General features: G+C 37.3%; 1 protein-coding gene across 1 annotated transcript; it reads right to left on the bottom strand.

Annotated features, from left to right (window-relative positions):
* Positions 1-15,703: 15,703 nt before the first annotated feature.
* LOC150085265 (ubiquitin-conjugating enzyme E2 Q1) lies at positions 15,704-202,928 on the bottom strand. Its single transcript, XM_090373119.1, has 11 exons — positions 202,860-202,928; positions 202,589-202,769; positions 114,544-114,648; positions 106,207-106,308; positions 99,649-99,731; positions 95,194-95,372; positions 74,222-74,373; positions 55,639-55,746; positions 36,740-36,853; positions 34,396-34,462; positions 15,704-16,755 (listed from the first exon to the last, which is right to left on the bottom strand). Exons 1-11 carry the CDS (start codon positions 202,862-202,864, stop codon positions 16,724-16,726), a joined length of 1,128 nt encoding a protein of 375 aa, XP_090229245.1. The 5' UTR covers positions 202,865-202,928; the 3' UTR covers positions 15,704-16,723.
* Between the last annotated feature and the right edge of the window lie 203 nt (positions 202,929-203,131).

The raw sequence follows: 203,131 nt of genomic DNA, 5'->3' as shown, positions 1-203,131 counted from the left end.
GCTGTAATTTGCAGAACTGAAACCTACCTTAGTAAGAGCACCATTTTAACCTCACCGATCTCGTTGACCTGAGCACTCATTCCGGCAGATCTACATCCTTCCTAAAATGAGGCCTCCAGAACAATATACTCATGGTGCAGCCTAACCATTGCCTTAACTTGTCAACTCCTTATCCATGCTAGCAAAGTTCTTCTGTATCACTGACAAAACCCCATGAGCCTATCTGCACTGTTCTGAGAACTTTAAAACTGATTGCACAATTACCTCCAGATCTTTTTAATTTTTCACTACTCCAAATATAGTACCACACAGTTGGTACATTAATCTGGGATTACTGCTACCCATATGCAATACCTTGAATTTGTCGATGTTAAACTTCAACTGCCATTTCTCAGCCCATTTGCCTAATTTTTCTAGATCTTGTTGTAGTAGTATACCTTGACTACAATCATTAATCACCTTGTCAACCTTTGTATCATCTGCAAACTTAAACATTAAGCCTGATATACCTTCATCAATATAAAAAACATAGAAAACAATGGCCCCAGCAGTAAACCCTGGAGAACTCTACTAATAACATTAGTCTAGGAAGAGCAGTGTCCATTGATAACCACTCTGTCTTCTCCCACTCAAGCATCCCTTTATCCATAGTAAGAACTTGCCCTTAATGCCACACTGCTGGGCGCCTCCGTAGCTAGGTGGGAAGGAGTAGCAGTGTGTAGCACATGCTTCTTGATTAGACCGGGTTTCGAGCCTGTCACCACCAAATACGGAGGATGCGGAAAGGTCAGGGAATGACCACCACATATTCCTGGAGCAATATGGCCTTAGTTGCTAATGCTCCTAAAAACCAAATAACAACAGCCACACTGCTGCAATTTGTACAGCAGTCTTTTACGAGCAACAGTATCAAAAATTTCTTGAAATCCAAGTATATGATATCAAAATTATTTTTTGCATCCATTCCTTTTTTACTGTATCACAGTACCCAATAAAACTGCCCCTTAACAAATCCATGGTGTACAGCATATGATCCCGCTTTACTTCTTTAATCAGTGACTCCATTATTTTTTCTGGAACAAAAGTTAAGTTAACAGATCTGAAATTATCCAATTTCATCTCTTGATCCCCCCTACTCTGAGTGTGGTACCCAGGGATGGGCCATCCCGAGGGTACCCCCGGGTGCCAATGTTCAAGGGGCACCTAAAAATCTGAAACTTACATATACATATGAAGAAAATTTTAAAGGAGGGTGGCAAATTGCGATTGGCACCCGGGCACCCTGTCTGGATATGTTCCTGGGGCGGGGGGATATAAAAATTATGGCATATGTGATTGGCAGTAATTGAATTAACATCATAAAACAAACAGTATTTGTTCCAATTTACTCGGGATCTTGGAGTAGGCGATCGTCCCCTACTAAATCAACACTGAGAAAAAAAAAAAAAAGCCTGCAGCTCTGAAGCCTGCGAAAATTAGCTAGTTGTGGCAATCCTTCTCATGGCTTACTGCAGCTCATGTACCAAGGCAATCATTAACAATGGGCCATTACAGTTTTCATTATGGATGCCTTTTAACTTCACATGGGGAAGGAGTGCCCAGGATAACGAGTAAAATCTCACGAAAAGAGTAAAACCACATGGACCTACCATATGGCAGAGAACATACAATGATCAGCAGTACTAACCATAAGCATCTCTGCATTTGGATGCCGAAACTAGAGATAAATATGGCTATAGAAAGCTTTCATATTAGCTTGCAGCTGTTTTCTGTTTAACAAAAAGCACTGCTTCCAACAATTACCTTGAAGTTACAGCAAGCATTAATAATAGTCTCATCAACGTTGCCTCTTACCTCAAACAGTATGGACTCTCAATCAACCCACAAAAAAAAAAAAAACTAATTTTGTTTTTTGTGGGTTGATCGAGAAATGCTAACGGAAGCACAGCTCCTCGACACTGACCTGCATATGTTTTGCAGCAATAAAACCTACAAGAAAGAAGTGTTAGCAGATCGCTCCAATCCCAAAATCGAATAAAATAAGAACAAGTTCGTGCGCCCTCCACACCATCTGCCAAGCTCTCCTGTGCCACGACAAAATTCGCTTTACAGCGAAGTGCCATTCATATATATTAGATATTTTTATTGTAAATATAACTGTATGATGTAGCTTATAAATATAGTGAATACTGCATAATGTGAGGAAATGTAATAACATGTTTACATTTTTTTCTTTTTACGTTTTTAATTTTACAGTGTGCACAACTAATTATCTATTCTGATGTGAGTCCCTTGCCTTTGGCCGTGACGGGACAATTGCAACTTCACTTAAATCTATGTTCATTGTATTCATTTAGTTGCAAAAAAGATTTTCTCTCTCTCAATACAGTACTCATTTGATGAATAAACACGAAACCAATAAACAATTTGCCATACCTGAACAATAAGGGGTTACAACCGAGACATATTTACATAAACCATTTGTACGTATACTTTTTTAAATTATCGATTCAAATCGCTTTCCACAAAATTCTCAGATTCACCCCGCATGCGAAATCTAACATTTATTGAACTCTAAAAAATATGCATGTACTTCTTTTAGTTTTCTTTTTTGCAGCTTCAACCCAATACAAACCATTCCTTTCAAACAGCCAAACGCTGAAGCAACTTTACACCCTCTACAAAGTGTTTCCAAAATGTGATTTTAGTATAAAATTAATCAAAGACGTCTCTCGGTGGTATTAGTAGAGGGAAAGTGATTAAAGGAAGCTGTTGTTGTATTGTTATTATAGGGTTTTAGGAACATCAGCGACTAGGGCCATACCTCACTCCGTGTATACTGTCTGTAAATTGCGTTTGTTCCGAGGTCAAATTTCTGTTTTGCCGAACGAAAAACCCGAGTTTATGGGAGAAAAAGCCGTACTGTTCTCTCCTGAGACCGACTAACTAAGCCACGTTGTGAAAAAAGGATCATAAAAATCCTCCTGTCATTGATGGGAGGAAGTCTTTTTTACCCAGTGTGGGGAGGATGGCGATCCTACCAACTGGGCTACCCACGAGGGCTTAAAGAAAACAAGCTTGTACATCACCAGCCATTAAACAAAATAATAATAAAATAAATAAATTACCTACTCATATCATTTGTCCACTTTTGATAATTTGTCTAACATGCCGTTAAATTTATTTTTTTTATGACGATTCTACTAACTGGGTAACACAGTTGGTAGAATCGTCATCCTTCCAAATATCAACTGGAAAATACCCGATTCGAATCCCATTGACGACATGAGGAATTTTAATGGGCCTTTTTCGCAACGCGCCTGAGTTAATTCGTCTCAGATGAGAGTAGCATGGTTTTTCTCATGGAAATACGGATTTCGACCACAAAATATACACAATAAGACCATGTTGCTAATGCGCTATAACAACTAACACCCTAAAATCCCACAACAACTTTATATTTACTCAAACTAACCACTTAATAATCACCTGAGAGGGGATAAATTCAAATTAAGGAAAGACAGATATAGTATAGACGTGCGGAAATTTGCCTTTAGCCAGCGGGTAGTTGGTTGGTGGAACAGACTTCCATCCCTTGTTGTGGAAGTTGATAGCTTAAATAAATTTAAGGCTCAGCTGGACAGGTATTTCGAACGAACAGAGGGGTAAAGTGGAAGTTTTTTTTTTTTTTTTTTTGGCTGATGCTGCATAAGCTTGCTTTCTTGCATCATATGCCTCTACTAATGCTAAATGCTAATGCTAATACTTCCAGAGCACTATATATATGAGTTTGTTCCAACGATCAATGACGTTCTTGCTGAAAGCAGATTTCGTTAAATCTATCCTGCACCCATAAAATGGATCACTGTGTGTGTTGTACTGAAAAAAGTATGGATGCCATCAGCATTTAGTTTACACAATCAATTTAAATCCTTAAACACTTCAATCAGATTTCCTCGCAAGTATCTCGTTTCTACCTATAACACATGGCAATTTACAGAACTGAAGTCTTTCTTAGTAAGAGAACAACTATAACTTGAGGGAAGCAAGTGGGATTCTTTCCCGGGACACATTACAGTCAAGAGTGCAAAATTTATAACACTGTACTGTGTTTTATATTAATGCTTCTTAATACATTCAATTTTAACAGTGTGGTAAGTGTATACAGGGTGTTTCAAATATGAGGGTCAATAATTTAAAGGTGAAAAGTACAAATATTATATTTAGGCCACCCGAATAATTAAATTCATCTGCCGTGCTGTATTTTATGTCTGTTAATTGCGTGTGTTCTATGGTCGATTTGTCTGTTTGCTGGACAAAAAAACTTTGTTAACTACTCCTGAGACCGACTAATTCATTCATGGAGTGAAAAAAGCCCGTTAAAGTTCCTCGCGTCACCGACGGGATTCGAACCCGGGCCTTTTCCACCCGGTGTGGGGGAGGACAGTGACGGTACCACTGTGCTACCGCGCAGATAGTTCAAAAGTGCAAACAAAAATAAGCAAAAAAGTCTCAATGAACATCGGGCCTAAATGAACCATTTTCGAGATAATGCACATTTTCTGTTAAGATCAGCCACTGATTATGGGAGCACTCTGGGAGGGTAGTTTGTATTGCTGAGACCTTGTACACGCTGGATATAGTGGGGGTACAGAATTGGCGATGTAAAATTCGCCACACTGCTCTGAATCAGTACACGCTATTGCAGAGCAACCCTCCTTGTCGAAATTCCTGGATTTTGTTCTATAAAGGCCCGTGTAATTGACCTCCACGCCTGGGCGATTGTGATGGGTGATTTTTTGAATAGAAATCACGTTGGTGTGAACATAGTGTCATATGCTGGTGTAATACTGGTGTATGGCAATGCAAGATCCCAACTAGCGTGCATCTCAAGTTATGCAAGAATTGATAGAATGGTCCAATTTGTACAAGTTGTTACAGATTTCGAGAACAAAGACTACAACTGTTGCATAAGGGACGATTAAGTATAAATAGATATCCAGTGGTGAGGTCGTTTGATTTGTCTATTCGGTATGTTACTATTGTTTAAGTACCTTGGGGGTGTGTGTGTGTGTGGAGAGAGAATGAGCCTTGTTGAGCACATGAAGTATTTGAAAAACAAAATACGTGTTATTTATGCCAAGCTAAGGAAGGTGATAAGAATTGATTGTGGGATAAAGGGAAGGGCTTTGAACCTTCTCTACGAATGTTTATTTGTTCCCATTATCACTTAGGCTTCAGTGGCTTGGCTGCATAGAATAACGAATTCTATCATTAAGCAATACTTGCTCCAAACACAGAGGTTTGCTCTCCTGTGCAAAACTCGTGCTTGTAGAACGGTATCGACAGATTCCTTACAAGTTTTGGAGGGTCGATTGCCGGCTGATCTACAGACTGTCTTGTCAGTATTATTATACTGTACCAAAAACAATATTAGAAAATCAGTGCTGGACATAGTTTCTTGTCCAGACCTTGAAAAAGGTGTATACGAGGTCTGATTTGAAGGAAGAGAAGATCAGGATAAAAGGCAAATTAATGGCTGTATGGCAACAAAGATGGGACTTGGGTGAGAAGGGCCGAGTCAGCCATATGTATCTGCCACGAGCAGACATATTGAATTTACACAAAAATGCTTGGCAGCAGTTTGGACTCTATGTTGCATTCTTAGTCACAGGACATGGATTAGCTAGAAGATTGTATGAGTTGGGACTTGCAGAAAGTGACTTAAGTTCTTGTGGACAACAAGAAATCAGTGCACATATTATGTTGTACTGTAATTGCTACCGTGATTTGAAGAATTAGTTGGAAATTTGTTCAGGTGGACTTGAACAAAGAAATCTATGGAGTATGTTTATGGATAGAAGCTTTTTCGGATATTTTCATAAATTGGTGAAAGATTATGGCTAGATAGTAATACCCGCCTCCCCGTGGCTGGGGACGGTAACATAGTTCATTAGGCTAAATGGGACTACGTTTGCCAATACTTTCTCTGGATCCAAGGATGCTCTCATAATTATGGCTAGAGCTTTGCTATATCTGGATAAATCCCATCCACTCCCGGTGCCTCTCTTATGTTTAACTTCAGCAATTTTATTGCAAAATCTTTTAGCCCCCTGTTAGTTTAATAACTTTCTGGCCTATACTTCTCTAAAGAACTCCTCGTGTGAATGTAGATGCAAAATACCTCATTAAGTTTTCAGCTACCTGAGGAGGATTATCAACAGTCGACCCTCACTATTAAGTGAACCAGTCTGATTCTTTCCTTTCCTTCTAGAGTTTACATAACTAAAGAAATCTTTGTTGGTTTTCTTTCCATCTTTTGCCAAATTTCTCGTAATCTGGCTTTGTTTGGCTTACCTCCTTTGTGACTTGATTACGGACCAGCTTATATCCACCGTAGGCGTATGTCTGCTGAGAATTTACATGCATTTTTCTTCTCTGCAGTTATTATCTCAGTTGTTATGAGTAATTTGTGAGAAAGAACAAGGTTGAAGGTGAAAACTATTTGCTAGAATAAAGGAATTATAGGATGAATTTGATTGGAGGGTGAATGGCAGATAAATGAATTTTTTGTAATTTTAAAAAACATGTGAAATTAGTTTTAAATAAAATAGACTAAGTAATTAATAATAATAAATTGTTTCTTCTTTGAGTCGGGCTATACTTGCTTTATTATAATAGCAAACATTCTGTAATTTTTCAATTCTAAAAGCTGTTTTATTAATCGTTTACATATTACCGTTCACTTAATTTTATTAATAGCTCTAATAGATGGCAACTGGATCCATTAAGAGAGTTATGGAAACGGGTCATGAGAAACTCAGATAGGGGGACACAGAGGTATATATTTGAAGAGGGGATAGCAGACAAGGGATTTTTTGGTGAGACTTGATAGCAAAGAGAGAGATTAGAGAGAGATGAGGGAGATTTAGATTTCCCTCATCTCTCTCTAAGTTAGATTTCAGAGTTAGAGAGCAGATCCCAGAAACTTAGAGAGTTGCTGATGAGATTCAAGAGGTTTTCTGTGTTTGAAGAGATTTTCTAGAGCCAAGTGCAGTCAGCAAAGCCCTGAAGAGTACCAGATAAAGAAAGCCAAGGAAGATAGCAGATATTGTCGATTAAACAGATATCCCCAAAGTTGTATTTATGGAGTGAAGAGGCGAATCTAGAAGTGTTGAAGAAGAACGGAAATTTGTTGTTAAGTTGACTAGAAATTTCTAGAATAAATCAAACCCGACTACTCAAAGTTAATCCTACTCCCCCCCCCTTAATATTTTTTCCCTTATTCACGGACCTCTCCCCTGGACACATTCTGACAATTGTTTTATCAACTCTTAGTAATTAGGATTTAACAGATAATGTGACTTATCAACCTAGTTGTCAAAATACTAATTATAACTGTTAAGTTGACGTATTTTCCTATTCTAGCATTAGAATAGTTGTATGTTATGACAGGCACCAATCATTTTGAATACTTGTGAGAGCAATGAGGGAAGAGCCCACATGAAGAACACTGTTAATTTGTTACATCAATAGTAGAAATATTTTAACCTGCTATCTAGTTTGTGCCCAAGCAGTCTCATACAAGTGTTACCCAAATCATGACCAGTTCTTTAATAGTTAATTGTACAATTTAGTATGTTTAATAAACCTTGTTTTGTTATTGATTTTGCCTTGTGACAATTCTCTGCTACACATAACTCACTGAACAAATTGTTGAAGAAGAACCAGAGTTATGCAGCGCTTTGGATCCCAACCACATAGAAATAGCCCAAGGGTAGACACAACACAATCTTTGATGCTGCAAGCTTGCTCTCAGTGTCAACCTGAGTGAATCTTGAGGGCACAAGATTTTTGTCCTAATATAGATCGCTAGACGATCATATGAAACCCAGGTTTACTGGATGCAAATATTAGTGTCTGATCTTGCCAGAAGCCGAGTGGTTCACAGAGAACGTTGTCCAGCAAGCACACACACTATAACGGAAACACCTGTGGAACACAGTACTTGCCGAGCTAGTGTTGTGCGAAGAGGTTTTTTGCAGCCACGTGTCAGTGACAATCGCTTTGAAGAAAGTATCTTGTCGGACATACAGATTCAACAGGGATATGTGATTTATTATTGTGTCAGACGTGGCTTAAATGCATCGGAAATAGTTAAGAGATGAAGCGTATGGTAATGAGTCTCTTGGTAGGATGGCCATATTCCTGTGTGACAGAACTTTCTCGTGAAGTGGTTTCTCCATTCTTCATCAAGACAATGCCAGGGCTCATATATGGCTAATATTGTGCAGGCAGTAGTCGCTGCCATAGGTGTTGAGTTTGTGCCTCATCCCGCTTATTCACCGGACACTCCCATGTGATTTCTTCATATCTGAAGCTCTAAAAAGCAAGCATTTCACTTCCAACAAGTGATTCCGTTGAGGCTCTGTGAGCCTCAACGGAATCATTTTGCAGTCTTTCGAAAAATGGCTTGCAAGCATTTAATGCATGGGTACGACAGTAGTGAAAGTGTAAAGTTCAAGGGAGTAGAAATCTACACATTCAAATGACAAGATAAGATCTTGCACTAGTCCTTGAATTAAATGATTACCCCTGATAGAATATTACGTACGGAAAGGCAGGATGTTTCTGGAAGGTTCTAGAACTTTTGATTGAGTTCTCTAGAAATATTGTGAGCCTTCTAGACAGTGGGTTCTGCAACAAGCATTTGTTATGGGTGCATACCTCAACTGTACATAAAATGTCGCATTCTTGCAAAAATAAGTAAGCCTGATAGTTTTTGTTACATTTGCAGGAAAGTGGTGTATTAAAATCGCAGCAGAAGCCATTGTCACAACTTGTGAGAAAAGCCAATGAATCAAATTTGGGATGCAAGGCTGGAAATTAAAATAAAGTATGGGCTCCAAAGATTTCCTGTAGCTCATGTTCAAGGACATTAACAAGCTGGCCTTGAGGTAGTCATAAGTCGATGCCATTTGCTGATATGGCGGGAACTCGAGATGATGTAAACGATTGTTACTTTCACACAACCAATATTTCAGGTTTTGCTGGGAAATCCAAACATACTTTCTGCTCCAAGGCCAGTTCCTCAGGAGGATACAATGCCAAAGCCCCCAAAACTTATGGGCTTTGCAAAATTCATGATCCGAAAAGGAGTCTCCAACAGATTCAGAACTTAAAACAAGTACAGATCTAGACTTTTCAACACTGTCAAATCACTCAGGCAGAATTGAACGATTTGGTCAGATTTGGATGTCTAAAACCAAGGCTCAATTACTAGCATGTGGCATAACTATGCCAATGCAGTGCATTGGGCTGACTGAAAGGGGACCTCCTGCCCAAAACAAAAAAATTTTAGTAAAAACGTAAGTTCTTTAAAATTATGTTTATGGTAAAATTTACTGTTTATGAACATTTTTTTTCACATGAAGAATGTTTACTGTTAGCTAGCTGCACAGCACAAGTGAAACTGCAGTGAATAGAGGTGAAATGGTATTAGCATAGCTGCTGCTTCCAGGGCAGTTTGTAAGATTTTTTGAAGATTTTTTTATTTTTACCAAAACAAATATTTTCAGCCTGTGGGTGGGGGACACAACACTAAACTTTGAATTGGGCCCTTTTTCTAGTTATGACACTGACTAGGATAATGACTTCTGCAGTGGAATCTTCTTGAAAAGGGTGTCAACGTGTCTTTTTGAATCTTTTAACAATTTTTTAATATTTTAATCTTGGACTAGTGTCAAATGTTTTCTGGCAGATGGCAAACTTTAGTTGCACTATTTTGGCAGGAATTTTCTATTCCTTAGATGGGGTCAGAAATAAAATACTGATTAAGGGCGTGACAATTCATTTACATTGCTAAACACATTAACACATTTAAATATATTATTCAAAATGACAATCAGAACTTTTTATTCGCAAATATGTGATCATTGAATTATGACTACCCCTATGAAAACTGAATAGGATTTGTTGACCACGTGAGGTATGAGTGCGGAGTAAGTCGATCTACATGGCATAGATAAGGTGCCAGTGGTTCAGTGATAAAATTCAGATGGGCAAAACAGGATTTATCGGACTTTGACAAAGGACAGAGCTGTGGGTACTTGAGATCCACTGTAGTTAGTGTACCAGGACTAGCGTCAAAATGGTCAAACGACCCGATAGCAAAACTGTAAAGTTCAGCAAAAGGTTGAAGTTAGAGGTGGGCGCAGGGTCTGACTTCTACAGGCAAACAGACACAGCACTGTTGAAGAGTTGACTACTCGATACAACCTGGACCAACCCGGAACAATATCGGCATGACCATGTGTTGCACACATGGGCTCACATCTGGTATGGGCTTGGCACACCCAGGGTCCTGAGCTGGATATCGCCATTCTTCTTTCTTGGTGATCTCCTTCTACTTTTGTCTCTCTCAGGGTAACTCGGGAATTTTTTTTCGGCTGGTGCAGCATAAGCCTCAGGCTTCCTTGCACCATGTAGCTAATAATAATAATAACAACCAGCATACGACCCCTATGGCATCCTCTCCCAACCAAGGTTCATTGGCATAAAACTCGCCTGGTTGCAAAAAGCAAGTTGGACGTTAGAAGACTGGAAGGTGTGCTGGTGGGATGAGTCACATTTTTTACTCCACACTGTGGGTGGTCGTGTATGGATTTGGTGTCAACGTGAGGCCCTTGATCCATCATGCATCATATCAAAAGCACAGGCTGGTAGAAGCGGTTGTATGGTGTAGGGCATGTTTCACTGGCAGGAACTTGGATCCCTGGTGCACGTGAAATGTATCAGTGGCCTCCGCTATTGTCAACTGCGTACACCCCACTGTTACATCCCCCCCGAATGCCGATAGTGTCTTCCAAGATGACATTGTGCCGAGCCATTGGGCACTTATTGTGCAGGAATGGTTTGAGGAACACAGTTGACTTCCAGCATATCAATTGGCCTCCAAACTCCACCGATACCAATCCCATACAGCACTTGTGGGACACTATGGAAAAGCATATCAGGCATCTGGATACACCAATTATCTTCATACTTGCATTGCTCACCGCATTACACACAGCTTGGTTGGCCATATCACCCGAAAACTTCCGACATCTTGTTGAATCAATGCCATGCCGGATAGCTGCTGTACTGTGGGCAAAAGGACTTACTACTAGAAGTATTAGGCAGGTGGTCACAATTCAGTGATCACTCAGTGTATATGTAGCCCAAAGTCCCAATGTCTATCCATTAATTCTCATTCAGAAATGTACATTTTCCAAATCTACAGTGTTTTTCAATTTCTCAAGGATTCTTTGAAAGATTATCTTTCACATTATTGACAGTACCTCTAATTCAGTTTGTAAATATCAGTCCTATAATACTTTTCTGGTATTTTCTGTATCAAATTGAAAGTCCTGTGTAACCTTTATTTTGCATCTCCACAGTTTAAATTACATGTAACTTGCAAAAAAAAAACTACTAATTCATCACAAAATTGTATTTGTGATGAATTATAGTGCAACTGAAGGAAACCCATAATCTCTAAGAATTGATCAAAAATGTCTTATTGGCCAATTCATTTTTAAAAGCAACCAAGCTGTTAGTGAAATATGGGAGGGGGGGGGGAATAATGTATACACTTGTGAAAAAAAGAACAGGTATGCATTAATATGGTGTTGGACCAGCTTTACTTTTAAAACAGCTCATATTCTGCATGAAATAGATTCAAATAAATCTTGAACTGCCTTAAGAAGTATACCAGACCGTTCTTCATAGAGGAATGTTTGAAGCTCCATGAGTGATAAAAGTGGAGGAAATCTGCTTCTCACTCTCCTCTCCAAATATGCCTACAGTGGCTCAATAACTTTCAAGGCCAGTGATTATTCAGTATTCAGGCCACGGGAGATGCTTAACCTGTTTTGTGATCCTCAAACCAAGACTGGACAAATCTGGGTGTGTGTGTTAGAGCATTATCATCTTGAAACATGGCATAATTTTTTTAAAGTGTTTGCACCATGTGATTGAACAAATCACTCAGATATTAAGGTAATCAGTGGCTGTAATTTGCCCATTCAAGGTGATAACAGGACCTAAAGACCAATATTGCTGTCCAAAACCATTGTTGATCCTCCATAATTGATGGCTGGCACAAGACAGGATGATATGATTCCTTTGGCATTCAGCAAATGAACTTTCCCTGGTGCTGGAAAAAGTATGAATGATGATTTGTCTGAAAAGATGACATTTCCAATCATCAAGTGTACAGTTTTTGTGCTCTTCACACCATTACATCCTTTCTCTAGGATTACTATTAAGGTGTGGCTTGGCAATAGTAGCTCTGCCATAAATTTCAGCTTTATGAAGTTCTCACTTAACTACTTTGCTATAAACTCTATTGCTGAGACAGTGTTCTGCAGTTATTTTCAGTGTTTGGCAGTCTCTTTCAGTAAGCTTCCATTTTCTGCCATCATTCATCCATGAGATTTTGCCTTTTCATACTTACTTGGTGAATGCAGGCGTCACTTTTGGTACAGTTGCTTTCAGCAGTTTTATCTCCTGCTAAGCATACAACAACAATTTGACATCTTTGGAATTCAGAGAGGGCAGTCATTTTCTTCATATAACCTTTTTATATCACTTCTAAATGAACATCAGCATTTATTGCCTTTCCTTCACAGCACTACAGCAAAAAAAAAAAAAACTGCATAATCACAAATACCAATTTTTGCACACCCCTGTATACGCCTTGTGAAAGCTATTAGTTAACACATGGCAAACAAATTTCAGCCAACTTTCAAAATTATATAATTTTGAAAATGACACATGACCATCTGTTTAATTCAGTTGATGTAACAAATGCAAAGTTAGAAAGCAAATACAGTCTAGCATAAACACAAACTGGGTTGTTGAAATGCAAAAAAATTCTTTGAAGGATATTCCTGTATTTTATTAACTTCAACAGTTCAAAAAGAATTACAGATAGATAAGTTACTGGCATGTAATTATATTATTTCTGTATTATGCACACATGCACAAATTCACCAAGTGAGAGAGAGAGAGAGAGAGAGAGAGAGAGAGAGAGAGAATAAACGTTTCCTTCCATTGAAATGGGATTTGAACCCAAGCCTTTTCTGTATGGCTGGAAAGAGTAATTTTAACCCCTTTGCAATCTGTGAGGTCATGAAGGAAGAGAAACCGTAGTGGATGACCTTGGAAAGGTTGTCCTGCAGGATTACTTGTCATAGAAGAAAATATTTGGCAACAGTGTGAAAACCACTGACAAAGTGGCCAGGAAGCTAGATATCAGTCATGGGTCTGCTTAAACTACTGTCCATGATTTTTATGTTTTTGGGAAATTGAAAATTGATTAGGCAGGATGCTGATTCTGCACAGATGATGAAATAAAGGAAACTGTCAAACAATTGATGCAGCAACCAAAAGACTTTTGTGAGCAGCATTTAAGAAATCTAGTACATATATGGAATAAACACTTGAAGTGTGGTGGGCAATTTATTTGAAAAATGAAGCTAATTATTTGTAAAAACAAAATATATTTTTTTCATTTGACTCAACCTCATATACATAGTTAGATAATAATAAATACTTCAGTGTGCCTGACATTCTTGTTGCCATATCATAATACTGCACTATACATTTGTTCACTGGTTTAGAAACCACATAAGCACAGAAGGTATTTTTGATAAATTATCTACAACTGTATGGCATATTTACTTGTTAGTTAACTATCCAAAAATTACATCTTCCACGTAGTTTCTTCAATACTGTTTTAGGTGATGATTCTTTGTACAATTAATTGTAGTCATTCAGTACAAATTATTATTAATACCAAGTAAATGTAGCTGTACAAATAACCATCATCTAAAGATTCAAATCAATAACGAATTGTTTTTCATGATGTAGAACTTTCCATTGTTTAGACATGTAAACATTTCTAAACAATGGAAATTTAGAAATGCTTACATGTAAACATTTCTAAACACAATGGAAAGTTCTACATCATGAAACTTTTTTCCCACTGTTCACATATAAACAGTGAGATAAAAGTGAAATACTGTCATATCATTTAACATGTTTGTATAAACATGCTATGGCACATTTTAAAAACATAACACAAATGTGACTGGAATTTGTGTGTGTGTGGGGGGGGGGGGGAGAAATAGCATTAAATTTTGACGGAATTTTTTCATAAATTTTACCAGTCAGTAATAAAAGCTGATAGATGACTCATTCATTTATTAAAATTTAAACATTATAGGTGTTAATTTTTACTTCCATTTTTGATTTGCTTTTATCTGAAGCCATCACTATGCTAAGGTTTTTAAACTTGCTTATTTTTAACTGATTAACTTACTTCTCCAATTGTTTTAACATTAATAAAGCATCTTCTATAATGGAGGAATGTGTCTGGAAATTATAAACTTGGATCACCCAAAGGAGCTTTAGTGGTTGTTGTGGTGAATTAAGAATGACCATCTGGTGATTATCTGTGGCATGAATGCTTCTAAAGTCTGGATTCAATATTTTTTGTATTTGCTATATCTGGCAATGGGCAGTGTGAACAAATTCAGAAGTGCTACATTAAAGTTTTATCATCCCCACCCCACCACTCTGGCAAAGAACACAAATGAAGGTTGCAAGGCTACTCAGTCCAATACAGTGACAAGCCTGAGATCTCTCTGAATCAAGGATATTGCTACTTAATCATCAAACTCAAACATATATAAGGGTATTTCCAGTAGGATACAATTAGATACATGTGAAGGGAAAGCATAAAAGTTTTGTAATCATGGTAGTTTTATAATATTTAGTTGATGCTGTATTCAAGTCTTAATCTCTTTCACCAATAAGGCAAATTTGTTTACATGCATGAAGCTGTCAGAATAGGTTCTTAACAGGAAAAATTACACACATTAGTGACAGTTGAAGCTGGAAAAATTGCCAATTCTACAAATTGACAAATTATGCTGAGTTGGACAAAAATGGGGTTTCTTTGTATATTGGTCACCAAGATATGGAATGAAATAATGCTTTTTTTTTTCTTTTTCCTTTTTTTTTTGTGTGAAATATACACTTAAAATACAATGTTATACACTTAAAATACAATGTTCATGTTAAGTCTAACAAACACACACATGGAGCTTAACCTGATATAAAATTTATTTGTAAATAAAATTACTGTGCTTAGAACTAGCATACGATAATCAAATGTAATGATTATCATTAATCAAGTAATCTTACAATAATAAGATAATTATTGTCAGTTATTTATTTCATATTAACTTATAAGATGGAAAAATAAAAAGGTAAATTACTTGAACATCTCATTGCAAATCAGTAATTTTAACCAGGAAATGAAAGAACTTAATTCGAAAATGTTTCTTAACCCTTTGATGGTTATGTTTCTGACAGTTACATATGTAAATAAATTATTATGCCCAAATTTTTCCATTTATGCACTTAACCTAAATCATATTTCCAATTCATGTATTTAATTATAATTGTTTAATAATTTGTTTTCATCAAATTAAAAAATCTATGAACTAGTTTACGGCAAATCAAATCAAATCAAAGCATTAAATAGCCATTTGAAACTAACATAGTATGTCTTATTTTATAAAACTATAAAATAATTGACACAAAAATTACTAATAAATCCTGGTTTACTTGATGTAAAATAGCGTACTGAATATACAATGATGAAAACAAAAATTCTGGAGAAGTTAATGAATACTACAAATGCAACGCCATTACTGTACTAAAAATACAAATTCAATGTGTATAGCAAATAAGGCACTCAAATTACTCAATGGTGCATTTTTTTATAACCATGAAATTGTTTTTGAAATAAAAATGAACAGGATTGCAATAAGAAATGTTGCAAGTCATAGAAAATGAAAGAAGAATCCACTGCATTAAACTGGAAATTATGCATTCTAATAACAGCAGGAAAATTGTCTACAACATACTTTGGCATGTATAAACTCAACTTAAAAAACCTTCTTTTGGCATTGCAGTTTACCAGTACACTGCTTCAAATTGTAACACAGGATATTTTATATCAAATTCTATAGGATACTCAATGGTTTAAAAATTAAATATTTATTTATTTAATTTATGTAAAAATTCATAACTAGTTACAATATTTATAAGTCTTTCAAAATTAATTCACAAAATATACAGGAGTAACTCAATTTGGGAAGCACAGCTACCCATCCAGAGCTCAACCATCAAAGGATTAAGTAACAAAGACAACAATACAAAACGATATATTTTTTTTCCTTCACAATAATGTAGTATGAGCTAAAGCTGAGACTTTACAGATGCCTTTACATGTGAGAAAGTAGCTTCTACACACTAATCAAAATTATACAACAAAGTCATTATCACTTTCATTATCACTTTTATTGACAACACATTCACATATGGACAAGTACCTTTGGAATTACAGTTTTCAGAACTGCTTCATTGAACAGAAGAGCATATAACCAAGGACTTGTCTGCGTAGTGACAAATACGTCAAATCTTCAACTTTGGTTGGCTTTCTACATTTAGAATGTTTTATATGTGTAAGTGTAAATATTACATGTGTCTGCTCCCCTTCCCCCCCCAACTTCGGAAACCCTTGTATAAAAGAGGGCAACAAACAAAACTGCAAAACTGGTTTACATTAAAGGAAAAAAAATATATAATATTAATATATACAGATTCTTCAGCCATCCTCTTTTGGAGGTGTAAACCAACCTGAAACAGAAAAGACACTTTCATTACTACTTTTTAAAATGCATGTAACAAATTCAAAATTAATAGGTACAGCATGTAAAATTAATATTAAAGGGAAGTCGATTTCTGATTACAATTATGAAATCCATTTAAAGATTTATGTAATTATACACTAGAGAAATATGATTCTAAAAAGATATATTTTTAAAATTTACAAAAGGAATAATGCAATAACCAATGAAGTTGATATGAAACACTGATATTACTGTAACAAGCAAACTCTTGTGACAACTACTAATATATCTTAAATACATTAAACTAAAATTAATATTTGAAATGTCCTGAAAATCACTGACAACAAAATTTCACTAATATATACCAATGCAGAGGGTCAAACATAAAATATTGATGCATCATAGATACATATGGTTACTGAAGATGGTGAGATTCTGTACATGGTGATAACAGCGGATAAGATGACTTCATCATTTTGATCTAGAGAGTAACTAACAAAGCTCTGTTTGGAAGTCTATGTCATTGACAATACTGAAAAAAATCAAAAGTTGTAGCTTCTGCAGGAAAGGTTATGGTCATCTCTCTTTTTTTTTTTATTTCAGGGAATGGTTTACCAGTATGTTGTGCCATGTCATACAACTGTTATGGGACCTTACTACAGAACTGGAGCATAAACTCAAATTGAGGCAAGACAGTTGTAGAATTAATGTGCAAAAATTTGCCTTTAACCAGCAGGTAAGTTGATTGCTGGAACAAACTTCCAACTGTTGTTGTGGAAGTTGATAGCTTAAATAAATTCAAAAAGGAAAAAGTGGACAAACTTTTGGAGTGAATGGATGGGTGAAATAGGTGTTTTTTTTTTTTTTTTTTTTTTTTTGGCTGATGCTGCATAAGCTTGCTTTCTTGCATCATATGCCTCTGCTAATGCTAACTGTACTGCACACTTTTCAGGATCACATTTGTCACAAATGACCACAACTGCAAGCAGGTGGGTGGATGCTGCATCACGACACTATGAGACCTCCACTGCTCATATTGTCAGAGCTGGAAATAAAATAATTGCAGAGTGCAAATAGAAAGAGAAATAGAATAATCACAGGGTGCAAGGTCGGGCTGTAGAGTCCCAACCTTGCAGCCTACATTTTTTTTTTTATTTCCAAAGTTAAAGGAGCTACAAAGAAAATGTTTCCAGCCATCAGAATAAGTTGTAGTTAAACTACATCTTGAGTACTGCAAATAGGTCTGGAAGCCTTGTTTTAAAGATGTGGACCTCTTGGAATGGGTGTAGAGAAGCAGCCATATTAGTCAAGGACACAAAAGGGTATTCTCACAACAAAAGACTTCATTCAAACTGCAGCACTTGAAAACTAGGCAACTGCGAGGAGACATGATTGAAGTGTTTACACCTTTAAAATGGGTTGAGTAAACTAAATGCTGCTGACGGCATCCATACTCTTTCTGCAGGAAAGAGTTATGGTCATCTCTCTTTTTTTTTTATTTCAGGTAATGGTTTACCAGTATTGGACACATAAGTGGGCATAAACTTAAGCTGAAAAGGGATAGCTGCAGGACAGACATGCAAAAATTTGCTTTCAGCCAGAGAGTAACTAGTTGTTGGAACAAACTACCATCTGATGTTGGGGAAGCAGGTAGTTTGAATAAATTTAAGGAAGAATTACACAAATTATTAGTGGATAGACAGATCAGGTGGATAGGTCCCCCCACCCCAATGCTATATAAGCATGCTTCTTTGTATCATTTGCCACTACTAATACTAATTCTAAAAATAGTAGTTGGTATTGAACTTCTCTAGTTAAAACTTTCGTGGTAAGCTATTTGCATAGTTTGAAATTTTTCAATTGATTTTTCCTCCATTTTCAAATAAAGCAAATATCATCTACGAATCTCCACCACAGCATGATATTTCTTAGTGGAGATTCTTAGATGATATTTCAAACTGGCCCCTATTATTATTTTACTTTCAAATATTTATTCCCAATTGCGGGAATAATAGATTCCCCATGCTAAGTCCTGGTTTCTGCAAGTAAAAACTTTCCATTTAAAGCAACCCAACCCAAGCAGTATCCTAATTAGATCTATTAATATTTTGTGTGTATGCAAACACACAGTTTATATGATCGAATCCATGCTTCCTAACCTGTAATTAAATTTTTACTATCTTGTAATTCAGAGTCTATGAACCCCTCATAGGGATTCATAGACTCTGAATATTAGTCACATGACATTCAGATTTAAGCTCGCTGATAAAGTGAACTGCAGTAAGTCCCCAAATTACATAAATTTTTTAATTTTTTTTAGGATTGTAAAATTTAAAACAGTAAAAAAAAAAAAGAAAAAAAAAAAAAAGCAATCAATAACAACACAGCATGCATAAATTGCACAAGGGTCATCCATGTCGAGTGGCCTAGGGGTCCCAGCTCAACAGTCTTCAATTTTGTTGAAACTTGGTGTGGATGTTTAAACAGGTTTCAAATGAAGCTGTGAAAAATTTCAGTTCAAAATATGGTATGCTTGAGGCACCAGCACCTTTTTTTTGTGGAGGTCACTTGTGTTATGCGGAATAAATCACAAATTTTCAGTTTTAAGTGTTACTGTTTAGTATTAGTAACGGCCGCATGGTGCAAGAAAGCCTATGGTTTATGCTGCACCAGCCAAAAAAAAAAAAGCCGAACAAAACAATGATAAAAATAAATAAATAAAATAAATAACTAATTAATAATAATTAATAAATAAATAAAAATAAAATACAAAATAAATAAAAAGGAAATTAAACCTATCACCCTATGCGCTTCCCTTACCCGAAAGTACTATCCAGATGACCTTTGAATTTCCCCAAACTATCGGCCTCTACCACCCATGAAGGCAACTTATTCCAGTAATTTATAACTCGCTGGCTAAAATAAAACTTCCCGCAGTCCAATCTAAACATTCCCCCCGCCCCCGTAACTTGAATTTATGTCCCCTAGTTCTAGCATCATTTATAATCTTGAAAATTTTGTCCTCATTCATTTTACTGATGCCTCTCAGAGCCTTAAACACCTCAATCAAATCTCCTCTAAGGTGTCTAGTTTCCAAACTCTGCAACCCACATATTCGAAGTCTTTCATCATAAGGACGCCCTTTTGCCGATCTCACCAGGCGAGTTACTTGTCTTTCCACCCTTTCCAGAAGCTCGATGTCTTTCTTTAGGTGCGGTCTCCATACTTGAACACAGTATTCCAAGTGTGGTCTAACATAAGCCTTATATAATGGGATTATCACGTCCCTATCTCTACTTGCAAAAGTTCGATAGATCATCGATAGGACACCATGGGCCTTCCTTGCAACCTGTTTACAATGATCAGAGAATTTCATATCTGACCGTATCTTAACACCCAAGTCCCTTTCCTCCAGTACTGGGTTTAGTTGAACTCCACCAAGTGAATAAGTTATTTTGGGATTACTGTTTCCCAGGTGTAATACCTTACACTTTGTTGGATTAAAGCACAGCTGCCATTTTTCTGACCATTCCTGAAGTCTATCTAGGTCTCTCTGAAGAAGCTCAGCTTGACAGTGATCATTAACTACTCTCCCAATTTTAACATCATCTGCAATTTTAGACATCACGCCCTCTATCCCTTCATCAATGTTGTTTATGAAAATTAAAAACAACAGTGGTCCTAATACTGATCCTTGGGGAACCCCACTTCTTACATCAACCCAATCTGTGGAATAGCTATTTATCACAACCCTCTGTCACCTGCCCTGAAGCCATTCTTCTATCCATCTAAGGATTTTCCCAGTGATTCCAACCTGTTCCAGCTTATAAAGAAACCGCTCATTCATCCAACTTGGAACCCTTCTCGTGAGTCAAAAGCTTTGCTGAAATCTAAATAAACAATGTCGAAATTATTCCCTAAATCCATGAGTGACCCTTTCAAAATAGCGAACCAGATTTGTTAAACATGATTTTCCCTTTACAAAACCATGCTGAGTATCCTTGAGAATTTCAATTCGATCCAAATGATCCTGAATTCCACCCTTGATCATTGCCTCCATGAGTTTCCCTACTACTGAAGTCAGACTAACAGGTCGATAATTTCCAACTTCACTTTTAGAGCTACCCTTATGTATGGGAGATACGTTTGCACTTTTCCAATCCAAGGGAATCTCCCCAGAGTCTAGTGATGCTCGCATAATTAGCCTCAATGGTTCAATGCATTCGCTTGCCGCATCTCTTAAGATTATAGGGTATATTCCATCAACTCCAGGAGCCTTACTGGTCTGTGGGCTCGAAAGTTTTTTCATTAAATAATCTTGCGAAATTTCAATATCGTTAATTACATATTTTTTAACTTCGCTCCCACAATTTCCCATTGCCACAAAAGGCTTTTCATTTGTAAATATCGATGCAAAATAACTGTTGAGTTCATCTGCAATGGCAGCTGGTGTATTCATTACTATCCCATTTCCCTTATGTAAAGGTCCGATCTGGTTTGTCCTGCTCTTCTTGGCATTTATATATGTGAAGAATTCTTTATCCCCCCCCCCCCCTCTTTGCTCTGTTTGCTTGTGATTTCTCATAAACTGCCTTTGCCTGTCGAACCTTTTCTGTGGCTCTATTACACATCACCTTGTAGCTGTTATAGGCTTCAGTACTTTTTATTGCTCTGTAACCTTTCCATGCCACCTTTTTCTGCTTAAGTAATGCAGCAACTTCACTATTCATCCAACTTGGAACCCTTCTCGTGGAGTATTTTTTTAATGGTATATACGCATTCAAGGCATCTGTGATTAATGTTTTAAAAGCGTACCACAGTTCAATTGTATTCATTCTCTGCGCGATATCTACCCAGTTAATAGAGGCCATGTAGTACCTTAAGGCATCGTAATTTCCTTTTCTGAAATTAAAACCCATTCCTTTGCCTTTAACTACTGCTACCTCTCTCGTCATCATCCACCGTAGAACTCCGTGATCACTTCCTGCTACTGGTTCCTCTACTGTCAGCCCTGTTATGTCATCTGATTCATGTGTGATGATGAGGTCTAGGATATTCTTTTCTCTAGTACTTTCCCTGACGTGTTGATACAAATAACAGTCATCTAGTTGATTTAAAAATTTTGTTCCCCATGTCGAGTTTCCTTCCCATTTACTCAAATCAATTAGAGGCAAATTGAAATCACCCATAATAAGACATTGACGCTTACTTGCCCATTCCATTTGCATGTAGAGGCTTTTGTCATAATCTTCACAATCACCTGGTCTGTAGATTACTCCTACTCGCATTATACCTTTGTTTCCAACTATCTCACACCATACAGACTCTATACTAGCATGTGAAATGTCTGAATCCGGGAAAGCTATCGTCGCACTCAGTCTGCTTCTGATAAGAAGCATTACCCCACCACCCCTTCTATCTAACCTATCCTTCCTAAATACATTATACAAGCCGTACTGAAACTCATCATCCCCAATTTCCGGGTGGCACCACGTCTCTGTAAGCCCTATTATGTCCGTGTTACTTGTTTTAACCAGTAGTTCGAATTCGCTATTTTATTGACGACACTTCTAACGTTACTGTATAAACAATTAAGATTTACTGTTCTTGTATATTTAACAACCCTAACACAACCCTTGAAGTTTTTTAGGCTCTCTTCCCTGATATTAGTTACCCGCTCACGTGAAACGTCTTTGCCCCCAGAACATCTAGATAATACGTCCAGTTGGGGTAACAGATAAGAACTCTTAAGGTATGTGCAAGAGTTACATTGACCAATATTATCAGATAAACGCGTGTCAGTATTACCCACATTCCCCCTAACTAGCAGTTTCCCTGAACCTTTAAGGTATCCTCAATAATACTGGCAAAAACTTTTGCACCACCTTTGTTTAAGTGTATCCCATCTCTACAAAACAAATTCCTTCTACCTACAAGTGTGGGCCATGCTGATAGAAATTTACCACCTAAAGCCTTGTAGATTCCTTCAAGTCTTGAGTTAATCCACAAGGCTCTTAACACATAATCCCTCCTGTCATGTCTGGGCAGAATTGCAGACACATAGACATTATGGCCTAGCTCGCGACATTTCCTCAGAATGGTCCTGTATTTTTCCAACAAATCGTTAGATCATGTACGTTTAATATTATTTGTCCCCACATGAATAATAATATTTTCTTTACCCCCTTTAGAATCTGACAATCTGTTGGTGACATCATCAATAGTTGCTCCCGGCAGACATACCCTGGTTCTGCTGCACCTATCTTTATTACAAAAAATATTCCCCGTTTCCCTGACAATGGAGTCTCCTAATAAAACAATGTCCTTTTTAACCAGAGTAGTTTGCACTTGGTTTTTCTGTTTTGAGGCTCGAATCGGGTGTGCATCACTGTTGTACTGTTGCACAACAGTGAGATGTAGTGCTCTGAAACTTGGTATACCTAGTTAACCTTTGGTGTCCAGGCTTAAAAACCTTCACATTTTTTACAATGCAGTCTAAAACTGGCACCAAAAATTTGTTGTGACAAATTTAAGCAAAACTTTTGAAAGTCATTAACTTTGAAATAAAAACCTTTGGTACATTCTTTGGACATTCCACTTACCAACTGCATGAATTCAGCCTAATTAAATATCAGCTCTTATACTTGTTTTCTGGTTGAGATATTTTCCTTCAAAGATTGACTCAAAATTTGAAAGTTTAAATTTGACTTATCTTAAGGGGCAAATATCTTAATGTGGGACACCTCACCTACAATTCTCTCGTTTTTCCCACCACTGGAAAGAGCAGAGTTTCAGCTACAAGGATCATGGTTTATTTGTTTTGTGCCTTTGCACTTAAGGCCTTAAATTTAAGCTTAAACATCAAGTAGTTTTATGTGTCATATTGTTATTTTGTGAGTTTTTTTGATGCAGAACACTTCCTTAATCCTGCCTAATGTTTAGAATAATCTAGAAATAGAGTATATTCTAGAATTCTGGAATATTCTAGAATACCCAAGAATTATAGAATATTCTAGAATTCCCATTCTAGAACTCTGGAATATTCTAGAATCACAAAAAAAAAGTATAAATAGCTGATATTTGAACCATGCTGTTATTAATGTGTTTTATCTTCATGATGAACAGTGTTTATTTTGTTCCTCTATTTTTTATTGTTTGACTATAATAAAGTTAAGTTTTCATTGCTTGCAGAAACATCCACTTATTAGTAAGCATGAAAGTCATGGAATCAGAAGATTTTGCTGGAGATAAGTTAAGACTCATGCACCATCAGTCATATGGATAATTCTAAATGTCATGTGCTATCCTATACATGCAAAACTGGGTTAAAATTATTTAAAGAATTTGAATTTGAAGAACAACAGCTGATAGGTCGACATTGTGGATTAAAACTGGGTGAAGAACACAATTTGTCTACATCATGAAGCTTTGCTTTTGACAAAATTTGAATTTTTGCAGAGTTCATGTTGCAATCCTTTCCAGAAGAAAAACCATATGGTGAAAAAAAAAGTTTGTCAATGGCAGACTACCTGAAAGACCTAACAAAGGTAGACATAAAACCAGGCCAGAAACTGTGACCATCATGCCGAAAAGCAGCAACAGGAACATCAACTTCATCTGAATCAGACCACGATGACAAAATGCATGTGACTGAAAGCTTGAGCACAAGTTTGATGGCTCTCTTCTGAAATTGCAAATGGCTAAGAGAGACTCAAGGCTATGCCAAAAGGAAGGCAAATCAAGTACAAGATGTAACTGCCAGCAAAATTTCATCTATTGGTGGCTTGGATCCAAATGACATCATGGAGCCAAGTGCAAGTCATCAGTGTGGAAACTGCTTAGATTACGAGCTGCTGAAAGAAATGAAAGAAAAGTTGATGGTATCAAGTCATTCAGAAACACTTCAAATATTAATACACTCCAGTTAATTGGTTCCTAAAAAAAACAATGGAGGAGGTTTTTAAGTGTCTCAGAAAGCTAGGAAACTTAAAGCAGAAGGAATCATGGCCATACCTGGAAAAAAGAATGGAAAAACGCTTTCTGAGCAAGTAAAGCAAAAGGTGGTGGAATTTTTTGAAGATGACAAATTTAGTCTGACATGCCCTGGAAAGAAAGATTACATTTCCATTTGAAATGCAGATGGAATAAAAATGCAAATGCAAAAACGACTACTACTCAGCAACTTGAAGGAAATGTTTATAACTTATCGAGATAGAAATGGATCTGACATTGGATTTTCTAAATTTTGCGAACTTCGACCCAAGTGATGTGTCACAGTTGGTGCACCAGGAACACATTCTGTATGTGTATGCACAATCCATCAAAACGTCAAGTTAATGCTAGCAGCAAGTCCTGTTGAATGCGATTACAAGGTTCTCATTGGTAGAACAGTCTGTGATTTGGAGTCAAAAGATTGTATGCTTCATCGGTGTCAAAAATGTCCAGGAATAGATGAATTAAAAAGTTTCTAGAAAATATTTTTGAAAACAATGAACCAGAAGATATTATTGAATTCAAGCACCAGACACAAAGCAATTAACAACAGAAGATTTTATTGAAGAGTTGAGTACAAAGATATTTAACCCTTCCTGTCATCACTACATTGCTAAACATCAAAGCTACCATTTGAAGTCAACAAAGGAAAGCCTAATGACAGGAAATTGATCATCTTGATGGATTTTGCAGAAAATTATTCGTTTGTTGTGCAAGATGCTGTTCAAGGGTTCCACTGGGTGAATAGCCAGGCTACATTGCATCCATTTGTCATTCATTACAAGGATGTTGAACTTCAGAATATAAGTTTCTGCATAATCAGCGACTGGCTTCACCATGACACAATTGCAGTGCATGTTTTTCTAACCAACTTAATTGAATATTTGAAGAGCTTCATGACAGAAATCAGGCACATTTACTACTTCAGTGATGGTTCTGCAGCTCAATACAAGAATTTTATTAACTTGTGTAATCATCAGAAGGATTTTGATATCAGTGCTTAATGGAATTTCTTTGGCACTAGCCATGGCAAGTCCCCATGTGATGGAATTGGTGGAACAATAAAATGATTGGCAGCACGTGCAAGTCTCCAACGGCCAACTGAAGACCAATCATGGCACAAAGAAACATGTTCGAATTTTGTGACAAGCATGTGACTGGAATAAAATTCTGTTTTGTTTCTAAAGAGGAAATTGAGTAAGGCCATTTCAAGAGAAGAGATTCATAGATGGTCATACTATTGCTGGAATAAGAAAATCTTCACTTAATTCCTATTGATACAAGACAGATTTGTGTTTGCATAGTATCAAATGACACACCATTTGTAGCTCATGTAGATCAGACTAGTGAAACCAATATTCAATGTGCCAATTGCTAATTTACAACCTGGCCAATACATTGCCTGTATTTATGACAATAATTGGTAAATTTCGTGCATCCTCACGGAGCAGCTCACTCATTTCACTTGCCTGCTAGACAAGATGTCCGCTGGATTCCTGAACAACAAATTATTGCCAGTCTTCCAGCTCCAAAAACAACAACAATGGGACGACAATATAGCTTGCCTGATGTAGTAATATCAACCTTTAATTAAAAATTCCAGTCCACTACGAAGCAGTGATTCAATATCTTCACACTCACTTGCTTATTTCAAAAATTGTATTGTGTTTTAAATAAATTTTGTTTCAGTTAACTTCTTTCAAGCTTAGAAACCAATAGAACATCTTTATGTTTGGAATCCTGAATAAAGCCCAGTTTTTAGGCTTGGGATCTTGCACTAAAGAAACCCATGCAATTTTTCTTGTCATTTGCACCCCCATTGTAAAAAATACAGATCTTTTTGTGCATTAGCAATATATCCTTTCTCCTTAAACGAAAGGGCAGAGTAACTGGAGAAAAGTTCACTCTTGTATATGCAATAGTTCTGTTCTTATTGAGATGTGAAACTTCACCATCAAATAAGTATACAAATATTGTATGGAAAATATAAAATGTTTAAGGCCATTTTTTAGGCCTTAAGTAGAAAGACACAAAACTGAAAAACCATGATTCTTGTTGCTTAAAACCTACTCTTTCCAATAGTGGCAAAAACGAGAGAATTAAAAGTGTCCCACATTAAGATATTTTCCCCTAAAGATAGGTCAAATTTCGAGTCTATCTTTGAAGGAAAATATCTCAGCCGGCAAACAAGACCTCATATTTAGTTAGGCTGAATTCATGCAGAGGTTAAATGGAATGACCAAAGAAGAAAGTACCTACCAAAGATTTTTATGTCAAAGTTACGACTTTCAAAGGTCTTGCTTAAATTTGTTGTGACAAATTTTTAGTGCTAGTTTTAGACTGCATTGTAAAAATGTGAAGGCTTTTGAGCCTGGATACCAAAAGTTTTGCATTCTCTGCCAAAAGTTAATCAGGTATACCCAAGTTTCAGAGCACTACCTCTCAATTTTGTGCAACAGTAACACTTAAAACTGAAAATTTTTTGTGATTTGCTCTGGGTAACACAAGTGACCTCCACAAAAAAGTGCTGGTGCCTCAAGCATACTACATTTGAGTGTTGGCATTCAAGGTGAGCAGACGCGCTTCATCAGGGCTCCTCAGTTAAGTGGATTGGACTACTGTTGATTAGTGCTTATTAGTGTTAAATATTTGATTTATTTAGATATTGTTGGACTATTTTGTTATAGGTTTTCCTGTAACAGTTTGATTTTTATATTATAGATATAATTTTTAAAAGTTAATTTTCATTGATATTTAGTTCATTTTATAATGGTAGTTACGAGATCTGCCTTAAACACGTCACAGGGTATCGTGACTCACAGAAATAGCCGATGGTGATTTACGGGTGAGTCATCATTTAATCTGTTGCAGAACCCGTGGAATGTTTTCCAAGGTCGACCTGGTGACTAATCATAGCTCACCTGGGGATTCTTTTTTTTGTGATCGATGTAAGGAGTGCACCGATTGAACAGTTTGAGTCACTGAAAAAAATGGGTGCTTGCCCCTGAGAATAATGCATCTGGGAGTTCGTCAGGGACTCAAGACTCCAGCAATCTACCAAGTGATGCACACCCAATTTGGGCCTCAAAACAGAAAAACCAAGTGCAAACTACTCTGGTTAAAAAGGACATTGTTTTATTAGGAGACTCCATTGTCGGGGAAATGGGGAATATTTTTTGTAATAAGGATAGGTGGAGTAGAACCAGGGTATGTCTGCCTTGAGCAACTATTAACGATCTCACCAACAGCTTGTCAGATTTTAAGGGGAGTAAAGAGAATATTATTATTCATGTGGGGACAAATGATATTAAACGTACACGATCTGAAGATTTGTTTGAAAAATACAGGACCATGCTGACAAAATGCTGCGAACTAGGCCACAATGTCTATGTGTCTGCAATTCTGCCCAGACACGACAGGAGGGATTATATGTTAAAAGCCTTGTGGATTAACTCAAGACTTGAAGGACTCTGCAAGGCTTTAGGGGGAAAATTTCTATCAGCATGGCCCACACTTGTAGGTAGAAGGAATTTGTTTTGTAGAGATGGGATACACTTAAAGGTGGTGCAAAGGTTTTCGCCAGTATTATTGAGGATACCTTAAAGGTTCAGGGAAACTGCTAGTTAGGGGGGATGTGGGTAATACTGACACGTGTTTATCTGATAATACTGGTCAAAGTAACTCTTGCATATACCTCAAGAGTTCTTACCTGTTACCCCAAACTGGACATATTATCTAGATGTTCTGGGGGGCAGAAACGTTTAAAGTGAGCAGGTAGCTAATGCCAGGGAAGATAGACTATAAAACTTCAAGTGTTGTGTTAAGATTGTTAAATATACAAGAACAGTAAGTCTTAATTGTTTATATAGTAATGTTAGAAGTGTCGTCAATAAAATGAGTGAATTCAAACTGCTGGTTAAAACAAGTAACGCGGACATAATAGGGCTTACAGAGACGTGGTGCCACCCAGAAATTGGGGATGATGAGTTTAAGTACGGCTTGTATAATGTATTTAGGAAGGATAGGGTAGATAGAAGGGGTGGTGGGGTTATGCTTCTTATCAGAAGCAGCCTGAGTGCAACGTTAGCTTTCCCCGATTCAGGCATTTCATGTGCTAGTATAGAATCTGTATGGTGTGAGATAGTTGGAAACAAAGGTATAATGCGAGTAGGAGTAATCTACAGACCAGGCGATTGTGAAGATTATGACGAAAGCCTCTACCTGCAAATGGAATGAGCAAGTAAGGGTCAATGTCTTATAATGGGTGATTTCAATTTGCCTCTAATTGATTGGAGTAAATGGGAAGGAAACCCGACATGGGGAACAATTTTTAAATCAACTAGATGACTTATTTGTATCAACATGTCAGGGAAAGTACTAAAGAAAATAATATCCTAGACCTCATCATCACCCATGAATCAGATGACAACAGGGCTGACACTAGAGGAACTAGTAGCAGGAAGTGATCATGGAGTTCTACGGTGTGTGATGAGAGAGGCAACAGTAGTAAAAGGCAAGGAAATTACGATGCCTTAAGGTACTACATGGCCTCTATTAACTGGGCAGATATCGCATAGAGAATGAATACAATTGAACTGTGGTATGCTTTTAAAACATTAATCACAGATGCCTTGAATGCGTTTTACCATTAAAAAAAACATACTCCACGAGGAGGGTTCCAAGTTGGATGAATAGTGAAGTTGCCACATTGCTTGAGCAGAAAAAGGTGGCATGGAAAGGTTACAGAGCAATAAAAAGTACTGAAACCTATAACAGCTACAAGATGATCTGTAATACAGCCACAGAAAAGGTTCGACAGGCAAAGGCAGGTTATGAGAAATCGCTAGCAAACAGAGCAAAGGGGGGGGGGGGGGATAAGGAATTCTTCACATATATAAATGCCAAGAAGAGAAAGACAAACCAGATCGGACCTTTACGTAAGGGAAAGGGGATAGTATTAAATACACCAGCTGCCGCTGGAGATGAACTCAACAGTTATTTTGCATCGGTATTTACAAATGAAAAACCTTTTGTGGCAATGGGAAATTGTGGGAGCGAGGTTGAAAAATATGTAATTAATGATATTGAAATTTCGCAAGATTATTTAAAGATTATAAAATAAAAGCTCACTCATTCATCTCTCTTTTTTTTTTTTTTTTTTTTTTTTTTTTTTTTTGCACATAACAGGGAGGGATGCAATGGTGTGTAGTGTAATTTTAAATACTGTAATAACTAAATAAGTAAGATTATAGGGTATATTCCATCAACTCCAGGAGCCTACAGGCCAGTAAGGCTCCAGGAGTTGATGGAATATACCCTATAATCTTAAGTGAGGCAGCAAGTGAGTGCATTGAACCATTGAGGCTAATTATGCAAGCATCACTAGACTCTAGGGAGATTCCCTTGGATTGGAAAAGTGCCAATGTATCTCCCATACATAAGGGTGGTTCTAAGAGTGAAGTGGGAAATTATCGACCTGTCAGTCTGACTTCAGTGGTAGATAAAATCATGGAGGCAATGATCAAGGGTGGAATTCAGGATCATTTCGATCGAATTGAAATTCTCAAGGATACTCAGCATGGTTTTGTAAAGGGAAAATCATGTTTCACAATCTTGTTCGCTATTTTGAAAGTGTCACTCACGAGCTGGATTTAGGGAATAATTTCAACATTGTTTATTTAGATTTCAGCAAAGCTTTTGACTCAGTCCCACATGAGTGGTTGCTTTATAAGCTGGAGCAGGTTGGAATCACTGGGAAAATCCTTAGATAGCAGGATAGTTTCAGGGCAAGAGGCAGAGGGTTGTGATATATGGCTATTCCTCAGATTGGGTTGATGTAAGAAGTGGGGTTCACCAAGGATCAGTATTAGGACCACTGTTGTTTTTAATTTTCATAAACGACATCGATGAAGGGATAGAGTGTGATGTCTAAATTTGCAGATGATATTAAAATTGGTAGAGTAGTTAATAATCACTGTCAAGCTGAGCTTCAGAGAGACCTAGATAGACTTCAGGAATGGTCAGAAAAATGGCAGCTGTGCTTTAATCCAACAAAGTGTAAGGTATTACACTTGGGAAACCGTAATCCCAAAATAACTTATTCACTCGGTGGAGTTCAACTAAACCCAGTACTGGAGGAAAGGGACTTGGGTGTTACGATACGGTCAGACATGACATTCTCTGAGCGTTGTAAACAGGTTACAAGGAAGGCCCATGGTGTCCTATCGATGATCTACTGAACTTTTGCAAGTAGAGATAGGGACGTGATAATCCCATTATATAAGGCTTATGTTAGACCACACTTGGAATACTGTTTTCAAGTATGGAGACCGCACCTAAAGAAAGACATCGAGCTTCTTGAGGGTGCAAAGACCGGTAACTCGCCTGGTGAGATCGGCAAAACGGCGTCCCTATGAAGAAAGACTTCGAATATGTGGGTTGCAGAAGATTAAAGATTAAAATTTGGAAACTAGACACCTTAGAGGAGATTTGATTGAGGTGTTTAAGGCTCTGAGAGGCAGCAGTAAAATGAATGAGGACAAAATTTTCAAGATTATAAATGATGCTAGAACTAGGGGACATAAATTCAAGTTACAGGGGGAAATGTTTAGATTGGACTGCAGGAAGTCTTATTTTAGCCAGCGAGTTATAAATTACTGGAATAAGTTGCCTACATGGGTGGTAGAGGCTGACAGTTTGGGGAAATTCAAAGGTCATCTGGATAGTACTTTCGGGTAAGGGAAGCGCATAGGATAATAGGTTTAATTTCCTTTTCTTTTATTAATTATTATTTTTTTACCATTGTTTTATTCGAGTTTTTTTTTTTTGGCTGGTGCAGCATAAGCCATAAGCTTTCTTGCACCATGCGGCCATTACTAATATTTTGAACTGAATTTTTGCACAGCTTCTTTGGAAACCTGTTTAAACAACTATACCAAATTTCAACAAAATTGAAGATGGTTGAGCAGGGACCATCTTCAAAATTATTCCACTTGGCATGGAATCACCCACAAGTGAGATACGGAGATATAAGTTTATGAAGCTTAAAAATAGGAATGAAGAGAAGATTCTGAAAATTTATTTATGTTTTTTTATATGACTAAAGATTTCAGTGAAGGAGACACGCGTTTCACCATAATAATGTAAAACCCACAGAATTCTAGCTATCGGTATTATCGCAAATGCAACAAGATCGAGTTTACTCCCCATATATAATGAATTTCACTAACAGAAAAGCCGAATAAACCAGAACCTGCAAATTGTTTTTATTGTTTTATGGTAGTAACTCCAGAAATGTGCTTTAGTAAAATGTGAGCTTATCTGCAAAAAGATCTAAATCTCCCAAACACTTCCTAGTTCATTTCACAAATATATGTGGTCTCAATTCTAATATCAATGATGTCCATTTCAACTTGCAGTCTGCCAAATCCCATGTACGTTTTCTGACAGAATCTCAGTTATCGATTGATTCAACTACTGCTCATCTCAGTTGCCCAAATTATTCACTGTATGATTGCTTTCACCTCAAAGGTGTGCATATGTCCACATGCCTCATACATGATCAGGTATCAATATTCACTTTGCCATAATCAGATTTCATTTTTATTTTATTAATTGCATATTTGCTTTTTCCCCCCCCCCCTTTTTGAAGTATTTTTGCAAAATATTTTTCTCGCCTTTATCTGATGTAGGCTGCCGGTACTTTTATTTTTTTTTTAGGTTACTACATTTTTGGCTATCTTCCTTTTTGGCCCACACCTTTCCGGACGTTTCATACTACCATCATCTTTATTTTTGTTCTTGTCATATTTTTATAATGTGCATATACTTACATTTGCATCCATTGCTGCTGCTTTGCGTGCTTCGGTGCATTTGTCATATCCTATCCTGTTTATTTAACCTTCAAATATCTTATCTGTTTTTACTCTTTAATACTATCTCTTAAATATCTTATATATATAAAATTTTTTCCCCTCACTCATTCATCTCTTCTTTTTTTTTTTTTTTGCACACAACAGGGAGGGATGCAATGGTGTGTAGTGTAATTTTAAATACTGTAATTAAACTAAATAAGTAAGAATATAAAGATTAAAATTAGGGTTAATGTGCACTTAACTGTAGCATTCATGGTTTGTGTTCTTTCTCTCAAACCGCTGCAGAACTGTAGGTCTACTCAGTGGCGGCAGATTGCAGCTGCAGCTCGCTGAACCAAAGTATGCACTTGGTTGGTAAATTGTGCCATGATTACAGTTTTGCAAATATGGCACCATCTATTGAAGCATACATATCTTCTTGTTGGCAAATAAGAACTTAGAGATATCCTCTATCACCTAGAAATGGTCTCAGGTTTGTATCATGTATCCTATTCACACAATAATGTTTTAATTTTGTTAAGGAGTTTTGTGGACACTCATTATTTATGTTACAAAAAATTTATTATGATCTATCAGCTGAGAGTGATAAATTAGTTACATCCTGATTTATGAACACAACATATTCCTGAGTAGCGGTTTGTAAATCAAAAGTTTGTAAGTTTATAAATCAGGAGTGATTTTCCTTTTTGTACCTTCATTCATCTCCATTATATAAATATATAATTGAAATATTCATGCTGAAAAAATATTTTTACACTTCTTTGTTAAAGTATACATTGATACTTTCTGATACGATACTTAATTTTCTGTATATTTCTATATATATATATATATAACACAGTAAAATAAAGTATAGTGTACTGATATATTATATTGTTCTATGATAGATAAGGCAGTATAAATGCTGATAAGGTTTTATCCCAAAAACTGAAAATAGTCTGGCCTCAGAGTTGTCTGATTTGAGAATTTGTTCTTTATTTATTTGTTTATTTTAAATTTATTTTTTGAAAGTTCTCAGTTGTAATAATGTACTATACCACATGACAAATAATAGAAAGAGCATTTTCAACACCAGATAGGGCAAACAAGACAAACAGAGCTCTTGTTCTCACATTAAAACAATTGTAAGTTCATTATTAAATAAGACTGAATGGGAGGGGGGGGGGGACAAATTTTGTATAATCATTACTTGTGACCTGATGAACTTTCATGCTCTTACATCACAAAAGTTCATGTAGGCTCAAGATCAATGAATAAAATATCATAATGGCTGTTGTTTGTTGTTTTTTTTTTGTTTTTAGGAGCATTAGCAACTAAGGCCATATTGCTCCGGGATATGCGGTGGTCATTCCCTGACCTTTCCGCATCCTCCATATTTGGTGGTGATGGGCTCGAACCCCGGTCTAATCAAGAAGCATGTGCTACGCACTGCTGCTCCTTCCCACCTGGCTACGGAGGCGTCTGCATATTACTATAGTATAACAGGTGAGTTCTGTATAATTAACAAGCTATGGTCAATAAGAATTCATATTTAGGTTATTTAATAAAAATATTCTGATTGCTAATATAACAATCAGAATGATATGTCTATTAAAACTGTCCAAATTTTTATATGTAGTGTTGCAACCATATAACTAATGTTCTGGAAATTTCTCATAACTCTGAAGAAAATACAAAGGACACTTTCTGTTGCCTTTTGCTGTAGTTTCGACAACAAAAAAGTAATCCTAGAAATAATCAATGTTATCAAACTGATTTTTAGTTATAAAAAAATCACTTACCATTTTTTTCATGAATTTGTACTAAGGATTTGAAGGACTGCTGGGCTCTTGCAAGGCTGTACTGTCCCTGTAAATTAAAATATTTCAATGTACCTGACACTACTATAGAAATTAGTATCACTGAATCTTTATTATAAAATAATAAATGTAAAATTTATTATACAAAGTATATTCAGTACTGATTAAAAGTTCAGAATTATTAATTTTACTGAAATTTGTTGAAAGATAGACAGATAAATGATTTAACACATTTGCTGCATGAATGTAAACTTGCACAAAAATGAACTGCAATTTTTGTGCCTCAACACATATGCATTCATTGAATTTCAGTCAATAAATGAGCACTGTAAAAGGAAAAGCACCTGAAATGAACTGAGCGATATCAGCATACTGATTGAACCATGGTCTATTGCATTACAGCTGGAATTTTGCTTAGCATCAATTGCACTGTATAGAGAGTGCTTTAAAAGATGTATACTTGGTTCACAGTTTCATATGTTCTTTACTTATGTTGAAGTTATTTTATGTGGTTTAGTCCATAAGAAAATGTAAAAAATTTTTTAAGATTATGCTTGCTCAATTTTAATTCTTTAGTTTTTACAAAAACAAAACTTTATCCTTAGTACATGTCAACTGATAATTTTGTGTAAAAAGTGTTTTCCTATAAAATTTTACCCTAAAGGGTTGTTATAACAGATCCACAGCCTGGGCCATCAGGACTGAATAGGAACAGGGATGGAGAGTTATGTTAACACTGATGCCACCAAATCAACTCTATAATATGTCACCTGTTACTGAAATAGAATTCTATTCAAGCGATGAAGATTCTGAATCTTGTTCAAATTTATATATCCAGAGAAGAAAACACCAGCTTTAAAAAAAAAAAAATAGAAAGAAAGAAAGAAAAGAAAAGAATGGAATACTTATTTACACATAATATTGAATGACTCAGAAGGCCTACCAAATTCAGGATATATGAATTATGTACCTACTGTAAGCATCAAATATGAGGGGGTTTTTAAAGTTCATGGCCAGAATATGAAGGGATAGTAGTAGTGTTAAAAGTTTCTGTACTTAATGTATAACACTTCAAATAGTAACCCACTAAATTTCGTGCAGTTTTGATGTTTTTTGTTTGTTTTTTTTAATTACAGATCCTAAAATCACAAAAAAGTTGTGTGATGAGGAAAGATGGGCAAAATGAGTCACCGTGCAGTCATCCAATATTTGGGAAAAAAGGAACTAACACTGAAGGCAATTCATGAAGATATATGGTTGAAACATTGGCAGGGGATGCCTCTTTCTATTCCATGGTTAAGAAGTAGGCTGTAAGTAAGCCTTGAAGGTGACCCATGATAGATCCCAAAGTTGTTGAAAGCAGATACAAAATCACACAAGAGTTGTCAAGTGAACATTTGCATTGTTTTCAAGCAGATCCAGCAAATTTCCTTGCAAGGGTTGTAGTCATGAATGAGATATGGGTCCACCACTTTTAGCTAGACAAAAGAGCAGTCCAAAGAGTGGAAATACAGCTCTCCCCCCCCCAAAGAACGCTAAGTCGATTTCTTCTGCTGGCTAGGTGATGGCATCAGTTTTTTGGGATGACGAGGGAGTGGATTATCTTCAGAAAGCCCAGACATTCACAGAGGCATATTAAGCACACCTTGTGAGGCATTTGCATGAAAACACCAGATGCAAATGCTGAGGAAAACTCAGCAGTGGACTCTTGTTACACCAAGATAACATATCTCTACTCACAAGTCTGTCAGTGCCAAATCTGTCATGAGTGCAGCTTGGAAACCTTGAATCATCTACCATGTTCATCAGATCTAGCACCAGACTTTCACCTATTTCCTAATTTGAAAAAAATTATCTGGTTAGCATTCATTTTCCCACTGATGCTGATGTCACTGCTACACTGGATGCATTCCTGGAATGCCCAAGAGAAAACTTTCTTCACAGCTGGAATAATGCATTGCAATATCAGTGGAAAAGGTGTACTGGCTCCAAAAGGGAATATGATGAAAAATAATGCATTACCAGACTCCTCAAATAAACCCTTCATACTGACAAACTTTTCAAATGCCCCTAGTATGTATATAATTATTACGTTACATATATATAATTATCAGTGAAAAATAAAAATTTGTGAGGGTGTGGGAGGGTGTAAAACAAGAGCCAAGGGCATAAAAAAATTCAAAAAGTTCAATAGAGTTGGGAACTCTATGTAGGGTGGGATGAGGTGGGGGAAAAAAGGTAAAAAAGTAAATCAAATTCAATGGCAATTTCTAAAACTAGCTTACTAATAAGAGATCATCTGAGGAAACGAAAATTGGATAAATACCTTGCTTACCTTGTTCACTTTATTACCCCCAAACTGAATGCGAGCTTTACCTTTAACCAATGTGGCTGCTATTTGAAGAATAATTGCTTCGACTGTATATGCACTACTCCAACCCTAACAAAATTAAAAAATACATATTGTTAAAATTACTTTCTGCCTTTCCACATTAAGTATCATCCACTTTATCAGAAGTTTAAATGCTATAAAAATGTTATTTTTTTACTTTCTGCTTAACTAATTATAGCCCAATAACCTCTACTTATTTTGTCTTACTAATCTGATATTAAAAATTAGCAAGAGATTTTTAAGTAACTCATGATCATGAAAAGTATAGAAGGAAGAATTAATTTTAAAACTTAATTTAAAATGAATAGGTAGGTTTTTTTTGATTTCTAATTAAGGCTACTCGGCATGCCAGGATGAGAAGCTGTTAACAGTCCTGTATGTTCTGATGAGAGGATATGGTGAAGATCCTAAAACATCCTCTAAGTTTAGAAATTAGATCAAAACATTAATAAACTAATTCTGCAATATCCGCATGGTAAAAGAGCAGTTCATTTCAAAATTAATCCATGGATAATCATCACATAATGTCATTTTCAAATTATACTGGTAGCACAGTTAATGATCAGTGGTAAGCAGCACTTCTTCAGGATGACTTAGACTTCAGGGATTGTCAGAAAAGTCACAGCCATGTTTCAATTCAATTCGGCAAAATGCAAAGCCTTATGCTTGGGGAACAGCAACCCCAATACACTTGGTGGGGACTGGATTAAACACAGTAGAAGAAAGGGATCACCGTAGACAGGTATCAAAGAAAGGCCTAGAGCAGTGGGTCCCAAACTGCTGAGATCTACAGACCCTTTCAAAAAAAAAAAAAAAAAAGTTTATGGATCCCTTCAAAAAACAAAAAAGTTTGCAGACCATTTTATATGTATATATATATATACAGGGTGTTTCAGTTAAACGTTTCAGAACTTCTAAGAGGGGTAGGGTACATCCTGACAACTCAAAATCATATAGCAATGTGGGGTCGGAAATGCTTTCCTGAAGTGGTGTTGTACACAGAAGCACCATAAAAAGAAAAGTGACCGTAAGTGTGAAATCGTTTTAATAATACATGAAAAGAAGCAAAAGGTACATGGATTAAAGTAAGTGTTCGAAGTTTCTTCAACCTCGTATTGCTTTCGTACAGTGGTACCTTGGAAAATGTGCTACAAATCCCCTTTTTCCTGCTGAAGTGTTGTTTTCCGATGAGGCATCCTTCACAAGGGAAGGAATTTTCAACACGCATAACGACCATATCTGGGCGGTCGAGAACCCGCATGCAATATGACGTCGTGCAGCACAGATTCGATTTTCAGTCAATGTATGGGCCGGTATTATGGGAGATCACCTCATCGGACCTTACCTGTTACCGTGTCGTCTAACCGGACCTATCTACTTGATCTTTCTGCAGCAAGTATTGCCACAACTTTTGAGAGATGAACAGATTTCTGCATCGACGCAACAGACAATGTGGTTCCAACACGATGGAGCCCCTGCCCATTATAGCGGAGATGTTCGTAACTACCTGGATGTCACATTTGGTCAACAGCGGATCGGACGTGGTGGTCCCGTGCGTTGGCCTGCTCGGTCACCCGACCTATCATGTCTTGATTTTTATTTCTGGGGTCATATGAAATCGCTAGTTTATGACACCCCTGTTGACAATGCTGAGGAGCTGGTTGCAAGAATCGCAGTAGCTGCCGAAGAAATTCGAAATTCGCCTGGAGTATTCCAGAATGTTTGGATGTCCATGCGTCGGAGATGTGAGGCGTGCATTGTAGCCCGTGGAAGAAACTTTGAACACTTACTTTAATCCATGTACCTTTTGCTTCTTTTCATGTATTATTAAAACGATTTCTCACTTACGGTCTCTTTTCTTTTTATGGTGCTTCTGTGTACAACACCGCCTCAGGAAAGCATTTCCGACCCCACATTGCTATATGATTTCGAGTTGTCAGGATGTACCCTACCCCTCTTAGAAGTTCTGAAACGTTTAACTGAAACACCCTGTATATATATATATATATATATATATGTGCATGCATAAGTTTCTCTGTGTGTGTGTGTGTGTGTGTGTGTGTGTGTGTGTGTGTGTGTGTGTGTGTGTGTGTGTGTGTGTGTGTGTGTGTGTGTGTGTGTGTGTGTACATATGAGTAAACACTTGGGTTTTCTGAAAAGAGAATTCAAATTTTTATGTTTAAAACAACTAGACTTTATCCTTATTTTTACATAAATATATAATAACTTTATTTATCATCAATTTGCTATACATAAAAAGAATAATTTGACCAGACCAGTACCCCAGGGTTCTGCAGACTCCAGTTTGGGAAACACTGACCGGGGGGTATTGACAATTTATTGAACATTTGCTTGGAAATATAGGGAAGTCATCCCACTGTACAAGGCAATTGGGAGACCACCTAAAAAAGACATCAAGTTTCATGCAAGAGTCCAAAGACTGGCAGCACATCTAGATATTAGAAAAAGGGTGCCCATGTGAGGAAGAATTTCAAATAGGTAAGCTGCAGAATTTGGCAACTACGGACCAGGGAGATCTGATTTAGGCATACAAGGCTCTGAGGGGAGAAAATAAAATGAACAAGGGTGAAATTTTCATTGTTATAAATGATTCCAGAGCTATATATTCAAACTTCAGGAGAAGAGATTTGGGCTGACTGAACTTTATGAAGTTTTTTTTTTTTTTTTTTTTAAGCCAGCTTTTATTTTATTTATTTTTTTTTTTTTATGAGAACCCCAAACATGAGAGGTATTAGAACCTATAGTACTTAGTACCGTGCTTGGCTTGGAGGATGAGAAGACGAAAGAAGATATTTGTTGATATTGGACTTGAACTTCTGTAGATTGTAATTTTCAGGAAATACGTATGAAGGAAGGTTGTTCCAGAAAACGGCAGTTGAATGAATAAATGAGGAAGATGAAAAGTTGGTTCTGTGGGTTTGAAGTTGGACAGTAAATGGATGTTGGCTGGTGGCGGCACATGTTCAGACTGTTTTGAAAGAGAGAGCGGGAATTATAGAAGCCAATTCACAAGAATAGTGCCCATGGAAGTATCTGTAGAAGAGGCATGCAGCAGAAACAGTGTGTCTATGAGAAAGCGAGTGGAGAGACTCTGTTAGAGATGAATCATTAATTAACCTAACTGCCCTCTTCTGAATGGAATCAAGAAGCCTGAGAGAGGTTTTGGGGGCACCACCCCAGATGTGGGAACAATATTCCATGGCAGAGTGGATTTGCGATTTATACAGAGTGAGCAGCTGTTTGGAAGAAAAGTAACGGCGAGAGCGAAAGAGAAAACCAAGTTTTTTAGATGCAGAGGAAGCAATATTTGTAATGTGCTTGTGCCAAGAGAGATTAGAAGTCAGGGTAATCCCCAAAAGAGATATATCATTTTGCCTAGTAATCGGAGTGTCACTAAAGATAAGCATAGGAGCAGAAGAATCCTTTTTGCGAGATATAAGACAAGATTGAGTTTTAGAAGGGTTGAAATCAAAGTTGTCTTTACCCCACTGGAGAATTACCTGAAGATCGGCATTTAAGGAATTGGCAGCAGATTTTCGAGAACTTGAAGTTGATTGAGCTGGACAAGGTTTCTCAAAATTGAAAGTTGAATGCAATGTGCTATCATCGGCAAAACTATGGATAGGATTTCCAGTCAATGGAAGAAGGTCATTGATATTCAAGAGGAAAAGAGTGGGGGAAACAACTGAACCTTGGGGGACACCGGCATTAGTGGAGAAGTTAGAAGACAGAGAGCCATCTACCATCACCTTCAGTGAGCGATCAGAGAGAAAACTGGATAACCAATTACTAAAAACAGTTGGCAAACCATAAGATGGAAGCTTGTTTAGAAGACCTTTATGCCAAACACGATCAAAAGCCTTTGAGATATCAAGAGCAACTACTTGTGTTTCACCGAACCTTTCCATTGAATTAGTCCATAAATGGGTAACATAAGCCAGAATATCACCAGTGGATCGACACTGACGGAATCCATACTGGCGATCGTTGATCAGACGGAAGGTTTCTAGGTACTTTAACAGTTGGCGGTTAATTGATTTCTCCATTACTTTAGAAAGAGTAGAAGTAATTGCAATGGGAAGATAATTGGATGGGAGGGATTTGTCACCCTTTTTAGGAACTGCCTGGATATGAGCAAATTTCCCAGCAGAAGGAAAAACACCTTTGGAATAAGAAAGTGAAAAAAGGCAGCAAAGAATAGGAGTAAGTTCAGGATCACATGTTTTGAGAACAAGGGGAGAAATACCATCAGGACCTGGAGCTTTCTTAGCATCAAGATACATCAAAATCCTTCTGATATCCTTTTGACGGAAGACCACAGGTGGCATTGAATGGAGCATGTTGGGAATGGTGGGAGGTGTTTTACCAAGATCATTAATACATGAACTCGAAGAAAAATGGGATGCTAGCAGGTCAGCTTTATCCTTGGCTGAAGTGACAACAGAACCATCTGGTTTGGACAGAGGTGGGAGCAGAGATGGGCAAAAGTTGCGGACAACAGCTTTGGCAAGAGACCAGAATGCTCGGCTACCATTAGGGCAAGAAGCACGTTTTCTACTCTTAGCCTGTTCAAACCCTAGTTTGGACTGATTAATAACTGCTTTACAATTGTTGCGAGCTCTGGTGTAGGCAGAAAATGAAACTGAGGAATTAGAAACAAGCCAATTACGATATGCAACATTCTTCTCTTGGACAGCCTTAGCACATTTATTGGAAAACCAAGGTTTAGATAAAGGACGAGATTTTAAAGTGGAGTGTGGGATAAAGGATTCCATTCCTGCAAGAATAATTTCACTGACACGATCTGAGCAAACGTTGACATCAGAAGTCTTGAAACAGTAATCAGACCAAGGAAAAGAAGAAAAGAAGTCTCGCAGGTCATCCCATTTTGCATTCTTGTAATGCCAAACAATACGAGGTTGGGAATAGCCATGAGATAAAGGTTCCATTGGAGAAGAGACAATCACCAAGTTGTGATCTGAAGTGCCTAAAGGACCTCTCACTTCAACTTTGTACTTAGAAGGGTTCTTTGTGAGAAAAAGATCAAGCGTATTGGCTGTATGATTAGGATTGTCCGGTATTTTTGTAGGTAAATGAACAATCTGTGGTAGGTCATTAGTAATTGCAAAAGCCTCAGCATCTTGACCTGCTGGGTCAGTGTGACTAGAAAACGGAAGCCAGCTGGAGTTGTGAACGTTAAAATCACCAAGGAAAATTACCTCACTGTTAGGAAAGTTGGACTGGAGAAAGTCAAGTTGCAAAGAGAGGAAGTCAAAGAGCTCCAAGTGATTAGTGGAGTTGGGAGAACGGTAGAGACAACAGATGAATTTTACACAATGAGGTAGAGAGGTTTTAAGCCAGAGAAGATCAAAGAGAGGAGATTCCAAATTGCCAAATCTCTGACAGGGAATATCAGAACGGACATATGCACAAGTACCACCTTTGAGGCGAAAGGAATCATACAACAAATAATTTGGACATCTGAGATGAGCAGTAGTTGAATCAACTGATAACTGAGATTCAGTCAGAAAAAGTACATGGGGTTTGGAAGACTGCAAGTGAAAATGGACATCGTTGAGATTGGAATTGAGACCATGTATATTTCTGAAATGAATTAGGAAGTCCTTGGGAGGTTTAGATCTTTTCGCAGATAAGCTTGCTCTATTATTTTGACAATTCATGGTGTATTCGATAGTAAGCAAAAGTGGGTGGGACATGCTGTATGAAGCAATGAAATTTTTGGATATGGCGTACATGTGGTAAGAATATACCCAGATCCTTGACATAACGTGGCCTCAACAATGCTCCCCGCATACACACTACTCGGACTCCCTCCAGTCACTATCTGGCAGAGTAGAGGTAGGAAGATTATACACTAGCTGATCCGGAAGCCTCCTAGAGAGTTACCAATAGGTTTGGTCTGGTGTACTATCTAGCGGCCGGCCTGCGAACACCGTTTTAGAGCTGTACCCTCGAAATGTAAGGAATATTGGATCTCGCCATGACATTCATCATAACCTCAAAAATCATCAATCATACTGCGTGATGGAAGAGATAGGGAAGGGTTGGCCGGAACTTAGCTCTAGAGACTAAACATGGGTTCCATCACTTCAAGCCTCCAATAAGCAAAGTGGTGGTATTTCACCGGTTGATGAGTCATCTACCACCTAGTACTGCCTGGTAACATAGAGGGGCAGCGTTCCTCCATGTGGTGTGGGCAGCCACACCTCGACCCCTGCTTACGTTGGTTCACACCTGGGTGGTCACCCACCATGTACTTGTGCATGAAGGTTATACCCAGAATTACTAACAGTCCCACCAGCTTGCTCATTAACTGGAATAAGTTTCCTCCATGAGTAGATAAACATTTACAAAAAAATTATCTGAAAACACAACACTTATTTTTTCTTTTTTTCTTTTATAATCATCCACTGGTGTCTTTCATATGAGATTCTAACAGTAGCCTGCCAACATATTTGTACTCCATTTTCCGTAGTATATTTTTTCCATTTGAGAACCTTGACGAAACCTTTCACAGTGTTCATCTGAGACTTTTTTTTTTTTTTTTTTTTTTATGTAAACACCAAACACAAGAGGTATTAGAACCTATAGTACGTAATACCGTGCTTGGGTTGGAGGTTGAGAAGATGAAAGAAGATATTTGTTGACATTGGACTTGAACTTCTGTAGACTGTAATTTTCAGGAAATACGTATGAAGGAAGGTTGTCCCAGGAAACGGCAGTTGAATGAATAAACGAGGAAGATGAAAAGCTGGTTCTGTGAGTTTGAAGTTGGACAGTAAATGGATGTTGGTTGGTGGCGGCACATGTTCGGACTGTTTTGAAAGAGAGAGAGCAGGAATTATAGAAGCCAATTCAGAAGAACAGTGCCCATGGAAGTATCTGTAGAAGAGGCATGCAGCAGAAACAGTATGTCTATGAGACAGCGAGTGGAGAGATTCTGTTAGAGATGAATCATTAATTAACCTAACTGCTCCCAAGTTTTCAGAAAAAAATTCTAAATTAGTGTTTAGGAAATGAAGCTTTAACATGATTCCCAACATTAGCTCATCCACAATTTCACTGTAATTTGTGATTTCTCATTGCCAAAAAAAAAAGTTCCAGCAGATGTTTTCAAATGCCTTCCAGGCTCTTATTTCTGTAGCATTTAATTTTTTAGTGAATTCCTCATCTTGGAATAACAATTTGATTCTGGGCCACACTGATTCAAGTAAACGTTTATCTCAAACAGGAAAATCGTTCTTTTTTTTGTCCATTGCTTTCACAAATATTTTTTTATCAAACCTAGCTTGATGTGCAATGGAGGTAAATAGATTTTTGACTTATCCATCAAAGGAGGATGTGCTACATTTTTCTGGCCTGGTGTAGTTTCTGAACGGTCTGGCCATTTTTTATTTTTTTTTTTTACCCTGTAGTGTCAATCCTTTGCTGAGTTGTCCCACTTGCATAAAAAGTAGCAGTATTTAGTGTATCCACCTTGCAACCCATTCAGCAATGCTACCACTTTTATTTCGGCTCAGTATGGGCCAATGGTATAGAGAAATACTTATTTCCATTATAGAGTAAAACTGCTTTCAAACTCACCTTGGATGAATCAATGAAAGCCTCCACTGCTCGGGGATGTGCTTGAGATGTAACTCATTAATTCCAGGACATTGTTACAATAAACTGAAGTACCATCCATGGAGTAATAGGTTGTTAGGTTAGATTGCCTCTTCCTATAAAAATACACCTTGACACCCTTTTCAAGAAGATTCCACTGCTCAAGCAGTTATCCTAGTAATTGAGCCTCGGTTTTGGAGAGGTACAAATCTCTGACCAAAGCGTTTAATTCTTAGATGCGGCTTTGCAGTATATCAAGAGTTGAAAAGTCTGGATCTGTACTCATTCTGGGCTCTGCATCATCTGGAGACTCCTTTTTCAATCACAAATTTCGAAAAGTCTGCAAGTTTCAAGTCTATAAGTTTCTGGAGGCTTTGGCATTGTATCATTGTGAGGAATTAGCCTTGTAGCAGAAAGTATGTTTGGATACTCTACTTTATGCTTGGATTTCCTAGAAGAACCAGAAATATTGGTCATGTGAAAGTAACAATCGTTTATGTGGTCTCGAGATATCCACCATATCACCGGAACAGCAAAACGCATCAATTTATGATTACCTCTAAGCCAGCCTATTAATGTCCTTGAACATGAGCTACAGGAACTCTCATAAGTTGTAACAGTGGCTTATGCTGCAATTTTAATACAATTTTCTCTGCAAATGTAGCAAAGGCTATCAGGCTTATTTCAGCAAGGACGCTGCTTATTTCATTTACGGTTGAAGTACATGTACATAAGCACACAATTAAGAAATTGTAGATTTTTATTTCTAATTTAAACACAGTTCATGATTTAAACTTATGCACACTCCACTTGTTTACAACACTAATTCACCAAAACTTGTTCACTTTTGTCCACCACTCACTCTCTGAAACACACATACACTTTTCGAAATACGAAAATGCTTTCTTGGTGCGGAATTCATTCTATATATATATATCGGATCCATACCCGATATATACATATCAGATCCATAACCCAGTCTTATATATATATATATATATATATATAAAATGATAAAGATGGAATGAAATTACTGAAAGTCTTAGTAAGCAGGAATGAGAAATTGAAATTTAATAAAAAATATATAAGACTGGGTTATGGATCCAGAGTACTACGGTAAACGTAGAAAAAACCAGCAACCATAATGAAAAATAGACAAAAAGGTAATTATCAGTGTATTTGCCATCAGGTAGGGCGCCTCCGTACCCAGGTGGGCAGGAGCAGCAGTGCGTAGCACACGCTTCTTGATTAGACCGGAGTTCGAGCCCGTGACCACCAAATACGGAGGATGCGGAAAAGTCAAGGAATGACCACCGCATATCCCCGGAGCAATATGCCTTAGTTGCTAATGCTCCTAAAAACCAAATAACAAACAAACAACAAACAGCTGTCAGGTGTAATAACCATGGAAGAATTGGGAGAAGCAGTATGCAAAAAACAAATTACCTGAAATAAAATGCAGTTAATATAAGCATAATTATTGTAAGTATCTAAAGCTGTGGGTCCTAGGATTTCCGGTCAATACAGACAGTAAGTTTTCTTGTTTTGCCCCATCTCTTAGATTTCATATTTCATTTTTCTTTTTTCACAGGATTCTATCGGCATGAAATTATTTATTTATTTATTTTTTTTTTTTAAGTTTATTTATTCTTTTATTCTTCCTTCTAGTCTTTGCCGGGTCGGCTATGATGTATACGTATAACTTTTATGTGTACATCAGAAACAGAGACCTGGCTTATTGCAGTGGCTCCTACGATTTGCGCTGCCGACCCCCCTGAAAAAGTAGTTAAAGTCCTGAGACCCACAGCTTCAGGTACTTACAATAATTATGCTTACTGGTTCTCTCAATTCTTCTATGGTTATTACACCTGATAGCTCAACTCCCCTACCAAATACACAAATAATTACCTTTTTGTCCGTCCACACACACACACACACACGTAGAAGTTTCTAGAGAACTCCACTGGAAGTTCTAGAACCTTCCAGAAACATCCTGACCTTTCTCGAATGTTCCAGAAAGCTCCTTACTGCTCTAGAAATCTCCTGAATGTCCTAGCAAAAAAAATTTAAAAAAAAAAAAAAAAATAATAATAATAATAATAATAATAATAATAAATAGATAAAGTAGACGAAAAAGATGATTAAACCAACCTATAGGTCTTGGTTTTCAGTCGTTAACCTAAGTTATTTGAAAATTGGGGGTGATGAGAACTTTTTAAGCACATATCTGAGTTTTTGAACGTATTTCCTATGCCAAATCCAATGAGAATTTCCAATGAGAATCTGCCAAAAATATTTCAGAGAGGAAATTAATGCTGACCAGTACAATCTCTCCCATTTGATTACTTTGAAGCTTTTTTTTACATTAAAACATGGGAGCATTCATAAGTGTGTTCATCTACCTCTGATTTCCCTTTTCTACATGTTTATAATGTTTGGCAATTCAACTTTTGAATAAGCCCTGTCTTGCTGGGCTTATTCAAAAGTTGGTTTCCCTTACCCATTTTTGTATATAATGTATCGCCTCACAGCCAAAGGCAACTGCATCACAAAAAAAAAAAATTTGCCTGTTTTGTTTATAGGTGTAAACAATGGGAATATTTTAAGTGTTGTGATTCCCCCAACTAGGAAAAAGCATATTATACACAGAAATACATACGGCTATGGAAAAATGTACATCAGTGAGACAGGATGGTGGGGAGGAGAGGAATTTATCAAAAGAAAAGTTAAAGATGCTATGTATATAAGAAAATTTCAAGATCAATCACTATCTTATGCTATTGTCTTTTCTCCTTTCTTTCCTGGTCATCAAGGACTTGCTGTAAAAAAAAAAAAAAGTATTTTCAGTGTAACAGTGTTTTAATTGGCATTTATCTCTCTTAATTGATGCATGACTTTAAAAGTTGATCAAATCATCCTGCCAAGTAAATATATGTCATCACAATATTTACCTGACATTTTAATTTTATAAACTGCAGTGAATAATAACTGTGACTCCTAGTCAAGAAGTTACAGCTGGCTAAATAGATTAAACAAAACAAAACAAAAAAGATTTTTTTAATCATTCATCATTTTCACTTAGGCTATAACCTGTTTGGTAACCTTACCGTCAGTGTGTGCTCTTTTAAGTAAATAACTTTAATGTTGTTGTAGGTTTTAGGCACATCAGCAACTTAGGCCATATTGCACCATATATAATATTCAAGTGTTGAGAAGCGGACCCCAAGGTTCCCCCCTTAGATTGCCATATATAATATGTCTGTAAATTACTATGTTCTGTGGTCAATTTGCTGTTTACTGGACAAAAAACCATGCTACCCTTTACTGAAACTGACTAACTCAGCCATGTTGCAAAAAACACCCATGAAAATTCCTTGCATGGGGAGGATGGTGATTATATCAACTGTGCTACCCCTACATAAGGGAAGTACCTTAAGATAAAAATAGTGTTTCAATACAAGATTCAAAACATTGTATTAACCACTAGTGTGTGTGTGGGGGGGAATAAATAAGTAAAATAAAATAAAGTAATATACATTTTAAATATCTTTAAGATACCTTTTCACAATAATAAAACTTTGTATATTTATGAAGTTAAAGTTGCAAATAATAAGCTATAGGGACAAGTTACATTACATTTTGACTGTATTATAAACAGATGCTATGATTACTCTTACACATATACTCAATTAGTAATTAGTGACATAATGCAGAGGTGTGTTTTGCCATACTGAATATCACTTGTCATCAATTTTCGACTAGACAAAAAAAAAAAAAAAAAAAAAAGGTCTGAATGAGAAATATCTATACGCAACAAAGTTAAATGCTATGAAAATTGCTACCACTTACATTAAGAAATACAATTAGTCATATAAGTTAATGCAACCGTTACTTACTCTCAGTTCATACTACCATCCGGAGAGCCGTTACGGGCTATTTGACCCATCACCGGTGAGTGGGAAGGTATCCCAATGATATAACAGTATACCATCACAACTAATTAATTCAAAACTGGGTTGTCAACTGTTATACTAATGGAGCTGTATTTTTAAATGGTGTTTGAGACCAGTGGATTCCAAGAGGGTCTACTACCTCTCATAGTACATTCTTTGTAGGATTCTTCACATGGTGTTCCAAAATTAAATGCAGCGGCTAATTGTTCCGTTGTTTATTGATAATTACACTTGATAATCTGCTCCAAATACTAATGAGCATTATCTTAAATTTATGACCGGAGTTGCAACTATTCGTGTGTTTTTTCATTGTTAAAGATTTGAATGACACACTAGTCTTTGTAGCAGAGAGAACAGATGCATTTGTGTGCAGCTGTCCTCCCTGCTACAACATCTGCTAAATACACATCAACAATCATATCCCTTTGGAAGTCCACAAGATCCCACAAGTTCCAACTAATTTATGCACTAGTCAAGTTACAGTTTTCTAGTGCTTTCCTGCACATATAACACAACTTAATTTACATATTTTTGGATAAGTACTGCAAACACCCCAACTCTCCATGATCCAAATAAAGTGGTCAGGCAGTGTACAGCTAACCCAAGCATGGTACTAAGTACTATAGGTTCTAATACTTCTCATGTTTGGGGTCTACATAAAAAAAAAAAATAAATAAATAAAATAAACATAATTAAACACATATCTCTAATCTGTGATATCTTGATAAATAGAAAGACACATTAATTTCTTAATATATGTGGTAGATATATTGCTTAAAAGTTCAATGAAAATTAAGATCTAATTTCCCATACCAAGCCAATGCATAGGGTTGAATTCACAAATGACAGACAATTATAAACATTTATTCATGACTGTGTTATCAAGAAATGCCAAAAATAAGATTTTTTAATGCACATCACATTGCAGAGAATAAAGCTGAGAACAAAAGCGTAGTGTAATCCTAGCTGGGAGTTACTTCATATTTTTTTGTCATTTGTGTGTTCTCCTATCTCCAACTTTAAAACCACTCTTAATCTACTTGTCACTTACAGCCATATGATCAGAATCTATCAGGGTTTGAGACTGGGAAAGATGAATTTTTAAGAGTGTACGGACAGTTTCCTTTTCAAGAGTCAATAGATAGTCAGGCAAGAGCAGGAATTGGATTTTGGCCATTGTTGATAGTACAAGTAATCCTTGTATAACACGGTAGTTAGGTTCCTATAAAATCTCATGTAGTGCGAAACTGTGTTATACGCGACTAAGAACCAGTGCAAAAAAAAGGGATTAAGTTCCAAAAGCTAACAAAAATACTTCATTTTTTTTTATATAACTATTGGAAATTTTTATTAAAAATGGCAATAACTGAACAAACGCCTTACAGACTGTGATACATATATGTCAGATAATGTGCATTCATTTAATTTCCTTCCTCTTCATTGCTGCTAAGTACAATCAAATGAGAACAATTCCTCTGTTGCAGAAAATCTTCACCTTCTGAACTTTCTCTTGCAGCATCTAGATTTCATGTATTCTTCTGCTCTCTCTAAAAAAAATCAGTAATCTGGGTTTGTTTGCTTTTACTTGATAAATCTTTGTAAATTGAATGGTATGGAGCTAAGCATTTCTGAAGCTCCCTTTTGAACTTTGTGCTCCTTTCAGTCAAAGCATCTGCCTCCAAAAAATAAGATTCTAATTGCTGAGCTAAGTTTATGTCTTCCCGTATGCTTTTTAGTGTAAAATTTGGAACTTGAAAATTGTCATCTGCAATATCATCCTCTGAATTGATCTGATTTACCTCCGATGCCATTTCCACCAAATCCACTTGGCCAGCCTCCTTTCCTACCAGTAATTCTTGAACATCTTCAGTAGTCATATCATCAAAACCATCCTACCGACTTAGCAAGTTGCACTGATTCTGTTTTCTGCCAGTTTGACCATATTTCCTGAATAAACTGACTCTGGCCATACATTTTTCTACCATTCAGTTAATGTTGATGGTTGGTTTTACTTTGAGCGATAAAGCTATGATTCCACAGTCCACAACTGAAAAATGTTTCCATGCATCCATCACTTTAATAGATTCGTAATCAACTTTTTCCAAAACCCATTGTAACGATTTTCTGATATGAGTTTTAAAGGTAAATTGAAGAAGTTGTATTAGGTGGTAGGAATATCAACTCAATGTTTGGATGATAAATCTTTTGGATGGCCTGGCAAGTTATCTAATAGTAATGAAACTTTGAAATCTAGATTTTTTCCATAAGTTCAAGGTGAGGGTGTCTCATCATCTGAACAAAGATGAAATGGGATACTAAACAGTTTCTTTTTTCCAACAGTTCTATTTTATTTGGAAGTTTTGTGAAAATTTTGCTACACATACATTTCATAAGTGGTACATGTTTTCCAATTTTATTAGATGTTGGTTAAGATGACTGCACCAAGGCAGCAAGAGACAAGGAATAATTGTAATTGTTGATACTATTGGGACTAAAAGTAATCTCTTATATCTGTAAAATATTTAATGTTATGTTTTATAAGTAAAACTGATTTTATGGATAATGTTTTAGGTTAAAATTATTTTTAGAAAATAATCATAATAAATTAACATTTACTGATTCATCTGTTTACAATAAATATAAGTCAAATCACAGTCATCTGTGACGGACACTACAATTCTAAAATAACTTATATGGTAGTCATATTCATAATTTGCATGGGTTCAAGGTGACAGACTGCTGCCTCAGCAGCTGTGTCCCACATTTTTATTTTTTAAAAATTAATTCATGCAAATGCATCTGGCTGTAATGTTTATTCATAAATGGTTTCAGGCAGACTCACAGCACTGTACTCATAATGAAATTCAGTGATGGCAGAAAAATGGTATAGGACTGTTTCACATAGTCTGACTTAGGCCCATTTAAAATTGTGCAAAAAAACAATTCTGCCCAACTATATTATAAATATTTTAAGGACTCTACTTATAACAGCCTAATAATGCTTAGCATTGTACACTCTAGTAAACAATGCGGTGGGTTAGTATGTGGCATTCCCAGTGTTTCCAATCTCATTCTAGACAAATGCTTTTAGTATATTCTGAAGCAATAACTGAAAGCACAGCCCCAAATGAGATGCTCAATTTCTGCAAATGAAACAGCAACTGCCATGAGGCACGAGCAGTACAAAATTCAGATGTCTATAATGAGGGGTTGAGAATACAAGTGGTGTAAGTCAGTTTAAACACATTTTTCAGAATAAAGGACTTTGCATTTGATTTAATGGGAAATTCTGCTGTTAAGGTATTGATGTTCTGATTTATCCTATTACTTAAACCACTATGACTAGAACTACGACTTAAACCACTTTATTCCCAAAAGGGAACATATTTTACAGGTAATTTATGTGGTTATCCATTATTCAGTGAAAACTTGACTTACACCACTTGCATTCTCAACTCCTATTATACAAATATCTTATTGGGGTGTACTCCATCGATTACCTATGTTGTTTTTTTCTCTGTATCCCAAAGCATGGAGGATAGTGTGTATTGTAATGATAGTATGATTGTGAATTAAATAGAAATGAACCTCCCATATTACTCTTAAAATAAGAAACTGCTCCTGGAGCAGTTAAGAAAGGATTTTTACAACTTGCCCCCATACATCGTAAAAATTTTTAAATAAGGGGGGGGGGGTTCCTTTTTGGAAGCACAAACAAAATAAATAAAACACTCCTGTTTGTGGTTTGCATGCCTGAATCACAAATTTGTGACTTGAATAAACTCAGAATGGGAAATCATTATTCACTAATACATTTCCTTTTAATCTGTGTAAAATTATGTAAAACATATGAGTAAGAATTTTGTATTTATACAGTAACTCTACAGTATTCATAATTCTACTAAATATCTTAGTATGAAAAATTAAGCAATAAAGATGAAAAGTAAACACTGGAATACAAACAACCTCTTTAAGCACTCTGAGTACTTGAATGTATCAAGTCATTTGCGAGATCCAATGTGTTGTATAATGTGCTCTCATCCTTCATATAATGTGGCCTGGCTACATAGGTAGCACCAAGTGTTACATGTTTCTTGAGTTTTAAACTACAGAGTCACAAAATATTGTTTTGTATAGGCTTTTTAAAATGTTCATTTTGAGTAATGTCCAATTTTTCTGTATTATTTTCTTAAGATGCTTTTTGTATTTTCCTCAATATTTAACAATATTATAACCACATATTTAATAATAATTTTAACAGTTTATGTAATAACTATTGGATTTTTAAATTTAATTATTAAATGTAAAAAACACATTGTAAATATAACTGTTGATAGCAAAAATTAAATTATATTTTTAAAAATGCATAATTAGTCATACGGAGCTGTTTCCTGCAAGAACCAATAAATAAGCCAATGACTTTCAGCACTTTATCTGCTTTAGCCCCTATTCAAAAAGGATTGGATGTCCGTGCTCTATGCTGTTTAATTTCCTGTGCAAAGAAACTGTACAATCAATGACTTTCAGCATTTTATCTGTTTTGATCCCTAGCCAAAAAAAAGGATTGGATGCCCTTTCTTCTATTCTATTTAATTTCACTTCCATCACTTCCAAGAGTATAAACCAACTTGAGGTATGCCTGTATTTGTATTTATTCAAATTGGTATTTAGTGACTGCATCATGTTGAATTTTGATAAATTGTTCTGGAATCTGCAAAAAAATTGGGAACTAAGCTTTTGAATCAAAAGGATCTATTTTGATGTAAATAGATTTAAAAGCAATTTGAAAGTTTACAGCTCACACGGTCAGAAAATATATTTAGTGCCTCAAGAATGGAATCGTGAAAATTAAGTGAAAGACACTTTTTTTCTGAAAATTTATGGATGCAGGCAACCAATTGAGCTGGTCAATTTGAATTCACTCATCTTGTTTTACTAAAACACAGCATATCCAACAAAAATTATTGTACAGCTTAGAACAACAATAAATAAAAAAAAAAAAAAAAAATCAGTCACAGAAAGACTGCTTTATTCAATTTTAAGTCTGAGATGTATTAAGAAATGCAAATCAGTATCTTGATGAAGGATAGTGATTTACATTTTGTATAAAAAGTCCTATGAAGACTTTACATAATGTTAAAATGAGACACTGCATTGATAAACTGATTCAGAAAGTAACTACACACTGCAACTGTTTTGAGCGGTAGATGTGAAGACAGCAGGGGTTGCAAGATAATAGGTACACTAACCTTCCAATGATGACTTATAATGCTGGTTCTTGTTGTTTATTTACGACTTGCAAAATATCTGTTTATACCTATTCTAGTTATTACTTGAATTTTATGATTTCTGGTTGATTTTTTTAATTTTTTTTATTTGGAGTCTTGAAATGTCCCGGTTAACCCAATCCTGGTAAATCGAGTCTGCTGTACTTTATTATTACCATATTTAATGTTGGTAATGTCTTACTATGTGTTTAATTTATCAATTAAACTTTATTATACATGTGTATGCACAAGAAAACCACGTTATATATGGGGTCAGCAGGTGTTCGCTTATATCCGCAGTTTCAGCCATCCACAGTAGGTCTTGGGATGTATCCCCCCTGCGGATACAGGGGTCTTACTGTACTTGGATAAAGGGATGGTTAAGTAGTAGGGGACAGAAAGTAGCTATAAACTTGCCATTCACAGACTAATGTTATGAATGGGGTACCACAGGGTTTAGTGATGGGCCCCTTAATGTCTTTAATATTTATTAATTATTGATGTAATTTTTTTAAGTTTAATATACTAAGTTTCCTTGTAATTAAAAAGTTGACAAGGTGCGTGATGACATTAATCATGATACGTTTCTTCAAAGAGATCTAGATAAACTAGGTATGGGTCTGAAATATGAAAACTGATGTTTAACACTGATAAATGTAAAGTACTGTAGCTGGGAGGCAGTAATCCCAGAATAACACTCCATTTGGATAGTACCAAATTCAAGGTAGTTAATATCGAAAAAAAGTGCAGTATGACATGTAGTTCTCTGAGCAATGCAAACAGGATACTAGAACCACTCAGTGTTCTGCTGATGTTATACTATGCCAGCAGCAATAAAGGTGTGATTATATCATAAAGTACAGACAAGTGGTAAGGAGAGTCCATTGTGTCCTACTAGTGATTCACAAGATATTTGCTGGTAGAGATAGGTCAACATTGAGACTGCACTTGGGTTACTGTCTGAGTACGGAGAAAATACCTAAATAAAGCCAGGGGTTCACATCTGGTGAGTATGGGCTTGGCACACCCAGTGTCCTGAGCTGGATATCGTCATTCTTCTCTTTCTTGGTGACCTCGCTCTCTCCCCCCGAGAAACTTGGAATTTTTTTTTGGCTGATGCAGAATAAGCCTCAGGCTTCCTTCCTTGTACCATATGGATAATAATAATAAAGACATTGAGCTTGCTGAAAAGGTCCGAAAAGGGTCAACATAAACTTATCTTTTTGCAGATGTTTATTCCATTCTTTTAACTATTCACAATATACTGAGATAGGTGAGATAAAAGTTCAGGTGGGGGGATGTAGTATGAAGTAATAAAGGTTTAAAATATACTCTTCAACCATGGGATATATTCAAATGCTTAACATAACTCCCACCCAGAATACACATTTTTCCTGCTGACTGTTCAACTTGAATTTTAATTTCAAGAGCTGCTCCCATAACCACATTCAAAGTAATATTACCTGCATTATGACATGCAATATCTAAGAAATTCAATTAAATACTGTTTGCAATGGAAAGTCCTTTTTTTTTTTTTTTTTTTTTGTTTGTTTTTTTGTTTATAACTATTTTCAATAAAAATATAGTGATACATGTCAGCCAAGCCACCTTTTATCAAGAGCTGAAATAGTTCACTAAACGTTGCAAGTTATATATAAACATTCTAAATATTTTTGTGAAGTGATCTAAGCACAATTTTAAGATCGATAGTAACCTGCAACATGAAAGTCCTGGCAGGACTTTTTCATGTTGCAGGTTTCCCGGCATGAAAAAGGCCTAAAAAAATGATTTATACCCCTTGGATTTTGTATTTGTTTGGCATACACCATTTTATAAAGAAACATCATGATAATTATGTATTCTTGAGTTACCTTCTATAGAAGTAAAAGCAATCTAACAGTAAGAGTTGTGTGTTAATTATGGATACAAAGTTTACATCTAACCAATAAAATCAATGCACTTCAATTACCTGTTTTGTAAGGAGTTCCATACAAATAGCACCTCCTCCAAGAACATAACCACCGGAAATCATAGGATGAACAACCCTTATAAAAGGTGGCTCAAATGGATACGTTTCCTAAAGAAAATTCTATATTTATTAAATTTGCAAATGAGCATGTTATCTTTAATTACCAAAAACAAGAATGCATAATTTTGTACATATGAGGTGGGGCAGTGAAGCAGTAAAATAAAATAAAATTAAAATTAAATAAAAATAACTTAATATAATTTAGGATAACTAAGTATAAAACAGGGTGTTTTAAAACTGCATGGAACAACTGTAGCATATTCATAATACAATTCACAGACTTTTTAAAGCCTCTAACTTAGTCTGTGAACTGCAATATGTTTCATTCATACACCTTTCACCACCTCTCATATTGTGAAAGATATCACTTCTTGATTTTTCTACCCACTCATAGAATCTACCCACCTGCCAAAGATGGGGGAACTACCCTTGAAAAGGTGACACCTCAGTGATGGTCCTTTACAGAGATTATACTTCAATGGTCTTCTCTATTTGGGAAGTGTTGATATTTCAAAAGTGCAAGGCTAGACAACTTGGTGTAAAGGATTTCACAATACGAGATGTGTTAATGATGGCATTTTGTAAAGAGGTTTTGCTTCTTAGAGCTTATTGAAGTGCATTGATCTTGATTTGATTATCAGCAGTAATTCTTCATGCATTAAGAATCTGCAGATAAATGAACCACTAGGTGGCAGTGATCACAGTGTGCTGAAGTGGGATTTACTCAAAGAGGTAACTACCATTAGGGGTAAAGGGAAGGGTTATTGCTTCCGTAAAGGCGACTACGATGGACTGAGACAGTATTTAAATTCTATACAGTGGGACCAACTGATGATGTTACCAACAGCAAATTCAAAATGGGAAGCATTCAAAGAACTTATCTTGGAAGCTACTAGGCTTTACATACCAACTAAGAAATATTGTTCAAGGTTTAGGCCAAAATGGATGTCAGATGAACTAATGAGGCATATGGCAGAGAAGAAAAATGCATGGGATACTTACAAATTAACACATGACACAGAAGCCTATGATAGATACAAGTTGATATGCAACCAAGTTACAAAGGAGGTTAGGCAGGCGAAGGCAGATTACGAGAAATCCTTGGCAAGGGATGCAAAGGAAAACAGCAAAGAGTTCTTTACTTATGTAAACTCTAGAAGGAAAGGGGTGAATCAGATTGGTCCACTTGATATCGATGGGTCAACTGTTGATGATCCTGCTCAGGTAGCTAACAAACTAAATGAATATTTTGCATCGACATTCACACATGAGGAGTTATTCAGCAAGGGGAATGCCAGAGGTGTATTCAACTCTACAGTAAGCTACAGAATCTTGAAATAACTGGGAGTGAAGTGGAGGAGAAACTGTTGAAGATAAACACAAGAAAGGCACCTGGGGTGGATGGGATCTATCCAGTTATATTAAAGGAGGCAGCAAAGGAAGTAAGCAAACCCTTAGCCATAATTATGAGAGCTTCCTTGGACTCAGGGGAGGTACCCATAGACTGGAAATGTGCAAATGTGACCCCAATTCACAAAGGAGGATCAAAGGCTGACACAAGTAATTATAGACCTGTGAGCTTAACTTCTGTTCCAGGAAAATTAATGGAGGCACTGGTTAAAGAAGCACTGCAGGATCATTTAGACAAGACTTCAGTCATAGCTCAGACACAGCATGGTTTTGTTAAGGGGAAGTCTTGCCTGACCAACTTGATTGGATACTGTGATGCAGTCACAAAAGAACTGGATGCAGGGAATAACTTTGATATTATATACTTGGATCTTAGAAAGGCTTTTGATACTGTTGCACATGGAAGACTGCTACACAAATTGGAGCAGTGTGGCATTGGAGGCAAATTGCTGCTATGGATAAAGGGGTGGTTGAGGGGGAGAAGACAGAGAGTGGTAATCAATGGACACTGCTCATCGTGGACTAATGTTATTAGTGGAGTCCCTCAGGGCTCAGTGTTGGGTCCATTATTGTTTTCTGTATTTATAAATGATATTGATGATGGTATATCAAGCTTAATGTCCACGTTTGCAGATGATACAAAGGTTGGCAGGGTTGTCAAGGACACTACTGACACTATGCTGCTGCAACAGGATCTGGAAAGGTTGAGTAGATGGGCTGAGAGGTGGCAAATGAAGTTTAACATTGACAAATGTAAAGTACTACACATGGGAAACAGCAACCCCAGAGCAATGTATCAACTCTGTGGTACTACACTGACAGTGGTAGAGAATGAAAGGGACTTGGGGGTGGTTGTGCAGGCAGATATGAAGTTCTCTGAGCAGTGCAGACGGGCTGCAAGAGTAGCTCATGGAGTATTGTCAATGATATACAGAAATTTTTCCAGCAGGGATAAGGAGGTGATTATTCCATTGTATAAGGCAATGGTCAGGCCACACCTAGAGTACTGTATACAGGTCTGGAGGCCTCATTTCAAGAAGGATGTAGAGCTGCTGGAACGAGTACAGAGAAGGGCAACAAGATTAGTGAATGGAACAAAGGGGTGCTCTTACGAAGAAAGGCTTAAGTTTTGCAAATTACAGTGTCTGGAGACTAGGCACCAGCGGGGTGATCTGATAGAGGTGTATAAAGCCTTGAATGGTTTGAGCATGCTCAATGCTGATGGGATTCTTCCTCTAGCTCAGAAAAATCACCTGAGAGGGCATAAATTCAAATTGAGGAAAGACAGATGTAGGATAGACGTGCGGAAATTTGCCTTTAGCCAGTGGGTGGTTGGTTGGTGGAACAGACTTCCATCCCTTGTGGTGGAGGTTGATAGCCTAAATAAGTTTAAGGCTCAGCTGGACAGGTATTTTGAACGAACAGAGGGGTGAAGTGGAAGTGGGTTTTTTTTTTTTTTTTTTTGGCTGATGCTGCATAAGCTTGCTTTCTTGCATCAAATGCCTCTACTAATGCTAATGCTAATACTGAATACATGGTGTAAAGGATTTCACAATATGAGATGTGTTAATGACATCATTTTGTAAAGAGGTTTTGTTTCTTAGAGCTTAGTGTGCATGAGTTAAAATTATGTTTTAGTGCAATACTGAATACAGGTAGTTCTCGCTTTACGAGTTTTTTCCCCCAAGTATCAACATTAATTGCAAAAAATGAATGTTAGACTTTCATAAATACCGCTTTACAAACCACATGTGTAGCTATACAATACAGTGTACCCCGCTTTACGATATTAACAGTTCTAGAGACACCATTGTACAGTTAAAATATCGTAATGTGAACCCAATAACATCGTTTTTTGGTAATTCGTTTCAAGATCTCGTAAGTTGAAATTTTTGCTGTATAACTAAGCTATTTATCTCTCTAAAATGTCATTTTTAAGGTCAGGCGCATGACCTTAATGCCATATAGAAGGTCGTGAGCGTCGTTTGTAAATTGTATTAATTACCAATTCAAATCATTAAAATGCATTACACTTTCATCGTTATCATATGTTCTGTTATAAGAATCAATTTTAAACGCCTTTGTGATATTTTTCCAAAGCACATTTCTGGAGGTCACAACCATATAACAACAAAAACAATTTGCACTTTCTGGTTTATTGGGCTCTTCTGTTAACTGCAAGTAATTATAAACAGGTAGTAAACTATCTTCTTGCATTTGCAAAAATACCAATAGCTGGAATTGTGTGTTTTTTTACATTATTATGGTGAAATGTGTTTCCCCTTTACTGAAATATTCAATTGCATAAAAAACAAATTTTCAGAATCTTCTCTTCATTCCTTTTATTTTTTAAGCTTCGTAAACTTGTTACTCCACACAAATCGTGTTAGTTGCAATTTGTGTGTGCCGAAAATGCTTATGCATGCAATTGTGAAATTTATAATTAAAAGAGAAGATTATCTTGGAAACAAACACCTCTCAAAGCATTTCTGGAAAAAAAAACGATTCCTTGTGCAACAAACCAACGAGTGCCGAGCCAATAATGAGTGATCAACGAGTGTGCATTTAGTCGATGATGATGAAGAATAAACATTCTTTGACGTTTGTAAGTATTAAATAATTTCTCTATTATTATAATTTGCTTGATTTTACAGGTTATGTTTTCATTTCTTTCAATAAATCAATCGTTTAAACAAACTAATTAGCTAATTAATTTCACTGTTGAGAACATAACCCCTATTTTTACGAGTTTTCATTTTACAAGCACATGCTAGGAACGAATTAACACGTAAAGTCGAGAACTACCTGTATGCATTATGTCATTCATTAAAAGATGAGCACTGACACGAGAGCCTGTTTCAAGACTTACCGGTCCCTCTCAGATAGCAAATGGATTCTTTGAAATAAACGGTAGAGAAACCTTTTGACAATGCCAATTATTTGAAATCAGTGCAACTCACTGTGAAGGTAAAGATGTGATAAGTTCATACTGCATATTAAATGGGCAATTTAAATGCTGTTATGCGAAACCTGAAATTCAAATAACAGATACATTGACACTTCTAATATGTACTCCACCAAATTTATTACTTATAGAATAAGTGGTCTGATTCATGTAGTAGAACAATAGTATTCATGTAAGTATTAGTATATATGTTTTGTACTGTTTAAAACCTGTCTTACATTGTCATGTTGTTATGACAAATTTGAACATAAAAATATTTCGCAGTTTGGCTGGTTTGTAATTTATGATTAATGGTTAATATTTTATAGACTTTTGAGACATGTTTACAGGAACTGCGTTTTCCTTATTTTTAGCTGTAGAATGTGGTTATATTTGTTCTACATTTCTTCCATATGCACTAAATAAAATTCCTGAATGCATATTTCAAAATTTAGATGGTTCTTCAAACATTAAACTAGAATTCTATAATAATTATCATAAACCATGATATTTTCTCTTCTTATCTAAACTACTACTTTTTTCTTTATTAAAAGGTTAATTTTTTTTAATAAATATAACTATAATGATCATCATCATCAGCCATTTTCAACCCACTGCAGGATGAAGGCCTCTCCAGCAACTTTCCAGTTCCTTCCGTTTTGTGCAATGGCCATCCATTTACTACCCACAAACTCTTGAATTTCATCTACCCATCTCCGTCATTGTCTTCCAGGTTTTCTTCTAGATTCTCTTGGGTACCATTCTGTTATTTTCTTAGTCCATCTGTCATCATGTCTTCGAACTATGTGTCCTGCCCAAGACCATTTTAGTTCTTTAGTTTTGATAAGAATGTCCTTTACTTGAGTTTGCTGCCTAATCTATGTGTTTCTCTTCTTATCTAACAGTCTGATTCCCAGTATAATTCGTTCCATTCTTTGCTGTGTAGTTCTCAGCTTCTCTTCCATTCTTTTGGTGAATGCCCAAGTTTCACTTCCATAAGTCATGGTGGGGAGTATACATTGGTTCATTATTTTACATTTCAGACAAACTGGGATATTGCTCCTCAGTATGTGACTATATTTCCTGAATGCTATTCATCCAAAATTTATTCTTCTTTTGACTTCCAGCCATTTATCATTATTACAGCTAATGACTTGTCCCGGATAGGTATATGAATCCACCTTTTCAATTACTGCTCTTTCAATCATTATATCCCTTTCTGTGGCATACTTGTTCGTCATTACTTTTGTTTTAGCCATATTCATCTTAAGTCCAAAATCCTTACTAACTCTGCTTACGCATGCGTCATTTTCCATCTTTCCAGCTAGCTATTATTAGGATGTAAATAGAGAGTGTTTCTTTCTGAAATTGCATTTGCTCAACTTGTTGTTTATTTTTGAAGCTTTGTGTACAGCTGGCAGTAAAATTAACTTCATTTTGTGGTCGCTTTGTCTTCGAAATGCCTGGAATAAATGTCTTACGCCTACAGACAGTGATCAATTAACCAACCTCATCCTCTGTGACTAATTCTCAAATTCCTTTGATTAGACTCAAATCCCAATCTGCCCACTCGGGATGGATGCTAATCATCACTTCCACCTACAGTGTTAGGATCTCCACTCGTACGTTTTCATCATCACAAGCATTACTGCGATGGGAGAGGCTAACTGCTATTTATATTATAATGAGCAACGGAAATTATCAGTTGAAAACTTGTGCTCTTTGATGGTTTCACAGTCATGGCCTCCACGAAATGGTAACCATCTTTGGGAAGTTGTTACTTTATGAAGTAACCATTTCATAAAGGCGGATTCGGGATAAATTCAGGTATCAGTGGCATTCTTTACAATGATCGCAAGGATACAAAGCTAGATCCAAATATGAGGGATGAGATAATGTTTGGTCTGCAACGAAAAAGCACCGTTTATTTAAATCAGGAAGGAAGAGGAAGAGAAAGAGAAATGAGTAGTTCGATTTTCTTTCTTTGTAAAATGCATAAAATAAACCAAACGTGGGCAAATTAAGTGAGTTTTTTATTACAAATAAAATGTGGTATTTTTAAAATTGTTTCATATATTTAAGAACAAGGAGAAGTAGGTAGAAATGGAGAGAGATAGAGGCAGAGAAAGAGAAAGAGCAACAGAAAAAGATAGATAGACAGACAGCAAAAGGATGGAGATATAAAGAAAGAGATAGACAGAGATAAATGAAGAGTGAGAGAGACAGACAGACAGAGATAAACACAAAGAGAAAAGGTAGAGAGAGAAGAGAACAGACAGACAGAGGAAGATAAGGAGAATGGAAGAGGCAGAGTGCGCAAAAAAGGAAAAAGAGAGAAGCAGAAATAAAGAAAGGGAAAATAAGAGAGAGACAGAAAGAAAAAAATAGAAAAGAAGAGAGATAAAAAGAAAAAAGGGAGAAGAGAAGGAAAGAGAAAAATGAGAAAATAAGAGAGAGAGAGAGAGAGAGAGAGAGAGAAATGAAATAAGCAAAAACAAAGAGGAACAGAAGAGGGAAAAACAAAGAGAGAAAGGGAAGAAGATAAAAAGACAACAATCAGAGAGAAACAGAGCAAAGGGGAAAAGGGAAGAGAAAAGAACAGAGAAAGAGAATATAAAAAAGAGAGAAAGAATAAGAGAGAAGAGAATAACAGAGACCGAATCAGAGAGAAAATATACAAGAGAGAGAGAGAGAGAGAGAGAGAGAGAGAGAGAGAAGAGAAGATAACAGAGAGAGAATAGAATATAACAAAGAGAAGAGAAGTTAACAGAGAGAGAATAGAATATAACAAAGAAGAGAGAGAGAGAGAGAGAGAGAGAGAAGAGAAGATAACAGAGAGAGAATAGAATATAACAAAGAGAAGAGAAGTTAACAGAGAGAGAATAGAATATAACAAAGAAGAGAGAGAGAGAGAGAGAGAGAGAGAGAGAGAGAGAGAGAGAGAGAGAGAGAGAGAGAGAGAGAGAGAGAGAGGGAATAAAAGAAAAAAGCTAACGATAAAATTGGGAAATCTGTGGGTTTTAATGCTGACAAAATAATGATGCTCAGTTAATCTTAATGCCTAATTATATTTAATAGATGAAGTAACACTGGAAGATGGCGCTCCCAAATGGAGGGGGGGGGTGATCAACTCTTCTGAGAACACCAACTGGCCACCGACACTCTGCTATCGCAGTTTAGCTGACACATTCCTCACAGAGAGCGAAGTAAGGGAAAACGTAACCGATGGAAATAAAATCAGCGTTTGAAAGGGAAGAAATCTTCGGCCGAAAGAAACCGCACTTGACACCGAAAAAAAATGACGGGTGGAAGCCGAAACGGAAAACGGGATCTCAGATAAGCGGCAGAAAAATGCCAGATGCGAAAGGCCAGCGGATAAAATGAGGCGCAGGAAGCGACAAGACAAATAAGGGAGAGCAGCGCTTCGGGCACGGAACAAGACGCCAAATAAACAAACTGGCAAGATATTGGCAGATATTGACTTGTCCCGGATAGGTATATGAATCCACCTTTTCAATTACTGCTCTTTCAATCATTATATCCCTTTCTGTGGCATACTTGTTCGTCATTACTTTTGTTTTAGCCATATTCATCTTAAGTCCAAAATCCTTACTAACTCTGCATAACTGATTAAGATTTTCCTCTAATTCTTTGGGATCGTGGCTTATGACCACAATATCATCTGCAAATCGTAAGTGGTTTAGGTACCCTCCATTCATATTGACTCCTTTCTGCGACCAGTCTAATCTTCTGAAAGCTTCCTCAAGACAAGCAATAAACAGCTTCGGAGATATTGTGTTTTCCTTTGTTTTCCCTTATTGATGAAGGTATATCAAGATATTGATGAAGGTATATCAAGCTTAATGTCAAAGTTTGCAGATGATACAAAGGTTGGCAGGATTGTTAATGACAGTAAAGACAGTATGCTACTGCAACAGGATCGAGAAAAGTTAGGCAGATGGGTTGAGAAGTAGCAACTGAAGTTTCCCATTGACAAATGCAAAAGTACTGCATATGGGTAGTAGTAACCCAAGAGAAACGTACAGTGTGGTACTACATTCAGGAAAGTGGATAATGAAAAAGACCTGGGGGAATAGTGCAGTCAGATAAGAAATTCTCTGGGCAGTGCAGATGTGTTGCCAGAGCGGGCCATGGAGTCTTGCCAATGATATATAGGAAATTAGCTATCAGAGACAAGGAGGTGATATCCCCTTGAATAAGGCAATGGTCAAGCTACACCTTGAGTACTGCATACAGCTCTGGAGGCCTTAATTTAGGAAGGATGTAGAGTTGCTGGAATGAGTACAAAGAAGGGCAATAAGACTGATGAGAGGAAAGGGGTGCGCTTATGAGGAAAGGCTTAGATTCTGTAAGTTGCAGCATCTGGAAACTAGGCACCCACGAAGTGGATCTGATTGAGCCTGCTGAAACCATTCAAACAGCATTGAATGGTTTCAGCAGGCTCAATGCTGATGGGATGCGTCCACTTCTGATTACGAACCTGAGGGGGACATAGATTCAAACTGAGGAAAGACAGTTGCAGAATAGATATGTGGAAGTTTCCCTTTAGCCAGTGGGTAATTGATTGCTGGAACAGACTTCCCTCTGTTGTTGTGAAAGTTGATAGCTTAAATATAATTTAAGGCTGAACTAAACAAATATTTGGAGTGGCCGGATGGGGGAAATGGGAAGAGGGTTGTTTTTTTTTTTTTTGTCGCTGATGCAGTATAAGTTTGCTTTCTTGCATCATATATCCCAAACTAATGCTAATAACTAAATCTATCATTTGCTTGAAAAATTCATTAAACAGAAATTTTGTTATAAAGAAATAAGACCCTTTTGAACAATGAAAAATAATTGCAATGTTCAGAAATATAGTAAAAGATGGGAAATAAATCAGAAATAAGTTGGAATGAATAAATTTTCTAACATTTTAAAATAATTAATTTATCAATACATACATATTAAGAAATTACTACTTACATGATGTGCACAATAGTACACTTTTAAGAATTATTTCGTAAATATATATATATATATATATATATATATATATATTTTTTTTTTTTTTTTTTTTTTTTGTTATACACTGGGTTTTACTGTACATCATTCATAAAAATGTTTGCATTTGTTTAAACACTGAAATATATTTTCGGGTAAATTTTCTTCACACTGAAGGCCTTGATGCAAAGTCAACATATGGCAACATTTACATCTGGGAGGTTTAAAAGTGCCCTCATTTTCATCCAACTCGTCATCGATAGTGTCACTAGTTCTTTGAATACTCTCCAAAATTTGAGTCACTCGGATATTCAGCTACTATGATATTATCAACTCCTAAAAATACAAGAACAATATTTCCGCTAGTCAAACTCCTTGCTTGGAGTTCTTCCCAAGATTGCTCAACATTTTGTAGTTTGTTCCTCTCATTGCTGTTAATAGCAAAACCTGCTTTTGAAAACAATTCTTAATTGTTGTTTCCATCGCATCTTAACTCCACACTTTTGCCAACTCTGATATGCACATACTCAGAAAGCTCAGGAAACCCTGAAGGAGACCAGCCAGAGAATGATGGGCAGCTTGACTCACCTCCTGGTGGTGGGCAACATAAGGTCCTACTATGGCCCTATGGCCAATTAGCCAGAGAAACAACAGAATGCAACACAATATTATACACATACAACATGCCACACACACACTTCTGGCATTTACAGTTTTGTAAACTTCACAAAAGTACTGATGGCACAGTTGTGGGAGACCACTGGTGGCACCATATCCCCAAACACATCCTCAAATCTATAGGTTGGTTGGTTTCTATTCTCAGTAAAATTTCTTTCAGTATGTGCCTTTGATAGTGCATTTTCAAATTCTTCTTAATAATGCCTTGGTCCATTGGCTGCAGTTTAGACAGGATATTCTAAGGGAAGAAAACAAGATTCAAACTTGTAAGTTTTGAAATTACTGAGTGAAGGTGGGCAGGGCAGTTGTCAACAATCAATGCAATTTTTCTGTTTTCTTTCATCATCCACTGTTCAAAAAATTTCACTTTCCATCCAAGATTTTTTTTTGTAGTCCAACTCTAAGAACTTTACTCCTTTGAAAAATCAGGGTTGTTTACTTTTGCCCATTACCAACAGCTTTGGTTTTTCATTACCAGCCATATTTGCACCAACCAAGACTGCAATTCTCTCATTACCTTTACCACCTAAACATTTATCACCTTTAAAAGTCAGTGTCTTCTTTGGCAAACATTTAAAAAATATACCTGTTTCATCCATGTTGAATATGTCTTTGGGCTCTTAGTCCTCCATAATTTTTTTTTCAAAACTGTTTCTTTCCAATGGGTACAGTCTTCTTCGATTACAACTCCACTTTCACCCGAAGTAACTTTGTCGAGTAATCCTTGCCGCTTTTTAAATTTGTCAAGCCAACCAGAACTGGCTTGGAATGTTTTATGTCCCAGAAACGATGCCTACTCCATAGTCTTTTCTTTCATTAATAGCCCTGATATCTGCATGTTTTGGTCTTGAATCAACTTCGCCCACTTAAAAACGGTTTCATCTACATCTTTATACAGGCATAATTTTGCATGCTCCCAACTGGGTCCCGTTTCCTCAAACAGTTTGAGAATCGAAACATGGCTTTTCAGAATGGTTGACACCCTGGCAGGGATACCAAATTTTAAAGCAATTTCTTTCTTTTTTGAAATTCCACTTTTTTCACTACACTCAACGACTTCCTCTTAGACATTGTAAGGTTACTTTCACAGCAGCTAAAACAAAACTGATTTAGGGACTTGTACCTATCATGTAAACAGAAACATAGTGAAATTTAGCGAAATTATGGATTGAATTTAAACAACAGATGAATTACTGGGAGAAAGGAAAATCACTCTCTCCTAATTCTTTAATAGGGTGCTTACAGTAAAAAAGCAGGTTGACCATGGTCAATGTCTGTGCCAAAAATATGCCTTAATCTTTGTCAAAGGCTGTGGACACAGATAAAAATTGACCCGTGTGACTTCTCGATACAGTAGTTGTATAGGTTTTACAGGCACCACTAAATTGTGGAATGTCTTGGCTCTTAATTTGTACTTTCTACAGCACCAGCTCTATTGCCTAAAGGCCACAGGTGTGAACAAAGCATACACGGGTCTCTCGAAATCAGTTTGTTATATGGAAACTATTTTCAATGTAATGACCATTAAAAAAAAAAAAAAATTGCTATATGGAAGTAAAAGAGAAGCAGAGCCCAATTTATGTGAATACAGGCAGAGCCAAATTTATGTGAAGGATGCATTCTTATATGTGAAGTAAACCAAATTGATATATATAAATTAGATATGCATAAAATAGAATTTATTTTATTTACGTTTTTGGCTTCAAGAAATCATTTAAATGCCCTAATACAGATGAAATATAAGCAGTCATACACAAAGCACAATTGAAAAAAAATACAAAATAACCATTTCTTTTCCAACTTTAACTTTGTGTCAAAGTTTGTTACCTTTAATTTTTTAATTGTCTTGCTTGCTTCACATAAACCTGCTTTTAGCCATTTGCATCCTGACTGATGTTAGTGTGCGTACCTCTAAGCATTTCCTATTTCTGATTCAAAAATATTATGGCCTCCATGAAGGATGCTCACAAATGACCCATTTTTTTACAGTTATCAAAACATGATTACCTTGTGGCATTTTTGCCTTCTCTGATCCCACAATTCAACATGAACAAGCTGAGTGCAGCTCTCAGGTTATGTCAGGTGTCTCTGAGGTGGTGTTTTTTTTTTTTTTTTAATATGAAAACCCCAAACACGAGAGCAATGAGAACCTATAGTACTTAGTACCATGCTTGGGTTGGAGGTTGAGAAGATATTTGTTGACATTAGACCTGAACTTCTGTAGACTATAATGTTCAGGAAATACATACGAAAGAAGGTTGTTCCAAAAAACAGTTGAATGAATAAATGAGGAGGATGAAAAGTTGGTTCTGTCAGTTTGAAGTTGGACAGTAAATGGATGTTGACTAGTGGCGGAATGTGTTCGGACTGTTTTTAAAGAGATAGTGGGAATTATAGAAGCCATGGAAGTATCTGTAGAAAAGGCATGCAGCAGAAGCAGTACATCTATGAGAAGGAGAGTGGGAAAACTCTGTTAGAGATGAGTCATTAATTAACCTAACTGCCCTCTTCTGAATGGAATCAAGAAGCCTGAGAGAGGTTTTGGGGGCACTGTCCCAGATGTGGGAACAATATTCCATGTTACGGCGGATCTGCGATTGGTACAGGGGAACAGCTGTTTGGAAGAAAACTAACACCAAGAGCAAAAGAGAAAACCCCAGTTTTTTAGATGCAGAGAAAGCAATATTTGTAATGTGCTTGTACGAAGAGAGATTAGAAGTCAGGATAATCCCAAAAGACATATACAATCTTGCCTAGAAATCGGAGTGTCACCAAAGATAAGCATAGGAGCAGAAGAATCCTTTTTGCAAGATATAAAGACAAGACTGAGTTTTAGGAGGATTGAAATCAACTAAGTTGTCTTTGCCCCACTGGAGCATTACCTGGAGATCAGCATTTAAGGAATTGGTAGCAGATTTTCGAGAAGTTGAAGCTGATTGAGCAGGACAAGGTTTCTCAAAGTGGAATGCAATGTGCTATCATCGGCAAAACTATGGATAGGATTTCCAGTCAATGGAAGGAGGTCATTAATATACAAGAGGAAAAGAGTGGGAGAAAGATTTGAACCTTGGGGGACACCAGCATTAGTGGAGAAGTTAGAAGACAGAGAGCCATCTACCATCACCCTCAGTGAGCGGTCAGAGAGAAAACTGGATAACCAATTACAAAAAATAGTTGCAAACCTAAGATGGAAACTTGTTTAGAAGACCTTTATGCCAAACATGATCAAAAGCCTTTGAGATGTCAAGAACAACTGCTTGTGTTTCACCAAACTTTTCCATTGAATTTGTCCATAAATGGGTAACATAAGCCAGAACATTACCAGTAGATAGACACTGATGGAAATCATACTGGCAATCGTTGATTAGACGGAAGATTTCTAGGTTGTTTAAGAGTTGGCGGTTAATTGATTTCTCCATTACTTTAGAAAGAGTAGAAGTAATTGCAATGGGACAATAATTGGATGGGAGGAATTTGTCACCCTTTTTAGGAACTGGCTGGATATGAGCAAATTTCCAAGCAGAAGGAAAAACACATTTGGAATAAGAAAGTGAAAAAAGGCAGCAAAGAACAGGGGTAAGTTCAGAAGCACAGGTTTTGAGAACCAGTGGAGAAATACCATCAGGACTTAGAGCTTTCTTAGCATCAAGATTCGTCAAAATCCTTCGGACATCCTTTTAATGGAATGGAACGTGTGGAGGCACTGAATGGAACGTGTTGGGAGTCGGGGGGGGGGGGGGGGGGTGTTCCCCAAGATCATTAATACACGAGTTGGAAGAAAATTGGGATGCCAGCAGGTCAACTTTATCCTTGGCTGAAGTGACAACAGAACCATCTGGTTTAGACAGAGGTGGGAACAGAGATAGTCAAAAGTTGCAGCCAATAGCTTTGGCAAGAGACCAGAATGCTCGGGCTACCATTAAGGCAAGAGGCAAGTTTTCTACTCTTAGCCTGTTCAAAATCTAGTTTGGACCAATTAATAACTACTTTACAATCGTTGTGAGCTTTCGTGTGGGCAGAAAATGAAACTGAAGAATTGGAAACAAGCCAATTACGACATGCAAAGTTTTTCTCTTGAACAGCCTTAACACATTTATTGGGAAACCAAGGTGTAGATAAAGGATAAGATTTTAAAGTGGAGTGTTGAAATAAAGAATTCCATTCCTACAAGAATAATTTCACTGACACGATCTGAGAGAATGTTGACATCAGAAGCTTTGAAACAGTAATCTGATCAAGGAAAAGAAATCTCGCAGGTCATCTCATTTTGCATTCTTGTAATGCCAAACAACATGAGGTTGGGAATAGCCGTGAGATAAAGGCTCCATTGGAGAAGAGACAATCAATAAGTTGTGATCTGAGGTGCCTAAAGGACCACTCACTTCGACCATGTACTTAGGAGGGTTGTTTGTGAGAAAAATATCAAGCGTGTTGGCTGTACAGTTAGGATTGTCTGGTATTCTTGTAGGTAAATGAACAATCTGTGCAAGGTCATTAGTAATTGCAAAAGTGTCAGCATCTCGACCAGCTGGGTCGGTGTGACTAACCACTCAGTGTTAGGAAAGCTGGATTGGAGAAAGTCAAAGTGCTCCAACTGATTAGTGGAGTTGGGAGAACGGTAGAGAAAACAGATGAATTTGAAACAATGAGATAGATTTTAAGCCAGAGAAGATAAAAAAGAGGAAATTCCAAATTACCAAGTCTCTGACAGGGAATATTGGTATGGACATATGCACAAGTACCACCTTTGAGGCAAAACGAATCATACAGCGAATAATTTGGGCAACTGAGATAAGAAGTAGTTGAATCAACCGATAACTTAGATTCTCTCAGAAAAAGTATATGGGAAATGAAAAAGGCAGTGTTTTGGAGGTTTAGATCTTTTCACAGATAAGCTTACTCTAGTTTGACAATTCATGGTGTATTCAATAGCAAGAAAAAGTGGGGGGGGGGGGACCATGCTGAATGAAGTAATGCAATTTTTGGATATGGCGTACACATGGTAAGAATATACCCAGACCTTTGACCTAACATGGCCTCAACAATCCCCCCTCCCCCAATACACGCTACTCTGACTCCCTCCAGTCACTATCTGGCACAGTAGAGATGTAGAGATAGCAAGATTATATACACTAGCTGATCCGGAAGCCTCCTAAAGAGTTACCAATAGGTTCGGTCCGGTGTACTAACTAGTGGCCGGCCTGTGAACACCATTTTAGAGCTTTACCCTTGAAATGTAAGGAAGATTGGATCTCGCCATGATGACCATCATAACCTCAAAAGTCATCAGACCTACTGCATGATGGAAGAGATGAGGAAGATGGACCGCAACTTAGCTCTGGAGACTAAACATGGGATACACCACTTTGAGCCTCCAATAAGCAAAGTGGTGGTATTGCATCGGTTGACAAGTCATCTACCACCAAGTATTGCCTGCTAATGCAGAGGGGTGGCATTCCTCCATTTGGTGTGGGCACCACACCTCGACCCCTGCTTACGTCGGTTCACACCTGGGTGGTCACCCACAGTGTGCTTGTGCATGGAGGTTATACCGAGGATTACTAACAGTCCCACCATTGTGAAGGTGCAACAGAGGATTTGGCTGTCACAGACAAGTAAGTACAGCTTGTCCAGACTTCCCTGAAATTGGGTCCACTTGACTTCAATGTCACCCCAATATCAGTTCCATCAGCGTTTTAGACTCCCAGGTGGCAAGTACAGCTTGTCTAGCATATCTGAGAGAATGTGTGTGATGACCTCAAGGATGTCAGTATCTAATTGCTGAAGACACCAGATAGTTATGATATGTTGTTGAAACAGCATACTGCACTTAACATTAAGCTTTAACTAGCATTAACACAAGCCACATATAATGTCAATGTTTTTATGTTATAAGGTGGCTAACTTGTTTACTCATCTCTGTGAATGCATCCAAAAAAAAACAAGTTCTCACTACAGACAATTGTCTTGAAAAAGTATAAAAATTATGAAATCAGCACGAAGTACATTTGAAGCTCTTTATAGCAACTCTCTTTTTAATGTTCCAACACATTATAATGTCCTATGTGGTTGGATACAGCCAATTTCTTGTTAACCTAATGCTATTTTCTCATTAACCTAATGCTATTCAATATAATGACATTGAAAATAAAAGGATTTCTCTATAACGGCCATAAATTTCTACCTCTTAATCTGAATTTTTACCTTTTTATTACACTATTCGCATTTAAAAATGATAGAAAGCTTCAAATATATTGAAGTAATTGACGAGCTTGCAGCATGACCTTAAGAAATCATTTAAGATTTCCCGGGCTCTTTTCTCACAATGCAGCAATGAAATGAACATCAGTTGAAGCTAGTTTCATTACTTTGAGCATATATTTATTGGTATGGCTCCAAGAAAGCAGACAGCTTTGCCAATCGGAGATAAAATTAGAATTTTGCAAGCCGCAGATAATAGTGTGCATTCTACGACTGATGTCGCCACACAGTTCGGCATTTCTAAGAGTACTCTGTTCACTCTTCTGAAAGATCAGAAAAAGATTGAAAGTTTGGAGAAAGCTGCTACATTGGGTAGGATTCAAGCACGAAAAGTGAAGTATTTGGATCTTAAAAAGCTACTTTTGGAATGGCTAATGATGAATCAGGCAAAAAATGTTCCCATAGATGATAATCTTTTTAAAGCTAAGGGTGAATCATTTGTACATTGAATAGATATTGAAGAATTTAAAATGCAGATGATGGTTCCAGAAATTTAAGACTCATTATGGCCTCTTTCAAAGAAAGTGTGTGGACACTGATGCTAAAAAGGAATGGAAGGAAAATCATTTAAAAAATATTTTGCCAAGATACAACCACAATGACATCTTCAATGCTGATGAAACCGGTCTCTATTTTTTAAATTGCTACCAAATAAAACACTTGCATTTAAAGGGGAGAAATGTGGTGGCAGAAAAAAGGCCAAGCAATGGATTACCGTTCTCCTAACAGCAAACATGTCTGGCACAGAGAAACTTCCTCTTTTAATCATTGGGAAAACCCAGAAGCATCAATGCTTTAAAGGTTTGGCTACATTACCGCCTATGCATCAAGCAAACCAAAAGGCATGGATGACATCACAAATCTATGAAGAATGGATCAGAGACTCCGATCACAGGATGACCGAGAAGAATAGAAAAAATTTGCTGTTTGTGGATAACTGCACCCCCTCATTGTCAAGTAAACAACCTACATATAATCAGCTACCACCAAATCTGATGCCAGTTCTTCAGCCACTTGATCAAGGTGCAATCCAATGTTTTAAGGGGAACTACTGAAGAATATTATTAAACAAAATTGCACTGTCTTGAAAGCAAAATTCAATGCGAAATCGGCATCCTGCAGTATTTGTGAGTGTCGGCGTGGGATGAAGTTGATGAAAAAGTGATCACCAACTGCTTCAAACATACTGGATTTATCACCTTAAATGGTAAAATGTGAAGTTTAGCATGTCTCTTCCTCTATTAAATACAAAGAACAGTCTGACAACAGGGAAGAAATATTTGAGCATGTTTGTCATTACCTAAACTTACAGGAAAACTTAAGCTTCAGAAATTACACAGAAATGGATGCAGACATTGAATGTTTCCGGATATGTGCAAATGAAGAGGAACTCATTGCAGATGTAATGGAATCTTCTGAAATTTGTAGTGATGAAGATGAGAAAGCTATTGTGCTCGAACAAGAAGTTTCAGTGAAAGCTGTTCATGAAGGATGAACTTGTACATCGATTTTTTCAAGCACAGCCTAACTCCGAAAGTGAAATAACTGCTATCGTGCACCTTCATAATTCTCTTTTAAAATATGCTCTACCAACGAAACAGTGTGTTTTGACAGATGTTTTTAAGTATGAAACAATTCTCTTGTTAGGTCTTGATAGGTATGTAGCCTATGTAGTGAAATTTAAAATCATAATTTTCATGTTTAATACTATAGTAAATATTATAAAGATTATACTATATTTTGTATTCGTAGAATTACATTAAATGTCTAAACTTTTACTTGTTTTGTTGCTGATTTTATGAATGCAATATAATGTCCTACCAATATAACCATTTTTCTCATTCCCCTGGAGGGTCATTACAGAGTGTCGACTGTATAAGTTTGCTTTCAAAAACATTTATATTATTGAATTCAGTGTGAATGTGGTGAATGTGTATTTTAAAAAAAAAATTCTTAATAAATTTGACAAAATCCAGCATTTGCTCAAAAACTAAAAAATTTAAAAAACATTTAAAATCATTGAGAGATTGGGGGGGGGGACAAAAATTGTTAATATTTCACCACTCACTTGAACAAAAACTCACAGAAACGTTAAAGAATGTGAATCTCAAATAATGCAAATGTAAAGTAATTTGCTATTAATCAGAGCATGACTATATACAAATTTGACTTCATGTTAAATTTCATTTATGTTTAAAATTTATAACAGAAAAAGCAGTTAAGTGATACCTTAAAAAGAATATTAAGCAGAATATTGTCTTTGCCTTCCTTTTCCTTTAGAAGTACTAGATCATTATGCAGAGGGCTATCGGGATCTACCATAAGGAGCTTTACATTCCACTCATAAAGGCTATCATTCACTAGTTCTACACTGAATACTCCTGTAAAAAATTAACATTGACAATTTGCATACAGCCTGACGATTTTTTTTTAAAATTATTGTGCAGTTTAATAAGATGAACAGTAAATAAAACAAACCATTTTACTTTTCTTTTTTTTTTTTTTGCAAAATGTAATCAAATTTATGCATATTGCACCTAGATACTATTTGCAAAAATACTTATAAATGATAATATATATAGAATGTATTATATATAATATGGGATACAACTTGGGATACTACTTATGTTGACTAAATTAATGGTAATCACATAACACAGTTTGTTACAGAGAATTATTTCATATATATAAATATATACAGGAACTCCTGACTTACACAATACTCGACTTTACTTAAGTTTTTCCCGGCCAGTGCAAACTTAAAAATATCATGGAAATGTATTTTGCATCCCGTAGGAATAAATGAAGGTATCGTGAAAATTTTGTAATGCGAACCCAATAATACACTGTTTTTTTTTTTAATTCGTTCCAAGTCCTTGGAAGTTGAAAATTTCACTATATTACTAAGTTATTTATATCTTTTTAAATGTTATATTTATAATGGTTGTTATATTATGGTATTTTAGGAGCATTGGCAACTAAGGCCATATTGCTCCGGGAATATGCGGTGGTCATTCCCTGACCTTTCCGCATCCTCCGTATTTGGTGGTCACGGGCTCGAACCCCGGTCTAAATCAAGAAGCGTGTGCTACCCACTGCTGCTCCTGTCAACCTGGCTACGGAGGCACCCCTATTTATAATGGAAATTACACTACCCTTTCATTGTTATCATATGTTCCTGTTATAGTTCGTTGGTTGTTTGGTTTAGTGTTTAATGGCACATTGGCAACTGACGCCATAATGCACCACTGTTCCCGTTATAAGAATCAATTTTGAATGCCTTTGTGATATTTTTCTAAAGCATGTTTCTGGAGGTCATGACCATAAACAATTTTAATGACTTTCCGGTTTATTTTCTGTTAGTGCATCTAATTATAAATGGGTAGTAAACTCGATCTTATTGCATTTGCGATAATACCGATAACTTCAATTGCATGGGTTTTTATGCTATTATGGTGAAATGTGTTCCCCTTCACTGGAATCTTCAATCATATAAAACACATTTTCAGAAATTTCTCTTCATTCCTATTTACATATTACAATGATGAAGGGAAAGCGACCAATGAAAAGTGCAAGTGGTGGTGGTGCCAGGAAACGAAACAAAATTGATTTAGAAATGAAGATGAAAATGATTATGAAGTACAAAGCAGGACAAAGTTTGTCATCTATTGCAAGGGAATTAGGTCTCGCTGCTTCAACAGTGAATACTAGTATAAAGGACAGTGTGCGTATAAAAGAACATGTCAAAGGATCAACACACTTAATATCAACAGCGATCACAAAATAGCATTCAGGTGCTATATCAAAGATGGAACACTTGTTAATAATATGGATGGAAAATCAGATTCAGAAATGAATGCCCCTGAGTCTAATGACCATTCAAGAAAAAAGCAACAAGTACCTATAAAGATATTAAGGATAAGTATGCCGAACCCCAATCCAAGTTCGTGGAAAGCAACAAGTGGTTTAACAGGTTCAAGCATCACGCTGGCTTCCACAACGTTAAAGTATGCAGTGAAGTCACTGGTGCCGAGTCTGCAGCTGCAGAGAAATTTTGTGATGTGTTGGAAAAAATTATTGATTAAGGCGGCTATTCAATGCAGTATATTTTTAACGCTGACAAGACTGCTCTGTATTGAGAGGGGGGGGGAGAAAAAAATTGCCGGATAGAACATACATTACCAAAGAGGAAAATACAAAAGATAGGGCCATGCTCTTGTTTGGGGCTAATGCAGCAGGAGATTACAGATTAAAACCACTGCTTGTGTATCATTCTGGATATCCTCGTGCATTTAAGAGCATCAATAAAGCCACCCTACCCGTGCATTTCTGATCGAACCAGAGGGATTGGATAATAATATCTCTTTGACGATTGGTTTAAACACTGCTTCATTCCCAAGGTTGAAAAATATTGTAAAGACGACAACGACGTTCCTTTCAAGATTTTGCTTCTATTAAATAATGCTCGCTCATGGGCATCCTACGCATCTAGATAATTTCAATTCGAATGTGAGTCATATTTCTACTGCCAAACACTACTTCACTCATCCAACCTATGGATCAGGGTATTATTTCGAATTTAAAATCATACTATTTACGCACAACATTTGCTCAGGCATTGTCTGCAGTAGATGGTTAGAAAAATTTTACATTAAAAGACTTTTGGAAATCTTACAATATTTACCATTCCATCTTAAACATTAATAAGGCCTGGGCAGAAATTACTAAATGTTGTTTAAATGGCACATGGAAGAAAATATACCCACTGCACATAAAAGGCTTCAAATGATTTGAAAAAGACGAATCATATGAAGAGGGTGCAGATAAGATTGTAAAGGTTGCAGAGCTACTTCAGTTGGAGGTTGATGCCAAAGATGTGGAGGAGTTAGACTTGCAAGCAGCGATAGTGAAAGAAGAAAATGCTGACGAAGTTCAAGATGAACCAAATGAGGAGCCAAGACACTTCATCACCAAAGATATGGCAATGGCATTTTGTGAAATTGCATCGGCAAAGGCTAGGGTTAAGAAGATGGATCCTGACAGCAAACAATTCTTAAATGTTAACAGAGGGGTGAATGATATTCTTGCTTGCTACAAATAAATGTATGATGAAAAGAAAAAAAGCCATCATCCAGCCATCCATCAATGTGTTCTTTTGTGAGGTTGAGTAGCCGGCCCCTTCTAAATCTCCACAGCCCTCAACCTCTGCAGCGGCATACTTATCAGCTGAAGACGTCATTTCTGGCAAAGATGCTTGAGAAGTGAAACATACTGATGTTATGCCTGTCTCCTCTCTTTTTTTTGTAATTTTATAATTTTGAAATTTTTTTAAATTGCATGCTTTTGTATTTTTTCCTGCACATGAGATAAAAAATTGAATAAATACAATAAATAATTCTATTTACATGTTTGTTGAACATTTCTTTTTTGATTCAATCAATTCAGCGAGCACAGTTGCGAGTGCTGCACAAGCATGGTGAAAATTGACTTACGTAGCATTCCACAGAACGCAACCCTTACCTAAGTAGGGGAGTTCCTGTATATACAGGGTGATTCACTACTAGTGTGACAAGCTTGAAGGAGGTGTAGGGGGCACAAAGACGAATCAGAATCACATAGCATTGCAGGGTCTGAAATGCCTTCGTCATGCGGGAGGTCGCGTAAGCAAAGAAAAAGAACAGAAACAGCAACTCGTTAGTGTAACAGAAATTATTTTAATGACAGGTTTTACATTGGCAAAAAGCCATGCTACAGAAGGTGTTCGAAAGTTCGACCAGAAGCAGTCACACAGGCTTCACAGCGCGCTGCATGGAATCCCTAACGTTCTAGAAGAATCCTGGCATGTCTCGAATCTCCCCGGCAGCTACAGAGATGCGAGCAACGAGGTTTTCAACTGAATCAACAGGGGTCTTGTATACCAATGTCTTCATTTGACCCCAGCAGAAGAAGTCCAGGCATGATAGGTCCGGCGATCTAGCAAGCCAATGAACCGGACCACCACGTCCTATCCAAAGCTGCCCAAATGTAGCGTTCAGGTGTTGGCGGACGTTGGTGGTGTAATGTGGGGGAGCCCCATCATGCTGGAACCACAGTGAGCGGTGCAACGACTGAGGAACATGTGTTTCTTCAATAAATTCGGGCAGGACTTGTTGTAGAAAGATCAAATATGCCCTACCGTCTAGACGAGGGGGCAGTAGGTACAGTCCAATGAGGTGGTCTCCAACAATGCCGGCCCAAACATTGACAGAGAAACAGCGTTGAGTTGCACGTGTCAGCGTACCATGGGGGGTTCTCAAAGCCCACAAATGGGCGTTATGTTGATTGAAGGTTTCCTCTCTTGTAAAACTTGCCTCATCCATGAACAATACGGATGCAGCAAATGCATTGTCTGCCGCACTCTGTTGAAGAAACCAAGTAGCAAAAGTCCTCCGGAGTGGATAATCCGCAGACTCCAACGATTGGACGCGTTGCAGATGGTATGAACTCATTTGGTTTGTTGACAGTATCCTCCATACAGTGGATTGGGAAATACCCAATCGTTGGCCTATCGCTCGAGTACTCGTACTCGGATTGCCTTCTGAAAGGCGTAGGACATTCTCCTCATTGTCTGGCGCCCTCATCGTTCGCTCTCGATTCATGGTACTTCTCATGAAACAACCAGTCTCGCGTAACCTTCTGTGCACACGTGCGAAAATCGTATGATGAGGGGCACGCCTGTGCAGGAAACGTTCCTGGTACAAGCGCAGAGCGGCACGCCAGTTACAGTCCGCAGCTCCATACGCGAGGTGCATGTCGGCAAGTTCAACGTTTGAATAGTCGTCCATCCTACTGCCTCGGGAACCGGTTCGCAAACACTGACTTCCAGCGGGATCGCTGTTCACGCGACCTCCTGTTCAATGTCCTCTACCACATGACAAAGGCATTTCGGACCCTGCAATGCTATGTGATTCCGATTCGTCTTTGTGCCCCCTACACCTCCTGCAAGTTTGTCGCACTGGTAGTGAATCACCCTGAATACACATATTCAATATGGTTTCCTCTAGTTATATGGCAAAAATATAGATGATATTAATAATAATGTTTATGTATACTGCCTGTCATGGATTTCCAAAATCAAAATTCCATAATGGATTTTCTTGTTGGCACTTTCAACTACCAAAATTATTAACAACTAAACCTTGTTGAATGATTTAGTCTATTTCGGCTTCATTTTTCATGTCAATACACAATATCATTTCGTACACAACTGCAGATAATAATATATGCACAATAATGCACAGGTTTCAGTTGGTAAAAAAATCCTTTAATAAAGTGCATCTAACCTTTCATCACCAAGAACCCCTTCTGTTATTCCCCCAAAGACAAAATGCTTTTTTTTATATATAAAAATTCCACATAAAACTGTTTATTAACGATTAACACTTGTCAATGAATTTTAACTATTTTTTTGATGCACACTAAATTTGATATGCTGATTCTGAAAATTATATTGATTTGGTTATCAACCCACAGATTTTTGAGATATGAGAAACTATTGTGAAAAGATCAAAAGGTGTGCTTTAAATTATAATATATTAATAATCACACTCACACACACAACGCACATATGTGAGAGAGAAGATGAGACACTAAAACAAGATCTCGTATAAGCTCATAGAAAGTGACTTATTCTCCCATTCACTAAATATTTTTTGCTCCTATCTTGAGAATATTTGATAGATGGAGTCTACATACACTGTTCAAAATCATACTACAGGAAGGGGCAAGTGTTAAACTTAAAAGTTGTCTAAATCAATAAAGAAAAGGAGACCATTCATATCCAGCATTTAATATAAAATAAATGGCATACACACTGTGATAAATCTTCCTAGTTTTCCAATGCATTAGTCTAATGGGTTTTAAAGAAAAATATTTACTTATCTTTTTGCTGTGGAAAATCCAATGTTACATAATAGCATAAATTCAATCACTTGTTTGATGCATAGATGTTTTTAAGATACAGTTGTTGTATCAAGGGACTGACTAAATTTCTTCGTAATAATCATTACTCACAATATCAGCGATGATTTAAATCTATCTCCTAATGTCTTTTTTAATTCTCAATAACTTGATAAAAAGATTCAAAAAACAAAAGAAATATTAGAGAACAAAATAATATTAGTATATACTTACATATTATTTGCATTGATATGCTTGTATAAACTAAAATACACTTAATATAATATTATATTATTATATATATATTATACAGAGCAGCAAAGCAAAAGGCTCGAGTGAATGGGAGTGCTGTGGCTCAGGGGAGGACTGGGGGGGGGGTGCAGTTGTCCTCTGAATCACAGCCGTTTGAAATGTACTGTTTGTCTGATATTTGTGCAACAATCAGGTAAGGGATATGATACTGCCAAGAGGAATGTCTTTAAGTGTGCACGATGTAAGGAAATCAGGTGCCAACTCAGCGTTGTTATGGGCTTATACGAGAGCTTGAAGGGCAGGGTGGATGCCCTCAAAGGATTTAAATTGAGGGGCCCATCAAGCTCTCAGCTGCCCACATCAATGCCAGAGTTTGCACTTGAACATCATGCAACACAGTGGGAACCCTTGAAGCAGAATGCGCTGGTCCCACAGGAACTAGTAGTTGTCAGTGACTCTATTGTCACGGAAATGGGGAACATATTACGGAATATGGATAGGTGGAAAAGGACCAAGGTATGTCTGCCAGGAACAAAGGTTGATGATGTTGTAGAGCAGATATCATCTTTTAAGGGCACAAAAGGTGATATTGTTGTACATGGTGGCACTAATGATATTAAGAGTAGGAGACTGGCTGAATTACTTAATGAGTACAGGTCAACGTTGAGGGGGAAAAAAAAAAGCAGTGAAATGGGGTTGGATTTGAAAGTGTCTGAAATTCTGCCCAGACACGATAGGAGGGAGTATATGACGAGGGCCTTCTCGATCAATTCCACCCTGGAGAGATTGTGAAAGGCTCAAGGGGTAGAACTTTTCTCAGCTTGATCTGTGCTTGTTCACAGGAGAGACTGCTTCTACAGGGATGGGATACGCTTAAATAGAAAGGGTGCAAGAATGTTTGCTGATGCTATCGAGACAGTGTTAGATGGGTCGGAAAACTGCTAGCTCGGGGGGGGGGGGGGGACACAGAATAATAGATTAACCGTAGCCACTGGAAGAGGTAAAAGTGATTCTTGCACGGCTTCTACTGGAATGAGCAGCAGCCTGGAAAACAAGATGCAGGAGATTCCAGAGACTTCTGGGAGTCATTGCGGAACAAGTAAATACATGGGCTGTGTTAGGGTAGCTAAGAATAGGAACGACTTGCATGTACACCGATGTTAGGAGTTTGGTATATAAATTTATTGAATTTAAGGTGTTGGTCAAAACATCAAAGGCACATATTGCTGGGATATCAGAGACATTGTGTCACAGATATATAAGGAATGCAGAAATGGAATTTGGGAGTACAATGTGCACAGGAAGGATAGACAGCACAGGAAAGGAAGAAGGGTTATACTATTAGTTAAGAAACACATAAAATCCAAGGTAATACAGCCAGTCGACATGGCTGTACAGTGCAGTGTTGAGTCAGTTTTGTGACATAAGCACTGAGAAAGCAAAATTGAGAATATGAGTACGTCATAGGCCTAATGACTCTGACGAGTATAATAAACAACTGTACAGAGATATAGAGGGGTCCAGTAAATCAGAGTGTCTTATAATGAGGATTTTAAATTTCCAGATATTAACTGGAATTTGTGGATTGATCACTCGCACACTAGCAAGGCTTTTGCGGATTTATTGGATGATTGTTTCTGCAGCATTATGTTCGGGAGGCAACTAGAGGGAGTAATACTCTTTATCTGATTATCAGTAGTGATTCTTCATACATTAAGAATCTGCAGATAAAGGAACCACTAGGTGGCAGTGATCACAGTGTGCTGGAGTGAGATTTACTCAAAGAGGTAACTACCATCAGGAGTAAAGGGAAGGATTTTTGCTTTCGTAAAGGCAACTATAGAGGTCTAAGACCATATTTAAATTCTATACATTGGGACTAACTGATGATGATACCAACAGCAAATTCAAAATGGGAAGCATTCAAAGAATTAATCTTTGAAGCTACTAGGCTTTTCTTACCAACTAAGAAATATTGTTCAAGATTTTGGCCTAAATGGATGTCAGATGAGCTAATTAGATATGTGGCAGAGAAGAAAAATGCATGGGATACATATAAATTAATGGGTAACACAGAAGCCTATGATATATATAAGCTGGTCTGTAACCAAGTCACAAAGGAGGTTAGGCAGGCAAACGCAGATTACGAGAAATCTTTGGCAGAGGATGCAAAGAAAAACAGCAAAGAGTGCTTTACTTATGTACACTCTAGAAGGAAGGGGATGAATCAGCTTGGTCCACTTGGTATCGATGGTTCAACTATTGATGATCCTACAATGGTAGCTAACAAACTAAATGAGTATTTTGAATCTAGATTCACAAATGAGGGGAATGCCAAAGATGAATTAAACTCTGGCAGTGAGCAAGATGATTTTGTAATAACAAAGAGCAAAGTGGAGGAGAAATTGTTGAAGATAAATATAAAAAAGGCACCCGGGGTGGATGGGATCTATCCAGTTATATTAAAGGAGGCAGCAAAGGAAGTAAGCAAACACTTATTTTTATTTATTTATTTATTTTTTTTTTTTAGAGCTTCTTTGGACTCAGGGGAGGTACCCATGGACTAGAGATGTGCAAATGTGACCCCAATTCACAAAGGAGGATCAAAGGGCGACACAAGTAATTATAGACCTGTTAGCTTAACTTCTGTTCCAGAAAAATTAATGGAGGCACTGGTTAAAGAAGCACTGCAGGATCATCTAGACAAGACTTCAGTTATAACTCAGACACAGCATGGTTTTGTTAAGGGAGAGTCTTGCCTTACCAATTTTATTGGATACTATGATGTGGTCACAAAGGAACTGGATGCAGGGAATTACTTTGATATCATATATTTGGATCTAGATCCTGTTGCAGCGTACTGTCATTAGTGTCCTTAACAACCCTGCCAACTGTCGTATTGTCTGCAAACTTGGACTTTAAGCTTGATATACCATCATCACTATCATTTATAATGTGGTCACAAAGGAACTGGATGCAGGGAATAACTTTGATATCATATATTTGGATCTCAGAATGGCTTTTGACACTGTTGCACACGGAAGACGATGCACAAATTGGAGAAGTGCAGCATTGGAGGCAAATTGCTGCTATAGATAAAGGGATGGTTGGTTGAGTGGGTTGGTTGGTTGGTTGATTGATTTGGACTTTATTGTCGCATTAGCAACTAAGGCTATAATGCGCCAAGACCAGGTATATATAAAAATTAATATATAAATATAAAACCTAATTAATTAGGCCACCATATCCACATTTAATGACAAATAATATATAAAAAAGATAAATCAATAAAAGAAATAACAATAACATATAAATTTTAAATATGATTAAAAACCTTTATTGCTTTCAAAAAGCTAAAAATAGCAGACACATTGTCATTGTTGGATAAAATCTGACTGAGTGTATACGGCTCAGTCAGATGGTGAAAAGTGGTAAAACGGATATTGCTAAAATCTGGACAGTCAACTAAAATGTGTCTAATAGATAAAATTGTGCCACAGGACTCACACATAGGAGGGTCATCAGCCCTCAGCAAAAACGAATGAGTTAAATGACTGTGTCCTATGCGGGTCCGGGCAAGAACAACTTCCTCCATACGTTTCCTGCGCAGACTAGACTGCCACGGTTCAATTACAGGCTTTATACGATATAATTTATTCGCAGTCTGTCTATCCACGAATCCTGCCATTGGGAGTGTATGTTTTGGTGTATTATTTGCCTGTAGTCTGTATAGGGGACTGACAGGCGGCGGTTATTATTGGGAATTGCTGATTTGGCTGCGGCGTCAGCCAAATTATTTCCCTTAATCCCAATGTGGCTGGGAATCCAGCAGAAGCGGATATCATATTCACGTCCACGGAGGAAGTGAATCTTCTGCTGAATACTAGACAGAACTGGATGAGGATTATATCTCACAGATATTAAAGCCTGTAACATGCTGAGAGAGTCAGAATATAAAATGAACCGTTGGTACTGGCATTCACTAATGTGATCCAAGGCTAACTCTATAGCGTGCAACTCTGCAGTAAATATGCTGCATTCAGAGGGAATCTGCTCCAATGTAGAGCTGTCTGTAAAGACACCAGCAGATCCCACATATGATTCCGACTTCGAACCGTCTGTGTAGACTGGCGCGAAGTCGGAATATTCAGTTCGGTGTGCTGAATGAAGCTGCAGGTAGACAGATGATGGAGTGTCCGACTTTCCCCAATTTCTAAGAGACAAGTCACATGCCGGGACATGAGCATGCCAGGGTGGAAAGGGTTGCCTTGGTGTTTGGGCAACCTTGTCTACCTTGATATTAAGTTCTTTGAGTAGCTCTTGGAGACGAATACCAAAAGGACGATTGGCAGTCTTACGGGTATTGTATAAATTTTCCCATCGTGGCTCAAAAACGAATGGCCATGTAGGATGGTCTGGCAGGGATTTCAGTTTTAAAGCGTAATTTAAAGACAACTGCTTACGTCGAAGCGATAACGGTGGTTCAATTGCTTCGACGTATAAGCTCTGGACAGGAGATGTGCGATATGCTCCAGTAGCAATACGTAGGGCCTGATGATGGACGGGGTCCAGCCATCGAAGGACACTGTCTCTGGCTGAGGAATATACCTGGGACCCATTATCTAGTTTGGATCGCACAAGTGCACGGTAAAGCCAAAGAAGGGTGCATCGGTCTGCTCCCCAAGATGTAGAGGAGAGCGAGTGGAGAATATTAAGCCCACGTGTGCACTTTGTGCGGAGCTGACGGATATGATCCAGAAAGGTCAGCTTTTTGTCAAATCTGAGTCCCAAGAATTTTGTGTCCGCTGCTACTGGAATAGCATATTGTCCGAGCCTTAATTTGGGTTCAGAATGAAGATTACGCTTACGACAAAAGTGTACGCAAACGGTCTTCTCCAGCGAGAACCTGAAGCCATTAGCAAGTGCCCAGGAATTCAGACTATCAATGGCTTTCTGCAGTTGTCTTTCAATAACCCTCATGTTGCATGACTGACAAAAGATGGAAAAAGGTCATCAACATAGAGGGCACTGTTTACAGTTGGAGGAAGTTGTTCTGTGATTGAATTTATTTTGATGGCGAAAAGCTTGACACTTAATACTGATCCTTGTGGTACTCCCTCCTCTTGGCTGAAGGAAGGAGAGAGTGAGGATCCCAGGAGAACTTCGAAAGATCGATTGGCTAAAAAGTTTTTAATAAAAATTGGGAGTTTCCCCCTGAGACTAAGGCTATGCAGATCTTTTAAGATGCCAAATTTCCAAGTTGTGTCATACGCTTTCTCCATGTCAAAGAACACCGACACCAAGTGTTCGTGTTTTAGGAAAGCATCCCAGATGGATGTTTCCAATCTAATAAGATGGTCCAGAGTGGGCCGGTTCCTCCGGAAGCCGCACTGGATGTTGGAGAGAATGTCATTTGATTCTAGATACCATATTAAACGAGAATTAACCATTCTCTCCAGGATTTTGCACAGACAGCTAGTCAGAGCAATAGGACGATAATTGGTGGTGACTTTTGGATCCTTTCCTGGCTTAGGAAAGGCAAGAACGATTGCCTTGCGCCAGGAGTCCGGAAACTGCCCTTCAATAAAGATTCTGTTATATAGAAGGAGCAGATAATCCATAGATTTTGGTGAAAGATGTTTAATCATTTCATAATGGATGCCATCTGGTCCAACAGCACTTGCTTTGGAAAGAGTGAGGGCTCTTTTCAGTTCCTCTATAGTGAATGCCCCGTTGTAGGGATAGAGGCCCTTGGACTTAAAATTAAGTGCCTGTTTTTCGATTTTATGTTTCAGAACCAGGAACTCTGGGGAATACGAAGATGTTGTGGAGATGTTAGAGAATGTTTCCCCAGGAGCATTGGCTATTGCAGTTGGATCTGCAATAGTGCATCCATTATAATCTAGGATTGAAGAAGGGTGGGATGTATATTTTCCCTTCATTTTCCAGATTTTATCCCAGACTACCTTAGAGTTGGTAGACTGGTTAATAGATGATGTAAAATGGATCCACGATTCCTTTTGACTCTGACGACGGATGTAGCGTGCTTTGGCTCGTGCATGTTTGAAGGCTATAAGGTTGTTCGTGGTAGAATATCGGCGAAATATCCCCCACGCTTTGTTTGAGCCTTTTTTGCTGTTGTACATTGTGAATTCCACCAAGGTCTGGGAAATGGTGGAAACTGGGCAGATGTTTTTGGGACAGCATTCGCAGCTGCTTGGACAATGATTTCTGTGATGTACTTTACTGCGTCATTGATAGGCTCCCGACTGACTGTACTGAGGTCAAAATTTGCCTGATGTTGGAAGGCATTCCAGTCACCCTGATCAAACTTCCACCGTGGTAACCTAAAAGGAAGACATAGTCTCCCACTGTATAACAAGGTTATCACAGGGAAGTGATCACTTCCGTATGGATTCTCCTCCACTTCCCAAGTGAGTGAAGGGAGTAGAGAAGGGGAGCAGATAGAGAGATCAATGGCAGAAAAAGTACGGGTAGGCATGTGGAAGAAGGTATTTGTTCCAGTATTTAGAAGGGAAAGGTCACTGTCATTGAGCATACGCTCTATGACTCATCCCCTTCCGTTGATGGTTAGCACTACCCCACAGGGTGTTATGTCCATTCATATCCCCGAGAAGTAAGTAAGGGGGAGGCAACTGCGTTACAAGATCATCAAGGTCTTCCTGGGGGGATGTCAGTCCCAGGTGGCAAATAAAGAGAGCAGACTGTTAATATAAATCCCACCGTAAGGCGAATTGCAACAGCTTCCATGCTAGTTGTAATTAGCAAGGGCTGAACTGGGGTTTGATTGCCGACAAGGATAGCCACTCCTCCGTGAGCAGAGTCATCCGCAATTCTATCCTTTCGAAAAATTGTGATGTTGTGCATGGTGGGATCATTATTTGCCTTTAGATATGTCTCCTGCAGGCAAAAGCAAACTGGCTCTGCTTTTGCAGGAGGGCCTTGATGTCATCAATATTTCGGCGGAATCCACGACAATTCCATTGTAGGAATTTAGCCATTATTTTGACTTGGCGGGTCCATCAGGCAGCTTCCGAGGTGCTGAGGGCTTACTTTTATCAGTCTTGATTTTATCTTTTTTGGGGAAGAATGGACGCTGTCCCGTGTCCATTTCTTCCTCCGCAAAGAGTTCCAAGACTGAATCTTCGGGTACCTCCTTCTGCTCGACATCCATGTTTTCTTGGGTACTATGGGGGGGGGGGACTTCCCCTTTCTTATTCTTTTCTTTCATAATTACCTTTGTTACTTGTGGAGCATTAGGAGGTACTGATATAGGAGTGGCAGCTGATTGGTTTTTCTGTGCAGGACTTAAAAGAGAACTTAAAAGATAACGCGCGATGGGAGTGAAAGACTCCTTTGGAGGAATGGTCATGTCCGCCTGAGTTCCAACGGAACGTCTCCCTGCTACCTTCTGGGCGTAGGTAGGTTTGTTGACATTCAGGGGTTTCACCAATTTCCTTGCCTCCTGGTATGATATATTTAGCTCTGCCTTCAGCCGCTGAATTTCTTTTTCTTCTTTCCACCTCTGGCATGCTCGTGAGTAGGCCGGGTGTTCGCCTTCATAGTTAACACAGGTGGGTTTTGCGGATGAACATGCTGTTGTTTCGTGGTCCTTTGCATCGCATCGAGCGCATGCAAAGACTCCACGGCAGGCCATTTGAGAATGTCCATACTTCTGGAATTTAAAACACCATAAAGGGTTTGGAAGACTGAATCTTCGCACTGAACAATTGATGTATCCAGCTTTAATCTCATCAGGAGGTATAGGAGAGTTAAAAGTCAGGATAACGCTCCTGGTTTTAACAAGTTTTCCATCCCTTCGAGCAGTAATTCTCTTGACAGCAATAACTCCCTGTGGTTTTAATTCCGAGCAGATTTTCTCCTCGGTTACGTCGAGAAGGTCCCACTCCGAAATGACACCTCTCGATGAATTTAGTGTTCTGTGTGGTGTCACTGTTATAAGTATTCCTCCGATTGATGTTGTTCGGAGTAGATGTTCAGATTGCCTGTCATTTTTAGTTTCAATTAAAAGGTCTCCAGAACGAAGCCCCTTTTTGAATAAAAAAGGGCGACATTTTACCAATCAGTGTTTCATGGTAGAATGCATAATTAAAAACCTTGGGACAGGCCCTGATGGTAATTCAGTTCGCTGCCTCTTTTTAGCAATAATGCTATCTGAATCTTTGTCTATGGTTTCAGATAGGGACCAGGTTGGGGCCCCTGAAGAAATATGTTTATCAGGATTCATGAAGTTTTGAAGTGGTTCAGTGCCCGGGCTCCCCACCCACCACGGAGCCCAAAGGGACGCCCACTACCTGGCAGCAATAAATGTGCTCGGGAGTGGGACGTCAGGGCTACCCAGACACCATAACCGCACCGCCGCCAGCCTGAATCCTGTCCCTCGGACCATGAGGGTAGGGGCATGGCATTGACACGGTTGACCCTCGCAGGCGAGCTTACTAACCGATTGATCCTAGCCGGGCCTTCCAGGACCTCCCGTCTTGTCGAAGCAGGAGCCAAAGTGGTGTATTGAAGCTGGGCCCCTCAACCACCAGGATCCCCCCTTTCCGAATTTCCACGGGTCGTAGTGCACGGCAAACACACCGGATTCCATTGATGTAAGCCTGGAACCTGGGCTGTAGGCATTGGATCCCAGTGATGCTAGTCTGGGAGTCCAGCAGAGTCACTGGGAGGTCCCCTCACCACGTACAGGTGCCCACATCGAGGGGGGTTGAGTGGGAGAAGACAGAGAGTGGTAATCAATGGACACTGCTCATCGTGGACTAATGTTATCAGTGGAGTCCCTCAGGGTTCAGTGTTGGGTCCATTGTTGTTTTCTGTATTTATAAATGATATTGATGACTGTATATCAAGCTTAATGTCCAAGTTTGCAGACGATACAAAGGTTGGCAGGGTAGTTAAGGACACTAATGACAGTATGCTGCTGCAACAGGATCTAGAAAAGTAGAGCAGATGGGCTGAGAGGTGGCAAATGAAGTTTAACATTGACAAATGTAAAGTACTACATACGGGAAGCAGTAACCCCAGAGTAAAATATCAACTCTGTGATACTACACTGACAGTGGTAGAGAATGAAAAGGACCTGGGGATTCAGGCAGATATGAAGTTTTCTGAGCAGTGCAGATGGTCTGCAAGAGTAGCTCATGGTGTCTTGTCAATGATATACAGGAATTTTTCTAGCAGGGATAAGGAGGTATTTATCCCCTTGTATAAGGCAATGGTCAAGCCACACCTTGAGTACTGTATACAGGTCTGGAGGCCTCATTTTAAGAAGGATGTAGAGCTATTGAAACGAGTACAGAGAAGGGCAACAAGGTTAGTGAATGGAACAAGACTTAAGTTTTGCAAATTACAGTATCTGGAGACTAGGCACCTGCGAGGTGATCTGACTGAGTTGTATAAAGCCTTGAATGGTTTGGGCATGGTCAATGCTGATAGGATTCTTGCTCAGAATAATCACCTGAGATGGCATAAATTCAAATTGAGGAAAGACAGATGTAGGTTAGATGTGTGGAAGTTTGCCAGCAGATAGTTGGTTGGTGGAACAGACTTCCATCCTTTGTTGTGGAAGTTGATAGCCTAAATAAATTTAAGGCTGAGCTGGACAGGTATTTGGAACGAACAGAGGGGTGAAATGGGAGCGTTTTTTTTTTTTTTTTTGGCTGATGCTGCATAAGCTTGCTTTCTTGCATCATATGCCTCTACTAATGCTAATATCAAACCTAGACCACAAAAAATTACGTATTTTTGGAAAATTATGTGAGGAACTGGAGTTTGATCATTTTCCTTTAAGAATGCATACTGAGGTTCAATGAGTACTGAAAGGAAATGTGCTTATGTGTATGTACGAGTTGCATGAGGAATTGGTCATATTTTTTTTTCACTGGAGCAATGAGAATTTTGTGATTATTTAAGTGATGAAATTTGGTGCTGTAAATTAGCTTTTCTAACAGATTTATTTGGCAGCTAAATAAATTAAATATCAGTATGCAAAGCCCATAGGAAAATTTATTCACTTCTACTGACAAGTTGTTCGCCTTTAAAGAAAAGTTGAGTATATGGAAAAAATATATAAATGAAAAAATTTAAAAATGTTTCCCTTGATTGCCAAAACGAATTATACTAAAATACTTAATGTAATAAGCGAAACATTAGAGCTGTTAAAGACAAAAATTGAGCATTACTTTCCATCCCTTGATACCAAAAAATATTTGTGGGTAAGAGACCCATTGCAACAAGAAACCTTATGACATTAGAACTTTGGAATCTGCAAGAGGAGGAAGAAGAATTGGCTGAGATTTGTAGTGGCCAGTCGCTGGAAATTCACTTTAATAACACTAATACAGTACATTCCGGTTATTTAGGTTAGATGTGTGGTTAATCGGGGCCACCGTTTATTTGGGACAAATCTTAAAAAACAGAAACCAATCAAAAAAATAGCCAGGGTTTACTTCTCTTAATTGGGACAGCATGCTGCAGTCCCAATCTGGAGACCACAGCACTGGAGATTACCCTATGATTGTCTCTGACGGTACCATGTGGTTCGGTTGAAATTCTGGAGGTCACAACCATAAAACAATTATCAGTCACCTGTTTACTGGGCTTTTTTGTTAGTGAAATCGATCATAAACGGACAGTAAACTCGATCTTACTCAATTCGCAATAATACCAACAGCTGGAATTCTGTGGGTTATTATGGTGAAATGTGTTTACACTTCCATGAAATCTTCAATCATATAAAAAAATTAATTTTCAGATCTTCTCTTCATTCCTATTTTTAAAGCTTTGTAACTCGTTACTTCATTCTCACTTGCACGTATCGTGTTACTTGCAATTTGTGTGTGCCATGTTCTTTGTTATTGATTGTTTATCTTTTTACTGTTTTAAATTTTAACCCCCACCCACAAACGTCAGTGAACAGAAATGTCAACTAGTTCATATATACATATTACAGTACGTATTAATTATTCCGATTATCACATATATTCTTCCGATTTTCACGTATCATTTATTTTTTTTTAATTTGTAAGGTAATAAAGGGTAAATTTGTGCTTAATATATCTTTGCTTTTATAGCCTGTGGATAATATTCCTCCTATTTTCACTAATTAGAATCGCTGTTTGATAGAATTAAAATTCAATTCACAAACGTGATCACAATGACCGGTGCATACTGCACATCATATAGTGAATGGTACTTTACTATGGTGACTCCATCGCAATGTGATTTGATTGTACAGTGAACCAATTGTAAAGGGGGGGTACATTGTATTTTTAACTATTAACATGAAACTTCGGATAATTGGGGCAGCTGCTTAACCAGGCCAACATGCACTAGTCCTGATGTGTCCCAAAATAACCGGAATGGACTGTATTAGCAAAGTTTGAATCAAAATGAATAGCCATGAATTTCCGAAAAGGAAATTAGAATTTTATTACCATTTTCCACTCCCTACTTGTGCTAAACAGGGTTATCTGCTTTAAACGAGATTAAACAAAACAAAAAAAAAAAAAAAAAAACATAGACTAAAGTCAGTAGAAGAGGAGCTGAGAGTAAGCCTATTCACAACAAATCCTCATATTAAAAAACTGTGCTTCCCATCAAACCCAACCATCTCTCACTGATTAAAACGTTATGCTGTAATTGTATATTTTTTCGTTTTTCTATAATCATGTTAATTTTTTACATATTTTCTTTTTAAATTTCATGCAATTCATATAAAGCATTTAAAACAAATAATAAATGTATTATTAAATATACACAACAGAAATAACTTCCAGTTTGTGAATGAATATATAATTGTTTATTTTTATTTATAAATTTATATATATATGAGTATAATGGTGTGCTGCAAAATTTTAGCGTCTTTAAAACTATACTGCAACAAAAAAGGTTGAGAAACACTGTACAAGTGATCTTACATAGGCACCTGTGTATTGTTATTGTTATTTGTTTTTTTTTTTTTAGGAGCATTAGCAACTAAGGCCATATTGCTCCGGGAATATGCGGTGGTCATTCCCTTGACCTTTCCGCATCCTCCGTATTTGGTGGTGACGGGTTCGAACCCCGGTCTAATCAAGAAGCGTGTGCTACGCACTGCTGCTCCTTCCCATCTGGCTACGGAGGCGCCAAGCACCTGTGTAAGATCACTGCGTTAAGTATGGAGGCCACACCTAAAGAAAGACCTTAAAAGGGTCCAAAGACAGGCAACATGCCTGAGATCAATAAAGGGGTCACCATATGGAAAGACCTCAAATGTAGGCAGCAGAGTTGGTAATTAGGCACTTTAGAGGAGGTTTGATTGAGGTGTACAAGCCTCTGAGAGGAGAATGTAAAATGAACCAGGGTGAAATTTTCAGTTATAAATAATTTCACAACTAGGGGACATAAATACAAATGATAGAAGACATTTAGACTAGATTGTAGGACATTTTATTTTAGCCAGTGAGTTGTTGATCACTGAAATAAGTTGCCTCCATGGGTGGTTGAAGCTGACAGCTTGGGAAGATTCAACAATTGGATAGGCACCTATGTGAAGACAAAGTCGGACAGGTTTTTTTTTTATTATTATTATTATTATTCCCCTTCCCCTCTTTTTTGTGGGTGGTGCAACTGAAGCCTCAGGCTTCCTTTTATGGCAAGGTAATTGGGAGAAATACATATGTGGGAAGAACTAATTTTAATAACAGATTAAAAATAATGCACCCCACAAATGGACAGGAAACTAATACTAATACTAGCATTTAACTTAATAATGGTGTTGTATTACCCTATGATTTATAGGACATTTGTTCCAAATTGGCTCTAGAACTTGCCCCTAATATTTGAACAGTAAATCTAAGAACACCCTGTGTATTTAAAAACATTTTTTGGGAGAAATACATATGTGGGAAGAACTAATTTTAATAACAGATTAAAAATAATGCACCCCACAAATGGACAGGAAAAAAAAAAAAAAAAAAAACTTTACAAAAAACATTGAATTTGTCCAACTAAATATTGTTGTCAAACCTGCTCTATTTTTTAAATTAAACAAATTATATGAATTAGGTGAAAATGTTAGTTGTGAAAAAATGCTGTGCTATTTTTAAATTGTGATAATTATCAAATTAAGTGTCAAGTCTAGAAGAAGGAATAAGTTATTTTAAGAGCTAGTTACAGCATTTTTTCAAAACTATTGTTTTCACTTAATTATATATTTTCTTTAATTTAAAAAATAGTGCAAGCATTCTTTGTAGAGAGCAAAATTCGTTGTAACGAGTTCTTATAATCACCTTACTCTTTTCTTCTCCTACACTTGACAATGATATCCACAAGGATTTTGAAGCATCATCAAAACTGGTCTAAGTGATTAGGTTACTTTGATGTTTTGTAAAGTTTTCTTTCCATTTAGTTTCAATAAACTCAAATTGTTTTTGGTTAAAAAAAATTTACACAGGGTTTGGTGTTTTTTAATTTGTTATTAGAATTAAAAACATTTTAATTTACTGGCTCCATTAATTAATGAGAAATAGGCCTAGAAAAACTGACTATAGTTTAATAGAACAATTAAAACTTGGAACTTGTCTACTGAAGACCAACAGTTCCCAATTAAAAAACCTGCTTGAGAAGTGATGACGTATTTTTGCAGAACATGTCAACAAATTAGTGAAAAGTGTTACACGAAAAGCGTTATCACGTAATATCACAGCTAATGGAGAAAGCAAATTAATATAAAACGCCATTATGCTTGGCATTTGACTAAATACAGCATAAGGCAATGTTTCAGGCACTGGAAAGACAAGGCATAGATACCCCACATATTATGATTTTGAAGAAAATATATGAGAATGCCACCTCCTTTATTAGACTAGACAAAGACAGTAGCAAATTTAAAATTGAGAAAGGAGTTCGACAAGGAGACACAATATCTCCGAAGCTGTTTACTGCTGGCCTTTAGGAAGCTTTCAGAAGATTAGACTGGTCGCAAAAAGGAGTCAGTGTGAATGGAGAGTATCTAAACCATTTACAATTTGCAGATGACATTGTGGTCATAAGCCACGATCCCAAAGAATTAGAGGAAAATCTTAATCAGTTATGCACAGTTAGTAAGGATTTTGGACTCAAGATGAATATGGCTAAAACAAAAGTAATGATGAACAAGTGTGCCACAGAAAGAAAAATTATGATTGAAGGAGCAGTAATTGAAAAGGTGGAGTCATATACTTATCTGGGACAAGTTATTAGCTGTAATAATGATAAATGGCTGGAAGTCAAGAGTAGAATAAATTTTGGATGGATAGCATTAAGGAAATATAGTCACATACTGAAGAGCAATATCCCAGTTTGTCTGAAACGTAAAATAATGAACCAATGTATACTCTCCACCATGACTTAGGGAAGTGAAACTTGGGCACTCGCCAAAAGAATGGAAGAGAAGCTGAGAACTGCACAGCGAAGAATGGAACAAATTATATTAGGAATCAGACTGTTAGATAAAAAGCAAAACATATGGATTAGGCAGCAAACTCAAGTAAAGGACATTCTTATCAAAAAAACTAAAGAACTAAAATGGTCTTGGGCAGGACACGTAGCTCGGAGACATGATGACAGATGGACTAAGAAAATAACAGAATGGTACCCAAGACGAGCTAGAAGAAAACCTGGAAGACAAAGGCAGAGATGGATAGATGAAATTCATGAGTTTGTGGTTAGTAAATGGATGGCCAGTGCTCAAAACAGAAGGAACTGGAAAGTTGCTGGAGAGGCCTTCATCCTGCAGTGGATTGAAAATGGCTGATGATGTTATACGAAGACTATATGCTGTATTACAGGCCAAAGGTTGCCCTGCACCATATTAAAATCTGAGCTGCAAGCCGGCTCAGATTTTAATATTGTCTTTTCACTAAACACCAAACTTTTAGTAAAGTACATAATATATCAAAAACTTGAAATAAATAGCGCATTGCATCTATATTACTCTCACATACCTTTTTTAAAGCTTTCTGAGCGGTATACTTCACGCAATTCTTTCATCAGACGATCGGTAGCTTGCACAGAGCCAGAAACAGATCCACGGAGATAGTCTTGTCTCTGATTTTGGCGTAGCCTTTCTAGTGTTTGTGAATGTTCTGTACTTAAACCTTCATCTTTATGTTTTTCCTGGTTGCTATAAATTTTGATCAAACAAACACAAATACCTTTGTAATTGTCAATTAAAGTTAGCTACATTTTCACTTCTTAGAAAAATTATATGTGCACTAATATAATTACTAAAGCACATTATGTGGAATCTTTTGAAGTATTTTAAATGAGGAGACTCTTAACCCAAGTACTAGTAACAAACTTTAGTTTTTAGTGAAACATACCAGAAAGTACCGTCAGTATTAAATTGATAATGTGTTGAAACACATTATCAATTTACTACAACTTTATAGGCAGTTTTGGAATCCTTCTTCAGGCTGATGGTTCGTAGTAAAACAGCATAGAGTGTGGACACTTCCAACTACACTAAAATACATATAAGAGATGAGTTAAAATCCTAAGGAACCCATAGGAGTTGAGCTGTGTGGAGATCAAATATAGTAAATTCCCATTATAACAGTCCTGCTCTCTCACTTAATTCCCAGTAGTTATGCCGGACATACAGTCAAATCATATGAAGTACCATACACTTTTTAATGTCTACAGCATTTTAAAAATCTTTTCCTGCTTCTATTGCTTTTTTTTTTTTTTTTTTTTTAAGTTCAAAGAAGGAATAAAACTAACATAATCCTCCTTCCTCTTGATTTTGACAAAAAGCGAGTGACTAAATTTAGGAACTGTTTATAGTGCAGTTTGTTTACTTCACAGAAATAGTTTCTGGTGCAGGCAAAATTTGTCTATTTCATATTTAACTCAAGGCATTCAAAGTAAATAAGACCACAGTTTACAACTGTGTCTAGCTTTTATCACTGCATTTGCCCACTCTCCTCATCATATGTTTTAATTCAACACTGTTTGTCTGCTTTCCTTGCTGGTAAAGTAATCAGTATCATTTGTGTATGTGTTCAACTTGGTATCAATAAATTGATTTAACGACAGCATTACTATTATTATGTTAATACTACATGTACCAATTTTATAATAGTTAAGATACATGTTTAATTTAATAAAATCATTTAAAGATTTTTCAGTTTTTAATATCATGCAAAAAAAAAAAAAGACTGAAAATACCAAAAATTTAGGTGTGGTAGAGAAATTATGCATGTTTTCAAAGTACCTGTGGAGTATTGCCTCATTAGCACTGCCAAAAAAAATTATCTACCAAAATATTGACAAAATATGAAAAATACCCTTCAAGTATACATACGTGAAGGAAATAGGCCCCCAACCCGGGCTTACTTAACAAGTACAGATCAATGTTGAAAAAAAGTTGCAAGTTAGGGTTAAATTTGCAGTTGTCTGCAATTCTACCCAGACACGATAGGAGGGAGTATATGATGAGTGCCTTGCGATCAATTCAGCCCTGGAGAGATTGAGCAAGGCACATGGGGTAGAATTTTTCCCAGCATGGTCTGTGCTTGTTAACAGGTGAGACTACTTCTACAGAGATAGGATATACCTAAATTGAAAGGATGCAAGAATATCTGCTGATGCTATTGAGGCAGTGTTAGGTGGATTGAAAAAGTGCTAGCCTGGGGGGGGGGATTCACAGACTAATAGATTAACAGTAGCCACAGGCAGAGATTAAAGTGATTCTTGAACTGCTTCATTTGCAACGAGCAGGGATTTCAAGAACTGCTGGGAGGTCATCATGGAACAAGTAAATACGTGGGCTGCATTAGGGTAACTAAGAGTAAGAAGAAGTGTATGTATACTTGAATGTACACCAATTCTAGGAGTATAGTAAATAAATTTGATGAATTTAAAAGACATCAGAGGCAGATATAATTTGATATCAAAGACATGTAACACAGATATAAGGAATGCAGAAATGGAATTTGGGGAGTATAATGTGTACAGAAAGGACAAACAGGATAGGAAGGGAGGAGGAGTTATGCTGTTAGTTAAGAAATCCTATTTATCAGATTTCATACAATGCTCCCTTAGGTTAGTCCCCTATAAACTGCTCGAATATGAGTTTACTATAGATAGCCAATGGTGGAAAATTAAATAACTTGGTAGTGAGGTAAAGCCAAAAGTCAGTTATTTACTGTTTAGGCTTAACCTCACCAGCTATCTAAATTGTTATTGGCTATTGTTTCAACCTCCAACCAGCTTAATTTCTTTGAAAATCCTTGGGAACCTACTAGTTTCTTGTGCATTTCTTGTTAAGACATGATTCGCAAGAGCATTTTCATAGCTTCACCAGAAAGAGAACAATTTTTTTTTTCTATCCACAACAGATGGAAGTTTGTTTCAGCAATCAACCATCCAATGGCTAAAGGCAAATTTCTATACATCTATTCTACAACTGTCTTGCTTCAATTTGAGAATATGGCCCCTCAGGTTTGTAATCTGAGCAAGAGGAAGAATCTCATCAGCATTGAGCCTGCTCAATCCATTCAAGGCCTTAAACACCTCAATCAGATTAACTCAGTATCTAGTCTCCAGACACTGCAATTTGTAGAACTTTAGCCTTTCTTCGTAAGAACACCCCTTTGTTGCCCTCACCAGTCTTGCCCTTCTCTGTACTCATTTTAGCAACTATACATCCTTCCTAAAATGAGGTCTCCAGTCCTGTACGCAATACTCAAGGTGTTGCCTGACCACTGCCAAGTGGTCAGGCAACACCTTGAGTATGTGACAAGTGGTGGTATTTCACTGGTTGATGAGAGTCGTCTACCACCTAGTACTGCCTGGTAACATAGAGGGGCGGCGTTCCTCCATGTGGTGTGGGCGCCACACCTCGACCCCTGCTTACGTTGGTTCACACCTGGGTGGTCACCCACCATGTACTTGTGCATGAAGGTTATATACCCAGGATTACTAACAGTCCCACCATCGTGAAGGTGCAAGCAGAGGATTTGGATGTCATAGACTGTCCGGACTTTGCCGAAATTGGGTCCACTTGACTTGAGTGTCACCCGAATATCAGTTCCATCAGCGTTTTAGACTCCCAGGTAGCAAGAACAGCTTGTCTGGCATATCTGAGAGAATGTCTGTGACAACCTCTATTAAATAGAATAAAAGAAATAAATGAAAAACTGACACATTTTATAAGCTACAAAAAATGAATCATGAAGAGAAAATGGGCATTTTTTTTTTTTAAATTGAACTACTACATTTATTATTATAACAACATTTTCAGTATGCATAAATGCACTGGCAAGAAAAAGGATTAAAAAAAAAAAAATAGTGATATATACTGCATTATATTTTTACTAAAGGTGAAGGTGTGAAAATCAGGTTGTGACTAAATGGTTACAAAGAAATTTACTTCTGTGAAGATATTTCAGGATTTTATTGCATGTAGAATTATTAACCAGGATAGAGGGAGAAAATATTCATATGTGGCTGTTAATAATTTATAACATGCATTAGGATGTATCAGACACTTCAATACTTAAAAAAAAAAAAAAAGTTATCTTAGAGGGCTAATTATGTGGAAGAATGGTTATTAAGAAACTGAAATAAAATAGTTTTCTGAGCAATGTCAGACAGGCTGCAAAAGCAGGTCATGAGGTTTTATCAATGATATACAGGAATTTTGCTAGCAGGGAAAAGGAGATGATTATCACTTTGTATAAGGCAATGGTCAGGCCACGCCTTGAGTACTGCATACAGGTCTCGAGGCTTCATTTTAGGAAGGATGTAGATTTGCTTGTGTGTGTACAGAGAAAGGCAACAAGATTGGTGGGGGGAATGAAGGGATCCTCTTACCAAGAGAGGCTTAAGTTCTACAAATTGCAGCGGTTGGACACTAGGCACCTGCGAGGTGATCTGATTGAAGTGTATAAGGCCTTGAATGGGTTAAGCATAATGAATTCTGATGGGATTCTTCCACTTTCTCAGATTATGAACCTAAGGGGGCATAAATTCAAATTGAGGAAAGATAGTTGTAGAATAGATGTGCAGAAATTTGCCTTTAGCCAACAGGTGGTTAATTGCTGAAACAGCCTTCCATCTGTCGTGGACGTTGATGGCTTAAATGAATTCAAGGAGGAACTGGACAAACATTTAGAGGGAATGGTTGTGTGAATTTTTTTTTTTTTTTGGCTGATGCTACATAAGCTCATACGCTTGCTTTCGTAGTGCTTGCTCATAGTGCATCACATGCCACTATTACTATTACTAATATGAAATGGTTTAAATTTTACATAAAAATAAGAAGACTATTCACTCAAAATTAAATTTAAAGATAAACACTTGGTGGTGTAACTAAAATCTGCCCTTCCTACATTCAAAGCAATTTTAAAAAATAGAATTATGCAACAATGATAATGATCACTATATCAATTTACCTTGTATCCTCTTCCATTTCTATATGAATATCATCTTCAACTTCCTCCTCCTCTGAGTTGTCTTCTAGTTCTTCTTCTGATAACTAATATTACAAAACATTCTAAATAGCAATAAATTTAAAATCACTTATGCATGCTAATGAATATGAAAATCACATCAAAACTGGATAATCTTAACTCTCTTTCTCTAAGCAGATCTAACTGGAAAAAGTACTGATTTATTATTATTAGCATTAATAGAGAAGGCAGGCAGGCAGCCTTATTTGTATAGTGTCCACAGAAATGCTAAATCTAATTCTCTGATGATTTTGCTTCTTTGTTTCACTTATCAATCTTATCTCCAAAAATTGAGATAAGATTGATCCAATGCTGAACACTTTAACCACACCATATATGTTTTAAACATGATATCTACTGTCTCTAATTCAATTTCATTTTTAATAAAAAGCAAACCATTCATCAGTTCATACACTTGGTGTGTGATAAGCTGTTAGCAATTTTTGCTATTTTAAATGTGATTATACAGTGTAGAAATGAATGTCATGTGAAACTATTTATAATTATTCAATAACTGAACTTGTAAAATAATAAGAGAAGTTTACCTCAATATACATAGAACACTTCCATATGATACTCTCCAGCAATTAAATCGAAAATCTTGCATTACAGTAAAAAATAATTAAAAATCAATTGAACACAATTAAAAATCAATCTAGATTGATTTTCATAGCACAGTTTGTATTCATCACATTGCTCGACGTGGAGTTGGGGGAACCCTCTGTAACCACATTACAATTAACACTATATATTTGCTTCCAACTAACTCACATCGATTCTTTACTGGTAGATGTAACTTCATACTCGACAAAGGCACTTTTTGTGCTCAGGCTGCTTTTGACAAGAAGCATGACACCACCGCCCCTTCTATCTTCCCTATCTCTCCTAAATATATCATACATACCATACTGGAACTCATCTTCAATTTCTGGTTGGCACCATGTTTCTGTTAGCCCTATTATGTCAGCATTTAGTTGTCCTAAACAGGAATTCAAATTCAGCCATTTTATTAACAGCACAACTACATTACTGAAGACACTTACGACTAAGTATTCTTCTATAGTTTACTACCCTGACAAACCCTTTGAAGTTACTTAGGCTTGTTTCCCTATCTTTCTCATCCCCCTCATTTAAAGCATTGCTACCCTCAGAACATCTTGCCAACATTGGCTGTTGTGGCAACAAACAAGACCTCTTCTGAGGTGAGTAAAAACATTACTTTAATCCATATCATGAAATAAATGTGGATCTATATTTGGACGGATACTTTGATGATGATGTCATTATGACAGCCAAGAAGTGGCTCTTGGAGCATAATAGCCACTTTTATGAGGGGATGGGTGCAGGCTCTGATTCAGTAGTAAAAAAATTTACACAAAGTGATAGTTAGCATTAGCAAAGGCACATGATGCAAGCTTATATAGCATCGGCCAAAAAAAATAAATAAAAACACGCTACATACACCCTTCTCATTTCACCCATCCACTCACTCCAAATGTTTGTCTAATTCTGCCTTCAATCTATTTAAGATATCAACTTCTACAACGATAGATGGAAGTTTGTTCCAGCAATCAACCACCCGCTGGCTAAAGGCAAACTTCCACACAACTATCCTACAACTGTCTTTCCTCAATTTGAATTTATGTCCTCTCACACAATTATTCTCAGCAAGAGAAAGAATCCCATCAGCATTGAGCATGTTCAAACCATTCAAGGTTTTATACATATCAATCAGATCACCCCACAGGTGCCTAGTCTCCAGACACTGTAATTTGCAAAACTTAAGCCTTTCTTCGTAAGAGCAACCCTTTGTTCCATTCACTAATCTTGCCATGGGTACCTCCCCTGAGTCCAAGGAAGCTCTCATAATTATGACTAAGGGTTTTCTTACTTCCTTTGCAGCCTCCTTTAATATAACTGGATAGATTCCATCCACCCCAGGTGCCTTTTTTATGTTTAGCCTCAACAATTTCTCCTCCACTTTACTCTCAATTATTACAAGATTATCTAGCTTACTGCCAGAGTTTAATACACCTCTGGCATTCCCCTCCCTGAATAACTCATGTGTGTGTGTGTGAACATATGTAGATGCAAAATATTCATTTAGTTTGTTAGCTACCTGACCAGGATCATCAACAGTTGAACATCGATATAAAGTGAACCAATTTGATTCATCCCCTTCCTTCTGGAGTTTACATAAGTAAAGCACTCTTTGCTGTTTTTCTTTGCATCCTTAGCCAAAGATTTCTCGTAATCTGCCTTTGCCTGCCTAACCTCCTTTGTGAGTTGGTTACAGACCAACTTATATCTATCATAGGCTTCCTTTCGCCCGTTAATTTATATGTATCACATGTCTAATTAGCTCATCTGACATCCATTTAGGCCAAAATCTTGAACAATATTTCTTAGTTGGTAAGAAAAGCCTAGTAGCTTCCAAGATTAATTCTTTGAATACTTCCCATTTTGAATTTGCTTTTGGTAACATCATCAGTTGGTCCCACCGTATAGAATTTAAATACTGTCTAAGACCACCGTAGTCAGTTTTACAAAAGCAAAAACCTTCCCTTTACCCATGATGGTAGTTGCCTCTTTGAGTAAATCCCACTTCAGCACACTATGATCATTGCTACCTATTCGTTGCTTTATCTGCAGATTCGTAATGCATGAAGGATCACTACTGATAATCAGATCAAGAGTATTACTCCCTCTAGTTGCTTCCCTAACATGCTGCTGTAGAAAACAATCATCCAATAAATCCACAAAAGCCTTGTTAGTGTGTGAATGATCAACAACAAATTACAGTCAATATCTGGGAATGGCTCACTCTATTTCTCTGTACAGTTGTTTATTATACTCATCAGAGTCATTAGGCCTGTAACACACTCCTACTCTCAATTTTGCATTCCCAGTGCTTATGTCACACCAAACTGACTCAACACTGCCAAGTCCAACCATGTCGACTGGGTGTACTTCCTTGGATTTTGCGTTTCTTAACCAATAGCATAACCCCTCCTCTTTTCCTATCCTGTCTATCCTTCCTGTACACATTGTGCTCCCCAAATTCCAGTTTATCTGTGTGACACCACGTCTCTGTTATCCCAACAATATCTCCCTTTGAAATTTTGACCAACACCTCAAATTCATCAAATGTATTTACCAAACTCCTAACATTAGTGTACACACATGTATACATGCACCTGCTTCTATTCTTAGCTACCCTAACACAGTCCATGTATTTACTTGTTCTGCAATGGCACAGCTGTCTCTGGAATCTCCTGCATCTTGTTTTCCAGGCTGCTGCTCATTTCAATAGAAGCAGTGTAAGAATCACTTTCACTTCTGTCAGTGGCTACTGTTAATCTATTAGTCAATGTATCTCCCCCCCCCAAGCTAGCAATTTTCCAATCCACCTAACTCTACCTCGATAGCATCAGCAAATATCCTTGCACCCTTTCTATTTAAGTGTATCCCATCCCTGTAGAAGCAGTGTCTCCCATTAAAAAGCACAGACCAGGCTGAGAAAAATTCTACCCCTTGAGCCTTGCACAATCTCTCCAAGGCCAAATTGATCGACAGGGCTCTCATCATATACTCCCTCCTATTGTGTCTGGGCAGAATTGCACACTTTCAAATTCATGATGGTGAATAAGTGGAAAAATAAATTTAAGTCATTAAAAACTTGAAGTGCATAACATAGTTTAAACTAGCATACTTGCAGTACGATCCGAGAAAAAAATTTGGAGGCATTAGTTACTGAATAACCCTCATATTTTGTGCTTTCACAAAGCAAACACTGTGCAGATTGCAAAACTGTGTAATGTCACAAATAATAAGTGTAAATAAATATTTTCATATTAGTGCTTTTTTTTACAAATGCCAAACATCCACTTTCTTATTTCTAAAATAAGTCTACTAAGCTTGGGAATTTGCAAGTTACCTTGGGTTAAAAAACTACTTCTACATATTTCCATTTTGACTTCTATGGTATGAAATGTGAATATAATATAAAAAGAATTAGCTTCCCACTGTGGTCCATTTCAGTTTTATCATAATTTACTGTAATCCTCCAACACAGTCATGTTTGAAAACAACTCACACAACAATGTAATTGAATGTATTGGTATTAGTAATGGCCATATGGTACAATTAAGCCTAAGGCTCAATTGTACCATATGGCCACTGCACCAACAAAAAAACAAAAAAAAAGTAAAATAATAATAAATTAAATTAAATAAATAATAAGAGAAAAGGAAATAGACAACCTATGCATTTCGCTCCTCCCATAGGTAACTATCCAGCTGACCTTAAAAATTTCCCCAAACTGTCAGCCTCAACCACCCATGTAGATAACTTATTCCAGTAATTTATAACTTGCTGGCTAAAATAAAACTTCCTGTAATCCAGTCTAAACATCTCTCCCCTATAATTTGAATTTATGGCCTCTTGTTCTAGAATCATTTATAACAATGAAAATTTCATTCTAATTCATTTTACTTTTGCCTCTCAGAGCCTTACACGCCTCAATCAAGTCTCCTCTACTGTGCCTGGTTTCTAAGCTGTGCAACCCACATATTCAGTCTTTTCTCATATGGATGCCCTTTTGCCGATCTAACCATTGGATTTAGGTATTCTCTCCATACATGAACACAGTATTCCAAGTGTGGGCTAACAATAGCCTTGTATAATGGGATTATTATCTCTACTAGAAAATGTTCGATAAATCATCAATAGAACACCATGGGCCTTCCTTGCAAACTGTCTACAATGCTCAGAGAACTTCATGTCTGACCGTATAGTAACTCCAAATCGCTTTCTTCTACTATTGACTTTCATTCAACTCCACCACAAAGTACAGATTTATTTCACAAAGTATAAATTAATTTAAGATTCATGTAAGTTTGTAAGATGCAACTTAAATATCCAAAACAAATATATTCATTTTTAGGCATATTTAAAGAGAAAAAAGTGACAAGGAAGGATCATTTGGAGTTACTACAATCTCAAATACAGTGCAAAAATTCAGCATGTACTGCATTGTCTTTCTCACATTGAAATACTGAGGGCAACTGAAATATTTCTCAGAACACATTTGGTAGCCAGATACTACGCAATCATTGAGATATTTTACAGATGATATTATGAAGAGGACAAAAAAAAAAGATTTCTGTCTAAGCATTTCAAGTGGTTAAAACCAAGAGTTGTTACTGCCCTCAAAAGTTTCTGTACTTGCAAAACTTAAAAAAGTAAGATACTCTTCAATGCAGTTGTGAAAAAAGCAAGTGAATAAAAACAAACGTTTCAGGCGACATTTTCTGCTCCACAGTGATCATCTTGATCCCTACTGTGTATTCTGAGAATACACAGTAGGCATACATATCTGGCAGGCAGGCAGGGGACTGACAACTGCTAATACATGGTCTGATGATGATGGGTACTGTCACGGTTCGCAAAACATCACCTTAATGTATAGGAATTTAGTTATTAACTGATTAAACTATCTTAATATTCACATGGTATAAGAGTGGTCATAACTAAATGTATAATTCTATGGAAATATGCCACATAACATCCTTCCCCAACTATATATCAGAAGATTATAGTTAATTTAAACAGGGATGTGAAAGGAGCACTGGATCACTACTAAAATCACTATCACTACTTTCCAGAGAACACAAAGTTCTCTGGAAAGCAGTGATAGTGATTTTCTTCTAACTTGACTATTTCCAACCAGAAAATATCAGAACTGGCATATTCACAATATAATATACAGGGTGAGCATAAAGTCTTTCCCTGATTAAGAACAATTATAACTTAAAATCTATGCTAGATAGAAACTTTCACCTTGTGTCATAACGAAGGCCAATGCTTAAGAGTTTTTTGCACTGTACAGTTGCACAATCTGTGGACGATCTAAGCAGCACTACAATGGATACATCGCTGCAATCACCAGTATCAAAATGCCGTCGATGAAGGAGAAGCTCAGTGTGTTTTGTGGTTTCATGAAACAAAATCGCCAATTACAGTTCAGCAAAACTTTAGAAGAGAGTATGGGTGAGATCCACCAGATGTTAAAAACATCAGAGATTGGTATGCAAAGTTTTAAGAGACTGACAGTGTTGGGGGCCATTTTGATACTGGTGATTGCAGTGATGTATCCATCGTAGCGATTGCAGCGCTACCTAGATCGTCCACAGATTGCACAACTGTACAGTGCAAAAAACTAAGCGTTGGCCTTCATTGACACAAGTTGCAAGTTTCTACCTAGCATAGTTTTTAAGTTATTTTTCTTAATCAGGGAAAAATGTTATGCTCACCCTGTATAGTTTTGTTTAAAACATAAATTTCTTAAATTAAACAATCTTAATATATTAAAAATAATATTCTGTTACAGGAAGAAAGGTTATAACAAAATTTGTCTCATTTTAACTTTATTAATGAATTATGACAATAAAATGTGTAATTTAAATAGTAAACACTAAACAGTAATATTTTTAGACGCACCTCGACAACAGCAGAATGCTCAAGTTTATCTAATTCGGAAGGCTCTTGTAAATTGTGAAGTTTGCATAATTCCATCACTAGTATTCTCACCTGCTGTAAAACCTAATGAAATCAATAACAACAATTAACACAAGATGCATTATTTGATTAAATAATGACAATTATACATTTGCATTCTAGTAACCAGACAGATGATGAAACAAAGATGTTCACAAATATTTATTAATATGAAAAACCACTTCCAGAAATGACTTATCTTACAAAATATAAGGCAAAAATCAGAGTTTCGAGTAAAATCAGAATTAACCAACAATGCACAATAAATAAATAAATAATAAAAAAAATAAAGATCACAATGCAACACATGAATGTCGCTGCCATTCTGTATATGCTTTCTACACCATATAGAAATCATGTACAATAACCAGAATTACACATATTAGTCAGAATACTCAGTTACTGATTTGTTATCTGTTGTCAGTTCTGTATGAGGTGCTATCCAAAAGTTCCCAAAATGTATTTATAAAATAAATTAGACTCACCCTGGGTCTTATCTGCCACCGTCACCTTCGAAGTAATCCCCTTAAGAGCGTAAACACTGATCCCAGCACTTCTCCCATGATTTGAATGGGTCTTGAAAGTCCTTTTTCGTCATAGTACTCAGAACTGCCTGCAATTCGAGTTGGATATCCTCTACGCTGTCAAATCTTTGACCCTTCAGCTTGATTTTCATTCTTGGGAAGAGGAAGAAGTCACGGTGGACTAAGTCTGGCGAATAAGGGGGGGTAGGGGCAATTGTCATGTCATTGGATGCCAAAAACTGTGCCACACAGAGATGTGTGGGGTGGCACATTGTCATGATGAAGGACCCAGTTGTTTGGGCACCACTTCTCTGGATGTCGCAGTAGAACTTTGCATTGATGGTGTGGCCAGGAGGGATGAATTCCTTACGAATAATCTGGTCAATGTCAAAAAAAAAAAAAAAAAAAAAAACAGATCAGCATAGGCTTCAACATTGCTCCTCACTTGTCAGGCTTTCTTCGGTCGGGGCAAAGATGGGCATTTCCACTGGGATGATTGTTGCTTGGTTTCTGAGTCATACCCATATACCCAACTCTCGTCACCAGTGACAACTGTAGAAAGGAAGTTTTGATCACTCCTGGCCCGTTCTTGAAGATCTCTGCTAACTTACATGCGATGCTGCTTTTCGTCTTCACTCAGTAACCATGGCACGAACTTGGCCGCAATCCTTCTCATGTTCAACAGACCCCCTGATGGTCCGCAAACCAGTTGCAGGGGGTCCACAAAACGGGCCCTCTGGAACTGGTCAAATTTTTCATTCTATGTACAGCAAATTGATTGAAAAATAAAGTTATTATATTTTTTTGTAAAAATAAGAATAAAGTTGTTTTAAACATAAAACTGCGAATTTTCTTTTCAGAAAATCCAGTGTTCGTACATATAGACACACACATAAAAACATCTGCACATATATATATATATATATATATATATATATATATATATATATATTATTTTTTTATTTAAGATGTTAGTTTTAGTGGTAGAGTCTAATGGTGTATTTATAATCAAAATTTAGCAGGTTATAGTGTATACCAAGAAACCAACCAGTAACATAACGGCCCAAGAAACATAAGAACCTGTGTACGCACCTGCGGCAACCTGGAAAAAATATATATATGCAATATAACTTATACAGCATAGAATATGTAGGTGTATTTCGTTGAAGTTACTGTTGGCATAGGTAGCTTTGTTGGACTTGTATATATGTACATAGTAGGCACTGCCCATGGAGTAAGCTATATATAGCTTACACTCATTGAAAAAGTTGTACCTATATTTACTCTATGGGTAGGAACCAATTCTATTATCCTCTACAATGTCTCCTAGAACTATCTATTTGTTAACATTACCATATGCTAGTTCCATATTTATATACAAAATTGCAGAGGGCGCTATAGATTTTAGAATTAATTTTGGCTATTTAGTGACATTAACTACAGTTACCAGGGGGAGCTTCGATCGGTTAGGTACTCATATATGCTACCAGTGTTGCCAACTCTTAATAATATTTCCCGCTAGCCGCATACTCAAAATCCGCTATTTTTAACACTTAACCCGCCAAATTTTTAAAATTTTCATTTGTTTGTACTTTGTAGTGAATAAAAACAAACAAACAAATAGTATATATAAATAGTTATTTATTTTCTGTTTTTAATATAAAATCAATATCTAAATTAATTTCGAAATTCAATATCTCCTTATCATATGCTTCTTCTGTACCTATTTTGCGAAGCACTTCTTCAGGTAAAACAATTTTTACAACACTTTTCAACTCTTTTGAGCCCGTATCGTACTGATAAGATTGCATTAACCATGCCAACACTCATTCTGTTGCGTGTTTTGTTTTTTACTAGATTTAAGTTGCTGAATATTCTTTCCACATCTGCATTGGATAATGGCAAAATTAAAATACCCAATGCAAATTGGCTAATTTCTTTAAATGGATTTTCACCGCTTGCATCTGGATATTTCTAAACTTCTGACCAAAACTTCATTGTATTGTTGATGTTTTCTCATTTAACAAGAGTAATGTTTATATACTGTTGCTCATTTTTTTCAATTTGATTCAAAAGATTTGTTTACTCTTTGTACTTCAGATAAGATAGGTTTTAAAAATAAAATATACGCTAAATTACTTTCATCTTTGAACATTGAATAAAGAAGTTGTGCAGTATAACGTTTGTCAGTCAAACGAGTTATTTCAAAATGGGCTTTTATTTCAATATACTGTTCTAAAATTCTTGTTATAGCAACTTCAATGGATAATCACCTTGTTTGACACGAATGAACTATCTTTTTCGGATCTGCACCATCGTTTATGGCACTTTATAAATATTTAAATTGATTCTGTCAGCTAGTGGATTTACTAAACCAATTATAAGTTTTAGCGATCATGAATTCTAGACTTCTAGGGAATATTTCGCGGGTTGCATGAGATACTGCTAATTGCAAAGAATGACATACGCATTTAATTAATATCAATTTCGGTACATCGGACTTCAAATGTGTATAAACGCTGTTATTAACTCCAATCATAACGCTAGCATTATCTGTCCCAATGCCCACAAATTATTTAAATTCTGGTTTAAATCGTTTCAGCTAATTCTTAATATTATTTTTGGTATATTGTAATTATGGAAGGTAGATTAAATGATACTGAAAACAGACTGGCTCTGATGCCGTAGCCTAGTGGTCAGGCGCGCGGGTGCATAAGTACACGTGCTTTGAGTGACCGGGGTTCAAGCCCGTGACTGCTGAATACGGTACTGTTTCTTGTATTCTGTGTATCTTGTAAACTCCTCTGACCGTTTGGTCGTCCCCGAGTATAAACAGAAAATTTATTAAAGGAAGTTTAAAATTTTCCAGCGTTATTTTAATTGAATTTGAAATATTTTCAGCGTTACATTGATCTAATTCCACAAGAGCTAAGAATGTAGAAACTCTTTTATCGAATTGCTCATCATAATACACAATTGCAATACCTAATAGTTTTGTTACACTAATATCGTTTGATTCATCTAGTAACAAACTATAATTTGAAAAGCCATTGGGCACTGACTATAATAAATCTTTCTGAAAGTGGGGGTGTAGGATATATTTTATAACGCCGTTGCATTTTGTTCGATGAATTTTTAAAGTTTTGGCTGTTTGATCTTGGAATGCATTCTTACATAATTCACCAAGGTGGTCTATTGCCAGTATTGACGAGTGAGCACAAACAAACAAACTTAACTTTGCTTCAGCTTCCACTGTTTGTAAATTCTTGGTGGGAAAATTTAATTTAGATTGGTTGCCTGATCTATTAGGTGAAAATGGTTCTTCTACTGACTTAATATGTTTGAAAGTTTTTAAATGACTTTTAATGTTATGTCGGTAATTCGGATCGCATTTCTTGGAAGCCAATCAAATACGACGAATAAAAATTATTCAATGCCATTTCTTCGCGGTTTCAAAAAAAGGCGTCATTAGAATTTTCCCCACATTTTTAGATTTGATTCAACAATTAAAGCTATGACCCAACAGTCAGGTCGTTTGACCGCGGGCGTAACTACGTAAAATTGTTGGGGTTCTCCTCAGGGAAATTCCAGAATAATATAAAACCGATTCTTCGCTTAAAAAAAAAAAAAAAAAAAAACTATGAAATATGATATCCCTACTATGTTTACGATGTATATCGATAAAACATTTCAATTATGAAATATTTTTATTGTTAATTAAATAATTACTTGAACAATTAATTTAATATTTGTTAAATAAATTAGCAACTAAGGAGCATTAGCAACTAAGGCCATATTGCTCCGCGAGGGCTAATCAATGACTCTGCTCTTCGTGGACTAATTTTATTAGTTGAATCCCCAGAGTTCGGTGTTGGGTCGATTGTTGTTTTCTGTATTTATTAATGATATTGATTTTTTAATTTAAATGTTACATTGCCAAATATATATAAAATGCTAAACATTTATACTCTTCCCGCTAAAACATCCGCTATCCGCTATTTCATATTTTAATCCGCTAAACCTGAAGCAATTCCGCTAAATCTAGCGGGAAAACCGCTAAAATGGCAACACTGTATGCTACACGTGCGGACTTATTCTGTCTTTATTACATTTTCTTTGCAGTGGTAAGCATTTTATATATATAAATTTATCTTATACTTATTGACTCTTATTGTTATATCTAATAACCAGGATCCCTTAATATAAGGGATGGGAAGTTACGCTCCCGGTTTTATCCTAAGTAAAATTATGCTTCACCTTTTCTATGCTTTTTACCTTTTACTGTAATAATTCTACTTTTCATGCCACATGAACTATTAGAGTAATTCGAGGGGGATTGAGGTACTATATCTATACTTTACTCCACTTCCATTCGCCTTCTTTAGCTTATGCAACTATTGCTTCGTGTTACTTTTAGCGTATGCTACTAATACTTATGCTACCTATATGATATATAATATACCACACATGTATATGTTTAACAAAGGATAGATCTCTTTTCTACATTAGCTACGTATTATTATCTTTTTGTAAATTAGCTATCCGTCGGGCTAACAGTCATCTAGCCAGCTAACTACTAAATTGGGATATATTAATTTTAGTTAACTGTAATATATTTTGGTTTTATAATCTAATACTACATTACCTTCAATTTGGTATTGTTATCTCATACTACACAGCTATATTCTGGACACCGTTAAGCTGGACGATGACTACAGAAACGGATAGCCTGTTAATTATGGTTGATACATTGAGAGGGTTAGCCCAAGAAAAAGTCCCTTTCAATGTATCTATATACCTATAATTAACATAATTTTATTTTATAATATAATTTTGATATGTAAGGTTTTGCCTTATGTTATATTGCATATAGATTTTTTTTCCAGGTTGCCGTAGGCGCATACATAGGTTCTTATGTTTCTTGGGCCGTTATATTACCGGTTGGTTTCTCGGTATACACTATAACCTGCTAAATTTTGATTATAAATATACCATTAGACTCTACCACTAAAACTAACATCTTAAATAATAAAATAATATACAGACGCATGTAATGTTAAATCATATAAGATGGCATAAATCGGATCTGTGTTGGTTTATTTATTTATTAAATTAAATTTGGCATATTTATTATATTTAGTTTATTGATTATGCATTTTACATACTTTGGATATATATATATATACAGGGTGATTCACTACCAGTGCGACAAAACTTGCAGGAGGTGTAGGGGGCACAAAGACGAATCGGAATCACATAGCACTGCAGGGTCCGAAATGCCTTCGTCATGCGGTAGAGGACGTTGAACGGGAGGTCACGTGAACAGCGATCCCTCTGGAAGTCAGCATTTGCAAACCGGTTCCCGAGGCAGTAGGATGGACGAGTATTCAAACGTTAAACTGGCCGACATGCACCTCGCGTATGGAGCTGAGGACTGTAACGGGCACGCTGCTCTGCGCTTGTACCAGGAACGTTTCCCGCACAGAGTGCTCCTCATCATACAATTTTCGCACATGTGCACAGAAGGTTACGTGAGACTGGTTGTTTCACAAGAGGTACCATGAATCGAGAGCGAATGATGAGGACGCCAGACAATGAGGAGAATGTCCTACGTCTTGCAGAAGGCAGTCCGAGTACAAGTACTCTAGCGATAGGCCAACGATTGGGTATTTCCCAATCCACTGTATGGGGGATACTGTCAACAAACCAAATGAGTTCATACCATCTGCAACGCATCCAATCATCGGAGCCTGGGGATTATCCACTCTGGAGGACTTTTGCTACTTGGTTTCTTCAACAGAAATGGTTCACAAATGCTGACTTCCAGCGGAATCGCTGTTCACGCGACCTCCCATTCAACGTCCTCTACTGCATGACGAAGGCATTTCGGACCCTGCAATGCTATGTGATTCCGATTCATCTTTGTGCCCCCTACACCTCCTGCAATTTTGTCGCACTGGTGGTGAATCACCCTGTATATGCATATATATACACACACACACAGCGATGAGCCAAAACATTATGACCAGTGAGTCGTCATGCAAATCAAAGCAACAGCAGGTGAACAGTGTGAGTCGGGACACGGTATAAACAACACCCGATACCGAGCTCCGTTAATCAGTGTTACTCTTGTTCTTCAGATGGGAAAGCCAGTGAACTTCAGCAAGTTTGACAAAGGCCAAATAGTAATGGCAAGATGACTGGGTCAGAGCACATCCGAAACGGCACGGCTGGTGAGGTGCTCAAGGTCAGCCGTGGTTAGTACCTACCGAAAGTGGTCCGAGGAGGGTAACCAACGAACTGCCGGCGAAGTGTTGGATGATCATGGCTCATCAATGCTCGATGTGAGCTAAGGCTCTCCCGAATTTTATGTGGCAACAAATAGGTGACTGTGGTGCAACTTGTTGGTAATTGGAATGCTGCTGACGGGAGTAATGTGTCACAACACACAGTACATCGAACACTGCTGAAAATGGGGCCGCGTAGCTGCAGGCTGCTGAGTGCCCATGATACCAACAGTTCACCGGCGACAGCGTCTACAATGGGCATGCGAGCGTCGAAACTGGACCTTTGGAAGAAGGTCCAGTTTGACTGATTGGAAGAAGGTCGTCTGGTCCGGTGAATCACGTTTCCTGTTGCACCATGTGGATAGCCGGGTATGTGTGCGTAGTTTACCTGGGGAAGTGATGCTGCCTAGATGCACCATGGGATGAAAACAAGCCAGTGTCATGCTTTGGGCGACGTTCTGCTGGGATACCCTGGGTCCAGCCATCCATGTGCCGGGCACTCTGACATCTACCACCTACCTAAACATCATTGCTGATCAGGTACACCCTTTCATGGCAACAGTCTTCCCCTCTGGCAGTGCCGTCTTTCAGCAGGATAATGCACCAAGCCACACACCACCCAGATTGTTCGAGACTGGTTCGCAGAACACGAGGAAGGCTTCCAGGTATTGCCCTGGCCTCCAAATTCCCCAGACATCAACCCCATCGAGCATCTGTGGTTTGTGTTGCAACAGCAACTCCAATCTGCGGCATCTCAACCACAGACTTTACAGGAGTTAAAGGATCTGTTGGTTACGTATTGGTATCAGATACCACAAGACACATTTAGAAATCTTGTAGCGTCCATGCCTTGCTGGGTACAAGCTGTTTTGGCTGCACGTGGAGGGCCAACATCATATTAGGTAGGTGGTTATAATTTTTGGCTCATCAGTGTATAGGGTCCGCAATTTTTTTTATTGGTTTTTTTTTTTTTTTTTTTTTAGGGGTCCGTAAACGTTTTTGAAAGGGTTCGTAGATCTCAGTAGTTTGGGAACCACTGACCTAGTCAATAAGAGGTACCACTACATGTATATATATCATGCCATTCCCCGACTTACATAAGAGTTGCATTCTGCAGAACTTTACACAAGTTGGAATTTCCCTAAATGCTTATGCAGCACTTGCAACTATGCGGGCTAAATTTGATTGAGGCAAAAAATAAACATTTGATTTTTTTTATTTCACAAACAGGAAAAAAATTACAAAATTGTGCTTCGAATGTACAATAAAAAGATTAAGACAAGTGCCAGTACAAACACCTTATAATCAAAAATAATACGAAAAGCACAAGATAGATGGCATAATGAAGAAGAAGCTGCATGGCATGAAGAAGCTGCATACAATATTTGGTACAAATAAGCTGTCTATATAATGATCTATCTCATCCGTATAAATTATAAAATAACATAATAACAGGAAACAAAACTCACAAGGTTATCTCTTCCTGATGTATTTGTTAATAACTGAACAGCTGATGTAATACAAGGGTCTTCAGTCTCTGCAAACCAGACAGGAGGAGTGGAAGGATATGTTTCCTGCACAAATTTAAAAAAAAAAAATGAAAAAAAAAATAATAATAAATAAATAAAATAATAAATAACAATAATTTAAAGACTTAATATATTCTAATATTCATAGGAACTAGTAAAACAATAATTTCTCAGCGATATCATGTGCTGTGAGATGCATTTCCAGCTTCTCCAAGCAACTGTAGAACCTATCTGAGGTCTCAGGGAAAGTCAAATACCCTTCTGTGACTCTGCCTATAGAAAATATCAATCTGTCATTTTCAAGAATACTTCAACAAAATGTTGACGCTGAAATATGATTTCTACAAATCATATCAGTAGGGAATACAGCCATAGCAACAACAAGCTGTACCTATTGTCAAGATTGAGAATACTTGTCAAATCACACATTTTGAGTATTTACATTTCTTAATGAAAAATTAAATGGTAATTTTTGCATTATAATCTACTTGAATACAGTAATTTTATTCATGGCACAGAAGGGGAAATAGTGAAAAGGCTTTACTGAAATGGTAAATCCATGAAATTAAAGCCATGAACCACGTCCACATTTCAAATATAAGAAATCCTGTAATCAATTAAAATTGACAATGGTTGTTAACTTAAGAGCAAAGAAAACAAAAAAAAAAAAAAAAAACCTTGTAATCTACTCTTTTACACACCAGTTAGTCTACTTTTACTTGCCAGTTCACTGTGATACATTCTAAGTTAACTGCAGAGAAGCAACAGAGCAATTTTTGAGTACAATGTACTATATAAAATAATTTTCTAATAAAATTTTCTGTTTGTACTCCATTTTTTTAAAGTAATACTATTCTTTACCTTCTTTTATGTAACACTGGAGATGATTTTATAATATAAATTCCAGAGAAATTGTTCAATTTTGGCTCAAATCAGACAACCGAGTTTAAGAGGTACAATCTCCTCCACTATAAACACTGTCTAGTTAGAAGAGAAACACAAATAAGAGATAGAAACATATGCTGGAAAATTTAGGACACTTCAAACATAAGAGGCATGCTGTTTGAAATTACCTCCAGAATATAGATCTCTGAACCTGAAAGGGTTAATAATAATATAATGGGTTTCTAAAGTATCTTTTAATTCTTAGTTATAAACTGGCTGTGGAAATTTCAGCTGCCATCTTTCTCTTTCTAACAATTGCATTATAGTAAAAATAATCATACCAATGGTCCAAAGGCAGGGGGTTCATTCACATTATGTTTGTTGTTGTTTGTTTATTTGGTTTTTAGGAGCATTAGCAACTAAGGCCATATTGCTCCAGGACATGCAGTGGTCATTCCCTGACCTTTCCGCATCCTCTGTATTTGGTGGTGACAGGCTCAAACCCCGGTCTAATCAAGAAGCACGTGCTATGCACTGCTGCTCCTTCCCACCTAGCTACGAAGGCGCTCATTCACATTATTCAGTCTTACATGTTAAGCTGCCTTACAATTGAATAACAAAGTTCATAATACATTTTAATTAGATAGTATAACATAACTTTTCAGTCAGTCATTTAACGTTTATTTTACAGTTTGAATGATAAGTTTCCTCGGTTTTCACCTGTGGACATTATTTTTCTCCAATATACATGTTAAATATTCTTTTGTTTTTAGCCATGCACACATAGCATTGAGGCCACAGTTATTTGAAGCAGTTTATTCTGCTTCAAGTAGTCACTGAAAAGCTATGAGTTTGGTATTAACCAGGGTCTGGCAGCGTTTCCTTGGGACGTGAAATGACCCTTGCCATCTTTTTATCTTCAACTTTTTAAGATTTAATCTTGTTCACTACAATATGTTTTTATAAAATGTTGATCCCAATTTTATTTTTAAAATAATCTCACTCCAACATTCAGTTACAGACAAAACAGGAAGGGGGGGACCATTTAAAACGTAAGTTTTCGATTTTTATAAAACTTCCAAATTGCTCGGGGGGCGGGGACTTAAGGCGGTTTCATACTGAACAAAACCACTTGCAAAAGTGGTTAAATTACACTGAAACAAATCTTGTGACTACTGAAGACATGCAAAAAGATAAAATAAAACTTTATTAAAACATGATGAAAAATAAAGTATGATATAACAGAAACTTTATAAAGAATAGAAGCTGAAAGATTTAAATAAAATACAAAAGTAAAATACAGCCACTCCCCAACTTGCGTAACAATTGTGTTCTGCGGAACTCTACATAAGTCGGAATTTTCCTAAATGTTTATGCACTCGCAAATTTAATTGAAGCAAAAAAGAAATGCTCGACGACATGTAAATAGAATTATTTATTCAATTTTTTTTATCTCATGCACAGGAAAATTTACAAAGGTGTACAAAATTACAAAAATTATAAAATTACAAAAAGAGAGAGGAGACAGGCATAACATCAGCAAGTTTTACCTTTCGAGCATTGTTGCCAGAATTAACCCTCCAGCTGATAAGCATGCCGCTGTGGAGATTTAGAAGGGGATTTTTTCCCCAACACATCACAAAATTTCTCTGCAGAATCGGCACTGGCAACTTCACCACTTACTTTAATGTTTTGGAAACCAGTGTGGTGCTTGAACCTATTGAACCACCCACTGCTTGCCACGAACTTGGCTTGGGGTTCACCATACTTATCCTTAATATCTTCATAAATACTTCTTGCTTTTGCTTGAATGGCCACTGCACTCAGGGGCACTTGCTTCTGAATCCGATTTTCCATACATATTATTAATAGCTTTTCCATCTTCAATATAGCACATGAACGCTGTTTTGTGATCACTGTTGATCTTAAATGCGTTGATCCTTTAACATATTCTTTTATACGTGCACTGTCCCTTAAAATACTATTCACTGTTGAAGCAGCTAGACCTAATTCCATACAATAGATGACAAACTTTGTCCTGCTTCGAAATTCTTAACTAATCATCTTCATTTCTAAATCAATTTTGTTTCGTTTCCTAGCACTGCCAACATCTGCACTTTCCATTGGTCCCTTTCCCTTCACCACTGTAATAAGTACAGTCGGACTTCTCTTTAACGAACTTCCATATAAAGAAAGTTTCTATGTAGCAAACTTTTTTGATTTCCCCTTGGTCATTACACTGAAAGCAGTTTCCATACAATGAACTGATTTCAAGAGACCTGGGTACTCATTGTTTGCACCTTTGGCCTTTAGGCAATAGAGCTGACGCTGTAGAAAGTGCAAATTAAGAGCTAAAAGGATTAAGAATTAATCCCTTTAGCTTTAATAGCTAAAGGCATTAATTCCACGAATTAAGAGCTAAAATATTTTGCAATTTAATGGTGCCTGTAAAACCTTGCAGGAGGAAACTGGCCAACCACGGCAAGGGATAGAAAAATATGGAAGGTTCTGGGAGACGCCTTTGCACAGCAGAGGGTCAGCAATGGCTAAAAAGAAGTAAAACCTATACAACTTATACACTACTATACCGAGAAGTCCTGCTGGTCAGCTGTCCACAGCCATTGGCAAAGATTAAGGCATATACCAGATGTGGGCATTGGTTCTGGTCAACCTATTTTCTACCATAAGAATCCTATTAGAGAATTGGGGGAGGGCGATTTTCCTTTATCTCAGAAATTAATCTGTTGTTTCAAAGAAATGAATAATACACACTATCACTAAATTTCACCTATCTCTGTTTACATGATAGCTACATGTGGTCCCTAATTTCAGCTTTGTTTTAACTGCTGTGCAAGTAACCTTATAGTGTTAAGAGGAAATCCTTGAGTGTAGTGCGAAAAAGTGGAAGTGATTAATAGTGTAGATTGGAGAGTTAAAAAAAAAAAAAAAAAAATCATTTTAAAAATTGGTATCCCTGCCAGTAGCGTATGAACCGTTATGAAAAACTGTTTCTATTTTCAAACTGTTTGAGGAAACGGGGCCCTGTCGTAAGTGTGCAAAATTATGCCTTTGGGAAGATGTAGATGAAGCAGTTTTTAAGTGGGTGAAGTTAATCTGAGACCAAAACATGCAGATATCAGGGCTATTAATAAAAGAAAAGGCTAAGGAGTAAGCATCTTTTCTGGGGCACAAAACATTTTAAGTCAGTTCTGGTTGGCTGGACAAATTTAAAGAGTGTCATGGCCTTACTCGAAAAAGTTATTTCTGATGAAAGTGGAGGGAGTTGCAATCGAAGACCATACCCATTGGAAAGAAATGGTTTTGAAAATTATAGAGGATTACGAGTCCAAAGACATATTCAACGTTGATAAAACAGGTCTATTTTTTAAATGTTTGTCAAACAATACACTGATTTTAAGGGTGATAAATGTGTAAATAGTAAAAATAGTAAGGAGAGAATTACACTCTTGGTTGCAAATATGGCTGGTAATGAAAAACTGAAGCTTTTGGTAATAGGCAAAAGTAAACAACCCCTATGTTTCAAATGAGTAAAGTCATTAGTGTTGGACTGCAACAAAAAATTGTGAATGACAAGCAAAATTTTTGAGCAGTGGATTTTAAATTTCAATAGAAAGACGACCAAAGAAAACAGAAAAATCGCGTTGATTGTTGACAACTGCTCTGCCACCTTCGCTCAGTAATTCCAAAACTTACAAGTGTAAAGCTTGTTTTCTTCCTTCTGAATAATTCGTCTTAACTGCAGCCAGTGCCAGATTTACATATAAGCTTAGGGCCTCACGTTCCAAGGGGCCTTGCTCCATCTTAAAAAATTCTTTTTTAATACTGTCACAGGTGAACAGTAAGGGAGAAGGGCCTCATACATGTTATAGCTCAGGGCCACGACAAGTTTAAAGCCAATGGACCAAGACATTATCAAGAATTTGAAAAATGTACTACCGAAGGTGTATACTGAAAAAAAAATTATACTGAGAATAGAAACCAACCAACCTATAGTTTCTGTTATAGGTTTGTGGATGTCCATATCCAAGTTGGCAAAAGTGTGGAGTCAAGATGTGACAGAAACCACAAGTAAGAATTGTTTTGCAAAAGTAGGTTTTGCTAAAATGCAAATTAACAGAGATGAGAGGGATGAACTACTAGAAGACATTGAGCAATCTTGGGAAGAGTTTCAAGTGAGGTTTGATCAGTAAAGAAATCATTCTTGACGAACTTTTAGGAGTTGATAATGATGCCATAGTACCTGAATATCCCAGTGACTCCAACATTTTGGAATGTATTTAAAGAACTAGTGATAATATCGATGATGAGTTGGGTGAAAATGGGGGCAATATTAGACACTCCAAACAAAGAAATGTTGGCAGCATTTGAAACTTTGTATCGAGGCCTTCAGTGGGAAGAAAATGTAACAGAAAATATATCTCAGTGGTTAAAGTTTAAGCAAATTCAAACATTTTTATGAATGGTGTACAGCAGAATCCAATATACAACAAAAATAACCAAATATTTTACTATAATTCTTAAAAGTGTACTAATATATTTTGTGCATCATGTACGTAGTCATTTCTTAATATGTATTATTAATAAATTGTTTTAAAATGTTAGAAAATGTAACCATTCCCACTTATTTCTCTTCTTTTACTATATTTCTAAATTTACAGTATTTTTCATTGTTGAAAAGGTCATATTTCTTTATAATGATTTTTTTCAAAGGAAGAATCGATTTCGTTATATAGAGATCTGACTGTAAATATGAATGAAGAGAAGATTCTGAAAATTTTTCTTTTTTATATGATTGAAGATTTCAGTGAAGGGGAACTCATTTCACCATAATATAAAAACCCACAGAATTCTAGTTATCGGTATTATCACAAATGCTATAAGATCAAGTTTACTACCAGTTTATAACAGATTGCACTAACAGAAAAGCCCAATAAACCAAAAAGTGCAAAATTGTTTTTATTGTTTTATGGTGGTGACCTCCAGAAATGTGTTTTAGAAAAATATCACAAAGGCATTCAAAAATTTCTTATAACGGAACATATGCAATTTCCATTTAAAAAAAGACCTTTTAGAGAGATAAATAGCTTAGTTAAATAGTGAAAATTACAACTTCTAAGGTCTTGGAATGAATAAACAAAAAAACACAATGTGTTACTGGATTCACATTTCACAATATCTCCATTTATTCCTACGGGATGCAAAATATGTTTCCACAATTTTTTTTTAAAGTTTGCACCAGCAAGCAAAAAGTTTAATTTCCACAAGTCAGGTATTACCTAAGCCGGGAAGTGGCTGTACTAAAAGTGATAATAGTAATAAAGGCAATAAAAACCAAATATACGCTAAGAAGCTTTCTGAATAAAATATTTATTTATCAACTTTGAAGACAAGTAATACAACAATCATATTTTGCCAAACAAAGTATGCACATGTGTTGCAACAGACCAATACAGATCATGAACAATTGGGGGGGGGGGGGGGCATAGAGAAAGAGGAACAAAACATCAGCTGTCAAACTGCAGAAGTAGGACAACATATATTTCCAACATTAATAAGCCTGCCATCTCTGTTATGCCATAAAATGATTGCTTCAGTAAAATTGGTTCCATACCTGTGATTACTGTTGGAACCCACCACACAGCTATATGGAATGCTTCCAACAAGGAACAATGAATATCATGTGCAGAGTTCAAAATTATAACACTGGAACGTGGATTACAATTAACTTCCTTCTCACACCAGTAATGCTCAGCAGCAGAGCAGAGCAGACAAAGTTGGCTTGATGAATATGGCCACAGCCTATGACCTGACTCACAAACATAACACCTCACAAATACATGATATGGGATGTTGTAAGAGAACCTGCAAGTTGCAGCAAGGGAATGATGATTATTATTTTATTTATTTATTTTTTTTAATGAAACCACAAGAGGTATTAGAACCTATAGTACTTAGTACCGTGCTTGGGTTGGAGGTTGAGAAGATGAAAGAGGATATTTGTCTTGAACTTCTGTAGACTGTAATTTTTCAGGAAATATGTACGAAGGAAGGTTGTTCCAGAAAATAGCAATTGAATGAATAAACAAGGAAGATGAAAAGTTGGACAGTAAATGGATGTTGGCTGGTGGCCGCATGTGTTCGGACTGTTTTGAAAGAGAGAGCAGGAATTATAGAAGCCAATTCAGAAGAACGGTGCCATTGGAAGTATCTGTAGAAAAGGCATACAGCAGAAACAGTACATCTATGAGACAATGAGTGGAGAGACTCTGTTAGAGAAGAGTCATTAATTAACCTAACTGTCCTCTTCTGAATGGAATCAAGAAGCCTGAGAGAGGTTTTGGGGGCACCACCCCAGATGTGAGAACAATATTCCATGGCAGGCCAGATTTCCGATTTATACAGTGAGCAGCTGTTTGGAAGAAAAGTAACGCCGGAAGCGAAAGAGAAAACCAAGTTTTTTCAATGCAGAGGAAGCAATATTTGTAATGTGCTTGTGCCAAGAGAGATTAGAAGTCAGGGTAATCCCCAAAAGAGATATATCATTTTGCCTATAAATCGGAGTGTCACCAAAGATAAGCATAGGAGCAGAAGAATCCTTTTTTGCGAGATATAAGACAAGACTGAGTTTTAGAAGGACTGAAGTCAACTAAGTTGTCTTTGCCCCACTGGAGAATTACCTTGAGATTGGCATTAAATTTACAAGATGTTTAAAGGTAGTTTATACAAGGGTTGTTTCAATATACTTATTCCCAATGCATAAGGCCTTTTTAGCTAACAGGGTTAAAATAGTTTATATCTGAATGCATTCCAAATTATAAATTTACGGGGCTTCATAATGATTTGGTGTTAATAAACGAATCAAGTAGGAGTGGGCAGAGTTTCTGGGATTGTATATGCAGACAATGGAGCACAAGTTGCAAGACCAAACCAATACACTGCCACAAAAAATGCACAGTCCATTATTAGTTGCTGTACTGGCACATTAGCCACAATTAAAAAGATTATAGTAAAGAAGTTAACTGCATAAATGCAGAGTATAAATGTAAATTTATTAATTTCAAGTGGAATAGGTTCACGGGTATTAGGCATGTTCATAATGCCTTCCAACAAATTCGGCAATTCATTTTACCATGTGTAACCATTTAATAAATCTCTTGGGGAGGAGGAATCAATAATAAATTTTCTAAAAACTTAAAATTTTTAGAAAATTTAATAGTCTTTAATAGCCTTGAACCATTTTTTCTCTCCAGCGGAAAATAATTTAGTACTTAAAAGAAATAAGCAATCAATGATGGGTGTCTTGGTCAGCTGAAAAGTAATGCTTACTTCATAACCTAAGAGCTAAGTGGCACAGCAAGTTACAACTGGGTTCTTCATGTGTGAATATTTTCTTTCTAAGTTTGCACTTGTAGTAGAGTAGCATTTCCCTATGGTTGTCTGTTTACAAGTTTTAAATGGAAGCATCTTTAAGAAAAAAACAGTTCAAACAACATGCAGTTGAATTTCTGACTGCCAAAAATATTTGACCAAATTTTTGTAAAAGGGAACACAGTCTGGTACATTGAAACACTGGACAGGCTAAAAAAAAAAAAAAAAAACTGATCAGGTCTCACACTATTATATATATATATATATATATATATATATATATATATATATATATATATATATATATCAATGTTGCTTTGGCATAAATGTGTAACCCGACATTGGGGCCACACAATATTAGCAAAGAATTTTTTAAGCAGGATGTTCCACATCCTCCCTATAGCCAGGATTTTCTTGTATCAAGAGATGGTTGGTCTACACAAGCCAAAAGAATTTTACTTCAATAGCATACAAAAACTTAAGTATTATATACACTGAGTGATCAGTGAATTATGACCACCCCCTATGAAAACTGAATGAAACCCATTGACCACGTTAATCAGCAAAATCTACAGCCCAAGAATGACACATAGCTAGATGGTGTCTGACTTTACTTGGAGTGATCAGCTGTTTGTGTTCCAATTGTCTCAATGAGGGACTGTGTGCTGAAACAATGCCAACCAACATTTTGAGTAGACAATTCTTTACAGGACTCTCCCGTCATATTCTGTCAGCTTCGGTGGTTCTCTGGGTCATTTCAATATGGTTTCAGCAGCATTTGCATATCACATACCAATTATTGATCTAGGGACCTTCAGCAGAAATGTCATATACAGACCAATTGCTTATGTGGAATCCTATTATTAATCTGCACTGGAAGTCTGCTAACTCTGTTGATCACAGTATGCTGTTTTCACAATTGTAATAATTTGTGGATTAACTCAAAAATTGAGGAAGTTTTTATTAGTATGGCCTGCACTTGTAGGTAGAATAAATTTATTGGGGGGGGGGAGATGGTAAACTGCTAGTTAGGGAGTAGAAGGGTAATATACATCTGAATTTATCTGATGATATGTGTCACAGTAATGCTTGCACTCACCTCAAGAATTCTTGTTTATTGCCACAACAGCCAATGTTGGCAGGATGTTCTGAACGTAACAACGTTTAATATCAACAGGATGAGAAAGATAGGAAAACAAGCCTAAATAACTTCAAGGAGGTGTATCAGAGTAATAAACTATATAATAATATTTAGTCTTAACTGTATCTACAGTAATGTAAGGAGTGTTGTCAATAAAATGGCTAAATTTGAACTTCTGATTAGGACAACTAATGCTGACATAGAGCTAACAGAGAAGTAGTGCCACTCAGAAATTGAGGACGAGTTCCACTATGGTATGTATAATGTATTTAGGAAAGATAGAAGGTGGTGTCAAGCTTATCAAAAGCAGCCCGAATGCAAAAAAAACATTTGCTAAGTCTGAAGTTACGTCTGCCGGCATAGATTCTTTATGTTGTGAGGCACTGATTTTAATTTCAGAAGAGAGCATTGACAGTTAAACGTGCTATACGGCATCTAATAATTGTTTTTTTTTTTTTTTTTTTTTTTAATTTGTTAGTTGTTGATGCATCGGCTTCTGTGGCCATATTGCACCTCCCAAGGTTTTGCATTTTCTACTCTGATCCAAGCCCGTGGTGGGATTTGAACCCGTGACCTTTGGGTTGCCAGGCAGGCACTTTACCCACCAGGCTAGCCCGGTCGGCAATAATTGGGTGGATTGCAAAGTGAGTACATTTACTTGAATTATGGAATACCTTTAAAGCAAAAATCACAGAAGCCATGAATGCATACATACCATTAAGAAAACATTGCAGCAGAAGGATGCCAAAATAGATGAATGCAGCAAAGTTGGCCAGTCCAATAGAGCAGAAAAACAGAAAAGATAGCCTGGGATAGTTAGAGAGAGATAAATAGTACCGAAGCCTACAACTGCTAAAAGTTGATTTGTAATAGTACCACAGATAGGTTTTTTTATTTTGTTTTTTTTTATGAAAACCCGAAACACGGGAGGTATTAGAACCTATAGTACTTAGTACTGTACATGGGTTGGAGGTTGAGAAGATGAAAAACGAAATTTGTTAACATTAGACTTAAACTTATGTAGACTGTAATTTTGCAGGAAATACGTAATAAGGTTGTTCCAGAAAATGGCAGTTGAATGAATAAACGAGGAAGATGAAAAGTTGGTTCTGTGAGTTTGAAGTTGGACAGTAAACGGAAGTTGGCCGGTGGCCGCACGTGTTTGGACTGTTTAGAAAGAGAGCGCGAGAATTATAGAAGCCAATTCAGAATAACAGTGTCCATTGAAGTATCTGCAGAAAAAGCATGCAGCAGAAACAGTACATCTATGAGAGAGAGAGTGGAGAGACTGTTACAGATGAGTCATTAATTAACCTAACTGCCCTCTTCTGAATGGAATCTAGAAGTCTGAGAGCGGTTTTGGTGGCACCACCCCAGATGTGGGAACAATATTCCATGGTAGGACAGATTTACGATTTGTACAGAGTGAACAGCTGTTTGAAAGAAAAGTAACACCAAAGTAACTTCCTCTACAACTAAGAAAACCAAGTTTTTTTAGTTACAGAGAAAGCAATATTTGTAATGTGCTTGTGCCAAGAGAGATTAGAAGTCAGGGTAATCCCAAAAAACAGAGAAAAATCATCTTGCCTAGAAATCGGAGTGTCACCAAACATAAGAATAGGAGCAGAAGAATCATTTTTGTGAAATATAAGACTAGACTGAGTTTTAGAAGGATTGAAATCAACTGTTTGTTGTTTGTTTGTTTATTTGGTTTTTAGGAGCATTAGCAACTAAGGCCATATTGTTCCGGGATATGCGGTGGTCATTCCCTGACCTTTCCGCATCCTCCGTATTTGGTGGTGACGGGCTCGAACCCCAGTCTAATCAAGAAATGTGTGCTACGCACTGCTGCTCCTTCCCACCTGGCTATGGAAGCGCCTGAAATCAACTACGTTGTCTTTGCCCCACTGGAGAATTACATGGAGATCAGCCTTTAAGGAATTGGTAGAAGATATTCGAGAAGTTGAAGATGATTGAGCAGGGCAAAGTTTCTCAAACTGGAAAGTGCAATACAATGTGCTATCATCGGCAAAACTATGGATAGGATTTCCAGTTAAAGGAAGAAGGTCATTAATATACAAGAGGAAAAGAGTGGGGGAAAGAACTGAACCAGGGGGACACCAGCATTAGTGGAGAAGTTAGAAGACAGAGAATCATCTACCATCACCCTCAGTGAGCGATCAGAGAGAAAATTGGATAACTAATTACAAAAAACAGTTGGCAAACCATAAGATGGAAGCTTGTTTAGAAGGCCTTTATGGCAAACACAATCGAAAACCTTTGAGATGTCAAGAGCAACTGCTTGTGTTTCACCGAACTTTTCCATTGAATCTGTACATAAATAGGTTAACATAAGCCAGAATATCGCCAGTGGATTGACACTGACAAAATCCATACTGGCATCGTTGATCAGACAGAAGGTTTCTAAGTAGTTTAAGAGTTGGCAGTTAATTGATTTCTCCATTACTTCAGAAATAGTAGAAGTAACTGCAATGGGACGATAATTGGATGGGAAGGATGTCACCCTTTTTAGGAACTGGCTGGATATGAGCAAATTTCCAAGCAGAAGGAAAAACAACTCCGTCAAGATTCGTCAAAATCCTTCTGACATCCTTTTGATGGAACATCACAGGAGGCACCGAATGGAACGTGTTGGGAGTGGGGGGTTTACACCCCCCAGATTATTAATACAGTAATACCCCGAAGTTACGCGATAGGTGGGTCCGACGAAAATCGCGTAAGTCGAATTCGCGTAAGTCGGGGTACAACTTTGCATATAAATACATATAAATTTTGCTTAATTGGGACCAAGGACTAACAAAAACACTAGTTTAGAAGAAAAATATTAATAAAATTGCAGTTCTTTATACATATTAATACAAAATATGTATTAAAAAAACAAATGACTTACGTTAAAAAGTTATTTCGATGGCTTCATAAAATCTAACAAATTCGTCTGAAGACACAGCGCGTTCCTTTTTTTCACGCAGAATTTCTTCGTAGCAAGCTAATAATTTTTTTATTCCTTGCTTTGTAGCTATAACGCGTTCTTCATTGGAGTCTATGTTTTCTAAAATTTTTAAGCCCTTTACAATTGAGATCTTTTCAATTTTCAACCTGTCAAGTTTGCAATTGTCATGTGCTTTTCGCCGTTGCTTCATTTAGGCCTGTAGCACGTGCAATATCACATGGTCTTTCATTTCGCTCAAAGCGTTTCACAATTTCATATTTTTTCTCTATCGACAGAGGCGGACTGGCCATAAGCCTTACCGGGGAAACCCCGGTGGGCCAGTGTGATTTTGGCCATAAACCATAGTGCGAGGCCACTATAAATTTTCCCGGGTAAGAATTTTTGATCCAGTCCGCCTCTGTTTATCGATAATTGCTTTTCTTTTTCTCTCTGAATCTGCAGTGTCTTCACCAGGACGCTTCCTTTTAATTCACCTTTTAATTCTTTTTCTCATTTTTAGGGAATAAAGCACAATTACAAAACGAGGAGCACGCTTGATACGCATAAACAAAGCTGCGCGCATGTAGCAACTGAATAAACAACACCATAAAGGCAGAGATACACTATTAACACCTCACATTTCTAGGGGTTACTACCATAAAACAATAAAAATCCAGTTGCGTTTCTGCTAGTGAAATCTGTTATAAACTGGTAGTAAACTCGATCTAATTGCATTTGCGATTATACCGATAGCTGGAAATGTGTGGGTTTTTACGTTATTATGGTGAAATGTGTTTCCCCTTCACTGATATAAAAAACATAAAAGCAGCAAAGTTTAATTTTGTTCATCTTTCGCTCTCAATCTCCGCCGTCGCACCGGATATCGATAACATATGAAAAACGACCTTGAAGATAGTGGGCGGCAGCGTTGCCAAACGAAAAAATCAAGAACCGCGTAACTCCAAGTTCGCGTAAGTCTGGGTATTACTGTACACGAGTTGGAAGAAAACTGGGATGCTAGCAGGTCAGCTTTATTCTTGGCTGAAGTGACAACAGAACCATCTGGTTTTGAGAGGTGGGAGCAGAGATGGGCAAAAGTTGCGGCCAATAGCTTTGGCAAGAGACCAGAATGCTCGGCTACCATTAGGGCAAGAAGCAAGTTTTCTACTCTTTGCCTGTTCAAAATCTAGTTTGGACTGATTAATAACTGCTTTACAATTGTTGCAAGGCTTGGTGTAGGCAGAAAATTAAACTGAAGAATTGGAAACAAGCCAATTATGAACATTTGAATATTATATCGGCTGGAAAAAACTCTGAATGGGGGCTTCTTCAGTCTCTAACACAATTTAAACCCAAATATCTCCAAATAAGTGGCACACCAACCATCGAGGGCACTATACTTCATTTTAATTAATACCTTCTCTTGAACAACCTTAGCACATTTATTGAAAAACCAAGGTGATAAAAGACAAGATTTTAAAGTGGAGTGTGGAATAAAGGACTCCATTCCTAAAGGAATAATTTCACTGCCACGATCTGAGCAAATGTTGACATCAGAAGTTTTGAAACAGTAATTAGACCAAGCAAAAGAAATCTCACAGGTTATCCTATTTTGCATTCTTTTAATTCCAAACAACATGAGGTTGAGAATAGCCATGAGATAAAGGCTCCATTGGAAAGATACAATCACCAAGTTGTGATCTGAGGTGCCTCAAGGACCACTTACTTCGACCATGTACTTAGAAGGGTTGTTTGTGAGAAAAAGATCAAGCGAGTTGGCTGTATGGTTCGGATTGTCTGGTATTCTGGTAGGTAAATGAACAATGTGTGTGTGAGGTTGTTAGTAATTGCAAATGCCTCAATAACTCAACAAGCTGGGTCTGTGTGACTAGAAAACGGAAGCCAGCTGAAGTTGTGGACATTAAAATCACCAAGGAAAATTACCTCACTGTTAGGAACGTGGGACTGGAGAAAGTCAAGTTGCAAAGAGAGGAAGGCAAAGAGTTCCAAGTGATTAGTGAAGTTGGGAGGACAGTAGAGACAACAGATGAATTTGAGAGAATGAGGTAAAAAGATTTTAAGCCAGAGAAGATCGAAAACAGGCGATTCCAAATTACCAAGTCTCTGACAGGGAATATTAGAACGGACATATGCACAAGTACCACCTTTGAGGCAAAAGGAATCATACAGCGAATAATTTGGGCAACTGAGATGAGTAGTGGTTGAATCAACTGATAACTGTTAGAGGTTAGAGAGGCGAAGGCTGCACATAAGAAAGCACTGGCTAAGAGAGCAAAGAATGGGGACAAGGAATTTTTCATCTATGTAAATACAAGGATGAAGAAAGCAAATCAGATCAGACCCTTGTGCATATGATATTGGGAAAGTCTTATACAGCCCAGGTGATGTTGCAGATGAATTCAACAACATGTACTTTGCATCTGTCTCCACTGAAGAAAGACCTTTCATGCTGAGAAGAAACTGTGTGAGTGATGCAGAGTCATATGAAATTAGTGATTTTGAAATTACAGACGACTTTATTAGAAACACTTGAGCATAAAGGCAAGTAAGGCTCCCAGAGTTGATGGCATATACCCAGTAATTTTGATGGAGGTCTCCAATGAAGTGTATTGAACCACTGTTGTTAACTGTGAGGGTATTTTTGGACTCGTGGAAAGATTTCCTTTAATTAGAGAAGTGCCAGTGTATCAACAATACAAAAAGGCACTTCTAAGAGCAAAGTTGGTAACTACAGATCGGTTAATCTGACTTCAGTGGTAGGGAAAACGTTAGAGACAATGATTAAGAGTGTAATCCCCAGACATTTAGATAGATGTAGCATTCTAAAGAGCACACGACATGGACTTGTTCAGGGATTGTTAAACTTAGAAGGCTATTTTGACACAGTTACTCATGAGCTGGATGTAGGGAACAATTTCAACATAGTTTATTTGGATTACTGGAAAAATTCTAAGATGGATTGCTAGGTGGCTGCAGAGCAGAAGGCAGAGGGTTGTGATTACGGGATATTCTTAAAATTGGTGTAAAGTGATAAGCGGGGTCGCCCAAGGATCAGGCCCTGGACCACTGTTGTTTCCGACTTTCATAAATGACATCAACGATGGAATAGAAGGCTTGATGCCAAAATTTGCAAATGTAAAGATTGGTAGAGTAATTAATGATCAGTACCAACCACCACCCCTTCAGGATTACTTGAACAGGGTGCAAGTATTTTCAGAAAAGTGACAGCTATGTTTTAATGCAGCAAAATAAAAGGTCTTACATTTTGAGAATAGCAACACCAAATAAATTATACCCTTGGTGGGGTTGAACTAAAAATAGTAGAGGAAGAAATGAATCTGGGAGTTATAATGAAGTTTTCTGAGCATTATAAACAGGCAGCCAGGAAAGCTCATGGTGTCCCATTGGTGATTTATCAAACATTATCCAGTGGAGATGTGGAGGTCATAGTAGTAGTAGCACATGATGCAAGAAAGCAAGTGTAGGAGCTTATGCAGCATCAGCCAAAAAAAAAAAAAAAAAAAAAATCACACCATTCCCTCCAAATGCCTGTCCAGTTCCTCCTTAAATTTATTTAACCTATCAACTTCCACAACGACAGATGGAAGTTTGTTCCAGCAATTAACCACCCGCTGGCTAAAGGCAAATTTCCGCACATCTATTCTACATCTGTCCTTTCTTAATTTGAACTTATGTCCCCGTAGGTTGGTAATCTGAACAAGTGGAAGGATCCCATCAGAATTCAGCGTGCTCAACCCATTCAAGGCCTTATAGACCTCAATCAGATCACCGCACAGGTGCCTAGTCTCCAGCAGAACTTAAGCCTCTCTTGGTAAGAGAATCCCTTCATTCCCCTCACCAATCATGTTGCTCTTCTCCATACACGCTCAAGCAAATCTACATCCTTCCTAAAATGAGACCTCCAGACCTGTACGCAGTACTCAAGGCGTGGCCTAACCATTGCCTTATACAGAGGGACAATCACCTCTTTTCCCTGCTAGCAAAATTCCTATATATCATTGACAAAACCCCATGACCCGCCCTAGCAGCCTGTCTGCACTGCTCAGAAAACTTCATATCTGACTGCACAATTACTCCCAGGTCTTTTTCATTTTCTACCACCTTAAGTGTAGTACCACACAGTTGGTACGTTTCTCTGGGGTTACTTCTACCCATATGCAGTACTTTGCATTTGTCAAGGTTGAATTTCAGTTGCCACTTCTTAGCCCATCTGCCCAAATTATCTAGATCCTGTTGCAGTAGCACACTGCCATTACTGTCATTAACAACCCTGCCAACCTTTGTGTCATCTGCAAACTTCGACATTAAGCCTGATATACCTTCATCAATATCATTGATAAATACACAAAACAACAGTGGACCCAACACCGAACCCTGTGGGACTCCACTAATAACATTAGTCCACGAAGAGCAGCACACATTGATTACCACCCTCTGTCTTCTCCCACTTAACCATCCTTTTATCCATTGTAGCAACTTACCCTTAATACCATTCTGCTCCAATTTGTACAGTAGTCTTCCATGCGCAACAGTGTCAAAAGCTTTCCTGAAATCCAAGTATATGATATCAAAATTATTTTTTGCATCCAGTTCCTTTGTGACCACATCATAATAACCAATCAAATTTGTCAGACAAGACTTTCCCTTAACAAACCCATGCTATGTTTGAATTATTGCTGCAGTCTTGTCTAGATGATCCTGCAAAGCATCTTTAACCAGCGACTCCATTATTTTACCCGGAACAGAAGTTAAACTAACTGGTCTGTAATTACTCGTGTCACCCTTCGATCCACCTTTGTGAATTGGGGACACATTTGCACATCTCCAGTCCGTGGGAACTGGAGATGTGCAAATCCCTGAGTCCAAGGATGCTCTCATAATTATGGATAAGGGTTTGCTTAGTTGCTTTGCCGCCTCCTTTAAAATAACTGGATAGATCCCATCCACCCCAGGTGCCTTTCTTATGTTTAACTTCAACAATTTCTACTCCACTTTGCTCTCAGTTATTACAAAATCATTAAGCACACTGCTACAATTTGATAACCTTCTTCCATTTTCAAATTGTAATAATTCCTCACGTGTGAATGTAGATGCAAAATACTCATTCAGTTTGTTTGCTATCTGAGCAGGATCATCAACAGTCGAACCATCGATGTCAAGTGGACCAATCATATTCATCCCCTTCCTTTTAGAGTTTATATAAGTAAAGAAATCCTTGCTGTTTTTCTTAGCATCTTTTGCCAAAGATTTCTCGTAATCCGCCTTCGCCTGCCGAACCTCCTTTGTGACCTGATTACAGACTAGCTTATATCTGCCACAGGCTTCTGCGTCACCTGATAATTTATATGCATCCCATGCATTTTTCTTCTCTGTCACGAGTCTCATTAGTTCATTTGATAACCATTTAGGCCTAAACCTTGAACGATATTTCTTAATCGGTATATAAAGTCTAGTAGCTTCCACGATTAATTCTTTGAATGCTTCCCACTTAGAATTTACTGTTTGTAACATCGTCAGTTGATCCCACTGTACAGAATTTAAAAACTGTCTGAGGCCACTGTACTCCCCTTTACGAAAGCAAAAACCCTTTCCTTTACCCCTGACGGTAGTTACCTCTTTGAGTAAATCCCACTTCAGCACACTGTGATCACTGCCACCTAGTGGTTCCTTTATCTGCAAATTCTTAATACACGAATGATCACTGCTGATAACCAGATCAAGAGTGTTACTTTCTCTGGTTGCCTCTCGAACATGCTGCTGCAGAAAACAATCATCCAATAAATCCACAAAAGTCTGACTAGTGTGTGAGTGACCAACCCACAAGTTCCAGTCAATATCTGGGAAGTTAAAATCCCCCATTATAAGACATTCTGATTTACTGGCCCACTCTATTTCTCTGTACAATTGTTCATTGTACTCATTCAAGTCATTAGGCCTATAACACACTCCTACTCTTATTTTTCCTTTCGCAGTGCTTATCTCACACCAAACTGACTCAACAGAGCACTGTTCATCTATATTAACTGGGTGCACTTCCTTTGATTTTATGTTTTTCTTAATTAACAGCATAACACCCCCTCCCTTTCTGTCCTGTCTATCCTTTCTGTACACATTGTACTCCCCAAATTCCAGTTCTGCATTCCTTATATCTTTGTGACACCACGTCTCTGCTATCCCAACAATATCCGCCTTTAATGTCTTGACCAACACTTCAAATTCATCAAATTTATTTACTATACTTCTAGCATTGGTATACATGCAAGCATACATGCTCCTATGCCTATTCCTTGTTACCCTAACACATCCCATATACCCAACTATTCCATGATGACTGCCATCCGTCCCTGAAACCCCCAACACCCCTCGCTCCAGGTCACTTCTTATTCTAATAGAAGTTGTGCAAGAATCACCTTCACCTCTGCCTGCGGTTACTGTTAAACTATTAGTCTTTGTATCCCCCCAAACTAGCAGTTTTCCGACCCACCTAACACTGCCTCGATAGCATCAGCAAATATTCTTGCACCCTTTCTATTTAAGTGTATCCCATCCCTGTAGAAGCAATCTCTCCTGTTAACAAGTACAGTCCAAGCTGAAAAAAATTCTACCCCTTGAGCCTTGCACAATCTTTCCAGGGCCGAATTGATCGACAAGGCTCTCATCATGTACTCCCTCCTATCGTGTCTGGGCAGAATTGCAGACACTTTCAAATTCAACCCTATTTCACGGCTTTTTTTCAACAGTGACCTGTACTTGTTGAGTAATTCCGCCGGTCTCCTACTCTTAATATCATTAGTGCCAACGTGTACAACTATATCACCTTTTGTGCCCTTAAAAGATGATATTTGCTCTACAACGTCATCAACCTTTGCCCCTGGCAGACATACCCTGGTCCTGTTCCACCTATCCTTTTTACAAAGGATGTTCCCCGTTTCCCTGACAATAGAGTCACCAACAACTACTAGTTCCTGTGGGACCAGAGCATTCTGCCTTAGGGGTTGCCGCTGTGTTGCGTGATGACCAAGTGCAAGCTCTGGCGTTGATGTGGGCAGCTGAGAGCTTGATGGGCCCCTCAATTTAGATCTTTCGAGGGCATCCACCCTGTCCTTCAAACTCTCATATAGGCCCATAACAACGCTGAGTTGTCGCCTGATTTCCTTACACTCCTTACATCGCGCACACACAAAGACATCCCCCATGGCAATATCATGTTCCGTTCCAGAGAGTTCGGCAAACATTTCACAAGTTGCACATTTTTTTAGGCTGCGATGCGTTGGAGAATTGCCCCCCTCAGTTCTCCCCCGAGTCACAGCACTCCTGCCACTTTGTGCCCGTTGCTTTGCTGCTCTAGTCTGGGGCATGGTAGTTTAAATTAATAAAATCAATAAATTAAATGTCAATAGTATTTGAATAGAAACTATTAAATAGAAACAGTGAAGCGTATTACTATATAATTATGCGTTAGAGCTACCTAGCTACCTCAATTAAAAAAATTTGAATTCCCTACCACTATATCCAAAAACAATGGCTACAAAAATGGAACGAAATAACGGTTTTACCTATCGTAAGTAAAATCCACAAAAACTCTATCTAAATTAAAAATAAAAAAATAACCAGTGTAACTATAACTATATGACTACGTATTAAGTACAATATAAAATAACAATCATGTAAATAAAAGGCAAACACTTATCGTTTTTGTGGAGCCTGTAACTGACAGCTGTAACTTTTAAAGAGCCCTCAATTCAGCCCCTTAGTCCCACCGTGTAAGGCAATTATAAGACCACGTTTAGAATACTGTGTTCAAGTATAGAGACCTCATCTGAAAAAAGACAGAGCTCCTTGAAAGGATCCAAAGACAGGCAACTCGCATGGTGAGTTCAGCAAAAGAGCAACCATATGAGGAAACCAATTATGTGGGCTTCAGGGCTTGACCTGAGAGAGGTTTATAAGGCTCTGGGAGGGGTTAGTGAAATGAATGAAGGCAGAATTTTCGCTGTTATGGAGAATTCCAGAACTCAAGAGCATAAATTCAAATTACAGGAGAAGAGGTTTTAACTAGATTGTAGTAAGTTTTCTTTTAGCTAGCAAGTCATTGATTGTTGGAACAAATTGCCTTTGAAAGCAGTTAAGGCTAATAGTCTGAATAAATTCAAAGGTCAAATGAATAGTTACCTATATGAGGAGCTAAGCTAATAATTTGGTATTTTTTACTGCGTTTTTTTTTTTTTTTTTTTTTTTTTTGGCCAGTGCAATGTTGTTGTTGTTGTTGTTATTTCATTTTTAGGAGCATTAGCAACTAAGGCCATATTGCTCCGGGATATGCGTTAGGTCATTCCCTGACCTTTCCGTATCCTCCGTATTTGGTGGTGACTGGCTCAAACCCCGGTCTAATCAAGAAGCATGTGCTACGCACTGCTGCTCCTTCCCACCTGGCTACGGAGGCACCATCCAGTGCAATAAAAGCCTGTGGCTTTTTTTTGCACTATATGGCTGTTACTATTACTGGGTAGGATGTGACCAACCATCAACAAAGGGGTGTCCAGGTATTAATGGGAGGGAAGTGTATTAGGGTAACAGAAAAGAACATATAATAGACTATGTTCTTTTATCTCATATTATGTATAGATAAGTTATCATAGCTATTGGTGCCTCCATAGCCAGGCATGCAGGAGCAGCAGAGCTCGTGACCACCAAATACAGAGGATGCGGAAAGGTCAGGGAATGACCACCGCATATCCCCGCAATATGGCCTTAGTTGCTAATGCTCCTGAAAACCAAACAACAATAATAATAATAATAATAATAAATCATAGCAATTATAACTCATCTGTGTATAAGGTGTGACTGCCATTCATTGGCTTTGTTTGCTATCAATCAAATAACATTTTACATGCATCTCAACTCAGTCAGAATAACAGTTAAGAAGTAATTTAAAGATTTCACATATTATAATAAACTACTTACTAGAATAAATTTTTAAAAACAAACAAATGCAAATCCCAGTAAATGTATAAATCGTACAATATATTTATGCTCACGTGCTTGGTTATTACTATCAAAAACTTTAAAGTTCAGTACAAATTTCACTTCTAGAAAAACCTCTCATATCAGGCTGTTAGTCCATCTACAGAAACATGTTTAGATGATGACACTGATTTCTGAAGAATACAGAACTACCAATGATGACTAATTGGTACAAGATGGGCTGAGAAGTGGCAACTGAAGTTTAACATTGACAAATGCAAATTAATGCATATGGGTAGAAGTAACCCAAGAGAAAAGTAGAAACTTTGTGGTACTGAAAATGAAAAACACCTGGGAGAAATTGTGCAGTCAGATATGAAATTTTCTGAGTAGTGCAGACAGGCTGCCAGGGCAGGCCATGGGGTATTGTCAATGATATACAGGAATTTTGCTAGTAGGGAAAAGGAGGTGATTAACCATTTGTATACGGCAATGGTCAGGCCATGCCTTGAGTACTGCATACATGTCTGAAGGTCTCATTTTAGGAAGGATACAGAGGATAACTGCTGGAACAGATACAGAGGACAACCAGATTGGTGAAGGGAACAGAAGGGTGGTCTTACCAAGAAAGGCATAAGTTCTGCAAATTGCAGCATCTGGAGAAGAGGTACCTGCGAGGTGATCTGATCGAGTATATAAGATAAGGTCTTGAATGGATTGAGCAGGCTCAATGCTGATGAGATTCTTCCTCTTGCTCAGATTACAAACCTGAGGAGACAAACTCAAATTGAGGAAAGACAGTTGTAGATAGATGTGCAGAAATTTGCCTTTAGCCAGTGGGTAGTTGATTGCTGGAACAAACTTCCATCTGTTGTTGTGAAAGTTGATGGTTTAAATAAATTCAAGGAGGAACTGGACAAGCATTTAGAGGGAATGAATGTGTGAATTTTTTTGTTTTTAGCTGATGGTACATAAGCTTTGCTTTCTTGCCTCTACTACTAAGACAACCAATTAAGAATGAGATGGAAAAACTGCACTAATGTCAGAGAACTGCTTAGCCAAGCTTAAATTTTCGATCACAGAATTAACTGTTCAACCTCAAAACTCTACATCATGATTCAACACCTCATTCAGAGAATAAAATTCTTCAAAAATTTCTAAAAAAAATAAAAAACATCTCTAATCATTTTTTGATGTGAATGCCTAGAATAAAATGACTAAAAATTGCATTGTCATTTTAGGAAATTTAGATTGAGATACAGAAATAAAGTATGACTTTCAAAAATTAGCCTGACATTCTTGACAGATATTTGTAATGGAAGTTAACAGTATACCATATGGTATACCTAGTGACACTGTGTGATGAGATAACGATTGGAAATTACTGAAGAGAAAGGAGACAAGGAACCTGAACAAGTTCTTATCACCAGTGACATATAAAGAAAACTTCTTATAACTGAGAAAGACACCACCCACATAGAGCAAAAACACCATTTGTCACATCAACTTCAAAACAATGGCAACAGATGTTTTGTATATTACCAAGACCACCAAAAATGGGAAGTCTTCCCAGTTTTTGGCATTGCTCTCCTACTTTACAAAGCCTAAAGACAAGATTTAGTAAACTCACAAAATGTTGCCAATATTGTGTTAGGTTTGGGTACCTAGGTGACTAACTGTAACATGAGCATTTTTTTCAGTCATTTAATCTTTTAAAAATTATAGATTCTTTTAAATTATATATAAATAATATAGTGTACAGCGAGACATTACCTGAAGAAATTTGTATAAAAGTTGGTTTGTTTTGTTGCTTTATGTTATGAACTTAAACATTTTAAAAGAAATACGTCCATAAAACAATTCCCTGCATATAAACGAGCAAATAAAAGTTAAATGTAAATATAACTCCCCAAATGAGCTTACAAAAACTGAAGACAAAAATTCAGAAGGGGAAAAAAAAAAAAAAAAAAGGAGAAAGCTGAATGACTTTAAAATAACCATGAATTACAATTAATGGAAACATTTGTTTTGCTCTCACACTTTCAGACCAAAACACATGGCCTGTGTTAATTGTAGTAGCTCAGAACAAAGAAATTAAGAAGCAAAAATTTAATCTTGTTCTTGTTAATCTAACAAATTTATTCAATTTTTAACAAAAGTTATTTAAGCTTAAGTTGATCAGTAATTATTTTTATATTAAACCTTATTTGTTTCTTTCCAAACAGAGAAGTGCTTTTCCTCTATTCTCTTCTCTGCTTGAGACCATGATCACGTTTTTAATTCATTATAGTATACTGAAACTTCCCATCATTAACCAACTTGGGATTGCAAATCTATACTGAGAAACACTGCTTTAATTAAAGTAATCACAAGTTATATTTTACAAAATAAATTTGTATTTATAAAGGATTAATTTCCCTCCAAAACAGCTTGCATCAACAATTTTCAGTTACAGGAGGGCTTGGATAATTCAAAACTGAATGGGCATCAAAATTATTTCGAATTAAATAATTCATTTTTTATAGAATAGGAGGCTCAACATACAGAAAAATAATTTGAAACAAGCAATATTTCGAATTAAGAAATTTTAAATTATCCAAACTCCACTGTAACAGACTAAAAATAGAATTTACAAAATTAAACCTATTATGCAGCAGCTTCTGTTAAAAATTTACTTCTTTACAGAGCAGTCATGGATGAAAAATAGGGACAAAGTACTTAATCTAACCTAAAAAGCACAAGATTAGATAACTTAACCTGTGATAGTGAAGTTAATTTACCTAAACAGTATGTCATCTCATAATTTTATAGCAAACAAACATTTTTCAGACTATACTGAAAGTATCTGGTGATATATGTTAGCAGGTAACCAAATTTAGTTGTTGCCCTTACTTGACACTAGCTGAAATCATGAAGCTTTCACAAATTACTGCTTTCAATTATAGCCTTTATAACCAAAAGTGCTTTGTTAGATTTGTTGCATTTCATCGGGGGGAAAAAAATGCCACAATGGTAATTAAACCAACTGAAACAAGCATCCGATGTACTACCACACCTCACACAATAAGTTATCATATGTTAAATTATATTATTTTCATATAATTACTGTCTGTCTATTTTAAAGCCAATTTTATCTGTTAAAGTTACTTTTTTTGTTGACCAATCAGTAACCAATTAGCTTTACTTCAAAACTATGCATATATAAGAAGCTTAAATTTGAAAATAGTACTAGTAGTGGCAAATGACACAAGAAAACAAGCTTATATAGCATCAGCCAAAAAAAAAAGAAAAAAAAAAAAAAAAGTTCACCCATCCGTAGAATCAAAGAATTTGTCTAGCTTTCCCTGGAATTTATTCAACCTATCCACTTCCACAACAACAGATGGGAGCCTGTTCCAACAATCAACCATCTACTGATTGAAGGCAAGCTTCTGCACATCTATCCTGCAACCATCCTTCCTCGACTGGAATTTATGGCCCCTCATGTGTGCAGTCTCAGCAAGTGGAAGAATACCATTAACATTCAGCTTACCCATCCATTCAAGGCTTAAACAACTCAATCAGATCACCCCACAAGTGCCTAGTCTCAGGACACTGCAATTTACAGAACTGAAGCCTTTCTAGGTGGGAGTACCCTTTTGTTCCCTACACCAATCTGGGTGCTCTTCTCTGCACCTGTTCCAGCAGATCTATATCCTTCCTAAAGTGAGGATGCAGATCTAAAGGTCTGAATAGTATGGAGGGGAGTGCTAAATTTTCAAGTTTATCATTAGAATTAGTAGAGGCATACAATGCAAGAAAGCAAGCTTATGCAGCATCAGCCAAAAAAAAAAAACTCCATTCGTTCCAATTGCCGGTCCAACTCAGCCTTAAATTTATTTAGGATATCAACTTCCACAACAAAGGATGGAAGTCTGTTCCACCAATCAACTACCCGCTGGCTAAAGGAAAATTTCCGCACATCTATTCTACAACTGTCTTTCCTCAATTTGAATCTGTGCCCCCACAGGTTCTTAATCTGAGCAAGAATCCCATCAGCATTCAGCTTGCTTAACCCATTCAAGTCTTTACACACCTAAATCAGATCACCTCGCAGGTGCCTACTCTCCAGAACTTAAGCCTTTCTTGGTAACAGCACCCCTTTGTTCCCATCACCAATCTTGTTGCCCTTCTTTGTACTCGTTCTAACAACTCTACATCCTTACTAAACTGGAGTCTCCAAACCTGTACACAGTACTCTAGGTGTGGTCTCACCATTGCCTTGTATAACAGGGTAATCACTTTTCTGTCCCTGCTAGCAAAATTCCTATATATCATTGAAAGACTCCATGACCTGCCCTGGCAGCTCCTCTGCATTGCTCAGCAAAATTCATATTTGACTGCACAGTTACCCCCAGGTCTTTTTCACTTTCCACTTCTCTTGACTGTAGTACCACACAGTTTGTTTCTCTTTAGTTATTGCTACTCATATGCAGTACTTTGCATTTACCAATGTTAAACTTCAGTTGCCACTTATAGTATTAGTAGTAGTGGCATGTGATGCAAGAAAGCAGGTGTATGAGCTTATGCAGCATCAGCCAAAAAAAAAAAAAAAAAAAAAAATCACACCATTCCCTCCAAATGCTTGTCCAAGTTCCTCCTTAAATTTATATAACTTATCAACTTCCACAACGACAGATGGAAGTTTGTTCCAGCAATTAACCATCCGCTGGCTAAACGCAAATTTCCCCACATCTATTATACATCTGTCTTTTCTTAATTTGAATTTATGCCCCCTTAGGTTCGTAATTTGAACAAGTGGAAGGATCCCATCAGAATTCAGCATGCTCAACCCATTCAAGGCCTTATACACCTCAATCAGATCACCGCGCAGGTGCCTAGTCTCCAGCCACTGCAATTTGCAGAACTTAAGCCTCTCTTGGTAAGAGGAGCCCTTCATTCCCCTCACCAATCTTGTTGCCCTTCTCTGTACATGCTCAAGCAAATCTACATCCTTCCTAAAATGAGGCCTCCAGACCTGTATGCAGTACTCAAGGCGTGGCCTGACCATTGCCTTACACAGAGGGATAATTACCTCCTTTTCCCTGCTAGCAAAATTGCTATATATCATTGACAAAACCCCATGACCTGCCCTGGTATCCTGTCTGCATTGCTCAGAAAACTTCATATCTGACTGCACAATTACTCCCAGGTCTTTTTCATTTTCTACCACCTTAAGTGTAGTACCACACAGTTGGTACATTTCTCTCGGGTTACTTCTACCCATATGCAGTACTTTGCATTTGTCGAGGTTAAACTTCAGTTGCCACTCTTAGCCCATCTGCCCAAATATCTAGATCCTGTTGCAGTAGAACACTGCCATAACTGTCATTAACAACCCTGCCAACCTTAGTATCATCTGCAAACTTCAACACTAAGCCTGATATACCTTCATCAATATCCTTGATAAATATACAAAACAACAGAGGACCCCAACTCCGAACCCTGTGGGACTCACTAATAACACTAGTCCACAAAGAGCAGCACCCATTAATTACCACACTCTGTCTTCTCCCAATCAACCATCCTTTTATCCATTGTAGCAACTTACCCTTAATACCATTCTGCTCCAATTTGTACAATAGTCTTCCATGTGCAACAGTGTCAAAAGCTTTCCTGAAATCCAAATATATGATAACAAAATTATTTTTTGCATCCAGTTTCTTTGTAACCACATCATAATATCCTATCAAATTTGTCAGACAAGACTTTCCCTAAACAAACCCATGCTGTGTCTGAATTATTGCTGCAGTCTTGTCTAGATGATCCTGCAATGCATCTTTAACCAGTGACTCCATTATTTTATCCCGAACAGAAGTTAAACTAAGTGGTCTGTAATTACTCGTGCCATGTAATGACACGAGTAATTACAGAACAGTTAGATCCCCCTTTGTGAATTGTGGATACATTTACACATCTCCAGTCCGTGGAGACTAGGGCTTGGATAAAACCGTGAAATTTCAAAATCGAGTTTAGCCGAAATTTACTCTTAAAACCGGTTTTCTCAGACTTAGTGAAAATAATTAAAAGCTTATAACACAGGTATTTATTTTATCTTGGGTAGATTGTACAAATCATAATCAAATCTTTTAAACAAAACCTATCACCTCTTATAGTAAAAAAAAAATTAAAAAGCTCCAAAAAAGTAATCAGCTTGAGATTACGCAAAATTACAAATTGTATTCAAATCCTTTGAATAAAAACTATCTTCTCGTATAGTAAACAAAAGAATAATATGCCCTATAATAATAATAATAAATAAATAAAAATAATGTGAAAAAAAAATCAGCTTGGGGAAATTACTATTTATTGCTCAGTTTTTTTCTGAAAATGATCCTTTAAAAAACACAGTATATTAAGCTGTTGTTTGTTGTTTGTTATTTGGTTTTTAGGAGCATTAGCAACTAAGGCCATATTGCTCCGGGATATGCGGTGGTCATTCCTTGACCTTTCCGCATCCTCTGTATTTGGTGGTGACGGGCTCGAACCCCGGTCTAATCAAGAAGCGTGTGCTACGCACTGCTGCTCCTTCCCACCTGGCTATGGAGGCGCCAGTATATTAAGCATTTTTCCTGATAGACTTGACCTTATTTTTGTGTTAAAGAGACCAGTGATCGAAAACACTCTCTCAGATTGGACACTTGTTGGTTTAATGGTCAGCAGTGCTCTATAAACTTTCTCCAGCTTTTCACTTCTACTGCTAGTTGCCTCCAAATTTTTAATTATTTGCTGATTTCCAATTCACACGGATATTTTGAAGGCTCTTCAGTTAATCTCTTTATTACGCTATCATACTCTCGCATGAGTGTATCTCCAAAATCAGAACTAGACGAGTCTTTGTTTTCTTCTAAAAGAACAGTTCATTTATTTTCAGTTTCTTCATCCAACGCTAAGACTCCTTCGAATGTTTTGCAAATAATCTGTGATAAATCTCTTCAGCATGCTTTTTCAAAACTTGCTTACTTGGAAAATCAAAAGTTCTTGAACCTGAATCTTCTTTCCTAAACTTTTTGGGGTTGTGTAGATAGCTCAGCTAAGCCACAGTTTGGCAATTTCGTCTTGCATTGTAACGCTGCAAAAGGCTTTGGTGAAACTTTAAAACATATTTTAAAACTTTTAAAACCATTTAAAGCAAATGGGTTTTCTGCTGTATCAAGCTTAGCAAGCAGAAATTCTATTGAAGACTCTGCTTTAAGTAAGTCTGTATCTTCTGAGGTTATAGCAGAATCATTTCAACTGGTCACAAATTTTCACATAGCAATTCAAGTGTTTTTCCAGTCATCGTCAGACAGCTTCAGTTGACAGTACTGCACATAGAGAATTTGGAATGCAATTTTTCAATTTCAAAAATCTCTCAATCATACAGAATGTGCTATCCCATCTAGTCTTGCAATCTAATATAAGTTTATATTCTTTACCATTAAATTTTGCTTTAACAAAATTTTGTAATGTTATTTTTGGTAGGCGATTTTCGAAAAAGCTTGCAAATTTTTCTGACGTTGTTAATAGTTTGTGCAATATTGGCCATTGGATTGAAGAAATAAATGAGCTCATTGGTAAAGTTGGTTTGATAAAGCATGTCTTGCTGTCTTTCTTCAACTTCTTCATCATCACTACTTTCTTCATTATTTTCATTTTCTTCATTGTCTTTGGGAGACTCAGAGACTGTGGCACCATAATTGATTGCTTTTTCATAAAGTACATCTATAACTGACAGATGTATACAATGGGCTATACATTGTTGATTATTAGGCATAATTTGCTTGCCAAACTTAATCATCATTGCTGCTCCATCGGTGGTGCAGGCAACAATATCCTCATCCAAGTTCAAACCAAATTCCTTCAAGTGTCCATTCACAATTTGCTCAGTTCTTCTGCTATCAAGTGAACCATTAATCTCAATAAGACCTAACGACCAATGATTGTCTTTTGAATGCAAATTTATATTCATATACTTTTTTTTTGTATAGACGTATATTCATCTAGAGTCAATGAATACCGTGCACCCAAAACCAATGAATTTTTGAAATGCTGAATGAGTTCTTCTTTCTTAGTTTTATAATAATTCAGAACCATATTTTTAATTCCATTCACTGAGGCTAGTGGTAATTTATCGTATTTATTTCTCTGAAGGTGAAGGCGTGATTGTATAAACTCTTGGCAATTGAATTAAAAGAAAATCCATCTAAAGCAGCTAATTTTAAAATCTCTTCTTCCATTGATTTGTTAACGATAAAGTTTTCTAATGTTCTTACCATTTTTACAGGAGGTTCACTGTTATCTTGTTTAACGTCAATCTGATGCATTTTGTTAAATGCAACATCAAAGATGATGTAGATCCTCCAGACGACTTCATTATCTTCTGACATTTCGAACATTGTGCTTCATCTTTGCTTTTTCGAGCAAAATAATTCCATACGTTTGATTTCATCTTAGACATATTGAGAGTAATAAATATTAATTAGCAGGAATTTATATCACCGACAATTTTAAATAAAAATATTGAAGATAACAAAGGCACAATACTATTCGTCACTCCCGCAAGCACTGAATGAAGAGTCTAAACGAGATGAGTTTCAAAATAAATTTTTAAGAAAGAAATTTTTTATTTATTTACTTGCAATTTTTTTTCCCCCAATTAAATCTATTGTATTTTCAAAATTACATAAAGGTTAAATTTGGTGGAGCTGCTTTTTGGAGAACATTTGATCGCAAATTTAATACGAATAAAGAAGGGAAAAACTTTCTACGATTGAAATTTGATGCAATATTCAGCGAATCTGTTTCTAGTGGGTAACTATCAACAAGGCGCATTCCATAACTTGTTTGGCGAACAAGTTAGATGGAATGGAGATGTGTCGAGCATTTTCTTTTTCGCTATCGCTCTGACTCACTCAGTCATAAATGAGTACACCTGCATCATGCCATGATACAGTGGGAAGATAAAACGTACCCCTCCTAGATTTGGGCCACTTGCCCATGAGATTCGTACCTAAACATAAAATGAAATAAAAAACATGTTTAAAACATAAAGCAGTTGAACGATCCAGACAAACAAACAAACAAAAGAAATTGTGCGTAACAAAAAACTATATTCGAGGGCTAACTAAGAAAATATTCGAATCCGGTTTTAGAAGCTCGGTTTCGGTTTTAACAACTCAATATGAAAACCGATTTAACCGGTTTGCAAGCACTAGTGGGGACCTCTCTTGAGTCCAAGGATGCTCTCATAATTATGGCTAAGGGTTTGCTTTGTTGCCTCCTTTAATATAACTGGATGGACCCCATCCACCCCAGGTGCCTTTCTTATGTTTAACTTCAACAATTTCTCCTTCACTTTACTCTCAGTAATAACAAAATAATTAAGCACCCTGCTACAATTAGATAACCTTCTGCCATTTTCAAACCTTAATAATTCCTCATGTGTGAATGTAGAATCAAAATACTCATTCAGTTTGTTTGCTATCTGAGCAGGATCATCAACAGTCGAACCATCAATATCAAGTGGACCAATCAGATTCATCCCCTTCTTTTTAGTGTTTATATAAGTAAAGAAATCCTTGCTGTTTTTCTTAGCATCATTTGCCAAAGATTTCTCATAATCTGCCTTCGCCTGTCTAACCTCCTTTGTGACTTGATTACAGACTAGTTTATATCTACCATAGGCTTCTGTGTCACCTGATAATTTATATGCATCCCATACATTTTTCTTCTCTGCCACGAGCCTCATTAGTTCATCTGACATCCATTTAGGCCTAAACCTTGAACAGTATTTCTTAGTTGGAATGAAAAGCCTAGTAGCCTCCAAAATTAAGTCCTTGAAGGCTTCCCATTTAGAATTCAACATTGGTAGCATCATCAGTTGATCCCACTGTACAGAATTTACAAACTGTCTGAGATCCCTGTAGTCACCTTTAAGAAAGCAAAAGCCCTTCCCTTTAGTCATGATGGCAGTTACATCTTTAAGTAATTCCCACATCAGTACATTGTGATCACTCTCACCAAATGGTTCCTTTATCTGCACATTCTTAATGCATTATTAATCACTGCTGATAATCAGATCAAGAGTACTGCTTCTTCTGGTTGCCTCTCAAACATGTTGCTGTAGAAAAGTCATCCAATAAATCCACAAAAGTCTTGCTAGAGTGCGAGTGACCAATCCACAAGTTCCAGTCAATATCTGGAAAAATTAATACCCCATTACAAGACATTCTGATTTACTGGCCCACTATTTCTATGCACAATTGCTCATTATACTCATCAGATTCATTAAGCCTATAACACACACCTACTCTCATTTTTCCTTTCCCAGTGCTTATGTCACACCAAACAGACTCAACACTGCATTATCCACCAACATCAATTGGATGCACTTCCTTAGATTTTATGTGTTCCTTAACTAACAGTATAACCCCTCCTCCCTTCCTATCCTTTCTGTACACATTGTACTCTCCAAATTCCAATTCTGCACTGTTTATGTCTGCATACTCCCTCCTATCGTGTCTGGGCAGAATTGTAGACACTTTCGCATTCAACCCTAACTTGCAACTTTTTTTTCAACATTGACCTGTACTTGTTGAGTAAATCTGCAGATCTCTTACTCTTAATGTCATTAGTTCCAAAATGTACAACGATATCACCTTTTGTGCCCTTAAAAGATGATATTTGCTCTACAACATCATCAACATTTGTCCCTGGCAGACATGCCTTGGTCCTGTTCCACCTATCCTTCTTCCATAGTATATTCCCTGTTTAGAAGGAACTTCAATTAAATAAAGGAGGAACGGTGAATCAAACAAACAAATCCACAAACAAAAAAAAAAAAAAACCAAGAATTCTAACTTGTGATTCTGCTATTTTTCAACCTATGAAAAATTTAACTTTTGCCATTTATACTATTCTTGCAGATATCTATGAAAATTCCCTTACTGGAAAAGGGTGGTTGTAAATGATTGCTGGCATGTGCTTCTACCTCGTATGGTCAAAACAAGTAGTTTGAATAAATTCGAAGAAGGAATGAACACCGGGGAGAGATAGAGGGAGAGAGATGGCTGATGTATGCGTGTTTGCTTACATAATTTTACAACTACAAATACTAACCACGGTTACATGTAAATCTTTTCACTTCACTGCACATATCTCAACAACATATAATTATTCACTCAACTTATTATGCACTTTACTTCCTCCTAGATCTTAATAATAAAAAATTGAAATGCACCATTTGAAGATCTGCAATTAATAAAATTAACAATTATAATTCATTATTTATATATTATTAAACTGATAACAAAAACAAACTTATCATAAAACAATCAATCACTTTTATATATGCAGTGCTTAAACTAAGAATTTTTATTTTCAGTGCACTCACAGTACTGCCCACCCACTGATTTTTACAATTACCACACTGTGACAATTTCTAGTGCTTCAGATACAAGTTTATGGTTAACCTTTGAAATGATTAAAAAATAATAGATTTTAATATAAACTTTACTCCAAAAACAGAAATTGTGAAAATTATTTTGTATTTCCTTCAGTATTTCATCACATGATAGCCAAAGTGCTTTTCTATTTTTTGAAGTTGTTTCATGTAGATGGTAAGGTGCTTCATGAATTTGTGAATAAACTCAATAAGTTGCACATAACATGCTGTTAACTGACAGCTTGTAAGTATCATTTAATGCCAAATGTGTACTGTTATGGCTGTTGCCACCACTTTTACTTTGTTAGCCTTGCAGTTAATCCAGCTTGAGTGGAGTAGGAATCAAAAATCAGTTGCCCTTAAAAAATGTGGTTTTTGAAAACATCTGTACAACACCTGACCCTTCCCCATGGTTACATTAAAAAAATTTTTGCATGTCACTCTACCTGAGCATTTTCTAGAAAAATTCTCGTATAGGTGAAATCAGTAACTGAACACCTGACTGCCACTTATCAAAAAATACTAATAACTTTAGCATTTAAATTTTCATAATTTTATATTAGCCAATGAATTGAATGTATACTTTTCACTGATCTTCAGTGACTGAAGTCCCATTGTGGCAAGGAGAAATTATGACAGAAAACCTGAGCACTAATGGAAATTATAGGGTATTGTTTGTGCAGAAGAATATCACTGTCCTTCTATATTTTTAATATGTGGACTACAGAGTTTGATACTTATTTACCTGTGGGGAGGGGAGGCTTCTTGAGGTACATATGGCTCCAAGCAAGAATAGCAAAATGAACAAAGGTGAAATTTTCGTGTTAATGATATTGGAATAAGGTAGAATAAATTCAAACTAAAGAAGAAAAGGTTTTTTTTTTTTTTTTTTTTAATGAAAACCCCAAACACGAGAGGTATTAGAACCCACAGTACTTAATACCGTGCATGGGTTGGAAGTTGAGATGATGAAAGAAGATATTTGTTGACACTGAACTTCTGTAGACTGTCATTTTTGACAGTATCTGTAGAAGAAGCAAGCAGCAAAAACAGAACGTCTACGAAATAGAGAGTGGAGAGATTTTGTTAGAGATGAGTATTAATTAACCTAATTGTCCTTTTCTGAATGGAATCTAGAAGCCTGAGAGCGGTATTGGGGTCACCACCCCAGATGTGGGAACAATATTCCATGGCAGGGCAGATTTGCAATTTGTACAGATTGGATTGATTTGATTTGATTTTGATTTTTGTGGCGCAAAAACAGCAAGGTTATAGTGCGCCATGCAAAGATTAAAATTCAAAAAAAGATTAGACTGGTTTCTTTTAAAAAGGTTACTTCGTCTAAAGTTGCATGTATATATACAGACATATCAATACATAAAATCAGTATAATGATAAAAGCAAATTGTATATTTCATATGAGTGTATACATATTGATCGATTTTAAAAATTTAAAAACTGCTGACACATTGTCGTTGTCATTTAAAATCTGACTGAGTGTATATGGCTCAGTCAGATGGGTAAAAGCAGTAAAACGAGAATTTATAAAACTGGTACAATCACATAAAATGTGTTAGACGGATAAAACGGTGTCACAATGCTCGCACATAGGAGGGTCATCAGGCCTCAGCAAAAAGGAGTGTGTCAAATGACAGTGTCCTATGCGGAGCCGAGTAAGAACAACATCCTCTTTGCGATCCCTGCGTAAGCTGGACCGGCAAGGATGGATCACAGGCTTAATTCGACATAGTTTGTTTGTAGTAATCAGTCGATGCCACGAATCTTGCCACTGAGATTGTAGGTTACTACGGATCACTTGCCTGTAGTCTGTATAGGGGACTAACAGGTCAAGATTATCCATCAGGGCTGCCGATTTGGCTGCAATGTCAGCCAGATCATTTCCTCTAATCCCGATGTGACTGGGGATCCAGCAGAAGCGGATATCGAATCCACTTGTATGGAGATTGTATATTATCTGCTGAATTCGGGACAGGGTTGGATGATTGGTGTGTGACATCGCTGATAAAGCCTGTAGTGCACTCATTGAATCGGCATATATAATACACCGTTGGTAACGGTGTTTTCTTATGTGATCTAGAGCTAACTCTATGGCATGCAGCTCTGCAGTGTAAATGCTGCAGTCAAGGGGTATCTGCTCTGATATGGTATTATTTGGAAAGACAGCAGATCCCACATACGATTCTGACTTCGAGCCGTCTGTGTAGACTGGCAAGAAGTCAGAATGTTCTGCACGGTGTTGTGAATAGAGCTGAAGGTAGACAGAAGACGGAGTATTAGACTTCGTCGCAGCCTTCAGCGAGAAGTCACATGCTGGTGTGTGTGCATACCAGGGTGGAAGGGGCTCCTTTGGTGATCGAGCAACCTTGTCTACCGAGATGTTAAGCCCATTGAGTAGCTCTTGAACATGAATGCCGAAAGGGCGATTGGCGGTCCGTCGTGTGTTATAGAGATTTTCCCATCGTGGCCCGAAGACGGATGTCCACGTGGGATGGTCCGGCAGGGACTTCAGCTTGAAGGCATATTGTAGAGACAACTGCATTCGTCGAAGCGACAAGGATGGTTCCTTTGCTTCGACATACAGACTTTGGACAGGTGATGTTCTGAATGCACCAGTAGCGATACGAATGGCTTGGTGATGGATGGGGTCAAGCCAACGAACAGCGCTATTTCTAGCAGATGCATACACCTGAGACCCATAATCTAATTTTGAGCGTACAAGTGCACAGTATAGATGTAGTAGAGTGCATCGGTCTGCACCCCAAGAGGTAGAAGAGAGAGAGCAGAGGATGTTAAGCCCTCTCGTACACTCTGTACGTAGCTGACGAATGTGTTGAACAAATGTCAACTTTTTGTCAAAAATGAGTCCCAGGAATTTCGCCTCTGATACAACTGGAATGGTGCTTTGTCCAAGTCGTAATTCAGGCTCGGGGTGGAGGTTATGTTTGCGACAAAAATGGACGCAAACGGTCTTCTCCGGTGAGAACCTGAAACCATTGGCCGTGGCCCAGGTGTTAAAACGGTCAATAGCTTGTTGCAGTTGTCTCTCAATAACCCTCATATTGCATGATTGAGAGAATATGCTGAAGTCATTGACATAGAGTGCACTGTTTATAGTTGGAAGTTGTTCAGAAATAGAATTTATTTTAATGGAAAAAAGCGTAACACTTAAGACAGATCCTTGTGGTACCCCCTCCTCTTGGCAAAAAGGCCGCGAAAGAGAGGATCCTACACGAACTTGGAAATAACGGCAGGATAAAAAATTTTTAATAAAAATGGGAAGGTGGCCTCTCAGACCAAGATTGTAAAGGTCTTTTAAAATACCAAATCTCCAAGTTGTGTTGTACGCTTTTTCCATGTCAAAGAAGATGGACACCAAGTGTTCTCTTTTTAGGAAAGCATCACGGATTGATGTTTCCAGTCTAATTAAGTGGTCCAGTGTTTCTTCAGAAGCCGCACTGAAAGAGGGAGAGAAGGTCGTTCGATTCTAAATACATACCATAAGAGACGAGCATTGACCATTCTCTCCAATATTTTGCACAGACAGCTGGTCAGAGCAATAGGACGATAGTTTTTTGGACATTTAAGATCCTTTCCCGGCTTAGCAAAAGCAAGTATAGTTGCCTTGCGCCAGGTATCCGGAAAGTGCTCTTCAAGGAAGATTCTGTTATACATGAAAAGCAAACAGTCCATGGATTCTGGTGAAAGATGTTTGATCATTTCATAATGAATGTTGTCTGGTCCAACAGCGGTAGCCTTTGTATGGGCAAGTGCTGTTTTTAGCTCGTGGATAGTAAATGGCCCATTATATGGGTGGGAACCCTTCGATGTGAACTTAAGGGCCCGATTTTCAGTGTTGCGCTTTAAGACCAGAAACTCTGGGGAGTAAGATGACGTTGCAGAGATGTTAGAAAATGTTTCCCCAAGAGCATTGGCTATTGCAGTAGAGTCTGCAATAGTACATCCATTATATTCAAGGACCGATGAGGGGTGTGCTGTGTATTTACCCCTCATTTTCCGGATTTTTTCCCAGACCACCTTAGTACTAGTGGACTGAGTAATTGATGAAGTAAAACGGATCCACGATTCCTTTTGACTCTGACGACGGATGTAGCGTGCTTTGGCTCGTGCACGTTTAAAGGCTATAAGGTTGGTCGTGGTAGGATATCGGCGGAATATCCCCCACGCTTTGTTTTGAGCCTTTTTGGCTGCTGTGCATTGTAAATTCCACCAAGGTTTGGGAAATGGTGGAAACTGGGCAGATGTTTTTGGGACAGCATTCGCAGCTGCTTGGACAATATTTTCTGTGATGTACTTAACTGCATCATTGATAGGCTCCTGACTGACTGTGCTAAGATCAAAATTTGCCTGATGTTGGAAGGCAGTCTAGTCAGCCTGATCAATCTTCCACCGTGGTAACCTGAAGGGAAGACATGGTCTCCCACTGAGTAACGAGGTTATCACAGGGAAGTGATCACTTCCGTATGGATTCTCCTCCACTTCCCAAGTGAGTGAAGGGAGTAGAGAAGGGGAGCAGATAGAGAGATCAATAGCAGAAAAAGTACGGGTAGGCATGTGGAAGAAGGTGTTTGTTCCAGTATTTAGAAGGGAAAGGTCATTGTCATTTAGCATATGCTCTATGACTCGTCCCCTTCCATTGATGTTAGCACTACCCCACAGAGTGTTATGTCCGTTAAAATCCCTGAGAAGTAAGAAAGGGGGAGGCAGCTGCGTTAGAAGATCATCAAGGTCTGCCTGGGAGATGTCAGTCCCAGGTGGCAAATAAATGGAGCACACAGTTAATAAAAATCCCACTGAAAGGAGAATTGCAACAGCCTCTATGCTGGTTGTAATTAGCAAGGGCTGCACTGGGGTCTGGTTACCCACAAGGATAGCCACTCCCCCATGTACAGAGCCATCCGCAATTCTATCCTTTCGAAAAACTGTGATGTTGTGCATGGTGGGATCATCATTTGCCTTTAAATATGTCTCCTGCAAGCAAAAGCAAACTGGCTCGTGCTTTTGCAGGAGGGCCTTGATGTCATCAATATTTCGCCGGAATCCACAACAATTCCATTGTAGGAATTTAGCCATTATTTTGGCTTGGTGGGTCCATCAGGCGGCTTCCGAGGTGTTGAGGGCTTACTTTTATCAGTCTTGGATTTGTCTTTTTTGGGGAAGAATGGACGCTGTCCCGTGTCCATTTCCTCCTCCGCAAATAGTTCCAAGACTGAATCTTCGGGTACCTCCTTCTGCTCGACATCCATCTTTTCTTGGGTACTAGGGGGGGACTTCCCCTTTCTTATTCTTTTCTTTCATAATTATCTTTGTTACTTGTGGAGCATTAGGAGGTACCGATATAGGAGAGGCAGCTGATTGGTCCTTTTGTGCAGGTTTTTGAGAACTTAAGAGATACCGCGCGATGGGAGTGAAAGACTCCTTTGGCGGAATGGTCATGTCCGTCTGAGTTCCGACGGAACATCTCCCTGCTACCTTCTGGGCGTAGGTAGGTTTGTTGATATTCAGGGGTTTGACCAATTTTCTTGCCTCCTGGTATGATATATTTAGCTCTGCCTTCAGCCTTTGAATTTCTTTTTCTTCTTTCCACCTCTGGCATGCTCGTGAGTAGGCCGGGTGTCCGCCTTCACAGTTAATACAGGTGGGTTTTGCGGCTGAACATGCTGTTGTTTCGTGGTCCTTTGCACCGCATCGAGCGCATGCAAGGACTCCACGGCAGGCCATTTGAGAATGTCCATACTTCTGGCATTTAAAACATCGTAAAGGGTTCGGAACGTACGGACGCACTGAACAGTTGATGTATCCAGCTTTAATCTCATCAGGAGGTTTAGGAGAGTTAAAAGTCAGGATAACGCTCCTGGTTTTAACAATTTTTCCATCCCTTCGCGCAGTAATTCTCTTGACGGCAATAACTCCCTGGGGTTTTAATTCGGAGCAGATCTCCTCCTAGGTTACGTCGAGAAGGTCCCACTCCGAAATGACACCTCTCGATGAATTGAGTGTTCTGTGTGGTGTCACTGTTATAGGTATTCCTCCGATTGATGTTGTCCGGAGTAGATGTTCAGATTGCCTGTCATTTTTAGTTTCAATTAAGAGGTCTCCAGAACGGAGCCTCTTAACTGATTTGGGAGAACCTGCTAACCCATCTAACCCTTTTTGAATAAAAAAGGGTGACATTTTTCCAATCGGTTTTTCACTGGTTGAGTGCATAATTAGGAACCTTGGAACAGGCCTTGATGATATTTCTGTTCGCTGCCTGTTTGTAGCAATAATGCTATCTGAATCTATATCAATGTTTTCAGATAGGGACCGGGTTGGGGCCCCTGAAGTAGTAAGTTTATCAGGATTCATGAAGTTTTTTATATGGTTCAGTGCCCGGGCTCCCCACCCACCACGGAGCCCAAAGGGACGCCCACTACCCGGCATGCAATAAATGCGCTCGGGAGTGGAATGCCAGGGCTACCCAGACACAATACCCGCACCGCCGCCAGCCTGAATCCTGTCATTCGGACCATGAGGGTAGGGGCGTGGCATTGACACGGTTGACCCTCGCAGGCGACCCTACGCCGATTGATCCTAGTCGGGCCTTCCAGGAACACCCGTCTTGTCGAAGCAGGGGCCAAGTGGTGTATTGAAGCTGGGCCCCTCAACCACCAGGATCCCCCTTTCCGAATTTCCATGGGTCGCAGCGCACGGCAAACACACCGGATTCCATTGATGTAAGCCTGGAACCTGGGCTGTGGGCGTTGGATCCCAGTGATGCTAGTCTGGAAGTCCAGCAGTGTCACTGGGGGGGTCCCCTCACCACGTACAGGTGCCCACGTCGAGGGGATTTGTACAGAATGAAGCTGTTTGGAAGAAAAGTAACACAGAGAGTGAAAGAGAAAACCAAGTTTTTTAGATGCAGAAAAAGCAATATTAGTAACATGCTTGTGCCAAGAGAGGTTAGAAGTCAGGGTAATCCCCAAAAGAGATATATCGTTTGTTTGTTTGTTTGTTATTTGGTTTTTAGGAGCATTAGCAACTAAGGACATATTGCTCCGGGGATATGCGGTGGTCATTCCCTGACCTTTCCGCATCCTCCGTATTTGGTGGTGATGGGCTCGAACCCCGATCTAATCAAGAAGCGTGTGCTACGCACTGCTGCTCCTTCCCACCTGGCTACAGAGGCATCTAAAGAGATATATCATCTTGCCTAGAAATCAGAGTGTCATCAAAGATAAGCATAGGGGCAGAAGAATCCTTTTTTGCAAGATATAAGACAGGACTAGTTTTAGAAGGATTGAAATCAACTAATTTGTCTTAGACCCACTGGAGAATTACCTTGAGATCGGCATTTAAAGAACTGGTAGTGGATATTCAAGAAGTTCAAGCTGATTGAGCAGGATTCTCAAACTGGAAAGTGGAATGCAATGTGTTATCATCAGCAAGGATAGGATAGGACAGGATTTTCGGTCAATGGAAGGTCATTAATATACAAGAGGAAAAGAGTGGGGGGAAAGAACTGAACCTTGGGGCACCAGCATTGGTGGAGAAGATAGAAGACAGGGAGCCATCTACCATCACCTTCAGTGAGCAGTCGGAGACAGAACTGGATAGCCAATTACAAAAAACAGTTGGTAAACCATAAGATGGAAGCTTGTTTAGAAGACCTTTATGCCAAACACGATTGAAAGCCTTTGAGATGTCAAGGGCAACTCCTTATGCTTCACAGAACTTTTTCATTGAATTTGTCCATAAATGGGTAACATAAGCCAGAATATCACCAGAGGATCGACACTGACAGAATCCATAATGGCGATTGTTGATCAGACAGTAACACAGAGAGTTACTGTCTGATCAACAATCCTTCTAGAAACCAGAAGGTTTCTAGCTGGTTTAAGAGTTTGCGGTTAATTGATTTCTCCATTACTTTAGAAAGAGTAGAAGTAATTGCAATGGGGCAATAATTGGATGGGAGGAATTTGTCACCCTTTTTAGGAACTGGCTCGATATGAGCAAATTTCCAAGCAAAAGAAAAAAGGCAAAGAACAGGAGTAAGTTCAAGAGCACAGGTTTTGAGAACAAGTGGAGAAATGCCATCAGGACCTGGAGCTTTCTTAGCATCAATATTCATCAAAAACCTTCTGACATCTTTCTGATGGAAGACCACAGAAGGCAATGAATGCAGCGTGGTGGAAATGGTGGGAGGTGTTCTACCAAGATCATTAATATGTGAGGTGGAAGAAAAGTGGGATGCTAGCAGGTCAGCTTTATCCTAGGCTGAAGTGTCAATAGAACCATCTGGTTTTGACAGAGGTGGGAGCAGAGATGAGCAACAGTCGCAGCTAATAGCTTCAGCGAGAGTTCAGAATGTTCAGCTACCATTAGGGCATGTAGCAAGTTTTCTACTCTTAGCATGTTCAAAGTGAAAATACAAAGTACTGCATATGGGTAGCAGTAACCCTAGAGAAACATACCAACTATGTAGTAGTACACTCAGGGAGATGGAGAATGAACAAGACCTGGTGATAACTGTGCAGTCGGATATGAAGTTCTCTGAGCAGTGCAGATGGGTTGCCAGAGCAAGTCCTGCAGCTTTGTCAATGATATATAGGAATTTAGCTAGCAGTGACAAGGAGGTGATTATACCTTTGTATAAGACAATGGTCAGGCCACACTTTGATTACTGCATACTGGTCTGGAAGCCTCATTTTAGGAAGGATATAAGAGTTGCTTGAGCAAGTACATAGAAAGGCAACAAGATTGGTGAGGGGAACAAAAGGGTGGCCTTACCAAGAAAGGCTTAAGTCCTACAAATTACAGCATCTGGAGACAAGGTACCTGCAAGGTGATCTGATTGAGGTGTACAAGGCCTTGAATGGTTTGAGTAGGCTCATTTTTTTTTTTTTTTTTTTTTTATGTAAACCCCAAACACGAACCTATTTGTTTGTTAGGAGCATTAGCAACTAAGGCCATATTGCTCCGGAATATGCGGTGGTCATTCCCTGACCTTTCCGCATCCTCCATATTTGGTGGTGAAGGGCTCGAACCCCGGTCTAATCAAGATGCGTGTGCTACGCACTGCTACTCCTTCCCACCTGGCTACGGAGGTGCCATTAGAACCTATAGTACTTAGTACCGTGCTTCTGTTGGAGGACGAAAGATGATATTTGTTGACATTGGACTTGAACTTCTTTAGACTGTAATTTTCAGGAAATATGTATGAAGCAAGGTTTTTCCAGAAAACGGCAGTTAAATGAATAAACGAGGAAGATGAAAAGTTGGTTCTGTGAGTTTGACGTTGGACAGTAAATGGATGTGGGCTGGTGGCGGCACGTGTTCGGACTGTTTTGAAAGAGAGAACGGGAATTATAGAAGCCAATTCAGAAGAACAGTGCCAAGGAAAGTATCTGTAGAAGAGGCATGCAGCAGAAACAGTACGTCTATGAGAGAGCGAGTGGAGAGACTCTGTTAGAGATGAATCATTAATTAACCTAACTGCCCTCTTTTGAAAGGAATCAAGCAGCCTGAGAGAGGTTTTGGGGGCACCACTCCAGATGTGGGAACAATATTCCATTGCAGGGCAGATTTGCGATTTATACAGAGTGAGCAGCTATTTGGAAGAAAAGTAACGGCGAGAGTGAAAGAGAAAACCAAGTTTTTTAGATGCAGAGGAAGCAATATTTGTAATGTGCTTGTGTCAAGAGAGATTAGAAGTCAAGGTAATCCCCAAAAGAGATATATCATTTTGCCTAGATATCGGAGTGTCACTAAAAATAAGCATAGCAGCAGAAGAATCCTTTTTGCGAGATATAAGACAAGACTGAGTTTTAGAAGGATTTAAATCAACTAAGTTGTCTTTGCCCCACTGGAGAATTACCTGAAGATCGGCGTTTAAGGAATTGGTAACAGATTTTCAAGAAATTGAAGCTGATTGAGCAGGACAAGGTTTCTCAAAATGGAAAATGCAATGCAATGTGCTATCATCGGCAAAACTATGGATAGGATTTCCAATCAATGGAAGAATGTTATTAATATACAAGAGGAAAAGAGTGGGGGAAACAACAGAACCTTGGGGGACACCAGCATTAGTGGAGAAGTTAGAAGACAGAGAGCCATCTACCATCACCCGCAGTGAGCGATCAGAGAGAAAACTGGATAACCAATTACTAAAAACAGTTGGCAAACCATAAGATGGAAGCTTGTTTAGAAGACCTTTATGCCAAACACGATCAAAAGCCTTTGAGATGTCAAGAGCAACTACTTGTGTTTCACCGAACCTTTCCATTGAATTAGCCCATAAATGGGTAACATAAGCCAGAATATCACCAGTGGATCGACACTGATGGAATCCATAGTGGCGATCGTTGATCAGACGGAAGGTTTCTAGGTACTTTAACAGTTGGCGGTTAATTGATTTCTCCATTACTTTAGAAAGAGTAGAAGTAATTGCAATGGGAAGATAATTGGATGGGAGGGATTTGTCACCCTTTTTAGGAACTGGCTGGATATGAGCAAATTTCCCAGCAGAAGGAAAAACACCTTTGGAATAAGAAAGTGAAAAAAGGCGGCAAAGAATAGGAATAAGTTCAGGAGCACAGGTTTTGAGAACAAGTGGAGAAATAGCATCAGGACCTGGAGCTTTCTTAGCATCGAGATTCATCAAAATCCTTCTGATATTCTTTTGGCGGAAGACCACAGGAGGCATTGAATGGAGCGTGTTGGGAATGGTGGGAGGTGTTTTACCAAGATCATTAATACATGAGCTGGAAGAAAAATGGGATGCTAGCAGGTCAGCTTTATCCTTGGCTGAAGTGACAACAGAACCATCTGGTTTGGACAGAGGTGGGAGCAGAGATGGGCAAAAGTTGCGGCCAATAGCTTTGGCAAGAGACCAGAATGCTCGGCTACCATTAGGGCAAAAAGCAAGTTTTCTACTCTCAGCCTGTTCAAGCTCTAGTTTGGACTGATTAATAATTGCTTTACAATTGTTGCGAGCTTTGGTGTAAGCGGAAAATGAAACTGGAGAATTAGAGACAAGCCAATTACCATATGCAATATTCTTCTCTTGAACAGCCTTAGCACACTTATTGGAAAACCAAGGTTTAGATAAAGGACGAGATTTTAAAGCGGAGTGTGGGATAAAGGATTCCATTCCTGCAAGAATAATTTCACTGACACGATCTGAGCAAACGCTGACATCAGAAGTTTTGAAACAGTAATCCGACCAAGGAAAAGAAGAAAAGAAGTCTCGCAGGTCATCCCGTTTTGCATTCTTGTGATGCGAAACAACATGAGGTTGGGAATAGACATGAGATAAAGGTTCCATTGGAGAAGAGACAATCACCAAGTTGTGATCTGAAGTGGCTAAAAGACCTCTCACTTTGACCATGTACTTAGAAGGGTTGTTTGTGAGAAAAAGGTCAAGGGTATTGGCTGTATGATTAAGATTGTCCGGTATTCTTGTAAGTAAATGAACAATCTGTGCAAGGTCATTAGTAAGTGCAAAAGCCTCAGCATCTCGACCAGCTGGGTCGGTGTGACTAGAAAACGAAGGCCAGCTGGAGTTGTGAAAATTAAAATCACCAAGGAAAATTGCCTCACTGTTAGGAAAGCTGGACTGGAGAAAGTCAAGTTGCAAAGAGAGGAAATCAAAGAGCTCCAAGTGATTAGTGGAATTAGGAGAACGGTAGAGACAACAGATGAATTTGACACAATGAGGTAGAGAGATTTTGAGCCAGAGAAGATCAAAGAGAGGAGATTCCAAATTGCCAAGTCTCTGGCAGGGAATATTAGAACGGACATATGCACAAGTACCACCTTTGAGGCGAAAGGAATCATACAGCGAATAATTTGCGCATCTGAGATGAGCAGTAGTTGAATCAACCGATAACTGAGATTCTGTCAGAAAAACTACATGGGGTTTGGCAGACTGCAAGTGGAAATGGACATCGTTGAGATTAGAATTGAGACCACGTATATTTGTGAAATGAATTAGGAAGTGCTTGGGAGGTTTAGATCTTTTTGCAGATAAGCTTGCTCTATTAGTTTGACAATTCATGGTGTATTCAATAGTAAGAAAAAGTGGATGAAGTAATGAAATTTTTGGATATGGCGTAATATGATAAGAATATACCCAGATCTTTGACATAACGTGGCCTCGACAATGCTCCCTGCATACACAATACTCAGACTCCCTCCAGTCACTATCTGGCAGAGTAGAGGTAGCAAGATTATACACTAGCTGATTCGGAAGCCTCCTAGAGAGTTACCAATAGGTTCGGTCCAGAGTACTAACTAGTAGCTGGCCTACGAACACAGTTTTAGAGCTGTACCCTCGAAATGTAAGGAATATTGGATCTCGCCACGATGTTCATCATAACCTCAAAAGTCATCAATCATACTGCATGATGGAAGAGATAGGGAAGGGTTGACCAGAACTTAGCTCTAGAAACTAAACATGGGTTCCACCACTTCAAGCCTCCAATAAGCAAAGTGGTGGTATTGCACCAGTTGATGAGAGTCATCTACCACCTAGTATTGGCTGGTAACATAGAGGGGCGGCGTTCCTCCATGTGGTGTGGGCACCACACCTCGACCCCTGCTTACGTTGGTTCACACCTGGGTGGTCACTCACTACGTACTGGTGCATGGAGGTTATACCCATGTATACAGCAAATGGAAGTATCCCATCAATGCTGATGGGATACTTCCATTTGCGGAGAATAAGAACGTGAGGGGTCATAGATTCAAATTGAGGAAAGACAGTTGTAGAATAGATGTGTGGAAGTTTGCCTTTAGCCAAAAGGTAGTTGATTGGTGGGACAGACTTCCAGCTGTTGTTGTGGAAGTTGATTGCTTAAATAAATTTAAGGCTGAACTAGACAAACATTTGGGGTGACTGGATGGATGAAATGGGAAGGGATCTTTTTTTCTTTCTTTTTTTGGCCAATCCTCTATAAGCTTGCTTTCTTGCATCATCTGCCTCAATTAATGCTAATGTTAAAATCTATTTTGGACTGATTAATAACTGCTTTACAATTGTTGTGAGCTTTGGTGTAGGCAGAAAATGAAACTGAAGACTGGTAGCAAGCCAATTACAATATGCAAAAATTCTTCTCTTGAACAGCCTTTGCACATTTATTGGAAAACCAAGGTTTAGATAAAAGACGAGATTTTAAAGTGAGTTTGGAATAAAGGATTTTATTCCTACAAGAATAATTTCACTAATACGATCTGAGCAAATGTTGACATCAGAAGTTTTGAAACAGTAATTTAACCAAGGAAAAGAAATCTCCCAGGTCATCCCATTTTGCATTCTTGTAATTCCAAACAACACGAGGTTGGGAATAGCCATGAGATAAAGGCTCCATTGAAGAAGAGACAATCAACAAGTTGTGATCTGGGGTGCCTAGAGGACCATTCACTTTGATCGTGTACTTAGAAGGGCTGTTTGTGAGAAAAAGATCTAGCGTATTGGCTGTATGATTAGGATTGTCAGGTATTCTTGTAGGTAAATGAACAATCTGTGCAAGGTCATTAGTAATTGCAAAAGCCTCAGCATCTCGACGAGCTGAGTCTGTATGACTAGAAAACGGAAGCCAGCAGCAGTTCTGAACATTAAAATCACCAAGGAAAATTACCTCACTGTTAGGAAAGTTGGACTGGAGAAAGTGAAGTTGCAAAGTGAGGAAGTCAAAGAGTTCCAAGCAATTAGTTGAGTTGGGAGAACGGTAGAGACAACAGATGAATTTGACAGAATGAGGTAGAGAGATTTTAAGCCAGAAAAGATCGAAAAGAGGAGATTCCAAATTACTAAGTCTCTGACAGGAAATATCGGAATGGACATATGCACAAGTACCATCTTTGAGGCGAAACGAATCATACAGTGAATAATTTGGTCACCTGAGATGAGCAGTGGTTAAATCAACCAATAACTGAGATTCCGTCAGAAAAAGTAAGTGGGGTTTGGAAGACTGTAAGTGGAAATGGACATCACTGATATTAGAGCCAAGACCATGTATATTTGTGAAATGAACTAGGAAGCTAGGAGATTTCGATCTTTTCGCAGATAAGTTTGCTCTATTAGTTTGACAATTCATGGTGTATTCAACAATAAGAAAATATGGGGGGGGGGGAACATGCTGTATGAAGTAATGAAATTTTTGGATATGGTGTACACATGGTAAGACTATACCCAGATCCTTGACATAGCATGGCCTCGACAATGTCCCCGCATACACACTACTCGGACTCCCTGTAGAGTAGAGGTAGCAAGATTATACACTAGCTGATCTGGAAACCTCCTAGAGAGTTACCAATAGGTTTGGTCCAGTGTGCTAACTAGCAGCTATGTACCAATGGCTGTGTGCAGTTCTACTATACAATTCCATTACACGAATTCACACTTTTCAAGTCTAGACAGGTAGTGGATAACTAAAAGCATGTTAAAAAATAAACTCTTCTAATATTTTCAAGAACAGACTTTCTGCACAAGTGAGGATATCGTGTGTAGGATTATCAGTTGCTTGATCTTTTTTAAATTGCTTTTACAGAAGTTTTCACTTCTGAAGTTCTTTTTTTTTTTTTTTTTTTTTTGAATTCACCAATTTGTCTTTCAAAACTTTTGGATCATGAACTGGACTTGGACATAAATCAGTGCCACTCACCAGTGATCATTTGTACTTTTAAATTTGGTAACTCTGTAAAGTGCTTATATGAATTTTCTGACCACCTAACCTCTCCTTTAAACAAACCTGTCAAAGGTTGCCACTATTCTACCAGTCTAGTTACACATTTAACCAGACAACCAATATATGTGCACATGCTTGAAAATCCTTTTTACTTCAGTAGCATGCATCAGTTGAAATTGCTTAATCTATCTTCTTTTTAGCACTTCTTTCTAGATAGCATATAAAGTATGTGTCTGATAAATGGTGGCACCTGGATTATCAGTTGAACTCCGCCATGTCTTGTTGTGGTGATAGAGGCTATGCCTGTAGGTAGAAAACAGAACTAAACATGAGAGAAACCATTTCAGGTTAAATTAGGGATTCAAATTGAAGGAAATTTCTATTTGAATCCCTAATTTAACCTGAAATGGTTTCTCTCATGTTTAGTTCTGTTTTTCTACCTACAGGCATATCCTCTATCACCACAACAAAACATGGCGGAGTTGAACTGATGATCCAGGTGCCGCCATTCATCAGACACATACTTTATAAGCTATCTAGAAAAAAGTGCTAAAAAGAAAAAAATAGATTTAAGCAATTTCGACTGACACATGCTAGCAGTAAATTTTCACCATGTATTCATCCACTTTCACAGGCAGGCACTACAGCTCTTTTCAGCACATAAGTTAATAAAATGACAGTGTCTATTACCATCACATGCTCAACTCCTCTTTTAATCCAAAGATGGTGCATGGCTTGTGCCAAATAAAAAAAACTGAAAATTAAAATGGTTACCAGAGTAATTTAAATATGAATTTTAATATTCCTTCAGGATATTTTTGACTTATGATCTGCACCCTTGATTTTGTTGGAATTTGAAAATGTCCACAAAAAAAAAAAAAAAAAAATCAGATCTGAATTTTAGTTTTGCATACATCTATGCACGGGTTCAAGTAATAATAGGCTTAAGAATTTGTTGATAATACCAACGTGTGTAGTAAAGCTGAAATCCATCGGCTGGAGAAATTACTTCTAGAGAGACGCAGATGTCTAAATATTAAATTAATTTATTTTTGGTTGTGATTTCATAGCTGTTTTACTGTCACTGTTTCAATTAGAAGTCCATTAGTTGGATTATAATTTTATTGTGAATAACATAATTCAGATAAGTTTTTCATCAATGTTGTTTGGCTGCCTGCGTTTTACTGTTACATGCACTATTTTTTAGTGATAGTGTTCAGCTAGCACACCAAATAGAGCAGTCACTAATGGACTCTGATATGACACAAAATTTCCAAACACATAAGCACTTCAATTCTGCATGCAGCCATTATTATTGTCCACAATAGTAAAAAATAAAATAGTAAACCTTTATTAAGATCAGAATACAATATTTAAGGCCTGACGTAGCCGAGTGGTCAGGAGCGAGAGTGCATAGCACGCGTTCCTTGAATGACCGGGGTTCAAGCCCGTGACTACTAAATACGATAAATATTTGTATTGACGATTTATTGTAAACTCTACTGACTTGGTTGTCGTGCCGGAGTATAAACAGAAAATTTATTTATTTATTTATTTTATTTATATTATTGATTTCACTTGTAGATTTACTGTCGACAATTATTTGCAATTTGATTCATGTATATATTGCACCTGATTGTGGAAATTCAAACAAGTGCAAAAAAAGCAGCAAATGTCACTCCCAAATTCTTTAAATTTAAAAAAATATAAAAAATTTTTTAAACAAACCACATAACACTTTTATTTTAAAGTTTTTAAAAAAAAAAATTGCAATATATGCTTAAAAGATATTCCATAGGATATCTCTGTGTCCATTTATATGCTTATGAATATATCTACTAGCCATTGTAATGATTTTTAATCCTGGTTTATAATGTTAATTTATAAAAAAATTAATTAATTAAAAATTATATATTACTTTTTCTTATATCCACTATTACTTTCAATATAATGAATACATTAAGAAGTACCACTTTTAAATAATTTATTTTACTTTTTATTGTCTTTATTATAAAGATTTCCATAGTATCATGGAGGACTCATGAATTACCTTTGCTACTCTAGTTTTTAGGCCTAGCATAATAAACATTATCAATACTAAGTGCCAGGCAGTTTTTAAATGAATTCTACATGCTTTCAGGTTGTTCAGAAGAATATTCCAATGTCATACAGTGTAGCATCACCTGCAATGCTGGCACTGAGAGTAGCTGATTATGACATGACAACTTTTTTTTTTTTTTTTCCTATTGTAAAAGGTCATCACAACAGAATATAGCTTGGAATCACTTTGATTACTGCCAATACTGAAAGAGGCCCATTTTTTCACAGCTATAACTACAGATTCTTTCCCTATACATGTAACCTCACTAACAATGCCTGTTGTTTTGGTATTTTTCCATAACAGCAATTTTTTTTATTCCACTATCAGAATAAATATATTTCTGAACAACATCCTACATACAAAGAACTCAGAAGATTAAATTCGATAACAAAAGATGCAAATAAACATTTGGGATGTGACATTATCATTACCATGAAATGCAATATCTATTTTGTATTTTTTTTATTGTATGCTGCCATTATGCTTATTTCTTTGCATATTTCTGATTACATCAACTTTCCTGTTGATGGCGACTGAAAAATCACATCTACATACAGTACATATGTCAAATGTGTTACCTTTTTCAGATTTTAAAATAGAGAAAATCATGCATTCCGAAATTTTGTTGTATATTTCTTAGGCATCTTACTGAAAGCCAATGTTAATTAGTTTCACACTATACAAATTCTAAGAAGTGACTGCACAAGAGAGAACAATGCTCTTATCACATTTCTATTTCACAATATTTTCAGATTTTAATTTCAGATTAGGCAGTCAAAGGCAGATTATGAGAAATCTTTGGCAAAGGATGCAAAGAAAAACAACGAGTTCTTTATCTATGTAAACTCTAGAAGGAAAGGGATGAATCAGATTGATCCACTAGATATTGATGGTTCAATCCTGCCCAGGTGGCTAACAAGCTAAATGAGTATTTTACATCTACATTCACACATGAGGAGTTATTCAGGGTGGGGAATGCCAGAGGTGAATTAAACTCTGTCAGTGAGCTAGATGATTTTGTAAGAACTGGGAGGAAAGTGGAGGAGAAATTGCTGAAGATAAACATAAAAAAGGCACCCGGGGTGGATGGGATCTATCCAGTTATATTAAAGGAGGCAGCAAAGGAAGTAAGCAAACCGTTAGCCATAATTATGAGAGCTTCCTTGGACTCAGGGGAGGTACCCATGGACTGGAAATGTGCAAATGTGACCCCAATTCACAAAGGAGGATCAAAGGGCGACACAAGTAATTATAGACCTGTTAGCTTAACTTCTGTTCCAGGGAAATTAATGGAGGCACTGGTTAAAGAAGCACTGCAGGATCATCTAGAAAAGACTTCAGTTATAGCTCGGACACAACATGGTTTTGTTAAGGGGAAGTCTTGTCTGACCAATTTGATTGGATACTATGATGTGGTCATAAAGGAACTGGATGCAGGGAATAACTCTGATATCATATATTTGGATCTTAGAAAGGCTTTTGATACTGTTGCATATGGAAGACTGCTGTACAAATTGGAGCAGTGTGGCATTGGAGGCAAATTGCTGCTATGGATAAAGGGATGGTTGAGTGGAGAAGACAGAGAGTGGTAATCAATGGACACTGCTCTTTGTGGACTAAGGTTACTAGTGGAGTCCCTCAGGGTTCAGTGTGGGTCCATTGTTGTTTTCTGAATTTATAAATGATATTGATGATGATATATCAGCTTAATGTCCAAGTTTGCAGACGACACGAAGGTTGGCAGGGTTGTTAAGAACATTAATGACAGTACGCTGCTGCAACAGTATCTAGAAAAGTTAAGCAAATGGGCGGAGAGGTGGCAAAGGAAGTTTAACATTGACATATGGGAAGCAGTAACCCCAGAGTAACATATCAACTCTGTGGTACTACACTGACAGTGGTAGAGAATGAAAAGGACCTGGGGATTCAGGCAGATATGAAGTTTTCTGAGCAGTGCAGACGGTCTGCAAGAGTAGCTCATGGTGTCTTGTCAATGAAATATAGGAATTTTTCTATCAGGAATAAGGAGGTGATTATCCCCTTGTATAAGGCAATGGTCAGGCCACACCTTGAGTACTGTATACAGGTCTGGAGGCCTCATTTTAAGAAGGATGTAGAGCTGTTGGAACGAGTACAGAGAAGGGCAGCAAGATTAGTGAATGGAACGAAGGGTTGCTCTTACGAATAAAGGCTTAAGTTTTGCAGATTACAGGATCTGGAGACTAGGCACCTGTGAGGTGATCTGATTGGTCTTGAATGGTTTGAGCATGCTCAATGCTGATGGGATTCTTCGTCTTGCTCAGAATAATCACCTGAGAGGGCATAAATTCAAATTGAGGAAAGACAGTTGTAGGATAGATGTATGGAAGTTTGCCTTTAGCCAACAGGTAGTTGATTGGTGGAACAGACTTCCATCTTTTGTTGTAGAAGTTGATAGCCTAAATAAATTTAAGGCTGAGCTGGACAGGTATTTGGAACGAAAGGAAGGGTGAAATGGGAGTGGATGTTTTTTTTTTTTTTTTTTTTTTTTGGCTGATGCTGCATAAGCTTGCTTTCTTGCATCATATGCCTCTACTAATACTAACTCAGAAGATTAAATTCTATAACAAAAGACGCAAATAAACATTTTGATGTATGACATTATCATCGCCATGAAACGCAATATCTATTTGTATTTTTTTTTTTTAATATACTGCATGGTGCCATTATGCTTATTTCTTTGCAAATTTCTGATAACATCACCTTTCCTTGTTGATGGCGGACTTAAAAATCACATCTACATACAGTACAGATATCAAATGTGTTACCTTTTTCAGATTTTAAAATAGAGAAAATCATGCCTTCTGAAATTTTGTTGTATATTTTGTAGGCATCTTACTGAAAGCCAATGTTAATTAGTTTCACACTATACAAATTCTATGAAGTGACTGCAGAAGAGAGAACAATGCTATTATCATATGTTTCGATTTTGCAATATAGATTACCACAGCATACCTTATGGCAAATTCATTAACAAAAATAAGCAGAAATTTCAAATAAAAAAATAATAATAAAATAAATACAATTTTTATTACATTTTATTACTTTTTGTTAAAAGAAAATAACAGAGAAAAACTAGGCTTCTAAAAAAAAAGGCAAAAACTTTTACCAACTATATTACAACAGTGAACTGGCAAAGGGTCAAATTGAGTAAAAACAAGACAAGTTCGCCATCATGAATCTGGAGAGTTGGCGGTTATGTAAAATAAACTATAAAAGGTCTCTAATGAAAGCAAAGCAGTACTGAAATAATCCTGCTATCCTCATACCAAACTGCATACATCAGCTATATGCTTTTTTCAGAATATCTTCTGACAATATACAATACATGGTGGTTAGTAGCACACTAGAACTGAAAAATATTAACAGTGCTAATATTTGGTAACAAAAATCAAAGTTCTTTCCAAGGTTGGATTCAAGTTGCAGATAATTATATAATGCATTTTTCAGAATGGTTATTTAAAATTTTTTTATAATCAGTTATATAATTACAAAAAATGATGTTCTTTTTTGAAAGTCCCTTGACTGCACTTCTTGTGTCATTCCTTTGATGAGTTCTTTATTGATTGAGAAAAAACATATATCCTAGAGTTGGGTGAATAAAAAGGATGGTGTAAGAATTAAAGTGTTTAGAAAGGTATTCAGAGAATGTCACATAATAAGCAAGAACACTACTATTGCGGAGTAATTTCCAATCTTTCGTTACCCACAAATCAGGTCTCTTCCTTCTGAAAATACAACTCCAGGATAACTTTATCTTTACACTTTTTTGGATAAAATTTTCATAGTGTCCACATGAACAGTTGCTGCATAAAGTGGAACAGTATAGCACTGGGGGCATACTATGGATAAAAAGATGGTTGAGTGGCAGGAGATAGAGCAGTTAGTAATGGCCATTGCACTTCTCAGACTAATGTTTTTAGAAGGTACCTTACTGTTTTCAACATTTATTATTATTATTATTATTATTTTTAGCCATATGGTGCAGGAAGCCTGAGGCTTATACTGCACCAGCCAAAAAAAAAAAAATCCCCGAGTTACACAGAGAGAGAGAAGTAGAAAGGAATCACCAAGAAAGAGAAGAATGATGATATCGAGCTCAGGACGCTGGGTTTGCCAAGTCCATACTCACCAGATGTGAGCCCCTGGGTTATTAATGATACTCAGCAGACATACAGTTTAATGTCTAAGATTGCTGATGATACATTAGGTGGGCAGAGTAGTTAATGACAGTAATCAGGACATGCTACTCCAATTTTAACACCTGGATAAATTAGACAAATGCATGGGTTGAAAGTGGAAACTGAGGTTCAAACTCTGACAAATGCAAAGTACTGCATAATGGGTAGCAGTAATCCCAAAATAATGTACCATTTTGGGTGATACTACACCTTAGGGTAGTGGAGAATAAAAAAGACTTGGGTAATTGAGCAATATAGATGTGCTCTTACCAGGAAAGGCTTAGTAAGCCTTTTCTGGTACAAGCTTTTTTTTTAACAGATCAAAATGAACAAAATCTGTAAATTGCAGCATTTGGAAACTGGATGCCTGTAAGGTGATCTGACTGAAGTGCTTAAAGATTTAAATGGTTTGAGTAAACTAAATACTGATGACATCCTTTATCCTTCTCAGGCAAAACACACAGAGAGGGAACATAAATTTACATCTATTATAAATTCTAAACATTCTAATCAAATCCATCTTTGAAGCACTCGTACCATTCAAATATCCTACCTCATGATAAAGCTCTTCCATCATATCTTTCAACATTCACTTCTACCGTAACTCTGAGGCTGATATATAAATTTTTGCTTTGACGCCTCCTACTATAAAAAAAAATTCCAGACATTCCAGGTTACAAAATAGAACAAAAAGATTTTTCTTTTTGTTCTATAATTCAGTCCATAACTTTTTGATCCTACCTTGTATGTGCAGTGTTCAAAAATTAAATACACTGCTAGTAACCATTATTTTAAACAGAGATTTTGGACTCAAGATTTTTATAAGCCTTACTTCTCTGGATTAATATAATATGTCTCCCCTCCCTTCAAATAAGAATGGCCTATGGCTATTTATGTGATCTATAATTTGTCTGTTACTTTTGCTTAACTGATTTCATTCAATTAGTTCACTTTTATGACAATAATTTAGATATAATTTTCTGGATCTCCCAACAAAAGAATGTTTGTCACAATTTGGAAACACTAAATTAAAGAATATAGTTTCCAAGAACAGTTGTCAAGCTACAAATGAAAAATTGATTGACTCACTGACAATAATAATTTCATTGAATGCATACACTTTCATTCTACACTTGCATTTGTAGACATTTCTGCTACCTTCTTCACGAAGTTGTATCTTTGGTAATCAAAACAATAAACTTAGATCCAAATACTATGTGCGTTGCATTTCCACTGGGTATTTATAGTTCCAATATCATTTATATTTTGATTTCCTGATAATAATATAGCTTATCACACCTACTATGCTAATCAGTTGACAATTATTCATGACAGCAGTCCCATCTATAGGCATTTCAATACAAATGTCACAATACTGTGACACTAAAGCTCCTATCATTGAAGTATGTCAAGGTCACTAAGCAGGGACCTCATTTAAGTCACCATTTGTAAGACACAGCATTTGAAAACACTGCAAGATGAAATGAGAGTTATGTAGGTTAGATAAACAATCTACAAGTGCACTTTTTTGAAAAGATAAACAGTGTACCTGTTTGGAAATCTATTTCCAAACAGGTACACTGTTTCCAAAATACAAACTTTTCTATAAGGATTATCATAATCATGGCAGAAATCATGTGTGTAAAAAAAAAAAAAAAACTACTGCTCTAGACCAGTGTTTCTCAACCTTTTTTTTTAATTATCACCGCCTAAAGGGCTATTTTTTCCTTAATCGTCCCCCATGAAATTTTAAACAAGAAAATACTTCATACTTACTCTTTTTATTCAATGGTATCCCTGAGCCTGATGTTTCTTAGCTAAATGTTCAATGTTTGGTATGATGTTGGTAAGTTTGATTCTAATGTCTCCTCTTGAACATATATCAATTCTGTTCCTTTCCTTTGTTAATATTTTATTTACTGAACTAAAACCACTTTCAACCATATAAGACATTGGAAAACAAAGAAGTACTTTTTTCCATTTCAGACCACATTGTTTGATCAAGAGGTTTAGTTGTTTTTGATCCCCACAACTCAGCCATTCCACCTTTTTCGAATTTATATTTGCGTTCTTCATTATATTTTAATTCAATGAGTTCTTGAATTTCTTCACTAGCAAATCCAGCATCGCATCCAACTGGATCTAACATCCATGGCTTCACTTCAAAAGAAAATAAATCTGAAAATCTATTTTTCATTTCACCTTTTAAAGAGCACAAAATGATATGAATAATTCTTAAGATTATTCTCCGCAAAAAATTCACAGATTTCAGCTAACTCTTGCATACCATGAAATTGTTTTCTCATTAAATTGCTTTCAAATATTTGCAGTGAAGACTTAATACACGTTTGCAGTCTATCACCGCAATTAATTTCCCTTGAAGTCGAAGGTGATACTTCATTAAGTTTTTGAAAAATCCAAGCCATATAGTATATGTTGTTTTTGTGTTTGCTAAAAATGTCTTTGCTAAATCTGTGTCTCCTTCACTTTCTAAAAAACTAATTATCATATCAAAAAGGTTTACAAATCTTGTTAGACAGTTTCCTTTAAACAGCCGTTTTACTTCTGTATGTAAAAGAAGCCTCACATACTGTTCTTTATTATGAACATAATTTTCTGAAAACGTGATCATATCTGCTATGTGATTTTATTTTATTGATCATTTTAATAGCTATGCTCAGAGATTGATAAAGAACTGGACTAATATTTTTTACAACCAAATGATGTCGGTGCACAATGCAGTGTGTATTGCAAGAACTTTGGGACATACTTCCTTTAGGTAGGCTATAAAACCTTCATGTCTTCCAAGAACAGGTGCGTGTATACTTGCGTGCACACCAATGCTAGGAGTTTGGTAAATAAATTTGATAAATTTGAGGTACTGCGCAAAGCATCAAAGTCAGTATACTGTTGGGATATCAGAGACATGATGTCACACAGATATAAGTAATGCAGAACTGGAATTTGGGGAGTACGTCTACAGAAAGGATAGACAGGATAGGAAGGGAGGAGGGGTTATGCTATTAGTTAAGAAACACATAAAATCCAAGGAAGTGAAGCCAGTCGACATCGCTGGACAGTGCAATGTTGAGTCAGTTTGGTGTGACATAAGCATTGGGAGATCAAAATTGAGAGTAGGAGTGTGCTATAGGCCTAATGACTCTGAAGAGTATAATAAGAAACTGTACAGGGAAATAGAGTGGGCCAGTAAATCAGAGAGTCTTATAATGGGAGATTTTAATTTCCCAGATATTGACTGGAATTTGTGGGTTGGTCACACACACTAGCAAGGCTTTTGTGGATTTATTGGATGATTGTTTTCTAAATCAGCATGTTCGGGAGGCAACTAGAGGGGGCAATACTCTTGAATTGATTATCAGTAGTGATTCTTCATGCATTAAGAATCTGCAGATATAGGAACCACTAGGTGGCAGTGATCACAGTGTGCTGAAGTGGGATTTACTCAAGGAGGTAACTACCATCAGGGGTAAAGGGGAAGGGTTATTGCTTTCGTAAAGGCGACTATGATGGTCTGAGACAGTATTTAAATTCTATACAGTAGGACCAACTGATGATGTTACCAACAGCAAACTCAAAATGGGAAGCATTCAAAGAACTTATCTTGGAAGCTACTAGGCTTTACATACCAACTAAGAAATATTGTTCAAGGTTCAGGCCTAAATGGATGTCAGATGAACTAATGAGACATGTGGCAGAGAAGAAAAATGCATGGGATACCTATAAATTAACATGTGACACAGAAGCCTATGATAGATATAAGTTGATCTGTAACCAAGTTACAAAGGAGGTTAGGCAGGCGAAGGCAGATTACAAGAAATATTTGGCAAGGGATGCAAAGAAAAATAGCAAGGAGTTCTTTACTTATGTAAACTCTAGAAGGAAGGGGATGAATCAGATTGGTCCACTTGATATCGATGGTTCAACTGTTCGTGATCCTGCTCAGGTAGCTAACAAACTAAATCAATATTTTGCATCTACATTCACACATGAGGAGTTATTCAGGAAGGGAAATGCCATAGATGAAGTAAACACTGGCAGTGAGCTAGATGATATTGTAATAATTGAGAGTAAAGTGGAGGAGAAATTGTTGAAGATAAATACAAGAAAGGCACCTGGGGTGGATGGGATCTATCCAGTTATATTAAAGGAGGCAGCAAAGGAAGTAAGCAATCCGTTAGCCATAATTATGAGAGCTTCCTTGGATTCAGGGGAGGTATTCACAGACTAGAGATGTGCAGATGCAACCCCAATTCACAAAGGAGGATCAAAGGCTGACACAAGTAATTGTATACCTGTGAGTTTAACTTTTGTTCCAGGAAAATTAATGAAAGCACTGGTTAAAGAAGCACTGCAGGACCATCTTGACAAGAATTCAGTTATAGCTCAGACACAGCATGGTTTTGTTAAGGGAAGGTCTTGCCTGACCAATTTGATTGGATACTATGATGTAGTCACAAAAGAATTGGATGCAGGGAATAACTTTGATATTATATATTTGGATCTTAGAAAGGCTTTTGATACTGTTGCACACGGAAGACTGCTGCACAAATTGGAGCAGTGTGGCATTGGTGACAAATTGTTGCTATGGATAAAGGGATGGTTAAGTGGCAGAAGACAGAGAGTGGTAATTAATGGACACTGCTCATCGTGGACTAATGTTATTAGTAGAGTCCCTCAGGGTTCAGTGTTGGGTCCATTGTTGTTTTCTGTATTCATAAATAATATTGATGATGGTATATCAAGCTTAATGTCCAAGTTTGCAGACGATACAAAGGTTGGCAGGGTTGTTAAGGACACTACTGACGCTATGCTGCTGCAACAGGATCTGGAAAGGTTGAGCAGATGGGCTGAGAGGTGGCAAATGAAGTTTAACATTGACAAATGTAAAGTACTACATATGGGAAACAGCAACCCCAGAGCAACGTATCAACTCTGTGGTACTACACTGACAGTGGTAGAGAATGAAAAGGACCTGGGGGTAATTGTGCAGGCAGATATAAAGTTCTCTGAGCAGTGCAGACGGGCTGCAAGAGTAGCTCATGGTGTCGTATCAATGATATACAGGAATTTTTCTAGCAGGGATAGGGAGGTGATTATTCCCTTTTATAAGGCAATGGTCAGGCCGCACCTTGAGTACTGTATACAGGTCTGGAGGCCTCATTTCAAGAAGGATGTAGAGCTGCTGGAACGAGTACAGAGAAGGGCAACAAGGTTAGTGAACAGAACAGGAAGGGTTGCTCTTACGAAGAAAGGCTTAAGTTTTGCAAATTACAGTGTCTGGAGACTAGGCACCGGCGAGGTGTACAAAGCCTTGAATGGGTTGAGCATGCTCAATGCTGATGGGATACAGCCTCTTGCTCAGAATAATCACCTGAGAGGGCATAAATTCAAATTGAGGAAAGACAGATGTAGGATAGATGTGCAGAAATTTGCCTTTAGCTAGCGGGTAGTTGGATGGTGGAACAGACTTCCATCCCTTGTTGTGGAAGTTGATAGCCTAAATAAATTTAAGGCTCAGCTGGACAGGTATTTCGAACGAACGGAGGGGTGAAGTGGAAGGGTTTTTTTTTTTTTTTTTTTGGCTGATGCTACATAAGCTTGCTTTCTTGCATCATATGCCTCTACTAATGCTAATGCTTACCATGGAAGTAGCACCATCAGCGGCACAGGATACTATGGTACTTGTTTTTCATCAAACCATATTTTACAGCAGCAAAAATGGATGCTGCATTACAGTCAGTTTCAATAGATTTTACAAACAATATCACTTCTTACAATTTACAATCATCAGCGAAATAACAAACGTATGCTATTAGAAGGGCCTTATTGTCGGTAACTGTAGATTCATCAACCTGTATAGAAAATTTGTTTTTAGTTTGTCAATTAGTTGCTCTTCAATGTTAACAGACATCTCATCAATTCATCTTCAAATTGAATCATTGCCCAAAGGCAATGCTTTTAAAATAATGGAAGAATTTTGATGAGGCACTGTTGAAATTAGTCTCTAATGCAGGTTGTATAACAGTCTCAGCAACTGTATGAGCACTACCAGTTTTTGCAATGATTTCTGAAATTTTATAAGATTCAATCATTCCAAAGACACATGGGCTATCTTTAAGTTATTGGGCTTTCAATAAAACCATAAACTAGATATTCACCTAGATACTGTCAACACTTGACATGATTGATGATGGGTTGAATAACTACAAAGAATTAAATAATAAAATATAAACTATTTTTATTTAACTCTCATAGCCCATCACTCATGTCACTCAGAAAAGCACTGTGGATCAAAAATAAACAACTTCCACAAGGAAACAATAAATCAATACTAATCATGGCTTAGAAAGTAGAAACAATACACTGAAACATTTCCTCATCCCATCCATGCCTCATATATTGACCAATGAAACAAAAGAATAAATAAATAAACCACGCCCACCATGCCACGGTCGCAGCAGTCGGAAAGGCACAAATTCCAAGGATTGCGGAATCTTTACCTCTGAAAGCACTTAGGCATTTAATGCCTATGAAAAGCAAAGTTGGTTAACTTAAATCATGCCCGCTACCTTCCTTTTATCAAAATTTCTCACTCACTCCTAATATATCCCTATATTAAAAATCAGTTGACTCAGGGGAAAAGAAAACCCAATGAGAGAAATTAAATATTAAGGAATAAGATGTCATTGGGTAGGGTTGAACTTTGGAGTGCCACAAACCATTTTAATATCCATGATTTTTTCACCCCCCCCCCAAAAAAAAACAAATTTTCATCCCCTTGGGGCAATATTGCCCCAGTTGATGCCCCTGCTCTAGACAAATGAAATTTGAAGTTACAATTAAAGCTTAATTCTTACAGCCCAATTAGTATCAGAATGGCCAAATGATGCAAGGAAGTTTTTTCTACATCTGCCAAAAAAAAAAAAAAAAATAACAGCAACCACTCATACTTTCCCCATTACCAAAATAGTTTCTACCCAATTTTGTACTGAACCTCACCATCATTCTGCCTTGCCACCTCAGCAGGTACTTTATTCCAAAAACCTACAACTGCCAGAAGATAAGCTTCAAGGGATCCCACCGATTTTATATTTATGCCCTATGGTTCTTGTTTCTCCCAGCAGTGAGAATATACCTCATTAATAAAGTGTATAAGGCCCTGAAGATGATCATTTTACTAATGCCCTTTGGGGTCTTATACACCTGCAAAGCTTGGACAGTTGGCAGGCTTTGCTGACTACACCTTCTTAACCATTCTTCACATGAAAATTTAATAGCTGTGCTCACCAATCTGGCTGCCCTTCTTTCAATCCTCACTAGAAACTGTCTTTTTTCAATCCATTAAAATTGTTAAACCCCTCAATCACATCTCCTTGCAGGTGCTTAGTTTCCAGACATTGAAATTTGCAGAACTGAAGTCTTTCTTAGAAAGAGTATAATAGGGTACTCTTTCCAATAAACACTTTGGTTCTCACTATTCTCTTTCTTCTCTCTTCACCCATTCCAACAGATCCCATCCGTCCTAAAATGAGGCTCCTAGAACTGTATGCAGTACTCAAGATGTAGCCTAACCATTGCCTTATAGAACAGGATAATTACCACCTTATCATAGGGCCAAATTGCTATATTCCATTGAAAAACTCTCATGAGCTGTCCTAGAGCCTGTCTACACTGTTCAAAGAACTTCAATGTCTGACTACACAATTACCACCAGGTCTTGTTTAGTTTTCCACTTCTTTAAGTGTAGTACCATACAACTGATGTTATTCTGGAATTACTGCTAGCCATATGCAGTACCTTGCAAATGCCAATGTTTAACTTCAATTGCAACTTCTCAGCCCATCTGACAATTTAGATCTTATTGCAGTAGTATACCCTGGGTACTGTCATTAAATGTTCTGTCTTATAAGTCTGATATGCCCTCATCAATATCATTAATGAATATTGAAAACAACAATGGGCCCCACACTGAACCCTGGGGAATTCCACTAATAACATTAGTCCAAGAAGAGCAGCATCCACTGTTAACTGTTCTGCCTTCTCTCACTCAACCATCCCTTTATCCACAACAGTAACTTGCCCCTAATGCTATACTGCTCCAATCTGCACAGGAGTTACTTATGTGGAACAGTATCAAAAGCTTTTCTGAAATCTAATTATATGATGTCAATATTATTTTTTGCATCTGGTTTCCTTTTTATTGCAGCACAGTATCCAATAAAACTGGTGAGACAACAACCCCTTATCAAATCCATGCAGTGATTGCATTCCAATCTAGGTAGTCCTGCATTATGCCCCCAAAACCTCTCTCAGGCTTCTTGATTCCATTCAGAAGAGGACAGTTAGGTTAATTAATGATTCATCTCTAACAGTCTTTCCACTCACTGTCTCATAGATGTACTGTTTCTGCTGCATGCCTCTTCTACAGATAATTCCATGGGCACTCTTCTTCTGAATTGGCTTCTATAATTCCCGCTCTCTCTTTCAAAACAGTCCAAACACGTGCCGCCACCAGCCCACATCCATTTACTGTCCAACTTCAAACTCACAGAACTAACTTTTCATCTTCCTGGTTTATTCATTCAACTGCCGTTTTCTGGAACAACCTTCCTTCATACGTATTTCCTGAAAATTACAGTCCACAGAAGTTCAAGTCCAATGTCAACAAATATCTTCTTTCGTCTTCTCAACCTCCAACCCAAGCATGGTACTAAATACTATAGGTTCTAATACCTCTCGTGTTTGGGGTTTATATGAAAAATATATATATATATTTCTTTAATCAGTGACTCCACTGTTTTCCCTGGAACTAAGGTCAAGCTTACAGGTCTCTAATTACTCACTTCATCCTTCGATACCCCTTTGTAAAGTGGGGAAGTATTTGTACATCTCCAGTACGTAGTGACCTCCCCTGAATCCACGGATGCTCTCATAATTAAGGCTATAGGCTTGCTTACCTCTCTTAATATAACTGGATTGCTTAACAGCAGTACTGATTAATAAACACAAAATTCAAAAAATTCCATTTATGTAATGACACTGAACCTACAATTTTATCCTGGTGAGAGTGGTGCCTAAAATGCAGCAAAAATGGTAGCAGGTCACCTGACAGGTGCACCAATATTTCATCTTTTCTTATTGTATGTACCCTTGGAAAGTTTTAATAAAAATTTAAAATATGTATTAATTCTGCTAGGGAGGGAACATTTTAGACATAATGCAGAAATCTCATTCTCTTATTCTCTTTCATTTTCAATTTTAAAATGCATGAAATTTCAAACATGTACATATCTGCTTCTAGATATTAAAAAAATATATTTGATGCTATTAGTCATTTTAATTTTCAAGTTCATTTATTTATTTATTTTCTTTTTTATGTAAACCACAAACACAAGAGGTATTAGAACCTATAGTACTTAGTACCATGCTTGGGTTGGAGGTTCAGAAGACGAAAGAAAATATTTGTTGACATTGGACTTCAACTTCTGTAGACTGTACTTTTCAGGAAATACGTACAAAGGGTACTAGGAAAGTTTTGCAATACAGCTTTGTTTATTTAATTTTTTCAAAGTAATTTCCTCTACATTCAATACACCTCTCCATCCTCCGAAACCAATCTTTAAACCAGTTCTGCCAAGTTTCACTAGGGAGTAAAGCACACTCGTTGTCCCAAGCCCGTAGAAGGTCCTCATCACTGGAAAACCGCCTCCCTTTTAGCTTCATTTTCACATGCGGGAACAGTGCAAAGTCGCAGGGAGCAAGGTCTGGACTGTAGGGAGGGTGCTCGAGAAGTTTCAGTCCTGTCGTGGTCAAATATTCGGTGCAGGCTTTGGCGCGGTTAGCTGCAGCATTATCGTGATGGAGGTACCAGGTGTCCATTCTTGACTTTGGCCGCAGGTTCTTCATAGATCCAATGACTTTAGGCAGGCATTGTTCAGTATACCACTTAGCTGTGACTGTCTTCTGCGTGTCCAAAACGACACGTTCCACAATTCCACTCGATTTGAAAAATAGAGCTATCATTTTCTTCTTTACAGATCGGGATTTTCTGACAATTACGGGTGTGTCGTCATCATCAAAGACCCAAACTTTGTTTTGAGCCTTGGTCGGCAGATCATAATAGTACAGCCAAGTCTCGTCACCTGTCACGATGTTGTTCACATACCGAGATTGTCCCTTATCAAACTTTTTTTAACATCTCCCGGCACCAAGTCACACGTCGTGTCATCTGCTCTTCAGTCAGTTGATGCGGCACCCAAAGAGAACAAAGTTTCTACACGTGCAAATGATCTTGCAGAATCGAACGAATTACTGGTGCATTTAGGCCCAAAGTATCCTCTATCTGTTGGTAGGTCACTCGCCTGTTTTCGTCAAGCATTTTCCTCCGTAACGGAGGAAAAGTAACGTTTTCCTCCGTAACTGACGTTCGTGGCCTTCCCGGCCTCTCAGAATCCTCCAGAGTGAAATTTCCCCTTTGGAATTCTCTATACCACCTGAATATCGTTGTACGATGTGGACAATCATTATCTAGTGCAAGAGTCATTTCTTCTAAGCACTGGTCTATGGTTAAACCACGCACGAAATTATATCGCAAAACTGTCCTTATCTCATTTCGTGACCACGATGCCATCGCAAGCACTTTACACTCTAACTACTAATGAATAACTGAGCCCATCGACTTGGCGCGGCGGCTACTATGCACGTATGAACATGTCTCAACATGCAGCAACAAGCAGCTTCCTGTGATTCATTGTTGCGTCATATTGCAAAACCTTCCTAGTACCCTTTGTATGAAGGAAGGTTGTTCCAGAAAACGGCAGTTCAATGAATAAATGAGGAAGATGAAAAGTTGGTTGGACAGGAAATGGATGTTGGCTGGTGGCAGCATGTGTTCGGACTGTTTTGAAAGAGAGAGTAGGAATTATTGAAGCCAATTCAGAAGAACAGTACACTATGAGACAGCGAGCGGAGAAACTCCGATAGAGATGAATCATTAATTAATCTAACTGCCCTCTTCTGAATGGAATCAAGAAGCCTGAGAGAGGTTTTGGGGGCACCACCCCAGATGTGAGAACAATATTCCATGGCAGGCCAGATTTCCGATTTATACAGTGAGCAGCTGTTTGGAAGAAAAGTAACGCTGGAAGTAAAAGAGAAAACCAAGTTTTTTAGATGCAGAGGAAGCAATATTTGTAATGTGCTTATGCCAAGAGAGATTAGAAGTCAGGGTAGTAACCAAAAGAGATATATCATTTTGCCTAGAAATCAGTGTGTCACTAAAGCATAGGAGCAGAAGAATCCTTTTTGCAAGATATAAAACAAGACTGAGTTTTAGAGGGGTTGAAATCAACTAAGTTGTCTTTGCCCCACTGGAGAATTACATGAAGATTGGCATTTAAGGAATTGGCAGCAGATTTTCGAGAAGTTGAAGCTGATTGAGCAGGGCAAGGTTTCTCAAAATGGAAGGTGGAATGCAATGTGCTATCATTGGCAAAACTATGGATATAGTTTTGCCGATGATAGCACATTGCACGATATAGGATTTCCAGTCAATGGAAGAAGGTCATCAATATACAAAAGGAAAAGTGTGGGGGAAAGAAATGAACCTTGGGGGACACCGGCATTAGTGGAGAAGTTAGAAGACAGAGAGCCATCTACCATCACCCTCAGTGAGCAATCAGAAAGAAAACTGGATAACCAATTACTAAAAACAGTTAGCAAACCATAAGGTGGAAGCTTGTTTAGAAGGCATTTATGCCAAACACGATCGAAAACCTTTGAGATGTTAAGAGCAACTACTTGTGTTTCACCAAACTTTTCCATTGAATTAGTCCACAAAGGGGTAACATAAGCCAGAATATCACCAGTGGATCGACACTGACGGAATCCATACTGGCGATCGTTGATCAGACGGAAGATTTCTAGGTAGTTTAAGAGTTGGCGGTTAATTGATTTCTCCATTACTTTAGAAAGAGTAGAAGTAATTGCAATGGGACGATAACTGGATAAGAGGGATTTGTCACCCTTTTTAGGAACTGGCTGGATATGATCAAATTTCCAAGCAGAAGGAAAAACACCTTTGGAATAAGAAAGTGAAAAAAGGTGGCAAAGAATAGGAGTAAGTTCAGGATCACAGGTTTTGAGAACAAGTGGAAAAATACCGTCGGGACCTGGAGCTTTCTTAGCATCAAGATTCGTCAAAATCCTTTTGACGGAAGACCACAGGAAGCATCGAATGGAGTGGGTTGAGAATGGTGGGAGGTGTTTTACCAAGATCATTAATACATGAGTTGGAAGAAAGATGGGATGCTAGCAGGTTAGCTTTATCCTTGGCTGAAGTAACAACAGAACCATCTGGTTTGGACAGAGGTGGGAGCAGAGATGGGTATAAGTTGCGGCCAATAGCTTTGGCAAGAGACCAGAATACTCGGCTACCATTAGGGCAAGAAGAAAGTTTTCTACTCTTAGCCAGTTCAAACTCTAGTTTGAACTGATTAATAACTGCTTTACAATTGTTGCGAGCTTTGGTGTAGCAGAAAATGAAACTGAAGAATTAGAAACAAGCCAATTATGATATGCAACGTTCTTCTCTTGAACAGCCTTAGCACATTTATTGGAAAACCAAGATTTAGATAAAGCATGGGATTTTAAAGTGGAGTGTGGGATAAAGGATTCCATTCCTGCAAGAATAATTTCCCTGACACGATCTGAGCAAATGTTGATCAGAAGTTTTGAAACAGTAATCTGACCAAGGAAAAGAAATCTTGCAGGTCATCCCATTTTGCATTCTTGTAATGCTAAACAACATGAGGTGGGGAATATTTCAAAATTTTATTTCAAATTTGGTGCACTTCAGAACATGCAAAATCTGAAACTAACAATTGTAAAGCAATTATTAATCAGTCCAAACTAGAGTTTGAACAGGCTTCTTGCCCTAATGGTAGCCGAGCATTCTGGTCTCTTGCCAAAGCTATTGGCTGCATCTTTTGCCCATCTCTGCTCCCACCTCTGTTGTCAGATGGTTCTGTTGTCACTTCAGCCAAGGATAAAGCTGACCTGCTAGCATCCCATTTTTCTTCCAGCTCATGTATTAATGATCTTGGTAAAATACTTCCCACCATTCCCAACACGCTCCATTCAGTGCCTCCTGTGGTCTTCCGTCAAAAGGATATCAGAAGGATTTTGATGAACCTGAATGCTAAGAAAGCTCCAGGTCCTGATGGTATTTCTCCACTTGTTCTCAAAACCTGTGCTCCTGAACTTACTCCTATTCTTTGCCGCCTTTTTTCACTTTCTTATTCCAAAGGTGTTTTTCCTTCTGCTTGGAAATTTTCTCATATCCAGCCAGTTCGTAAAAAGGGTGACAAATCCTTCCCATCCAATTATCGTCCCATTGCAATTACTTCTACTCTTTCTAAAGTAATGGAGAAATCAATTAACCGCCAACTGTTAAACTACCTAGAAACCTTCCGTCTGATCAACGATCGCCAGTATAGATTCCGTCAGTGTCGATCCACTGGTGATATTCTGGCTTATGTTACCCATTTATGGACTAATTCAATGGAAAGGTTCGGCGAAACACAAGTAGTTGCTCTTGACATCTGAAAGGCTTTTGATCATGTTTGGTATAAATGCCTTCTAAACAAGCTTCCATCTTATGGGTTGGCAACTGTATTTAGTTATTGGTTATCCAGTTTTCTCTCTGATCGCTCACTGAGGGTGATGGTAGATGGCTCTCTGTCTTCTAACTTCTCCACTAATGCCGGTGTCCCCCAAGGTTCAGTTGTTTCCCCCACTCTTTTCCTCTTGTATATTAATGACCTTCTTCCATTTACTGGAAATCCTATCCATAGTTTTGCCGATGATAGCACATTGCATTCCACTTTCCATTTTGAGAAACCTTGTTCTGCTCAATTAGCGTTAACTTCTCGAAAATCTGTTACCAATTCCTTAAATGCTGATCTTCAGGTAATTCTCCAGTGGGGCAAAGACAACTTAGTTGATTTCAACCCTTCTAAAACTCAGTCTTGTCTTATATCTCGCAAAAAGGATTCTTCTGCTGCTATGCTTATTTTTAGTGACACTCCGATTTCTAGGCAAAATAATATATCTCTTTTGGGGATCATTCTGACTTCTAATCTCTCTTGGCACAAGCAGATTACAAATATTGCTTCCTCTGCATCTAAAAAACTTGGTTTTCACTTTCGCTCTTGGTGTTACTTTTCTTCCAAACAGCTGTTCACTCTGTATAAATCGCAAATCCACCCTGCCATGGAATATTGTTCCCACATCTGGGGTGGTGCCCCCAAAACCTCTCTCAAGCTTCTTAATTCCATTCAGAAGAGGGCAGTTAGGTTAATTAATGATTCATCTCTAACAGAGTCTCTCTACTCGCTTTCTCATAGATGTACTGTTTCTGCTGCATGCCTCTTCTACAGATACTTCCATGGGCACTGTTCTTCTGAATTGGCTTCTATAATTCCTGCTCTCTCTTTCAAAACAGTCCGAACACGTGCCACCACCAGCCAACATCCATTTACTGTTCAACTTCAAACCCACAGAACCAACTTTTCATCTTCCTCATTTATTCATTCAACTGCCGTTTTCTGGAACAACCTTCCTTCATACGTATTTCCTGAAAATTACAATCTACAGAAGTTCAAGTCCAATGTCAACAGATATCTTCTTTCATCTTCTCAACCTCCAACCCAAGCACGGTACTAAGTACTATAGGTTCTAATACCTCTCGTGTTTGGGGTTCACATAAAAAAAAAAAAAAAAACCAAAAGCTCAATAGGTGCCCAACAACATTTTGGCTGCAGCCTAATCTGGCTAGCCCAACTTTTCCAAGTTACGATCCACAAACCAGTCCTGCATGTGGAATGTTATGCAGATATCATTAACAAGGGCTGTTTCCATAGTTCTACCACTGTAGTCAGTAACAGCACACTGATTTTAATATTATTCAACATATTTTCAAAGAGTGCATTTACACATATCTGATGCAGTAGAAACAGTGTCTGTGCTATATGACACAGCCCTTCAGTGAATCGATAATCAGAGAAAGTTCTTTTGTTGAAAAGATGGCCCATTTTTAGATCAGAGCAAAAAAGATACTATTACATATTCAAATGTTCAGTTAGAAAAACATGAAAGCTGAAAGAATACATCATGAGTAACAGATGTATGTGTAAATGCTCACGTCAAAGAAAGCACAGCCAGCCTAATACAGAAATAACACTGGACAATAATGTAAAAATCAACTTTAGCTGTTTAAGTAGATAATGAGTTTCGCTGTTTGGGGCACTATCACATTAGTGATAGTACCACAAATTGAACAAATTGAAGATAAAACACCAATTACAAAGTCCATCCGGGTAACTAAAGAAACAAATAGCATAACCCAAGTATGGTATATCCCAAATATATCAGTGGAATATGATCTGCAGAATTTAAGTTCTATACAAGGTAGAGGGAGAGGAAAAAAAAAAAAAAAGTTAACACAAACAAACAAATTACATGACTTGAACCTATTTTTCAGGTGTGTATAATAAAATGACAAAACTAACTATGTAAAAGCATCGAGTATATGAGGGGAGAGTATATGACCAACTCTTATCCTAAAATGAAAAGTAGCCATTTTAAGTATATATTAATACTAAGATGCATTTAGGGCTAAACCTCAAGCTGCGAGCAAATTTAGACTATGTATATATTAAGTGCAATAGCATCATTAATACACAGCCATTTCTGAATAAACAGAATATTTATAAGGCGGCATCGTTTTAAGTTATATCTCATATTGTGAATACCTTCACAACGAGTTGCCATGATATTGCTACTTCCAATAAGTAACGCTTCACTATGTATATAAAGTGCTTAGCATCATAATACACAGCCATTTCTGAATAAACAGAAAATTTTTAAGGTGGCATCGTTTTAGGTTATATCTCATATTGTGAATACCTTCACAACGAGTTGCCATGATATTGCACTACTTCGAATAAGTAACGCTTCACCTAAGGAGAAGACTAATGTTACTTATTCTCAGATAGGTACCACCACCCAGACAGCACTGTTTCAGGGCTATTTGGCCCTTCTTCAGTGAGTGGGTAGGTACCCAAGTGATACAATGATGGCAAAAACAGTTATGAAGTATAACTCCACAATATGAGAGATGCCTGATGGTGTATGATGTATTTAGACTAAGGCGCATTTAGGGCTAGAGCCTCAAGCTGCGAACAAATTTAGACTATGTATATAAAGTGCTTAGCATCATAATACACAGCCATTTCTGAATAAACAGAAAATTTTTAAGGTGGCATCGTTTTAGGTTATATCTCATATTGTGAATACCTTCACAACGAGTTGCCATGATATTGCACTACTTCGAATAAGTAACGCTTCACCTAAGGAGAAGACTAATGTTACTTATTCTCAGATAGGTACCACCACCCAGACAGCACTGTTTCAGGGCTATTTGGCCCTTCTTCAGTGAGTGGGTAGGTACCCAAGTGATACAATGATGGCAAAAACAGTTATGAAGTATAACTCCACAATATGAGAGATGCCTGATGGTGTATGATGTATTTAGACTAAGGCGCATTTAGGGCTAGAGCCTCAAGCTGCGAACAAATTTAGACTATGTATATAAAGTGCTTAGCATCATAATACACAGCCATTTCTGAATAAACAGAAAATTTTTAAGGTGGCATCGTTTTAGGTTATATCTCATATTGTGAATACCTTCACAACGAGTTGCCATGATATTGCACTACTTCGAATAAGTAACGCTTCACCTAAGGAGAAGACTAATGTTACTTATTCTCAGATAGGTACCACCACCCAGACAGCACTGTTTCAGGGCTATTTGGCCCTTCTTCAGTGAGTGGGTAGGTACCCAAGTGATACAATGATGGCAAAAACAGTTATGAAGTATAACTCCACAATATGAGAGATGCCTGATGGTGTATGATGTATTTAGACTAAGGCGCATTTAGGGCTAGAGCCTCAAGCTGCGAACAAATTTAGACTATGTATATAAAGTGCTTAGCATCATAATACACAGCCATTTCTGAATAAACAGAAAATTTTTAAGGTGGCATCGTTTTAGGTTATATCTCATATTGTGAATACCTTCACAACGAGTTGCCATGATATTGCACTACTTCGAATAAGTAACGCTTCACCTAAGGAGAAGACTAATGTTACTTATTCTCAGATAGGTACCACCACCCAGACAGCACTGTTTCAGGGCTATTTGGCCCTTCTTCAGTGAGTGGGTAGGTACCCAAGTGATACAATGATGGCAAAAACAGTTATGAAGTATAACTCCACAATATGAGAGATGCCTGATGGTGTATGATGTATTTAGACTAAGGCGCATTTAGGGCTAGAGCCTCAAGCTGCGAACAAATAGCCCTGAAACAGTGCTGTCTGGGTGGTGGTACCTATCTGAGAATAAGTAACATTAGTCTTCTCCTTAGGTGAAGCGTTACTTATTCGAAGTAGTGCAATATCATGGCAACTCGTTGTGAAGGTATTCACAATATGAGATATAACCTAAAACGATGCCACCTTAAAAATTTTCTGTTTATTCAGAAATGGCTGTGTATTATGATGCTAAGCACTTTATATACATAGTCTAAATTTGTTCGCAGCTTGAGGCTCTAGCCCTAAATGCGCCTTAGTCTAAATACATCATACACCATCAGGCATCTCTCATATTGTGGAGTTATACTTCATAACTGTTTTTGCCATCATTGTATCACTTGGGTACCTACCCACTCACTGAAGAAGGGCCAAATAGCCCTGAAACAGTGCTGTCTGGGTGGTGGTACCTATCTGAGAATAAGTAACATTAGTCTTCTCCTTAGGTGAAGCGTTACTTATTCGAAGTAGTGCAATATCATGGCAACTCGTTGTGAAGGTATTCACAATATGAGATATAACCTAAAACGATGCCACCTTAAAAATTTTCTGTTTATTCAGAAATGGCTGTGTATTATGATGCTAAGCACTTTATATACATAGTCTAAATTTGTTCGCAGCTTGAGGCTCTAGCCCTAAATGCGCCTTAGTCTAAATACATCATACACCATCAGGCATCTCTCATATTGTGGAGTTATACTTCATAACTGTTTTTGCCATCATTGTATCACTTGGGTACCTACCCACTCACTGAAGAAGGGCCAAATAGCCCTGAAACAGTGCTGTCTGGGTGGTGGTACCTATCTGAGAATAAGTAACATTAGTCTTCTCCTTAGGTGAAGCGTTACTTATTCGAAGTAGTGCAATATCATGGCAACTCGTTGTGAAGGTATTCACAATATGAGATATAACCTAAAACGATGCCACCTTAAAAATTTTCTGTTTATTCAGAAATGGCTGTGTATTATGATGCTAAGCACTTTATATACATAGTCTAAATTTGTTCGCAGCTTGAGGCTCTAGCCCTAAATGCGCCTTAGTCTAAATACATCATACACCATCAGGCATCTCTCATATTGTGGAGTTATACTTCATAACTGTTTTTGCCATCATTGTATCACTTGGGTACCTACCCACTCACTGAAGAAGGGCCAAATAGCCCTGAAACAGTGCTGCTAGGGGGAGCTTGATGATGTCCGGAGTTTCCGAGAATAGGTGACAACAGCCTTCTCCACTGGGGAAGCGTTGCCTATTCGAGGAGTTTATGAGTTTTTGAGTGGTGTGAGTTGAAGGAGTTACTGTCCCTTTCATTCTTCTACACTGTTTCTTTTCCTCTTCCCCTCCTACTATAACTTTCCCTCTACCTTTTTTGCTTTTCTAAGTCTAATAGGGACAAGCGGATATTCGAGTAGATATTCACATACATACATCAAATAGCCCTGAAACAGTGCTGTCTGGGTGGTGGTACCTATCTGAGAATAAGTAACATTAGTCTTCTCCTTAGGTGAAGCGTTACTTATTCGAAGTAGTGCAATATCATGGCAACTCGTTGTGAAGGTATTCACAATATGAGATATAACCTAAAACGATGCCACCTTAAAAATTTTCTGTTTATTCAGAAATGGCTGTGTATTATGATGCTAAGCACTTTATATACATAGTCTAAATTTGTTCGCAGCTTGAGGCTCTAGCCCTAAATGCGCCTTAGTCTAAATACATCATACACCATCAGGCATCTCTCATATTGTGGAGTTATACTTCATAACTGTTTTTGCCATCATTGTATCACTTGGGTACCTACCCACTCACTGAAGAAGGGCCAAATAGCCCTGAAACAGTGCTGTCTGGGTGGTGGTACCTATCTGAGAATAAGTAACATTAGTCTTCTCCTTAGGTGAAGCGTTACTTATTCGAAGTAGTGCAATATCATGGCAACTCGTTGTGAAGGTATTCACAATATGAGATATAACCTAAAACGATGCCACCTTAAAAATTTTCTGTTTATTCAGAAATGGCTGTGTATTATGATGCTAAGCACTTTATATACATAGTCTAAATTTGTTCGCAGCTTGAGGCTCTAGCCCTAAATGCGCCTTAGTAACGCTTCACCTAAGGAGAAGACTAATATTACTTATTCTCAGATAGGTACCACCACCCAGACGGCACCGTTTCAGGGCTATTTTGTATATGTGTGGGATAATAACTCTATCCACTTGTCCCTATTAGACTTAGAAAAGCAAAAAAAGTAGAGGGGAAAGTAATAGTAGGAATGGAAGAGGAAAAGAAACGGTGTAGAAGAATGAAAGGGACAGTAATTCCTTCAACTCACACCACTCAAAACTCATCGAATAGGCAACGCTTCCTCAGTGGGGAAGACTGTTGTTACCTATTCTTGGAAACCCCGGACATCATCAGGTTCCCCCTGGTGCCATTTCAGGGCTATTTGGCCCTTCTTCGGTGGGTGGGTGGGTAGGTAGGTACCCAAGTGATGCAATGATGGCAAAACAGTTATGAAGTATAACTCCACAGATACTTTCATAACTGTTCTGCCATCATTGCATCACTTGGGTACCTACCCATCCACCAAAGAAGGGCCAAATAGCCCTGAAACAGTGCCGTCTGGGTGGTGGTACCTATCTGAGAATAAGTAACATTAGTCTTCTCCTTAGGTGAAGCGTTACTTATTTGAAGTAGTGCAATATCATGGCAACTCGTTGTGAAGATATTCACAATATGAGACATAACTTAAAATGATGCCGCCTTATAAATATTCTGTTTATTCAGAAATGGCTGTGTATTAATGCTATTGCATTTAATACATACAATAGTATATATTAATTTAATTTGTTTTAGAAAAATGTCAATATCACCACACCCAACAATTTTTTTTTTTTTTTAAATATATATGTTATATATATACACTGTAGATACTTGAGCACAAGCTTGAGAATAAGTCCAACCCTAGTTTTGGACCTTGGGAAGTAGGAAAATATACTGATCCTTGCTATAAATCAATATTAGAAAACTGTGCTTTGAGGGCATGGCTGATGCTGCCTGATTTTGTATATTTCAACTTAACAAAATGGGTGAAGTATACAAAACTATTTGGTCCACAAACTTTTATGATAGTAAATAAATGGAATACGAGTCGTTTATGATTTCTGAAGGGTATCACATAGCAAAAAAAAAAAAAAAAAAAAAAAAAAAAAACGCTAATCAAAATGTTTCACTTCACACAACATGTAAAATTAATGCTAGTTTATTACTAATGGGTTATGGGATAATTTATGCATGTCCAACAGAGACTACGCAGAAACAACTACATTAAAATTATATTAATAATAACTAGGGGGCTTCGCCCGCTGCTCGCTTCTTTTGATAAAGTAAAATAAAATAAAATACAGTACTTACAGAAACTTTCGACACTGTGTCTTCCTCTGCTATGAATACATAAATAAGTTACATATGGAAATCAAGCATAGTTCCGCATGGTCATGTTAGATAAACATAGCACATGATCATGCTTAAACAGAAGCTTGTTATACAACAGTAAAACAAGCTTCCATTACGTATTTTAGTATTTGTTAATTATTATCACATAGCCTGCATCTCTCTTCTCCAATTGGTTGGCTAAATAAATATCAATAGGAGGAAAATTATTTTAATGTATAGAAAGATAAGTGCCTTTTATCATCCTTCACATGAATGAAATATTTATATTAACGTATATAAAATCAAAAGTTTTGTTTACCACTAACCTCAATATTAAATAATTGAGCAACTGTTTGAAATATTATTTTATCGGCAAAACCTTTAAATTTTATTCAATTTAAAACTAGCTTCATGACACTCACTTTCAATTTGTTTCAGCCATATCTGCATTTTTTATGAAAAAATTAAGAGAAATGAAAGATTGTCATCTAAATTTCTTCCACAAAACAGTGGCAACAAAAATTACTATGAATCAGATATGCAATGGAATAAGTTGTGCATTGCACTCATTCTATGAAGAACTGAGAAGAAGATGGATTTTTCTTGATAAAATTTTAAAAAATTATTTTAAATGTTTTAAATGTACAGGTCACGCTGTACTTTTTCATTTTGAAAACATTCAAAATTTTTTGACTTATAATCAAGTATCGATGTATACAAATATAATACAGGAAGAAAATTTTATAATTGATTTTTTTTTTTTTTTAGCTGAGTTAAGTGCCCACTGTCTTCACCAGTCTTTAAGTAATAACATGACTCAGAGTGGGTGCATTCTCATGGAATTTTATATTTGGCTCTCTTAAAAGAAAGATTTGACGTGCCATTTCATTAAAACTGGACTAAACAGAATTCTGGCAATTATTTCTCATGTTTTATTTTATTTTATTTTTCATATATACCTCATAGCTTATTCATATACTATTAATATATTTTAGCTAAAAACACTGAGCATTGTTTGTTCCCATGTATTTATTGAGAGAATGAATGGGCAGTATGAAGAATAAAAGAAAAAGTTCCTGATTTATATCAATATTCAATTTTTTGAATAGCTCATTTTTTTGTTATTGATTTACTAAACATATAAATAATGAATTATACTATTTGTTTTTTATATTAATCACAGTAGAGACATAATATACACGTTTGAATTTTTAATCAATTTCAGGAAGAAGTAAGAAAAATACATTACAAAAAATGCTGACTGCATATTATGATCCAAGGTATGTGCTGCTATTTGTTTATCAAATTAGAGATCTGTGAAATACAGAATTTTATTTAATAAAATATCTGCAAAACATATGTTATATCTCAGTTTTTATTAAAATCCAGGATTGGTTGGTTGATTATTTGGTGCATTGGCAAATAAGGCCATAAATGTGGAAACTTGAATCCAGGAGAAAATAAAGTATTACAAAAAGTTGAATGAATATTAAATTAGGATATGCATAGCCAAGTGAAAAGAATTACTTTTATATGTTATTAGTTAATTAATCAGGAACAAGTTAATTAGTTATTTACTTTTTAATTCTATTAACCTGGCAGTGGCAGCACACAATATTTGCAAAAATAGTGGTATACCACCTGACAGGTGCCAGTTTTCTTTTTAATTTCTGGAAAAAAACTTTTGGGTATTTGAATTCTGCTTGCAGAATACCAAATTTTTCATCTTTTCTGAGTGGATTGCAATGCTTATTTCATTTAGCTTTATTTTTTATTAAAAAAAATGCTCTGTTTTTTAAACTTTGCTCTATTTTCAAAGAAATAAAAGTTTTAATACTGTTGAAAATTGAAAAAAAACAAAAAAAAACAAGTTTTAGACAAAATACAGACTGGATCTATCAGTCTGGTCCATTTTCCAGGTAAAATACCATTATGAGTCTAAAATTAAGCATGCACATACCTCTAAAAAAAATTTTTAATGTATATTTGGTTATTATATATAATAATGAAATTTTAAAAAAAAAATCTGAAATAAATTTTTTCAAAATTTATTTCATTTTTGATATACTTTCACAGGATGTGAAATTTGAAATGTATGCATCTTACTTCCTACAGAGTAACATCCGTCTTGAACAAACGTATTTTGTTTTCTCATTTTTATTTACATGAGAGCAATAAATCTTTCAAAAACAACTCATGTGAGACTATAGATATTTACTTAACTCCTGGGAATGGAAAGGCAAGTAAAGAAAATTCAATTAATGTATATGAAATAAACCGCAAATATACCGATATTAATTCGTCTTTTTAACACTATAAAATATACTATAATGTAATATTTCACATTAATATTTTACTATGTTACTAGCTGAAACACATGAAACTTTTACAGAGTTTCTGCTTTTGCAATCATAATCTGCATATTGGAAAGAATGTCGCTTTGCTTCCACTGTATTCTTTGAGATACCACAGAGCGAAATACTGACACATTCCATACTGTTTTACAATGTCTCATATAAAAGAATAATACTAAAATACCCTTAATCCCATTCAGTTCCTGTCTGTGATTTTGACTGTTTCTGAAACATTTGCAGTGTTCTCCCAAGAAAGTTTTGCCAGATGGGTGGCATTATGAAGTAAATTTAATACTTCACAATATTATAAAATTTTCTGTTATTTATAAATGCGACTTAAGCGATTCAGAACAAAAATTAATTGCATAATTTAACATTACATGCTCCTGTCACACTGATCTTGATCACATGGTATGTTCGAATTAATACTGATCGAGATCAGTGAGCAGTACCACAAGAATCACTTAAAATTTTAGCCAGGCGGTCATTTAAATTTGTGGGGCAGTGCACCCATTCGATTGGTCCTGGGGGAGAACACTGATTCAACTAATTAAGGTTTTCTTATATCTGTAATACATCTGCTCTAATTCAATACCTTATACATAAAGTTAACAATAAAAAATCTGAAATTTTTGATAAGATAAAAAATATTTATAAACAAACCACAGATTATATAGATTCAAGTTTAGGCTGTTTGTTTGCTTGTTTGTTGTCCGGACATTTTTCATATATGGGTCAAAATTTTTTAATTTTACATTAAAACCATGCTAATTACCATTTAGATTTTATGATTTCTAAATTCAAATTGTGCCTAATCAACTGCCACTTGCTGAAAGGGAAAGTTATTCCCCATCCTCAGTTTAGTTTTAAAAATTCAGCGTAATTCTGAAACAAAAGTAAAAAATAACTGAGAGCAAAGCAGAGGAGAAACTGTTGAAGTTAAATATAAGGAAGGCACCTGGGGTGGATGGGACCTATCCAGTTATATTAAAGGAGTCAGCAAAAGAAGTAAGCAAAACCTTAGCTATAATTTTCAGAGCTTCCTTAGACTCAGGGGCCTGGAGGTGCAAATGTATCCCTAATTCACAAAGGGAGTTCACAAAAGATGACAAGTAATTATAGACCTGTTAGTTTAACTTGTGTTCCGGAAAAATAATGGAGTCACTGGTTAAAGAAGCATTGCAGAATCATCTAGACAAGACTGCAGTAGTAGTTAAGACACAGCATGGGTTTGTTAAAGGGTCTTGTGTGACCAATTTGATTGGATACTATGATCTGGTTGCAAAAGAACTGGATGCAAAAAACAATTTTGATATATACTTGGATTTCAGGAAAGCTTTTGATACTGTTGCACATGGAAGATTGCTGTACAAACTGGAGTGGTATGGCATTGAGGGCAAGTTGCTACAATAGATAAAGGAATGGTTAAGTGGGAGACAACAGTGAGTGGTAATCAATGGACACTGCTCTTCACGAATTAATGTTATTAGTGGAGTTTCCCCGTGTTCAGTGCTGAGCCCATTGCTGTTCTGCATATGCATCAATGATATTGATGAGGGTATATCAGGCTTAATGTCCAAGTTTGCAGATGATACAAAATTTGGCATGGTTGTTAATGACAGTAAAGACAGTATGCTACTGAAACTGGATCTAGATAAGTTGAGCAAATGGGCTGAGAAGTGGCAACTGAAGTTTAACATTTACAAATGCAAAGTACCGAATATAGGTAGCAGTAACCCAAGAGAAAAGTACCAAATGAGTGTAACTACACTCAGGGAAGTGGAGACTGAAAAAGACCTGGGGGTAATTGTGCAGGCAGATATGAAGTTTGCTGAGCAGTGCAGACGGACTGCCAGAACAGGTCATGGAGTCTTGTCAATGATATATAGGAATTTTGCTAGCAGGGACAAGGAAGTGATTATAACATTTTACAAGGCAATAGTCAGGCTACATGTTGAATACTGTGTACAGGTCTGGAGGCCTCATTTTTGGAAGGATGTGGAGAACAAGTACAAAGAAGGGCAACATGGGAAAGGGATGAATCAGATTGGTCCACTGGATGTTGATGGTTCAACAGTTGAGGATCCTGCTCAGGTGGCTAACAATCTAAACGAGTATTTTGCATCTACATTCACACATGAGGAGTTATTCAGGAAGGGGAATGTAGTAGGTGAAGTAAACATTGGCAGTGAGCTAGATGATTTTCTAATAACCGAGAGGAAAGTGGAGGAGAAATTGTTGAGGATAAACATAAAAAAGAAAAAAGACACCCGGGGTGGATGGGATCTATCCAGTTATATTAAAGGAGGCAGCAAAGGAAGTAAGCAAACCCCTAGCCATAATTATGAGAGCTTCTTTGGACTCAGGGGAGGTACCCATAGACTGGAGATGTGCAAATGTAATCCCAATTCACAAAGGAGGATCAAAGGCTGACAAGTAATTATAGACCTGTTAGTTTAACTTCGGTTCCAGGAAAATTAATGGAGGCACTGGTTAAAGAAGCACTGCAGAATCATCTGGACAAGAATTCAGTTATAGCTCAGACACAGCATGGTTTTGTTAAGGGCAGGTCTTGTCTGACCAATTTGATTGGATACTATGATGTAGTCACAAAAGAACTGGATGCAGGGAATAACTTTGATATTATATATTTGGATCTTAGAAAGGCTTTTGATACTGTTGTGCATGGAAGACTGCTGCACAAATTGGAGCAGTGTGGCATTGGAGGCAAATTGCTGCTATGGATAAAGGGATGGTTGAGTGGCAGAAGACAGAGAGTGGTAATCAGTGGACACTGCTCAATGTGGACTAATGTTATTAGTGGAGTTCCTCAGGGTTCAGTGTTGGGTCCATTGTTGTTTTCTGTATTTATAAATGATATAGATGATGGTATATCAAGCTTAATATCCAAGTTTGCAGACGATACAAAGGTTGGCAGGGTTGTTAAGGACACTACTGATGCTATGCTGCTGCAACAGGATCTGGAAAGGTTGAGTAGATGGGCTGAGAGGTGGCAAATGAAGTTTAACATTGACAAATGTAAAGTACTACATATGGGAAACAGTAACCCCAGATCAACGTATCAACTCTGTGGTACTACGCTGACAGTGGTAGAGAATGAAAAGGACCTGGGGGTAATTGTGCAGGCAGATATGAAGTTCTCTGAGCAGTGCAGACGAGCTGCAAGAGTAGCTCATGGTGTCTTGTCAATGATATACAGGAATTTTTCTAGCAGGGATGGGGATGTGATTATTCCCTTGTATAAGGCATTGGTCAGGCCACACCTTGAATACTGTATACAGGTCTGGAGGCCTCATTTCAAGAAGGATGTAGAGCTGCTGGAACGAGTACAGAGAAATGCAACAAGATTAGTGAATGGAACAAAGGGTTGCCCTTACGAAGAAAGGCTTAAGTTTTGCAAATTACAGAGTCTGGAGACTAGGCATCGGCGAGGTGATCTGATAGAGGTGTATAAGGCTTTGAATGGCTTGAGCATGCTCAATGCCGATGGGATTCTTCCTCTTGCTCAGAATAATCACCTGAGAGGGCATAAATTCAAATTGAGGAAGGACGGATGTCGGGTAGATGTGCGGAAATTTGCCTTTAGCTAGTGGGCAGTTGGTTTGTGGAATAGACTTCCATCACTTGTTGTTGAAGTTGATAGCCTAAACAAATTTAAGGCTCAGCTGGACAGGTATTTCGAACGAACGGTGGGGTAAAATGGGAGTAGTGGTTGTGCTTTTTTTTTTTCTTTTTTTTTTGGCTGATGCTGAATAAGCTTGCTTTCTTGCATCATATGCCTCTACTAATGCTAATATGATTGGTGAAGGGAATAAAGGGGTGCTCTTACCAAGATAGGCTTAAGTTCTGAAAATTGGAGTGCCTGGAGACTAGGCACATGTGAGGTGATTTGATTAAGGTGTATAAGGCCCTGAACAGGTTGAGCAAGCTCAATCCTGATAGGATTCTTCCTCTTGCTCAGATTAAGAACCTGAGGGAGCACAGATTCAAACTGAGGAATGACAGTTGTAGAATAGATGTGCAGAAATTTGCCTTTGGCCAGAGGGTAGTTGATTGCTGGAACAGACCTCCATCTCTTGTTGTGGAAGTTAATAGCTTAAATAAATTTAAGACTGAGCTGGATAAGCATTTGGAGTGAATAGGTGAGTGAAGTGGGAGGGTTTTTTCTTTTTTGGCTAACGCTGCATAAGCTTGCTTTCTTGCATCATATGCCTCTGCTAATACTAATAGTTATCCAAATAAAAAATAATATCACAATGGCTATAGCATGAGAGGATATGACACTTAACTGCCCTCATCAACTAGCTGTTCTAGTCAAATGCACATACTGAAGAGTGATCATACATATTAATGGGTTTTTTTCCCCTTAAAATAAAAGCTTATTTGTTTCAAAAGGTGCACTACTGATGACATTTTTAGACAAAACCAAGGGCAGGAAATGACTTTTCCACTGAAAAAAATTGCAGCTGAACAGACAAAATTTTAAATTTAAGAATTGTAACATTTAAACAGTAATAATTAATCCAATTTTAATATCAAATTCAAAAATTTCAACCCAAATATCTAAATAAAAGCAGCGTGTGTACCCTGTATGCATGAAAGATTTTTATTTTATGTGAAAACATCTATGGTGGCATTAGAGTAAAGTCGTTTAAAATTTTTAACAGTTTGATCGAAACGTATTCACTTATGCTACTTAGAAGGTTGATGTTGATCAAAATCTTTAGAAGCAGATTTTATTCTTGCATAATATTAGTACCCACTTTTTTATTCTTGCAAAATATTACTACCTGCTGCTTACTCTACCAAATCAACATTAGTGACCGAGTTGGCATCATTTAGGAAGTGACGTCATTTCCATATCTCAGTATGAACTTACTCTACTGAATCAACTACTTACTCTACTAAATTAACATTAGTAACTGAGTTAGCATTGTTAGCACCATTTAGGAAGTGACACAATAACAGCATTTTAGTGCATCAAATTTAACCTTCATATATACAGGGTGTTTCAATTGCGTCACTTCCGTTACCGTAAGAAAATTTCATTACCAATCGATTTTACTCTAGTGCCGCCATAGATGTTTTCATATCAAAACACGAGACAGAATCCAGTTCCATTTAATTGAAACACCCTGTATATATGAAGGTTAAAATTTAATGTTTAGCAGCCACTCAAATTCATATTAAAAGAATTAAAAAAAAAAAAAAAAACATGTTGTTTTCAAATGATAACTGTGGTTTATTTCTGAAAAATTTTAAAATACAAAATTTCATATATTTATTAGTTTATATTTTTTAGATATCTCGAAAAATGACCTTTAATTTGTTAATGTACATGTATACACAACATGCATTTTACCACAGTTTCAAGGGGCAAATAGCCTAAGCAGTCATTGCACCAAAAATAACAATGACAAGCTAAACAGTTTAAAATTTTTAACAATTCAATACATAAGTAAACTTGTTTTTTTATCCTGAATTTTCAGTGGATCACCCTTTATACAATTTTTCACATCTCACATAGTAGCGTATTCCACTAAAATATGCATTTAGAACCACTGTCTACTTTTGAATTCAATTACTTCTACCCGTTCTTTTAAAAATTTACACTGTGACATTTTATAACACTGCACTTTATAACACTAACTGTAAAGAAAGTAGTAAGTGTACACAGTACACTCTTATGCAGGTCACAAAATTAAATGATGCATTCATACTACCTGGGTAATAGAAATGATGTAAGTGCAGTATCCATGCAAAAACCAACTCTTTCATACTCTTAGACATTTAGTCAAGAAATATTTTTAGATTAAACTACGCACACCATCAAGCATCTCTCATATTGTGGACTTATACTGGGTTGTATACTTCATAACTGGGTTGTAACTATTTCATCAACAGAGTACCTGCTCCCCACCAATGAGTAAGCCAACAAGCTTCGAAAAGGTGTTGTCTGGGTGGTGGTATCCACCAAGAATAAGTAACATTAGGTCTTCTCCACTGGTGAAGTGTTACTTATTCAAAGCAGTGCAATACCTCAGCCACTCATGAAGGTATTCACAATATGAGAGATAATTAAACGAAGCATTCATACTACCTGGGTAGTAGAAATGATGTAAGTGCAGTATCCATGCATAAACCAACTCTTTCATTAAATAAAGCTGTAAATATATTAGTATTAATTCCGTGTATCTCTAATACTGAGTATGTGCCTTTAACTCAAACATAGAATTTTCTACCCTGGTGTATAAGTTGACCTTAAAATTTTAGATAGTTTTTTTTAGTGCATCAAAGATTGACATACTCTGGAGTATAAGTACATTAAATTCTATACAGATGAACCAACTGATGATGTTACAAACAGCAAATTATAAATGGGAAGCAATCATAGAAGCTACTAGGCTTATATGATGCAGTGGGACCAACTGATGATGTTACCAACAGCAAATTCTAAATGAGAAGAATTCAGGGAAGTAATCATAAATGCTACTAGGCATCTAACAAAGAAAGTGTTCAAGGCTTAGACCTAAAGGGATGTCAGATGAACTACTGAGACACAGCAGAAAAGAAAAGTGCATGGGATGCATATAAATTATCAACTGTTACAGAAGCCTATGGTATATTAGTCTGTAATCAAGTCACAAAGGAGGTTAGGCAAGATAAAGCAGATTATGAGAAGTCTCTGTCAAAAAATGCAAAAAAAAAAAAAAAAAAAAAAGTAGCAAAGACTTCTATGCTTATATTAATGGTAGAAAGAAGGGGTTAAATCACATTGGGCCACTTGATGTCAATGGGTTAACTGTTGATGACCCTACTCAGGTTGCTGACAAATTAAATAAGTATTTTGCTTCTACATTCACACAAGAAATTCTTTGGGGTAGGGGGGGGATGGTAGAAGCTTTTTAAACTAACAGGGAGCTAAATGACTGTGATAACTGAAAGAAAAGTGGAAGAGAAATTGTTGAAGCTGAACATAAAAAAGGCACCTGGGATGGATGGAATCTATCCAATTATATTAAAGGTTGCAGCAAAGGAGGTAAGCAAACACTTAGCCATAATTATGAGAGCATCCTTGGATTCAGGGGAGGTCACTATGAACTGGAGATGTGTGAAAAGTATCCCCAAATTCATAAAGAGGGATCAAAAAGATTAAATGAGTAATTACAGACTAGTTAGCTTAATGTCTGTTCCAAGAAAAAATGATAGAATCACTCGATGATTTTAAGAGATGGTCTCGTCTGACCAATCTGATGGATAGATGATGCAGTGACCAAGGAACTGTATGCAAATAATAATTTTGGAAGTCTGTCAAAAATGCAAAAAAAAAAAAAAAAAAAAAAGGAATTCAGGAAAGCTTTTGGTACTTCTACACAAACTAGAGCAATGTGGCATTAAGAGCAAGTTACTGCTATGGATAAAGGGATGGTTAAGTGGAAGAAGACAAAGTGTGGTTATCAATGAGCACTACTGTTCATTGAATAATTTTATTAGTGGAGTCCCCCAGGATTCATTGCTGGGCCCATTGTTGTTTTTAATGTTTATTAATTATATTATATCTTTATAATATAATTAATATTATATATTAATTATATTAAAACTTACACATTAAGCCTGAAGAAATATCAGGCTTAATGTCTAAGTTTTCAGATTATACAGAGGTTGGCAGGGTAGTTAATGACAGCATGCTACTGCAACAAGATCTTGGAAAATTGGATCGATGGGCTGAGCAGTGGAGATATGCTGCCAGGTCTGCTAATGGGGTTTTGCCAATGATATACAGTAATTTTGCTAGCAAATATAAGGAGGTGATTATCCCTTTGTACAAGACCATGGTCAGGCCGTATCTTGAGTATTGTGTACAGATCTGAAGGCCTCACTTTAGGATGTAGATCTGCTGGAACAGATACAGAGGACAACCAGATTGGTGAAGGGAACAAACGTGTACTCTCACACAGAAAGGTTTCATTCTGCAATTTGCAGTACCTGGAGACTAGGCACCTGCGGGGTGATCTGAATGATGTGTTTAAGGCCTCGAATGGATTGACTAAGATGAATGTTAATGGCATTCTTCCTTTTGATGACACTACACACATAAGGGGGCATAAATTCAACATGAGAAAGGATGGTTGCAGAACAGATGTGCGTAAGTTTGCCTTCAGAAAGCAGGTGGTTGATTGTTAAACAGGCTTCCGTCTTTTATTGTGGAAGTGGATATTCTGAATGAATTCAAGGAAGAACTAGACAAATTCTTTGAGGGTATGGATCAATGAAGTATGTAGGTTTTTTTCTTTATTTTTTTGCTGGTACTATATAAGCTTGCATCATTTTCCACTACTACTACTATTGTTATCACAATAGTACTCATTCCATTAGTATACAATAAAATAAAATATCGGTGTGAATACCATAGTTAGCTCATAAAAGTAAACTACAATCATAGTGTAAAGGCATCGATTTAATTATCTCATATTGTGACTACCTTCACAATGTGTTACCATGTATTTCACTGCCTTGATTAAGTAATGCTTCAATAGTGAAGTTACTGTTACTGATTCTCAGTGGGCATCACCACCCAGATGGCAAGTTTCAAGACTCGTTGGCCTATTGTCAGTGGGTGGGCAGGTACCACAGTGTTGCAATCGTGCCAATCCAGTTATGAAGTTATGCTTCATAACTAAAATGTGTCTCAGCAAACCAATTTCTAGCAAAACAGTTCAGTGAGAACTTCAAAAAGCTGAAATTTATGACAAAGCCACTATTGCCAAGCCACTCAATGCTGATGGTAATGTTAGAAAGAGGATGCAATGGTGTAAGGAGCATAAAACTGGACACTTGATGATTGGAAACGTCATTTTCAGATGAATCATCATTAACACTTTTTCCAACATCAGGGAGAGTTTATATTTGGCAAATGCCAAAGGAAGCACATCATCCTGACTGGTTTGTGCCAACTGTCAAACGTGGAGGAAGAACAGTAGTTTGGGCAGCAGTATCTTGATATTCTTTAAATCCAATCAATACCCTGAATGGGAAAATTACTGCCACTGCTTAACTTGATATTCTGAGTGACTAGGTTCATTCATCACATGGTGCAAACAGTTTCCTATAAACAATGCCATGTTTCAAGATGATACTACTCCAATATACACAGCCAGGTGTATCTAGTCTTGGGTGAGGAGCACAAACTGAGCCTAGGCATGGTCCACACAATCACCAGACATAAAAGTTATTTGGAGAGGAGAGTGAGAAGCAGATTTCTGCCACCTTTGTCACTCAAGCAGCTTCAAATGTTCCTCCATGAATAATTATCCAATATTCCTCTTAAAATAGTGCAAGATTTATTTTTATCCATTCCACATAAAATACAAGCTGTTTTAAAAGTAAAGGGTTGTTCAACACAATATTAGTGCAAACTTGTAACTCTTATCACAAGTGTTTCTTTTTTTTTGTCTAGCGCCTGTATATGTTTATGCAATCAGCAGGCTTAACGTTTAACTGGGTGTATGGAGATTCTCGGTTTACCTTCCTGGCTGATCTTTAGAATAGGGTCCTCCCTCCAGAATGCCTCAGTCTTAGAGTGAGAATCCCCCTAAGACTGAGGGGGATTCTCACCCTAATCACTCTTATCCCCCCTTTCCTGCTGTATTAAAATAGGAAAACGAGTTCCGATTTAAAAACAGTGGTGGGGGAATAAACACCCTAAGTAACACTAACCATAGCAGGTTAAGCATGTCAATCATTGCTTTCTTCCTCTTCTTGCCACTATTTTGGAAGGGGGACCCTGTTCTAAAGTTTCACCCCTATTCTTATTTACTGTAGTTTTCACATATATTATTCTCTCTAAATATTATTTTATCTAACTTTATAGTATTTTCATATGTGTGTGTACACAAAACATACACATTCTACTTCATTACAATTTCCGACATTGTAAATAAAGCAATTTTCAAATTTATTAAGATACTGATAATACAAAGGTGTTTAATATTATAACCACCTTATTTAAATAACAAATACTGCAAACTTTGCAAAAATTGGTTTTGCTGCTTTGTGGCAGCAAAAACCAATTCAAATGTAATATGAGCCAACCACACCAACTATTACGATTACAGTTGATACTTCTCAATAAACCTTATACACATCTAATGACATAATGGAAAGTCAAAGGTATACGTATAACACCTTTGACTTTGATGTGTATAACAACTGCTCACAATAGTTCCAATTTCTGTAACTCACTCACAGCGAAATAAAATGAAAATTGTGAAATCAGGTGAAAGTTCATATATTAATTTCATCCGGCAGGCTACATTATACACACAAAAAAAGCTCTCTCAACTTAACATTGTAAATGTAAATTATACAGAATCCAAGAGGGAGATCGTTTCTTTACTTAACTAAAAAGTCAGTTACAATAAAACCAATCTTCGGTATTTACAAAGAAGATTTAAACTACAACTTTCAAATTATGAAACAAATTTTACTAAATGAAAACGTGTTAAAAAAAAGTATGCGATATCTGCTAACACAAACAACGCCATTAGACCTGGGGGAAAAAAAAAAGTTAAGGTGTCAGTAACTGGGTTACAATCACTTTAAAATGAAATCTAAATCAATGCTTAACCATAAGTTTCAAAATTACTTAATATGTATAACAGATCATCCCAACTGCCATTTACGACCCAGTTAATCTATAAAAGCACACTAATTAATATGCCAATATTATGACAATCGAACACCTTGGTAACTGGAGTGGTTCGAATGAAGTCATAAAAAAAACTGTTAAGACTTCAAACATGCTTGACTACACATCAGTATAAAAAAGTTGATCCCAAGACAATAAACTAATCTACTTACTGTTATATTAGCGTGTATTTCAAACTTCTTTCCGTTTCTTCCCACAAAACGACAAGTCAATTCATCAACAGAAGCAGCCACAACCTGAAACCTTTCGTGGTTCTTTGGAAATAATGATTCTAAAGTTTTAATATCCTGCTTCAGAGTATTTAAACAAGCCATGGCATTATCAGCATCACATCTAAGAAAGGGTGAAAATAAATTCTAAAAAGAAAACCGCTAACACAACAAAAAAACAGACAATCAAATCACAATTCACATATATACGTACAGCATAAGCACCTCACTGTCCCCTACAACATAACCTACAAACCACCAAGCTTACTACTAACAATATGGCGCTGATTGGTATTGCGCATGCGCAATTTTAATACTCCAATTTGCACGATTTAGGTTTGTAAGTCTTCTGTGGCCCACGGGTGGCCGAGTTGGTAGCATCGCGCGCACCTGTCCGCTGATACCAAAGTATCTCGTGTTCGATTCCCGCTACTGACTTAACAACAGTTTTGCCAAGTATTTTCTATATAATTAGTTCTGTATTAG

This window comes from Mastigoproctus giganteus, chromosome 5 (genome assembly GCF_048544385.1).
Source record: "Mastigoproctus giganteus isolate SK-2022 chromosome 5, ASM4854438v1, whole genome shotgun sequence".
Classification (NCBI taxonomy): Eukaryota; Metazoa; Arthropoda; class Arachnida; order Uropygi; family Thelyphonidae; genus Mastigoproctus; species Mastigoproctus giganteus.
Note: the sequence above shows the minus strand (reverse complement) of the source record. Positions and strands in the feature narration are given on the sequence as shown.

Coding starts and splice junctions, on each gene's coding strand:
- LOC150085265 (XM_090373119.1), bottom strand. Junction 114,649..202,588: donor AAATACACGCTAATATAACA/GTAAGTAGATTA, acceptor AAATTTGTGCAG/GAAACATATCCTTCCACTCC. Junction 74,374..95,193: donor CTCAGAAAGCTTTAAAAAAG/GTATGTGAGAGT, acceptor AATTTTTTACAG/GAGTATTCAGTGTAGAACTA.